Raw genomic sequence first — 288,358 nt, 5'->3', positions numbered from 1 at the left:
ATTGGGAAAGAATGAGACCAGACGGACATACATGCTATTAGAAACTAAAGTCAACTTTAGGACATTATGTTATTGGAATGCTATATAGCCTACATACATGTCTGGTCCATTGTTATGGATAGCTTTCATTCTTATCCTCATGGGAAAAAAAATGCATTTGTCATGTATTGGGGGGTTTCTATTTCTGTATCGGATTCCCATCCCATCCCAGGGTTATCAGCTTTCTGCGGATGTATTGCTCCATGTTTGGAATACAGCTTCGAAATTTAGCAGAACTTCTGGACATAGAGACTTAATTAAAGGCAGTTGGGTTAATTGATTCAGATAATCCGTATATTCATTTTATATTGGAGAGCGTGGGACACACCACCATCCAAGTATAGAAATGTATCCCAAGCTCATATTAACAATTTTCCGATTCACGTAATATTTGGCTGGAGATTTGCAAATGATGTGGAAAGATCTTTTGCTGACATGTCACACAGTGTTGGCTATCGACAGACCCGCCCTGCATGTGGAATTAAACTAATACTCGCATCTTGCATTGGATCCAGAACATTTGATTGTGTTTATTGGTCTTCAGCTAAGCCTTGGCCGGGGTGCAGTGTATTATATACAATGCAGGAACAGGGCCAGAGGCCATTCTACAACACAACAGCACAACGACAGCGTAACATACTGATTTAGTATACGACACGTGTTAAAAGGAACATGCATGGAAAGACACACATGGTTCCCGGCTTGCTTTAGATTCAGTTGGCAGTGGAACGCTCCGATGTTATACAAGACAATCAGACAACGTCCATCATTCTAGTTCACATAAACTCCCTGGCCAGAGCTCAGGCCTCTGTAGCCTTCATCATGAGTGTTGATAGTACCACAGCTACAGCTGTCAGTGTGTCTGGTGTTTAACACCTCTAAATCCATGTTGTCCTGTGGGTGTAGGAGCCGTTGGCCGGTCGCCAGCGCGTGTCTTGTCTGAATTCCATCCGCATAACAAGGGGCTTATTGTCCCGATCCTCCTCCTTATCATCAAGGCAACGTGGCTCTGTACCTCGCAGCTCCATAGGGGACAGCTTAGGGTCTGGGGAGAGGGGGACTCCCCTCTTGGATTAGGGCTGTTGGAAGGGACAGCCAGAGCCCGGGCTGTGGAGAGTGAACCCAGCCCCATGTTCTTGGGTTGAATGTTTTCACTGTATGTTTTTTAAAGTCCTGGAGTCGAAGGCATGCGCCAACGCATGGAAGCCTTCTTTAAACACAATGTCAGTTTCTCCTGGAACAGGCAGGTTATGTAATGCTGCAGTCATATAATCAGGCTTTGTAAGCTTTTCAGTGCATTTATTTAAATGATATGAAGTAACACGGGTAACAGATATGCTGGTGATACGGTTTAATGCGTTTTGGCACCAACAGTGGTATACAGTGGTTAGGGTTTAAATAACAGCGTTGTCATCAGGAGTCTGGGAGACCTCTGGCCAATAGCATTGGCTTAGGTTTCATATTGAAATAATGTACTTGAAAGATGGATTTTTTTAAGTATATGCAAGCATATTGTTACAAGTAAATGCTAATTGGACTATTACGTTGAAATAGTCTATTTTGCTAGGGAAGGTTCCTAACTGAGTGAAATCATCCAGAGTTTTTTTAGTAGCAGCTATGATAAGAGCTTTTCGAAAATTCTAAATGTAAAGGAAAGGTTAAAGGGAAATCATCCAGAGTTTTTTTAGTAGCAGCTATGATAAGAGCTTTTCGAAAATTCTAAATGTAAAGGAAAGGTTAAAGGGAAATCATCCAGAGTTTTTTTAGTAGCAGCTATGATAAGAGCTTTTCGAAAATTCTAAATGTAAAGGAAAGGATCCAAAGTGATTCCTTTCCTATCTCCTTCAGCATAGGGTACACTGGACCATCCTTGACGAAAGGAAAGGAGATAATGTCGTCCCACAATACCTTGCAGCAGGAACATTTAAAACAACGCTTCATTAGGCCATTCACTGAAACAAACGATAAACATGACTGACAACTATTTTCATACAATCATTCTTATTGTGATCTATTCCCACAAATATGAGTGGACAGGAGTGTGAGCGTGAGCAAACATTATCCATGTGACTTTTGGGACGTTGAGCCTTTATTACATTTCCTTATCAAATTCCATCATCGGTTAGGAAGTGGTATTTTCATGGGATTATTCACATTTATAAAGCCTCCATTAAAAAAACTGGTAAAAGCACGGGGAAAAGTATCTAATATGTGCTTTTAGTAGTAGTCCATCTTCGATTCGTTCTAGTTTCACAGTTTTTAATGACGTAGCCTAGAGGAAGTGCGCTCTTTTCCTAAGTCCTTATGAATTCTCCTTCACATTATTCCTTGACCTGATGATGTTTTCATCAAGGTCAAGGAAACAAGGTTAGGAAAGGACAAAAGGATGAAATTCCATTGACTATTCGACTGCCGCCCAAGATCTTCTTCCAATTACAACAGTTGTGTTTAGTGCAATAAAACTTTTGCATCCATGAAGCCTTCCTTCTCTCACATCTATCAGCCAACATCCCATCCGTTATCTAGATCAGCACACAAGATGTCCTGAGGACACTGGTGCTGGAGCGATGACGCCATATGAGCTCATGAAGTCATCATCGCCATGCTGGCAGATCAATAACATTCTTCTGTGTTCGATGAAACTTGATCCGTGTTGGTGAGGATCACAGCCTCTGTCTGGAGCCTGTTAGAGATCCAAGTTTGAGAGACTCTACATCTGCAAGCTGTGCATAAACACGGTGTGTGTACACACACAAACACACATACCCACCCATACATAGCTGTTTTCAAGTACTATTCTCAGTGTGCAGACAAAGACCCACAGACACACACACCTACACACGCACACACACACACACGCACATGCACACGTACACACACACGCACACACACACGTACACACACACACGCACACACACAGTTGTATTTTCAAGTACTATTCTCAGTACAGACAGTCACACATGAAAACACACACGCAGACAAAAACCCACACACAACTGCACACACATACACATGCACATGCACACTTACTCACACACACACACACACACACACACACACACACACACACACACACACACACACACACACACACGCACAGTTGTATTTTCGAGTACTATTCTCAGTACAGACAGTCACACATAAAAACACACACGCAGAAAAAGACCCACAGACACACACACGAACACACGCACGCACATGCACACGTACACACACACAGTTGTATTTTCAAGTACTATTCTCAGTACAGACACACACACACACACACACACACACACACACACACACACACACACACACACACACACACACACACACACACACACACACACACACACACACAGCTCCTCAGTCTGGTTCTGAAGTCCGGAGAGGATTGGCTGTCTGTCTGAACAAAGCCAGGCAGAGGGAGAGAACAGCGGGTACTAAACCACATGTTGGACCGCGACCAGAACCCCTTCCTGGTTTATAAGCTCCTTAACAACCCAACTGGATCCAGATGGCAGATAGCTGGCTTTGATAGTGAGGGGGGTGAGAGGCCTTCACATGGCATGAGTTAAAGGAGAACACGAGGGACCCAAGCCCCTACAGCTACAGGGTATCTCCATCTTAACATCCACGCTCTCTCCTTTGGCGTCTTGGTTCAATTTGTTGTACACCAGTGAAAAACCCAGACCTTCGAACGGGGCCGAGGAGCCGTGAGTCACGAGGAGCCGATGGTTAGACGATGCGGTTCTTGGTCTTGTAAAAGTCGCTGCCGGTGTGTTTTGAGTTCCACTTTGATAGAGTCGATGACATAGATATTAGACACCATTTATTACAGGCTTTTTACCTGTGTCTGTGTCTGTCTGTTCAGGTTAAATGGTACACAAGTCTTTGTGGATGAGGCCAACAATGAATAAGCAACCGATGTGGTCCATGTCATTGAAGGAAACTTTAACGTGGTTTGGAGTATGTCAGGTGTAACACCTAGCATCTAATGAAGCATCTTTCATTCTCCTTCTTGACCTAACTTGGCATCTGTTATGAATTGTTTTAAAACTGTTTGCATATTGTGTCCTTGGTTCTTTTCTGTTGTTTGGTTTGTTTTCTTTGATCATCTATTATTCTCTTCTCAACCGTTCTGTTATCATTTATTGTTTTATTTTCGTGTGTTATTTCTGACTCAACTGTTCTCTTATTGTCTATCTCAGAGCAGGATAGGGTAGTGGTTTGGGTGTTTGACGTCCCAGGGAAAAGGTTCTGGGTTCAAACCCCAAAGTCCACGCAGTCTACCTGTGGGTATCCTTCCCGGATCAAGAACCCCCCCAGCAACGCCTTCTTAATGATATCACGTATGAATTCCATCACCAAGTTCCTTCAAAGACAAGCGTCAGCTCAACGACTGAACAGCAATGAATGGCATTGGTGCTTTATGTGCTGCTAAAACGATCTCTGGTCACCCAGGTGCCCAACATAGACGCCCCCCCGGCCTCAACACCAGGGGGGCTCCAGTCTTAACCAAGGCTGGCTCTCGGAGCGGTGTCTAATAACAGAGTGTTCATTAATTTGGCAGGCCGTTTAGCCCGTGGGAGTCATTAAAAGCCCTGCCAGTGTTGTTGTGGATCATTTAAGGCGCTGCATGCAGTGGATCTGGGGGTCCCTGCGGCTGCAGCTGGGACATGTGTCAGCACAACGGCATGCCTGTTCCACCAAATACAGAGCAGGTGATGCAATGTTGTTTCATCGACCGGGGGAAGTACACACACATGCATGCCTGCTCTCACACAAATGCACTCAAATGCATGCATAACACACCCTAATACAGTTCCCCTAATGTGACTCTTGGAACAATCACATGTTTCTTCAGAAACTAACATCCTGCATACATGCCAAACAATCTGGACTAATGATGGACAGTTACCTGTTAATATATTATTCTACTCTGTATACACAAACTTAAAATCCTTTGTTAATGGGCAGACACAGACACACACACACACACATACACATAAACATACACATAAACGCACGCACACACAAACGGTTTCATTGACCAAGTGGCTTCTCACTGAACCCTTCTTGACATCATCACTGTGCGTCTGATGGGAAAATAAACAGAGCTGCTGCTGGCTGTCCAGCTAGTCCATAACATGCCAGTCATGGTCGCTTATAGTCAGGCTCCCAGTGTGACATGCAGCGCAGCTGCAGCAATAGTTTAGTAGTTTTTCTGCATTTATTCTCTAGTCCTTCTTTGTAAAGGGTTAAACATTTATGCTAACCGAGGCTGATTGATTTTCCGTCGTTCTTTTTGCATCTATTTTATTTGTCTAGACAGGATATTCATTGTCTAATTCACAAATATTCACCTTTCTCTGCAATAATTATAATAATTATTTGCAGACTCTGAATGAACGTTGCAAATGCTCATATTATGTTAATACAAATACATTTTTGGGGGAATATACAGCCATGTAGTTCCCCTAATGTGACTCTTGGAACAATCAAGTCCAGCGCAAGTCAATTAAATGGTCCAGATTCTCCCATTTCCCCCACCAACTGGATAATCCTAAATATAAAATAATGGCACTTGTACTGAAAACACTTTTCTTTGTTTCCAGCCTTTTCTACGAGTCCTTAATTTGTCAACATGTCACAAACACAGAGAAGAAACCTGCATTTGAAAGGCCCTATTGAAATTGATTGGCCCTGCCCGTAAACGTCATCATTTAAAGTATAGATGCAGATCTTTGTCTTAATGGTTAGCTCAGCCGTAACGGTGGAAGTACCTTTGTTTTGACAACCTAAAGCCAGGCTCTCCAACAAACCCCGGAGGGCTTGACATGAATGCAAATAAAAATAGTTTTTGTGCTCCCTCGTCTCCCCTGTAACATGTACTATGACTTATGTCTGCCGTTATGAACAACCGACCATACGTGTTCTTGTTTTTGTTCTTGTTCTTGATGTTTGGCCCAGAAGTACAACAGACATAGGACCGTTAAATCTTGGCCCAGCAGTCAGAGCTGCTTGTCGCAAATCGGTCTGCTGGCCTGCTCCCATCCAACGGCTCCTCAAATGGCTCCCCAAGTAGGGAGTCAAACTCCACTGTGTGGGGGCCTCCCTGGGGGGGAGAGGGGGAGAAGGGGTGGAAGGGGCAGAGTGAGAGGACCGGGGTGGGGAGATGGAGATGGAGAGGGAGAGAGGGATGGAGAGAGTGTGCATGTGAAAACGAGAGGCAGGGAGGTAGAGAGGGAGAGGGATGAGGAGGAAGGAGGGGGATATGAGTAGAAAGATGGGGATAAGAGGGAATGGAAGGAAGAAAGGGAGCTAGGGAGAGAAGGATAGCGAGACATATCTGGAGGGAGTAGGCGAGGGATGGGGACGATAGGGGTTGAAAGAAAAAAAAAGGAGGAGGGCAGACAGAGAGAGAGGGAGATAAAGTGCTTATGTGGTTTAGATCTCATGGCTAACCCTAACCCCTCAAGGTTCCAGGTGGTTTGGGTTAGGTACACGACCCTCCATGGTTAAGAATAGGTATTAGGTAAAATGGAAACTCTGTTTTGCTGAAGTTAGACTTGGTACAGGCCATGATATACAAGGAACGGTTAAGTTAAGGGAAGAGTTGTGTTGACATTCAGCAGACAAAAATGTATTGTTTCAAGTATGCCTTTACTTTTACTTAGTTCAACACATGTTCACTCATAGGTATTCTGTGTGGTTTTCTATCAATCATCTTTACGGGAATCCTCATGAACTTGGCAACCAGGGACAAACCCATTTAATAAGCCCCTGGATGCAGGCCAGGAAGGTATTGTAAACCAGCATAACATAACATTGTAAACTAACGCACACACAGCAAGGTGCCTCTCCAATGCAACCCGTTTTCCAGATATGTCTTCACCTAGAAGCTGCTCTAGTGGCTGCTTCCAGCAACCACAGGGGTTTTCTGCACAGTCGACAAGCGCTCACTCATTGAAGGGCGATAGAGAAAGAGGGCTTTGAGAGGAGACTGTCCTTGCCAACATCTTTTAACTTAGTGGTATTGTATAGTATTATGACTTGTTTATCGGTCGCTGAATCGTTCTTCAGCCTTTGATTACCTAATGCAGGAATAGTTTAGCTAATGTATATTTTAGTTTATCCTGTGATGGGAAAATCAAATTTAAGCATTTGTATTCCAAAATGTATTGTATCCAAATGTTATGCTATAAAGCATTCTTTAATATAACTCAGATAACCCCAATACAGCATCTGTAAAGGAGCCTTTGATTTAAACCTATGGTTTACAAATATGAGGTTTCCAACAGAACTGATTGAAGTTGGCCCCGATGTGTACCTCTATTCTTCAGTCGTTTTTGCATCTAATGAGCAGCTTTGATTGGTCATGTTCTTCCAACACTCATCTTCATATCATCACCGTTGCTCAGTAATGCTCTGGTTCTCCATCCAGTTCTTTTTTCCTTATCCCCCCTGATTCTCCAACTCTGAAGTCAGTACTGGAATACGTGACTCTCACGATTCAGCGCAGGTCTGCCTCCGTCTATCTTACTCAGAGTGATGTCATAGGATATGATGTGTGCTGTTGACAGATAGAAAGAGAAGCCGCCAATATCTGCACGGCATTATGCGATCTACAGGCTGAAGTTTGGCAGCCTTATTTTGAACATTCAAATGCATCCATACTTTCCACACCCATGTGCAATCATCATTTTTATAAGCTTCACTCTGCAGCCCTGAATACTACCAGTCGCCGGTGATTGAAGACATCATGCAGGGTTGGGATTAAGACGCCTCGAGGTCGATAAGAACACCTTGTAAACATGCTTTACAAGCACCTTTATGACTCCCTCAGTATCACTTGGTGTTACTGCGTCTGCTCTGGTGGCTGAGATAACGGGGACCTCAGCTACCACGTCAGGTTACGAGACCAGGGAAGACTTAACCCTAACCCTAGGTCAAACTAGATGGGGATGATTTGTGCCCTGTATTCTGTAAGAACACCTTTGCTTATTGTTGATTCTACTGATGTACTTTGCTCGTCATTTTATTCCCTTTTGAAATACGATAATGGGGAAGGAGAGTTTAGGGGTTAGTCTTGACTGTAACCTGAAAGTTTCTGGGTTCAAACCCCATCTTTCTGTAGCTGTATGCATCCACAAGCAAGATACCCTAACCCCTACCTGCTCCTAAATGACATGTATCTAATCAGAAACGTTTCTTTGGATGAAAGCTTCTGCCTAAGCCTAAATATTTGAAAAATAATCGTACAAAGTCATATAAGAAGCTTACTATTAAGGAAAAAAATAAAAAAGAGTTACTTATGTCACGTACAAAGTTCCATGACAGAAAAGGTAATGCTACACAATTTAACTCCAAGGATTAGACTCATCGGCACACAGCCAGCCCTTCACTGTTAAAGCGTGTTATTGAAGTTAACAATACTCCTACAAGTGTATAATTATGCAGTTTTATCATCATAACATCTATCCTTTGAAAGACGTATTCATGCTCAAACACGAGGCGAAGAGCTTTATAATAGCTGTAATCCAAATCCTTGCTTATCGTGCAGGTTAAGTAATAGCGGTTAATAATTATATGGTCCATAGCCAAACAGAGAGGTATTCTCTGTCTTTCAAACAGTGTGACTTCTTGGAGTCTTGGAATAATGTTACTATCTATGGTTTATCTCTCTTCACCGTCAAACTAGGGATGGGCAAAATTAAAGAGAAAACCTTATTGCAAAGTAGAGTTTTGAAGTGCAGGTCATTACATTGAAGTAGATCTATATGGCTATTTGGGGTATGCCATAAAAAATGTATGTTGCTTTCACATTTCAAACTTAATATTTACACTATCCAATTGGTTTTATACTTTCTCAGCCTTGTACTTCCATTTAAAAAAAATAATAATCATTAATAAATGCATTGTGGATTTCACTTTATTTCACAACTTTACGAGACCACTGAAAGGTAAACGGTAAACATTAATATTGAACTCAGTGGCCCACCCTACGCCCTCAACCAATCTAGCAGCCCAGTTTTACAGCCCAATTCAGATGTTTCACACAACACAACTTGGCTCACAGTTTGAAACGCTGCTCTGTTTATCTCATCTAATGTATACCACCATGTTTTTTATTTTACTTCCTTTCTTCACCTAGAGCGGCGTCATCCTTAACCACCAGATGCTTTCAGTTTCTCTCACTAGTGGTGCGCTACGTTTATTTTCAAACATCTGTTTGTACATTAAACCCACCGCATTCCCCATCTGCCGCTGTGTTGCTTCGCGCTGAAAAGGCGAGCTGAAGGTGGTCGATGGACCCGACGAGGAAAAAGCAATCAATCAGATCTCGGCTAATAGCCGTGTCATCACAAATAATTACACAGCACATGCTAATGCTAACATTTCAATGGCGCTGCAGAACACAGTGTTCCGAGCCAGGCCTGCTGCCAAACACCAACCCACGGTTGGATGGTGATAGAACTGCTCTGTTTCCTGCCACCCCCCCCCCCCCCCCCCCATTTCGAGAACAGAGTAGTACAGGTGCTGTTTATAAACCTGGTCCAAGCCTATCTTCAGGGACCGTCCCCGTCGACTTCTCCAGATGTGCTCCTCCATGTCTTGCCATGCCCTCTCACCTCCAGCCTCATCTGTTGTGCAGAGCGTCCACCAGGTTTAGGAGACGTCTGGACGTACGCCCTGGTCCCCAGAGCGGAGGGGCTGCGCTCTCGTACCCCCGGCTCAGTGAGGAATGAGAGGGCTTTCACGCCAAGCAGACAAGAACACACATCTGTTAAAACAAACCTGGTTCATTTAGGTCCCCCCTGAAGGCTTACAATGCATGGAGCTCACAGACGGTGCCCCCAGAGCAACTGTACATGCTCTGTCGTTTACAAGACATAAAAGGCATAAGTGTCATTAGGAACATGTGATTGGGACTTTGACATTGGCTGTGATATGTGACATGGATTACGCTAAACATTGTCATCTTGCATTCGCTTGGTCTTGAGTCAATGACGAGGCTTATGTGGGTGAAATATAAGTACCATGATTGTCTATTCTAAGTCTCATGTTTAATGAGCTGGCTTGCATAAAACAAGTATGCGTAAAATTAAGGTCCTAGTTTAGACGTAGAACAGATTTGAATCAGATTTTACTTACATAGTTGTATGTTCCCTTTTCATGTTTTTACTAGAAATGCATGTTGGCTTGAACCCAAAGATGACAAACATTATGGACGGTTGATTTTATTACTATTTTAACTTTTTAAACAGAATGTTTAGATTAGTCTAAATAATAATAGATTCCACCTTATTATCACTTAATACGAATACAACAAAATAAAGTCTGACATTTAACCAGAAGTTACAGCTAACGACATAGAATGCAGAACAATAAGTGGTGTGAACATTCAGATGTCTTCAACAATGTCTATCCAACAACTTTGTATGTATCCATTTCACACACTCTAGCCAACAAGTGAGGCCAAATATTGCAAGACCTACACAGCTGGGAACTGTGGGTTATTTATAGGTCCAGCATGCCAAGAGAAGACCCAGACACGGCCCTTTGTGCTTATACCACTTTCAACGACAAGGCGCCTCGATGCCACTTTTCCATCTCTCCTCGGCTGCTATCTCAAAAAGCTTAATAATGATCGATGACTGACGCAAGTGACGCATACATCTGCATTGTTTTGATGAACGGCCCAGACTCCCAGCAACAGATGCCCATAACCATATAATTAGTGCATTCGTAGCTGCAGAAAACAGCAGGCGGCTTCAACCCATAGGCATGTTTCCCCCTCTCTCCCCTGGTTCCTCTCAGGGCTCTTGATTAATATCCCAAAGCTCGACTCCCGGAGCAGACGTCGGGCAAGTGTTGACTGGTCGACTCAGGGCTGAGAGGAGACTAAATCTCCTCTCAGCCCAAGAGGGAATATGTCCTCCCTGTAGGTAACACCCCTGAACTGTCCTGGAGGAAAACCCTGACTTTGGGGCCTTTTGTGTGTTGAAAGCTCTTGCCACTCCACAAGAGGCTGCACAGATGAACCAAGAGAGAGTAAACGTCTTGGGGGAAGTTGAATAACACCAGAGGGGTGATACCGTGGGGGTCATGCTTTATGACTTCCCCCAGGGGGAATTAGAACAGGTTCCCCTTATGCTTGGTCCAAGATGGATTCTAAGATGGCTGTTGCCGTTTTAACAGATACTTTTTGTAAATTTCAAATTGCCTCTTGTGTAAATCATACTATTTTTTTCTGGCACAGAAGACTTTTTCTGACGTATGAGTTTCCTAATTGATAAAATACCTATACAAATGATCAGCTGTGAGATCGTTTAGTGATGACAAATTCTCCAGTGGAAGTAAAACAATATTTTTTTCATTTTTTCCAAGCGTTCTCAACCATTTTACACAAACTAAGCATTTCCTCTGAATGAACAACCGTTATTTACCAGCCTTGTCAAATCGGATCACATGGGCTTTGTATGGCCTCGGTTTTTCCAACTTCACAATACAAAGCCTGTCTCAAAAGAGTATTTTGATGTTAAATGTCTTCCCCTTAGGCAACTATTGCCTGGCCCCGAGAAGCTGGTTCCATTCTGTGCAACCAAAACGGAGCGTAGTCTTGGAGACCAAATATGTTCTTTGTTAATACAGGGACTGTCTATTTTTTCCCCTATCACATTCCCAAACCTGTGTGGCTTATAAAAGTATACATTTCGAACAATGAGGTAATAGTTGGCTCTGGCTTTTCAGAAAAATAATAACCCAATCGGATGATGTTAGCAGATGCTCTGAGGTTGACCAATGCTCTGTCAGAGAAGGTGACAAACCATGTTTAGGGGTTAGAGCGCAGAATCAAGTAGTCAGTGTAAATCTTATGATGGCGCTTTAGACTTGCTTTGCTTTCAGACATCGCTACTGGACAAGACTTCCAGGACAACATTTCGTGAAATGCATAAATATTGTTTCTGTTCCGTATATAATCGGGAAATGTCTAATGTTGGAAGTTGAGGATATTCTAAATAAATACTGTGGTGCAAATACCTGCATTTCACAAGAGTCTAACTGCAGCTCAAATAATTGGAAATGTATGAAATATTATTTTACCAATTTTTGCATGTCTAAAAAAGTAATTCTTGATCCCACAGGATGGGATATTATGCACATGTTCAGGCTTAAATCAATCAGATTGTAGGCTCCCCCGAGAACAGTCATAAGGCCATAGGTTTTCTCCACTGCTGCTAGTCTTAGATTACATTACATTGGAAATAGTGCACAGAAAATACGTTTTAATGTGGCTCTCAACCCTCGTATGGCCCCATGAGAATTGTATCTTTTTTTCGCAATTGTGAAAGATGTTTGACCATTTATTTAAGCATTAAGATTTGTTTTTAAAAACAAAAGTAACCCAACTGCTATGTGACATGCTTCTCAACGTTTTCAATTGCCTGTATCGAGGAAGTCTAACAGTGCCATAATGTAAACCAAACACTTGGATGTACATTTGAGTAGTCTCTTACTGGTGCTTGTCCTTCATAAGCCCCAAAGTTTGCCAAGAGATCCATCGCCTTATTCTTAACAGCGTCCTGTTCAGAATCATTGGGCCCCATGGTGACCCTGCATGGTACATGGTGATCTATGATACACATGTCCTGGTGTTTTCAGACGAGGGAAATGCTATAGCTCTCTGACTATGTACTTATCCTATCCCTGCCAAGTCACAAGCCTTCCTGTAGGGCTTATGTCTCATGTGGCTTATTTGGCTATGCTGACAAGCCTCAATAACACTGCTCTGTAACATCCATTTGTCGAGGTTAAATACCTCTTCGGGGGATGTTAGAGACCATAGGCATGCTTAAACAAGTCTGAGCCTACAACGATAAGCTCCCCACAAAGTCAATACATTGATGCTGCAATATGCAAAGACAAACGCTGTTAAAACCCACTCTGTGTTCAACCGAGTTCTCTTAACCTTATCTTAACATGTCTATCAGCAGTATGTTAAAGGTGCACTTATGTGGGAAGGTTAGAAATCTCCACCTAAAAGTGCATGAATTGCTCTTAACGGCAAGCGTTGTTGGTGACTGAGGGATGTGTACACAACCTCTCTGTGTGTGCACTACCTGTGGGTATTTACGGCTTTCCTCCTCTCCTCCCTCTATTTTTTGCTCCAGTGGAGGCAGGTGGAAGTCCTTAATCATCGCTACCTCTTAGTCTGACCTCCTCCCCGTGCAGAGGCCCATAATGGCACAGAACAGAATAATTAGGCCATCTGTCTGACCGTCCCCGACCCATTACGGTAACACGAGCCCGCTCACAGACAGCAGGGCAGATGGTCGGCTTTATGCCCTGATTGGGCCTCTGGAGTGGGGCCAGGTCAGGAGGTATAGAGTGGGGGTACCTTTCCGCTGATGGTGGGGTGATTGCCCACCTAATCGTTTCCCCCTGTGGTTACCTCTCTGTAGTCGCCGACCACAGCTCACCCTTGGCCGAAGAGGCCGAATCAGGTTTCCTTTCATGTGGAAATCAGCACCCTTATTTTGAAATTAGGCATACAGGATTATGCATTTGGAAAGGGGAGGAAGTCACCAACGATTTGGCATGTTAGATTCAACTTGTTCCAGACAGTATTATTAACTCGGAACAAAAAAGTTTCAAAATGAGTGCAATTTCATTGTGCAATATAAACGTTCATTATTTTCCAATGTATTTCATGCAAATGGGTCTGCTTGTTCCTATACAGATAACAAGGTAACTATGGTAAAATGGTGCACCGTGTTCATCATAAGGGCCACATGGTCCATGTACAGCTCACTAAATCGCCCTATACATCCCATGGTGCATGGCTCTCACCTCATTCTCTAGATATATGTTTATAATACCATGGGCTAAGAATCTGTTGTCCCGATGAACTCTGCAGTTATGGGCTGAACAGTAGCTAACCAAACAGGGGCTTGCTTATTTAAATAACACATGACGCCGTTAATGGCCAGACTTTGTTAGGATCTGCGTCACCCCTTCAGGGTTTAATATTGTGGAACCCCTATGGGAACAGGGGTCCTTAGGAAAGCAGAGTGGTCATTTACTCGCTTGTGAACGAGCTTGTGAAACGACAGAGTTCAAAGCTCAGGTCGTCGCAGGCGTTTGCATCTTGTTGTTTGTTTCCTATGTCCTTGACCCGCACTGACACTTTGTGCGAGGCTGCTTCTTCCTGCATGACTACAGCCTCCACTAGTTGCTCTGACTACACTATTAATCTGTGAAAAATATTGAGGAATGAAGTTGTATTGGAGCAAAATTCAATGTCTTCACATGACATTAGTAGTATTAGTATATAATGTCCATTTGATCCTTTTTAAAGTCGTTTTAAAGTTCAGTTAATTTTTTTTAATATCCAAAACAATTCAAGGTATGTCCATTTAAAAGAAATGGTCATCTCTGAAATGGTCAAAATATTGAGGAATGAAGTTGTATTGGAGCAAAATTCAATGTCTTCACATGACATTAGTAGTATTAGTATATAATGTCCATTTGATCCTTTTTAAAGTCGTTTTAAAGTTCAGTTAATTTTTTTTAATATCCAAAACAATTCAAGGTATGTCCATTTAAAAGAAATAGTCATCTCTCCCCCAGAGGTAAGCTGGCCCCTTTGCATTGACATCGACTGGCACCTTTCAACAGAACAGGATAGACCATTTTGGGATCTGGACTTTGTCCTATTACTATGATTGCTAATGCTATCATTTAAAAAAAAAAAAAAAAATGCTTGTGGCCGGATGGAATTCTATACGGCATGAAGATCTGCACGCACGTGCACTTATGCACACGAAGGCTCAGCCCCAAACCTGTTGAAAGGTGTATGGCACATCAGACAGTCTGTCTCTGGCTAGCGCCTGGCCCAGGGGAGCTGTTGCAAGACGAGTGAGGAACAGTCATTTGTGATTTATGAACATTGACTGAAGTGGTTTGTGTGGCTCTTTTCTTCCCCTCTCTGTCTGTCCCACTGCCGTCCTCTCCTACAAACCACCACCTTACACACCAAAACGGCACGAGATCTATCTCCTCATTCTCAACAAAGTTTGGAGCCATTCCCTGGCTCCAAACACGCCAACAGTGGGCCCATCTGTCCGTCTCTACAAATTATACTAATTTCCTTGTTCTTCCAGATGAGGATTCCCAATCATCAGTCTGTGGGGCCAGGGTCTATATCTCAGCCAAGCCACAAACTGCGGCTTATCTTCGGGATTGTATCCTATGAGCAGGCTGGCTTCTTCCATAGCTGTTAGCTTTATTTCTATTTTCATAGACGGGTGTTTAGGTTCATGGTGCTGCTCTCTTTTGGAGCAGCACATTTTGATATCTGCAGGGATTTGTTCTTCCAAGGCAGATGCACAGCCTGCTTCTTTTCTAGTTCTTCTCTGCTCTTTGACATCCATTTAAAGTGATTTCCTTATCAACTCGTGATTAAATTACGTTGTTGGGTCTGGCTGCAGTCGCTCGGGGGAGAGGTTTAGTGTAGATTACCCATAATGGATGTGATGAAGAGCTCACATAATGGCCTGTGTTTAGAACAATAGAAAACACATTCTTTTTGCCACACCAAGTTAAGGCTCCAGTTAGGGAGTGCACATATGTGAAGTGTGTAAGTCTCGAATAATGCTGTGGTGGGCGGCTGTGGTTGGATCGAATTAGCCAGGCCCGTTTCTGTGGAGGATCAGCAGACAGCCCTGGATTCACCCTTCAGAATCTGGTCATAGTGTGTCATGTGTGTATCTCATTGTCAAGGATCAGCTTGAATCTGTTTTTTATGACTTTTTACTGCCTTCTAGTATCAATCTTTGCCGAGCATCTTGACAGTATGTCTATAGATGTTAATTTAAAGGGGAATAAACACGATCCACATGTCTTTTTTATGTGAAGTAATGCCGTTGTTCATACTAGCTTCAGAAAAAGCAATGGTGAATGATCATACGTAAAATCCTCAGCTATGTTGATCTATTTCAGATGATGTCTCTAGCCAGGCCAATTACTTTATGAGGAATTGATGATCTTTAAGTCGCCAGTATTTAATAAGCTTACAGGAAATACAATACAAATGTTATACAATGTCTAACAGTGGCAGTATCTTGACTGCTTCATTAATCTAAAGCATGGTCAATTTGTACCAGGTGTCAAACCAGCAGGGTAAAGTTATCCGACTGAAGTGTTGAGACTGATCTAATACTAATGTATTATGAGAAACAATATGCTTTGCTTTGACTGGCCGACTAAAGTTTCTCTAAGGTAGGTTTTTGTTTTTTGCTTATCCTACCACATTGGACCAAATTCCTGGGCTAATGTCAACTCGCTGGTAAGAGTTCCTGCCATGGGTTAATGTGTACATAGCAGCCAAGTTTGTTTATATTGTATAACTGTTCGTCAAGAAAAAAACCCTGGTTCAAATGACATGAAACAACAGTAAAAAAATTGAGTTAAAAATATTCCAAGTTATAAATAACAGACTTGAGAGGAAAAGCCTGCTGATTGAGAATATAGATATTTTGTTTCTAATACAATTGATTTTATTAGTTTTTATATCCTTTCATAATTCTGTCATCACATATGCTAAATTACCTAAAAGACGGCCAAAGGCGGATAACATCCAAGGAACAGTTCCAGAACATTAACACTCCAAGACCGTTTCATAGTTATGACCTTGAAATGCACTACTAGAATTTATTACAACACAAGCACGTGTTTATTCCACTTGAACAACCTTTAAATCCCTCTAAATGACATACCATTTTCTTTTTCAAAGCAGATTCTTCTTTATCAGGGATAGGTCAGAGTCCTACATCAGGTAATAAGGGTCATTTCACCCAGGGCATCCTAGTGTCTAGAGTTTAATCAGGGTGACTCCCCGTAAAGCTGTGAACATCCTCAGACAACACTCTCACCTGTATATGTAGGGTGAAAGGGTGGCCTGGTCAATGACAGCAAGACAGAGTGTTTGACTCTCAGCTGAAAGGTTGTTGATTCAAACCCATATGCATTCTACCTGTAAGCAGCATCTCTGAGCAAGACACCTAGCTTCCTTGGTAATGAGCGTCATCGTACCTTCTTCACCCAATATCTGTAAGACACCCTCCGCTTTACTCTCAAACACAACTTCAAGGATACCAGTTCAAAGCCATTATTCATTATTCACCTTTCTCTGGGGCCAGTGCGGCCTCTGACCAGATCCATATGTCCCGCTGGAATCCTGGGCGTCTGGAATGTGTGTAGGAATGCTTGGACACCAGATCCGCTTCTACAGAGCCATTCCCCTGGCCAACAGAGGGTGACCCGCTCCATGGGCCGGGCTACTGACGGGTGTCTGCCATGGCTTTAGGGGGAATGGATCGCTGGGAACATCTTTGGTTTCTAATCTATGGGATTTACATGTAGGTGTATGATGTCAAGCGAATTATTTCAATCCCACTAATATGTAATTAGATTGGGGTATAAACATCACACCCAGAGGAGTAGATTGGTAAACAATTGAATATAACAATTTATGCTTCAATTAAAAGATAGCCAATTACACTTAACCCAGACGCAGGTCATTGAGGCGCAGGTAGGGTGAGGCATATTACTCAAAGATGCCTAGAGGTGAACTATGGCCATTCAGAATCAAACCCATTTCTTTTCAACTGGGACTTGAGTGCCAGAGCCCAATAAACTATCCTGTCCACACTGCAGCACTGCAGATCAGTGTCTGCACCCATCTCTCAATTAGATGACATAAGCACACTTTGGGATTGACTATGTGTTAACTGGAGTCAGGAAGGGGAAGTGGATGTTTAAGATGACATGGATTACCCTGGGGACCCAAAGTCAATGTGCCTAAAGACAGTGTGTTGTTCAATTGGTTGCAGCCATATCCTCTAAACACAGCCATCTTACGAAAAGGGCATTTTATTTTTCGTACTATTTGTCATTTACATTTACAAACAAAGCAACTTACAGTAACCGGTTAAGTGTGTTGTTAATGAGCATATTGAATAAAGATGCCTAGAGACAGACTGCAGACATTGGGGTTCGAAGACAGAATCTTTTGAGTCCAACATGTTAAAATTTAAATAAAAGTTCCTGTGTCCGCATTGCGAACGATAGAAAATTTGCTAACGCACAAAGTGGAACAATGCCATGCACTATGGTCCAAAACCCAGACATTGTTGATGCAATGGTATGCATACCACTCCAGTGGGAGGTGATGGCCTGTACGGAACTAAACTTTAGTGCTGTATTAATTGGCACCAGAGGAACCATTAGCAACTGCAGTTAGCACATATGGTTGTCATTTCAACTGATGGCAATTGTGGGCACTTACTGTAGGAAATGCTTACAATATTAACATGACTCTGCTCGCCTGTGCCATCGGTTCTGTAGTACATTCACTGCCCTATACAGAAGAAAAACGATAATAATTCAGTATCGTATACATTTTCTTTAACTCTGTGTTAAAATTAATGGGCGGAAACTATTTTCTAAATATACTTTTGGATTGAGAAATATATTTTGATCGCAACATTGATACTGGAACCAGATAATGGAAGTTTGGCGTAATCCCAAATCAACCCAGCTGTCTATTTGAGAGAAAATTGTGCATTAGGAGCAAGTTCAACCTTTTTTGAGCCAGATACCATATAGCTGGACTTGGCTCAAACACTAAATCTTGTTCAGAGGACCAAGATTTAGTGGTCCTCAGACCTAAGGAGGTTAAAGAGAAGTAGATGATGCATAAATTCATGTCGTTTGCCCTGTCTCCCTACAGAGGAGGTGAACATTCTGGATGAGCTCTCTCTCCAGGTGTCAAACAGCTCCAATGCCTCCATCTCTCTGGATGGGGAGGCCAGGTGTCCTGTCCTACTGGTGGGCCAGTATTCCACCTTGGCCCTGCCTCTGGATGAAATCTTCACTGACGGGTACGTACCTTCGTTTTACTCTTTGTTAGTAAGCAAATTCTATAAATCTTCATCAGCAGCTCCATCTCTGAAGAAATAGGGTTAGGGTTATTTTTTATGGCCCAAATCTGCATCATTTTGTTGCCAATATTTTGTGTGAAATATGAACTTTTGTTTTGTCAAAAGTATGAAAAAAAATGTGATACAATTTGTCTGGAAGGTTTTATCATGGCATCTGCTATTGGTAATTATTTGTAAATTTGTTGAATTCTGGTAGTACACTGGTGGTACACTCAGGGCCGTCGATAAGGGGTGAAAGGTGATGACGATTCAGGGGGCCCACAGCCCAGGGGGGGCCCACAAAAAAAATATATATATATATATATTTTTATTCTAAATTATTATTATATCACCAGCCCATAGTACTTCCATAGTACAACCCCCCCCCCCCCCCCCCGTCAACAATTGCTTTCCCCGGTCAACAATGTGTTCCTTCCACCCCCCCCCCCCCCCCCCCGTCAACAATTCAGCGCAGGGGGGCCCATCAGTAAATCTTGTCTAGGGGCCCAGGAATTGTAGCAACGGCCCTGGGTACACTGTATATTAAAACGAAACAACCGTACGATAAAACATGGTTACATGGCAAAAATGGTACCAGATACTCCTGGCCTTCTCCTACCACTTAACCTGTACTGACATAAATACAACTTAAATATAGCATAAACACTGCTTGTCAGTTACAATGGAAAGGGGAACACAAGTAGTGTCTCTTTCAGATCACAGGGAGCTACAGGTGGTGTGTAGGCCCAATGCATGGCGCTGTCATGGACACATACACACTCATGGTGATTCAGGCTAGTTGTGTTGGGCTCTGCTGATTGCGTCTCCGCGGGGCACATCGCTAACACATGTGGATTCTTACACAGAGTGGTAATCCTCTATAAACCCTAATCATTTCTCCAACGTCCCCTGTTGTTGTGGTTACCATAGCGATGATATGACTGCACGTCCCGTGCCACTTGACTTCACTTAGTGTCTGTCTGTGTTTGTGTATGTGTGATTGTGGTTGGTTGCACGACTATGTGTGTGTTTGCTTGCTTGTGCTATGTGTGATGATATGTTAACTGTCTGTGTGTGTCTATGTGTTAAGGTGGATACCTATACATGTGCCCGTCCGTGTGTGTATGCGTATACCTACTGTATATATGTGTGTGTGTGTGTGTGTGTGTGTGTGTGTGTGTGTGTGTGTGTGTGTGTGTGTGTGTGTGTGTGTGTGTGTGTGTGTGTGTGTGTGTGTGTGTGTGTGTGTGTATACCTACTGTATATATGTGTCCGTCTGTGTGTGTGTGTGTGTGTGTGTGTGTATATACCTACTGTATGTGTCCGTCTGTGTGTGTGTGTGTGTGTAGGTTCCCAGATGAGTTCAGCCTGCTGGTGCAGCTCCGCAGCAGCCTGACAGAGGAGAGCAGCCTGCTCACCTTGCTCAGCCGGGACGGCGAGGTCATGCTACAGCTGAGGACCAGCGGCCACGCCCTCACCTTCATAGGCACCCAGCAGAGGCACTACGAGTGAGTCCTCACTGTGTGTGTGTGTGTGTGTGTGTGTGTGTGTGTGTGTGTGTGTGTGTGTGTGTGTGTGTGTGTGTGTGTGTGTGTGTGTGTGTGTGTGTGTGTGTGTGTGTGTGTGTGTGTACTTTGTTAGGATGGATGATGTATGCAGCTCATCAGTAACAGAGAGGAATGTATTTGAACCAATCACACTGCTTAAAAGGAACAACTGTTGGAGTTAGTGGTAAAGATTTTTTTTTTGACTTAGAATCTATAGTCAGATACTTTGTCCAACCAAATGATCGTGCACAAATCCAAAACAGAAGAGTCTTTACAACTTGCTTTCGAAAATAATAACCATATTCATATGTGACATTATTAAATCCAAGGGAATTACCCTTACAGTATATAAAGACCACATGTTGCTATCCCTGCGGAGCAGCCCAAAAAAACAAAAAAACAAACCGACTAAATCAACTAACCCAACCCATATTCAGCGCTCCGGTATAGCTCTCTGTGTCGGCTCTCCATGACGGACCATTAACACCTCATGTGTTGTTTGCACCCCCAAATTGTCCCCCTGCCTCTCCTACATTCTCTGCTCCTGGCCTAGCCCCTACACTCTCCTCCTGGCCTAGCCCCTACACTCTCCTCCTGCTTTCCCCGACACTCTCTCCTCCTGACTCCTCTACACTCTCTCCTCCTGACTCCTCTACACTCTCTCCTCCTGACTCCTCTACACTCTCTCCTCCTGACTCCTCTACACTCTCTCCTCCTGACTCCTCTACACTCTCTCCTCCTGACTCCTCTACACTCTCTCCTCCTGACTCCTCTACACTCTCTCCTCCTGACTCCTCTACACTCTCTCCTCCTGACTCCTCTACACTCTCTCCTCCTGACTCCTCTACACTCTCTCCTCCTGACTCCTCTACACTCTCTCCTCCTGACTCCTCTACACTCTCTCCTCCTGACTCCTCTACACTCTCTCCTCCTGACTCCTCTACACTCTCTCCTCCTGACTCCTCTACACTCTCTCCTCCTGACTCCTCTACACTCTCTCCTCCTGACTCCTCTACACTCTCTCCTCCTGACTCCTCTACACTCTCTCCTCCTGACTCCTCTACACTCTCTCCTCCTGACTCCTCTACACTCTCTCCTCCTGACTCCTCTACACTCTCTCCTCCTGACTCCTCTACACTCTCTCCTCCTGACTCCTCTACACTCTCTCCTCCTGACTCCTCTACACTCTCTCCTCCTGACTCCTCTACACTCTCTCCTCCTGACTCCTCTACACTCTCTCCTCCTGACTCCTCTACACTCTCTCCTCCTGACTCCTCTACACTCTCTCCTCCTGACTCCTCAAGCCTCCACACATTCAAACGTATATCTTGGAGGGGCCGTCGCTGCGTATCCAGTTCTCCTATTAGAGCCATGTGACGGTTCTCCCCTCAGGTTCCCAGTGAGCGGTCTGACTGACGGAGAGTGGCACCGCCTGGCGGTGAGTGTGTCTCTGGAGCGGCTCGCGGTGTACGTGGACTGTGTGCTGTTTGAGTCCCTGGACTGGGTCTACTACGGCATGGCCGTCTCCACCGCCGGCCTGCTGATGGTCGGGGGGACCGTCAGGGGACACGAGACCCCCTTTGAAGTGAGTTGGGGTCTTAAGGACGTCCTACACATGTATCCGGTAGTTTCTGGAAATGTCCGATATTGAACCTTTAAAGGATCATGTGTGCCTTCTGTAGTTGACCGTGGATAGTTTGTACTGACATTAAAAGGATTGCAATAGACCACAAAACTGGACACACCCTAACCCTTGGGTAAGTGTGTGTTTGTGTTTGTGTGTGTGTCTGGTTTCTGTTTGCCTGTGTATGTGTGTATAGGCACGTCTTGTTATTAAGTGTCTTCAATCATTTCATTTACACCAGTAACATAAATACATCCCCATGCTAGCTGAGACCGCAATCCCCCAGCCAGCCCACACTTTTAATGAAGAAGGGACATCACAGTTCATAAGGAGTGATGGCCTCACAGCAGGAAGCTAGGAGACGTTCTCCAAAGAGGACATCTGGCTTTGAGCTTAGTGTCAGCTAGAATGGATTCTCCATTGACGTATTTACTCTTGTCACACTACTTAACCACTAAACAAGGCCCTGAAGGGGGGGTTTCCTGTTCAGAAGTGCTGAACCGTGTCACATTGAGAAGATGTACCGTTCCTGCACTGTTATGGTCCCTTTTGTCGACATATTTCATCTATATGGTCTATGGTACGAAGCAGTCGGAGAAGTATACGTTTTGTTTTTCAAAGGTGGCCATTTTCTCAGTGTGTGGCCAAAAATCAACATGATTCAAAGTTGGATATGCTGGCCCAAGTGAATAAAACGCTTTATTTCAAGGTTTAGCTAAAAACGAGAGCTCCCACTGGAACAATTTTAATAGCATACTCCACCGAGATGATTGTAAAGATTTCCTTTAAGTTCTGTTTGGAGATCAAAATAAACACTGTGCATTTTCCAATACACATGTCTGTGTGTGCCAGATCCTCAGCAGCTAGGTTGCAGATCAGACCTTCCTGTAAACACAGCCCAAGGCAACACTTCCTGCTTATCATATGTCGTATCTGGCCCAGTATCAGGTAGACTTGGCTGGGATACCTATGGGTTCGGCAGGGACATGCATGAACTGCTCTTACTTCTAGCGCTGTGCGTTCTACAGCAACATGTTTGTGTCTGGCAGGCCCACTGGAAGATTATCGATGGTGTGTTGACGATGCTGCGGTGTCCGCCAAAGATGTTTGGATGTTTATCGTTAACATGAGTCGCTTCTTGTTTATATTTAGACTTGAATTAAAATGTTGCATGTTCTTTATTGTTTAGTTTACGACTGACTTTGGCTTTGTACTGCCATCAAAGCATTACTTTTATAACCTAATGCATTACATTTCACGAAACATGCCAGATTGGAAACCTTTCAATTTTTGTTCAGGGAGAACGAGGACCTCGTTCTGCCCGAACAACTCTTTCCCTTCGTTGTTGTGAAACATTCAAAGGGCTGACTATTTTCTGTGTTTGTGTTTGTTTCTGTGTTTGTGTGTGACTGCGCGTGTGACTCCAGGGTGCCATCCGACAGCTGAGCTTCATGGCGGGCGACCCCATCGCCGCCCGGCTCCACTGCAGCCTCCACCCTCCCAGGTGTGGGGGTGGAGGAGGAGGGCGCCGTGCCTCCAAGACCCCCCGCTCCCCAGGCACTAACAGCCCCCTTGAGGTGAGGAGAAGCCGCCACACCAAAGTGCTCCACACATGGCGAGCTTTGGGCCTCGCTGCTGCCGATGTATTCCTATGGGGTTGAGCGTTGAAGCCCGACCTAGTGTTGACTCTACCTGGCCAGGACACAGCGCCGCCTTGTTCTCCACCTTGACGCTGTGCACAGAGTTCATACTGTTACATCACTGTCGAGCTGACCTCCCAAGCGCATCCTCCGAGCACATCCAATCAGATTTCAGCCAATGGATTCTAAACGGAACCGCCTAGATACATGTGTTATCATGAAGCCCTGAACTCCTGAACTCTGGCTGCCTTAATTCCGCCCAACGCCCAACTAGGATGCTCCGCATGTGACGGCCACTTAATGGGAACTTAGGAGAGTTGGGGATCTCAAGGACAGCTTAACTCTTTGGTTGACCACTTAAGGGGAAATCAGGGAAGTTGGAGATATCTATGACATATTAGCTCTTTTTTTTACCACCAAGTGAAAGATCGGGAAGGTTTGACATATTTATAAAAAATCAGGGCAGTGGGAGATATCAAATGCAGCTTAGCTCTGTTGAGGGTGACACTCTTCTTGCTGTGTGCTAAGCTCCATCTCTTGTGCTGAACGGATCAATCACAGTTGAGTCTGACACTTTGTTGAGATGAACCATCGCTGAGATGTGACTTTTAAAGTCCAAATGTGTAAGATTGAGCCCCTTCCAGTTCAAGGGTGTGAAAAACCAGACCGTTTTCTGTCACCTCTGGCTGTGCAACGGCGCGACGGTTACTGGCGTAGCTCGGCTGGCTGGGTGGCGTGAGTGGGAGGGGCTTCGGGGGTCGATAGAATGATTGATGAAAGGACAGCTTTTTTTATTTGACAACTATAAATGTGAGCCGATGTGATTTTATTGATGACCTTATTTGAGTCTGTGGTTCACTCTGTTCCCATGCAGGAGTTCCTCCTGTCCTCGAATGACCTAGAGAACTTGGAGGGGGGCGCCATGGACAAGTCTAGCCTGCTCCTCCGCTCCTCCTCGGTGAGTAACCCACCGTGATGGTGGTGTGTGCGAGTGTGTGTGTGTTTAACCTGTGGAGCCTCACAGCAGGATCTGTTTAACCAGTTCCCCTAACACAGGGTTTAGCTAGCTCAGTGATTGGGAAAAACACGGGGCTTCCTGGCTCTGCAGCTGGGAGCTGGTCGATGCACTTAGCGCAGGAAGGTTCTGGAGGGCTGAGTGAAGGCAGATGACCAGCTAGTGACACATGCACACAGGCACGCTGTGTATGCACACAACCATATAAATGCACATAAACGCCAATATGGGCACGCACACACACACACACCACTGATTTTGCAAGCTGTATTGTACCTGAGTCTGGCAGTGTAGTCAGCAGTCTGGTGCAGTGTTGCTCCTGATGCAGGCCCCTGCGCTGAGTGATGTACTTCTCTATGTGTAACTGTTATGTCTGTTGCTGTTTTTGCTGTGTTTGTGCGGTTCTTAGCACGATTAGCAAGAGTGAGTGCGAAAACATGCAAGGCAAGAGACAATTGGTAAACTAAACCTCAAGTGTATATGTTGGGTCACAAAGTGTGTGTGTGTGTGTGTGTGTGTGTGTGTGTGTGTGTGTGTGTGTGTGTGTGTGTGTGTGTGTGTGTGTGTGTGTGTGTGTGTGTGTGTGTGTGTGTGTGTGTGTGTGTGTGTGTGTGAGTGTGCACAATAACACATGTCCTGATATCGATGTTATTCATGGGAATTACAAGTAGTGTTGAAATGAGTTCAATGTGACATTTATTTATTTATTATATTTTATGTAATTCATATGTTATCGTAAGATAAAGTTACCCTCACATTCTTTGCCAATTGAAACAATTTAAATGCTATCATTGGCAAGTCATATTTAATGAAAATAATCTGTCTTTGGTTTGCGTTTTTGTTTTACAGTAATCAGTAATACAGCAATTTTGTTTTCCCAGCACATATTCTCAGACCAAATAAAACACATGTATTTAAATGCAGAGCCAGGATGTTTACACTGGACCAGACTATAACCATCTTTAAGAAATGAGCACATGATTAAAGGGGGGGAAAGGTTGGCATTGAATGCATGTTTTTAAAACACCCTAAGATGGACGCCCATACAGCTAGAGAAACATAGCTGGGTCTATTTACATTTTGCTCTGTGTTCGAAATGTCTGAGATCCTCAGGGAGGTCTGGTTTTCTTTAAGACACAGTATATACGTAGGCATAAACGTTGAAAAGAGTGATTGCAATCTCGGGGAGTGAACGGGACCGTGGTGCGTGACGTAAGGTGCCAGTGATGCGAGCGCTGTCGCTGCGATGTCACGCTCATCAACGTTGGTCATCTGCCGCGTTCTGTACTAGCAGAAAGCTGTAGCGAGGGAATGTTTAACGTCCTTTATCCCACAGTTTCTCCCTCAGGTCTGTGAATAATTACAACCTAAACTGTTTCCCCCTCTGGTTTTCATGTTTTGTCTCATTATGTCATGCCTTTATTCTTTTTTTGGGGCTTTATTGCTTTCTAGCGACGCTCTCTTCACGTTTCTGTCTGGCAGCCGTTGTCTCTTTTCTTTGCGTTTCTTTCGTTTCTTTATCCCTTATCTATTCGGTTTTCTCCCTCTTTCCCTCTCTGCCTCTGCCCCTGTCCCTCACTCTCCTCCCCCCCGTCCCACCCCGTCTCCCTCCACTGGGTCTGGGGCTGATTATCTCCTGACCGTCTGGACTGGTGCAGCTACACCGTCTCAGTGCCTGGATCCACTCAGCATGTCTGTGTGCTGGAGGGAAGTCCAACAAAAAAAGAAAGCCCCAAAGAACTGGCACATTGCAGAACCCTCCTCCCTCCTCTCCCCCCTCTCCCCCTCTCCCCTCTCCTCTCTGGGGTCTGCCGGTGCTGCTCTTTGAAGCAGAACATCACTGATTGAGAAGGTACCTCGTGTCTGCCGGGGCGCCTGACAGGTGCTCTGTGCAGCCCCGTGGCCCCATCACCAAACCCACGATGGAGACGTTCCACAGCACACAGGAGGTCACTGAACTTCATAAATACATAATCACTGGGCCAGAGCGATGGGCGGGGCCACACAGTGATCCTAATGGAGGTACGGCATGTGACCCACAGACTGGGAGCTTCAGTGTGATGAGGCCCCACGGTGGGCGGGGCCTCTCAATGATCCTAATAGAGGTACCGCGTGTGACCAACAGACTGGGAGCTGCAGTGTGATGTGGAGTACAGTTGGCAGGGATGTTGTTTTATTCTCGAGAAGAAGGTTACTCGCTTGTAAATGTAATTGTTTAATTGTTTGTCTCTTTGACAGAGGTCTGCGAGACGGAGAGAGAGAGAGGCAAGATAGAGAGTGGGTCATGGCGTGTTGGAACAAGAGTGAGAGTGACAGCTAGAGTGAGAGAGAGAAATTGTATTGGTGTAATGAGAGAGAGAGAGAGAGAGAGAGAGAGAGAGAGAGAGAGAGAGAGAGAGAGAGAGAGAGAGAGAGAGAGAGAGAGAGAGAGAGAGAGAGACCTAAAGCAGGAAAGAGAGTATATCAATGTACCAAGAAGGGGAGAGAGAGCTAGAACGAGAGAGAGAGTCAAAGAAAAATATATAGATCAGTATATAATGAGATAGATGTAGTGAGAGAGAGAGAGAGAGAGAGAGAGAGAGAGAGAGAGAGAGAGAGAGAGAGAGAGAGAGAGAGAGAGAGAGAGAGAGAGAGAGAGAGAGAGAGAGAGAGAGAGAGAGAGCGCTGGAACGGGAGAGAGAGCCAGAGAACCTTAGGTCAGTATAACAAGAGAGAATTCATCACAATGTCTCGCGTGTCAATTGACACACGAGACATTACTGTACCGTTAAACTATATGATTCTTGGACAGAGAACTTGCCCTGCAGTTGGCTTGGAGAGCGCCTAACATAAATAACACAAACGAAACCTCCAAAGAAACGTTGCCATTTTAAAAACACTTCTTTCAACGAAAAGGAGGGAGAGAGATGCACGCCCGTGGCTTGCAGTGGCCCATGCTTTCCATGTGCTTTTGCAAGCCAGCCGGTTTCCTCTCACACCCCCTCTGGACCTAACCTCCATGCAGGCAGCTCATCTGCTGGGAACTAGAAACCAGAGGTCCATCCATCACTCTGACATGTCCCATGGCGCTGCTCGTCCATCAGGACCCATGCAGTGTCTCGTGAAGATCAAGCTGGCACTGTATGTTTCTGCCAGAGCTGCAGGCTGTCTACAGATAGAGTCTATATCTGTACATTGTCTCTACTGATGTGTTTATGAGATGGAGAGATTAAGATTAGGGGGTTTCCACTTTGACGCTTGCCTTTGTTTTCCTGGCACAACAAGACAACACATATTTGGTGGTTGATTACACATTGGATGGGTCTACTATCCCCACAACTTTGCATCAGAGTGAGAAGGATGTGCCGCTATTGATAGTTTGAGAGGTCCAATGAAAAGATGCGTCTATCTATGCGGTCAGGCAATCAATTTGTCCTTTGTTGTCAGGGCTAGAGTAATTCACATGCTTGTATGCACACACACACACACACACACACGCAATACGTGATGAAAACATTATTACATCCCTCGGGGTCTAAAAACAATGTCAAGCCAGGGACTGCAACCCTTACCTTGTAGCTGTCCGTTTTTGCAGCCCAGCACTTTCCCCGCCTTCCTCATCCCGACCCATACTATATATTGTGTAAGTTGTTCCATCCTCTGTCTCTTACGACCTGTTTGCATTTTCATAGAATAATACTTTCCTACACCAACCAATCACAAAGCCTCCTTAGTGACCCTTTTATGACACACTTTGTCTTTCCATCCAATGCTCTATACTGCTGGCTGGTCGGCTTCAGTCAGCAGAAATGTTTAATTGCGCGGGCAGGGTAGAGCGTGTAGCTCTCCAACATAATCCTCCACACAGTCATCCCGGACGCCCCAAGGACTAGCACGACTCTAGCATAGCGCTACTTTAGCTGAGCTATAGCCGCGTGTTGGCCCCGCTGAGTGTTGGTGATGTTACATGCATCATTCGAAAGAAACAACCAAAAGGACGAGTGAATCAGCGAAGAGAACCCAGAGGAACAGATTGTTCTGTTTGTTGGAGTTCTTCCCCGGTTATGGAGATTTTAGGATGATGTTATCTGTTTACTTTTAAGACACCAGAGGGAAGAGGTAATGGTGAAGAGCGAGAGGTGTAATGGTGAAGAGAGAGAGAGAGGGGTATGGTGGAGAGAGGTAAATGGAGAAAGAGATAAAGAAGGAGAGAGAGAGAGAGGCATACATGAAGGAGAGAGAAGGAAATGTAAATAATGGAGAGATATAAGCTAATGGTAGACAGAGTGATAGATAGTTCAGATTGTAAATGATAGCGTGAGAACAAGTGACGACTGATCCCGAGAGAACAAGGGTTATGTAAATGATGTAGAGACACATGGATAAATATCTCCAGGCGTTGTCAGGAGATGGTAGACCCTATCTCATGACGGCATCCTTCTTCATCGACCCTGCAGGGCAGAGGGCTAGGCAGGGCATGGGGTTGTTCACACAGGAGCTCTGCTGGGAAACCTGTCGACCTCATCCCCAGTTCTAGGAAAGGCTTTTGTATTTTGTATGTCTGGTGACGGCTAACGTCCTCTTGCAGTGCAGAGGATTGCGGCCTGCCCCCCTAAGCGTTTATTGGCCATTAGGGCATGAGGCATAGAAATCGCAAGTTCAAGATTCAGAAAAGATAATTTCCAAAAATATGACAAAACATATTCTTAAATAAGTTGTCTACTCTTAATTTTAATAATTAAATATAAGGAATAAGTGGGTAAGAATAAAAATATCTCTATGTGGAATAAAGATGTGCACAAGAACGGTAATGGCAATATTAAGTAGTTTGGCAGATCTAGAACCGACATCCAGTAACTCTGGAAGGAAATTCCCTCTTGACAGGGTAGACCAGGAAGAGTGGGAACAGAGCCTGAAGAGTAAAAGAAAAGAAAGCCAATGAGTCTTGACTTTTGTGGTGTGGTCAACTTGTTTCACTTTCCAGCATAGACGATCCCTCAAGCCTCGACCTGCTTAGGTGTATAGTTTACTTCTTCCTTCACGCCGTTGTTTAGACACGGCCTCCAAACAGGAACGATCAATCAGCCATGTTGAACACAACGTGCTGCTAGGTCACGTAGGTCACTAAAAAACGCTTCATTAGCAACTGAGCTTACCCACATCCCACATCAGACCCACCACCCCCTCACTCTGAACCAGCCTCCCATCTTTAATCAACCCAGAGCTGGGGAGGGGAGGATGTCCTGGAGGGTCCCCACCCTAGCACCAAGGGCCCCGACTCAAACTGTGACCGACACTCCCTCAGAAGGGAAGAAGCTCTGGAAGGTATTTAATCTTGCGGGTGGGAAATTGATGTGTGGGATGTTTAACGAGGAGAAATACGCTATGGAGTTTCCAAAAACATATTTGTAACATCTGCCCTGTGGCCATCCTGGCATCCTATACGCCGCCCCATATTGACCTCTCTCTCACTCCCAATTATCTAGAGTGGCGGCGCTCCATGCCAGATCACCTCTCCTCATTGTTTGCACATTGTAGACGTTAAGTCATCCCCCCCCCAGCCCTCTGATTCAGAAGGGAGCACCAGACGAGGCCCACTGCCCCACCCCTGTACTGTCCTGTCCTCCTCGCAGTGGATGATAAATCAGGCCAGGCTCCGGTATGTTGTGGTGGTGAATGATCCTCGGTGTTGTGTCTGAGCCGCGGCGGTTCCGTGTAGAGCCCTTCTGCGCTGGGGGGCCGCAGTCCCCCCCTCCACCCCAGCATTGGATCCATGTGGTTCCAGTGTGGCTCATCCCTCCTCCCCTGAGAGTTTTTGTTTTTTGTGGTGTTGGGGGCTGAGAAGGAATTATCTATCACCCTTTCTATTTGTTCTTTATCTTTCTTTCGTAATCTCTCTTGCTCTCTTTCCATTTGCACTCTATCATTACTCAATATATTATCTCTGTATTTACTTCTAGTCAGAACTCTGTCTCTCGCCCTTCCCTCATCTCTCTTTATTCTCTATTCCCTCTCTTGCTCTTCCAACCTCTCTTTCTTTTTTTCTGCCATATATCTGGTCATGTTTCTCTATCTCTCTCTTGGTCTCCCTCTCTCTGCCATGTATCTGATCAGGATTATCTCTCTTGCTCTTTCTCTCTATAATTCTCTCTCTTTCTCCCTCTGTCGTTCTCCTTTCTGTCTCTCTGCCATGTTTTCTCATCATGAATCTCTCTCATCCATGTTCTCTGCTCCATCTCTCTGCCCCCATCCAGCAGTTTCCTACAGAGTGGGAAATCATTCTCAAATACAAAACTGATGTCTCCAAATTGCTATTTTGGATTACTGTGATCGTTGTATCGTGCCATCAATTTGATGCTTGTTGTCACTCTCAATCTAGTTTGATGAGGGTTATCCTTTTTGTTTTGACATTTTCTGATTTGGATATCCAAGCTTGTGTCTTGCTCTGTGTTTTATTGTTTGACACAAATTGATATAAATGGGAACTGGAATAATCGTTCAGTCTAGGAAGCGGCTATAGTTTATGCATCTAGTTTATTTTGCTAATATTCCCTTTAAAACGTTTGAGCACACTCATCCATTTGCAAGTCCTCAAGGGTATGATTCATATTTCTGGTGAATCCTGCCAGTCACAAGATGTGTATGCCCACGACAACAACTACTTAACTACTTAACAACTACTCTTAACAACTTAACAACTTATCAACTACTCTACTTATTTCCACTATTGCTACCAATCTCAATCTGTCTTTCTACCTCGTTTTTTCTGCTATTTATTCTAAGTATTTTCTCTTCTGCTTTGTGTATTGGTGTGCAACTGGAAACCTTGCAGATCTGTATCTCTTTCTTTGTGGATCTACATCTCTATCTGAGATTCTACTGTATCTGTCTGTCTGTATGTTTGTCTCTATTGAATCTCTATATATCTTCCGTATCTATTTATCCATCTATCTTTCTATCTGGCGTCTGTCTGGGTCCAATCCCTCATGCTCCAAAACACTTTTGGGGAAATTACTGGTTGTGAGGACCACCCTTGGGCTCATGTCACAGGCACTCCTTACATCAGATTGATCGATAGTCTGTGTAGCAAGGGCATCACAGTGTGTTTCAAAAAAGCCCAAACCCAGGTTAGAAGGTGTGGGTGTGTCTTCATGTTTGGATCAACCTACCGTTCTGAAGTCTGCCTGTCTGTACAAAGACAGTGTGTGTACCTGAACCCCCGACAGATCCTGTGTGAGTGTGGATCTGCCATCATGCGTTGTCTGGGTGGATGGTACCTGCTTCTGGGATGGCTGCTGTTGGATTTAAATGGAGCGGGTGTGGATGGGCGGGGGATACTGAACAGAAAGGTACTGCCCTGGGTTACCCTGCCAATGGCTCGGTAAGGTTACCACATGCATACTTTGTATGCATGTCTTGGGGCTGACATCCTATTGTTATAGATGAGTTTAAGGATGCTAGGTGTTCTGTTGTGTTTTGCTTTTGGCATTTTTCTAAAATCCTGTCTAAGAATGTCTTTGTTTTCAGTGGTGTAAAAGTTGGTGGTGCCACTAAGCTGGAAGTAAAGATTCTGTAGTTGTCCTCATCGTTTATGTTGAAAAAAAGTGAAGATAATAATTGTAAATAACCTGTAATTACACATACTTTCAGTTTTAGTCAGCTGACATGCATCACACATCCTGTCAAATAAGTATGTAAGGACACGTTAACAACCTTCAACATGTATGTATTATTATCTGAAATATGCATGACTTTACATGCATAACCTGAAGAAAGAAAAACAGCCAAATTCGGTTTTCACTTATTTATTACTGTAAATATTATTTATTTATGCAGTTCATTCAGCTGCTTCTCCTTCTTCTTCTTGTTGCTCCACACATGTAAGATGTCAACAAACAACTCTCACTGCCACGCACAGCCGCGTGTTCATCCAAGCACACGTCCAAACACACTGTTTTAATCAACTCCTTTCATCCAACTCCTTTATCACCTGTTTCTTGGCCTGTTTCTGTGTATCGTTTCCTAAATCCCTCATGTTCTACGTGTTTCGAGTCTCTGGCAAATTGCACGTTTTCTTTTCTTTTTACATATTATTGTTATTCTTTTTATGCGTTTCCCTCTCAGTATATATTTCTGTTTCCCTGGAAGCATGGCTTTGATCTGGTGGCTGGATGCTTCCTGGTTATTCTTCATAGCTGTGCCTGCAAGACACAACCAGCCACAGATCTGCTGCATACCTTTGTCTGGACTAGATTTAGGCTGTGTGTGTGTGTGTGTGTGTGTGTGTGTGTGTGTGTGTGTGTGTGTGTGTGTGTGTGTGTGTGTGTGTGTGTGTGTGTGTGTGTGTGTGTGTGTGTGTGTGTGTGTGTGTGTGTGTGTGGGGGGCTGTGTGTAGGGCTTGTCTCTGCGTTGACAACTGCTATGCGTACTGAGAACCTTTGTGTGTGTGTAACAGAGTGTGTTCAATTAGAAGTGTATGTGCACGTTTCAATAAGCTGTGTGTGTGTGTGTGGCATACTTATTACAATTGAAGCCTTCAAATCTCTGACATAATAAACCCACATCGGACATCATTTGCTACAGCTCCTATGATGTATGACTGTGTGTCTGTATCAACAGATACCAAATCATCCCAGCCTCAGGTCCCACACTGCCTGGAGCTAAAGAGTCTAAGTAGTACAGCTCTGCTCTATCTGAAGCACCGGCTAACAGACAGGCTTTAGAGAGGTTTATGCAAGCAGGCAAGATCCAGTGTCACTGTATCAGCAAGTCCTCGCAGTCCACTGACGCTCTGTGTTGATGGACAGATAAAGGGGCTTTATTTTAAAACCTTGGACTTGAGTTTGATGTCTATTAGCAGCTCCACAAGTTGCCACACTTCTGGTTGAAGAGTATCCCACCTACTCCTCACACTCCCCTCCCTCCTGCAGGGGTCCCCGCTCCCCCACACGCCCGTCTGTGCAGTCTGTTCTGTCACACCAGGCTGCTTCCCCTCATGCCTCCCATATCTCCTCCTACAGCTCTGTGGCGCGACCCATTTGGGTCATGAGGCAGAACTTACAACTTGTGGCTGGCTATCCTCAGCCTGGCCACACTTAGTGCACAGCTAATCCCCGGGCTCCCTGCTCAGTCTGGGTCAGAGGAAGGTTGACTGTTTGTGTCTGTGTGTTTCCCCTCAGAAACGTGTGATGCATGCACTAAAGTATGACCGCATCAGTCAAGGGGAGGCCCCAGTTTGTGTGTCAAATCTAAATGTGTGTTTTTCATTATGAAATCCTGCCACCTCTTTCACCTTACAAGGCTGAGATTCTTGGTTTGTTTGAAACATATAATGGTGATGGGCCAGGGAGTGTGTGTGTGTGTGTGTGTGTGTGTGTGTGTGTGTGTGTGTGTGTGTGTGTGTGTGTGTGTGTGTGTGTGTGTGTGTGTGTGTGTGTGTGTGTGTGTGTGTGTGTGTGTGTGTGTGTGTGTGACTATGAACGCATGTGTGTGCTGAGCTCTATGCTTTGCAGTTTAGTTCAGAATGACAGTAGATTTAGGTTAATACGAGACTGTAATCCAAGACACATATTTGCCCAGGAAAAATATGGCGTTACAAGGGCTTGAATGGCAAGGTTTATGCTGGAAGAGAAACAAGGATTGATATGAACAGTGTATTCTCTGTAGCCTCAAAGTACATTCATACACTTTCATACATACATTGGTAGAATTAGACATATGTAGCCACAGGGTAGGTTGCAACATAGGTTGTATTGAGAGTGAACAGGCTGTAAAATAAAACAGAGTTATGATCCAGACTTGACCCAACAATCTTGTTTCCCTGTGGGTCAATAAAATGCATGTACATTAAAGAGATTTAAATAGAATGAGATCACACAACTACTGTTAACACAGAAGAGAATATTGCATATTAATGTGAAACACAGCAGAGATTTGTTAACACTTGTGTGTGTTCAACCTTTCCCTCTGAGTTTATGTTGTTTGTATGACAGTTGATCAGAAACTGATTGAATCGATATAAGAGTGAAGCTTTATTGTAAATACTTATAATATCAGGGTGTCGCACAAGATGTTTATCATCTTTTGAGCAAAAATTACTCGGTATGTTCTAAACAAAATCCAAAACATATGTTTGCGTTCTAGTTTCCCAAACATCATTCATTATGCCGCCCAGACACACAGTCTAACCATATTTATGACCCTCACACACAGCAAAAAACAACATGGCAACTCTTTGTCACAGGCTGATCTCACATATCAACACCACAGTGACACTAGACTTGAGAATGGCTAAACCACAGCATCATATAAAGTTATTGCCCCATTAGAAAAATAATTAAAACCAAGATGTTGTTGTTGTTTCTCTACAGAACGCGTTCCTGCTTCGGAGCAGCTCCAGAGGCGACGGCACCGTGCCTTCAGGGACCCGTCGAGAAGGTTCGGTGGGCCAGGGGGTCGTCCTGATGGTGGACGAGGACACCGACCTGTTCAACCCCGTCTTCCAGGGGGTAGGGGGTCAGCTCAACCCCCAGTGGAAGCCCCCCAGGACGGGCGCAAAGGGCCACCACGAGGGCAAGGCCGGAGCTCCCTCCAAAGGCCTGGAGGAGAACACCACCACCGGGAAGAGGGTGGAGACCGACTCGGGGGCCAGAGGGGAATCCCTGCTTCCTGGAACCCCCAAGGGGGACATTATCCTGGACCTAGACACAAGGACCGGCCCCAAGAAGCCCTCTGGTACATTCCCTGATGGCAAGATCCCCTCTGGAGATCACACAAGGAACCCTGGAGCAGACGACGTACAGGAGGGTGGCTCCTCCCCTGGCTCTGCCGGGACCCCCTCAGGCAAGAGGGTCCCCGGGGAGAGGAGCGTCAGCTTGGACAACGCCATCGATGAAAAGCACCAGGGCTTCGTTGGCGGCGTATCCGGAGACAGGGACGTGGCCCTGGGCTCAGACGGCCGCTGGTACAGGCTACAGAGAGGGGCCCTTGGACGCATGGGACCTCCAGGGACAGAAGTGAGTGGCGCCGTCCCCCTCCTTTGGGCTTTTGCTCTTTTATTGTTGTGCCAATTCTATGACTTAGACATAATTCAGAGCAATCCCTATCTTCTCGCAGATGGTTTAATGTATTCAAGCAAACACATGATTCAAGTCTTATTTAGAAGGAGACAAGACTATTTATGCTGAAGAGTTGAAGAGTCTGCGACACACATCTGCAGTTTATAGAGCATAGTTTAGGATCTGACGCCTTCACTCAGTCTAGTCGTAAAGCCTTTTTCCTTGGTACCAACTCTATGTTAACCGATGTCAATGCCTATTAGGTGAGGGTTCAGAAACCAGTGTGCCAGCTTTCGTGAAAAAGCAAATGTGGCCCATGTGGTGTTCCCACAAACATCACTACAGCTGTCCCTCCACAACCACAACCTGAGTGTGATCAAGGCGAGGCTTGTGCCGCTCTGACATATGTTGCTGCAGGGGTCTTTGAAGTTCTCTGTAAGTGTCAGCGCCGTCTGTCATACCATCACTCACCACCACGGCTGAAGTACTTAAGGGGCCCTTCAAGCGGTCTTATAGGTGCAGTTGTACCACACCTTCCAGCACACACGGGACGCCACGGGGTCAACCGGGTCAGCGGGTTGAAGGTCACCTCTGGGTCGGCGTGGATCAGACTCACAACTCAACCCAGACATCTGGGCGCGCTTCCCCGGCGTCTTGCTGGCGTATAAAAGCATCAGAATCCCTGGGCGTTATTAGCATGATGAAACCCATCCGTGGAGAACAAGACTAGGGGATGTCACGCCAAACCAGGGATGAAGGCCTGGGAGGCCATTATTGGTTTCTTCTTCCTTCCCATTTGTGTTCCAAAAGTTGGGTCCAGGTTTTTAAGATGTCTGCCAGCCCCTGAGGCGTTGCAGGCTTGGGTTGGATCTGGTTGATATAGGGCAGGTTAGGTTCTCCTTATAGCTTTGAAGGGCATTGATTTTCTCAATGCCCCCTGAAGGCTATTCACGGCTGGCATTTCATGATTAGAAATTCAATTTTAGTTGTCAGAGTGGAGTTGAGTCAGCTAAAAATCCCACTGCACTAGTTATGTCAATGTGCCCCAGTCCCCACCAGTAGACTCAGCTAGATGACAGGCCGTGGAGATCAACACTCTGTCAGGAACCCTCCAGAGATTTCTCTCTACTAACCGGCTGGTATTTATGAGGCCAGGAGACTGAACAGAAGCAGTGTCTTTGCGGTTCTGCCGAGCACTACAAATGAGGCCAAGCAGGTTAAAAGCCAAGGCCCTATCCCACTAATACCCAAGGCCTTGTAAGAAGCTTGTAAAACCTAACTGGCATCTGACGGGTTGAAAGAAAGTTTTTTTTTTATTCTTCAAAAGAAGCCTTTCACTTTTCAGGGGCGGGCAGGAATCAGGCCAAAAGTCAGCTTAAGACAGGGTTTACGGGGGTTCGTCAGCTTAAAGCTGCTGCCTACAGTTGGATCTCATCTCATTGGCCTTAGTGACCATCTTGGTTCTATCTTGGTTCTAATGCTAGCATTTTGGACCAAGATGGCCGCTATGTGGATAAGGCATATAGCAGTTGAAGAAAGGTAAAAAAAAAATAAACAAATAAGAAGGAATTATAAAGCTTTGACAGTATTCCTGTCATTGGTTTTTATTTTAAAAAGTTCATTATTATTTTACAATCAGAATGTCATCTGGTGCCGAGTAGGTTACCCATTCAAGGTATTTTGCTTGATTTATTAATTCAAGGACGAAATACAAAATATGCAACATAATGTTTACATTTGCAGTTTAGATACCTGACAGGTATGTTAAATACATTTTCTGTAGAATCTTTAAGAACTAGATGGTACTTGTATGGCGTGGTTTATGATGACTAAATTACTATTGTAAGTTTTATGGAGATGTATTTAGTCAACTTTGTGGGGTTAATGTTTCGACAGGGCGACCCCGGCGACCCTGGCCTGCCCGGTTTTAAAGGGGACAAGGTAAGTAAACCCACAAGCTTCTACTTTCCCTGTTTTGTTTATGACTCCTTGGTCTTCAAATACGTTTGGCGTTTCTGCCTAACCCTCCTGGCGACACTAACCTGGGATCAGAGGTTTAGTTCAGCACCTCCCACCAACAAGAAAATCTATTATCCACACCACTCCCCATCCCCATGAGACTATGTTTATACTAGTACTCTGTACTCAATCGCCCTGGGAGTCTGTACTCCATCACCCTGAACGATTGGAGAGTGACCTGAAAAGGTGCTGGTAGAACATTATGGAGTAAGATAGAACTTTATTTATCCTGAGGGAATGAATTGTGCAGCAGTTTCAGTACAAAGTAGATAAGGAGCAAATATATAGATTGAAAATATGCAAATAAAACAATCTAGTAGTAAATTAGTGGAGGGCCGTAAGGTACAATAACTCAAATGGTTACAATAGGTATGATAGATATTTATGTAAAATAGTAAACAGAAGGAAGTGGTTCCAAAGTGCTAGTATGTTTTATACTACATTACAATTGTTTTTATTGTTGAGGATTGGGTCTGTGTTCTCACCAGGGGAAGTTGGGCCCCTGGGGTCAGGCAGGGAGGCGGGGGGACCAGGGCCCTCCAGGACCACCAGGGCTGCCCTCCCTCTACCTGTGGAAGAACACTGCAGAGGAGTGGGCTGCCTTTCAGGTACACCTCCACCCAGCACCACCCTACACCACCTCTCCTCCCCAGTACCATGACATACATCAGATTAAATAGGATTTAGAGAGAAGTGCTGCAAGCCTTCTCCACCCACCCACGCACACACGCAAGCACACACTTACACACACACACACACACACATACACACACACACATACACACACACACACACACACACACACACACACACACACACACACACACACACACACACACACACACACACAGAGAACCAGTGACAGACACACACACACACACACACACACACAGAGAACCAGAGACAGACACACTCAGAAACAGACAGACACACACATTTTGTGTTTTAAGGCACAGGTTGATTCAAGTTCCACTCTGCTTTGACATTAAACCAGGTAATCTGTGATTTAATCTTTAAAAACCTCTGAACAGAGCAGTCCTTCACTACTCTTTCAGCACACTGTTAATACTGCCGGTTATATGTTCATATGCAACCGTGATGACTGATATGTAATATCATATACGTGCTTACACATGATATTATGTTACTATACAAATATTCATCAAGTGGTTTACGCTGACCTGTATATTAACCAGGCTTATTCACCTATCCCTTTCATATTTTCCATTTTGAATTTTGTAGATAAATATTGTGCATGAATCTACATGCCGACCCATTTTGATCATGATTTGAATTATTTATTTAACATTAACTCCTGTGTGCATTGTGAAATGTGATCTCCTGAAAACGTCAAATCATTTAAAAACTAAATGAAAGCCAGCAAGGCCCAGTCCAGGTCTGAACCTGTGGTCAACCAAGTACCAGCCACAAACAGACTCTCACCTTTCCTTCACATATATTTGCTAGTCTGTGTTCCTGTCTGACATTCTGTCTGTCTTATCTCTCAGTCTGTCTGTTACCTTTTGATTTGGGGTTCAACCTACATGTATCCTCTCAACCTTTCTCCTAATATCCCTCATCATCCTTCACCCAATAGACGTCCTCGCACTGCACATAAAACATTCCTGTGAATGGGGTCCCTCGTCCACCAACACCCCCCCCCCCCCCCCTCCCCATTACCCAGCATGCTTAGCCTCAGCAGCCGTAGAGCATGTGGGGGCGTCCCCCCCCAGCCACAGCTGTGTCCTGTTGTTCATGACAGCGATACGAGAACCCCAGCTATTGAATAAAGATGTGAGATGAATGAGAGAGAGAGTTGGGTCGTATAGGGGGCTGGGAGAGAGAACCTCTTTGAACCATGGGCCCAGGTCTTTGATCACATGATCTGGCACTTTGATCACATGCTCAGAGGCCAGTGGAACGTCCACCATGGGTACTTTAAGCAGGAGACCCTCTCTAAACTCCATGGGAAAATGGGCATAACTTTTCCATTATAATAAAGAGAAACTATGTTTTTTAACGGCTGGTTCTGGGACACCATTGCTCCTTGCCCGTCTGTCTTTGTGTTCCTTTGTAACGTGTAACGTATCGATGCCTGCTATTCCTCCCACAGCAAACCAACTTCTTCCATCTCCTGAGATCAGGCTGGCCTGTGAGTAATGTCTTCACTAGAAGACAACACACGTAAAACACACCCACGGTCCACAAAGATTCTAGAGAGATAATCTTCCTTCCATGTGGTTCCATGTTGTGATTATGTCCTTTTCCTGTGTGAGTTAACAGAGTACAGAAGGAGCAGAGGGACCCCCGGGGGAGCTGGGCAGGCTGGGGAATCAGGTAGGAGATGTGAGGCAACATGTTGGCGACACCACCTCACTAATAACCATGTAGGAGTAGCCAAACCCTGAACACACAACCAGTGCTACAGCTCCAGGCACACCAGGCACTGTCAGTTCATCAGGGTGTGTGTGTGTGTGTGTGTGTGTGTGTGTGTGTGTGTGTGTGTGTGTGTGTCTGTGTCTGTGTCTGTGTCTGTGTCTGTGTGTGTGTGTGTGTGTGTGTGTGTGTGTGTGTGCGCTAGTCTTAGTTGTTAACCGCTAGTGGTACTTGTCTCTGTTTGTTTGTCTGCCCTTCTCTGTTTATCTCTTTGTCTCGCTCTGATTCTCTCTCTGTCTTTATGTCTCTCTGTCTCCCTGTCTCTCTATGTCTCTCTCTGTTGTCCTCTCTGAAGGGTCTTCCTGGTGATCAGGGAGAGCGAGGGCGACCAGGGATAATGGGCGAGATGGTGAGTACCAGCTCACATATATTTCCTCCAAAATAAAGGTGTTGTTCAGACCCAAGTCGACATGTGTGTCTTGTGTCTGTATGTGGTGTGTGTGCACATGCACGGCAGCTTGTGCTACTCTCTGTATGCACTTCTGCTTGCTTTTTTTTGCAGGTTACAAATTAGTTTTGACACATTGCTGGAAGGCAGCCTCACCAGGTGTTATGCTGTGTGTTTCACACTCCTAAATATAATAATGCCCCCGTCCTGCCAAGAACACACAGGTAGTTTGGCCGCTCTTGTTATGTAAGAGGTAAAGAGACTCTGGACTCTGCATAGCCTCCTCCTTAGCCATGTTTCCCTGCCCCTTCACCTTCCTTACTCACCTAAAATCACCCCTCTTATGCACCTCATGCATGTTTGTACATCCTGGCTCTAAAGGCTGCTACACACTGGCCCAACTGTTGGCCATCTGAAACATTTGGGGAAATTCTGACGAATTTGGAAACAAATCTTTTCCGTGTGTTCAGCTGTGTTGGAAGGGCTTGGACGGTGTCTGGTACGATTCAACATGCAAAGTCCGAGAGCTTTGGCGTCTCAGGCGTCTGGCCTCTGATTGGTTGTGTGCTGCTAGCACACGACCAGCAGTGTGTGGGAGGGGCGGACAAGTCTAGCGCCTGCATATCGCGCAAGCGCAGAACGTGCAGGCTATTGTGTAGTTGGCACTCTTCGCTCTGTTTCAATGCAATTTTCCTGCAAACAGGTCAGATGAGGGGCAATGGAGTGGCCGGATAAAGGCAGTTGGCCGTAGGTTTGAGTCTGGGCGATGTATAGGCCCCTTTAATGTACACACTTATTGGATGTACTGGCACTATTCTGATGTCTTGGCACTTAAAAATAGTTTTCTTCGTTGTATACGGGCAATGGGTTAACCTAGCCATTGTAAGTGCTTGGCACTTGTTCTATGAACATCCTTAGTGTACTAACAGTGATATATTGTTGCTTCTCTTTCTTCTGACAAATGAACATCGCCTTGGAAAGCGTCTGCTAAATGCCCTAAATGTAAATGTAAATGCAGATAAAAAACACTGGAATGTGTTTAATGTCTGGTCCATAACTCATTTTAATGATGTAGTTTCCCCCTAACACACACCGCTTGTCAACTAATTGCACTACACACCCAGAATAAGAAGAGAGAGAAGAAAATATAAAAGTCCTACATGCGCCCCAAGGTAGATTACACACAGACCTCCATATAGTCATGCACCGCTACAAGCATCCTTATATCACACTTACAAAGGTGCCATTAGACAGGCTGCAACCACCAGCTGAATCAAACAAAAGTGTTGCCAGCCCCCAGTGTTGCTGGTTCCTCTCTTCAACTTTTGTCTCATCAAGAACTAAATAATGGCACAATGAGAAAGGAAGACTTAGGCCCAATCCCATTTCTACCCCTTACCCCTTCCCCCTTCCCCCTTACCCCTTACCCCTTACCCCTTCAAAACAAGGGGGAGGGGTAAGGGGAAGGGGTAAGGGGTAGAAATGGGATTGGGCCTTAGTTAGACCTAGTAGCTGTTATCCTAGAAACATACCATTGCTTACATATGGACCCTTGTGGTCCCCTTCTGTGACCTTATGGCTCCCGACCCACAGTTTGACACGGCTGCTCTGCAGAGTCTGACCCAGAGCGATGAGGGCTGGTGACGACCATCCACTGGAGTACTCTCTCACAGGGTTTATGTTCTGTGCTCCAGGGTGAACGGGGAAACAGAGGGGCTACAGGCACGCCAGGGATCCCAGGAAAGGATGGGCAGAGTGGGCAGCACGGGCAGCAAGGACCCCCTGGACCTCCAGGACCAAAGGTGGTGGCAAAGAAGCCAACAAACCCAAACGACACAATAATACCACAGTAAAACACATAGGATATAGACATACATTTTCAGATGCTGGCAATATATGGACACATACTCCACAGATAACGTGTCCTTATAACAGTATACACACTAATGACTCATTTATGCTTTCATTGATTCAATATTGACTTTAATTGATTGACTGTTGACCAGGGTCCGCTGGGATACAGAGGAGAACCAGGGACTAAAGGGGAGATGGGCGAGGAGGTAAGAGACTGGATAGATCTGGATCCTAGTTGGATACATAGATCTGGAAGCATAGAGCCCATCATCACCCCTGCACTATGTACAAGATGGAGAAGAAGGAGATGAGTGTGGAGACGATAGTGTTCCTGCTTGGCAGGATGATGTGTGATGGGGTGTTTGACTCAGATTCCGAAAGGAACTTGATTCAAAGGCCACGTCGTTTACCTTGACAAGGTACTCTTTGATGACACATCATCAAAGGGCTGTATGACACTGTCAGTTGCTTTGGATAAATTAATCAGCTAAATAACTTGGTACTGAATATTATTGTTTTATTAAAAGTGTATTATTTATGATTTTGTCATGCGTTTGCACAGGGTTTGGTTGGCGGGAAAGGACCAAAAGGAGACGTTGGTGAACCTGGCGAGAAGGTGTGTGTGTGTGTGTGTGTGTGTGTGTGTGTGTGTGTGTGTGTGTGTGTGTGTGTGTGTGTGTGTGTGTGTGTGTGTGTGTGTGTGTGTGTGTGTGTGTGTGTGTGTGTGTGTGTGTGAAACAACCAGCTACACCTGACAATCACTCATGTTTCGTGAATAAAGCAACTTTACAAATTGACCATCAATCAAATAGAAAACAAAAACACATGAGCGGATTCAATATAAATCTGAGCCAGGCCCTCCCACTAGCTCAAAAAATCGGTATCAGATAAATAGGATGACATGACATCTCATGAAAGTCGCTCTCCATTACAACAGCACCTTGGCTGTACTGCCCCCTAGTGGTCAATATGGGTCCTGCTGCTGCACCAATATAGATGTGTCCTTTTGTCAGACATATGCCAGTGTGAACTACAATACATCTATTCACAACTTTTTTGAATAATTTTTTTTTCTATGTAGGGTCTGAACGGGTTGAACGGTCGACCAGGACCCGTTGGTCCACCGGTAAGTGGGATATTAACATTCAAAGTCATATCATTTATTGTATTAATGTTACTGTTATATACCCACATACCTATGTGATTTATCCGCACATAGATACTATGATTACATAACCAGGTCACTGAATGCAGTTTGACTTCACAAACAATAACGTAATTAGTTGTGTGCCAGTTCACCAGCTGCAATGGCAATCCCAAATCATCTATTTGTTCCCACACACACATTATATAGTCTCTTCTCCCTCTTAACTACCATGTAGTATTATGTAAAGATGTGTGGAGCTCCATTCCTCACATTGATCTATCTGTGCTGTTTCCCGGGTTGTAAATGATCCCCATTTCTCAACGTACCAAGGAGACCGCCCTAGTGCAGGTTCCAGTACCAACAGTCATATGTATGCGTTTGAAGGGTACATAAATAACAGTGGTGGCAGGGTGTGTTTGGCCTCTGGTCCGCTGACTGTGATGTCTCCTCCTCAGGGTCCCATGGGCGTCCGTGGAGCTGAGGGACTAGAGGGACCCCCTGGTTCTGATGTGAGTGGCCTGGACCTCTTAGTCCTCCTTACTGCTAGTACTAGCACTAACCACTAGTAGTGTAGTGGTTAGGGTGTTACGCCCAGATGATGTCAGCAGTACACCTCCTTGAGCAGGATGATCTTACCCTTACCTAATGACCTCAGTCACTCTGAAGGAAAGCTCAATGACTACAGAGTAAATAGCACTGCCTGCTACTACTGCTTCACATTGCACTCATTCTGCTGCTTGTACTTTGCAACAGGGGGAGACGGGACTGGACGGCGGACCAGGTTTAATAGGACCTCCGGTAAGATGAAGAGATCTTCACATAGGATGAACTGTATGGGGTAGTTTACTTAATTTTTGTTTTATCATTTAACAGGGACTATGCACAACACAGTAGTTGGGAGTCTTAACTACATAGCTCAGTTTCATCTTTTGTCCCTTGGCAGGAAAACATTTAAAACAATATACATATTCAAATTGCAAATGTGTGTGTGCGTGTGTATGCGCATTTTGTCTATGTGTGCGTCACAGGGTGCAACAGGTGTAACTGGATCAGTTGGTGCTCAAGGAGTTACTGGATCACCGGTAAGAATCGTTGACTCTCATATATATATATATATGAGAGTATACTTTATATATATATATGTATAAATGTATCTTGGACACATGCATGTATCAAACCTCAATGTTTATGTTCCAGGGGGATGTGGGACCTGCCGGCGCTGCCGGCCCCAAAGGACCGCAGGTATGACGACCTTAAGGCCACACACGCACATGCACACGCACACACACACACACGCATGAATATCAAAGACAGGCAACAAATACAAACTTCATTCTCTGTGTTTTGACCAGGGCCCCCTAGGCCTAGAAGGACTGACCGGACCCCCTGGAACGCACGGCCCCCAAGTAGGTCTCGTTGTGTGCTTTTGATCAGACGTTTTAATGAGCATAATGTCGGGCCTTGGACAGGTTCTCTGAGTACAGTTTACTGACGGTCTCTCTCCCTGTGACTGGTACAAGCTGTGGGGGTCGCAGATGTTTGGGGGTGGATATTAAACGGAGGGGCCCCTGTTAACTGGCTGTTATGTTGCTGTTGTCGTCTTTATAGGGATGGCGTGGATTTATTGGTGTTCCGGGCCCCAAAGGAAACTCTGTAAGTGATAAAAGTCACATCACGTTTTACATGTATTAATAACCAGCCTCTACTCAGGAGATGATGTAGTAATATGATCCATTGTATATGCGTCTGGATCCCTTGAGTACCATGTCTTCTTTATAAACGTGTTGCAGAATGTTTGACATCATGTTATGTCGTATAATGTATTAATGCCAATGAATTGCAGAAGTCCACTGGTTTCTGGGGTTATAAATCAACCTACAATAGAAAACAATAGGTTGACCCAAATGTCTCCACACTAGACTGTTGAAGGGAACACAGATGTAGGGGTACAGAGGTACAGCGGGGGACACATCCGCTCTAATCGGTAGCTCAACAGCGCAGTGCAATGGACGGATTCTCTCGGTCCTCCCTGCCGTTAATGATGACTGGTCTTCATTTCCTGTCAGGGGCCGGCGGGGCCAACAGGGGCCCGCGGGGACCTCGGGTTCGAGGGGCCAGTGGTGAGTTGTGTCTTCCTGTACTGTGTATTTACCTCCTATACACACACATGTATGTGCCTTCACACAAACAAACACGCATGTACGCACACACGCAAACAACAAACACGCAAGCGCACACAGGTACACATACAAGCATACTTATGGACAAACGCAGTATGTAGATGTACGGTATGTTCTTAATCATTGTTTGGAAATCATTCTGCCTTAAGCAACACTTAATGTAATACATGTTCCACAGTCTATTCACCCAGTCCTGTATTAATTATTGTAAAAGCATTGTATTTAATAATATAACCATATTTTGTTCAATTGAATCCGGTCTGGAACCAAGCATCATACAAAATGACCTAATCTTGATCTGTCCATGTGTAGTGTTGGAGCTATTCAGTTGTAAGATTTATTTATAAAACATTTATTTAGTTTGTTTCCTTAATATCAAGTAATATGATTATTTTATGTTTATTTTCTCGTTTGTATTAGAAATTAAAGTTAATTGAAATGATTGGGCAGCTGTGGCGCACCGGGTGTCTAACCTATACATAGAGGTAGGCAGGCATAGGTAAGACAGGCACTGGGAAGGGTCATGGTTTTTTACCAGCTGTACCAGAGAGACAAAGGAGATGAGGTGGCAAGTTCCCACTGTTGCACATATGTTTTGTTTTTGCTTGTAACACCGGAAAAAAAACAACTTCCGAAACTCAAAATCCTGTATGGAGAGTTAACTCTTTGTCCACATTAGATTCGTCCCCCTGGTGCCTCTGTTGCTCTTTTGATTACATTGCTTAGTTTGATTTATTTTCCAGTCATTGTTTTATTGAGGGCAAATCGCCACTACGTGTAGATTAAATTGAACTTGAATCATTTCAACTGAATCCAGTATTCTAAATATTGAAATGTGATCAGAGTCCACCTGTGTCTTCTGTCGTCCACCTTAGGGTTCCCCAGGGACACAGGGGCTGATGGGTCCTCTCGGTGCCACGGTCAGTACCAAGTGGTGGAAGAAGCGCCTCTTCCTTTTGTATTTCTTTATCTACATTATGTGTGCATCAAACCTGCCTTCGACCCCTGAGTGACCTTTGAACTGTGAACCTTACCGCTCTGGCAGGGGAAAAGAGGACCTGATGGAGAGAAGGGGAATCCCGGGTGCAAAGGAGAGAGAGTAGGACATCCTCATTTATTCATAACCTTATTCATCCCTTTATTTATGGTGCTCGTTTTTATGACTCTGAGAGTCTACGTATCTTTTTTAATTGTATCGAAACATGGTTACTATTATTTTTCTGTTAAATATTTCTGTAATGTGTTACTTGTTGTAAAGTTTTTTCTCTTTCTGTATATTTCTTTCACACTACTTTTACACATTTCTCTCTGTCTATGTATTACTCTTTCTCTATATCTTTTACTCTTTCACTCTATTTCTATACATTCCTCTCTTTCTATCTCTCTCTCTCTCTCTCTCTCTCTCTCTCTCTCTCTCTCTCTCTCTCTCTCTCCATGTATTTCTCTCTCTCCATGTATTTCTCTCTCTCTCTCTCTCTCTCTCTCTCTCTCTCTCTCTCTCTCTCTCTCTCTCTCTCTCTCTCTCTCTCTCTCTCCCCATGTATCTCTCTCTCTCCATGTATCGCTCTCTCTCTCTCTCTCTCTCTCTCTCTCTCTCTCTCTCTCTCTCTCTCTCTCTCTCTCCATGTATCTCTCTCTCTCCATGTATTTCTCTATCTCTCTCCACCTTCCCGGCGTTCCTCAGGGCTTCCAGGGTGTCACAGGTATCGAAGGCCCCCAGGGAGAGAGAGGTCCCAGCGGCCTCCCAGGCCTGCCGGGGTTCAGGGGTCAACATGGTGAAGGAGGCATCGAGGTACAGTGACTCACCTTTCCTATACACCGCTGAACAGCGGTATATTAGCGGTATATTCACCAGTGTTATAAGGCTATTGGTATTATATCTTTGTCAATGTTTTAAGGCTATTGGAAATATATTTCCATTGCAGGTACCTTTAAACTACATTTTACGTTTTAATTTCATCTAAAAATTCCTGGGTATTTAATAATTGAAAGCATTTAAATTTTCTGTCATATCCTGAAGTCATTTTTAAGGTCAAAAGGGGTTCTTTGCTGCTGCCATTTTTAATGACTTTGATCTGAGTGAGATTTAGGCTGGTAGAAGTCTTGACCTCGAAATGCCAGCACACAGTGATCCTGCAGCTAAATGTCACGATGCGATGCGGGTTGGCCCTTTATCAGCATCATTTAGTCCTTTAATCTTAAAATAGAACAAAAATGGAACAGGAAACGATGAAACGTATGATTGACTGGTGTTCTGTCCTGTCACTCAGGGAGAGAGTGGAGAGAACGGTCTCCGGGGGAAACCGGGCAGCCGGGGGTCAAAGGTCAGTGATTCCATGGCAGAAATGAGCGGGGAAACATATGTCTGTTCATTTAATTTGATGATTAAACTGTCATTCAGAGCATAGGTGGCAATATTTCAACAAGGCCTGTTTCAATCTATCCAGTTGTCAATCTATCCAGGTCCTTTTAGACAGGATGATAGGTTGAAATGGAAAATTACTTGGATTTAGAGTTGACATGTCAATGACAGTTTACAATAAAACATGAGTCATACTGTGAGAATGCCAGCGCTGCACTCTGCCTCTCTGGGCTCTTCCAAACCAAGCACTCAGGGATGTTGATGTTGAAGGCCGGTTTATTGTAGAGTTTGCAGATAGTAATACATACAGACGGTGGTCCATGTTTCCATGCAGGAGAGACCTCTCCTGAGTGTTTGTGGTGATGGTTTAACCTGTTGTACATTGAATTCTCAATGCACCCCGGGTGTGCAGCCTCACCCAGCCCCAGAGTCCAATCAGTCTGACTCCAGGCAGCTGAGGCTGCTTAAACCAGCCATCTTCCACACACACCAACATTCACTGATCCTTTGGTCCACAAACTTGCATGCAATGGACTATTTACCATTCTGGTGGTTTAACAGCCAAAATCTACAATCCCAATTGGTGACAATAAAATCGTACTTTAGTAGGTCATTGTGGTTGGAAGAAGTCTCTTATTAGTCTGATGTGATGTTTGAGATATTTGTTTAAGATCGCTTGAATACCGGGATGTACCAGAACAAAAGTGTACGCAGCTGTGGCATCAATCGTTGCCATGGTAATGGTTAATGTTAAGTGATCATTAAATATTATCTCCAACTGTCGTAAACCCGCAGGTGTAAGATGCGATGCGAGTCTAGTTGTGTAGTTACTCATGCTGCGGTTGACTGTCTGTAGACACATCTGTCACTAATAATGTATTCTAGCTCTGCGGTTGTGTGTCATTAGTGTGTTGGACATGTGTATTGAATCAGCTGCCACTGGTGTGTTTACATCCCCAAAGGGAAGCAGAGGACCAGTAGGCCGTCAAGGCAGACATGGACCAAGAGGAGACAAGGTACACAACCATTTGCTGATGTCACTGACGCACAAAAATAGACAATACATCCTTCAAGGAAAGCTTTGTTTCAGATGTTGCACATCTTTGCTTTAAAAAGTCTGAATGGCAGACATCATAAGAAAAAGCGTTGCTACCATTATTTGTGTGCCTATTGCACTCCAATCCATCCCTGAAGAGGGATCCCTCTTCTATCTTTAAGGTTACTTCCCTTGAATTTGAGAGTGTTTTGGGAAAGCTTAGGGTTATGAGTTGTATTATGATGTTGACCTGTAAAGCCCTTTGAGACACTGTAACTTCAGCGCCATGCACATAAAACCTGAATTGCCTTATGTGTCACAGTACATGTATTTATTTGTTCTGGTTTTGACTGTTGTTCCTCATGGTTTTGACAACGTCTCCTTTTCCTCCAGGGACCCCAGGGCCCGAGGGGACCCAGCTGTCAGCCGGGGCCCTCGGTGAGCTACAGATAGCGGGTTGCAAGCCACCAGCTTGGTTTGTGTGGGATCAGACTGTCAGTGTAATGCCAGGTGTCATTCAATTACATCATTTACATCTTTGATCGTCATTTGACCAAGACAGCCCGGTGATCTTGAACATATGTATTAAAATGTCTATAGTTCAAATTACAAATGAGAACAAATATTAAGTTTAATAATTAATATTAGGTTAAATTAATTTATGTATGTTACATGTGATTTGTTGATGAGGAAATGATGATACATGAATTCAAAAATGTCTGCTGTAACAACAATGTGTGTGTGTGTGTGTGTGTGTGTGTGTGTGTGTGTGTGTGTGTGTGTGCGTGTGCGTGTGTCAATGTGACACTGTGACACTGTTTGTGTGATTGTGTTTGTGATACTCTGCTGTGTGTGTGTGTGTGTGTGTGTGTGTGTGTGTGTGTGTGTGTGTGTGTGTGTGTGTGTGTGTGTGTGTGTGTGTGTGTGTGTGTGTGTGTGTGTGTGTGTGTGTGTGTGTGTGTGTGTGTGTGTACGTGCGTGTGTGTGCTCTCTCTACAGGGGTTACCAGGGCTAACTGGGCATAGAGGGGCTGAAGGAAAGCCTGGTACACAGGTTCCCATTCTATATCATTTTATACCATGACCCCCTTGTGACCCCTCATACTGTGACCCCTCATACTATGACACCTTTCCCAATAACACAACCCCCCTCAGGGCTGCACGATTATGACAAAATGATAATGCGATATTGTCAGACGTCGATTGAGGTAACTTGTTGTTGCACCTACTGGGTATAAGAAACAAGGGAGGGCTTTGGGTGGCAGTGTCGCGTACTAGACAGACAACACGCGTCAGAACACTAGATTGTAGGTCTTGTGTGTGATATGACTGGTCACAATTAATGGCATGACGAAACATGCCAAGGTTTTGAGTACTGCTGGGAGTTATAGTGCGACGGTGTGGCGGCGACAGTTTGAGTTCATTTGGAAACACAACCTATCTTCATGCATTTTCCCATTACTTTGGGGGTTTTATATGTTTTATTATAATTAATATTGACAGTGCAATATTAATGAACAATATCAACATATTTTTCAAGGTCGTGCACCCCATGTATGTATATTGTTTCTGTTTCGTTATAACTTTATTTGTACTATATATTTGTTGTGTTTGGCTCCTTTATTTACACCAAGACCTGTTTTATTGACAGATGGACAAATTAATCTTGATTTAACTTTATCTTGATTTATCTAAATTTCATAATTTATCATATTTTGACCATGATATTACAAACTAGGCAGTAAATATAGCGCCTAATACGTCAGATGAAACATTGACACCTTCAAAATTATAACATTTTTATAAATTTACATTTCCATGGATTTTGATCTTCTCACTGGAGGTGTTGCGGTTTTCCTATATCGTAGAAGTTGATCTGAAATGCTCAGTTCAGACACTTGGGGTCAGTATTTGACTGGTCCAAGGACTACTAGTTCTAAAGCCCTGTATGTGGTAGTAACACAGGCAGATGTTTTCCATCATCTTACTGAGCCTTTGTCTAGTATTGCATTGAATGAGAAGATACCTTATCTCATTAATCTCAATCATCATTATCGGCCTGTTAATTAAAGAATAGATTTCTAAATCTGGAGATTATAGAGCATCATTTGATATCCGTTTTTTCTTGTCTGAAATTATTATATTATCATTGCAATTGTTTCAACAAAGAACTCGAGAGGCAAGATATAACGATTGTAAATGTTGAATTGTTGACGTTAAGGTCCTACATTATAGATTGAGTTTGTGCTCCTTTGTTGTTCACTTATTAAACAGACCTATAGTTAATGCCATTTGTAGCTTCACAAACAAGCATTTCTATACGTTTACACGTTGAAACTGAATCAGGGACAAACTCAACAAAGAACACCTCAGCTTGCTCTCTTGTCATAACAAATAAGGTTACGAGTTATCTTGCTCTTGCAGTAATAATCATTAATTAGCTCCTAGTGGATTGTGTTAACTTTCAGCACATGCAGTAATAATCTTAATAATGTGTATAAAGAAATAAATACTGGTTCTGTTCCTTCCCTCTCCTCATAAGGGCCCTTCTGGAGGAACTGGCAGCAGCGGAGATAGAGGAGCCGCGGTAAGAATCTACCGGGGGGCCCCTACGCTTCTAGACGCTGACGTCACCAACGGCTTTTTCAGGGGCTGGTTAGAACGTGAGGCTAGGACACCGGCGTACTCAGGAAACATAAATAAAAGCGTTGTTTTCCCAACAATAAAAGATACCAAGTCACCCTGTTTTACAAGGTGTTCCGGGATTACGGGATCGTGCTTATGTTTTAATGGGTTTCTGGGAAACTGCGCTGCTCATTCCAGAGGCTAAAAATAACACACTAATACAAAATAAGATGAGGAACCTACCACCAGTAAGATTTATAGATTTATAGATACCAGGTTTTCTGTTATGTATACATATATAAATATAAACTCTACAGAAATATCTAGAATAGTGTTGGTATACGAACTTCTACAATATAAATTACATAAACCAGATACATGCACATAAACACATAAAAGGCACCCCTATGGCTCCATACATATAGATACAGACATATGGAAACACTCAGAGAGATGCACAGACTAATCCCATCTCACAGCCGTCAGGCACAACACACGGGGGCACTCGTCTATGATTAATGTGCTTCCCTCTGTTATGAGGCGCTTGTCTCTGTCACCTTGAGCCCCGCGTTCTTATTAACCTGTCTCGATAAAATACAACGAGGGGGACCATAGCAAGCTGTAGACAAGGTGTTTAGCATGTTCAAAGATGAAGCCTATGATAGGAGATCAGAGATGCAGGGCGGCCCCCATATCCATTTCCCTTCCACGTTATGGCAGAGCTTTACTCTGGGCTGTTTTATCCTGCTGCTCATAAAGCCTAAAGCCTTTGCTGCTCCACGAACAAGGTTATTCATTTGTATTATTTATTGGTAACATTATGAGTGCGTCGTTTAGATTCGGACCCATCCAGCACGCCCTGTAGCAAAGTGTTTTCAGTCACATAATATGACTCCACAAAGTGTCATCGATAACAAAGAGGAAGGCACCATGTCAAATGGCGTGCGATTGAACTCTGAATTACCAAGACATTACCCAGAATTACATTTACTGAAAAACTCAAATTTAATTATATCCAATTAAGCGCCATGGAAACAATTAAATGCTAGATTAAGCAACTGTGGAGAAGTGGACTCCTCTCATTTAAGCCCAAAAAGAACAGCCTTCTGCACATTTTCCTGCTTATCAGCAAGAAATTAATTCCCCATCCGATTCTCATTTGCATCTTTATGTTTTCTGTTGTTCTCTCTCTCTCTCTCTCTCTCTCTCTCTCTCTCTCTCTCTCTCTCTCTCTCTCTCTCTCTCTCTCTCTCTCTTTATACTTTGCCTCTCTGCTCCTACCCTCCCGTTCCTTCACTCTCCATCTCTGACCCTTGTTACCCTTTTCATTCTTTTTCCAGGTCGGTTTTCCTCTCGCCCAGTATTTCCCATTCTTATTCTCTTTCAGTTTCACTTCATCATTTTCTCTCCCACTGTTTCTTGTTTCTCCCTACCTCTCTACTGTCTCATTCTCTCTCTCCCTATCCTGTCAACCCTCCCCTCTCCACCTCTCTCTTTCTCTATCCTGCTCTTAATTTCTCCCTCTCCCTATCTTTCTCTCCCTCTCTCATTCCCATTCTCTCTATAATTCCCTCTGTGTAATGGGCTCAGCCCACCTCTTTCAGCCTCTCAGATCAGTGATGCTCTAGCGGTGGATGGCTTGGCACCCATAAGTGGGTCTCGACTCCCCAGATCAGAATGCCCCGATCTGGGGCATTCTGAGTGGGCAAAACAAAACCTTAATCTTTAGAAACAAGTCCATGATTGAAATAATGTTCCTGTATAAATTCATGTTTCAATGGCTTTCTATTTCAATGAGATCAGCCCAAAGGTATCTTTTGGTTTGCTATATTTGTGCATGAAAGCATTGTTGATTACTGCGATATTGGTAAATCATTTATTTTTCTGTGTGTCTCTTATAACTGATGATGCTGGTGAGACCTGAGGTCTGATCCGTTGAGAGCCAACGTCTCACACAGTCCTCTGATCCAGCTCGTCTGCTCTTCTACATACAAGTTTAAATGTGACTTCCTGTGTTGTACCCTACTGTAACATGTCCTCTGTGTTTGTTCACCCTTTAACAGGGTTCTTCAGGCCTGGCGGGGGGGAGCGGTGTGGAGGGCCCAGGGGGCTCTACAGTAAGCTATTTAACTGAACCTCACGTGTAACCTCCACCATCTTATGACGGTGGGGACATATATGGCTGCCTCTCTCCAAAGCTGTGTTGGGCTGGGAGAGGAGACAATGTTAAATGTAAGCAGACAGGAGATCGGATCTTTAACGGCAATTGCGTGCACGACATATTTCTTATTAAAGATGTTGACATGCCACTAGAATATTCATACTCATAACAGTGGAAATTATGCCTTTTCATTTATTTATGTCAAGAAACGTCCTTATCAATATTCATTTGCGTGAAGTTTTCAGAGGCTTGATAATATCTTATCTGTGAGCCCTCAGTGTTTTTGCTCACTTTCATCATAGTTTACTGAACAACTTATGTTTTATTTGACAGGGCCCCCCTGGAAGTCTAGGGCCTACGGGAATACCAGGATCCCAAGGAGAGAGGGTATGTCTGGGGGATCTCAGACACGAAGAGCCTCACTGGTTGGATGCATGGATAGATGGATGGAGTGGCTGAAAGGGTGGATAGACGAATGGAGTGCAAGATGGATACAGAAGATGGGACACAAGCTGAGTGGATGAGAGGATGGATGGATGGCTGTAAGGGGAGACAGATACAAGTCAATAATACTTCCTGTCCGTGTTGCAGGGTTTCACAGGGAAGCCTGGCCTGGAGGGACCTCAGGGGCCCGTAGGCATGAATGTAAGTGATGCTTCCCTCTAATACAGAATACTAACCCCACTGCAGGATAAGCACACTCAACAAACCCACAGTATCTTAGACAGGCACCTCTGAATTGATAAATATGTGACCAGCCTGACAAAAGGATACTTTTCATTCTGTTTTGCTTTCTTTTGATGGCCCCTTCCTCATAAGATTGACATAATAGTCATAACAGTGTAAGCTCTTTAAGCTTACAGAGCACTAGAAGCTAACAGAGCAACAGCAACAGTTGTCATCATGACTTTCACAGATATGTCCAAAAAATTCAAGAAATCAATATGTGATTAATAACATAGCAAATGTGGCTTTGGTATTTGGCTTCAGTTACTGAACATATGTCACTTAATTATCACCGCGTTGTTGACTAGTAACAATTCTTAATGTGTTCATATCAGTGCACCATTTACTCTGTTAATAGACTAGTCGACTATGGTGCCCCTTTTATACTGAATGACCCTCTACAGGGGATGCCTCTTGCAATATGGAAATTATTATCACGGTAATCATACATTAAGCAATCTAATAAATTCACAACACTATTCTAAACATTAGAGGCTCAATATGATACAGTTGTTGTTAGATTTATGTTCAGGGTAAACTAGGTTATCTTTCTCCGCCTCATCTCAAACCAGATAGGATAGTTATAGCTATGTATTAATAATAATAATAATAATAATACATTTAATTTAGAGGCGCCTTTCAAAACACCCAAGGTCACCTTTAACGGGCATAACTACACTTAATTGAGGCTACAAGTCGGCACCGTAGGGTACCGACTACTACGGCACCCTACGACAGGTTATTAAGTGTTTATTATATTACATGTACGTATTTCATTGTATAATCCATGTACTACTCAAAGACAAATTTAAAAAGAGTCTGGTGACTATGTTTTATACTGAGGCAGATGATGGGCTCTACTCCTTACACCCATAAGACTCCCCCTCCTCCTCCCCCCCCCCCCCTCCCCCCTCCCCTTCCCTCCCCCTCCTCCTCCCCCCCCCTCCCCCCTCCCCTTCCCTCCCCCTCCTCCTCCACCTCCACCGCCCAAGCTCTGCCTCCCTGGTTACAAGCCTCCCTGTGTCAAGGTGTGGGGCAGTGGGGATTCTTTCCATCTCATCTTCATGCAATTATTTTCCATACCATCTGCTCTCTCTGCTCCTCAGGGCTTCCCAGGGACAGTGGGCATGCGCGGGGCTACAGGACACATGGGAGAGAGGGTAGGATACCTCTTATCCTCTTGACCTCTGTTCCTCTCTGGTCTCTCTCCCCTACGCACTTGTGGTGCATTGTTGAACTCTCTAGCCTCTGGATTCAACCCTATCCTCATCTAACCAAACGGGACACATGATGTCCAGGCCAGCTGAAACAGTATGCTTCTCAGACCTCTAAGTCACAGCAGATGATGCAAAATGGAACGCATATCTGTAATAAAATAAAAATACAGAAAATGTTTCTTTAGTGTTTAGGCCACTCCAGAGTGATGTATTATTTATTAAAGCAGTGATGCATGTATCTGAAGTGTGGTATCAGCCTGATGTTTGATTTTTCTCTCCACCAGGGTGAGCCTGGTTTGAGAGGTCTAGTGGGCCCTATTGGGAAGACCGGTCCTCCAGTAAGTGGTTCCCATGGCTCCCACGTTCATTATATTTGCTGTGAAGACTGAGGCATATCCCTTTATGTCTGGCTGTCTGTCTCAGGTCAACTCAGTACTTACAAACACAGATTCTTGAATTTTGATTTTCTCTGTCGGCCTTTCTGTTATTGTTAGGGTTTAATTCAATATTTTTTGTTTTTGCTATTTTTGTGTTTCTAGTGTTTCTTTTTTAATGTATTTTTTTTGTGTGTGAATAGATATGAAAAAAACAGTTTTTATGAGGTGCCCATCCGTCTCATACTTTATCATCAATGTATGTTCATGACTGCTTTGACTATGAGGTGTGTTGACCTGCTGTGTGTGTTGTCCAGGGACCAGCAGGACCCACTGGAGAGAGAGGTGTTGGTGGGCCACGGGTGAGTACACCTGGTGGTAGAACACCTGGTGGTAGAACACCTGGTGGTAGAACACCTGGTGGTAGAACACCTGGTGGTAGTACACCTGGTGGTAGAGCACCTGGTGGTAGTACACCTGGTGGTAGTACACCTGGTGGTAGTACACCTGGTGGTAGTACACCTGGTGGCAGAGCACCTGGTGGCGGAACATCTGGTGGCGGAACACCTGGTGGCGGAACACCTGGCGGGAGCACATCTGGTGGTGGAACACATGGTGTAGAACACCTGGTGTTCTACACACCTGGTGTTCTACACACCTGGTGTTCTACATACCTGGTCTTCTCACCTTTACCTGGAGCACAACTCTGAACACTCATAGTTTGTTTCCCTCCCAACTATCACCGTCAACTGTTTGAACCCAAAGTTCTACAGTCTACCTGTAGTCAACCTTGAGCTAGATGCCCTAACCCCGACCTGCTGCTTAATGACGCGTATCAAACACTAATTGTCCCGTTGGATAAAAGTGTCTGCTAGATTACCAAATTGACCTACTTTGACGAATACGTTGCCATGCTTTGCAACCATATAGTCATACTTACAGTCATACTTATGTGTGCAGAACTCTACAATAAATCCTACTTAGCTATGGTAGTGTGGTTCTTAACAGTTCGGTATCCTTCTGCTGATGAAACACCATTTACAATACATAGTGCATGTTGTTATGAATCACAGCACAACATGCTAAACATCCATACTTGTACACAAACATACATATTAGCAGTGATGGTTTTGTGACCCGAGTACCGCACAACGAGAGACATTGTATCCAAACAAACGCACATTAAGTATGAGTGATGGAGGCACTTCTCCTAAGAGCAGATAGCCTTGTCAGGCAAATGCTGCACATTATGCACAAGTAACGACGCTGAATGCTAACACCGCGCTTCACAATTCCTACTAAAAGAGACCACATTAATGCGCTATTCATTATTGCTAGGCTTTATGCTATTCCCAGCTGAATTTATGGCTACTGGCTCCCCTTGCAGTGTAAATATAATTTGTGTTCAGCTCCTTCTTTCACTTTAACTTCTACGCATTTCCCTCTAGCGTAGGGGTTGCTGGGACAGTGTAGTGGTTTGACTCCCAGCTGTAAGTTACTGGGTTCGATCCCCAGTTTCTACAGCCTTATCTCCAGGCATCCTTGAACAAGATGCCTAAATCCCTACCTGATCTTTAATGGAAAGTCCCAAACATTCACTGCGTGTTTTGGATAGAGTCTACAGCCAATGAGTGGTATGAATAAGTTGTATTTTAATAATATGGGACTCTATGTTCTTAGTGAAATTATACATCTGTCTGCCTATTCAATCAAGGGTAGGTGATTCAAAATAAGGGTCCTGATGGTTGATGGTTGACTGTTGGTTCAAGGAGTGGTGCCTGGTGTGGACGGTACTGTTTGGACCCCTAATTGTAGTGACTGCTCCTCACAGGGCGGACTGGGAGACGGAGGTCCAAGCGGCATGCCGGGCCCAGCTGTAAGTTATGAGGACGATACGCTCCATACCATGTACATCTAGAAACGGCTATATCTGAAACACTGCATGAATGTTGCATGTGTGTGACTTTAAACGTGTGTGTGTTTGTTGCTGCATTTATGTGTGCAGGTGATCGTGTTATTCCCTGTGTGTGTGTGTGTGTGTGTGTGTGTGTGTGTGTGTGTGTGTGTGTGTGTGTGTGTGTGTGTGTGTGTGTGTGTGTGTGTGTGTGTGTGTGTGTGTGTGTGTGTGTGTGGCTGGTCCTGTCCTTCCTTGTATGTGTGTGTATAGCATATTGTAGAGTGTGTCCCATTAGTTGTTAATGTCTCTTTGTTCCTCCAGGGTGCTCCAGGGTTTCCAGGTCCTAATGGGATGAGGGGGAAGCTAGGACCCAGGGGGGGCCCTGGGACCGCCGGCCCACAGGGTCCTGATGGCTCAGCAGGAATAACAGTGAGGGGATATATTACACCATGATACCCAGGACACACAAGCACCAAACCACAATATTCAGACCTCTGTGAACACCTGCTGTCAACCTTTCTTGTCTCGGAACAGGAGTTATTATAATTGACAGAAGCAATGAATAGCAACATAGCAACAGCAACATAATTAAAATGCTGCTGTTGATCCATAATTGCCAGTGCTTTGAACACGCTTTGATTCACAATATGCAAAACATTTTTAGAGAGACAAATCATGCTACTTGTACACATGGATGAACATATTGTTTCAAATTGCAGTCCTACATCCAAAAACAGGCTTTTGAGATCTTATAGTCTGTTAATGTACAGACTTAAGACACTTAATAAAGATATAATGTGTAAGATGGAGCCCCTCTCGGTAAGTAGGTGGGATCCTTTAGGAATTCAAAAAGTGCTCAGTCCCTGCCTCTAACTGGTTGTGCAACTGTTTGGCGTGAACTAGCGTAGCTCAGCTGGGTGCCACGAGGGGGAGGGGTTTGGAAGTGTCACGAGTACGATTGTTACAAACAGAGAGAGAGCTACGGCCCGGCCAGCCTTTTTAAAATAGAAAACATCCGTTAAAGGACGTGATTGTATTGATAACATTATTGAAATCACTATCGATCAGCATTGACTACAGATATATCCAGGTTATTTAAGCTACGAGCTGGTTCAAATGTCCTCCATTGCGACTTTGACATCATGTTATGATCAGTCTAAGATGAGAATGAATTTGGACAGTAATAAATACAGACCAACCCCCCATGTAAGAATGTCCTCCATTAGTACCTGATAGAGCGGTCAGAGTAGTGGTGGGCAGGGGGTCAACAGGAGGCCTGACGAGGGCTGATGAGCAACACTCGAGGGCTGCACTTCAGCCACATCTTAACTTGTGGTGATCAATAACCCCCTCAGCAGGACGAATATGAATTTAACATTTAATTGAGGCAATAACAGTTTGAACATTTTACAAGAAATGCACATTGAATTAAGGCTTGTTTATAGATTAAGATCCCTTATAAATAGCTTTATTACTCAAGAAGAAAAGCTAGTTATGGAAACCTTATCAAAAAGTGTATATTATGTTTTTAATATATATTGTATACCCGTACTTGGCAGAGTTTATACGGCTATTTCTACATTCTGTAAACTAGAGATCTACAGTACTAGCTGTTGTATGTCAACATTGGCTTGTGTTAGTAAATCATACAAGAGTCCAATTAGAAAGACTACTATCAGCTCAAATGTTCCTATTCTCTACTATGCTATTTCGTTGATGGGTGTGGTACCTTGAACTGTTATTGTTATTACTCTGCACCTTGTGTTGTCTGTGTCTGCTGTTTTTCTCTGTGATATGAAGTTCTGCTTCTCTCCCTCAGGGCCAGCAAGGTTCTGATGGGCTTTTCGGGACGGCTGGGGAAAAGGGAGAGAAGGTAAGAACATAGTCTGGGATATTATTATAAATGCAATGTAAAAGGTATGTCTGCATGTAGGATGAACACTGTTATGTTCAAGCTCTACATCTCAGTGTGTGTCATCATATAGGGTTGAACCTCTATCTTAGTTTGAGTGTGTTGTGTATGTGATCATATAGGGTTAAACCATTATCTTAGGCCCAATCCCATTTCTACCCCTTACCCCTTCCCCTTACCCCTTCAAAACAAAGGGGAGGGGTAAGGGGTAAAAATGGGATTGGGCCTTAGGTTTTGTGTCTGGTCATATAGGGTGAACTTATATCTTAGTTTGAGTTTGTGGTGTGGTCATGTAGGGTTTACCAGGACCTCTTGGAGATGCAGGCCCAGTCGGACGAGGTGGACAGCAGGTAGGTTCAAGAAAATTCTTGGAAAAGTTATAATATTTGCGTAAGTATCTTGTGTTTTTGTCTCTATTACGGGCTGGCCTTCACTGAAACAAGCCAAATCTTAAAGTGAAACAAAACTAAACATGAAGAAAAACGCCTACCCTTGTTTACTGGTTTCTATATCTGAGCTCAACTTTGTCCAGTTGTTGTTTTAACAAACTTGCTCATGCGACACAATTTTGTAATTGCCAAAATGTTGATTTTATGCTTCGATTATTTGCCCCCACTCTTGTCAGACGCATTGGATGAAAGTAATCTAAATGCAAAGTCAATGATGTTCATCTGTCTGTTTCTTGCTTCAGGGCAACCTGGGCCTGTCGGGAGTTGAAGGCCCCCCTGGTCGTAAGGGTGACCAGGTGAGATCATGTGGAACCGTCCTAATGTACTCTGCCTTGGTCCTCAGGAGCCTCCATGGTAGAATACTCACCACGGGAAGACAGCAGGCAAAGGCCCGCCTCCTGTCACTCAGTCCCTCGATTGATGAATGCCGGGTAGATGGATCCACTATCGTTTAGTACAGGCCACTGGGTAGTAGGCTGGTGGGTGGGTCTGTCCGTCATACATCTAGGTGGACCTTCCCTTTGACTGTAACGCGTAGATTTAGAAATGATTGTGATGGCTAATCCACATAACAACTGGTGGAAAAATAGGAGCCCTTTAAATAGGTTGCAGAAGGGGAAAACAAAACTGTCTTCCCTAAACTATTTTTCTATGTTTCAGTTCATGTTGGTTATCAGTCAATGTGGGTGCCGCAGCATATAAAAAAAGTGTGAAATATTGAAATTAATTTCTTCCGACAATTTTTGCAATTATTTGGGTTTTCATTTGCCCACTTTGATGTTTAAGATTGGTTCTGACATTTTATTATTCCCCAAAAATATTATCTTTAGCAGAGAAGGAGTGGTGGCAGAAAGATAAAAGTAATGAATAAAAAACTGACACTTTTTTAAGAAGCGCCTGTTTAAATAAGAACACTGTGTTTCTATGCGAGTCTGACTTTGTATTCTGTAGATCCAGCAATGCACTATGCACTTCACATTTCCCCATCCCCCCAGAAAAAGTCTAACATTATTCTGCAAAGACTTTTATAATGCATGTCTATTCCACCTGTGCTCCACATTAACATGATCCATATATGTGTACCAGGGAGACCCAGGTAATCAGGGGAAGGCTGGTCCGCCCGGTCTCCTAGGTGACAGAGGGCTCCAAGGCCTGAAGGGAGAGCAAGGTCCAACCGGACCAATCGGTAAAGAGGTAGTTACACTGACCTGGCCTTCAGGCTGGTTCCTTTCATACAAGCAAACTCTGCTCTGATACATTTCACTGCTATGCTTGCTAAGAGCTTTACATTGATTTGATTAAAATATTGATGTTTCAATGGTACTGTATAACCAGATAGCTTCTAAGCAATGTATCCATTTTAAGATGGATGAATCTGCCAGCCGCTCATGCATTTTTCATGATCTTCCAAACAAACCCCAGGAAATATTTGTTTAACGCTAGCTTAATTTTCTAAATTAATTTAAAGTGCCGCAATGTGTCAGGCGCCTTGTGAAAAGCAGAGCCGGGGTTCTCATCACATGTACAGCGCTTAGGGTTTGTTCTGAAGGCATTGGTATGTGTGACACGTGTAACGGGTATAACGGCTGACTAACTGATGCCTGCAGGGAGACACTGGATCCCCCGGTGAGACGGGGGGCGTGGGACCCGACGGGGACAAGGTAACACAACGCTAGCTCCACCGAGACAGACTCACAGTGATGTTTATCCTAACATAATGGGAATAATTTATTTTATATTATTCTGGTTTCTTCCTCTGCTCTGTCTTTTTATTGTGCCTTGTTCCATTTTCTGTGCCTTTTATCTCCTTTTCTCTTTTCTTCTTCACCCCTTTCTTCTCCTGGTTCTTCTCTTTATTCTTCTGCTTTTTCTCCTCTAACCTTTTCTTATCATTTTGCCGCTTTTCCTCATTCATTTTCTTCTTTCCCACCTTCTCGTAAACCTTCTACTCATTCTCCTCTTCGTCCTCATTCTCCCCATTCTTATCCTCCTTTTCCTTCTCCTCCATAACCTCCTCCTCCTCCAACTCATGGTGTTTCTCCTTTTCATCTTCCCATGCTTCTTCTCCATCTCCTCTGCCAGCACCTCCTCCTCCTCCTCCTTCACCTCCTTCTCCTCTTCATCTTCCCATCTTCCTTCTCCTTCTTTTTCCTCTCCTCCTCCTCCTCCTCCTCCTCCTCCTCCTCCTCCTCCTCCTCCTTCATCATAATATCCTGTTTGTTGTCATTAGTTGTGTTCCCCAACAGTGAAGGCAGTGGCATTATGTTCTCCACAGGGTGAGGTGGGCCCCTATGGGCTGTCAGGGAGAGAGGGCCCCTGGGGGCCCCATGGAAAGAACGGTGAAGGGGGTCCTAAAGGAGAGAAGGGCTTCCTTGGATTAATGGTAAATACAACCTGACCTATCGCAAAAGGCAACCTATCCAATCACAATCCTTCATCTTAATGCATCACTCACCATCTTCATTCTCTTTTATGGATTAGGATTTGCCAATACCTAACTAATAATTGTCCTTGTTTCATGGGGCTATATATTGTTCAGTTATTGTCTCACTATTTGGTCATAAATCATCAACATTCAGACCTATCAGGTACCAACTGTGTAGATTATTAATTCTCCCCTTCAGACCTTTTGACTCAGTCATAACAAGAACTGTTTCAGAGAAAAGATCCTCCTCTCAAATTAAATATCAATGAAAAAATATTCCATTTGATGTATAATGATATTCCGTTTGAGTGTAAAACATTGCATCATGTATTGTATTAAACAGCTGCTTGTGATTCCTGCTGTGTGCCCAGGGTGAGCCCGGGTTGCTGGGCGAGGTGGGGCCTGCAGGGCTGGCAGGATTACAGGTGAGTCCGTGTCTGTCTGTCCTCATCAGGGTTCATTGATCCTGACAGCAGCCGCTCATTCAGGAGCCACCCTTACATCTACACGTATCGAGCGCTTCTCAGATACGGTCAGGGATTGAGCCATGATGACCACACACATTTTTTGAAGGGGGGTGTTGGTCAGATATCTATGTGTGGCTATGGTTTTGTGTTCAGTAGTTATGAATACCAGAGACGTACACTAAATTCTCCCTCCCTTGTTATCAGGGAATCGCGGGTACTAATGGACAACCAGGTCTGGATGGATCTCAGGGACTGAAGGTAACAGCAGAGTTATGGCTATACAGTACTAAGTAGTCGATGCTAAACTAAATAAGGCCTAACACAGTACAGTTTTCAAAAACGTGAAACTCTCAAGTGGTTAGTGGTGTTCGTTGAAGTTCATAATCAAGTATCGAAATATCAAGCGAAATACAGTTTCAGAAATTTTTTATTCCAAATAAAACACGACAGAAACTGTATTTCGCTACGATACTTGATTATGAACATCAACGAACACCACTTACCACTCGATGAGTTCACATTTCTGAAGACGAACGTTTAGGGTTGTTTTTGAATGCCCATAGCCAGCCATTGTAAAGCAGGCAGGGGCGATTCAAAATTAGCCAAATACTCGAGGCAGGACCAATATTAAAAATCTCGGTCTTAAGCACTCTATTTCATCCTAGACAAACCAGAAAGGGGGCTCAATGTTCAAAATCCCGGTAATGCCTTTAATAACCCACATTTCCTGTATAGGATTAGTAAAGTTAATCTTATCATATAAGCTCTGTGTAGGATCTGCTTGTTTTACTCAAATAGAATGAAAAGACTATAATGTCTACAATCCTTCCATTTCTCCACAGGGAGACTCTGGATCGTACGGGTTCACTGGACCTCCAGGGGTAGCAGGTCCTCGGGTAAACCACATCCCATCATGCATCTGTCTCTCTTCAATCTGTGTTGCTCTGGTCCACATATGAACACATTTGTGTGTGTGTGTGTGTGTGTGTGTGTGTGTGTGTGTGTGTGTGTGTGTGTGTGTGTGTGTGTGTGTGTGTGTGTGTGTGTGTGTGTGTGTGTGTGTGTGTGTGTGTGTGTGTGTGTGCCTTGATGTGGTTGTACCCTAGGGGACCAATGGAGATGTTGGAGTCAGGGGAGACCATGGGAAGCTTGGACCACCGGTAACTAACTACATTAAATTGCTCATTAATTATGTATATGCAAAACATGTTCTCATTAATGACTATTCAATAATAAATACACAAAACTTAACTTAATTAGAAATAATAAATACCTAAACTTCAGCTAAATTATAGATTCTCAATGTAATGTATTCATACATTGAGAATTCATATAACAAGTAAAATTTATTATGAAGCAGTGTCTGCAGCCTACCCCGTATTTCACCACTGGTTTTCATATTTAATATTTTGCAAACTTCACTTTAACTAAGTTATGAAATATATTCACGTATTCATGAATTCAGTTTTATGACGCAACGACCACCACCACCAAAAAAAAAAGAACATCTTGGGATATTCACTTTGAGTGGATTTAGATAATAGCATCTGCCAAGAGATAAACAGTAGTCCAAATAAAAAATAATAAATGTGCTAAATTTGCTCAGAACTTGCTCAGAACAGTCCCTCAAGAAAAACGCGATTATGCGATCGCATAATTCAACGCACAATCAGCCAAAGTCTGCATATTCATGCGGGTGCCGCATTTTTTCAAATATGCCGCACTTTCGCCGCATAAATTGCAGATTTCCGCGCAAAATATGCAGGACTTGCATGATTTCATAATCCCTGCATTTTCGTTGCAAAAAAGCCACATATATCTTAGCAGAAAGTCGAAAAATTTTGCGTTTACTTCACACAAAAGCAGCCATTTCCCCCTGTTGCCATGGGAACGTTATGATATGACGTAATTACGCGACGTGAACGTCATCGAAAGGCTGCATTTTTCGCAAGTTTCCGCAATTTTTGCAAGTTCCCGCAATTTCATGGTATTAAATTGCATAAATATGCCACATATTTCACCGCATTATTTAAGAAAACGTGCTGCATAATCAAGGATTTTTTTCAATCACAAAAAAACTGCGCATTTTTCCGGAGGGACTGTTTAAAGACCCACATTAGTTTACACTTTCTCACCGAAGCCGAAGCCGACCTCAAATCAACAACATAAATACTCACCAAAACTCAGTTGGAAACTGCCTAGCATAACCTTTTCTAGTGATAACCCTGAGACAGCCAACTCTCAGAGGGAGCCGAACCGGCAGAAGACCACCTCTCCTCAGAGGGCTGTCCTACACTGAGAGAGGTTAAACCCAGTGCCTGTGTGTTCTGCTGCCAGGGTCAGGTAGGACAGGCCGGGCCCAAGGGGCCTGTCGGAGCCAAAGGGGCCCCGGGACCGGAGGGAATGAAGGGAGAATCAGGAGCACTAGGCCCACCTGGAGAACAGGTATGTGACCTACTTGGTCAATGATTCGGTTTGGATCAAACATTGTTAGGACCCATGGCGGATACCTTCTTGAATGAAGACTTCATAAAATATATATACATATACATAATACTCTACTACTTCGTAATCCACCTATTTGGTTGATTACTAACCCTACACTGTAGTATAGTAATCAAAAACAATTTAATCAAAGGTTGTATCCATTGTCCTTCATCTCCATGTCAACGTGTTGTTATACAGGGTGAAGAGGGTACACCTGGCATCAGGGGACCCACGGGCTTACCTGGACTAGAGGTAGAGAACAAACACCTCCTGAAGGACTGTTAGCCTAGCAGGTTGTACCTGCAGGCAGCCACTAGCTAGTTACCGTTTGATGAAGGAGTGCCTCTTGTTCCCCTCCTCCACAGGGAACCACTGGGGAGGCTGGGGTTCCTGGAGCTCGAGGGATACCTGGGCTTCAGGTACCTGTCTGTCTGTCTGTCTGTCTGTCTGTCTGTCTGTCTGTCTGTCTGTCTGTCTGTCTGTCTGTCTGTCTGTCTTAGTATTGATTGTCTATCATTTTGTCTGTTTCTCCATCTATTTAGTATTGTCTGTCTTTCTGCCTTTCCCACGTGTAATAAATAAATCTCTGTTTATTACTTTATATTTTAGTGATTCTTATTTATTTTCTACAGGGAGCCAAAGGGAAAACGGGAGCAGAGGGGATCATGGGACTGAAAGGGGAAAAGGTAAAATATTTTTATTGGAATCTTGTTTTGGTGGTACTACATAGTCATATTGAAAATATCTTTATTCATACAAATATATCTATCTACCTATGTAGACTGATATATTGCTAGATATATAATATAAAAATATATATTTAAAAGAATGAATAATGTTCCAGTGGAATACAACAATTAAGTTCATTACAAATTGCATGATGCCTGTGTGGGTGGTAATGGTTCACAGTCCGCCCTGTGTTATAAAATAGCATGCTATAGCATGTGTTATAACATAGTATGATATGACATGTGTTCTGTCTACAGGGAGAGGGTGTCAGCGATGGCCCTGCAGGGAAGACAGGTCTAGCTGGAAGAAGAGTAAGTGTACAGATTAGGGATTTTAATAAAAGATTTGGGTACTCTGGGTGTGTGGGTGTGTGTGTGTGTGTGTGTGTGTGTGTGTGTGTGTGTGTGTGTGTGTGTGTGTGTGTCTTCTACATTTATGTGTGTACGCTTGATAGTTGTACACTTATGATTTAAACTATTCATTCACATCCCTTCATATTTCCTCAATAAGAGACAGCTTCTCTTCCTTTGGACTTAAATAACTGCAAATGCTTTTGTGTGCGTGTGTGCGTGTGTTAAACACTTTATATTTGAACTGCCTGTTTTTCCAAATTCTTGACATAACCAGCGAATGGTTCACCCACCACTGCATTGAAGAACTGTGTGTGTGTGTGTGTGTGTGTGTGTGTGTGTGTGTGTGTGTGTGTGTGTGTGTGTGTGTGTGTGTGTGTGTGTGTGTGTGTGTGTGTGTGTGTGTGTGTGTGTGTGTGTGTGTGTGGTCTGCTGCACTGTTCAACATGACACCTCTCCTCTGCAGGGCAGGCGAGGCAAGGCAGGGTCACGAGGGACCAGAGGAGGTCGAGGAGAAAAGGTTCACTCTATCCTCATAAATAACACACACACACACACACACACACACACACACACACACACACATGCGCAGACACCCGTGTGCGCACATGCATACAAACAGACACACACACACACACACACACACACACACACACACACACACACACACACACACACACACACACACACACACACACACACACACACACACAACATTACTGTCTATTCTGGATGTGTGTATGGCCTTTTCTTTTCTTCAGATATATGACTCATTTCCTATGTATCTATTTTCTACCTGTATCTCCTGTTTGCATGCGTTGTCAGAGTATCCCAATTGCCAACTGAATTTCACTGCACATGATTAAGTAGTTGCATGCATGAATGCACTGCACAGAGGGTTTATGTGTGTATGAGTGTAGATATGCATTGGCATGTCAGTAATGAATAGCTGCTCCGACTTCTCATTCCCAGGGAGAAAAGGGGCAGACGGGTTCCAGCGGCCATCAGGGATGGACAGGTCTCATAGTGAGGACGTTTCACTTCAGATATGCCTCTGCAACATGAACAGACGTCTGCCATAGAGCGGTCTCCTGTGACACGATGAAGCATGTATTTCAGTATATTCAGATAAAGTATTTGGTATATGACTGTATGTGTTTTCTAGGGAATCCACGGCTTGCGCGGCGAATCTGGAGACCAAGGAGAGAAGGGGCTAGTGGTGAGCAGAGACACAAACAAACCACAGCAAAACACCTGATAGACTCCCAACAAACCCCAATGATGCTTTCATTCAATGAGTCGTATTGGACATGGTTCATCTGCATTTCTATGGATTTGAGGGAGATACTCGTGAAACTCATTTTTGATGTTTACTGCACAAACAGAAAGGCTGAAACAAGTCAAACTGCTGTTTATAGATTTAGCATGGTTTATAGTTTTGACGACTTGATTTTGATTTGATGGCATGCTGTTAAGGATTTATAGTTGTAAGGGTTTTAAATGTTAGTATGTTTGTTAGTTGCCGATGCCTTGTCTTAAGATTTTCAGTGCTCAGTTTAATACTGGGTTTCTCTGTGTACCTGACAATACAAGACTTTAACTTTATACATTTTTGTAGTAATACATCCGGATTGTGTATGGTTATGTATTGACTTCTGAACCTGGGTATCAACAGGGAGAGAAGGGAGAAATGGGTTCACCGGGACCTGCCGGGACTGATGGCCCCAAGGTACTAATCTGGTGCTGCTGTTAGGAGACATATGTTTGATCATCTTATTGCTCACTCACCTCAAGTGTGTGTGTGTGTGTGTGTGTTTGTGTGTGTGTGTGTGTGTGTGTGTGTGTGTGTGTGTGTGTGTGTGTGTGTGTGTGTGCGCGTGTGCGTGTGTGTGTGTTCCTCAGGGTTTACGAGGTCCAGTTGGGATGCCTGGACCCGCGGGTATCAAGGGAGAACAGGTACAGAACATCAACAACTTACAAACATCTGGGGAGGATAGTCTAGAGTTTAGGGCTGTATGTCCCCCAGCAGAAAGGTTGTGTGGTCAAACCCCTAATGCCCTCAAATAAATATACATATGGCCGGCTTTCTTTGTCATAGGTTAGCCAAACTGAGACCCAAACGGCCAACATGTACGACACCAAAAGTGTATCCGAACACTAGTATGCATCCTCGAACACAACAACTGCTCCTTTATGACATGTTCACAAAACATTCCCATTTTTTGCTGCCTTTTGTAAAAGTACCTGCTGAATGAATAAATACTGAACCCCATGTTAGGGACACATATTAAGTGTATTTGCAGTCCGTTCCGCTATACGAGTTGCTGGTAATGTGTTTTCCACACGTTCAGGGACACATCGGTCAGTCAGGGTCCAGAGGAACCTCTGGGATGCCAGGACTTCCTGTAAGCATTGATTTGTTTTTGTGATAACTTTATATACATTATTCTACCAACCATTCATTACAACCTCCCTACAAATTATGTGTGTCACATGTTTGATAATGGCATTGGTTTCCTTAATGCATTATTTTATTCATGTACAATTTGTTCATTACGACATTGGTAATTGGAATATCTGTTTTAAAAGTATTTTTAGTGTAACTGTATAAAAGCGCCACAGTGCACTCTATGATAACTATACTACACTACACTATACTACACTACACTGCACTGTACTTACTCCTCTCTTCCTCTCGTCCTCCACAGGGTTTGTTTGGACTGAAGGTAAGGACCGACTGTGTTTACAGCTTATCATCACGCTGGTGTGTGAACGCTATGCCGGAGCATAGCTGTGACCAATCCGTATTAAGTCACATAATTACCTCCATGTGTTGTTTACCAATGTGATTAATAGTTTGATCTCCGGTCACTGCAGACATAATCTCCACTCTGTGCTCTAATATGACGCAGGATTAATCCAATCTCTTCCCATGGCCAATTATCCACCCGTTACCCAGATGGCACTGTTATTCAGCGTGCGTTCAACATTTGGTTCCCACTCTTCACTGTCACATTTCCTTCCACCACAGGGTTTGAAGGGCTACCAGGGGTTACCAGGGCAACAGGGAAGGCGGGGGCTCCCGGTGAGTGAACATGTCTATCGGGAGGTGCATGGGTCAATATTGAGTGTGTCACCAACAGTAAACACAGCGAGCCCTCGGCCATTTGCACTGCTTTATGTTGAACATAACCATTGATCCTTATAAAGATCTTTATGTCGCACTGGAGGAGAACCTCAGAGTCGTGCCCGAGGTAATATCCCTTCATGCTTTCAAGGATAAGACTAGAGTAAGCCGTATTCAGTCCACACGATAGGCCCATAGAAAAGATCCACAAAATAGTTCAGCAGGTAAGTCTCACTATGAATACTTCTCTCTGCCGACGTCTGTGGCAGCCAGACATAAGAGCGATCAAACCCACGGGCTGGCCCAGGTCCGCACAGCTATGTCTCCACACCGCAGCCTAGGAGTTAAACATGAAGTGGTGTGAGCACCAGAACAGCTGGGGTGGGACAGCGTACCCGCGGTCCACTGACAGACCACCGTGCCGTTGTGTCTAGGGACCCCCTGGGCTGCCCGGACCACCTGGACCCTCGCTGAACCTGACCTTGACACAGATTAAGGTAAAATGTCCACTCAACTTCTCATTTGTTTTCAGAGTCTCGTGGTGTTGGTACATTTAAATTCGTTTTGCAAGTTGAAGATGACTTTAAAGATGACTTTATCCCACATATAATTAGTTTCATATAATTACTCAGATTTCTCATTTCTCTGATTAGTTTAATATTAGGTTAAATATTCATTAAGTCATCAGTCGATGCGGTTATCAAGGCTTCTTATCTTCCATGACCTGTCTGTGGCCACACATCTTTTCAGCCAATCGAGACGCTAATAGGATAATTTAGTTCTATGTCAAATTAATTCCACTGGATCGGATCATCCACATAAATTAATGTTGCAATTCATTATAAAATAGATTTCCATGACAAAGCGATGTGCAGCGCACCAAATCTGAACGTCTCTGGCTGACTTGAGATAAAATCTAAATGACTTCATAAATATCACCAGCAGTTGGAATTGATTGGTCGTAATACCTGGCATTTCTCGATCCTGTTACTGAAATTGTGGCTCCCTAAAGTGTAGACGTGTGGGCTGGCCTTTTAGTGTTTATCATAATATTCTATTGTTATCATCATGTATAATTAAGTATCATTCATTGATATCATTATTTATAGCAGTGCAAGCGTCCTTGTCTTGATAGACTACCACAGAGGAGGTGCCTCCGAGCCTGGGGTCAGAGGTTATATCCCTGGCCGAGAGCAACAGGGTGGCCAGTGAGGTAGGGCCCTGAGAAGGTTCCAGACACTCACTGGGAACACCTCTGGTGTATGGGCCGTGTCAGCTGGCTCGCTGGGAGTCCTAAGCGTTGAGAATGTGATGTCTTGGGAGGTTTCTGGGAGGATATTGTTGAACCTCAGATCAAGGTGAAGGAACGTGGGTTCTGTCTTTACAATGGAGCAGTGGTTGATGCTTTGTAGGATGTTTTCATGGATTTTCTGTGTTTAATCTTCATGTTTAGGGTGGAGAGGCCAAGGCTTCCACTTATTTTTGTTGAGAAAATATTCTGTTTTATTATAAGTCCATATAACTCTCTCTCGCTCTCTCTCTGTCTCTCTCTCTCTGTGTCTCTCGCTCTCTCTCTGTCTCTGTCTCTGTCTCTCTCTGTCTATGTCTCTCTCTCGCTCTCTGCTCTCTCTCTCTCTCGCTCTGTCTCTGTCTCTCTCTCTCTTCCTCTCTCTCTCTGTCTCTCTGTCTCTGTCTCTCTCTCTCTGTCTCTCTCTCTCTGTCTCTCTCTCTGTCTCTCTCTCTCTCTCTCTCTCTCTCTCTCTCTCTCTCTCTCTCTCTCTCTCTCTCTCTCTCTCTCTCTCTCTCTCTCTCTCTCTCTCTCTCTCTCTCCCCCCCACACCCCTGTCTCTGTCTCTCTGTCTCTCTCTCTCTCTCTCTCTCTCTCTCCCCCCCACACACCTGTCTCTCTGTCTCTCTATCCTCTAGGACCTGATGTACATGTCAGACAAGCCCAACTACAACATCCTCCAGAGCCTGCTGGAGTCCCTGAAGCAGGACCTGCGGCTGCTGCTGGACCCCCCCGACGGCTCCAAGGAGCACCCTGCCTCCACCTGCCTGGAGCTCTGGCTCTGCCACCCAGACTACCCCAGCGGTCAGCCTCCCCCTGGGTCTCCATAGATAGATAGATAGTACTTTATTGTCATTGCACATGTTACAGAGCAACGAAATTACTAGTTACATTCCGTCCAAGAAACATAAAAAAGACAGTGTGGGGAGACAGGACGAAGAGACTGTCAGGCGCTTGTTAGACAAGAAACATGCGGCCCGCGTTAGATAAGAAAAGTTTAAAAAAGCTAAACAAGAGGGTGACGAGGGGAAAAAAAGTCAATACCCCAAACTATGCTCCTTTAAGGGGGGCACAGTGTAGGGATTAGCAAAAAAAACACCTCAACACATAAGCAACACATCAAAAACATCACAAACCCATGTGGGAGGGGGGAAGGGTGTTGGGGAGGGGAAGTGTCACAGCTCAGACCCCTGGAGGAGGATGCAGCCAACGGGCGCATCACATCACTCACGGCATACAATACTGCAACGAGGGGAGGAGAGGGGGAGGGAGTCCAGTAGGCGGTGAGTCCAGGGGGTGTGTGTGTTATCTGTCTTGTGTGTGTGTGTGTGTGTGTGTGTGTGAGCCCAAGGACTCCATCTCCATCCAGACTCAACAGTGTCTCTCCCGTCTGATGCTGGTGACGAGGACACGGCCGTCGCCGTGGAGACGACCACGAAGAGTTCCGTACCAGGGACAAAGTTCACGGGAGGGGGAGGATGGGGGAGGGGTGGCAGGGCATCTGTCTGCATAACAACCAGGGGAGAGGAGAGATATCAGCCTTCCAAGGCCGAAGTGGGGGAGCCGAATAAAGATAACGATTGCTTTGGGTCAGGCCGACTCTGCAATTTTTCGCCAACCTTAAAGTCTCTCTGATACTCTCTGTAGTGATCCAACTCCAGAATCCAAAAAGCCAAATTAGCCGAAATTCGGTGGCCCGTTTAAGCCCGGTCCAACTTCACCAGAACGGTATCCAATTTGCGATTTTGTTCGCACATCGCATGAGTCTGTGTGTCGGCAGCCCGGCACAATCCAACAATGACATACATACTGATCCATCGTTATAGGTTATAGAGTATAGGCATGGTTCAAATCAGGCAGTTGGTAAGTCTTTCAAAAGTGGAGAAAAATACTTGGCCGGTGTTTTCATTTCCATATTTTTTATATATTATATTACATTTGCTGATAGGGGTTAGGACTCCTGCTCATAGATGCCTTGGGAATCTATCCCAGTACCTTTACCAGGCACCCTTACCACCACACTGTCCTACCCCTGGGTGAGGTTACCTGCAACATGCAATAACCAAGGCTCAAAGGCTCAACACACGTACGGTAGACATGTGTTGACCTGACGTCCGGCCTCTCCTCCTCCCCAGGGATGTACTACATCGACCCGAACCAGGGCAGCTACGCAGACGCCCTGCTGGCCTACTGCAGCTTTTTAGACACGTCCAAGCAGACCTGCCTTCATCCCAGAGACTCCCAGGTACCAAGGTCCTGATGCTCCCTCCTGGATCAACAGGTGTCCTGCTCAGTGCATGCTGCGTGGGACTCTCCATTATCTGGATCCTGATGCATCATTGATGGTGTTTTTCATTATTGATCAGGATGGCGTGCTGTACAGACTCTCAGACTACCTGAGGTTGAGGCTTTGTGGAATGCACATCAGTTGCTGTGAACCCTTTCCCTCGGTAGTGGTGGATGGAGCTGGATTCTGGTTTTGGAACAGGATCTCTTAAAGCCTTTCTGGAATCCAGCACCTGGCTCCGGGTCTTTTATAGGATCAACTCCGGTTCTTTCCGGAACAATCCCCAGATCTCTAAGCTGAAATAAATATGATCCAAGCCGAAGCTCTTTCTCCAACAGCTGATCTTAGAGCTGGTCTACGGTGTTCTGGGTTCATGTTGGTTGATGCTGGTTCTCTGTGTGCAGATCCCTATGAGGGCCTGGATGGAAGACATCCATGACGAGAACTTCCATTGGCTCAGCAGCATGGAGCACGGCTTCCAGGTGCGTTCCTTGTATAGTTACATTTAATATTATAATAAGATAATGGTTCCTTTGCATGTTGTCGTTTAACAGACAACATAGTTTGAGCTAGGGTGCCTAAAGGTCGTGGGTTCAAACCCCCATTTCCGCAGTCGGATAAGCAAGTCTACTACTTGCTTGTCCATGAGCCAGATGCCCCCTAACCACTCCCCTGTACCTTAATTCTCGGGTAGGCAATTTGGAGAAAGCAGCCAGATTGAACGTGATTTCGAAAGGATCCAACCCAAAAAATCCAACCCCTCCTTCAGGCCTCCCTCTAAAGCCACTCCCCCAAAACTCAAGACTACCTCGCTGGCTTTAGCAATAGGTCTGCCTTGCCTTGTGGAATGCTGTGGTCATGCTCAATGAGTATGGGAAGAGTGCACTCATGTAGCTGGGTAGGTTGACAGACAGGTAGATCATCCAATCATTTCATTCATTCTTTGGACTTATTGCTTGCTTTGGGATGTCATGAGATTTGATCAAATATGACAAATAATTGGCCCATCCTAGCGTTAATGCCACTTATTCTACTTCATTTAAGAATGCTCGATTCTGATTGGCTCGGAGGGGTGCATTAATCCGGCATATTGCCCGCTGACTTGTCGGTTCTACTTGCTGCTGACTGAGCACAGTAGATCAATACGCCGCTTGTCTATCACATACATTTCAAACATGAGGTCTGTTGTAAATATAAACCAAGGAGTGCGTGTTTGATCGATCGTCATTAAAGCTGACTTGATACGAATGTAGCAACTACGTTATTAAACTAGTGATCAGATGCAGCCTTGTGTGGTTGCTATAGAAACGAGTTACCTACAGCTGAGCTAACATTATTCACCGTAGTTCTAAAGGGAACTACTTTTCGAGGGAGATGAATTTAAATAGAGTATACATTTAATAAGCATGCAATAAGAATAAGGAAAAGGCTAATTATTAATGTATTTGAATTGTTTTATTATGTTGGCCGGCGCGAAGTAGAATAAACGGAATAATCACCTCAAGGAAGGTTATTGCTCGTGGAAGGTTACCGCCGTCCACGAGCCGGGCATATCAAACTGTTTATTGCCCTGCCTCTCGGTGATTATTCCTTACATATCTGCTAAATGACTAAATAAGAAAGTCTTTGTTTGGTTAAATATAAATACACAGCTGGATCCCCTGACTGTGATTGCACAATCATCGTTAGTGGACTCCATGTTGGGAAATGGCCAGTGAGTTAATTTGCTGCTGTTGTGCTAAAAACAACAAATAAACATTGTTAATGAGATTATGATTATTTGAGGGAAGGATTAGTGTTGCATGCAAACTGCACCACAAGTGATTTTTAAGTCTCTGGGAAACCTGAGTAGTTGGATGTTCTGAAGCAGACATTTTAAATGGTGATTACTATACCCAGAAGATATCGAGAACATAGAAGACAAATTACACTTTGCAGAGGAAAGTTATTAGAGATGCAGATGAGTGAACTCCCAGATAAGGATGAGGGAATACGAATTAGTCCAAGCCAATTCATATTTACCCTTGAGGAACATTTTACTAGTTATTTCCGTTTACTAGTGATTACCTTTCTTCCATTCCATTAGGTTGATTTATGTTCTCTTATGTTCACTGTAAAGTGCTCTAAGGTAATTAATCTAACAACGCTACCTGTGTTCCTCCAAAATAAAAGTTCCCTGTTCTTAAAACCTCCCTGTTCCTCTAGTTTGAGTTTGCAGGAGTCACGGTGGTGCAGATGCGTTTCCTGCGGCTGCACAGCTCCAGGGCCAGCCAGAAGGTGACCTACTCCTGCCACCCGGGCCACAGGCTGGGCCAGGGGGAGCGCGACGTCAAGTTCCTGGCCGACACCAGGAAACAGAGCTTCCTATCGACGCTCAAAGACTGTGTGGTGGGTACGAGCTGTCTCTGGGATGGTCGGCTTTAAGTTTGAAGAGATTGGATATTGTGAAAAGCCATACATAATCTTCTAATTATTACTTATTATTTGTACTCTAAATATATCTTGTTGTTAATACTTTTTGGACATTATTGTTTTGTATATTTTTATACTACTGTGCTTGGGGGAATTAGGGGGAAAGCATTGTGTTCTTTATAACAACATACAGGAGTAATATAGGCATTATTTATTTATATATGTTCAAAACTTTGTGAAGTCTATGGTCAGCACTGGTACAAGAGGAGCTGTATGAGTTGAGGACTCATTGACCGTAATGAGCCCCCTCTGTCCCGTCGGTCAGCCCGGGGAGCAGAGTGCGCGCGGCCCCAGGGAGTCTGTGCTGGAGTTTGAGGACCTCCAGCTGCTCCCCCTCAGGGACATGGCGGTGATGGGAGGACACAACTTCACCCACCACTTCAGCTTCACCATCGGGCCCGTGTGCTTCAGCTAGAGGCACCGAGGGGTGGCCCGACACCGTCACACAACGGAACCCACAGACTGTGTTCAGGCACCCCCCCTCCGCCCTCCCCCACCACCACACGGGACACCTACAACATGGAGATCACACCAATAAGGGGACAACACGGGAGGCCTGTCCTCCATTTTGTGATCTCGTGTGGACGCCACTATTCATTTCCTCTTCCTTTTATCGGAGATTGCGTTTCTGCCATTTTTCTACAAGGTCAAGGACATATCTTTTCAATATTGTTTACAGAGATGTTTATCTTGGATTGAATAATTTAAAATGGTTATTTTTTTTGTTTGTTTGATGTATTTTATATATAATGGACTCTCCCTCCCTATTGGACTTGTGTATGCTGTCCCAGCCCTCTGCTATAACAATCCCTTTGTATATAGAGTTCAGAATGCCCCAACTGGTCTGTTAACAACGTGTTCACGCACTGCAAATACTCCTCCTCTGGCGCCCCTCGATAAGGCCAGTGACCAGATCATAACGAGCGCTCCACTGCCCAAGGATGACTTGAACACTACAGCCAATGAGTTGTCTGTGTCAGTGCTTTTGTTCCAAGGTGCTAAGAAACGGGCACTATGTATTCTGGCAGAAAGGGAACGGCCATATTAATCGTATGCATAAACTTGAAGTTGTCCAACGTATCTCGTTGTGGATAAACTCCCCTAGCTTTCCTATACCAGGCTATACTCTGATCCGGTTTAGCAGTGTATTTCACGTATTGCTACTTTTTTACCTCCATAATTGTATATACTCCTCATCTCAGGTATGCTACTTCATATGATACGCACGTGAACACTGATGCCTCTGTGCACACCACACAAGTTTAATCGGCCACTCATAAATCATCAACAACAAAGTTGTCCAACACGGTAAAACTTACTAGTTTTCTTGTTAAGTTTGCGAGTTCACTTGTAAAATTTGCACATGAAATTCTAAAACATAAAAAGTTATTGTATTCTTCGCTGAGGGCAAACACTTTAAAGGGTCCTGTTGTACCGGTGATAAACTGGTAGGCGTATCGATCACATCAAACATCTGGGTGGACCCTCCAATTTAGGATCTCACTAAAGGTGGAGATTTTGAAAGGAATTGTAGTGGAGAGTAAAAGTCACACCTTTTCCTCCTGAATGATCATCAACATCAAGATTATTATTACATTACTATAAGCAGAACTAGGTCCTGTTTCTGATTGGTAGACTCAGTTAACTGCACAGACTCCAGAGGACAAGGCAGACGAGATGGTCCGAGGAAGGAAGCAGAAAAGGATTACAGTTTTTATCCTTCCATACAAAAATTATTTTGGATAAATTACAAAAGTAGTTGAGCACACAAGTTTTGTTCCTCCATCTCCCATCTGAATACTGAACCATGTTTTGTTTAAATTGTTGCGAATGGCTTTTGGAACAAGACAGGCTCGGCAATTCTGTTGGTTACACAGCTCTGCTGCCATGGTGCTACAAAAGCCTTCAAAGTTTTAAATAGGTGGTTCTTCATTTATTCTTTGTATTTGTCTTTTTTTTTTATATCAGCATATGATTGCCTTAGCTGGCTGAGACTGATCATTGGTACTTAATACTGACCCTGTTTGTATAAATCATAGTGAAGTGAATTCATGCTGGACATTTGTCTTGTCATTAAAAACAAAAAAAGAACTATACGGTTGAATAAAAATATTTCGATCTCTATCATGCTTTCTTGATTTAATATTGTACGTATAACTTGATAGAATAGTATTTATTCTACTGTAAGTATAGGCCTATGTTCTCATCCATGCTTCATAGAAAACATTGAACACGTGGTCAGATCACGTGACGCGCCTTTACTAGCGAGCTGTCACTTCCTGTTCAGTGCTGCTCATCTTTCATTCGTGGAAGACTTTATTTACTATTCAACGCCTTGATTAAGAAGTGTTACATCTGCAGTTACATAGCTACCCCAGGAAAGACCGGCGCTCAGTCTCCATGTTGGTTCTCCATGACTGAGGAGCGGGTTTGCGTTGGATACAAGTCATAGGGAATGCTAACTGGCTGCTGCTAACAGCTGACGAGCTTCTGGTTGTTGATATCATGAAGGAAACGACAGGGACTGAAAGGTGAGGGATCACACAGAGACGCGATCACTTAATCACTGACAGATGTTACGTGCTGGATATGTATTTTCTCTTTACTCTTATTCTAGTCTTAAAACGGACCTCCTTGTTGCTCTGGTGCTTGATTTAATGAATGTAAAGTAAGTGCCCTAACATATTTCCACAACAGTTAACGTTACTAGCATTGAGTCCTGTTTCCATACTGCATTGTTATTGAGTCGTATTAATCAGCCCTTTAAAAATAAAGATGGCATTCTACAGCAGTCATAGTAGAGTAGCCTATACAATGTTGATTCGAAAACTGTTGTCTTTAATTGCTTGACCGTGCATTAATGACATGGGTTTCTCTTAATAATGCTTTATTGTTAAGAAAATTATTACAATTATTATGATACAGCTATTCATTGTTAACAACATGTCAAGGTAGAACGTGAAATCAACTCAATACCCCGGGGTTGTGATCAATGCTTGGGGACAGAATTCTCCATACTTAGTGGCATAAATCATAGTCCTCTACCTACGAGGTCTATGTGTCAATATACTCTGATTATGTTCAGTAATTATCATCCCCTGGCGAGAATCGAAAGCTGAACGAATAGTGTTTCAATGTTGTCGTTTGAACACAATGACTCAAGTTGTAAACGCCTCGAGACACAGAACTCTGAAGTCTGTTGATCTTTTTTTTTTTTCTCAGTATGTATGACGTCTGAGTGCCCCCCACCTCAGAGATGTACCCCTCCTCGAGGAAGGACTTCATCTCTCTGACCCTGTCCGACTCCTACAACAATGGGAAGCACCGCAGACAGTCTTGTTGGAGGGTAAGCTATATCCAACTGTATGCTGAATTTCTAATGGAACTGCTACTAGAGTTGAGCCAGGCTTCCAATATGTTTTGAGATGTTCACCTTGATCACCAATGTATCCATCTTTCCAATATTTATTAGGCTAGAAAATGGGCTTTAGGCAGACAACTAAGCAAGGTTACATTTCCTGAATGCTAGACATGCGCTCATAAAACACGTGTGACGGTTGTGCTTGGCCTGGACATCATACCTTTTTAATAAAGCAGAAGCAGCTCGACTGTCTCAATACCACACTTGCTCCTTTCCTCCTGCTCAACTGCTTACTACTACTGCTCGTCTCCTCAAGGGTAAAGTGAAATTTTCAGACGACATTTAAATAAGTTCAGCTCCTCTGTTCATTTACAAATCTGTATCGCCTTGGTTATAGAATGTTCTGCTTTCAGACTTTTTACACGTCGTCTTCATTGTTGTATTGCAGTCAGGAACACATGAAAGGTGACATTGGTCTTGCACACATCCACGTAAGATCGAGGTGTGTCGTGGCAGACGTTTGGGAGCAGTGTCAAAGCATCACAGAACCAAATTAAAAGCCATTTTTAATCTCCTTATTTCCCTGTGCACGCACGCTTCCCCCCCGGCCCCATGGTCTTACACGGAGACACGCGGCCGTGATTAATCTGTGTCCGGGGACAATTAACACCTTTGTCGCTGTTATCAGTGGGGTCACATTGCATGCCACTTGTATGACTAATACGTGTGTGTGTGTGTGTGTGTGTGTGTGTGTGTGTGTGTGTGTGTGTGTGTGTGTGTGTGTGTGTGTGTGTGTGTGTGTGTGTGTGTGTGTGTGTGTGTGTGTGTGTGTGTGTGTGTTCGTTCCCCGGGGCATGTTGGCTTATCTAATTAGAATCCAATTTCTCTGCACACGGTTATCGGCATGTCATAATGGCCGTTGTGTCCTCTGTACGCTTACACATACCGGCAAGACGAAAAAAATACCACTTTAGCAGTCTCAGGCTGTGCCAATGAACATGCTATCCTCATGGGGTCCGTCGGTTTGAAGTGTCCTAGTGTCATACTAACTTTGAAGCTGAGATTGGGTTCTTCCCTCCAGATAGAGGTAATGTGATCTGTTACCAGAAGAGTCCTACTGGTTCACTTAGGGTTTCCTCTTCGCTCACAATGTTCAGCTTATAGTTGTAATATAATGTATAGTAGTTTTTGGTCCAAAATATGTGTGCAATGTAGCTTATACTTAAGACTTTGTGACGTTCAATAGATTAGACTTCAGGATACTGGACGAGTTGCCCCTTCCTTGCATTTACACAAAAACGTTGTCCGCAGTCTAACCTGTAGGCATCCTAGAGAAAGATGCCCTTACATCTAACTGCTCCTTAATGGCATGTATCACTGTGTGTGACACTTTTCATTGTGGCTTAAATGTCTGTTTAATCTATCAAATTTGGACATGATGAAAGAGTCAGTTTTATTTAGTGATTACGTGTGTGTGTGTGTGTGTGTGTGTGTGTGTGTGTGTGTGTGTGTGTGTGTGTGTGTGTGTGTGTGTGTGTGTGTGTGTGTGTGTGTGTGTGTGTGTGTGTGTGTGTGTGTGTGTGTAGAAGTGGAAACAGTTGTCTCGCCTCCAGCGGAGTTTGATCTTCTTCCTGCTGGCTCTGATGCTCATCCTGGGTCTGCTGTCCTACCCCAGCCTCAACCAGGATTGGCCCGGTCAGTATACACACGCACGCGCGTTCGTGTGTGTGTTGTATGTACAAACACGTATGTACAAACACATATGTATGTTTGTACATACATCTCTATATGTATGTACAAACATACATATAGAGATCCAGACACACACACCCACAAACTTAAGCTTTTTTATATTAGTGTCAAATAATTAGCTTGTCTGTCTGTCCAGTACCGTCAGACAGGGAGGAATGGCTGGAGGCGGGGGAGCGGGAGCCAGAGGCCGAGCCCCCGGGGGTGAGGCCCGTTGCGGACCCAGCCATCAGGAAAGTCCCTGGCTTCAACAAGGGTCCAGAGGTGGGCCCTCCCGCAGTCCTCCCAGGACTTCTACCGCAGGTCGTCGAAAGACCACAGGGGCCCCAAGGTCCTGTCCCCAAGAAAGCTCCTGTTAAGGTGGGTAGGAGCTGCTGTGGCTGCTGGGGGGGGCTTCTACACTATGGGTGTCATCTTAAGCATTATAGTGAAAAGTGGAAATTATTTCCACTTCAACTATGACCATAGTAATGATGACCATAAGAAGAAAAAACAGGTTGTCCATTGTTCAGCCTTTATATTATATTTAATACTTCACATTTAACAATGGTTGTAACCCGAATCATGCAATCTTGTATGATACACTGTACAAAAATGGATTTATGAACAAAAGGAGCTGTTGAATCCCCAATCGCATCGCCGGAAAATAATGAGCTTTTGGCCGCCGGTGTCTACCCCGGGCCGCTGCACCATCCCGCCCTCGTGCATTAACTCAGCTATCCATCGGTTGGCAGAAGCGTCCGCTGGTGAGCAGGCGTGGACCGCCGGGCTTTCAGCGCTGGAACAACGCCTCTGATTGGCCACTGAGGAGGGATCAGCCGGAGCATCTGGCCGACCGGGCCGATGAAGAGGAGGAGCAGGAGAAAGAGGAGAAGATCGTCAGGTACGCACTCGCTCCCTCCAATACACATAAGTACATATGCATATGTCTCTTTGTTTACATTTGTATGAATACACTTTAATATACTTTAAGTACTGGTACTGGGCCACTTTATAATTTATATTTTTTATAACGTTAATTTTGATCGCCCCGTTTGTTCTGTTCACTTTAGCATCTATTTTTGCTTTCATTAGCACTTTGTATTTTTATTGTATTGTATCTTATCCTGTGTTTTCCGCTGCTGCTTGGCTGTTGTACCAAAGTGATGTCCCCTCTGGGGGATTAATAACGTTCTATGCACATGTGCACTCGAAAACACGGAGAACAAACCTGCCAAAAAGACAGAAATCTAGACTAAGGATCTGTGACTTAAAGTGTTATTTGCACACCACTATAACCTTGATTTATACCGAAAAAGCAGCGAGGTCCAACTTCAAATGAATACAAAATCGAAAAAGGCAAATTCCAAAGTCCAGTGCATTCCCTGTTTATATTACATTTAATTCCCTGGTTCATGCATCACCAGACGTAACCTTCACGCCGCAGGAAGACTCACACCTCAGCAAAAGATGAAGTGAAAGTCAAACTTAAACTGTGTGTGTGTGTGTGTGTGTGTGTGTGTGTGTGTGTGTGTGTGTGTGTGTGTGTGTGTGTGTGTGTGTGTGTGTGTGTGTGTGTGTGTGTGTGTGTGTGTGTGTGTGTGTGTGTGTGTGTCCCCTGCAGCTGGCGGGGGGCCATGATCGAGGCGGACCAGGGGACAGAGCCCCTCCCCTCGGCTGGAGAGAGACAAGAGGGAGGGGCTGCCCTGGCAGGAAGTGATGTCGCTGCTGCTGTTCCCGCCCCCGGCATCGCAGGTCTGTAGCACCCCGGGCTCACAGCACCCTTCTACCACTCCCCTCTTCTCTTTGCTGGCTTCTCTCTTCCCCTCGACTCCCTCTCTGACTCGCTTTGACTCACTCTGACTAGACCTAACTTAATTTAACTCACTTTGGCTCAATCTACCCGACTGACTCTTCAAACTTTCTTAACTAATTTTTGCTTAACTTGACTCTCTCTGACTCTCTCTCTCTTTGCCTCACTCACTCACGTTGATTCAATCCAACTGACTTTGACTCTCGCTAACTTCGTTAACTCGCTCTGCCTCACTGTACAGTAGACTGCATTGGTCTAAACAACAGGGAGAGCCAGGTTTACTAAAGATATCCTAAAGGTTTGGACTACGATCAACAACTGGTGAAGTTGATAAAGATCCTACCAACACGTGATGCTGCTTTGGATGAACCCTCGTGGTCCGTGGCTCTTCCATTCCTCTGGTTCCTCATCCCCCGTCCCCTCTCCTCCCTCCCTCCCTCTCTGTGCGTCCCCTCCCCCCCCCCCTCCCTCTCTGTACGTCCCCTCTCCTCCCTCCCTCCCTCTCTGTGCGTCCCCTCCCCCCCCCCCTCCCTCTCTGTACGTCCCCTCTCCCCCTCCCTCCCTCTCTGTGCGTCCCCTCCCCCCCCCCCTCCCTCTCTGTACGTCCCCTCTCCCCCTCCCTCCCTCTCTGTGCGTCCCCTCCCCCCCCCCCCCCTCCCTCTCTGTACGTCCCCTCTCCCCCTCCCTCCCTCTCTGTGCGTCCCCTCCCCCCCTCCCTCCCCCTCTGTGCGTCCCCTCTCCCCCCCCCCCCCCTCTCTCCCTCTGTGCGTCCCCTCTCAGTGTCCCCGGCGGCCGTTCAGGAGGTGGTGGACCGCCCGGAGGCCGTGCGCCAGGCCTTCCGCCACGCCTGGCTGGGCTATAAGAGCTATGCCTGGGGCCACGACGAGCTGAAGCCCGTCTCCAAGACCTTCGCCGAGTGGTTCGGCCTGGGCCTCACCCTGGTGGACGCCCTGGACACCATGTGGATCCTGGGCCTGAAGGAGGGTACGGTCGCTGGGCCTTCTGACTTTCAGAGTAGAAATCATGTGGATCTGAAGGAAGCTACGGGGTCTGGGTCTCCTCCTGCGTCTGCTGGAGAGACTCTTACTGGTTACAACGTAAAAGTTGTTATTTTACCATCAGAGCATTGGTTAGCCCGACCAATGCTCGAAATTAAAGAAATTAAAACAAACGCATAAGCAGCAGCAAGATATGCACAAAATATAAAAAATAAACATGCACAGTAGCTTAAGATTGCACGATATTGCAGACGTTAAAGAAATTGGGTTCTGTTCTTCAAATCTCGCTTTCACATACTCCTGCTTCTCTCCTGTGCCTTTCACTCTCGCCTTAGCCCTGGCGTGCTCCCGTTCTCTCTGTCTCTCTATATCTCTCTCGCGCGCATGTACCACCTCCCACTGCTTCTTCTCTGAGAGCAGATTGTGTATTCATCTTCATAGGAGCTGTCAGCATAAAGGTCAGTCAGATTTCTTCGACGGCTTATTTCTGCTTATTTTAATTATGGTTTGTTTTGTTTTCTCTCCCCCCTCCCTCCCTCCCTCCCCCTGTCTCCATACTGCACTCTCCTCTTCCTCTCCACGTGGCTCTCTCTGTGTCTCCCTCTTCCTGACACCAATCTCTTTCTCTCTTTCTTATACCTCTTTTCCGCTGTCCCACTCCACCTACTCCACCTCTCGCCCTCTCCCTGGCTCTCTGTCCCCCCCCCTCCCCCTCCTTCTCCCTGGCTCTCTGTCTCCCCCCCCCCCCCCCCCTGCAGAGTTCTCGGAGGCCCGTGGCTGGGTGGAGAAGGACCTGTCCTTCTCCAGGAACGTGGACGTGAACCTTTTCGAGAGCACCATCCGGGTCCTCGGCGGGCTGCTGAGCACCTACCACCTGACCTCCGACCAGCTGTTCCTGGAGAAAGCTGTGAGTGTCCCCCCCCCCCCCCCCCCCCTCTCTGTGGCTCTATCTCTGTCAACCTCATGTCCCTCTGGCGTCTCGCTCTGAGTCCCTCGCCCTCTCTCCTCGCTCTCTGGCTCTTCTTCTCACTTTCAAAGTCACTCACTGACTCACTCACATTGGTTCTGCCCACTCCCTCTGTCTCTCTCTCACGCTCTCTCTCTCTCTCTCTCGCTCTCTGTGGCGCCCTCTTCTCTCGGCCACTGTCAGTCTCTTTCTGTATCGACGTGTGCTCCGTATCTCTCTGTGGCTCTCTCTTTCTGGCTACGCTCATGTCTCTATCGCCTCTGTCTTCCTCGCTCTCTCGCTCGCTCGCCGCCCTCTCTCTCTCATTCTCGCCCTCGGGGCACCTCATACCCTTTTTGACGATCAGTATCCATGACAACAGCCAATGGAATGGATTCGAATAATCGGGGCGAAAAATAGAATTACCGTAGCTTGACGACAGCATGAGTAATGGCATTTTTTACAGCTTTTAAGATTTATTTTTATGGTTAATTTACTCAAAAACCTTCTTTGTGAGTCACCAAGGTAGAGAGCACTTCCACACACAAGAAATGTGGGGCACATTTGTGCACACTCCTACTTTACTATACATATAATATGTGACTATTAAGACGGAGCGTGTGGACCAGGTGCCTCTGGCTCTGAGACACACACCTGATGCCGTTAGGGATGGAACCCAGCCCCCTTCAGCTGGGAGTCACACTAACCCCCAGACCCGGGGTTTTCTAACCGTGGGGTGTGACCCCTCTCTCCTCTGATCATGGTTTGTGTGTAAGCCTGAAAAGGGGAAGTCTTTATGGATGAACAACGTACTTTGAGGAAAACGTATAATAGTCTGCAGACTGAGTCTGCATTGCTTATTCTAGTAAACTAAATATGGGCTCCATTCTGGGGCCGAAAGGGCCCCCCAGCTGGGCCTCTGGACCGCTTGGGGAGCACTGGACTGTCCCCCGCCCACGGCCATGTGGGGCCCTGACGTCTGCTGCTCCCTCCCTCCCCGCCCTCTCCTCCCTCTCCTCCCTCTCCTCCCTCTCCTCCCTCTCCTCCCTCTCCTCCCTCTCCTCCCTCTCCGCCCTCTCCGCCCTCTCCAGATCGACATCGGGTCCAGGCTGATGCCGGCCTTCAACACCCCCTCTAAGATCCCCTACTCGGACGTCAACATCGGGAAGGGCACGGCCCACCCGCCCCGCTGGACCACCGACAGCACGGTGGCCGAGGTGACCAGCATCCAGCTGGAGTTCAGAGAGCTCAGCCGACTCACCGGGGACCCCCAGTACCAGGTCAGTACCCCCTAGACCACCCAGGACCCCCAGAACCTGGTCAGTACCCTCTAGACCATGAGGACCCCCAGTACCAGGTCAGTACCCCCTAGACCACCCAGGACCCCCAGTACCATGTCAGTACCCCCTAGACCACCCAGGACCCCCAGTACCAGGTCAGTCCCCCATAGACCACTGAGGACCCCCAGTACCAGGTCAGTACCCCCTAGACCACCCAGGACCCCCAGTACCAGGTCAGTCCCCCATAGACCACTGAGGACCCCCAGTACCAGGTCAGCCCCCCCTAGACCACCAAGGACCCCCAGTACCATGTCAGTACCCCCTAGACCACCCAGGACCCCCAGTACCAGGTCAGTACCCCCTAGACCACCCAGGACCCCCAGTACCAGGTCAGTACCCCCTAGACCACCCAGGACCCCCAGTACCAGGTCAGTCCCCCTAAACCACCCAGGACCCCCAGTACCAGGTCAGTACCCCCTAGACCACCCAGGACCCCCAGTACCAGGTCACTTCCCACCTATACCCCAGGACCAGGGCTGTGCCCTCTTAGACCTGCCCTGGACCCCAATGGAGGATGAGTGGATGGATGTTGAGTGGCTGATTCAGTCGCTCAGCCCCCCACCTGTGGAACTGTCTGCCTCATGACATCCAACGCTCCAGTTCCAGAGCCACTGTCAGATCTCACCTGAAACCGTGTCTATTCAGACAAGCCTGCTCCCTTTAAGTCAGTTGCGTTCTTGGGACTAGAATGACCCCACTCTTTTCTCTTGTACACTTTTATTATCTTGTTGTTGTTTTTTGCCTGCTCTGATGAATGTTGGATTTTGTATTATTATTATTATTATTATTATTATTATTATTATTATTATTATTATTATGATGATGGCTTGATGGGTCAAATCAATGGTCAACAGATGAGTGATAAATATCGGTGGATTTGGGCAATAGACTCTATTTGGTCAATAGAGTAATGGATGGTTGGGTTTGTTGGATTGATAGATGATGGAGGTGCAGGAATGAACAAAGATGAGTCCATGGAGCCATGGGCGAACACATGACATCTAACTATCTCCAAAACAAGTCAACCTGTTTAACTCCCTGGTACAATGCTGAACACCTGCCAGTCAAAGACCAGTCTTTCTCCCTCCTCTCGCCCCAGAACGCGGTCAACGAGGTGACCCGGCTGGTGCACAACCTGGCGGGCAAGAAGGACGGCCTGGTGCCCATGTTCATCAACACCAACACGGGACACTTCTCCCACAAGGGGGTGTTCACGCTGGGGGCGCGCACCGACAGCTACTACGAGTACCTGCTCAAACAGTGGATCCAGGGCGGCAAGACCGAGGACAGGTGACTGCAATCAAGAGGAATCAGCCCCAATTAACCAATTACTGATAAGCAAATTTATTGGCCAATCAAGCCCTTTTTCAATTAAAAGCGGATCGGTTATTGTTTGAGTGGGATTGTTGCTGATAAAGCTAAGGATTGCTATGGGATATAATGCATGTATTTTGCCTCCTATTCAGATGGATGAATGCACCACAATTCCATGTTGGTTGCCTTGCGCAATTTATATACAATCCTTCTCTCTTTATATCGGTCTCTCTTCTATGATGCTTGATCTTTGAATGATGTAAACGTATATGGATGTGTATACTCCATGTTCTGGCTTAACATGAGGTGTGTGTGTGTGTGTGTGTGTGTGTGTGTGTGTGTGTGTGTGTGTGTGTGTGTGTGTGTGTGTGTGTGTGTGTGTGTGTGTGTGTGTGTGTGTGTGTGTGTGTGTGTGTGTGTGTGTGTGTGCAGCCTGCTGGAGGACTACCTGCATGCTCTGGAGGGGGTGAGGAAGCACCTGCTTCGACAGTCTGGACCCAGCCAGCTCACCTTCGTAGGAGAACTGTCCCACAACCGCTTCAACCCCAAGATGGTAAACCCAACAACCACACCGCCTCCCTGTCACTGAGCGGTCAGGCTACGGCACATAGCTACGAAAACCGCAATCAACCCTCCGGCCAATGTGTGTCCCGATGTTTAACCTGGCCCACGGGCAACTCACTACCTCATCATCTAGCACAGTGAACCACCTACATGACTACCTGGTCCATTTGTTCAATGTTTATTTTATTTGTTAACCCAGTGCATCTGGATTTTGACTACTAATAACAAGGGTTATAGTAATGATTCATAGCTATAATGAATTTAATGATAATAAAATGATGATAATTATATAATATATATATATAATATTATAATATAATTATGATATTTCAAGATAAAAAGTACAATTCCTCCCTCTGTGCTCCGCCTCCGCCCCCCCCCCCCCCCCCTCCCAGGACCACCTGGTGTGCTTCCTCCCGGGCACCCTGGCCCTGGGAGCCCACCACGGGCTCCCAGGGGACCACATGGACCTGGCCCAGCAGCTGATGGAGACGTGCCACCAGATGTACGTCCAGATGGAGACCGGCCTGAGCCCCGAGATCGCCCAGTTCAACCTCCCCCCCGCCGCCGACGGCCGCGACATCCACGTCAAGGTGAGGGGCCTCAATACAGGGGGTTCTAGTACCTCACTTTGAGCCGGAGAAGAGGTTTGTAAGTAGTTAAATTAGTTATAAGTGCAAATATTATACACAAATTCAATAAAAAAATATTGAATAACTGAACCAACTGTGCGCGGCCTTTGTATTTTTTATTGTTCTTTTCTGTTATCATTACTTTCTGGAGTATTTCTATCGACCTGGAAGATGGCTGTCGTGTTTCTTGCGTTGTTATCTTCACCAATTAATCCTTAGTGTATTTAACAAATGAACGCTTTGTGTATTTAAGTAATTAATATGTCTGTGTTTGCAGACACAACGTCTTTTGTAGTTGATCTTTAGTCCATACCAAGAGGTCAGCTTGGTACTTTAATCAAATGTCTGGAAGTCCAAGACAAAGGTCAATAAAACAAAGGGAGATGTCCGTCTTTCCAGACCTTTTCACATTTATATGATCTCTCTCCCTTCCTTTCTGTCTCACCCTCTCTCTCCCTTCCTTTCTGTCTCACCCTCTCTCTCCCTTCCTTTCTGTCTCACCCTCTCTCTCCCTTCCTTTCTGTCTCACCCTCTCTCTCCCTTCCTTTCTGTCTCACCCTCTCTCTCCCTTCCTCTCTGTCTCACCCTCTCTCTCCCTTCCTTTCTGTCTCACCCTCTCTCTCCCTTCCTCTCTGTCTCACCCTCTCTCTCCCTTCCTTTCTGTCTCACCCTCTCTCTCCCTTCCTCTCTGTCTCACCCTCTCTCTCCCGTCCTTTCTGTCTCACCCTCTCTCTCCCTTCCTTTCTGTCTCACCCTCTCTCTCCCTTCCTTTCTGTCTCACCCTCTCTCTCCCGTCCTTTCTGTCTCACCCTCTCTCTCCCTTCCTTTCTGTCTCACCCTCTCTCTCCCTTCCTCTCTGTCTCACCCTCTCTCTCCCGTCCTTTCTGTCTCACCCTCTCTCTCCCTTCCTTTCTGTCTCACCCTCTCTCTCCCTTCCTTTCTGTCTCACCCTCTCTCTCCCTTCCTTTCTGTCTCACCCTCTCTCTCCCTTCCTTTCTGTCTCACCCTCTCTCTCCCGTCCTTTCTGTCTCACCCTCTCTCTCCCTTCCTTTCTGTCTCACCCTCTCTCTCCCTTCCTTTCTGTCTCACCCTCTCTCTCCCTTCCTTTCGCTTCCTATCTTTCTCCCGTCCTTTCGCTTCCTATCTTTCTCGTTCTGTCTCTCTTGCTCTCCCAAAACCAATAACACTCACTCACTTGCTCTCTCACTCACTCGCTCTCTGGTATTGCTGGACCAGTGTGTGGTATTGCTGGACCAGTGTGTGGTATTGATGGACCAGTGTGTGGTATTGATGGACCAGTGTGTGGTATTGATGGACCAGTGTGTGATATTGATGGACCAGTGTGTGGTATTGATGGACCAGTGTGTGGTATTGCTGGACCAGTGTGTGGTATTGATGGACCAATGTGTGGTATTGATGGACCAGTGTGTGGTATTGATGGACCAGTGTGTGGTATTGATGGACCAGTGTGTGGTATTGATGGACTCTTGCTGTGGAATTGATGGACCAGTATGTGTGTGTGGTAATGATGGACCAGTGTGTGTGTGTGTGGTATCGATGGACCAGTGTGCGTGGTATCGATGGACCAGTGTGTGTGTGTGTGTGTGTGGTATCGATGGACCAGTGTGCGTGGTATCGATGGACCAGTGTGTGTGTGTGTGTGTGTGGTATCGATGGACCAGTGTGCGTGGTATCGATGGACCAGTGTTTGGTATCGATGGACCAGTGTGTGATATCGATGGACCAGTGTGTGTGTGTGTGTGGTATCGATGGACCAGTGTGTGTGTGGTATCGATGGACCAGTGTGTGTGGTATCGATGGACCAGTGTGTGTGGTATCAATGGACCAGTGTGTTTGGTATTGATGGACCAGTGTGTGTGGTATCGATGTACCAGTGTGTTTGGTATCGATGGACCAGTGTGTTTGGTAACGATGGACCAGTGTGTTTGGTATTGATGGACCAGTGTGTTTGGTATTGATGGACCAGTGTTTGTGTGTCCAGACTCCAGACAGGCACAATCTGCTGAGACCAGAGACGGTGGAGAGCTTATTCTACCTCTACCGCTTCACCAAGGACCCCAAGTACCAGGACTGGGGCTGGGACATCCTGCAGAGCTTCAACAAGCACACCAAGGTGACCAGGGCCCCTCTCCTCCTTTCTCTTCAACCGTGGGGAAGCATAAATGTATTGTTTCAAAGCACATGACTACATGGGGATTATTAGTCAAACCGTTGAGTTCCTGTTATTAATAATGAGGGCCATTTACGGACAAGCTTATCCCCATGAAACCCAATTCTTTCATTTTTCAATCTTCAATGACGGGTATTAATTGGTCTCTAATATGTGGAACGTGTCGATGGAATTAATAATGGGAGAACTATTGAGGACAAGCTTAACACCGGATAAAACAACTAAATAAATGATTGTTCCCGGCTGGGTTGTGTTCATTACTAACCTTTTGCCTCTCCTCCTCCTCCTCCTCCTCCTCCTTCCCCCACCCCCCCCAAGGTGGCGACTGGTGGCTACACCTCCATCAACAACGTCCGCGACCCCGTTAACCCAGGTCCCCGGGACAAGATGGAGAGCTTCTTCCTGGGGGAGACCCTGAAGTATCTCTACCTGCTCTTCTCCAACGACACGGAGCTCCTCAGCCTGGACAAGTTTGTGTTCAACACCGAGGCCCACCCGCTCCCTATCTGGCCCTCGCCACCCAAGTAACCCCACCCATCCCCCGACAGAGGCACTACCTAGGGGAGGTCAGGAACAAAAAACTCTTCAAAGTAAAAGTCCCCTCACTTGGAAAATGGATCAGGGGTGGAAGAGTGACATGTTAAAGCAGGGAAACTATGTTTGTCTCAGAATGAAAGGCTCTTATTTTGAAGGATTTATTTCTCCCAACAGAAGGGAATTCATGATGGAGCTGGTCTCTTTAGCCAAAATTGGGTTGTTGTCTTTTTGGGGAGCTGCATTCATTTATTTATTGTTTGCATTTGAATGTTTAAGTTGTCATTTTGCCAAGAAACAAGCTCATAAAGAATGGCAAGTGCCTATCACGAGTGGCCAGAGCCAGAAGTTATGTGAAAACCTTGAATTCGTTTTTTCTGACAAGCAGCAAGGGAAATGTATTATTTTAAACCAATTGAAGCAACTAAATTGTATAATTTATGAAGATACTAGCAGAATTTTCTTACTGTTTTGGACATCAGTTTGATTGCCCACGCTGACTTACTTGTTGGGCAGCTGCTGACAGAAAGCAGTGTTGCCATGGAAACCCTGTTCTGATGCAATGAACAGAGACTTTAGGTGGGAAATGTTTTCGGTAGAAAAAGTAACTTGTCTTTCACTGGAAATGCTTTGCAATGCAAACTCTTCTCTCCTAAACCCTCAGGACTGGATTAGCATAGCATCCTCATTAGCTTTGATGATTCGAGTGAGACTGACTGAAAACGTAATGTGTGCGCTTCAGATAACAGTTGCACGTATATAAAGAGCAATGTCTGAGCATTTATTAGCCATGGGTTCCCGACTAAAAGAGCAAAGTGCCTGATCAGACAGAGAACGCTCAATCCGCGGTGAAGAACACAGATAAAACCTAGCGGTGAGGGGTTGATCTGCAGCCAAACGGAGCCAGGTTCAATGCTCAGTCACCAACCTAGGAATGAAATCACTTGAAGTCAATTTGCATCAAAGAGTAAATCACGTCTTACATAGTAAATATTCCTTGCATTTTGGTTTTTACTTGATTTAAATCAATGAATGTTCAAACCAGGCCGCGTTTTTTAATTTTATTTCAGAATACGTCAGTTAAGCGTCCATTAATGTAAACCCACAAGGGATGGAGGCTTTGTGTGTGGATTAAGTGTAACAACATGGATTTCATCATGGAGACTGGAAAGGGGAACCAAGCCAAACGTGACAAAGCCTTTTTTACAAATTGTAATTTTCTGTTGTCAAGTGTTTTTTGTTATGTGTTTTTCAATGCAATGTGGCTTTAATCCATTGTCTGACATTCTGGATTATCTTTATTCATTTTATGGTGTGACTATTTCCGAGGAGAAATGCTTGAGACATTGCAATGACTTGGTAATTTAATAAAAAGTAACTGATATAATATATTACCAGATGATGTGTGGATGGGAGACAGGCCTTTTTTTTTCAGTGCATTGAGTGAATGTGATATCTTCAGACTTAAAATCGATTTATCTTTGTTTCCTGTTTCTACCACCACTGTGATTTAAATATTGAAAAATTGACAAAGTTTGCACTTTGAAATGTAGTAGTTAATGCGGTACAGCCCACACCTAAAATTCTCTCTCTGTCTTCTGTACCTTTTAAAGAGTTATGGTTTCCCATGGTGCCCTACTACTAAATACATGAAGGCAATATATGTTCTAATATGGGAAAGAAATGATTTGTATTATCTGCTGAAATTGTATATAATGATAAATAGGGTGGTGGACGTAGGTATAATTTGATTTGTTTTGAATTTACTCATTCTGCAAATTTGTATGTAAATACTCATGTCATATTCAACGTCTGTGTGTCCACCCTTACATGCTTTATAGATGTGCCATGATGTTAAAATGCTGTTCAAATCAACTATCGATAATTCTACTTAAATCAAGACCATCTTTCTTCCACCTGGCTTGGCTCACTCTTGTTTGTTCAACCGCCGTCTGTTGCGATGGTTGGGTTAGGCTCCGCCTCCTGGGGAGTGGAGCTGAAACCGAGGTTCCTTTAGACCAGGGGTGTCAAACGTACGGCCCGCGGGCCGGATCAGGCCCGCGAACGGGTTTAATCCGGCCCGCGAGATGATTTTGTGAAGTACAGTATTGTAAAAAAAAAAAATAATAAAAAAAAAAAAAAAAAAAAAAAAATTATAAAAATCCTTCCTAGCATTACATGAATTGCATTGACTGGCACTGACTAATTTGTTGTACATTGAACTACTGGACAATTGTGTGTAACTGGAAGTCGCTTTGGAATGTAACGTAAAATTATCTGCTATTTTTCAATGAAAGAAACTGCTGTTCTTAATGTGTCCACTAGAAATCGCAATAGCAATTATGTTAAGCAAGCAAACTTTATACCGGGGCTGAGCAGGGAGCAAGTATAAACAGGTAGTGCAGCTAGCCCGGAGCTACCTTGTCGCTCTGCCTTATGCTACGGCCACACCAACCGCGTTGCTCGCAGTGGATACCGCGAGTACCGCGCCTAACCTGACGCTTGATCGGTGTGTGGTGGTTCAACGCTTCCACCGCGTCACTGCGCCACCGCAGCTAGATGAGTCCATGTCCATGCAAGTGAACGGAGCGTTCCCTCTTCGTCATAACTATCAAACCAAACATCCTTCACATTCACTGAGCAAAAATTATGAAATTAAAATGCACATTTCTCGCTAAAAATGTTTCCATAAACGCATTTAATGGCGTAACTATAACTATTTCCACCCAGAATAAAGAAAGATGTCGGCCGTGGCTGCGCTGGAGTCCGAGGTAGGAAACCCAAACGCCGCGTTTGGGTGCATGATAGAGTTTAGATCGGGTTAGATTAAATAATCTCTGATATAAATAACACTAATCGGGTTAAATAACTTCACATGGTGTGTCTGGTGTGTTTCCAGCATTCGTAGTGTTGATCAGCAGAGAAATAGTCCGCCAGGCTGCGTTTACGTGCGTAATTACGTGCAACTTCCGCGCCTAAAGCCCCCAATGCAACGCTTCAACGCGTGTACCGTGCCTAGACCAATGGTTCCCTATGCAAAAATGCCGATTTTCAACGCCCCTACCGCGAGCAACGCGGTTGGTGTGGCCGTACCTTTATACTTCCAACATTATGCGCTTTGGCACTCTCATTGCCCCAAAATGTCTCTGTCAAAAAGACGAAAAGTGGACACAGTGCAGAGTTTTACAAGAAAAATGGTCATCGTACTTTTTATTCACGGAAGTAAATGGGAAACCTGTGTTTGGTGTGCTCACAGCATGTTTAATTTTACAAAATTATGCCATATTTTTACCGGTCCCGCCCACTTGGGAATAGATTTTCCTCCATGTGGCCCCTAGGCTAAAATGAGTTTGACACCCCTGCTTTAGACCAGATGTGTCAAACACGAGGCCGGTGGGCCGGATCCGGCCTGATACCTCATTTTTGTGGCCTGCGAGAGCTTTAAATGCATACTCAAAAAACATATATATTTATTTATTTTTAAATGCATCTCCCACAACGTAACCCACAATATAACAGGATCCTAGCGATGGTTGTAGTGTTTCCAAATCAGCGTTTATCTAGAACCGTTTACTAAATGCCTTAAATCTTAATCTAAATCTACAAATAATCCCAATTTAAGGAAAAAAGCTAATACGTTTTTGTGCTTCAAGGAGAAAAAATGATGTCTTCTTTGCTACGATAAAGGAATAAATTAATCTTTGCCTTTTGACAAACACAAAAGTATGCTAAATGAAGCCTGCAAAAAATAAAGGTGGTGTGCCCAGACCAGATCCAGATTGCATTATCCAGCAAGAAGCTGTGTGAAAAAGTTTTCGAACTGCATGATATATAAGACTACAGTCATCAGAACAATCAGGGTTTTGGCCTAAACACGCCAGTTCCAGCTGTTTTTGAAGGAGGTGGGCTCCGAGCATGCATATGTTCCCTACCATACAGAAATAAGGTGAGTGTGTGGTCCCAGTTTTTGAGCTTAGGGAAGAAATTGCTCTATTCATAAAAAGTAAAGAGAAACCTTGCATATATTTATGTGTACAATATTTGTAGGCTACACTTCGAATCCAGACAGTTTTTTTTAAAAATATGTTTATCGTTATATTTATGTAGTCTTACAGTTACAAACGGCCTTTTGAGGGCAACCATAATGCTGATGTGGCCCGGGGTGAAAATGAGTTTGACACCTGACCCCTGCTTTAAACAGACCAATGAAAGGATAAACAGGAAATGTCAGATTGCATTGAACTCATGCTCTGCTGTGAGTCGGATATAAGCATCGGCAAAATGACTAAATGTTAATTATTTCGGTGCAAGTGTACAGTGAAGTGTACTCCTCGCTGTCAAGGAATAAATTGTGGGTTGAAAGTACTTTGAGTGGGTCCCTTTTAAAGTGTGTGAAGAGCTTTAAATAGCGCCTTGTCATGCACAAGGACAGTCCACAAGGACAAAAAACCGCCATGCGTGTGTGCTTGTTAGCATTTCTTTTTGTACGAGACGACGGGTTCACACGACGGTAAGAATTCACTAATTGCCTAATCTTATCCAGCCTGTTTGCTAATGAGTCATTCTGTCGGCTTCAACCCCCAAGACATCCAGAACCAATTACACACCAGGCGTGCTCCTCCGTACGGCGGAGCGGCAGCCCGGTTGACTCACCTGGACAGACCCTCCGCTGGGTTAACTGGTGGTTGGCCTTTATTGTCCCTGGAGATTGTGATTATGATGAAGGTACTATATTAATAAGATAGGCCCGTGTCGTGACTTGTGTCTCTGGGAAAACTGCCAGCCCTCTTTAAGGCTCATGATGGGAAAATCCATCCTGACCAGATATTTAATTTATTGTTTAAAAGCCCCTTGTTTTACCCCCAGGTGTTAAGGCGATTCCCACATGAAAAAATTATATAGTTTACTATAGTAAATAAACTATAGTATACCCTATATACTATAGTAAATATTGTAGTGTTTTTGAACCTTACTATAGTAGTTTTACTACAGTAAACTATAGTATACTACAGAAAATTCTATAGTTTACTATAGTAAATAAACTATAGTACACCCTATATATACTATAGTAAATATTGTAGTGTTTTTGAACCTTACTATAGTAGTTTTACTACAGTAAACTATAGTATACTACAAAAACTTACTATAGTATTTACCATAGTACACTACAATGTCTGGAAAATAACTATAGTAAATCCCACACTATATTGTAGTATAGTATAGTAATCTATAGTAGACTACACTGTGTCGTAACTTACTATAGTATTTAGCATAGTACACTACAATGTCTGGAAAATTACTATAGTGATCCCACACTATACTGTAGTATATTATAGTATACTATAGTAATATATAGTATACTGTAGTAAATGCTGGAGTAAACTATAGTATTTTTTCCCCTGGGTTGTTCATTACAAGCAATTTCAAAATCGATCCACTTGTTCCCTCCCTCCCAAAGGGGAGTTAATAATCCAACCAGCATACCGATTGTGACATCCAAGTGGTGGTCTCTAGGCGGGGTTGGAAATGAGGGAGTCTACCCTTTGTCTTTACTGACTGCTCATATATGTTTTGAAACGGCATCAAGGACCCTCCAATCCCCACTGATAGAACCCTGGTGTTTGGTTGGCAGGTGAAAATGGAGATTTTGTCTTGTCAAATGTAAACACATTGAACTTGGTGAACACCAGGGGGCAGTACAATTAATTATTGATGACATAGCTGATATGAAGTCGTTAGGGGAAGGTCATCTGCTTTCTGACTCGCGTGTGCACATGTTTATGTGTCTTTATTTACATCCAGGCTCATACATTAATGAGAGAGAGAGAGAGGGGGGGAGAGAGAGAGGGGAGAGAGAGAGAGAGGGGGGAGAGAGAGAGAGGGGGGAGAGAGAGAGAGAGGGGGGGGAGAGGGAGAGGGAGGGAGGGAGGGAGGGAGGGAGAGAGAGAGAGAGAGAGAGAGAGAGAGAGAGAGAGAGAGAGAGAGAGAGAGAGAGAGAGAGAGAGAGAGAGAGAGAGAGAGAGAGAGAGAGAGAGAGAGAGAGAGAGAGAGAGAGAGAGAGAGAGTCAATCCAACCTCCCACATCTTGATATAAAAAAGGAAAAATGAAGCTGCCAGTCAGATTATTTAAAAAAAGAATTGGGCATAGTTTGATCCAAAGAAACGCACAGTGTCAGAATAAGTGCTCATCAAACCCTCCTAATGCACCCGTGAAATGTTCTCATCCCACAGTCAATACAAATATCAGGCTCCTTGAAGTGCCTCTGGCTGTATAGATTATACACAAACACACACCAAACAAGCCTGATTATGATGAAGAATATATGTTATATTACCATTCGTTGGCAACATATAATTATGTGATAATCATCTGTACAAAGCCCTCCTTTTTGTCTGAATTAATCACAGGCATTTGGTATTCGTTATGAACGTGATTATGTTTTGTTATAGATGTGTTGTTATTTAGTGAATGTTTATGTCATGTTAGGCTGTCATGTTGTCAGTGGCGGCTGGCGATCAAACATGTTGGTGGGGCACAGTGATAGACAGGGGGTCTGAGGTTTCCCCCCACCCCCCCATATTTTTTTTTCAATTGAATAGATTTGATTTCCTGTGCATTTTGGGGATGGCCACTACCTATTCACCTACTTTTCATTCAGAATCATAGCCTACATCCTGACTTGCAGGGCCTGGAAAAGCTTACACTGCATGCATATACAGACCTACTTCATGGCCATTCCACCAGCCATTGCTATTTGACCCATTGTTGTTGTTCTGATATTGAGAAAAATCATGTCCTATAGCGTCCATTTTTTGCGAGTCGCAATGTCTACTTCAAATGCAGTTAGAAATATGTTGCTTCATTTTTCTAAGTTGCTTCATTTGTTGCTTCATTTTGTTTATATACTACAGCTATAAATGCTAAATTAATATGTAACTTACTTGCTCCTTTTAAGTATAACATTGCTTGGGGAGTCCAATTCCTCCACTGAAAAGGGAAAGTGCTTACAACTCTCTGCTAGTTAGCGATCTATCTAGTTGTGGTGCGCGAATGCTGCTGAGGGAGGTAGCCTATTTGATTAATTCGCTGAATTGTCCAATCATGTGGTGATAACAAAAAAGAGAAGCGATACCATTGACCTGGGGCGAACACTGGTGCGACCCGAGGGCGAATGTTGTGTAATGTTTTTATGTAATGAATGTGATGTCATACAACAGTATGGGTAATGTTGTTGAGTTCTGATTGATTCATTTTGTTATGAATTAATGTTCCTAGTCCTAAACTTTTATCCAAAACTAATTCCTGCACTCACAGTGCATATCAATAAATATTATGGTATGGTCGTAATACACATTTTAAGATTAGTATTATGGTATGTCTCCAATGATCTGTAGGACCAAAAAAGATCTGTCTATCCCCACCTATTTCACTAGTTCTCTCTCTTCCTCTCTCTCTCTTCCTCTCTCTCTCTCTCTCTCTCTCTCTCTCTCTCTCTCTCTCTTCTCTTCTCTTCTCTTCTCTTCTCTTCTCTTCTCTTCTCTTCTCTTCTCTTCTCTTCTCTTCTCTTCTCTTCTCTTCTCTTCTCTCTCGCCTGCAGGGATTATTTCCCCCTGTGTTTAGCAGCTGTCAGTCCATCCCTTGCCAAGAGGATGAGCTGAAACATCTGGAGGATCCATGGACCCCCTCCACTGACTCTGCTATAATGTGCTATGTACGCTCTTCAAAGTCTGGCTCTACCTATTCCCATGATATTGGTTTCCTATTTGCTGAAATTTTAAGTCGTTTTTTTACACAAGCTTCAGGTAAACTGGACTGTGTATCAAACTTGACTATTGCTAATAATCCTTCTATCTTGCTGTTTAATGCAAGGAGTTAAGCAGCCATATGGAGAAGCACACCCTCAGAATAACCTCCGCCCACCAGTTTCTCAGAGCTACAGAAGGTAAAGTAAAAGATAAAAGTAGTGAAAATAATAAAGAAAATAAATGTGTCCAACACCGTTTTTCCCATCCTCCGCAACACATCATTGTCCGAGTCCACAAGGAACTAACATTTTTCAAGGAATTTTGTTGGAGAGACCGTATTGACTGTGACACTCAAGATGGCTACCAGGTAAGCAGTTGTTACTTTATCTCTCCAGACAAAAAGTAAAAAGTTTGTCTGTATGCATTTTTAAGAATTCAACTAAGCTAAGATAACCTAAAATACAATACCATAGGAGAGATGACATCAATGCAATACAATGATTGGGTATCCTAGGCTATATTTTATACTTTGCTTAAGTTGTTTTTGTTTGTACAGGATATAGTTATGTGCAAATACATTTTCAACAGCCCATAGTAGACTTCTATGGGTGTTAAGTGAAGAACCTCGTGAACAAATAACCAATAAATACATACACCCAAACCCAAGTCATATCTATCCATCCGGGCAGAAACATGGTGGGAAACTCAGTTGTTCTAGTGAAATCCTTCGAGTTACTATAGAATGAGGAGGAAGACAGAGGAGCTAAAAAGCGGCAAAACCAATCTTCTTTTGGGCTTTAAATGACAATTTGGTTGTACGTTTTGTGACCTCAGTTGTCCTAACTGTTAAAGAAACAGCACACATACAGTACATATCATTCTGGAAAAACACATTTTTCTCCTCACTCCTTTTGTGTTCACGCTGTTTGCTTCAGAGTAATCTGCTCCAGTATATAGTTTGCTTCTTGTCCTAACCTATGGGAGCTGCCTAATAGAACTAAAGCGTTATCTGCTTTTCCACTATAGTGGTTCAGGATTAAGTACCTACTTAAGAGTAGTACTTCAGATAAGAGATGGCGTCTTTCCAGTCGCATGGGTCTCTCTCTAGACTTTATATGCTGAGTTCACAGGCCGACTTTCTGAAACAAGCTAGAGACACATTTAGATTTATCCAGAGAGACTTCAATGAGATTGAAAAAATAAATAAGCATGGCCCGATGCAGCCAATTTTCAGGAACAATGGCAGTTTGTTGTTGCAGGGAAAGGTTTGAACCTCAACCAGAAACAAGATTCAGGGGTTGGGATTTTGCATGTTTGTGTGTCGAGTATCGAAGAAACAATGGAACCACAGATTTACAAACAAACAGCATAACACAATATGGACATACGTAGTGTTGTGTTTATTTCTGATGTCTACTAACCAGCAGTCCAATTACCATTCAATATACCAATTAAATCGTCCCCATAATGATGTGGATTCAAGGCCTTCTCAATAAAGTCCCTGACGCCAGCAGAAGTCTTCTATTACCTTCCCTCAACTCACCTCCTCTCTCCCCTCCACCCCCTCTCACCTTACCACACCCCACCTCCTCTCACCTCCCCTCACCTCCTATCCTCGCTCATCATTTCCTCTCTCTCCACACCACCTTTTCGGACGCCTAACCTCATATCAACTCTCTTTCCTTTCACCTCCCCTCACCTCCTCTTCTCTTCTTATCCCCACTTAACCTCACCTCCCCTCCCGTCGCAACATCCTCTCGCCTCCCCCCCCCCCCCCCCCTCGGCTCTCCTCACATTAACCTCTGTCAGCAGGGTGCGTGGTCACAGGGCATCACGGTGGGACCTCCGGGCGGACGGACGGCACCAGGGAGTGGCGGAGATTAATGTGCCCAGGAACGAGGTACATGTTCTGGCTCACACTCTCCATGTTAATCGAACATACAGTCGCCGCAACATCCTAAACATGTGATGACTCTGAGGACACTCCAGCCCCGGTGTCTCTGATTATCTTAAGGGTTATACCTAGACTTTGAGCACCCCTGCTTCTGAGGAGTGAGCAGAATGGCTAGCCGTAAGCTACAACAATAGCTTGGGGCTTATCCGCCATGAGCGTAGCTGGCGGCTAGTCCCATAGCTGCTCACTCATCAGACACAAAAAGTGTTCCAGCTCCTCCTTGTTTCGAAATTAAAAGCTCAGCCGAAGAAAGACCTCAGCCATTTTGAAGTAGCCTTTACTTTACAGTGACCCCATTTTTTCTTGAAGTGAGTCAAGTTCCAGATATCCCTTAGTCCAGAAAAAATAAGACATGTGAAAGGTTTGTTTTTAATTATTCAAGCGTGAATGCAGATGTGTGTCTGCAGACTCAAATTAAGGAGCTTTGTTAAGAAATTGGCAAAGGAAAACACACTTGGCAGGTTTTGTTATAGATGTCAAACCAGAGATATTCTGACAGGATCACTAAATAGCATACATTTTGTTGCAATAATAGAAGGATCATCACAGTCCTTGTAGACGACGTTAATATAATTTGGTTTAAGAGTAAGCAATGGACTTTGTTCTCAAATGTTGCACAGTCTTGGCTAGGTAGCCTCTCTTAAAGGGCAAACTTTATACCACCAGCACAGATATAGGTGGACACGCCCACTAGTCATTTGGGTCAGATTTTCAAAACGGTTTGTAAGGCTAATTAAACTCACACCTGGTGGTATAATATGTCTCCTTTAAAATACAGCTGCGTTTGGCCTTCTTTGAGAGTGTACCCTGTGGAGCCCGTCAATGATTTTCTCTTGAATCTACATTTTAAGCGATGCCCGACGGGAATCTGTTCTCCGAGAGCATTAGGATAGCCCAGCTACAAAAACGCAATTCCTTTTTTCATTATATCTCTGAGATCTGTTTAGAGAAAGTTAAGGCCACCTTTGCGCACCTAGCAGCATGCTAAGTCCACTTCAGTTGGTGTTAATAATATATATTGTAAGTATTCAGGCGATTCAACCAGAATCTTTTCACTTCTGATTTATTTTGAGCTTAGAAACTCATATTAGGTGTGTTGGGTGATTTGATTGCAAACTAATTGAATCCGACCCTTTTCTACTTTTGCTGAAACATATCTTGCTAAAAACTGACTTTAGCTAGGGAAGTTTCAAGTTGGCAGGCATAATGTTTTCACCATTCATAGCGTAGCTTGGGCCTTTTGTAAGGTAAACAATAGTTCACTATCAATATAAATCAAATCCTAAATAATGTGTGATTCATATATATCCCACACAGGGTTTTTTGATCCTTGGAGATGAATGCTGTGATACGCTAAAAGTACCTAATATATATATACATGCAGGGGACTTTTAGTGTGACACAGCAGTCATCCCCCTCCATCCCCTCTCGGAATTGATCCCCATGTAAGGGGAGCCTTGAGGGAGTGATTAATAGATACTTCTGAGGGAAATCACTCTTCTCCTAATGAGCACTAAGTCACTTGCTGCCACACACAGTCACTTGTCCACACAAACACACAACAGAAATCATGCACGCACGCACGCACGCACGCACGCACGCACGCACGCACGCACGCACGCACGCACGCACGCACGCACGCACGCACGCACGCACGCACGCACGCACGCACGCACGCACGCACGCACGCACGCACGCACGCACGCACGCACGCACGCACGCACGCACGCACGCACGCACGCACGCACGCACGCACGCACGCACGCACGCACGCACGCACGCACGCACGCACGCACGCACGCACGCACGCACGCACGCACGCACGCACGCACGCACGCACGCACGCACGCACGCACGCACGCACGCACGCACGCACGCACGCACGCACGCACGCACGCACGCACGCACGCACGCACGCACGCACGCACGCACGCACGCACGCACGCACGCACGCACGCACGCACGCACGCACGCACGCACGCACGCACGCACGCACGCACGCACGCACGCACGCACGCACGCACGCACGCACGCACGCACGCACGCACGCACGCACGCACGCACGCACGCACGCACGCACGCACGCACGCACGCACGCACACACGTTAAGCCAGAACATGGAGTATACACATCCATATTTGTTTCCGTGTCTATCTGTCTGTCTGTCTGTTTTAACCTTATTCACGTCCATCTCATAGCGAACACACCATGGCTTTCTGCTTTAGCAGCATATTATGCAACCCAAAGATAAAAGTTTGATTCCAATTTAAACACGGTGATAGCAGTCATGTGTTAATTGCGCTGCAAAACCCAGAAAGAATGAGCTGTAGCATCTGTGGAACTGCATCAGCCAGCATTCCTCTGAGAGCCGAGTGATGTTGCAGGGAACCTCCCGATAACAGCCAGCCCCTTTAGCTGAGTGGCCACTGCTCGGGGTACACATGGAATGATTTCTCTGTTGGCCTTTTTATTTTCTCTTTCCTCTTTATTTCTCCCTTTCTCTCACCTCTGCACACCGCCTCTAACTCTGTTGTGCTGGCCCCGTTATCTATGTTGGACCTGTCTCTCCGTCTGACTCTCTCTGAGCTAGCCTTGTGCCGTGGACCGTTATGAACATCCCTCCTCTCACTCTTAATTGCTGTCATCCATCATTTACACGGGTGTGTACACGCGCCCACGCATGCACACACACAAACTAAGACACGAAAGTGGTTGGAAACAGTCACTTTGACGTTTTTCATATCAAATCATGGATGAAACCAATATGTTGGCATTTCCTTCACCTCTCATCTGATTGGTTGTCTTATTTCTTATTGTTTTGTTTTGCCCTTTTCTTTTCATTTTGTTTGAAGACGGTCGTCAAGGTCGTCAACGTGATTGCATTTCAGCGGCTGCAGCACTCTGGTCCAGTGGCTCCAGCCCGGTTTGATTCCCCACATTAACTAACATTTGTTTTGGGTGGAGGTTAGCTGCTGTGGTGTAGCGCGGCCCATGTGTCTCTCGACAGCCAGGATCCTAGAGGGCTCAGGTGCCACTCCTCCTATTCATTAATCCCCAATATCCTCCCCTCTAATTGGATAATTAACTCAAGGTCAATGCACCATTCATAACTCCACGACATTGGCAGTTTCACTCTAGTGGACCTGGAAGATTCCAGAATACCCCAAATTCAGAGACTATTTTGCACAACTTGTAGACACGTGTTTCTGTATCCTTTTCAATGTATTAATTGATGATTGTAATCATATTCAACACGTTGTTGGCTCAGACTTATGTTTAATTTGAAAGGTTTTTGTTCCGAAACCGCAGATTCATGAACCATTTAGGAATCAACAGATACTCTGCGGTCTACATTTCTGAGCTGCAGTCTCCGTGTCTGAGCTTCAGATTTTCTTTTAGCTTTCTTGATAGGCTGTAAACCTAAAAGTGAATTCCAAGGGAGCCAAGAAACCCAGCTAGCCAGCAAAATGCTGAATTTAATCCAGAGAGAAGATAGAAATAGCATTAGCATCTCTTGCTTATGGACCAAGATCTGTGAATGCTAATTAGGATAGGAAAGAAGATCTGCTACGACGCTAACAACCTTATTCTTCCCTCCTAAACACTTTTAACACGGCTTGACACGGAGCTAGAGGTTTCATTAAAGATGCCGTAGCAGCAGCAGACATTCAGACGGGGAGGAATTGTTCTGCTCACGGTGAAATTCATGTGGGTGTGAGCAGCAAATAATTGGGGTTTTATTGAAGTTTCGTTCTTCGTTTTTTTTACTTGTTTGTCAACTATGAGTGCTGGTTGGCAGTTGACGTTCAAACCTTCAAAAACAGTTCCACCTTCTCACGTCTAGCGAGGTCAAACGCCAAGGTTAACCTTTCTGTTGGAATATTTATCCAGTCATTTACTCTTTGGATTCTAAAGCAGCCGTTTTCCAACTGGGTTTGGACCCAATAGCCCATTATATCCTCTGAAATGTGTGCCAACGTTATCCTGGGAACCCAACGAATCTGCAAGCTCATGTTTAATTTGCTCTGGCATATGCTTCTGGACCCCGTCCCGTTCAGTCAGAACTCCAGCAGACCTGGCCCGGGATGGGCCAATCACAACCCTTTATCTTATATGGGGTGGGTTTGATACGGTGCCTGTACAAAGGAACACCATTTGGGAGCGCCATTGAGGCATTTAACATCCAAGATGGCTGCCGCAGATGTGTCTCGTGTTTCATTCCTCTGATTTGCTTTAGGTCTGACCAATTGCTCAAACTATTTTGATAGTTGATTTTGACAGTTATTGCACTTGGTGCCGAAAGTGGACACCTGCACTCTCTCACTGATACCCCGTGACACTGGCCATTCATTAAAAGTCTGCTATTATCCTGGGCCTCGAAAAAGCCCACGTAATCAACTATGGTCCATTAGTCAGCGTAAATGATTAGATGACATTATCGATTAGCTGACGGGATCGACTAATCCCGGCTATCTGATTAACGCATACTGTTCTCGATCTTTACCCTGCACCTCTTCCAAGAACATGACTTTAAACGTATAAACTTTGATGTTATAGCTCTTGTTTCTAATTATGAGATATTTTTGTGTCTCTGAGACGTCGTCTTGCATGCACTTGATCACCAAATAAAAAGTATTTATATTATTGTCCTTATGAATCCAGCTCTTTTTTCAAGAAACTTGCTCATGCAGTGCTTTATACTTAATTCTACAATTTGGATCGTATGATTTAATGTCTCTGTGACTCACTTGTAAACCCCTGTGGTTAAAAGTGCCTGATACTGACTGAATCTATATATGTCTTGGTACAACAGACCAGGAGAGTTCCCCCCTGGAGGCTTTATATAGCTGGCTGGCTGGCCTATAGGGATCCCTCTGTGAGACCACCGGGAGGAAGCTCTGTTTGCTATTCCCTGCAAACTGCGACTAATTGGCTACAGACAGTTTGAACTGCATTTTCAAAGACCCCTCTTTTAATTGGAAAATGAAAATTCGATGTTAAAAACACACCCAGCATCTGCTGTGTGTTTACTGTTTTGTTTGACCTTGCGTATAGTTATAAATTGAGATGCTTAATTTGTTTAAAACAGTACTGGACACAACAGGAAATTTATATTCGTAACCTATTAAGTCTGTGTCATTGGACTAACGGGACACATTTGGGGGCCCGTATTTTTGACCGTGATTATTACGTTACTTGGATGTTGCCGATGCGTAGAACACAGCGACTCTGTACGCGAACCGTCCAATTAGAGATTTTTGGTAACTTGGTCCCGTGAGCGCTTGTCCATGGTTGCCTGGCAACGTATTGGCTGTGACGGGGTTGCGTCATTTCCTGAAAGCCAAGCGTTCGGGGCTCCGTCCGCGAGACTCCACAGACAGTCTGGGGAGCTCGAGAGGACTGTGTCGTCGAGCAGGTCATCTGGAAGGATCGCAACGAAACTCAAAACACAAACGCCATTTTAACGTATATTGCTTGCCCTCTACTTACAATACCACTTGGGATTAATGTGGATATTCTGAAAACTGGATTTACCAAGAGGAACTACAAGGAAAGACGATGAGGATATCAACTTGGGAGCGTTTGCAGACCCTCGAATGAGAATAGTAACTTTTTATCGGGACGAAGAGGATATTTATAATCGTGTCACCGTGTGATCGATCTTGCGTAACTTTATACTTAGGGCTATTCCTGTTTTATAGACAACGAAGGTTGTTTTTTTTTAGCTGCACCGGCGCTCTCCTTTCACGCGCCTGTTGACGGCGCGTGGCGGAGACACCGGAGAAGCTTCGGCTTGCGCCAGCTACCGGAGAAGGACCGGCTCGCGCCAGCCACCTGACCTCTGTACAGGAAAACAAGTGCTTGCTTAATGAAACAGGCCGGTGGTTCTTGTCTATTATATCCACGTTTATTTCTCGACATGGGCTACTTGTTGTTTACGGTTTGAAGGCTAAACTTCTCACGCGAAAGGATTAACGTCACAAGTTCGAGCGTTTCCATAGTGACATAGTCGATTTATGTTAATTAGCCGTTGGATATAGATTTCGCGTAATTTATAGAATGTAAACGTTTGTATGGTGGAGTTTGAAGGTTGAACCGTTTTTGGTTGTTTTGTTTTGAACCACTTTAACCGCATCAGACGTCCTCAAGCTGTCACTATGGCCAGAAGCACGGTGCTACTTCACCCCCCCCTCGAGCAGCGGCTCCATGCCTAGTGAGTAACCGCTCCGGTGCGGCGGGCCGTGGCCCTGCGGCGGGAAGACCGCCGGCATGAGCAGCATGGATCTCGAGCGCATGTCGCTCAGCTCCTCGGCCAACTCCGTCGCCTCGAGTGCCCGGACACTGTCGGCCAACGTGAAGAAGCTCCACAACGCCTTGAACCTCCTGCTCAACGAGTTCGAGAGGGAGCAGTTCATCCACTGCCTCAACGTGTACCACTCCAAGCGCAACGTGTACGACCTGGTGCAGACCCTCAAGATCATCCTGAACGCGCCGAGCAAACGCCAACTTCTGCCCATGCTCCGGCTGGTCATCCCCCGCTCGGACCAGCTGCTGTTCGACCAGTACACCTCGGAGGGTCTCTACCTGAAATCGGATTTAGTTGCGAGCAACGGGACCCTGGAGCCCCCGAACGACTTGGCCAGTGGGAGCTCGACCCCGACCTCTCCACCAGCGCGGGATGTGCCTTCGCCAAACATCCCCCGCGAGTCCAAAGTGGCGCTGCGAGGCTCTCCGGATAGTTTCAGCACTAGCAGCGAGGGGACAGCTCCCCTCGTGCCGCTGCTCGGTAAAAACTTTGTCCACGAGCCTCCCGGGGAGGTGCGCCATGTGATCATGAAGCGGCACAAGAGCAACGAGGGTCTGGGGTTCAGCATTCGCGGGGGCTCGGAGCACGGGGTGGGCATCTACGTGTCCCTCGTGGAGCCCGGGTCTCTCGCCGAGAAGGAGGGTCTTCGGATCGGGGATCAGATCATGAAGGTCAACGACAAAGTGTTCGACAAGGTGACCCACGCAGAAGCTGTTAAGGTAGACCGACGTTTAATGATTTAAGTTTAATGAGCTGGGAGAGTGCGTTCGTGTTCGTGTGGGTGTGGGTGTGTGTGTGGGTGTGCGTGTGTTTGGTCGTAAACTACAAGTTGTATTTCCATACACCCGATCCGTCATGCTTTTACAGACCCAGTTGCTTTAAATTTTGACGCTTTTGTGTCACAACGACCGCATGTTTAAATGAAGGGAATACGTCTTTATCCCCAGATTGGTTGCAAAGCTATATGGACACATTTGAAACCTGCGAGATTAACTTTGAAACCTGCTATTTACTCTAGTAAAAAAGTCAGAATAAAACGTGCACATCCACGAGTCAATCCACCCAGGGATTAGTTTTGATTAACTCGTATATCATCCACGTTTGCGTCCGCCACCGTGGGAACATTTCACACAAACTGTTATCTGAAAAAAGCTAACTGTAGGTACATCTCGTAAAATAGTAGATTCCTAGGTTTAACGTAAACAAAGCTTAATGGACGAAGGTGGGTGAACCCATTTCCAGACAGCGGGTAGCCGAGAGGGTCGACCTCCGCGCCAAGCGTAGGATGAAGACATCCGTTGGCCCTTTAAGGCATAATTACAGTTGTCCATGTTTAAGTCTCGAGGAGCCAATTAGCAGATGAGGTAATAAAGAGCCAATGTGGGTGATTTGTGGGCGCCGTAGATCACTAATGGAAGCCTCTGAGGACCTTGCTTTAATGGAGGACCAATGCACCGTGGGCTGAATCTTGAATATGGAGGTCACGTCCACGACCCTCAACCTTAACTCATAACATTCTGTCTGTCTCTCTTTCTCTTTCTCTTTCTCTCTTTCTCTTTCGCTCTCTCTTCCTCTCTCTCTCTCTATCTGTCCTGTTTTTGTCGGCCTACCTTTGTTTTAAAAAGGTGCGTAGGCCTTATGTATACATACAATATTGTCTATAAATCAAACATACCCCTGAAAACCTAAAACCATAACTAAATTGATTTACCAGGTCAAACCAACGGGGAACAGACTTAATTTATTAAGCCCCCTTCATCAATCTCCCTCCCTGCAACTTCCTTCATTCCCTAACATAAAGTCTTATCCATAATAACTAATAATTAACTGCTGTCATGTCTGAGATATAGGAATGAACGCTCAGCACAGCAGATCCGGTCATCCGGAGCACATTGTACTCAGTTATATTATCACTCCTACTATTTAATCTCCTAGTCATTTGCATCGTTGACAGTCTATTCGTAGTCCTCCACAGATTGAAAAACGTGTGTCTGAACATTCTGTTACTGTAGCAGCATATTGTCTGTATAAAACTGAATAGATGTGCCACTATTGATAATTTGGTGCTGCTACAATGTTCTATGCTGTTGCTTCCTAGAGAGAGCGAGAGAGAGAGAGAGAGAGAGAGCGAGAGCGAGAGCGAGAGCGAGAGAGAGAGAGAGAGAGAGAGAGAGAGAGAGAGAGAGAGAGAGAGAGAGAGAGAGAGAGAGAGAGAGAGAGAGAGAGACTAGGCATGACAAGGTTGTTTGAGATGGGCTGCCTTGCTCATAAACCCCAAGGCGATACAGCCAGAAGTAATTGGGAGCACTGAGACAGCGCTTTTCAAACCCAACACACGTTGGCTTGTAAACCACTACATCCACTTATGTGTTGATCCTGGTATCTTGGTGGGGATGCTCTTGGTCTTGATCTGGTGCTGGCTGTAAAGCCCGCTCCTCTGATGGACCCTGGCAAGATGAACCACTTCCTATACCTCCCGACAAGGAAGTAATCTGGAGGCTTACTCAAACTGTCTCTCTTCCCTTTGATTCTGTACTCTCTCCATCAATCACACTCTTTATCACCCCCTTCTTTCACTCTTCTTTTCTATCCCCACTAGTTATGTGGCACTCTTTTCTGTTCTCTCCATCTCCCCATCTCTGGTAACCAACCCATGTCTTTGTTCTATCACTCTTTTCTCTAGTAACCTGTTTCCATTCTCTGTAGCCCTCCTCTTTCTGTAGGCTGTTTTCCTCTTTAACTTTACATTCTGTTCTCTCAAGCCTCGCTCTCTCTCTAGTACCATCTCTTTATTTCCTCTCTCTCCTCTTAAGCCCTCTTACAACCTCGTTCTAACAACCTGTTTCTTAATCTCTCTCTTTCCCCTCCTTCATCCCTCCCCCTCTTCCACCATCTCCACTTCTGTCCCCTGTCTCTCCCTCCTCTCTTCCCCTCTTTCTGCTCCCTCCTCTCTTTGTCTGATCTGTCACAGACCCGGAGAGATAGAGCAGAGAATAAAAGGAGCAGAATAGAAATAGCTTTGTGTAGTGTATCCTATTTCTCTTCTGAACGCAAAAAATCCAAGAACCTTATTTGTTGTCAAAGGCTTTAGAAGCAGATGGTATCGCTACGACCCAAAGCTACCATAATGGAACAGAAACATGTGTACAGTCACGATAAGGCCAGTGATGTTCAGTTGGGCACCAGCATTGTTTGGCATTGTTAGTGCACGTGACCTACACACATGCCCTTCTGCTGAGAGTGAGGCTGTGGTGAAACTCCTCCAAGTTGTTTGCGAACCTTATCCAACCACTTTTGTGAAAGTTAAAATTGGTATTTGTAGCGAGAAAAGGTTATCTGAAGGCCAAACTCTCCCTGTGTGTCTTTAAACACAGTCCATACAAGGGTCCACAGTCCAAAGAGGGGCTGCAAACGACAGCAAACAAACTAGAATAACATGGACAAATAAAACATGCACACGCACATGCACAGATCCACACACACACTAACAGGGCAATTGAAATGAGTGAATAGCATTTAAACACAAGGATGGTGGCTGAGCAAATGTACGTGTACAGCACCCCCTGTCCCCTGAGAACAGGGGCCAGGCAGAGAATACACACTGCTACTGATTGGACACATACAAACACAATGTGTGTGTGTGTGTGTGTGTGCGTGTGCGCGTGCGTGCGTGCGTGCGTGCGTGCGTGCGCGCACGCTCAGGTCTGGCCGTGTGTGTGTGTGTGTGTGCTCAGGTCTGGCCTTGTGTGTGTCAAATGATCCTTATGTTTCTCTCCGCTTTGCACCTTCCTGTTTCCTGTCTGAATTGATCCTGGAATCCCAGAACCAATCAGAATAATTGGAAATTGGTTGATCAATCAGAAACCATAACCTTCCAACCGCCAGTTGCTAATCACACTTAATATTCCATACAGGTGTGACATATAATTTCACCATACAGATGTTTTGAATCTCTCGTCAAAATTAAAGTGATACACACAATTAGTCTTCGTAGTTGTTATTCTTGTGATCTCCTCATTCTCGCTCTGGGGACTTCTAATTGACAGACACAGCTCATAGGGAGTAAGAGACTGGAAACGGCATGGCGGTACGATTCACAACCTTCTTAGATAACAAGTGAGAACCACTGTATCCACCTAAAACCGGATGTCTTTGTTGATCTGCTGAGGCAATCTCGGACACAGAACTTTTCATTTTAGGAGGAGTCTTAGTGATTTGATTTAAAAGTCAAATAAGGAAATTCTTGAATGTTGTAGTTTTGTTTTTGGCTGGCTTTGTTGTATAGAGATGAGAGGGAAATTGAGCTAACAAAAAAATAAATAGAAGTGCTTTTAAAGAGACTACATTATGGTGCACTATATCAAAATGAACTACATCCACAAGCACTTCCCTGACTCAGCGAGGCCTTATCATCAGGACATGTTTCAAGGCGCCAGAGACCTGAGATTACAAGCACCACTTCTTTGTCTTAGTGGTGTGAATGTATAGTTGGCAAGAATCAATATGTGCTCATATTTTTGTCCTGGAGGATTATGCCATGTCACATATTATGGGATATTACTGACCAAAAGTTGGCCCAGAAACAAGCAAGACATGGCTGTTTATCCTAGATTCATTACTTCCTAGCCTCATAGTACTAAAATAAGATAATCCTAGCATTCGAGAGCCATTCTGATTTATAATTGGCAGCACTATATTTTTACAATTCAAAAAAACGCATTTCTATTAGCTCACCTCAGCTGTTCCTTGGAAAAGTGAGTACAATCTGTAATAAAAAACAAAACAGGAATCTATTTATGATGATCTCTGGTTGAACATCAGCTGTTTCCCAATTGAGCCTTTTCCCCTGAAGTTAAGGACTTTGAGTAATTATATTAGAATAACTAAATCAAAGAAAGTGACAGAGAAAGAGATGCCCCTCTTATAAGGTTTAGCCTCCGTTTAGTTTGCCTTGAGGAAAGAAACAGTCGGGCGAGGTACTTCAGTGGCAATCTCAAAGATGTCAAAAGATTTTCATTTAAATATATGACAGTTAAGACACTGTCGCAGAATGAGGACTCAAAATGGTGTTTGAGCCTCTGGCCCACTGATGAAAGCCGTTGTATTTGCAGGATTTTGAATGTATGAACTTGGTGTTGGTGGTGACATTTCTGCCATGCATTCATATCACATGTGGTGCGCAGTTAGTGATAGGTTGTCCATCACCCAGCAGTGGTTGTGTGTGTAATGGTGTACAATTTTTTGTGCCAAAGGCAACGATGCTGAGATCTTCGAGATTGCCAACTTAACCTGCCTTCCCTACGATAAAATATTTTCGAATAATTGAAATGTTTTAGGTTAAGGCTAATAATGCAAAGTGGTGGTAAAGTTAAGCTGAAGTTAGGGTTAAGTTAGGTTTACATTATTTGTTAAGATATGGTTAATTTATGTGAAGGTGATGATATTGTTGCTTTTATTGAGTTGCGTTAAGTCAATCATTTGTCAATTGGAATTGGGGTCTGAAACCTGCATGCATTACCCTTATCAAGAGGCTAGAATGCTAACGCTTACTGGTGGTTGAGCTAGCACTCTATGCTGATGAATATTCAGAAGTTGTTCAGAACGGCCAGGACCACTTTAGAGGAACAAAGAGGAAGAAGATGAGACTATCAGTCATCCCATCTTTCCGCATATTTGGCTTCTCTGGATTGTCACATTTCCTCGCGCTCGCTTGCTTCCACTGTAAACGTGTTCCTTGGCACCCATTCCGTTCAGCAGTGACGTCAATAAGTATGAAAACGCATGCATCCTTAGCCTGTTATATCCCTGGTCACACCTTCCCCCTTTCACTCTCGCTCTCTCTGACACACCCGTCCTTTTGTGTTGCCACACACACACGCACGCACGCGCGCGCGCGCACATCCATCGCACTGTGGACAGCCGGTGTTCACCCTGGGCTCAACTCTGCATCCCCCTCCTTCCCGCCTCTTCTGTTCTAATTGCTTTTCAATGGAGTCGCCCAGCTGCTAGCTGTAGGCTGGCTAGCAGCTGTAGGCTCCACTGAAAGCACTAGCCAGCCTTAGCCAACCAGCATCACTCTCCAAGCGCTAGTCACTCCAATGTTAGCCAGCGTTGGCATCCCAGTGCCCGCAAACCAGTGTTGGTCAGCTAGCGAGTGTTAGCCAACCGCCGTTGGCATCAAAAGTGTAAGACTGCATTCGATTCCAAGTGCTAGGAACTCCAGAGTTAGGGTTATGGTTAACCCTAACCCTATATCCATGTTATATAGGGTTAGGGTTAACCCTAACCCTAACTCCAGAGTTAGCCCAGTTAACCCACAGGTGATAGCATTTCAAGGGTAAGCCAACCAGCACTGGCACAAGTGAAAGTCAAACTGAAATTTATTATAAATTTACTAGCATGCAAGGGTTAGCACTTCAAGTGTCAGCCAACCAGTGTCAGCGAGCCAGCATTAGCATCTCAAGTGTTAGCAAGCCAGTGTCGGGCTCAGAACTCCTAGAAACTCTCCCTAATCTATCAGCTCCTCTCCCCTTGAGGAAGCTCGCCGCCAGGAGCCATTAATATCCAGCCAATGAGCCAGAACCATGCATTTCAGGACACTTCATCCCCCTCCCTCCTTCTGCTTGCGATAAAGGGACCCAACTCTCTCTATTAGTCCCCAGGGTGTCATCCAGGTATTACACTGGTGGTGTTGGGGTCTAGAAACCCATGTTCCTGCTAATGAAACACGGAGGGGGAGGGAAAGGGGAGCGGGGAGGCAAGCGGGGAAGGTTCGGTGGGGGAGCAGGATTCAGGGGAAGTTCTTAAGACGCTTTTTAAAAATAGGTCAACTGACGGACAAACGTTGGTAAAATTATGACAAGATTGGCAGTCGATGAGCTGAAATAAAGTGCTACTTCTTACCACTGAGTTATCGTTATGCTGTACATTGCACTGGCATACATTAACTCTGTATTTTATTATACTTATTTTATATAAGTAGTCCGTAACTTTATCAAAAGTATCCTCTGAGAAAAGCGCCTTGCCTGCCCCCTTAGAATGTTCTCTCCTTCTCTACACTGACACTGTCGGAAATCACGCTGCGTTCTGAGGAACATTCAATCCAACATGGGATGAGAACAATATGTTAACGTGAAGATGTCATTCGTATTCCCCGGCCGTTGCTCTTGACTTCTCCCCACTGAAGCCTTCTCTCTCACCCTGATCTGGCACTCCGTGGCTTTGGCTTTGATCACAGGTAGTGCTGTGACAAGCACGTGTGCATTGTGACATCCCGGTGTGTGTGTGTGTGTGTGTGTGTGTGTGTGTGTGTGTGTGTGTGTGTGTGTGTGTGTGTGTGTGTGTGTGTGTGTGTGTGTGTGTGTGTGTGTGTGTGTGTGTGTGTGTGTGTGTGTGTGTGTGTGTGTGTGAGACACGGCTCCTTAGTTGGTCTCTGTGAGCCTGTCTGTCACAACACCACACACTGACACACGGTCGGAGGTCTGCGGTGAATACCAACCAGGCTTTAGATGGGGTTCTGTTGCCGGCTGGTGCTCTGCTCGTGGCTGTGATGGGGGTACAGAGTTGGGGCGTCTGGCCTCCGTCGCGTGGAAGAATGCACCCTTCACATGCTCAGGTGTGTCTCCTCTCGATGCATACCTTATCCCAGGACGGGGACATGGAGAGAGACAAGATGGATTGGAGAATTGGCACGCATAAGTGAACCCTCTTAGTGGCAATGCCCGAACTGACAACTTGGCATTGCTGTCAAACTGAATCTGTCGTGTAGCGCGGCCCTCCTGGGTGTGTTGTGTGGAGCTGTGAGGTGTTTGAAGCATCCTAGCCATCTAGTCATCTAGACGTTCTGTGCAGACCATTTGTCTCCATTTGATTTATATGGTTTCTTTCTTTATATTTTTTGTATTAATTTCTTTCTGTAGTTTTCCTTTCTCCCTTTCTTTATATAACTCTCTATTGCTCTCGCGTATAGATATAGATATCTATAGATTTATATACATAGATACATACATACGTACGTATGTATGTATGTATGTATGTATGTATGTATGTATGTATGTACGTTCGTTCGTTCGTTCGTTCGTACGTACGTACGTACGTACGTACGTATGTATGTATGTATGTATGTATGTACGTACGTACGTACATACTGTACATGCATAGAGAGAGTGAACGTGGTGTGGTCAAGGGGATGGGGTCTGCTTAGAGGACAAGGAAGACGTCTATTTCATTATCATATATGTAGAGATAGAGAGAGCGGGGGGGAGAGAAAAGGACAATAATGTGTGTGAGAGCCAATCACACATGCAGACAAACAACGTATAATCAGAAAATGATTTTCCATGTGTGATTTTTAAGTGGCTATTAAACGATTGCTCTTACTCGGAGGGGGAAAGGAGCTGGCTCTGAGATTTGCATGTAGCACGTTGGGAGGCATTTGAATAATCCACCCCGGAGATAAGGACTTCCCGTTCAGAGGCGGCGATGAGCCCTGAGTTGTGGCGGCGTGTTGGGAGTGATTAGTGAACGGAGCGAGGCCCCAGGTATCTGCTGAGGTGATCTCTGATGTTAAGTGGGATGGATTAGAGTTCAGTGAAGTCGCAGATCCCGGGAATCACTATTCTAGTCAGTCGACATGATTTTGGCTGTGTGAGAAACAGAAGGAATGTGTGAGACATCGCTAAGCAAGAGGGGATTTTGATGCAACGTTTGCAGTTGGGCTGGGATAAACGATTATTTTTTAAACGATTCATCTAGCGATTATTTTTTGATGCATCGATTAATCTAACGATTAATTTTTTCAGTCCGATTCGATTTCGATTATCGATTATCTCCCCATTAATTGACTAATAGCAATTTATACATGTTGATTGACATAAAATATGAATTCCTTAACATTTCAATACATGTTTATTGCCTTTAAATTCCAAAATAAAAGTTCAAAGTAATGCAATTCTACGGTGCTCGGTCATCTGCAGCTGCTACCAGGTGGCGCCTCTTCAGGTGCTGGTGAATTGCCGTGGTGCTAGAATGGAAAGTCATCTCCATTTTTCTCCAAGACGACATATCACGGAATCGTTTCCGACGTGCATTTTTCGCGTCAACGTAATTTATGCGTCGACGTAATCGATTACGTCGACGCGTCGTCCCAGCCCTGGTTTGCAGGCTAATTTCTCATTGATCAAGACTTAAGGTTAACGTTGCAACGGAAATACCTCACAAGTTGCATCAATATCTAGCTTCTATTGACTGTACTATAAAGAGTCAGTGAACACAAAACCACAATGTCTTTGTTTTAAACGTGGTCGTTTGTCTTATACTATAATCAACATAGTTATCTATGCCATTATATCACTGTTACTGAAATATAATTTAGAGAAAAAAGGATGGACTTCATACAATGTCGCTTATCTTAACGCTCGTAACAGTTACACGACGGTACTAAAACAGTATCATAAATTTGGCGTGGGTCGTAACCATGGGCTAACATGGCCCCCTCTTTCCTAAAATTCTCATCCCAAAACAGATTTTTTTAAATCACATAGCTTTGGATTCCTTCTGAAACACTGGGTTCACTGGCTCTTTAATCAAAAGATGAATTGCTGCTAAGCTGGCCAGTTCTGAAAACCAGGAGAAGCCTAACGTAATGGAAGGGACTCTGTGTCCCACATCTGCCTGCTAGAGTGTATTGTTTTCTTGTGGGTTTTCTCTAAGTCAGACATCGAGCGTCTGTGGCATGTGTTTGTGGTTTTAGAAAGGGTGTGGTTAGGGGGTGGGTGGGGGTAAGGGTGGAGTATAGGCGGGATGCAGGTCTCCCAGATGTCCTTGCTTTGAAACCTCAGACCCCCTAGGGACAGACGCCACCTGGTTATCTGATACCAGGGAGCTGTCTCTCTTGTCTCTCCTCTTGACTTAATACACACACACGTGCGCACACACACACACACACACACACACACACACACACACACACACACACACACACACACACACACACACACACACACACACACACACACACACACACACACACACACACACACACACACTTTCAAGCATTCACACATGTTGACCCACATACTCGCATAGACGCACACACACCCACCTCTTTGTCCTCACGGCCATCAGTTGACCACTAAGGTTGACTCATAATCTTTAACTTTGCCTTTAACTGCTTAAAATAAGTTACATAAGCCGTTATGTCACTGTTATTCCCTAACAAGCACTGTGTTCTTTAGATTGTTCTGTAAATGTTCAATCACAACAATATGTATGTAGAGAGATTATCACAAAATATATATTTTCAACTCACCTTCAGGAGCAAATGTTCTGTTTTTTGAGGTTTCAATAATATATTACTTACTGACAAATAGTAATAGGAAACAAAACATCAAGTTCAATACAAATAGGTAGTGAATGTGTTCAGGTGCAAATCACCACAGCATAAGCCTACACTCAAGGTCAACTGAGAAACCTACACGTTGACAATCAATCTGATTTATTTATAAAAACAAAATAATCCCAAAGGACACGCTATTTTCCCCCTGCTCACAACTATTGTGCCAGAGACCGACAGTTCCATGAGTTAGCACAGACGTCTCCTGTTGTGAACATCATTACCGTCTGACGCACGTCATGTCATACCAGCACCCTAAACTATGTATCAGCAAAACTCTCCAATTGGTTTCAAAACCTTGCTTTGAATTGATTCCACTGAATAATTGGTTGGAGAAATGTGCCCAAAATGGCAAGTGACTAGTTTTGACAAGAGTGGGTTTCTAAATATTATTTTGCTCTTTCAGAATCATTCCTGTGTTTCAGAAGACTGTGGTCTTTGGCCTGTGGTTATCAGATCTTTCTTTGTTTTTCAACTGGTGGTAATTGTATGGTGATTTGTGGTTCTCGGACCTCCAAATTACTGTGTTTCTGGAAGTTCCCCATGTTTTTGTGCTCTCATCGAGGAGTTTCTAAAGAGAGACGAGAGAAAGGGTTCCAGCATCAATTAAGCTAAATGCTAGGAGGAAGCTACGATTTTCAACACACTGAAGCGTTGACCTTCTGGAGGGTGGATAGGGATGCAGCATCGTCTAGAGTCTTCTAGACACTAGTGCGTTTGAGTCCCAGACTAAAGTTTCAGGGTACTATGGGCCATGCCTGGCCCACCTTTAGACCTTTTCCAGCAAAATGTCCAACTACACTCCATAGTCTTCTACCTACTCTACCTAGTCTTCACTGAGCTGCTTCGGAAGAGGGACTTATGTTCGTGTTTTTTAAATTGGCTTTATATGTACTACGAACAGAGATGTTGACGCTGGGATGTTATTGTACATAGTGCAGAAATATTTCAACACTTGTAGTTCTGTGTGTGTGTGTGTGTGTGTGTGTGTGTGTGTGTGTGTGTGCGCGTGTGCGTGTGCGTGTGCGCGTGTGCGTGCGTGCCCGCCCGCCCGCCCGCCCGCCCGCCCGCTTGGCCTCGTGTAGTCATGTAGTCACGGCTGACTGTTAGTGTGTCTGTTTACATCCATTTGCCAAGCTGTGAATCATGCCTGCTACAGCACAATGCAGATTGCCACTTGCAAACAGTGGATATTTCTAAACTGTATGCTCTACACTTTGGGAGAATATGAGAGTCGACACCTCCCTGTCAGCAGAGTAGAGTGTACTTATGTCGTCAATTGGAAGAGAAAAACACGTTTCTGTGTTTCTGCACTTTTGTTATCCGCTATTGTATGATTGTGGCATTACATGCACATGGTTTTGTTCATAAGAATGGATTCCAAATATCCGAAGCTTTCAATCAATCATAATGTGCAGTAGTTCTAACAGCGATTTTGCAGGAGTCTGTCTCCTTGCCTGACTATGCCTGTAATTGTGCATTATAGATGGGATAATTCTCTGCAGTTTAGTGTGTGCTAAGGTTGAATAAATTGGGCGGCTTTCCTCATACATGGGTAGCGATGAATGTTGCAAATTTGAATTATCTTTTGTAATTGTTCTTTTGTAATCCATCAAATAATCAATTTCCGACATATTTTGTGTCCTTTTCACCTCTTTCGCCTCTGGCAGAACTATGCTCACTGATCAGGATACATAGAATTGGGAGCGACAGGAAGGCTTTGGACAGAATCTGAAGTAATGAAAGACAACGATACCAAGATGGGATCATTTAATCTGGTAGCTCAGGGCTGGGGAATAATCAAACAGTATTAATATCGTCTTTGAATGGTTTTGTATCGCCACAAATTGAAGATATGGACTTATCATACAACCCACGTTTCAATGAATAAAGATAAGATGATATGCACTCAAAATCATCAAAATATGAGGTTGAAAACATCAGAGAGAAAGGAAAACTAGTTTTAGTTTAATACCATATTTCACATTTCCATATATTTGAATATAACAACCTGCCGACTGTTTACAACGGTGTTCTGAATTCATAAGTGTCATGATGCTGCTCTCTATTGTGTAATGTTCTCCACGGTTATCCTGATATTACCTTTACCTAGCCCTGAACGCCACTGCTCTGCCCTGAAGCCTGCAAGCTGCTGTTAGCACTATGAGACATTAATTCCCCCAACATAACGGCCAAGGTCAGCATAATCTGCAGTAATCACAGACAGGGCGGGCTGGGATGGATTAGATTAGGATATAGTCTAATGCCCGAGCTGGGGTGACAAGGTGCCTTGTTTATGGAACCAAAGAGGAGAGATAAGTGGTTCTGTGTTGGAGAGAAGGATTGAATTTATTACTTTGGATTTGAGGAGGCTTTTAATATAGACGGGTGGATGGGGCGGTGCAGAGGTGGACTAGAGGTGAAGTTGAGGATGAGAGGGGGACAGAGATAGAGAGGTCGAGCGAGCGAATAGAGACGCAATGAGAGTTAGGGGGAGAGGGGGAAAGAGATGGAGTTGGATGAACGAGAGTTGGAAATAGAGGCAAAGAACTAGAGAGCGGTTGGGAAAACGAAAGACAACTGCAGAGAGAGGGAGAGTGGGAAAGAGAGATGGAGATGTGAGAGAGGTGGAGGAGAGAGATAGGGTAGCCAAGAAAGATACGGTGCCAGAGAGCGAGTGAAGTGTTGCATCAGAGAGAGGCTTGTTTGAGGGAGAGACAGAGATAGACAGGGTGAACGAGAGAGGTGGAGGAGAGGGTAGGGAAGGGATAAAATGGAGATGCAGCAGAGAGAAGAGACAGAACAGTGATCGGGAGAGGTGACGAAAGAGGGGTCTATGGAAGGATTGTTGTAAGGAAGGAGGCGTTTTATTGTAAGACTTCTTAGTCAGTGCACATCTGGTCTGTGTGTCAAAACTCGTAAGGTAATCGTCCCCCTGCCCAGCCCCCTCTGTGTCCTCCGCTGCTGTGTTTTCAAAGAGAATCACCGGGAAATAGGACGCTTATAATGGAGAGAGAGATGATGAGAGCGAGTGATTAATGAGAGGTGAATTCATCAGCCATGTCTTTTCAACTATTGGAAACTTTAATTAACCAGCCGTTTGCTGCTTTGAATGCGTAATGAGGCACTCATTGTTGCCATGACATTGGAACGTCATTCAAAATGTGCAAAAATAAAATGCCAAAATGAATTGAAGTATCATGTTATGTCTTCTTCCTTTTAATGGTTCTGTTTAGAGCTATGTTTTACTTTGACCTCATGTTTTAAATATCCAATCTCTTGAATATAAAGTCTTATCTTCCTCTCTGGTTTAGTTGTAAAACAGACTTGGATTTCTGAACGTGTCCAAACAAAATGTTATAGAAGTTTATGTACAAATAGAAAATGTATTTCCTGCAGAAATTGCGGTGAGTGCTGTAGTACAAGTGAGGTTGAAAATATTTTTTAATAAACCCACATAGAATAAGACATAAAGTAATGTTAAATGGCTTAAATCCAGTGAAGGGATTTGAACAAAAGTCTAAATGGAGTAAACAATGTAAACATGCAAGCCATTTCAGAAAAAGCAAATGGTTGGAAACAAATAAAGTGACCGCTGGATGAAAAGCGCAAAGCATTGCTAAAAATGCAGAAATGTAAAATGAATTGAACTGAAGAATCTGAAATGTCAAATGTATTGCCCTGCTGTGTGTGTGTGTGTGTGTGTGTGTGTGTGTGTGTGTGTGTGTGTGTGTGTGTGTGTGTGTGTGTGTGTGTGTGTGTGTGTGTGTGTGTGTGTGTGTGTGTGTGTGTGTGTGTGTGTGTGTGTGTGTGTGTCACACACACGGTGTGGGGTTGTGTGTGTCTTTAAGAGAATAGCGAGCCGGTGCGTGATTAAAAGTAGCTCAATGGAGTGGGAAAAACCGCCCAATCTGGCAACACTGCCTGGACATCCTCCAAAAGTAGCCCAATCTGGCGGGAAAAACCGCCCAATTTGGCAACACTGCTGAACGTCATTACTCTCCAGCGTCAACGTAAATCAATGAGACCAACTGAAAACAAAGCCGGTGTGGGTACCGGATTGACTCGGCTGACAGATCGTCTCAGGGTCCTGCGCTTACAGATGACGCATCGACACTTGACGTATCGACACAAGCCAACGGACAAAACCCGGAAGGGTTGTTTATAAACGGGGCTCAATCATGGACTTAAAAAGAAGGCTCAATCCGTTTTGATTTTGATTTCATTGAACGCAGCCCGTTCTTTCTCACAAACAAAGCCATTGGAAACGCGTCTAAAGGCACTGATGAAAGCATATGTAACCCAGTTCCTGCTAGGGACTCTTATTCTGAAGGAGGAGAACGGAAGTGTCTGCGTGTGGGTCGCTGTTTTGACTGTGTTGGGAGCGCTGGAAATAAAGTGGATCGCCCCGTTCAGTGAATGGAGTTAACCGATTCTTCTTTATAACCCAAGTATAGGCAACAATAATTTGTACATTAGATTATTATTCATAGATTAGAAAACAAAAGGAGATTGTTAATACTTGGGAATAACATGGGAATGAATGAAACGAGCATGCGCATTTAAAAGACAGTTTACAGGAAGTAGGGCCCGACCGATTTATCGGCCGATTTAATCGGCCGATTATAGCCTTTTTTTTACATTTTACATTACACTCATTTTTTACTGTAAATGTATTCTAAAACACTCAAAGGTTCTGCATTGAGTTCACATATTCGTCAAAAGTGTTTAAAGTATATTTAAGGTATCAAAAACTACGTTTTATATGCTTTTTTTTTTTTTTTTTCTTTTTTTTTTTTTAATCGGCCGATTAAATCGTAATCGTAATTTTTCTCTGAAAATAATCGGCATCGGCACTCAAAAATCAATATCGGTCGGGCCCTAACAGGAAGTGCGTCATTATTGCGCATCTAGGACCCAGAGTCGATCTGGCAGCCGAGTCAATCCGACACCCACACCGGTATGAAACTAAAACTGTGATTCTGAATAAAGTTTAAATGATATCGATATTCCGTTTATATATTATTGAAGATACAAGTGTGTAGATTTGTTAAATGGTTCGAACGAAGATAAACGGTTGAAAATGTATTCAGTTACATCTTAAAACAGTTGAAGTACCAGAGGACAGCTCTGCCGTCCTCCCATTGACTCCCATGTTAAAAAAAAGATAGTATTTTAAAAGTAGAATATCTTAAAAAGTATAATAATATAATGTAAGAAAGGAAGAAAGAAAGAAGGAATAAAACTTATGAAGAACAATAGTTGAGCGCTGCATGCAGCACTCGCCTAATTATCAAAATAACAGCACAGTAAGGAATTGGAGAAAGTTTTGTTTAGCGAAGACCTTTCGCATATGGTTTGAGAGGAGGCGTTTCTTACTTTTGTGGGTGATTTAATGTTGCTTTTAAAAGCGTCTTCTACCCCCACTTCTACTTTAATTGAGTTCCAGGCCAATTTGATGGGTATGTGTATTCCACTCCCAGCTGATTCCACTCTTGTATATAAGGAACGTTTTATGGAATCGGCTTTAAAATATATTTCCTAATATTATAAGATGTTAATCCTCTTTAGGCTGTGAGACAATGTCAATAAATCATCTTGAAATGGTAATGGTTTGGGCAATATTACACTATCAATCAAATTCATTGTAATGTCCCGTTTGTATCCGTGTGAAGCATTTGGTCAGTGCTACACAAATGTACCTCCCTAATTAGTCAAGCATACTGTATAATGGAGGACAAAGTGCATTCTTCTTTTCCATTTATATCCCCACAGTTCAAGGATGTGTGTGTGAGTATATGTGTGTGAGTGTGTGTGACATATTTATTCTCATGAGGTGGTATTGTTTTAATGTGTCCCATATTAACGGGCAACTCACAATATCCTGGACATTACAGCATTAGCATTCCTCCACAACACAGCTCAAAAGACACACAAACACAGACCCACCATGACCTGAAACTCCCCTTAACCACACAACAACACTTTGTTTGTATTGTTTTTTATTGAACCCATTATTTACCAGGTAGATTCTCGTTGAGATTTGAACCCTCTTTCTAAAGAGAGACCTGGAAGGAAGCAGCATTAAACAACACTCAACAAGTTATAACCCAAATCTAAAACATCTATACACCTTACATAACACTAAAACACAAGCTGTCCTGTCTATAGGCCAGCGCCTGGCATAAACACTAGCTAAGGTCAGGGGTTCGGTTCCTTCTCAAGGACCAACCATGCTTAGAAATGTATGCATCGTGATTTTGGAACGACAATATAACACATTTTAAATGCAAAAGCTAAGGAAATATCCAGTTCACATCCAAGCACAAACCACTCTACTACCCAGACTCCGTCTTGGCTCTCTGCTCGCAACCTTGTCTCGATGGGGCGCTACTCCAGATGTAACCTGCGCCTCGCCTGCAGCTACGTTTAAGAACGTTTTCTTAAACGTGGACCTTTTCATCAGCCGGAGCTTCATCATGCAGGCCTGGAGCAGGAGGGTTTGACCTTTGCGGTCGCCAGGGGCTGTTACTGCCTCCGTGAGGGCGGGGTTTGGGGGGCTCGGCTGTCAGTCAGACCGGGGTCTCATGGTGGCGGTGATGGTGGAGGTGTTGGTTCAGGAGTGGTGGTGGTGCTTATGGGGATTCTGGTTGAGGGAAGAAGGGGTGGGGGAGGAGGTGATGGTGTCACGGGGATAGTTGTGGTGGTGGTGGTGTTTGAGGGGAGGAAGTGATGGGAAGAGGAGATGGTCACGGTGGGGGTTGTTTTAGAGGGGAGAGGAAGTAGTGGAAATGGTTGTGAATGGATCTGATGGTGTTTATTGTAGCGAGGGAGGCGGTGATGATGATGATGGTGGTTGTGTTGGGGAGAATTTGTCGTTGAGATGGTTGTGGTGATGTTGGTGTTAGAGGGGGGAGAGAGGAGCTTAGAGGGGGGAGTGATGAAGAACAAGGGGGGAGAGAGGAACTATGAGGGAGGAAAAGCGGAATAATGAGAAAAAGGAGCACGAAAGTGAAACCAGGAGGGGGGAGAGAGTGGGAGAGAGGATCTACCAGGGGGGAGAGAGGAGCTTTGGCGGGAGAGAGAAGCTACAAGGGGAAAAGGGAGAAGCTTTGTTTCTCTGGGGAGTAGTTCCTGCTCCAGGCACGAGTGAGGGCTCAGTGGAGCTACAAATCCCTGAGGAGCACTTACCCCACTCACCAGCTATCTCTCCTGCATGTTCCTGCATTAGGGACTCCATGGGGCCCTCCACCGCATGGGGCCGCACGCGAACGCACGCGCACGCGAACGCACGCGCACGCAAACGCACGCGCACGCAAACGCACGCGCACGCAAACGCACGCGCACGCAAACGCACGCGCATGAAAATGACAAACATACTTGTGTGGAACAATTACAATGTTTGTGTGGAGGGTCAATGATTAACCCTGCCACCAGCCAATCACGGATAGATTTGACAATTTGGAAGGTAAAAAAATATAATTTAAATATTGTATAGTTACAATATATAGTATTGTATTGTTGTGTCTTGTATGTTTCCGTATGGACTTCATTCTTGGTCCAACATTTACAATTAATTATAAATCTTGCTTATAAACAAACTGCATGCTTACTGCGGTAACCCATAAATAAATTAAACTGTTGAATAACAACTTCTGGGATGAGTGCAATTGCAAAGGAGCATCACTGGTGAAGCAATAGATAGCACACATGCAAACACACACAAAGACGCACACGCAGAGACAGACACACACGCAAGGACACACGCGCAAAGAAGCACAAGGACACGCAAGGAGCCAAGCGCATGTATGATTGGGAAGACAGACAGAGGCACACATGCAAGAAGAAAACCAGACACACACACACACACACTGAATGCATTAACGCACACATATCTTAACACACACATATCCACCAGCATGCATACATGAATATGTTCACCGACAGATGGACGTATTGGTCCACATTATTTCCAAACACTCACACAGACACAGACAGACGACCAGACGCCCACACACTGCCCAGAGCCAGCCTCCTGCCGCTGTGTTATTGAAAGCCCTCCCCGAGCAGAGGTTGTTTGGTGCTGAGGGAGGAGCACCGCGCCACTGAGGTGGTGTTCCTCCGTCGCTCTGAGGTTGTAGTCGCACGCAGCACAGGTGTATCAGTTCCTTTTCTTCCTCAACACGCTCATATATCACGATACACTGTTTACAATATCAATATACACTATTTTAGTTATTTTAAAGTGATTCGCTCACTCCTTTTATATCAAATACATAGCTGATTTGACTATTATGATTTAACCAATGCTTCATCCAAAGCGACTTGTTTTAGTTTTATAAGGCCCATTTAGGAGGAGCATCCAGGGGTTAAGGCTTCTCGCTCATGAATGCCTACAGGTAGACTGTGTTGACATCCGGGTTTGAAACCACAACCTAGCCGCTGGGAGCAACAACCTAACTAACTAGTACACAATATTATTGTTAAATTGCACAATTTAATCGCCATAATGTTAAGTTAACCGAGGTAAATTAGCTAAATAAGAATTTATTCAGTCTATGCAATCTGGGGACCCGACATCATTTCCTGTTAATCCACATCGCAGGAAACAACCCCAAAACAAAAACACAAAAGAAAGACCCACAGTAAAAAATAAATGAGCATCGCATTAAACAGAGAACATGAACACCATTTACCATATTTTTCGAGCTTCACGGGATTAATGATGTTCCTATTATCTCGACTGAAAACGGCATCAATTGAAGCCAACTCTACAAAGACACAAAACACAGCTTTTGACTATATAACTATAAACACGACCAGCACCGACCAATGCCTTCAGGCAACTGCATCTGCTCAAATGGCTGCTTTGTACCTGTTCTGGCTGGGTGGTGTGGTAGTGGCTGTGATGGAGGGGTGATAGTGGGGTGGTGGTGGTAATGGTGTGGTGGTGGTGGTGGTGTCTAGGGAGTGATACTGGAGTCCGGGTGTTGATATCAGGGTAATCAGAGGGACATTATTGTAATCTTCTGGTACACACACACACACATACACACACACATACACACACACAAATAGTAGCCCTGTGGGCATTTGTAAATTATACTTTTAGGGAAAGTGTGTGTATGAGACGAGAGAGAGGGAGAAGGCGAGTGAGGGTGAAGATGAATGGGGAAACATTAAGCTAGCTTCACGCTGTCGGCTAAGTACCTCCTCTTGACTTATGGCTGCTCTCTGACCCGCTAACTGCTATCTCTCACACTGTCTCTCTCTCGTTGTCTCTAACTCTCTCTCTCTCTTTCTGCTCCTTATCCTTTTCCCCCATCAGTCACTTTGCATCTTTCCGGCTCACCATATGTCTTTGACTCTTTCACTTTCTCTTTCCTTCTGTGTGTGTGTGTGTGTGTGTGTGTGTGTGTGTGTGTGTGTGTGTGTGTGTGTGTGTGTGTGTGTGTGTGTGTGTGTGTGTGTGTGTGTGTGTGTGTGTGTGTGTGTGTGTGTGTGTGTGTGTGTCTCTCTCTCTGTCTGTGTACCTCTCTCTTTTTGTCTGTCTACCTCTCTCTCTCTCTGTCTGTCTCTCTGCCTCTCTCTCTTTCTGTCTCCCTGCCTCTCTCTCTCTTTCTGTCTATCTGCCTCTCTCTCTCTTTCTGTCTGTCTACCTTGCTCTCTCTCTCGTTCTGTCTCCCTCTCTTTCTGCCTATCTCTCTCGTTCTCTCTCTCTCTCTCTCTCTCTCTCTCTCTCTCTCTCTCTCTCTCTCTCTCTCTCTCTCTCTCTCTCTCTCTCTCTCTCTCTCTCTTATCCCCTTTGCACACACATACACCCACTCAGCATGACTTGGCCGTCAACGCCGGCTGCTCTGAGGAATAAGATCCTCAGCAGGACGGGGAAGGTGTGTGTATGTCATGCATGCGTGTGTGTGGGAAAGATTGTGTCTGTGTTTGTAAAGGTTGGAGTGTGTTTGTATTCGCCGCAGGTGTGTGTCTTTGTAGGTGGGTGTTCGCTGATTTGTGTGCATTTAATGTCATGCATGCATATGCCCAGCTGCATAAGCACGTGTGTGTATCTGTGTCTGTGTGTGTGTGTCTGTGTGTGCAGTGCACACACACGTCTGTGTGCGCACATTTCTGTGTGTTATAAGGGATAGTGTGCCTCCCCTGACACCCCCATAATGAATAGTGGAAGAAGGGGAGAGAGATGGAGAGTAAATCCTTAAAGGGATGTTCTCCGAATCTGAGAGATGGAAGGGAGCAGGGCATTGACAGACTGCTGATGAAGGAGGGTGCAAGGGTTGGGAGGAGGAGGTGGTTAGTGAGGTGAACGGTGGGGGGAAGGAGTGTATTTCTGTGCCCAGAGCTGGTTGTTTGTCTAACAGGGCCTCTGCAGTTCTGGCCTAAGGGTCTCATCATGTATACAATAGTAACCCACTTTTTCTGTTTGGCTTTGCTGACGCTGTGCCAATCGTGCTGTCAGGTATTTAGATGTATCGTGGCATAGTGTGATGTATTGGGACGTACTGTGACACGTTGAGACTCGCTGTGGCTTGTTGTGATGTATGGGGGTATATAGGGACACACTCTGCTGTGTTGTTGCTTAATGTGATGTACTGAGGCACATGTTGATGTATCGCAGTGTGTCTGAATGCATTTTGACGTTGTGTGATCCATTTTGACTCAGGCTGTACTCAATCAAAGAAGATCTTGGTTGAAATGCAATCAAATCTTCGAGCAAACAATGGGTCCATGGGGAATAAAAATTAATTCTGCACATTATCTCCAGATTAACTTAATCCAATGCACTCTGCTCTGCCTGGTTGTCTAAATATCACTTGAGTGATGTTTGGAGAAAGTCAATGGGTTTCAGTTTCATTCTTGTTCCGATGCCAACTCGGGCAGCGTCACGTAGGTGAAAGACAGCACACAGCGGGAGATTCTAGGTCTTGTTCTGTGTTTAATATAATGGGTCCCAATGGATGACGCTGAGATGTGGGACGAGCTACCAATTCCTATATCTTCACACTGAAAGCTTCAATTGTAGCATCGATTGTTAAAGGGGTGATATTATGCCACCAGCTGTGAGTGGGATTTCCCATTACAAGCCCTTTGAAAATCTGCCTTTTCCTGTGTTTCAGTGACATCACCAATGGGCGTGTCCACCTAGATATATGATGGATAGATAAGCAACATTTGCTACAGTCCACTGGGTAGGCTGGTAAACTGATCAATCCAGGCATTAATTTCAAACAGCTTGTAATGGCTAATCACACTCACACCTGGTGGCCTATTATCACCCGTTTTTCTACACGCAGTTGACAACATCAGAAAAAGAACTCATGCATTACATTTTCAGATGATATGCTTACATGCCCACTACTACGTGGTCAAACAAATGCATATCAACCCACCGACCAGAACTTGACAGCCCTTATTGCCACATCCCGCGACCTGATTTTGTACAGTATGACAGACTGAGTCATGTTCAGGAACATTGCTGCATACAGTAAGGCATATTGCTATGGACCGGGATGTATAGAGTAGATGTATTGTGACGTACCGCAGCATATTGAGGAACATGAATAGTGATGTATTGCAACCTGTCAGGCATATTGTGACTAAGGGGGATGGATGTATGGTGACGCACTGTGAGGTATGGTGCGGTAATGCAGATGACCGAGCTATAGGGTGACTTTGGTGCGGACGCAGTAAGTGGTTCAGGGGCACTATCCGTTACTCCTGCTAAGAGCCTGATGAGGTCCGGCCAAAAGACAACGTCGTAATGAAGTGGCTGTCTCACACACTCTCTTTTCTCTCTCCCGCACTAACAAACACACACACACACACGCACACACGCATGGACGCATGGACACGCACAATCACTCTCTCTATCTCTCTTTCTCCCACACACACACACAGATTCAGACACACAGACACAGACAGACACAGAACAAAGTAATTTCTACCCGCCCTTCTTATTTACGACAACCATGTCCCTGCGAGACGAAGCAACGCGGAATCAAACCAATCAGCACGGACACAGACAGACATGTGATGATCCCGACCCGGCGATGTAATACCGGCCGCTCAGAGCGTGAGCTGAGTCATGGAGAGAGGAAGTTGTTACTCACAGAGTGTGTGTTGTTGATCTCCTGCAGGGACAATCTGGTCATTAGCTGCTACTGCTGTGGGTTTAAAATAGACCAGCATGTGGGGAGATGGTGACATTCACATTATTTGTTCTATTAAGAAAGAAAATATGTATTTGTTGTTGGGGTGCCTTTCAGGACACTCGAGGTCGCCTTACATTGTGCTGTATAAAAAAAACATTGGATCTTGTCAGTTACAGAATACAGATATAAATAAACGATAGACCGCGGATTGAAGACAATGGTTAAAAGCTTAGCGACAAATAAATTCCTTGTTCGTCGGCCAAGAGAACGAACTTGCAGAGATTTATTACTCTGTTTTGATTTTTTGGTGTCCTCTCACTGAGCGGCTATGGATCGGTGCGTCTCACTGAAGGACGTCTTCAAGTCAGTCCGCAGCCATGGCAGTACGAACCCAGAACCAAAGCCCTCAGAGACTGGCGCGGCAGACACTAAAGTTCCTACACCTTGCGCTCACCATCCCCATACATTTCCAAGCTGACTCACCATGCACGTCAAAGGGGCTTATGAATAGAGCAAACTTAGTTCTATGAATAGATATGAGAGAGAGAAAGTACATTTGTATATTCCCACTCACAAGAGCAACTTCTGTCGGAGTGCTGAGGCTTGCCTCCCCCGGTCGTTGTGCGGGCCGTCATTATGTATAATGACAACCTGCTTCCTGTGTTATGGAATAATTCCACCCTTTGCCTTCGGAGAGTGGCGGAAATTTGGGTTATGATTGCTGAAAGAGAGAGCGGACATTTTCTGTCACGGAAATTGCAGTTTCAACGCATCAGAAACGGTTAGGTGTGTGTGTGTGTGTGTGTGTGTGTGTGTGTGTATGTGTGTGTGTGTGTGTGTTGGTCTGTGTGTTGTGTGTGAGAGAGAGATTGAGCTTGTGTGTAGGTGTTTGTGTGTGTGGGTGTTAGAGAGAGAAAGATTGTGCTTCTGTGTGTGTGTGTGTGTGTGTGTGAGAGAAAGTGATTGAGCGTGTGTGTGCTTACATTTTTTTGTGTGTGTGTGCATGTGTGTGTGTGAGTCACCACTTGAGGTGAAGTGACATCTGAATAAAGGATACAAATGAGACCTGTGTGTGTGTGTGTTTTGCTGGTATGGTATGATATGGTAAGAGCCACTTCAAGTGGGGTGACATTCTCTCTCTCCCTCCCTTCAACTCTCTTTCATCTAACAGGTGTGATTGTACCTAACTATACCAGGAGAGAGGGGGGAGGGAAAGAGAGACAGTGTGATGAAATAGGGAGAACAAATGAGGGGGAGATCACACAAGGAAGAGAGAGAGAGGAAACTAAGGAGGGGAGAGAGAGTTCACGTCCATAGCCCTGCAATGTCATCACTGTGCTGCTCTCTGTACATACACACCTTGGATAAAAACACAACACCTTTAAATACATACCAAAATAAACAAGCATCTTTTTATTTGCTTTTTTATATTTTTTATTATTTAACTGCAATCTTAATTTTATCTTTCCTTATGCGTATGTGTGCATTCTCTTGGACGTCATGACGGAGAGAAAGCGTTGGCAGGGGGGCTTTGGACGTGTGGAGCTCCGTCTGAGCAGTGGTTGATGTGTCTGGCGACAGCCGGGGTTATGCTCCCTGGACTCTCATTGTATAACGCCACGGTGTGTGTAGTGTACTAATTTTCAAACAGGATTGGCTGTGGTCGCAGGAGGTAAAAATTCTTTATGTTGCCAATAAACTATTGTGGTCACATTAGCGACTACTGCAGTTTTATCAAACTGCATTGTGCTGCATTTGGTCTGATTTAGCCTGAGGTTGAAATTAAAAGTATTTCCAGAGGGGAATGTGTTTTGTGTAATTTGGATAGTTAATTTCTGTTTGTAATTTCATCCTAATATCGAGTGACTCGAAAAATATAATCTGGCTGCTTAAATAAATTTTGTATTGAATTCAAATTTCTCGTAATTCTAAAATAGCTTAGAAGGCTGGCTTTAGCTAATGGTGTTACTAAAAATATTATGATACATCGTGGTTTAGTGGTTCATTATTGAACCTCACCAAAATAATCGTTAAATCTTAAAATGAAGGATAATAATCCTAACGGGAGGGTATAGTATAAGGCAAGATTTGGCAGGTGACTTCACATTGGAAGCTTCCTTCTACACAGACTACCGAAAAATAGGATATTACAGCCCACACGTTTATGATAGACGCCTGGGGTGTCTACTAAAGAAAATTGACATGCATACAAATAATAATATTATGACTCTAATCCTCCTTATAATGACCTATCTGTCTTGGATCCATACCTGTCTTATTCTAAAGGGAATGCACCCCATGGTATGTGGGATGAGCAAAGTTAACGGCACAACAAATCCTTTCCATCTTGATGGACTGGTTGTCTGTTCTCTGTACCTTCTGCCGCTGCGGCGCTCGCGTCTATCTGTTGTGACGTTTACCGTAAACCTGTCAGTTCAACATTGCTCATTATAACGCTCAGACACAACAACGGTACATTAGAAGTGTCCCTGCTGCCGTGGGTCATCACCAGTAACCGTGGGGATAAGACGCCGCCCCTTCTTCCTAGAACTCTTGGCCCAAAACTATTTATATAATGTCAGTGTTCCACAAACTGAAACAGGGGGTTCTTTTTAAAACTCTTATGTGATTGCATGCTTGATTGATGTTACACAGCTCTGTTTGAACATCTTCATTGTAGTATATCTTTAGTTGTATGTCCATTCGTATGTGTCCCATGCCAGTAAAGCATCCATGCCAGGAGAGAGAGAGAGAGAGGCAGAGAGAGAGAGAGAGGCAGAGAGAGAGAGGCAGAGAGAGAGAGAGAGGCAGAAAGAGAGAGAGAGAGAGGCAGAAAGAGAGGCAGAAAGAGAGAGAAAGAGAGGCAGAAAGAGAGGCAGAGAGAGAGAGAGAGAGAGAGAGAGAGAGAGAGCGCCTCCAGCTCCACAGCTCTCTGTCATGAAATGCCAAAGGATTTCAAGTTAATTAAGAAAGATTAGCAGAAACGCAGGGATCACGCCTCCCTCCTCCTCTTCCTCCTCTTTCATCTCCTTCACAAACAACACCCCCACAGACACACCGACGTGGTGTTGGACACACAGCCCTCGTTCAGCAGCCGTGTGTGGAGCTGCTCTGGCCTGAGGAATAGTATCCTACCAGGAGGTGGTCTTATGTTGATCCGTTAGCGCTGAGCCGGTTCATTCTGCCAGCAGCCCCCTCAGTCTTCACGCTTATTGTCTTCACTGGCGGGATAGAGAAAGGTGTGTGTTAGTGGGTCCGTGTGAGAGAGCGAGCGAGCGTGCATGGGATTGTTCGTGCATGCGAGAAATATGGACTATGAGAGAGAGAGAGAGAGACTATCCTGGATGCCTGTTGTTATACCCTGATGAGGTCCTGCCAAACAGCAACACACACACACACACACACACAGAGGGAGTGATGGTTGCCAGATAATCATCTTAACGGTTGGGAGGAAGGCCAGGGCCCTTTGTTACCTTATGTTTCACTCATTACTCTCTCCGATCCGAGTTCAAAAACCAAACTAGGAGCTGGGAGAAAAGTGTAACTCTTAATGAATCACGTCTTAGTGTGTGTGTTGTTTCCGCGTCATTAGCAGAGATATGGTTGTACTAATGGTCCTGAGGGTTTTGGTTTAGACTGCTGTGGTCCACCGAGGCATAAGGAGAGAAGGATTAGGGAGGTGGGGATTATCCCATACTCCCCTTTGCAACACACACTAATGCACAAACACAAACACACACACACACACGCACACACAAAGAAGCTAACACACACACATAGTGAATGGGGAAGGAGAAGGGAGAGAGGGAGGGAGAGACAACCACATGCAGAACTTCACAAACAGGCACACTTTGTGACAAATGGTGGGTTTGAAAATGTGAAGAGAAGAATTGGCTCAGACATGTATCTTCTCTTTATCTTCTGTCATCTTCTTCTATGTCTTTGCGCATACTTCATCGCGCCCTCATTGAAACAGCCTTTTTTCCCTCAAAGAACCACCAAAAAAATAGTTTCGCACACATCCGTCCAAACGCAATAAACTGCCAGTGTGAACTCACACCACAACGGAAGCCTCATCTCTTTTATCTCGATGGCATGAATACTTAAACACTACAGCTTCCTCATGCAAGAATAAATGTCATCCTTGACACAATTGATCCAAGTGTTGGATTGTTGTGATGGCGGTGGGGCCGGTTATATATTGCTCTGCCCTCTAAGATCCCCTTCTGTCCTCGGCGTGAAAAAAGCCCCTCGAGAAGTAGGCCGGATCATGGGCCCCGCACGGCAATAAAGTCAATATCTGAAGCGCTAAACGTCCGTCCCATACATAACCCCCTGAGTCAGGCCATTAGGAACGTCAGCACGGACGCATACGGATTAGGCTGGGACATTATGGACTTTAAAAGCATCAACATCAGAGGCTGATCTCTGACTCAGAGCCCAGACACGGCCAATCACAAACGCATAGCTATAGCATACACCACAACCGTTATTAAACATGTTTAACCCATTTCATTAAAGGGCCCCTATTTTATCACCAGTAACATAACGATAGATTAGCCATTATGAAGCCATTGGAAAAACTATCCCTTTATGATGTCACAATGCTGGAGTGTTCAAAGCAGTAGGAAGGATTTCATTGTTGGTCAGATTTAACTAGTGAGGGCAGGAGCTGATCTGTTTAGTCATCCAATGCAAACACTGCCACTTGTGACGTCATAACCACCAGCCATTGATCTCCAACATCCATTAAATTGTTTTTGTACACACTTTGCTTCTTATTTTGTTGGACTCCTATGGCCTTGTTCAGTCCTGTCAGTGCAGGTGTTCTTTGCATTGGGGCCCCAGCCAACCCACCAGTAAAGAAAACCTGGGTCTTTTAGCATGTCTTGCATGAATCTCACCATAGTGTATTCCAGAGCAGAAAGTGTGGCACAGTTTGAAGCATAGGATAACGGCAAGAGAGATCCTCAAGTTCAAGTTTGAAGAAACTTGGTTCTCCTTTGGTGGTTGTAATTTGGCACAGCTAATTGATTAAAGATTAACTAAATGTGAGGTAAAGTCACCAACGTGATTCAGTTCACCTTATCCTTCTTCCTCTCTGCAACGCTAATCATCTTTTCTCAATCACTTTCCTGGCAGCAATATACAGCAAATATAATTAAATAAATTACAGAAACCCCCAATAACAAATGTTGGTTGAAACAAAATAACGTCCCTCTTCTTCCATACCATGTAAAGTTCAAATTGAACTTATCTGTCCAAACCTTGGTTTGGACAGATACCCTGTTTTATTCAGTGTGTATTTGTATACGTGATTACTATTTTTAATCTACAGTCGAAATGCAGCGTGAAGTTTCTGTTGTGAGTGACACTAGGGAATGCCGGGAACGGGCTGCCACACATTTCCTCCTCCTCCTCCTCCTCCTCCTCCTCTTCTTACTCATGTTTGTATTAGTGTCTCACTAGGGACCATTGACCGAGGTGACCAGCTCATTTAAAGTGGTCAGAAAGTAGGAGGCAGACAGGAATACTCAGCACCTCTAGTGTTGGGGGAATGAGATATAGCATATTCTTATATTCAAACATGCAAACAGATTCTTTGAAATATGCCATAGGTAGGATTTGAGAGTTGTAGAGAGAGACGGGGCAGAAGAGAGCACAGTTTGAAAATAAACAACCAAAGAAAACGTCCCCTCCCTCTCTGCCCCTGCTGAAAGGTCTGGATATCTGTTCGCCGTCAGCGGTCTCAAATCGAAGTTGTAGCGCTCAGAGGCAGGCGCACACAGTCAACTGGAAAAGATATTCTGAGTATTTAATTTACTTATAGCTGACGGATGGCTATGGCTTTTCTAACAAATTATACTCAAATGATAGCTCTTAAATCGTACCTACGGCACATTTCAGCAAGCCCGTGTCGAAGCTGACACACCGTGTGTTGCTTATTCTTTGCCAGACACATCTCGTGAGCCACCCACTGAATCTGAGCTGTCTGCAGGTAGCAGAGTAGAAGTCACGTCTCTGCACTGCAAGAGAACAGGAGAAAGAGCCAAAGAAAATGAGAATGCAAATGGCTTCTCCTCTTTATTTTTTTATCTTCACATTCTTGTGCAAAGTAAATATCTGTCACTATTTGCTATAGCTGTAAGTTACATATTCAACTCGATGAATTAAAAAATAAACCAAAATAAATAATGAAAAACCAAATCCTCAATCAATTTCAAAGGTAGAAGTCAGTTGTTTCTCATTAAGCGTTAATGTTAAGTTCGTCCCCCAGAGTGAAGCACCGCAGTGCATTAATCTTCATAGAGCAGTCCTGGCATATTTAATTATACCATTACAAAAATATGCTAAACGGATAACTAATTTCTACTTTTATTTTTATATATCCATGATTGTTGTGTGAAGTTTCCTAGTACGTATTATAATTAAGACCTTCAAATCAATAATTTTTTTCAGCCTAAACGTTTTACCATTTAAATGTTTACAATTTTAAAAGTTATAACTTTATGCACATGAATGAACTTAGTATTAAGGTGTCCAGACGTATGTGTGTCAAAACAAAAAAACAAAAAAAGCACACATCCTTGTGTTTGGTGATCATGAAACTCGATAAACCCTTTCATGGCAGGTAGATTTCCTGCCTGTGCCCTTGACCAAGGCTCCGGCATTAGACCTGGGGTTGTTGCCTGGTGTCGCACTGTGGCTGTGAGTGCCCACTGCTCACAGAGATGGGTTAAAAGGCGTGTTCACCCCAAGGGCCCAATTAAAGATCTATTCTCTAATCTCCCTTTGGTCAAACATGTTTCCCCCTTTAAAGAACACGTTTGAAGCTTGGCACCCTCCTTCTTGTAGGCCTGCAAGAATTTTCCGGCAAAGCCACTGTGATTATGTAACACACTTGTGAAGATAAATTAATTATTTCTGGCTGTGCTTCTGCACCAGAGACTTGGAGCCCCAGGTTTCCCTAACCTCCCTGATAGGCTTATAAAAATCCCGTTTCAATACGATTAGGACTTGTATTACAACTGTTACAGACATTGCTACGGCTACTACTACTTCTAATCCTGATAACATCATGTTTTGTCAATCATGTTTCCATGTTGCCATTGTCGACCATAAACATAAAGTGATTTTAAGCATCACTTTTTACATATGCATTCAAATTCACTCAAGGTCATGTACCGACAAATCCTTTGCATGATGTTTTGACCACTGCAGAAATGGCTATTGCAATTTTTATTTCACACACATCAAAGCAATGAACAAGATGCCTGAAGCCCTTAATGCCATTTATAATGCTTAAGTCAGATACTTGCAGTAACTTCCGTGTCTCTCTAGATAACAAGAGTAAGTACCTGGGATATTATGGGATATGAGGTTTGATTATATCTGTCCACGCAACAACTTAATTGCCACCCATTATACCTCCCAGGTGTGAGGGTTTGCTAGCCGTCACACGCCAATTAATATTCTAATCATTTGTGACATCACAAGTGGTGATGTCACAAATGGTGTCCGCCCAGATACAAGATGGGTAAACAAGTGTGGCCTATACGGTTTGAAGAGAACATCTGCATCCATCCATCATGCTTCCGGGGAGACTAGCTGGACTTGTGATGTCTCCAATGGACTGATTTTGAAACTGACCTCAGCCCTGGGGTCAGAACAGGGCCCCCTTTAAATGTACAATAATTGACTCTGACATTCTGAACCTAGACGTGTCACTTCAAATGAATGCTCCCGTAACTTAAACCCAAGCGCATCACTAATTAACGACAACAAATAAAAGGTTTTAACAAATGTTGACAAGTTGACCTGCTCAAAGCGTTGATGGTTTAAATATTGATGGACTGCTCCGCCCTCCCTCCCCTGTCTTCACATCGTTCTGCTGCAGGAACACAATCATATACACCTTCCTGCTTAAATTAAATCATTATCCAATGATCCAGCAGCTTGTTCTAAGATGCATTCGTTTAACCATTTGTAAATTACTGTTATATCCAACTAGGATACATTTAAATGCCAACACAGAGATGACAACCGTACAACCTAAAACCTAACATGATATAAATATAGTATTTGCTGTAGAAGTCAACCTTTTCTGTGCGTGTTGATTTACAAAGAAATGTAAATTTAGTCATTGATATTCAGCATCTTCACCCTTCAGTATTGTCTCATTTTCGAACGGACAAAAGCGAAGAACACAGACTCAGTTAACAGATTCGGTGTCTGGTATTTCCAAGCAGACGAGATCAATTGAGGCAGAGCGAGGTAGAGTGGGGAAGCAGGCAGATTAGCAAAAAGGCTGGCTGGGATCCCGAAGCACAGCAGACAAACAGGCGTTCAATTCAGCTGAAAACATGAGGAAACTAACTTAGAGGAGACCCAATTTCAAATTGAGCCGGCGAGCCCAGCTACCCCGACAGCAGACACAACTCCATCTGGCGAGGGGTGGGGGAGGAAACCCGGGATGATATACCGTAGAGGTGATGAGCCGAAGGATGACAGGTGTGTTGGCTGAGGAGGTGATGAGCTGATTGCAGGGAGTTGTGTACGATCCAGTAGGCAGCAGAACAGGAACACAAACACACATAAACACAGAGAGAGAGGCAAACCCGGGACAGGGAACACAGGAGGCATGGGGAATACAGTAAAACCTCAGGGAGACTGCGCCAAGGCTGGGAAGAGTTTAGGATTAGGTTTAAAACTGTGATTATATCAGACATATTTTTTGTATACTCGTGAAAAATGTCATCCACATAGAAAATGAAAGTATTGGTTTCTGGTTGCAATATTTTAAAATACACATTACGATATGTCCTTTACTTTCTTTGACTAGAAATTGTATCTTATCAAAGAGGAATTATGCACATTTATGTACCCCCTGAATCAGGAACTGTCAGTTATCTATGGAAGAATGAACACAAAAGTTGTACCACATATATTAGGGAGTATAAAAGTCATAAACTGAAGCTATGAAAGGCATTTTTAGTGACAGAAGAGGACGTTTTAAAATATCTTATAAGGCATGACAAGGAAGATATGATGCGTTAAATGACATGCATAAAGTACGTCAGAGGAGACAGGAAAAAAACTTGTAGTCGAAATGAAGACATAAACCACTCACCTACTTGGATAGACTCAATAACACAGTCGCACACGCACACGCACTCGCACAGACGCACGTCACACACACACACACACACACAGGGTTGCCGGGTTCAAGGAAAATGACTGTTTGCAAAGTCTGGCTGTTAAGTGTTGAACTCCAACAAGCTATTTAATAAGCATCTGGTTAATGAAGTCTTTGTTATGAGCTAATGAAGCTACCGCTAGAATTCCTCTCATACTTAGCCGCACGGGAAATACCCTTATCTGGAATATCCTGAATGTGTGTGTTTGTCCTACCTTCGTCTGTGTCCGTACATGGTTGTCTGTTTGTAAGTCTGTTCTTTCATGTCAATGCGTGTGCGTCTGTGTGTTCATGTCCATGTGTGTGTGTATGTGCGTTCATTGTCCATGCGTGTGTCTGTGTTTATGTCCATACCCGTGTGTGTCTGTGCGTTCATGTCCATGCGTGTGTGTCTGTGCGTTCATGTCTACGCCAGTGGGTTTGTGGGTATTCACCTGTGCGTGTGTGCGTGCATGTCCGTGCACATGTTTGCAGCTGTGAGGACATGGGCCTGGTGAAAGTTGCTAATTGAAACAGGTCACCCATTGAAACGTGCCCTTGTGCAAACGGGCCAATTAACAACGCGGGCAGCCCTCTCCTCCTTCCGCTTCATTGGGCCCCATAAAGGCTGAGCACGGGCTGGGCATTAATTGAGCCCCCAGCATCCAATTCTGAGGTCAGCCATAAAATGGTATTTAAACCGACACAGCCCGACTTTAGATCAACTGACTCCAGTGACACAGCAACGTGGAAGTCCATACATGGAGAGGTCAGGTGGTGTGTCTCCTTTAAGAAATAGACAGGCTCGAGCAGTTAATCCATTTCCTGACTGAGAGCCCGTCCCATTATGTGTGTGAGCCCCGCCCACCTGGTTCTGAAGCTCCTCACACTTCCCTTGTGTTTGGCTTATAAATGTTATCTGCTTGCTTTTTCATTTGATTGATCGTAACATATTATTATCATTCAGACTGACGACTAAAGATTTGACATTGGACAAAATGTGGATTTCACAAGACTTATCTAAAATGTCTATATAGCATAAACCAGTTGATAATTACCTTTTTTTTACTCTGCCTTAGATTCAAAGAAGGGTGCCACAATTTTTTTCCTAAATCCATCTGCTGACTAAAGTGGATTCCATATGTGATTATTGTGTGAAAAAGTATCACACAATAATCTATGTTTTCCGGTACAATTCGGTTTGTGTACCCGCAGAGACTCCGGATTTGTTCTCATTAGAGGCAAACTGTCAGTGGGATCCTGGTATCCAAACCACCACAGGCCAGGCCGTTAGTCTGGCTTTCGGCCCTGCATTTTATCTGGTTGCTCTGCTAGTGGAGCCTCAGCCCAGCCAGACAGGACCCGTCTCATACCCCCATCTGTCCTCACACACCCCCATCTGTCCCTACATATCTCCATCTGTCCTCACACACCCCCATCTGTCCCTACATATCTCCATCTGTCCTCACATACCCTGATCTGTCCTCACATACCCCCATCTGTCCCTACATACCCCCATATGTCCTCACATACCCCCATCTGTCCCTACATACCCCCATCTGTCCTCACATACCCCCATCTGTCCCTACATACACCCATATGTCCCTACATACACCCATATGTCCCTACATACCCCAATCTGTCCTCATGTACCCCCATCTGTCCCTACATACCCCCATCTGTCCCTACATACCCCAATCTGTCCTCACATCCCCCCATCTGTCCTCACATACCCCCATCTGCCCTCACATACCCCATCTGTCCCTATATACCCCATATGTCCCTACATACCCCCATCCATCCCTACATACCCCCATTTGTCCCTACATACCCCCATATGTCTGCCTTAGATTCAAAGAAGGGTGCCACCATTTTCTTTCTAAATCCATCTGCAGACTAAAGTGGATTCCAAATGTGATTATTGTGTGAATAATAATCAGTTTGTTTTCCGGAACAATTCGGTTTGTGTACCCGCAGAGACTCCGGATTTGTACTCATTAGAGGCAAACTGTCAGTGGGATCCTGGTATCCAAACCACCACAGGCCAGGCCGTTAGTCTGGCTTTCGGCCCTGCATTTTATCTGGTTGCTCTGCTAGTGGAGCCTCAGCCCAGCCAGACAGGACCCGTCTTATACCCCCATCTGTCCTCACACACCCCCATCTGTCCCTACATACCCCCATCTGTCCTCACATACCCCCATCTGTCCTCACATACCCCCATCTGTCCCCACATACCCTGATTCGTCCCTATGTAACCCCATCCGTCCCCACGTACCCCCATCTATCCTCACATACCCCATCTGTCCTCACATACCTCCATCTGTCCTCACATACCCCCATCTTTCCCTACATACCCCCATCTGTCCCTTCATGCCCCCATATGTCCCTACATACCCCTAGATGTCTTCAGATACCCCAACCTGTCCCTACATACCCCCATACGTCCCTACGTATCCCCATACGTCCCTACATTAAACAACTGCCCTGTAAGGTGTCCTTGAGTGCTATGAAAGGCGCCTTCAAATAAAATGCAGTATTATTATTATTATTACATACCCCCATCTGTCCTCACATACCCCCATCTGTCCTCACATACCCCCATCTGTCCCTACATACCCCCATCTGTCTTCATGTACCCCCATCTGTGCCTGCATACCCCCATCTCTCCTCACATTCCCCCAGCTGTCCTCAAATACCCTCATCTGTCCCCACTTACCCCGATTCATCCCTGTGTAGCCCCGTCTGTCCCCACGCACTCCCATCTGTCCCCACATACCCCCATCTGTCCCCTTATATCCCCATCTGTCCTCACATACCCCATCTGTCCTTACATACCCCTATATGTCCCTACATACCCCCATCTGTCCCTACATACCCCCATATGTCCCTACATACCCCCATCTGTGCTCAAATACCCCCATATGTCCCTACATGCTGCCATCTATCCTCATCCCCGTCTGTCGCGCGTGCACGCACGCACACACACACACTACATGCTCACTTTGGAGCACAAGGGTTAAACTATCTTAAAACGTAAGCAGGGAATGTGTGTGTTTGTGTGTCTGTTTTTCTGTGTGTGTGTGTTTTGTGTGTGTTTCTCTATGGGCTAGGGCTTAAGCTTGTCATTGATGATGATGCCATAGCCATAGCACTCGAACTTCGAAGCAGTGCTTGTTGTTCATCACCGGCTGCGAGGGAGAGAGAGAGAGAGAGAGAGAGAGAGAGAGAGAGAGAGAGAGAGAGAGAGAGAGAGAGAGAGAGAGAGAGAGAGAGAGAGAGAGAGAGAGAGAGAGAGAGAGAGAGAGAGAGAGAGAGAGAGAGAGAGAGAGAGAGAGATCTTTGTATCAGTGTGGTTGTGTGGAGGGATAGAAATAGGGGCAGATTCCCCGACTATACCATAGTAATCTTCTTTGCGTGTGTGTGTACGTTTGTAAGCAGACAATCCCATGCAGATGTTTGTTGATGTAGACATGACAGATGTAGATGGATGTTCTTTTTTTACCGTGTGGTATTCTGTGAGTGTGCTCATGCATGCATGTGTGACAGAAGGAAGTGTACATAAGCATCTCTGCATGTTATACTCTGTGTGTTTGTGTAAACTTGCAAATGTATGTACAGAAATTCTTGCATGCATACAAAGCAAGGCATCTGTGCTTGTGTCTATGTGCTTGTGTACTTTTTTGCTGCATTTATGCGGTTTGAAAACAAAACCACAAAGATGTGAATGCAACAGAACAGTGTAACACTCTCCTCCCCAGCGCACCACCTAATCTATTCTAGAGCTTCCTCTAAGAACTTCAAGCAGGGACAGTGAGAGGATGGGAGGAAATCACTGTGAGGGGTGTGTGTGTGTGTGTGTGTGTGTGTGTGTGTGTGTGTGTGTGTGTGTGTGTGTGTGTGTGTGTGTGTGTGTGTGTGTGTGTGTGTGTGTGTGTGTGTGTGTGTGTGTGTGTGTGTGGTGCAGACGTAAAGGAAGATATTATAAATGCATAAATAAACAAATTTGGACGAGGAGCATTAGGTTGAGAGACAGGGAGTGAGAGAGAAAGAGAAAACCTAGTTTTAGCCCAAACAACATCTGGTCGTATTGTCATCATGTCCAAGTGAAATGGTTTGCATATGGCTAAAACTCATTAGTTGGAATATAATCACTGATGGTAATCAAGGGCCCTCTATACTTAACAGATGTATAATCCTTATCCTCATCTCATAAAATGTATCCCAAAGCATATCAGGCCCAAAATTGGGTCCCGACCCTCAGATTGGGACCCCCTGGTGTAAAGCATGAGAGACAGAATTCAATATTAAAAAGAGCTACTCGGGAGAAAGACGATAACTATAATGGCAGAATGGGAGAGAGCGAAAGAAAGAGAGACAAGAGAAGAAATCTGCAGACAGAGTAACGGAGAAGAAGGAAAAGAGACGGAAGAACAACACAAGGCCAAAACGGATAAATGGCTCTCAGGCTGGATGGTGTTTTTTGCGTCTGGGCCTCTCTGGAGGTGACGTCCCTGCCGGAGTTAATTTTCTGCCTTGCTGAGCACTGAGAGCTTGAGGAACAGCTGTGTGTCTCCAGATCACCCCCCCCCCTGCCCCCCCCCCCCCCTCCTTAAGACATTGCCTCAAGGCTGGGCTGGGAGCTGGGTGCTGCTGGGTGGATACATAGAGGCGCCTGCTCTAGACAAGGCAGATATATTGCTGCTAGAGGGCTGCCGTCGCCACGCTCTCTCCCTGGTCTCTTTCTGGTCCTCTGAGCTCAGAGTCCTTGAGCAGAAGCCCCTCGACACTTAACTGCCCTGGACGAGAGGTGATTGTCTTCTTTTGTGTGTGTGTGTGTGAATATGTTATTGTGTGTGTGTGTGTGTGTGTGTGTGTGTGTGTGTGTGTGTGTGTGTGTGTGTGTGTGTGTGTGTGTGTGTGTGTGTGTGTGTGTGTGTGTGTGTGTGTGTGTGTGTGTGTGTGTGTGCGTGCGGTTATGCGTGGATATGTGTGAGTGAATGTGAATATATGTGGAGAACTGTGTGTGTGTGTGTGTGTGTGAGAATGTGAATGTGTTTCAACGATTCTGTGAATGGGTCCATTATTGTGAGGGATCTAATACACAAAGTGCTCTGAGTATCCATTGTGTGCAGCCCGGCGCTACATAAATGCAGCCTGGGTCTGATTTTGGAACCTCTTAGATCTCAACGACAATGACTGCAATCCATGCCCTTGTAAAGAGCTTTAAACTGGACTTTTGTCACACAAGCAATGGTTTATCATGTATTCCAAAGAGGGATGCCATCTGATTTTTTGTTAAGATATATAAAGATAAACAAATATTGCCTGTGTTGAAATTCAACCTAATGTTATAGCTTAATTGTTGTGTTCACTTGCTGGATTTTAAGATCCCATTCCTCCATTATTTTTTCAAGATATCGTCCTTCCAGTGAGTGAAATCATATTGATATGATCCAACAGATTTTTTCCGCTGTACACGCCAGAAGAACTGAATAATTGAATACATTGAAAAGCGCACAAATCCCTGGAATCCGATCCTTGTTTTGCTTAATTGGAGGTGATATCTTCCTCTATAAAGGGTTGCCAGCATATTAACCTCAGAAATCAGCCACTTCCACGTGCTCCATCTTCCCTCTCCGTGCCATACTCCTAATGAGCTGTGGTTTAGCGGCGGCCTGTTGCGGCTGCGCACATTTGACAGTTCTCTCTGCAAACATTATCCTGAAGATATTAATCAACCCTGCTCGCCGGACAGGAAATTATACTCTGAGATGATAATGGCTGACGCATTGAACAGATCCAAGTAGTTAGCATTTAGCGGCTAGCTTGTCTCCCGCTCCTCTGCAGCTGGGAGGCAGAGGGCCCTCAGCGGAGATGAAACGGTTGGCTAGATCATGGACGCCGGTGGACGGTTCGGCCGCCGCTAATGAAGTAGCACAGAAGCAAATCTTCTGAGAATTTCAACTATTTTTTCTGCTGGGAAGGCTTCCACAGCTGTAGCAGTAGTGTGTACTCGGTTTGGAAGGACAATATGAAAATAAAACTATACTAGTCTTCAGAGAGCTTTGTACTTTACATAAATATAATTGGCTGCGACTTTACTTGAATATTTGTTCAGCGAGATAGATGGATGCATACTCTATTCTTCACCAAGGGTGGATTCAGTATTCAGTGTTGGCGTTCCTTGTTCGTTTTCAGTTGGCAACATCATTGAGACAATTATTCATTTTCACTTGTTGTACATTGCAACTCTGTGAATGCGTAAACAGAGAAACTCAGACCGGGAAAACTAAATATATTTAAACCTCATAATAATCAGGATATCGGTTCTACTATTTTTTTTTACGATCAAACATTGTATTATTTTATTTGTGCACAAACTCCGTATCCCATTATACACAACAGAACATTAACAGTATACCGTCCACTAATTCATCTTTGCCCGGGATGCGATCCAGCAGAATACTAATGGGCTAGCGTTGGCTCTCAGCAAACAATAGACTTAAGAGCACATTTGTCAGTGCTCGAAAACAATGGCGTAGTACTACAGTCCTACACCAGCGTCCACCACCAGCTGGGCCCTCTTGGCTGCGTGCTTTAATTAGCTGCAGTTCTGTGGGAGTCCTCCCCGCCCCCGAGGGGCAGTAGTGCTCTCCTGGCCCCTAGAAGCATGTGTGTTTTATCGCCGCTGGAGTCAGCGTTTAAAAGCACTTTCCCTCCCTTTTTGATGATAAATATCTATAATTATGAATGAATATCCAAATGGAGGAACGTAGGGGTTAGGAGCAGCATATGTATCTCGGAAATTAGGGAAATGTCAAAAATACATTTGTCGCTTGAGATTTGGTATTTTTCCGTTCTGTCTGTAGGATATTGCAGGCTCAGTGTGTTTGCTTGGGCGTAACGCTTTGGCAGACTGCATTTTAATCAGAGACCATATCGAGGGGATTATAATGGCCTTTTGTCTGCATGCCTTGGTAATGCACTGCGGACTCTGATGCTATTTATTCGCTGAATGGCTGAACGCTAGCTCCATTAGACTTCTCTGTATACTGATGTTGGGGAAATAGCAATTTCAATCGGCTGAGGAAACACACCAACATAGATGTATGATCTATAGATGGATAAACCCCCCAAGAATCCCAGTACCCGATAGGAGACAGAGACCGAAAGGCAGGCAGACCGATTGGCAATAATAATAATAACCTTGGTTTATGTTATGGATGGATGGATGGATGGAGCTGCATGGGCAGATAGACGGAGGTGGATGAGGGGATGATGGTGATGATGGTGATGATAGGTGAACAGACTGACAGGTAGGAAATACTGCTGAAGAATAGATAGAAGGATGGAGAGAGACTGATGTGGATGAATGGCTGGATGAAAAGACAGATGTGGAAGGATGGATAGAGAGAGGGATGTGGATGGATGGATGGATGGATGGATAGAGAGGTTTATCTGGATGACAGATGGATTCATGTTGACAATACGGTATCCAAGCAAGTAACGGTAAACAGCAAATCTCCAAAACAACAACAGCCGTTTGATAAACAGCCAATGAAAGCAGTGCGCAATTGCGCATGTGTCTAAAAGAGCAGCTATTGATCTGGCTTTGTGTCAGCAGCTGTCAATATCCTATCAATGGATTCATATGTGACTTGTTTTTAGGCCAAGCAACAGCACATGCATCGCCACCATGCAAACCAATGAAGCGTGTGTGTGTGTGTGTGTGTGTGTGTGTGTGTGTGTGTGTGTGTGTGTGTGTGTGTGTGTGTGTGTGTGTGTGTGTGTGTGTGTGTGTGTGTGTGTGTGTGTGTGTGTGTGTGTGTGGAAGTCTACGCATGTGTTTCTGTGTGTTTGCAATTGTGCATGTATTGGAAAGATCTGTCTAAAATGAAGGTCAACATTAAACCACGTAAACAAAACACACGTCCCAAATATAATCCGATTTTTATTGATTTTATTATTATGGATTTCATGGTAAAAACATTTCTGATGCACGATTAAGAAAAGGCCCAGGGCTATTTTTACCCTGCGTAAAAGTGATTTGGGAAAATGTCACGTGTGTGTGTGTGTGTGTGTGTGTGTGTGTGTGTGTGTGTGTGTGTGTGTGTGTGTGTGTGTGTGTGTGTGTGTGTGTGTGTGTGTGTGTGTGTGTGTGTGTGTGTGTGAGCATACAGTAACAGCTGTGCATTAGCCACAGTTGGAGACCATTTGGGTACACATTTAAAGGGATTATTTATATCAACCATAATCAGCAAGACATCATTAAAGCAATAGCATAATAAGACTTCTCAAGCTTTCTTTCTGTCGAATGATTTAAACTAAACTGAGCATCGGTGGTTTGAAAAGACATTACGCTGTCCTTGCTGAATTTGAGAGCAATCGGCTAATGTAAACACAGAAAGATAAAAAAAAGGTTCTTTATATAAAATGCTGTCACTATAGTCAACAATGCGTTTCTGTGTTCAAGCAAATTCTGAAACTGGCCGCTTAAGGAAGAGGTGATGGACATCTTGTGTGTGTACAGGTTGGTTGCAATGCTGACCTTGGGGATTGAACTAAGTCCATTCTGAATAGGATCTGAATACCACTGCACTCAACCAGCCGCGTTGTTTGAGCCCTGCCACCCTATCTCTTCCACTGTTCTCACTGAACACTGAAAAAAACCTCTCGCTTACTTCAAAAGTAATTTGTCTTGTGAAGGTTGAGGAGTCAGCACACGTTGCACAAAAACCAATTTAATGAAAAGTGAAATGTGATATTGGCCATTGTTATTGTAGTGAAACCTTACTTACTCATTCTGATAAATAAATAATTCCCAGCCAAGAACGCAAATGTTCCACCTTGCTTTTAGTGGAGAGGTAATGACTCATTAAACCCCATTGAAAGCTCCACAATGTTACCTTTCACTGAGGCTTAAACTTATGTATGTTTCTAAATATCTCTAGAAAATAATGGATAACAATAATATATGATATGATATGTATATATATCATATCATATATAGATATATATGTTATATATTCCCAGGGTATATATTGCCTGTGAGGGAATCTAGCTTTCAAACTAAATGTCAGTGCCGAATCGATTGCTGATGTTGTGATAGCTGCCTAACATTTGTGTGAACCCAAGTTATTGTCTCTAGAATATAAGAAGGTTGTAGGGGGCGTGTCTCTGGACGATGAGGTAGTAGTAGGGGGCGTGTCTTTAGAAGATGAGAAGGTTGGAGGGGGCGTGTCTCTAGACGATGAGGTAGTAGTAGGGGGCGTGTCTCTGGACGATGAGGTAGTAGTAGGGGGCGTGTCTCTAGAAGATGAGAAGGTTGGAGGGGGCGTGTCTCTGGACGATGAGGTAGTAGTAGGGGGCGTGTCTCTAGAAGATAAGAAGGTTGTAGGGGGCGTGTCTCTGGACGATGAGGTAGTAGTAGGGGGAGTGTCTCTAGAAGATAAGAATGTTGTAGGGGGCGTGTCTCTGGACGATGAGGTAGTAGTAGGGGGCGTGTCTCTGGACGATGAGAAGGTTGTAGGGGGCGTGTCTCTGGACGATGAGGTAGTAGTAGGGGGCGTGTCTCTAGAAGATGAGAAGGTTGGAGGGGGCGTATCTCTGGACGATGAGGTAGTAGTAGGGGGCGTGTCTCTAGAAGATGAGAAGGTTGGGGGGGGCATGTCTGTACGAGATGAGGTGGTGGTTATAGAGTTATGAAGGGGCAGCGGACAGCAGAGAATTGATTGGGTGGATGATTCATTGCCATTAACGGTGGCTTCAGTCGTTTGCACCCAATATCATCTTGTCTCGCTCAGCAGAGGAGAAAGTCCTATAAATCCAACTAGGATCATAAAGACTGCTTTGGACACACACACACACAGACACACAGACACACAGACACACATACATACAGACACACATACATACAGACACACACGCACACATACACACGAACATACACACATTCTCACACACACACGCACACTCTTATTCAGGGCAGTCAGGGACAGGTGCTGGTAACAGCACATACAATGTCAGAAAAGTGAGTCAAACTCTTTCTTTCTTTCTTTCTTTCTTTCTTTCTTTCTTTCTTTCTTTCTTTCTTTCTTTCTTTCTCCCAAAAACTCTCTCTTCCTCACCCTTTCTTTTTCTACCTCCTTGCATTCTTTGTCTTTTAATTCTCTCTCTCTCTCTCTCTCTCTCTCTCTCTCTCTCTCTCTCTCTCTCTCTCTCTCTCTCTCACACCCTCTGAATAAATATCATTGAGAGATGGCAGTGGCGTGCGTATCCGGCACCTCATGTCGTTATATATCCCCAGAAGAGAGCTGGAGCGTCAGGGGAAGACGCTGGTGAGTAATTTCACAGGGAGAGAGAATGAGTTGGAAGCAAGCACCGTCTGTTTGTGAAACTCAGGAAGATGAGATGATTAGAGTTCCTCCAATAGCCTTGAGATGGTTCAGGGTAGGGACTAGCATGTAATTCTTCTAACGGCCTCTAGGAAGTTCATGGTAGAGACTAGCATGTAGTTCCTCTAACAGCCTCAAGTGGTTCAGGCTGTATGCAAAATAGTGGAACTCAAAACAACGGGAAGAAATGTTTGTTCTTTTAGGATCCCGGTGGCTGGTTGATCTCAACATTGTGTAATATGCAGTGGTCCTGGTTGACTGTTTAATTTCATTCAAAGTGATCAAGCACTGAATAATGATTTATATTTATGGTGCGAGGCCGTTATTCAATGCCTGCCATCAATATTGTGCCAAATATGGATCTTTTTTCCATCTATATTTCGGTCACATGTCTATGGTTGTCAGAAGAGGTCTGGCCCACTCGAACCCACGCTGTCTGTCTCTCTCTGATGGTGTTATATTGGAAGCCAGGGTCACAGGAAGAGCTTTGCGTTAATTTATTGCGGCTCAATGGTGTCCCGGTGTTTCTGTATTGTATCACGCTGTGATGTGACAGACATGTGGTTGTCTGATGTTGTAGTGAGGACTAAAGCAGGTCAATGCTTGTGGGTCATTGGGGTTGATGTATGTTTGGAGGCGTACCTCCTCGTTGGGCAACCTGCACTGTCTATTAACATGATTTTAGCACTTTAGATGAAATGCACATTCCAATGAAGTGGATCTATTTAATACAGGATTAAATTAAACGTAATGATTCATTCTGGATGATTGATGAAACCCACCGTATATATTAGGGGGTGTGGGATAGTTTGACTACCAGCCAGAAAGCCCTCGGTTCAATCCCCAATGTCCACAGGCAGCCAATTATTTTCCTAACTCCCCACCTGTTCCTTAATGACATGTCTGAAAGCACTCAAAGTCACTTTCGGATAAGAGTGGAATGACTAAATTGTAGTAGGAAAAACAAAATAATTGCATTGTATCTCCTATGACTGACAATAGTGCTGAGAATAGCGGCCGCATTCCTTCCAGTGTGAATATCCTCTGACCTCAGCAGCTCAGTCTACGCCTGGATGATTAGTAGGAGACTAGACAAGGAGACCAGAGGAGGAGACTGAAGGCTTCGGCTAGAAGATAAATGCCTCACTCAATACTACTTGTGTGTGTGTGTCTGTTTGTGTGTGTGTTTGTGTGTGTGTGTGTGTGTGTGTGTGTGTGTGTGTGTGTGTGTGTGTGTGTGTGTGTGTGTGTGTGTGTGTGTGTGTGTGTGTGTGTGTGTGTGTGTGAGTGTGTGTGTTCGAGGAGGCAGAGGTAGAGGGGAAGAGAGAACTAAACTGCAAGATGGCCTTTTCCGCCGAAGTGACGATAACAAACACTCACATGTTAATGACACACTCACAAAAATCACACGCACATGTCTGTAGTCGGAGAGATTAATAGAGTGTGAAGAGAGTGAGAGAGATGGAGCCCCAGGGGAATAAGTGTTCATAAAACCCTACTCGAACTCCACAATGACACTTTTCACAGTGCTTACATAAGTTAATAAATATCTGCAGAATAAAATCTATCCTTCCACCACTCAATTGACCCAGGGAATCTAGCTCTCAAACTCATTTGTTCTGTGCCAGGAAAGTTCAATGAGAGGACGTGATGTCAAAACGCATAGCTGACTGTGTAACGGCAATTCATTATTTGGTTGTTCCGCAACAAATCAACAAGATGGAGGTGGATGCTTCCTGCTTCGTAGCTTTTTGATTTTATATTCATGTTCATTTTGTCGATGATGACACTTAGATTTCAATGGCCAATGAGTCTCTTGGTGCTGCTAGGCTAACTCTGGCCTGAGAGGCCGCTATGGTCCAAGAGACTCTGGTTTGGAGTGTGTCAGGGTTAGTGCTTAGTCTGCTAAGGCGCTAGCTCTGACCAGAGAGGCCACTGGTGTGACAAGAGACATAGTATCGCTTTAAAGGAATACTCAAAGGAAGAGTTTTGGGGAAATAAGGTTATTTTTGGAAATCTAAAATGCCCTAGTGTATTTTTGTTAGGTGGTGGTAGGGGCCTGTCTGACGGGAAGTAAGATGGTGGTAGGCTGATATCTGTAGGAGATGAGGTGGTGGTTACAGAGTTTGAAGGGGCAGCAGACAGCAGAGAATTGATGGGATGTGTGATTCAGTGTCATTAACGTTGGCTGAAGAAAGTACTAAAAGACATTTACTCAAATCCACCAGGGAAAGAAACAAGGGGAAGAAAATCAGAACGAGAGAATGTGATAGAGGGATAGATAAAATGAAAGATATGGCTAAGGAGGGGTACACATAAGACGAACAGATGGATTTATGGAGAGATGTATACAGTTGGATTAATCCTTCCCTGATGAATGCCAGCGGGCCATTAAGTCTGTGTTTGTCGTCAATTACAATTTAATCATCTTGGCGTATGTTTCGTTTAGTTGACATCTTTGCAATCTTTCACTTGGTTATCTTAAAGCCAAGTATGTGACAATGTGAGTGCACAAAAATGCACAATGGCCTTCTATACAGATCTGTCACCTCTGAGTATAAACGCCAAGACGATAGGCATACAAGAATGTGCACAATCACATGCAAAACACTGACTGTCAGCAATCAGCAAATCGCGAGAGAGAGAGAGAGGGAGAGGGAGAGAGAGAGATTATTGACAGGCAGAGGTTGCATTCACCATGCTGTCCAATACACACTTTGCCCATTTCCCCGAAGGCCCACACACACATATGGCTGATGGATGGGCTAAGGCTGGGTTGGTGGTGTGCAGGGGACTGTTCTAGTGCCGTATCGATGCAATCGATCCGTGCTAGCAGAGTGAAAGAATCAGCACCCTGCTTTCCCTAGCCTACATCTTAGCCGCAATCTGCAGACAGATAGACGCGCACACACACACACACACACACACACACACACACACACACACACACACACACACACACACACACACACACACACACACACACACACACACACACACACACACACACACACACACACACACACACACACACACACACATTACATAACTACACACACACACACACACACATAAGATGAAACATGCTAACACAGAGCTCTGTCTATCATTTGAGGAATGGCGCTATTAGGCTCATTTGTTACAGCGTCTGCCGGCGGTAAACTAATTAGCCACTATTGTATGCTAACTGCTACGTTTTATGACTGTGGAAACAGGGTGAATTAATGAGGATGCTGTGTGGATGTTGTTTGTAGTTGGGGATTTGTACCCTGCCTGTGTTTGTTTTCCTGCTGAGACAATACATATGTGTGTGTGTGTGTGTATTTTTGTGTCTGTGTCTGCGTGTATCTCAAATGTGTATTACAGATTGGCATCAGGGCACACCTTGCCTCTTCATCTTATCTTTGTGTGTTTAAATATATTCATGGGTGCATAATTAATGAGTCATAGTGTGTGTATACCTGGATGCACTGAGCATAGAACTTTTATGCGTGTGTGTGCGCTTATGTGTTCGTGTGTTAGTGTCTGTGTATATGTGTGTGCATTCATTCACCCGGGTAAGTGGGTGTGTTTATGTGAACAGCCTATCAAGCATGACCAATTAGCGTGAACAATTAGCAGCGCGTGAGTTCCCGCTCCATCATCCCCGGAGCCCTTGCAGCAGTACCCTGGCCTCACACTCACACACTCCAGTGGCCTGCTGTAGATCCATGCTGCCCTAGGGCCCACCATGTTCAGACGTGTTAAGCCACTCTTCAGGTGTTGTAAAGCGATACTGATCAGAGGGAGAGTAGAAGGGTTGGGGGGGGGGGGGATGCTGAGAAAATGGATGGATTTGAGAAGATGGGAGGAGGAGAGAGTGTAGAGCCTACCTGGTAACAACTAACAACGACAAGCTGATTGTGGGTGGTCTAGTACGGCAGGTGTGTGTGTGTGCGTGTGTGTGCGCGTGTGTGTGTGTGTCTGTGTGTGCGCCTGCGTGTGTGAGAATTGGATTCTGTAAAGTGTCAAATGCTCCGGGATGGTGGCCGAGGCCAGGGCAGAATAAAGACTATTCCAGTCTATTTCACATTTTATTATCGAGAAGAAACAGTGGGGGTGGGGGTGGTGGAGGTTGAGACGCTGGGACTGGTTGGGGTGGGGGACATAATTGAGATGGCCTCGCCAAAATGCCATCGAGTGTCTCTTTCAAAATAACAGCGCGGGGCCTGCTGCTTACCCTCGCATCCACGCTAACACCATGATACCGCTGGCGTATCCTGATGAGAAATGATTCAATAGTAATAGCTTACACCAATGACGGGGCACGCCTGGCCAATAAAATGTATCGTAGCCCGGACCCGTGTGCAGGAAAGCAGCTTTCTTTCTCCCATGGTTGCGGGACCCTGACTACCATTTACCTGGCCTTTTCCATTTCCCATCAGCCCTTGCTCCGCTTCCCATTACTATTTCCCCCACAACGCCACCGACCCACCACTGCTGTAGTTCTGGCAGCGAGCAGTTGACACCTCATGAATTCGCCGGCCGCCACAATCAGCACTTTCTTCCCGGGGGACCATCACCCGCCATACTGCACGTGACGATGTTGGCGTGCACGTGCAGAAGCCACACTTAGTTTCTTATTCGTCTCTTTCTTGTTTCTCATTCGTATGCAGCAGAAAGCTCCCCCCCCCCCCCCCTCCATTCCCCCCCGCGCCCCCCAGGTTTTTGTGGCCTGCCCACTCCCTGATATACTGCCCCTCATTCTATTGGCCCTAGTGTCTTGTCTTGGCGCTGCACGTCTCTGCTCGGGAATTTTACTCTGAACACTTCCAACTCCTCCACACTACGATTCACCAATCTTCTTCATCATTGTCTTCCCCAGGCACAGTTTTATACTCAATCCACCTTCAATGTCCTCTTTCTTCTTTCTCCTCATCTATCTTCTGCTTCTTCACCCTCTCCCTCATTCTCTCACTCCTACTCTTCTTCTTCCTGTCATTCTAGTTTCCTTACCCTCCTCCTCCTCCTTTTCTTCCTCCTCACCCCATCCCTCCCCATAAGCCTCTTCCTGATCATCTTCCTCGTCTTCGTACTTTTCTAATCCAGTACCTCTGTGGATGGAAGATAGACTGACATTGGCAGATCAATTCGTAAACACGTCGGTCTGAAACCTGTCAGGTCCTTATCAAGGAGCGCAGACCAAAATTCCTCTGGACATAATTCAATAGACCTGCAACCAATAAGAGCAACGAAACGAAAAATCAGAGGCAGCCATCTTGGTGGTTTACGATAATCCCTAAACAACTTTCCCATATTGCGCTCCTCTGTACAGACATCGTATAAATCCCGACACATACTTGATAAAAGGTTATATTGGCCCAACCCGGGCCTGGTCTGCTGCTGGACACATATGCCAGAACAAATAAAACATGGGCTCGCCGATTTGTCTGGTGCCCCGGCTAGGTACTAAGCACCTCTGCTGTGAGACAAGAGTCTCCCAGGGGAGCAATAAATCACAGCAGGAGCCTGTTGGCCGCAGTGGATCAACCTCCGACCTATCGACTCACACCCCTTGAGAACAACTGAACTTTGTACTGCAGTGCAACAGACCTTATTCACCCAGCCTCCATGTCTGTTAGTCGGTGGGGCAACCTTCTAGTACCTCTGGGGAAACCATAACGACTCAATTCGACAGGCCTTCTGACTGCTGACTTCCTGGGTTTGAGCATGGGATGCAGAACTAAGAATAGGCGAATGCATTGAGTTATTCATGGTTTCCCCAAAGATGGAAGAAGAGGTCGCAACCCACAAATATATATTGTATATGTGAAGAAGGTCTAGCTTTCTGTTCTAGCGTCATCAAAGGTTGTGTCTATGGCGATCCAAAAGATTGATGTGCTCGAGTCGTGGACATCTGTTTACTGTTCCTGTTCACTGTTGTCGTGGCAGCTCTGGCTGTGCTGGGATAAGGACAAAGTTAAAAGCAAAACAAAAGTGATTTATTCAGGACGGTATGGAAGAGGGGGGTGAGGAGTTGGAATATCTCCCAGCGACCTGGGTCTCTACTCCTGCTGTGGCTCTCCTTGTGTGGTTCTTCCCATCACACTGCTTCTACACCTAGTGAGCAAGATAACTTCCCTGTCTAAAGGGCGACAATGGGAAAGTGTCCAATCGTCCACCCAGATCACATTCACGATAGAAAGCCCAGCTGACCACCCGTAAATGCAGTCCACTGGGCAATCGAGGTTGGTTGATCTTTCCATCGTTTATCTGGGTAGCTACTCCCACTTGTGATTGTGACCTAGAGGGTACAAATAGATAGCCTTTTAAATGGTTTGGCGAGTGATCAGTGATTGATTTTTAGCTGCTTCCCCTCCAGGTTTTCGATCACCTGTCAATCATGCCACTGATTACTCAGTACGATGCCCAAATAAGGCCTCGATCCTGATTGGATGCTGTTCATGGTCCTGAACTTCAACAATTGAGCCTTTTAGCTCCACAACGGAATTAGTTGTTGTTCAATTGAGATTCAAAAGTGAACAAAAAACAGCTTTTTACCTTCAGGTCAGCCTATTCCCCCCAAAATAGGAAGTGTTCATGCCATTGTGTACTTTTACTTGTAAACCACCAATTTAAAGCAAACATGGAAAATAATCCTTTTACCTCAAGCACGGCTTTTTCGCTAGTGAACCAAATCCGATTATTAAGTCACAGCAAACCATACCACTAATAATATGGCTAACATTGTTACAGGGGCTGGACATCCATCAAACTACAACCAATCAATACACAGCCAAATGCCTGTGCAATCCCCAACCCCCCGGTCCGGTTCTTCAGGGAGACTCATCAGATGGCCGCGGTGGGGCGGTTGTCTTCTCGTTCTCTGAACACGAGCTCCGGCTCAGGGACCTGCAGTAGATTTGTACCTGAAGCGTGTTCTCCCCTTGATTAACCGCTTGGGGTAATCCCTCTCTTTTTTTAATACGTTCCTAATTCTGTTTTCCCCTGCAGGCTGTTTATGGCTGATTTTACTTCCACTCGGCAAACTGTTAGGGAAAACAAAGTGTGTTTGTTTGGGGGGGGACAGGCTGTTCAGCTTTGGATTTAGGATCTCACTGACTTGTGAACACAGCATTATCAGACTTTTCTACTAATGAGTTTGCCCTGTAAGTTTAGAATTAGTTTTCTTAGTAAAACACAACAAACGTTGATTGCTCCCACTTGGCAGGTTCTTCTTTTCTTCTGTGTGTGTGTGTGTGTAGGGGTGTGTATTTGATCATGAGTGGGTGAGCGAGTCAGGGAGTGTTTGCATATGACTGTGTGAGTCTGTTTGTGTTTGATCTTATTCAGTCATAAGGTGGTGTTTGTGATGGCATATTAACCATATTAAGCGCTATATAAATTTCATTCATTATTATTATTATTATTATAGAGTGTATGAATTCGTAAATATTTGCGGTGTCTGTTGCCATGTTTATGCATGTCGTATCTTCATAAATAAATGTTTGGAAAAAAATGCCGCTTGTGTGTGTGTGTGTTTGCCTTTACATGTTTGTGTCTGGGCGTGTGTGTGTGTGTGTGTGTGTGCAAGCGTGTGTGTGTGTGTGTGTGTGTTGGTTGGGGCTTTCTCTTCTGAAGTGCATGCTATTACAAGTGCCGATGAATGGAGGGGAATATAGACTGTCTAGTTCCTCCCAGGACATTGCACTTTGAAGGAGGACTGGCTGGTCCGGCGGAGGTCTGAAACATATTGACCCGTGGTGGAGGCTTATGTCCGTGCTCTGAAATATACCACTTCTGCTCCCGCCTTTGTTTTCCTGTTTGATCTGTGGCTCTCACATTCTGATCTCTCGACTCACCGCTCCTCTCCACTCTCTCCAACCTTTTCCTTTCCTTTATATCCTCTCCTCCCACCCCATGTCCTGACCCCATCTACTCTTACTCCTCCTCCTATGCTCTCCTTTCCCCCTCCTCCTCCTCCTCTCCCCCCTCCCCCTCCTCTCCCCCCCTCTCCTCCTCCTCCTCCTCCTCTCCCCCCTCCCCCTCCTCTCCCCCCCTCTCCTCCTCCTCCTCTCCACACCTCTGCTCCGCCTTCTCCTCTCCCTCCCTCCTCTTCCTCCTCTCTCCCCTTCTCCTCCTCTCCCCCTCCTCCTCCTCCTCCTCTCCCCCCTCCCCCTCCTCTCCCCCCCTCTCCTCCTCCTCCTCCTCCTCTCCACACCTCTCCTCCGCCTTCTCCTCTCCCTCCCTCCTCTTCCTCCTCTCTCCCCTCCTCCTCCTCTCCCCCTCCTCCTCCTCCTCCTCTCCCCCCTCTCTCCCCCCTCTCCTCCTCTCCCCCCACTCTCATCCTCCTCTCCACACCTCTCCTCCGCCTTCTCCTCTCCCTCCCTCCTCTTCCTCCTCTCTCCCCTCCTCCTCCTCTCCCCCCTCTCTTTCTCCTCCGCTCCCCCTCCTCCTCCTCCTTCTCCTCTCCCCCCTCCTTCCCCCCCCCCTTCCGCCCTCTCCTCCTCCTCTCCCCTCCCCCCCCCTCCCCCCCTCTCCTCCTCAGGTGCTGAAGGGCACCAAGAAGCTGTCACTGCACGTGCGTTCGGTGGGCCGCATCCCGGGGGGCTACGTCACCAACCACGTGTACACCTGGGTGGACCCCCAGGGCCGCGGGGTCTCCCCTCCCCCCGACCTCCCTGAGCACCGCAGCAACACCCTGCGGCGCAGCGACGGCCAGCGGCGCAGCGACATGGCGCTGCTGCAGGACGGCGACGAGAAGAAGGTGAGCTAGGGGGGGGGGGGGGGGGTCGTGGGTCACTTGGGCGGTCGCCTGGACTCCCGGGGCTTGTTTTCTGGGGTTTGTGTTAATGTCAATCCCCGCTGTTGGTGTTTCTTTGCGTGCAACCGGCAGGATAGGGTCGTTGTTCAGGTGTGGAACTGCCAGCCGGTTCTGGGGTCGATCCCCGATGTCAGGGCCCCTGCTAGCCGTTTTGGGACCACAGGCCTGATAGTTTATTTGCCCCCCCTCCCCCCCAAATTAAATATACAAATATTTCGATGAATTTTTGTTTTTATAAGAAAAAATTACTTCATACAGTATTTGAAAGTGCAGTTTTGTTTAATAAATAAACTAGATAAATATATTTATGAATGTTGCTGCTGTTGACGTTTCAAATTAAATACTAATGGATAATTTTATTCAAGTAAGAAAACAGAATTGTTTAATTAGACACAAATGCGTAACTGAAGGTTCATCTTGTTGAACTGAACTGCTTGGAGATGGTTTAAGGTCATCATCTTGTTCTTGGTGCTGGGATCCTCCAACATGCTCAAATTTGAGCATTGAACATGTTCAATGCTCAAATTCATTTTGAAATACAAGGGAAATGAATTAGCATATAGAGGAATTAATTGGGCACAGAGAAAGATAGTTCAAAAGTTAAAACGAAAATGAGCTCTAATCATTCAAATTTGATATAACAAAAACGTTTTTAACATTTAAATTCATAATACAAATGAAAACACAATGAATAGGCTGCAACTCAAACAAGACCTTAAATGAACAAGGTCAATTAAATAAACAAAATTAAGTTCTAAACATTACAATCCATTATATATCAAATTATAAAGACTACATAAAAATACAAAATGTTAATGTTCTTAAATAATGTTCGTAAAATAATTAACCAATAGTAGTTATGACATGATTTCACCTGCAGACTTCGACCTTGCCCTCATCCTCACAAGATCAGCCTTCTCTTTCTTTGCCTGTCTGTTCCTGACTCCTGTTGCCTTTTTGAAGCCCTTTTGGAGAGAGCGAATTACTGTCACGTTTGTCAGGTGCAATCAAAGACACCACAGGACGATGCATATTATTTCCCAAATATGCATTGTACTTGCCTAATGCATATAATGGTGTAATTAATGATGCCAATTAAAGTTGGGCCTCATCTCAAATTTAAATAATTCATCCTTCTGATTATTATGATCATAAGTGGTGCGGTGCCGTACGGCCAGCGAGTACAGCGCGGGTTGGGAGCGGCGGCACTGCCTGCTTGGGGCGACAGACATTTTGTATTTTCGCTTTTTTTCTTATTGATTAATTTGATATTGTCACTACTTAGGGGTTGGTTGGATATTTTAGTGGTCAGGGTGTTGAAAGGTGCTGGGTTCAAACTCCAGTGTGAACACAGTGTGAACACACACCATTGATGTATTATGTCTTATTGTCTACTGGGGGCGAAAGTGTCTGATACCCAGTCTAAAGGTCCTGTGATCGATCCCCACGTTCCTCTGTCTACCTGTTGGCCACTTTGACCTTGGGTCAAATGCCTTACATCCACCAGCTCCTTAATAACTGTTTATCTGGATAAAACCGTCTTCTACATTAACTTAATAACATACCACACAGTCATTTTAGGAATAAATGTTGAAATACCTGACATTTTTCACTACGATTATAGTGATAGTGTTTAGTGCTTCCGCAAATAACAGCTCTTCTTCAAGTTGAGTCCGGTCTGGTCTGTGGCCACCAGAGCTTTGTCAAAGCCCTGAGGATCTTATATCCAGCGCTGTGTTTTGTTTCCGAGGTTTCAAGACGCTGACAGCAAAGTGAACGCCCCCTGCTAGTCCCAACAGCCCGGGGCGATCAAACAGCAGCTGTGAGGTGCATCCTGTAAATTACTAGTCTGCCTCTATGGTGCCTGGCTGTTCCTCTGAAAGAGGAGTGAAACATGATGCTGTTTGCTGCCGTTCTCTCAGACAAACAGAAAACAAAATAAAAATCCATATACTCGCTTTCTTATTTTATTTTGGTTCGCTGTTTTTGGGGCATTTCTGAGAGTCACCCATTTTGGATCAATGCACAGTGGACCTTTGGAACCAATTCTGAATAATTATGATTGATTTACTATATTTGGGCTTTCCATAATTGGTGCGTCTGGGAAATGAAAACCAACCATGGCGGTTCTACAAATTCTTAACTGGCATGGCAAAGGGATGTCTAGATGTGGCCAGAATGTTGATGTTTTATTCTGCTTATAATAGGCAGAAACATAAAGGAATAGGCTACATGAATACAAATAGCTGCTGATGGTCTGTCTCATAGTTTGCAGAAATCTCATTATCGAGTAGGCTTACTTCTACGATAAAAAAACAGCTCCTTTACCAAATTTAAGGAGACAAAATGAAATAGCTATGAAGTAGTCAAATGCTCTCAGCAAACCACCATTCAAAAATGCATCATTCAAACCCCTCGTTCTATCTTCTTCATAATTTACTCAAATATATATTTTGAATAATTTAGTACATCATCAATTATAGCATATACTGCTATATAAAGACAATTAGGCTATACGTTTTTAGATATAGAGTAAAAACAGGTTCTGATCATATTTAAGACTTGTTGAAGTCATGACCTTTGTTCTGCAGAGCGAAGTGCATGGTGTAAGGCAACACCAACATAAATTCAATGTACAGGCTTGTTCTAATATCCGGAGGCTAGCATTAATTGACTGGACAGCAACATTAGTCATTGCATTGTAAGTGGATTTGGGAACAACAAAAATGGGTATGACCATCTACAGCTTCCTGAGCTTTATTATACGAAATAATACCTTGACAGATAACTGACCATCTGCAAGTATTGTCTGCCCATGATTATAAGTATTTGCGGTCATGATTAAACCAAGCTATTCAAAGAGATGATGAGGCCTTTTATAAAGACATAGGGTACTCTGAAATATGAATAATTAGCTGACTACATGAAAGCTTTCCCTCTGCTGTAATGAAATACGTTTGGAGGAGACTTTATTCAAAGCACAAAATGTCATATTTATCTTTTTTCCCGACATAACTTGGACTGAGCAATATATCAATTTTCTTAATTCTTTAATCCTAATATGGACATATTATGTGACATAGACATATTATGTCTTTTAAATATTGGGAATATAATATATGCAATATAAAAATCAAGTCAGAAATTCTAGAAATGTGTGAAATAAAACCAATAGAAAATTGGGTAAAAATACAAACTCAAGAATATAAATTGAAAATATAAGATCTAAAATATCAAAGAAAATATGAATGCATAAGAAAATATGAATGCATGTATTAATATTGTCATGGCATGACACTGACCGCAGTGAATTAGAATATATGAATTTACAGTTATGGAAAAGAAACAAAACATAAATGAGTTTGCCAACATTTAAGGTTTGTAGTAATAAAGCCAATGCATTTAATTTGGGGAAAAGGGTAGGTCCCCTAAACAGTAGCATTAAACTCTGGACAGTAAGGTGACATATACCGGTACCTAAACATGAATGTCGGTCCCTCTGTGCCTGCATCTGGTCTGCATGTGTTGTGTTAAAAGATAACAGAAAGTTGCACTCGGGTGTTACTTCTTCTCGTACACGGTATTGACGTTGCCTTGGTCTTTTTTCTTCAGAATTGTGTTGTGGGCATGATATTTTACCCAAAGCCTGGTGGACCAGGGCCTGAATGTCAGCCGTCCACTCCCCTGTTGGGGTACACAGGAAGGAGCGTGTAAGGTCAGGACAGTTTTAATAATAAGTGGTCATTTCTGTGATGTTCCCTTGTACACTCCTCCACAATCAAACACCACAACACCTTCCACCTTCTGTTCCTTGGATAAACTGACGCTGTGATGTGGAACGTGACATCCTTTCCCTGTTTCAATTGGGCTGATCTGACCTTCTCAGGAACACCTTGGTCAGAAAATATATATCTGTTTGCCCAAAACAGTTACAGCCTCATCCAAAACGTCCACAGCAAGTTTTGTCCTTGCTGAGATAGGGTATTGCAGATCGTCAGTATTGCGAAGCTGTCAGTTTTACTAATAAACTTTATGTCCTTCCTTGACATTTCAGCCTGTACCTCTGATGGCCTCCCTAAGAAATGGTAGTTGTATTGATTATCAAACAACGTCTCCATTTTCTCTCAAACTGCTCTGTAATGGGCAGCGATTATGAACCCATCAGACTGTGAACCTCTCTGCTAAGAGTCCATCTCCGGACTATTAATCAGCGACCGTGGTTCCTTCCATTTTCACACATTTTTGTTCCCAATGAGAAAACCAATGTCAGCGATGTGATTGCCTGGAGTTTAAAGGGACCCCTGCTTTTCACTACCAGGTGTGTGGGTGATAAGTCCTGACTGTACCTTCAAACCAGTTGGTACAGTCCACTGGACAGGCTGGTAGGTTGATCCAAACATCACACATGATACGGTTGGACACTGTCACTTGTGATGGCACAAAAAGTTTGATTTTTAAATGCCTTTTAAAGGCTAGTCAATGAATGATACTATGGAGACCCTTTGATATCACACGTGACACGAGTGTGGACTGACATTGTAAGTTTGATCACATTGATGGATTTCGAGGGAAAACATCATGCAGCTCCATGAAGTCATTGTCCTCAGATCCATATAGTTCCAGACCTGAGTTCACATGGCTGTCCCCAGTCTTGTCCCTTGTTTGCCAAGGAGTGAGTGCTGTTTGAGTAGAGTCTCCCAAAGGGACAGGAGGATCCAAAAGGGGCTTAGGTTCACAAATGTTTGGTCATGGTATTGACTGGAGCTTATCGAAGGGTCAGATGTAACTTATCACTCAGCATGTGTTCAGTATAGGAGAGTTAAAGCCTTATTTGAAAATTGAGGTAATCACTGCAATTTTTTAAATAAACAAGCAAAGGAATTTAGCGCCGTGCTTTCAAATCTAAAACATTTTGAAAGCTTGATGAGCTTTTTAATAAAAAATCAAGTGAAACTATACAGAAAGGATTCATTTAAGTGTGCCACTTTCATTCTTTTCTAAGGTAGGAATGATTGAAAAGGTTCTACGCTGGCCTGATTTTTAGATGACCAAAAAATTTAGTTTAGGTGCTTTTTTCCAAACAGTGGGAGAAAGTGGAAGTGAAATAGAGCTGTGTCACTGATTTAGAAGGGTAATAATTGGTTCATGGGGAGGATTTCATGTGAACTGTGAACACTTTTCCAGTATGTGACAACTTATTTATCGGAGCACACAGCCTTGGGATGTGGAAGGGCTAAAGCTGAGCTCCTCTTCCGGGCCTCGACCTTGACTTTTGGTTACCATCGTGGGTTTTTCTTCATTCTATAATCCTGCACTACTTTTTGTTGTTGTTTAGTGTTTTGATGAATAATTTATACCGTAAATGTCAGGACTGATTGCACGGGCCATAGCAAATTAACATTACAAGTAATGTCGTAAATCGGTCTGAGAAGCATTGAGGAGTATCTGTGTTATAATGACCGAAACAGACAACGCAAGAGATACTGCAGATTAATTATATTCTTTCCAAAAGCTATAACCAGAAAAATTATATAATAATAATATTGTTTTACTCGAAAGTAATGATCAATTATACAAAGTTTAATCATTGCATTTTCCATAAATCAGCTAACTATCAATCGGCTGAGTATCTCAGCACTATTTCAGATGTAACGGCAATGTTCCTGAGCTGTGGATCTGACCCCGCCTGTGTCCAGTGTTACAATGAACATCATGTTTAAGGATGTGCTGGATTCATGTCACGTACGTTTGGACTTGCTGTGCTGCATCGCTTTCTCGGCATCATAAACCTTTCAAATATCTTCCTCCATTGAGTAGTGAGTATACCGAAGGTTTGAGCCTTTCTCTAAATAAAACTTTTAAATAAGATAGACACCCTGGCAGCTTCTTGATGCCTTTTTACCATATAGAGACGTATTTTACCATGGGCTTCTACCAGTTCTGTTATCAGTGTTGTCACATTTTTATACATGAACTTCCTAAGCAGTGCATATTGTGTCTCTATTGAATATATTTTATTCATTGCTGCTGCAACTCTCTACACTGAAGTGGCTCCACTCTAGCTTCCAGTTCCAGCCAAATGTGGAGACGTATGAAATTGTGGAGCTATGAGATGATTCGGATGGACCCCTTCTATTGTTTTATTCAGAGCGAGGGACTCTTGAAAATGCATTGCCTGAGTGCAATTTCTTCTCCGGCTCTTACACCCAGGACATTATGTGGGTAACCTATTTTTTCTGTGATGCATATGGTGTTCTTCAAAAGGTCTTAAAAAAAGCTGTTGTTTCCACATCTAAGGTTTCTTTATAACAATTTATTACAAATTGGAAAGTCCCGATTGCACTGCACTGACATTTGGATTCCATAAGCATAAGCACAATTAATTTTCTTTCTCTACGTTTTTTTTAGCTTGGCTGCATTTCGACTTCCCTGCTATTTAATCATTTCTTTATCTAGAAAGTCATACCTTTGGTCATAAATTATGTATTTTTCTCTTGCTCCTTAACAATATTATTTTTATAAGTGTCAACCATCTTTGGTTCCTTCACTTTATTACCTGCTACAAATCCTACCATTAAATGCTTCAATAACTATCAATGCGGGAGGTTTCTGAAACTAATCTGGCGGTGACATCATAAGTGGGACTATCCAAGCTGGGATTCAACAATCCAAAGTAGGACTCACGGATTTTGAAACAAAAACAACACAAGGAGTCGCAATGATTTCCATTACAAGACATTCCGTTTCCATTCCGCTTGTAACATCACCAATGTCCACAGTCACTTATAACAATCCGCTTATGAAAGGCACAATAACATATGATGGAACAATGATGGTTTTGGTGCAGATTTATTCAGAATTGAAGTCATAGGTACTATAAATGTCTTCAAAATTGTAATTTTATAATTATGGTAACACATAGATTATTTTGAGAATGATAGTGAAGGGCTTTATTTCACTCACTATTCTTCATATAAATTCACACTTAAGCTCCATTGTCCAACATTTTCTGCATATAATGCTAAAAAAATCACCATTAAATGTGATATTTATTCTGCTATACCATCATAAAATTCAAAAATGTCTATCCTTTACTTAACCAAAACTGCCTTGCCCAAGGGCATCGTTTTACCTCTTTATTAGTCATCATGCAAAGACATTTTCTACACCGATCCTGGCTATTACGAGCCCATCAATCCCTCGCTCCCGGTAGATAGCATCCAGGCTAACCGCGAGCCACGGGACAGTGCTGAACTCTGAGGAGGAGTAGCGAACAGCGTTGGCCCCACCAAACCCAGGGGAGCCTGACCGGTTTGGTCCGGACAAGGACCCTGCCGTTTGTTAGCTTTGCCCTGACAGCTAACGTTCAGCGTCAGCAGATTCATTCAGAATAAAAGCCCGAGGCAGACGGAGCCCTATTTGGGATGGCTGTGTAGCCGAGCAGCGGAGGGAGATATATGGTTTAGTCCCTGAAGCGCTTGGACCCCTTCCAGTTTCCACTCTGATTTATGATTTTTAAACTTGGTCTGCAGCCAAGTAGGAGGCAGACCTACTACACAAGCATGATATCACACACACACACACACACACACACACACACACACACACACACACACACACACACACACACACACACACACACACACACACACACACACACACACACACACACACAAAGATAACTAGTAAATCTCCTTGTTTTGTCATCCAATGTTTGGCCATATGATAAGAATAAATCAAAAAAAATGAATTTGATGTTTTGAACATGAACTTCAATTTCAATGATCCCTGAGGTTACAGTCTAATCAGACTGATTAACGTGAGTGCACCTACTCTGTGTCGACAGTTTTTATTTACTCTCTATCATCAGCCGATGCTTTTCAACCTTCCTACTCCGACCCTCTCTACCCTCCTTACCGTCTCTCTCATTCTAACTTTTTCTCTCTCCTTCTAACTATGAATCTCTCTTGATACATGCTGTCTCCCTCCATCCCCTTCTAACAGTCTCTCTCTCTTTTTTAGGTGAGTGCTGCATGCAGCGCTCAACTATTGTTCTTCATAAGTTTTATTCTTTCTTTCCTCTTTATTATTCTCTACAAACTTTGGGACCTATCTCCTTCCGCAATTTCTCACCTAGAGACTCCATTCAAATTTAAAACTGTTCAGAATAGCTTGGAATCCCGCGCATCTTTTCAGATTTTTTTAATGTTTTATACTTTTTAGGATATTCTACTTTTAAAATACTATCTTTTTTTTAACATGGGAGTCAATGGGAGGACGGCAGAGCTGTCCTCTGGTACTTCCACTGTTTTAAGACGTAACTAAATAAATTTTCAACCGTTTATCTTCATTCAAACCATTTAACAAATCGACACACTATCTTCAATAATATCTAAATGGAATTTCGATATCATTTAAACTTTCTTCAGAATCACAGTTTTAGTTCCATACCGGCTTCATTTTCAGCTGTTTTCATTGAAGACGTCTGCCCATTCTGACACTCCTACTTCTTAAGACATCGTAACTCAATCATTTTTCAACCGTTTGCCTTTGTTCAAACCATTTAACAAATCTACACACTTGTACTCTTAAAGAGACACACACACACACACACACACACACACACACACACACACACACACACACACACACACAAACTTCCGAAAAACTGAGTCGTCATGTAAATTTCGGCAAAGAAAACTCAACACACCTATGGTAAGCGGTCTGTTGGTCTATTTAATGATATGTGCCAATACATTAACACACATAGTTTCTTACTAGTATTGTATGCATTATCGTTATCGACTTGTGTTCCTAATATGCATGTGTTCCCCCGTTAATGTACATTGCCATGGACTGTATTATGCGTTAAGTTTGCGTGTGTTTAAACAGATGGAGGCACACACGCACGCCTGCATTCATTCATTATTTTTAACACTCCCTTGCGGTAAAACAATGTTTTCTCACGACCAAATACGTCTACTCATAAATCCTAAAATGTATGGGCTTGTAAACGATGTCTGTGTCAAGAAAATATGTGTTTCCTCTATGGTGTTTGCAGATGCATTGATTTGAGTACAACTTACCTCTTTATCATCTGTTCCTTCCCAAATAATTTAACCAACGTTATCATTTACCGTAAAATGAGATTTTGCTTTGGAAGGCTGGGATATAGCCTGCTTTTCTCGAGTTTATTATTGTTATTATTATTATTTTAAGGCATGGCATAGCCTACTACAGTGTTCATTCATGCTGCCTCTCTCTCTTCATGCTAACCCCATCTCCCTCCCTCTGGTTCTTACCCTGTGCCTCTCTCTCTTCATGCTAACCCCATCTCTCTCTCTCTGGTTCTTACCCTGTGCCTCTCTCTCTCCATGCTGACCCTGTGTCTCTCTCCCAGGTGAACCTGGTGCTGGATGACGGGCGGTCTCTGGGCCTGATGATCCGGGGCGGGGCAGAGTACGCTCTGGGGATATACATCACCGGGGTGGACCAGGGGTCTGCTGCAGAGTGCGGAGGACTCAAGGTAGACATCTTTACACCGACACCTACAACTATCATCCACACCTTGAGAAGGATTCAGCAACCTACACCTCTATGTAGCGACATTGAACTACACATTTATACAACCACACTTACTTTATTGTCACACCTCTATGTAACTACATTGATAAATACCTTTATACAACCACACTTACTTTATAATCACACTTCTATTCAACGACATTGACCTACACCTTTATGTAAACACATTTACACAACCAACTAACGACATCTTTATATAGTAACTAACTAAAAATACCTATAACTTATCATAACAATACCTCCCTCTGGGCGCATTCCAATAGTCTTTCCATAGCGACTGCTCCCTTTTAGTGCTAAACCTCCAGATGTTTTCCTCGATTACGTCGACTGCCTTTGAACCCACTGTACCCGCACGTGTAGTCAGCCAGAGGAGCAGCCTACAGCAGCTGCCTGAGTGGCTCCAGACCGAGGAAACATCAGAAGCAATAATAATAAATGTCCCGTTTGGCCTTACAAGACCAGTGCATACACTGTTAGTACTGTGTCGGTAACGACTCTGGGTGTCAAACAGGTCACCCTTTGGCAGTGTGGATGCCAGTGGAGCTACACAGGGCCGTCGCAGTCTTGTGTCTTTGATAGCACTGGCAGGGCTGTTGGAGAGGGAGGAGTGTTAGTCTGAGAGGAGAAGGCTGAAGGACACACGGCCATCATCAGCTCCTAAATACTCAATTGTGATCCCAGCCATTCAGTCGGTTATCTGTTAGGGGCACCGGGTTTACACACACTAGGTCACCGGAGGAGGATGAGTCGATGGTCGGTGTGTGTGTTTGTGTGTGTGTGTGTGTGTGTGTGTGTGTGTGTGTGTGTGTGTGTGTGTGTGTGTGTGTGTGTGTGTGTGTGTGTGTGTGTGTGTGTGTGTGTGTGTGTGTGTGACACACACACACACACACACACACACACACACAAAAAAATATAAAATATATTTAAAAAAATATATATATATTTATTTTTTATTTCTATTTTATACTGGCCCATGATAGGCTCCCAGATCGGCGAAGGCCCAAGACAATGTGATTTTTTGTTTGGGGCTTACAAAGATCAGAGGCCTATCATCAGCCAAGAATGATAGGCCAACAACGTCAACAACTGCAAAATGTCGGAAATAAGTTACACATCTTCATTGTAAGATCCCCTCTCAGGGGGCCTACGAAACCTCAGCCCCAGGGCCCAATGGCAGGTTAAGGCAGGCCTGGGCATCGGGATTGATGAGGGAAGGGGCCAGAGGGAAGAGTGCCACCTATTGGCCACAACCCGACAACACTTACAGCACCTGGGGTTACCAGGCGGTCTAAGTACTAACCAGACCCGACCCTGCTTAGCTTCCGAGATCAGACCAGGTCGGGCATGTTCAGGGTGGTATGGCCGTGAAGTAGATCTGATAGAGAGCCAAAGTCTAGTGGGAAATTCTTTGCATCTACGCTTTTTTTGTAGTTCACTTTTCAAGCATTTGCTATGTGCCAAAATGAGGAATTATGAATTGTTAAATGCATTTCTGTTTGTCCTTCGGTCATCATGTATAATGGCCAATACTTCTGCTATGAAGCGCGACGTACTCTCGTAATTTAGATAATTTGTGAATATGTGAGCAAAGGTGTAGAGAGAGGAGGGCAGTGGTGGAGGGGCGGGAGAGCTAGAGTAAGTTTTAGTCTAATATCATCTCCTGTTGACACATTTATCTGATTCAAATGAAAACTCGAAATAGATTAGCAGGGCTTTGATCCACGGAAAACATTCACAAGCTGAGTCGGCGAGAAATCCCTTTAACTCAAACATCTGATTTAATCACCGATACTAATTCAATACTTAAAATCAAAGGGTGCTAAGTGCTTGTCATATCCTTCGCCTTTGTAGTGAACAGCGGCGATGCCGTCGCAGCGTAGCCTGAATCCGACTGTGTGGTGCTCATTATAGGGTCCTCACTTGAGGGCCACTCAAAGACCTGCTATTCAGAGGAGAATACTTACACATGACAACGTGCACATCCCTTTGCGGCGGTGCCCAGCACGTGTCCTCTAGCACGCCTTTCATGTTGTCCACTCAGGTATTCACATCCCATAGTGGCTCACTGCAGGGGCACCTGGTCTATAGTTAGCTATGTTAGCCATAGCCTAGCTTAGCTTTACCTATGTTGGAGTTTATGACCAACTGTGATTAGCTGTTTATAATGATTGCTGATTATAATTGAGCTAGTTAAGGTTAATAGCTAACTATTATTAGCTGTAATCTAGTTTAGCTCAAAGCTATGTTCATTTTGTACTAAAAATCCCATCATGCATAACCACTGATACCACTAATACTACCATTACTAGGCCCACTAGTACCCGTAATGATAATGTGGCCAATACAACTTAGTGAATCTTCATCATCATCACAATCATAATCATAATCACCATATTAATAACCATGAAGCCCAGCCCCGGATCCGTAGTGCAACCTGTGTGTGTGTAACTTTGTCAGGGACGCAGTGTGCATCCTAAACAGTCCGACTAACATCCCCAGGGCTCCGGTCTGTTGGCTGGAGCCGAATGCCAAGCTAAGGACATGTTTGAGTGGCAGCACTCAGCGGGTAAATATGAACCCCCCTTCGCTGTCCATTATTACCTCCTCTCACTCCAGGTCCTGTGACTCCGCCTTGAGCCAACTGTCTATATTAAACAAAAACAAATAACTGCTGTTTATCCAGCAGGCACGGACACACCCCATGTGTATCCAGGCGTTTATGACTTGTATTCAATACAATACCCTGCCTTATGCATATACATACGTGTATGCATCATGTGAAGGTCCTCACTATTCTGTCTTTGCTGAGGCTCTTGGGTTCCATTAATTGTCTGGTGTTGGACTACAGTGAGACAATCATTATAAAAGCAATCATCAGGCCACAATAATCATAATCATATATATCTTAAAAAATAGTAAACCTACTCACTCTTCCGTTTGCTAACGCACTTCCTCTTGCCTACAGTCTTGTAGGGTACTCTTTTTGTTTTACCATCTTTGTTGGTCGGCAGTGAGAAGGAAATCTTTCGTGACCTTCTACACCTGTGTGTGTGTGTGTGTGTGTGTGTGTGTGTGTGTGTGTGTGTGTGTGTGTGTGTGTGTGTGTGTGTGTGTGTGTGTGTGTGTGTGTGTGTGTGTGTGTGTGTGTTTAGTTTTGGCAGCATTGCTACAGCACATAAAACGTGATTCTCTCTCAGGGTAGCAAAAGGTCAGGCCTGCCAAACACTACCCTTTTCAACGAGTCTGCCTGGTTTGTTTTAATTTAATTAGCGGGTCTGAAATAAAGGTCTGAGGGGAGGGAAAGGTCTTTCTGGTGGTGAAGTACACGCGGTGACGCACTAAACAGGTAAAGTAACTGGAGAAACTAGCTTGAGGAGCTGCTCGCTTAGCACCAGCAGCTAATTGCTATAAAGGTAAAGTAGCCTGATGAGCTGCTAGCTTAGCCCCAGCAGCTAATTGATGTAAAGGTAAAGTAGCTTGAGGAGCGTCTAGCTTGGTGCTAGCAGCTAATTTTGCGGCTCATTGAGTTAAAGGTTAGCGGCTCATTGAGTTAAAGGTAAAGCAACAGGAGGAGATGCTATCGTAGCGCTACCAGCTTATTGAGGTTAAGGTCAAGCAGCGGGAGGAGATGCTAGCGTCTCATTTCAGCGAGAGAGGGTGAGAAAGAAAATCACTGTAAAATTTGAATTGCTTCTTTGCTGGCGTAGTTAAGGTGATGAACTGTGTAAGTAAGTAAATATGTGGCTTGCCTCTTGGCTGCCACATATTGCAGCAAACAATAATATTGATGTTTTGGTATGCTAGTAGTCCACCCATACCAACTTACCGTTCTCATACTTGTTGTTATTGTGTTATTACTCACTCACTGACTTACCCCTGGGAACAGGATAGACAAGGGGCCTTTCGACTCACCACTACTGAGGGTTTCTGGGTTTGAACCCCAATGTGTACAGACTCTCTGTAGATTACCTAAAGCAAGAGGCCCCCAAACCAAACCCCCTCCTCAATGACCTGTATCTACAATTATTTGTATAAAGGAATCATTTTAATACCTGAATAGTAAACCGCAAACACACTGTGGAGGTCTCTCGTTATGAATAATCAGCACTTCATTATTTCCTAATTCTCAAGGTAGATCTATGGAGAGTGAGAGGTCAAACACAGCAGACGTTTTCAGTGCCTTGTTTATCAGCTGCCGCCTCCTTTTTGAGGCTTAGCTTCTGCACAGAAACCGTCGCTGTCCATGGTGCTGGAATATGTAAACGACACGAGTACCCACACACAAAAAGCACAGAATCCTCTTTTTAAGTCTTTCTTTTCCTGAGTGTGCGTGTGTGCGTGTGTGTGTGTGTTACAGTCTGTGCGTGCCTGCGTGTCCGTGTGTGCACGCCTAAGTCTTGTGCATGAGTGTTTCTCTCTGTGTCTTTTGTGTGTGTGTGCGTGTGTGCGTGTCTGTTCGTGGCAGAGAGAGAAACTCTGAACAAGAGAATGTAATGGAGAAAATAATAATTTTTGTTTTTCTCTTTCTGAATCGTGTGAAAGAAAGAGAATTCTCTTTCTGAATCATGTGAATTATGCCTTCAGCTAGATCTATGAGGAGATCTAGCTGAAGGCATTATATTCTCAATGATCTTTCTTTCATCGTAACTATTAAAAACCTCAACGTTCTTCATTCTCCTTTCACTTCTCTGCATTAAGTGCATAGTGGCGAATTTAATTAAAATGCAATTATCTGCTTTACATTTAATGATGTAAGTGAAAGTGATTCACATCTGTCCCCAATATTATTCTCTGTTCGTCAATCATCGTGTTCGTCATACTTCATCCAAACCTGAGTGCATTAGGTTCTGTTAAGAAGCTCCAATATAATACATATTATAACCAAATTAAAGTTAAGAGCTTAATCAAAAATAGCATTAAACTATAAAATGGCTAATAAGTGAGATTTATCTTTCAGCTAATCATAATTATGAAATTCATAGTTACGGTTAGCTGTTAAATATAACTTTGCGCCATGTTATATAATTACAACATGATCTATGCTGCAGTATAAACTATACAGCATCGATACTTTACTAATTAACGTGGCCAGTAATCAATAGCTATGAACTGGGCCTCCCCTACTAGTGAGCCACTAAGGGACATGAAAACCTAAGTAGACAACATGAAATGCATCCTTCAGGAGGCGTGCACCACTGCACAGGGGCGTGCCGTGCACGTGTGCGTTCAGAGTGCACTTCTCTTGCCGTATGGAGAAGGAGGAGGAGAAGGAGCAGAGAGCAAAGAAGAATATGATGTATCTCTCATAAATCCAGATGAAGTGGACCTATGTTTCCTCCACCACTGCAGTGTGATAGCACAGTGTTTGGGATGAGCAAACAGGAAAGGGAAGGAGCTTTGTATGGAAGCCTTTGTCTTTAAGAAAGTCGTATTGTTGCGTAAATGGAGATGCCTGCATGTGGGTACACCAACTGGCGTTTGTGTCTGTGTGTGTGTTTATCTGTTTGTTTCTGTGTGTTTGTGTGTTTGGTCACGACTCTGGAGTTTGTAAACAGGAGCACGCATGTGTGTGTGGGTTGGTTTAACTGGGTTTAACTGACAAGAGGCGTGTGCGTGTGTGTGTGTGTGTGTGTGTGTGTGTGTGTGTGTGTGTGTGTGTGTGTGTGTGTGTGTGTGTGTGTGTGTGTGTGTGTGTGTGTGTGTGTGTGTGTGTGTGTGTGTGTGTGTGTTATTGATCAAAATGTAGTGTGTTGACAAGCAGCTGGACTCATTAGTCACCTGGGACAGTTCAAGAGGAAATAATGACTCCCCGCAAAAAACATCACGATGGAGCATGATTAACATCGCCCTCTCTCCCTCCCTCCCTCTCTCTTCATCCCACTCTACCTGTCTGTCAATCTCTCTTCTCATTGCGTATCTGTCAATCTCTTTTTTTCTCTCTCACCCACTCCACCTCTCTGTTAATTCATAATTTCTTTCTCTCTCTCCCTCGCCTGCTCTATCCAACTCTATCGCTCTCTGTCTATTCCACTTCGTCCATGTCTCTTGCTCTTGCTGTCTGTCTGTCTTGCGCTCTATCTCTCTCTCCACCTATCTATCTCAGTCTCTCTCTCGCTCTTTGTTAGTATTTCTATCCATCTCTCTCTCTCCCTCCCTCCCTCACCAATCCTCCTCATGCACACCAAAATACACAGCAACAACAAAAACGCACACTGACACAAGCAGTGACGTAAATACAACCTTTGTGGCTCTAACTGCCCTGGAGGCGATCCAGGGTTTGGTTGCATCAAGGGGCAATTTTGGCATTGGTTTCATGCTCTGCATTACTGCCTCCTCTCATTGTGTTTCTGCTGCAAACGCACAAGCACAAACGCTGAAGCATCTCCTAGTAATTACCCTGTTGACACGCACAATAGTTGACCGACCGCCACCGCCACCACGCTCTGTTGTGCCAACGGCCAAGGGGTCAACACAAAACATGATTGTTTTTGTTTGTTTGGTATTTATTCTGTTTTATGCATCCGAATTGCCCCTTGTAACATGAAACATTACCCCGGAAGGAACTGTTTTACTGGGCGATTCATAACGCTTTGACAGTTGCCTTCATAGATGCTAACGGTACTGCTAATGTTTTTATGAAAGCTGACAAATGTCTGACATTCCGACGTTGTGTATTTTCTCGAGACCTCGTTCAACGTAAGCGGCTTTAATACATTTGACATTTGCCGTTTGACATTTTACTACAGTTCAGTAGGATCGATGATTCAGCATTTGTAAGATTTAGTAGTTGTCTCAACATCAACTGGATCTACATCAACGGTTGGGACCTATAAACAGTTTTGATGATATAAAAAAAAATATTTTGATATATTTTGAAGCAACAAGGGACAATAACTGTACTTATGGTTGTTATTTGTTTTCTGCCCTCTGAAACGAAGGAAAACAACGTGATAAGGAAAAACATCGCCCACATTGGAAGCAATTGAATAGCTCAAGGTCGGAGTTCAAGAAGTTGCTGAAGGACTTAAGGCAGCAGTGGGGTTCTTAGCGAGCAATATGACCGCTCTGACAGGCTCCTTCCTACTGCTCCTCCTCCTCCTCCTCCTCCTCTTCCTTCTCCTCCACTGTCCCTCTGCGACCCAGTCGGCTGTGATCTCAGGTGGATATCTCCTCACTAGAGATCACAGGCTCTCGTATGACAGTTAGCGCCTGCTGAAGACCTTGGACGGTCTCCTCTCGGTGTCAGACTGTCAGGAGAGAAGGCTGGCGAGGCTCGAGCTGAATGTAGTAATGTGAAAAGTTCTAAAATGTATAAGAGGAGAGGACTTGTGATTACCGTTGTGTTCGTTCCTAAATGTCTCGCTGTGGCAGGTTCTGGAATGATCCATGCCTTGATGGTTACACAACACCCAATCATACCATCCAATTGGCTGGTCTTGTCTGTGGCTTGGTGCCTGTCATTCTGATTGGCTGGTCTTGTCTGTGGCTTTGTGCCTGTCATTCTGATTGGCTGCATTGTTTCTTCAAATAGGGAGAAAGTATTGTATATTCATACTGCGCTGTACTGCATTGGCATAATTAGCTTTCAACACCATGCCCTGCCACTAAGCACACAACTGTTTTCAAAGTATATTGCGTATTATGCATAATCATTTGTAGTTGTAAAAACTGATTTATGCATCCGGGACTTGAACCTAAACCCAAGACATTCTGCTGACTTCACCACTATGCTAATGCTAATGCTAAGGAAACGTTTATCAGAACATCTTTAGTCATGGCAGTTTAATCATTGTATACACATCACCTAAAGCACTTTAATGCCTCACAGTAACGCCAGTGAAAAGTATCTATGATGAATATCAATATGTATTTTTTTAATAAAGAAATATCAAGTAGATCAGGACTTAAACATATCCCTCCCACTGCTGGTATCCATGGTGTTGAGCTTTGTCCTTTTGACATCGCCATGCAGTTAATTTAGAGAGTGCTGTTCTCTCTCGTGGAGTGTGATGAGAGAGGAACACGTTGGAGCATCAGGAGTATCTGGGAGAGGATGGAGGGAAGGAGGAGGGCAGAGAGAGGAGGACGGCAAGGATGGATAGGAAGGAGGCCAGAGGAAATTAAAAAGAGGGGACGAGAGGGAAGAGGATGGGAGGACAGGAGATGGAGAGGGGATCCATGGAGAGGAAGCCAGGAGGTGGAGGGGAGAAGAATGGAGAGGATGGAGGAGTGGCGGAGGGCAGAGGAGGAGAGGAGAGAAAACTATTGGATTGCCTGAACGAGGAACTATAAAATAAAAATAAAAATGAGGTGTTAAGAAGTGATTGAACAAGAATTGAAGAGCAGGTGGATGGTAGTAGTCAAGTGTAATAAGAAAGAAGAGAGAACGAGAAATATAGAAAGGAGGAAAGAAAGAGAAATAGAGGAAGGAGAGCAAGATCAGAAGAGGGGTATAGAAGGAGGGTGGGTAGAGGTTGTAGAGGAGTACGACGTTGACGGATGAGTGGAAAGAATCGAGGAAGAGCAAATAGGAAAATAAAAGAGACAAGAGATGAAGGGGAGGAGGAGGAGAATGATGAAAAGGAAAGTTGAAGACTGGAGGGAGAAGAGGATCTGGAGGAGACGCTCTGGAAATAGAGCATGTTCGATGGGATGAGCAGGGACGTGTGTGTGTGTGTGTGTGTGTGTGTGTGTGTGTGTGTGTGTGTGTGTGTGTGTGTGTGTGTGTGTGTGTGTGTGTGTGTGTGTGTGTGTGTGTGTGTGTGTGTGTGTGTGTGTGTGTGTGTGTGTGCACGCACTTGTGTGTGTATGTATGTTTGTGTGTTTGAGTGAGTGTGTGTTATGGATGAAGGCTATTAATTATAAAGTACTGACAGGGTAATCACTGGCAGTACATAGTGAGGAAGAGGAGCAGGAGGAGGAATAAAAAGAGAAGGGGGCTTTATTACAGATGAACCACTTCCATCTTATCTTCAATAAGTTGACTGTTGAGTTTTCATTAACTTTATGTATTATGTTTTTTCATAGTTTTTTTGTGCTTTTACACACAACAATCTACTCATGGAAGTACAGGAATTTCCCCTTTCCATTGTTTTCTTGTTTTTTTTGTTTGGCTTTGGCAATCTCAAAAGCCTTATTGGGCATTATGGGAGAAAGGCCATTGTTACCACAGTGTTTCTCATTGCCCACATCTCAATTAAAACAATCTGAAGCCAAACAAAGAACCAGCTCAGCGGTGGGATCAGCAAATAGAAAATAAAACAAAGTCCCCGAGCCCCCCTGTTGAAATTGGTAGCTTCGTTTATTCCTTACAATGAATGCAGTTCAAGCAGTCCCCCCCCCCCCCCCCTCATCCTTTGTGCCAAGGGACAGAGAATCAGAACGAAAAACAAATGCTTTACCCTGCCTGGTGTTTAGGAAAGCATGTGTTCAGGGATGCATACGAATTCATCTGTCATCACAATTTAAATTCACCTCTTCATTCATGAACGGTCGAGGTGAACTTCATGGTAGGCATGCAAGGTGTGTGTGTTAATAGAGGCGGTTGGAGGAAGAATGGGGGACGTCATCTCCCCCCCCTCAAGGGGGTCCGAACCATGAATAGAAGGGAGACAAGGCAGGGACTAAAACAAGGTTTCTCTTCTGATTCTGCTTTTGCTCAGATGAATGCAGCTCTGATATATTCTCTCTCTGCAGCATTCAGGGTAAAAAAATATGTTTTTAATGAGGTACGCATTTAGGTATTATTTTCTTCATTCGCTGCATTTTATTCCTCGAGAGTTTGTAGAGTTAATGGCAGATGTTTCCGGTGACTGTGGGTGATGTGTGGAGAAGAAAAGATTCAGAAAAAAAACATGGTTTTCGAGAATGCCGAATACCAAGTCAAAATAAAGTATAAATAGTGTATTGTTAACATAATCGTTCCCTAGACAGGATTTTGTGTGAAAATATTTTTACACGAATAATAATAATAAAAAATTCAATTCATCTAGCGCTTTTCTCACACTCAAAGCGCTTAACATAGGAACACAACAATAAACAAACAAAAGGAAATGTAAAGTTGAGTCTGGTGAGCAGGATGGTGTGGTTTACGGTATCGAAGGCTGCTCTCAGGTCAAGGAGGATGAGGAAGTTGAGGGAACGAGGCGTTGGCAGAGGTGAGGAGGTCATTGAGGACTTTGAGGAGACAGTTTCTGTGCTGTGGAGGGGGCGGAAGCCAGATTGGAGGGGTTCGCAGAGGTTATTGGTGTGGAGATGGGATTGGAGTTGTGTGGTGACGATGCATTCAAGGGTACAAAATCTACGCAAAGACTTGACACTCGATACTCATTAACCCGTACGAACTCTGTGTACGGTCAATAACCTGGAAGACCTGGAAGGAGGAGCTAGCCCCTCCAACCACCCTGTCTCCCAGCATTATGTTGGTCTTACATCACTGGTTCAACAGGGTTCTCCTCAAACGTAAGCAACTATTATTGGTGTGCTAAATTAACATTAAAGCCACACACAGGCTCGCTGCTGCGTTGCCATGGTGATGATGCATACAGAGTTCACCTAACTGTCGGCTAACAAGAGGAAATCTAGAAGACGTGCGGTTTAATATTCATCGGTGTTTGTGTGTGTGTTTGTTCTCGGTGTGTGTGTGTGTGTGTGTGTGTGTGTGTGTGTGTGTGTGTGTGTGTGTGTGTGTGTGTGTGTGTGTGTGTGTGTGTGTGTGTGTGTGTGTGTGTGTGTGTGTGTGTGTGTTTTTCTGCATGCATCTACATGGGTTACCTTTATGGGTGTGTTTTGTGTGTGCGTGTGTGTGTTTCGCGTCCGTCTCGGCGTATTTGTGTACGCACATCCATACCGAGTAATGAATTGGCTTAGCTGTGTGACCGGCGTTATTCATACGCTGCCCCCTTTCACTGCCTTTGCTGATGCTCGTAACATTCAGCCTGTCGTGCAGAGCTCCTGATTATATCGTAGTAGTGCGGCTGCTCCTGTTTTCCATCATCCAGTTTGAAGTCAGGGACAAGCTATTGGGTATCGGGCCTCATTCATAACAGGCTCATGTTCTTGGGCTGGGAGAAAACTCTCTGAAAACACAGGGATTTCGGGGGCATTGGCTTGCTGGACACAAAATAAAACAAAATACGCCAATGGACATCTGTCAGCTTTTTGTTTTGGGGCTGGTGCTGAACTCTAAATCTAAAGCGCCTGTCAAAGCAGCTTTACAAGGCCAGCGGCGCCTGTGTCATATTTCTTAAGGGATAGTGTAATCATCGATCCTGGCAGCAGAGGTTCATATAGACGGGGAGCCTGGGAGAGGTTACTCCTGGAGATTTGCGCCAACTTGATGCGTTTCCAATACAAAGCTGTCTTATTGTTGCTTTTGACATCAGCTTTTTGTCATGTAAAACCCTCCCTGTTGCAGTGTCAGGCAATCCTCAACAAACCGATGGTTGTTGTTTCAATATGGCAGTTGGGGTTAGATTCTATCATTCTGTGTTATTGTATTCATTTCTTTCGGTGGCGTATTATTATTTTTATCATGGGTTCCGTACATCACAAAGACAGAATAACAGTATAAATAAACGACGAATGATGTTGAAAGAGACTGAAAGAGTTTTCTCCTTGAGAGAACGAAGTTGAGATCCATTTGTCTATCTGTATTTCATATATATATATATATATATATATATATATATATATCATACATGATTATGGATGAAACCTCTGTCATGTTCTGAGGGCACATGTTTGGTCGATGGTTAAACCAACCAGCTAAAACATATAATGGACCACATATTCAATTCTTACCTTGCTTTCCGCTCATTAATTTACTATTTTGACTGTGTTCAATTACATACATGAAGTCAATGTTTTTACAGATTTACAGATTCTTAATTTTCCATAAATAAATCTTTTTTGCATAACAGCATTCAACGGAGGCTTAAATCCCACAGTGGGGCCTTAGTGGGAAAAACAACAGAATACCAGGTCGGGGCTTAGTCAGCCAGAATCAAGATCATTGTGAGAGTTTTTCTTGCATTATTCCACTTCATCTAGTCCTAATACAAATCCTAAATCCTTATCCATTCCTAATTCTTATAGAAGTCAAAACACAGCTTGCAAGAAACCGACGTCACAGTCCTCTGACACTCACATAGACTATGGGATCATGAAAACAAGCCCAACCGCAGGAGCAGGAAGAAACCCATTTTGGAATGGGTTATTAATTCTCTCATTCAGCTTGACGGGACACGACAAGGGGAGAATTGAAGATCCACATTAGCTAAATACAGCAGAACACAGTAGCTTAATTCAGGAGCTGCACAGTTCATACCTCCTAAGAGTGTGAGTGTGCGTGGGCGGATGTGATTAGCAGTAAAGTGGCCCTAGCGGCCGGCAAATCACAACGTAAACGCTGTCTGTTTATCAACGAATTAGCACAGGGCACATTGTAAGAGCCTGCTCACGGCTGTTGCTAAACGATGCCTCTGTTTCGTTTGAAGTCGGCGTCACGTTGGTTTTGTTTACTGAGTGGGAACATTGGTAGACTAGTCCTCTTCTAGGGTGTTTGGTCACACACTAATGGTTCTTGGTTCGATCCCCAAGGTTTTCAGTCAAATCTGTTGGCGTCCTTGTGTGACACCCCCCGAGGTGACTAGAAATGCTGTCGGTTGCTTTGCAAGAGGTCCTCATCTAAAGGCCTAAAATCTGGTGGAATTGTATTTCAAGCATTATTTGTATTATTAATCATCCGCATCCAGCACAGGATAAATTATTGATTATTGTTTCCATTTTCGGTTAATCCCGGAACACAACTGTGCCACCTCCCCAACCAACCCCCTGTCGCTCTCTCTTTAACCTCCCCTCTTTAACCTTTAACCTTTGACCCAACCCCACGTCGTCGGTACCTGTTCTCTGTTTGTCACGTGTCATCACACTGCGTACGTTCAGCGCTGCGCCCTCCCCCCGCCCGCCCTGCCTCGCACCAAGCACGGCCCGCAACCGGCTCCAACACCCCCCTACTGGCCTCTCTGTCTCCCCTCCCCCGACTCTCCCTCCCCCGGCTCCCCCCCCTCCCACCAGGTGGGCGACCAGATCCTGGAGGTGAACGGGCGCAGCTTCCTGGGCATCCCCCACGACGACGCGGTGCGCGTGCTCAAGTCGTCGCGCCACCTGATGATGACGGTGAAGGACGTGGGCCGGCTGCCGCACGCCCGCACCGTGGTGGGAGAGACCAAGTGGATCGCCAGCTCCCAGATCTCCGAGACCTCCACCACCAGCAGCCTGGCGGGGTGAGTGAGTGTGTGTGTGTGGGTGGGGGCGGGGGGGGGGGGTGTGTGGGAGGGGGGGGGGGCGGATGGTTCTTAGTGTGTGTGTGTGTGTGTGTGTGTGTGTGTGTGTGTGGGGGCTTCAGCTGACGTGTGTGTGCGAGATTGTTTGTTTTGTGCTACAGTATATGTGTGATTTGCGTGTATGGGTTGTGTCTTTGTATTTGTGTTATACGCCTGTGGTGTTTGCGTGGATTGCTTGTGTGTATTGGTTGGTGGATTGTGATTTGTGGTTGACTTTAGTTGTCGTTATTTGCGTGCGTTTGCTTTTTTGGGTGCAATTTTCTATCTGTGTGTGTGGGTGGGATGGTGACTTTTTTAATATTTACGTGTGTGTACAATATATTTGCCTTTTTGTAAGTGCATACTTGTTTTGTATGGCTGAGTTTGGGGGTGTCTATTGTGCACACGTTTGTTTATATGCGAGTATTTCCTCTCCATCAATTCCCATCTCCGAGGAACACGATGTACACAGAGAGGAGTTTGGGTGTTTTCCACGTGAAGCGACTCTACCCTCTTCATGATGAAGAGTCCCGGGTCAACATATTAACTGCTCCCGCTGTAAATCTTCTTCATTACCTGTCTGGGGCAGGCCATTCTCCTTTAGCTGCCAGAACGCCAGTAATTGTGAAGATTCTGTAACAAAACCGACACAAAGTGTTTTTAAGTTAATTTATTTGGTGACATTAGCTTGGATGGGCATGCAGACGCACTCGCAACTCATTAAATCGTAGATTTTCCAAGCCTTTGTGGTCTTATTGGAAATTTGTCTGTGCGTAATTTAAAAGCCAGAGCACTTTCTGTCTGCCTCTCCTCCTGACATCTTGGAGATTAAAGGGTAGTTGTTCATGACAAGCGAAATAAAAAAATAACGGTTACAATTAAAAATGCTTTACCACCTGGCAAGGCTTGTGGTTCCCTCTCACCTCCCGGTGTGATCCGTTGTAATGAGTTTAGTGTCAGTGGGTCCTTTGTATCATTTGTAATGAGTTGAGCTCCAGCTGCTTCTCACAAGGTATGACGGTGTGTAATGGCTTCAGTTTCAATTCGTCCTCGTTTCGTATTCGTGAACGTTACGGGCAATGAATGTAATGTGCTCTTGTTGGTCGGGAAAAGTTCATGATATGTTATGAGACTAACTTCTGTTGGTCCACAAAAGGTATGACGTCATAATAAGTTTAGCTCCTGTTGGTCTGTCACAAGGTATGACATCATAATGAGTTTAGCTCCTATAGGTCCTAACAAGTTATGACCTCGTAATGAGTTTATCTCCTATTGGTCCGAATAAGGTAGGACATCATAATGAGTTTAACTCCCATTAATCCTCACCAGGTATGACTTCATAATGAGTTTAGCTCCTATTGGCCCTGAGTCACAAGGTATGACGTCATAATGAGTTTAGCTCCTGTTGATCTCACCAGGTATGACGTCATAATGAGTTGAAGTCCTGTTGGTCTGTCACAAGGTATGACGTCATAATGAGTTTAGCTCCTGTTGATACTAACAAGGTATGACGTCATAATGAATTTAGCTCCTGTTGATACTAACAAGGTATGACGTCATAATGACTTTAGCTCCTGTTGATACTAACAAGGTATGACGTCATAATGACTTTAGCTCCTGTTGATCTCACAAGGTATGACGTCATAATGATTTATGAGTGCACACACCTGTGATTGACAAGCAACATTATTTCTCCAAAGCAATACGGGAGGACATGCCCTGATTTGTCAGAAATGACAGTTTAACATCGAAATGGTAGAAACATAGATATTCAACAACAGAAACTCACAGTGCATTTCACTCACTAGCAACTGACAGAGGGCTGTGTTATTCTAACCAATGACACCCAAATAACAGCTCTTGAATCTTACCTGAAGCCCCTTTTTAACAGGAAGCCAGTGACGGCTGAGTTGGTCTGGGAGAGTTAAAATAAGATAATCTGATTTAAACCCTCTAATTCAATCCCAATCCTCGGTTTCAGAAGATTAATTTAGATGTCCCATTTGAGGAAGCAACCGAGCACTTCACAGGTGCTTACCTATGGATGTATATTTACCCATTTCTTACACAATGAGATTCGAAGTGAATGCCAAAAATATTTATTTTCATGTGCATCGTTTCGGAGATTATTGACACAGGAGGATTTCAGAGAGAAATAGAAACAAACTTCAGAAACTGTGACAATTATCCTTTTTCCAATACAAGTGGGTGTGTGAATGGATTTTTGTGGCTTGCGGTGTGTGTGGGTGTCGGTGTGCACGTGCATGTGATTGTGCGTGAATCAAATTCAAGTTACCAGGCAGTTGTGTCGAGTTGCACGCTATTAATGTGACGAGCTTGCTGCAAATTAACTCTGTGAGAGACACAAAAGGGGGTAGAAGATGCAGCGCCTCAGTGACGAGGCGATCCCACACAGTGATGAGGCTCAGATGACACTCCAGTCCAGCCTGGAGTCTGCCCACCACAATACCGCCTCTCTATCAACAACCCTGTGTGACGACGTGCATGTTTGCATATGAGTGTTGCATATCTTTGTGTGCGACTGTATCTTTGTAGCTCTCTCACTCTCTGTAGTAGGCTTTTCTTTTGTGTTGGTGTGTTGAGTGACTGCCATGAGAACATAAGAACAATCATGGTTCTGTTTCAGTGTGTCTTGACATGTTTGTGTATTAGTGGACATGTCTTTGTGTAAGTGGACATGTTTGTGTACCATTCTATGTTATGAGACAAGTTTGTATTAGTGAACATGTTTGTGTATCAGTCTATGTTATGAGACATGTTCGTAATGCTCTTCATGTCTCCTGCAGTGTTTCCATGGACCAGGGAGCCTCCGCAGCCGGAAAGGTAAGACTTGTTTCGTTTGTGTGTGTGTGTGAGTGCATGTGTGTGAGTGCATGTCCTATTAAGGTATACTTGTTCATGATGCCTAGCCCCCTGCCTACTAATCAATGATGTGTATCTGTATTCACTGTAAGACGCTTTTTGAAGACTCTGCTGGAAGACTGAAAATAAGTGTAACTTGAATCTGGATGTGCGTGATGTAGTCTCATCTTTTTAAGGGTGTATTCGTCCTGCATCTGTATTTGAGCTGGAAGAAATGCTTGGGTGATTCCCCACGGCCCGCAAGTCATTTTAAATATCTATCAATGCGCGGCAATGCCTGATCGACGCTGCAGTGTCATTTGCCAGAGGCGAACCATTTGACACACCTCATAGCACCTTCTCCTGCACCTCATCACTTACAAACCGTCTGAGCACCGGCATCACTTCTTCCTCAGGGAGCGAGAGGACAGATTTGGGCCTATCCCGTTGTCAGATTAGTGATTTTATACAATAAAGTAACAGGAATGTTCTTTGAGGATTTGGCAAATTTATAGCTCTTCAAAGGTTGGAGCTCAATATACACTTTACACTTAGAGAGGTTATTCTCCATGATCAGACGTTATTTTGAAAAACAGGCATGTACAGAACTGTAAAGATCTCTGTTTAAGGCAGACAACATATTCTCAATTACTGAATAAATAAAAAAAATTCTGACAGACGTGCACACTTTAAGCAGATCTCGCCAAGTAGACAATTTAGTAGGACTGCTAAAAACTTCTTATGTAAGACACAATTTTTTGTCAACTTGACAATACTATTTCCAATATACCAATATCCAACATAACACTTTTTAGAAAACACTTTTATAGAAAATACAATGAGGTAAACCTGGTTTATATTTAGTGTGAGGCGTTTGTTGCGTTGGTTTGTTTTTGTTCAACTGGGCTAAATTTATTGATTTTCAGACGGGGAAGGTGACGCTGGAACAGCACAATCTGGGTCGCCCATAGGATGTGGGTCACCCAGGGGATTGTGGGTAACCTAGGGGATTGTGGGTAACCCAGAGGTTTCTGGGTCAGCATTACAAAACTAACTGAGCGGACCCATGGTTACGGTGTCAGTTATTGATCAGCAAGCGAAGCCCTAAATACATTTTATTTATTTATTGTCTATGCATATAGTTCACGTATAAGTTCTATGTTTGAATAGGACATGGCTAGCTTTAGCTCACATTTTTGCTGCAATATGTTGTCCAGACAGAACCAAATAAAGTCTGATTATATGGAATAGACTAGATTTCCCAGTGGGAAAATTGAAGATTATCATCTACGGTTGATGCTGAAATGATCTGTAATAGTGCTTTTCTAATTATTTTCTAATTATAATACAACTGCTAGATAATTTTTGGAGAAGGCAGCAGAATGAGTACAGAGGATAGCTTGAGGCAGGAGAGCAGTAGGGAGCAAACTATTACCAGTGCAGTCCGTTTCTATACTGCCTGGAAATATTAAAATTAAATTGAAAACAAAAAAAATATTTATTAAAAATAAAACGAGATCCACTATAATTTATAGATTTATATTGTGTATACCAGGAAACACAGTTCTTCATAGAGATTTTTGTCCTTCTGAATACTGTCTGACCAGGCTGAAAAAAGAGCCTAGTCTAATCAGGGCCTCAGTCTAGTCACTCTGGCCCAGAGTTTAGTGTGGGCCAGATTAGTCTAATGGTTATGATGTTTGATTACCAACAGAAAGGTTTTAGTTTCAAACCCAAATGACATACCTACCCCCTACCCCCTACCTGCTCCTTAAAGGACACCCAAACCCGAAGGGTACTTGTAGATTAGTTTGCATTAAATACATAATGCATACATACATACATCTCATTGGCTGATATGGTCACCTCCGGATTAAGCGTTGATGCATTATTGAAAGACGGCGTCAGGGGGTTTGGTGTTCATTAAATGACCTGTTTCTGAATTCACAGTAAGTCTCATTGGATAAAATAACCTTAAGTGGGTGATATGGATATTATTCATGGTTTGATAAGGACAAACTGAAACCCTAATAGCCCTTTTACCTTTCTACATGTCCTCTAAATGTCCAAGAGGACTTTTCTTCTATCTTTCTGATCGTGTCAGATAATCCGAGAGGGCTGGCATGAATTACTAACCGTGGATAATGTTGTTGATAATGTCATCCAATGACTCCTTTCAAACCCGGGCTGAGTCAATAAACTTTTTCCTGCTAACTATTCCTTTGAGTAGAGGAGCAATAGTAGAAAGTGGTTGAGGAAAAGAGCAGTGGGATATTGGTGTAGCTGAGGCCGTTACTCATCCCTCATTCATCGAGTGATGCAGTCGGAAAATCTTCCTGTGCGGGAAACATCGACATATCCTCGACCAAAGCCAATTTGTCAGCTGAAACGCCAGCAGCAAACGCCTGGAGATTTAGAAAGCGAGGGTGAGTGGAATCGCTATAGAACTATTGGAATGCAGCCCCTCAATCAGCCCTCCACTGAATCCTCCCACCTGTCGCCCACAGGTGAATACCATCCATATCAATGACCTACGCATATCTCTTGACTCCCAGCTTCAAGGTCAGTCCCAATATGGTGGACCACGTTGCCTCATTCTTAGCCACGGCGCTATGCTATCTGCCATCTCTGGCTGTTCTGCTACTCGCCAGGTGAAGTGTCAACGTATTGTTTATTGAAGAGCGTTGTCTCGTTCATTGCGTCCGCTGTGTGTTTGTATTGTCCATCTCGTCGGTAATAGGGCCAGCGGATGTCCCCTGCTGCGGGGGGGTCTCGTATAGGGTCTATCTTATCGCTGTGCTGCAGATGCTTCCAGCTCAGAGACAGCTAGCATATAAAACGATCCCCCAGGGGTCCGTGGCGGCGGGCCCCCTTAGCGGAGCCCGATTCAAAACACTGCGTGATCGTAAACCGCCCCGCTAGCGGTAGCACGCTCTGTCTAGTGCGTAAAACGATAAACGGTTGCCCTTGCTCAGGGACAACAAGTCGGAAATCCACGGGAAGTTTTACGCAAATGCTTAAAATAATTGATGTTGTTATTATCTCCGTCTCGGGAATTTAACTAGCACTTTTTATCGTCATATGAATTTAAGATAGAAATGCTTTACAGAGAACATATTTTGACAGACATTTTACAGTGTACCAGAACCGACTGGGAGACAGTTCTGAAGGGGCTAGTACCGATGGTGTAATAATAAGTACTACTGGGTCAATTTAGGTAGTATGAAATGTGAAGTACTGACTGTTGGCCAGTCAGCACTAAAACAAATGTAGTAATGACTGTAGATATAATCTGTGTCCAGTAGATGCAGGAGCCATGTCCTCTTTAAACCATTCATTTCAAGTCCAAATATTGCTTGATTTGAGATAATCCATATTGTTTGCCCGGGAGATATCTTTTTTTTAATCATGTCGTCCCCGGTTCTGGTTTATTGTCCGGGCTGCAGTTCTAATATGTTTTTCTGTTTGGTTAGTTTAATTTCCTCTCTATGACCTTTAGAATAACATTGAAATGCGCAGATCTCTCTTAAGGGCAACTCAGGCTGTAACAATCGGATGCAGTCAGCCACGGTAACTAACCATCAAGTATAGCTACAGCTTCTACCACCTGTCCTCCTTACCTACCTCACCTGTCCTTACAGCCCCTCAGTGCTCCTCATCTGCCCTTACCTTAATTCACCTGGATTGAGCTGTTCTCACGCTGCTTTCACTTCCCCTGCTGTCCCCTCAACTGCCCCCAAATTCCTGCATCTACCCCAATCTCCCCTCACCTGCCCTTACCTCACCTGCCCTCATTTCCCCTAAACTGCCCTTATCTCCCCCTCACCTCACCTGACCATCTAATGCTCTTATCTGCATGCTGGTCCCCTGCCCTCAACTCCCCTAACCACCCCGCCCCTGCCATCGTCTTTCCTCACCTGCCCTCACCTGCCCTAATCTCACATCTCCTCGCCTGTCACCTAGCGATTATTTCACATTCAAATAATCTCCTCTCCCATCCCCCGCCCTCACCTCCCCTCACCTGTCCCCTTTCCCCACCTGACCTGATCTCCTCCCCTCACCTGTGTCCGCCTGTCCTCCCTCTCTGTCCCCTCCCCTCACCTGTCCCCTTTCCCCACCTGACCTCATCTCCTCCCCTCACCTGTGTCCGCCTGTCCTCCCTCTCTGTCCCCTCCCCTCCCCTCACCTGTCCCCTTTCCTCCCCTGACCTCATCTCCTCCCCTCACCTATATCCATCCAGCTGTCTTCCCTCTCTGTCCCCTCCCCTCCCCTCCCATGTCAGTCACCTGCACGCTGCTGAGGAGCAGCGTGGACTGATGGTGCGGTGTCAAAAGGTCCAGCAGTCAGAGTAACTGCCGTGGTGAAGGAACAGCGTGATTAATATACGGTGATTAAGAAAAATCCCACGTGGCACTAGTCAGATGATGCAGCACCTTTGCCAACACACACACACACGCGCGCGGACACACACACAAACAAACAACACACACACACATACGCACTAACACACCCTCTAACTAACGCATTGTACTTAATGTATGCCGTATGTATTGCATACGGGTATGTTTGTGTTCTCTCATATTTTCTTTGGTTTCCTTTTACACGTGTGTGTGTGTGTGTGTGTGTGTGTGTGTGTGTGTGTGTGTGTGTGTGTGTGTGTGTGTGTGTGTGTGTGTGTGTGTGTGTGTGTGTGTGTGTGTGTGTGTGTGTGTGTGTGTGTGTGCGTGCGTGCGTGCGTGCGTGCGTGCGTGCGTGCGTGCGTGCGTGCGTGCGTGCGTGCGTGCGTGCGTGCGTGCGTGCGTGCGTGCGTGCGTGCGTGCGTGCGTGCGTGCGTGCGTGCGTGCGTGCGTGCGTGCGTGCGTGCGTGCGTGCGTGCGTGCGTGCGTGCGTGCGTGCGTGCGTGCGTGCGTGCGTGCGTGCGTGCGTGCGTGCGTGCGTGCGTGCGTGCGTGCGTGCGTGCGTGCGTGCGTGCGTGCGTGCGTGCGTGCGTGCGTGCGTGCGTGCGTGCGTGCGTGCGTGCGTGCGTGCGTGCGTGCGTGCGTGCGTGCGTGCGTGCGTGCGTGCGTGCGTGCGTGCGTGCGTGCGTGCGTGCGTGCGTGCGTGCGTGCGTGCGTGCGTGCGTGCGTGCGTGCGTGCGTGCGTGCGTGCGTGCGTGCGTGCGTGCGTGCGTGCGTGCGTGCGTGCGTGCGTGCGTGCGTGCGTGCGTGCGTGCGTGCGTGCGTGCGTGCGTGCGTGCGTGCGTGCGTGCGTGCGTGCGTGCGTGCGTGCGTGCGTGCGTGCGTGCGTGCGTGCGTGCGTGCGTGCGTGCGTGCGTGCGTGCGTGCGTGCGTGCGTGCGTGCGTGCGTGCGTGCGTGCGTGCGTGCGTGCGTGCGTGCGTGCGTGCGTGCGTGCGTGCGTGCGTGCGTGCGTGCGTGCGTGCGTGCGTGCGTGCGTGCGTGCGTGCGTGCGTGCGTGCGTGCGTGCGTGCGTGCGTGCGTGCGTGCGTGCGTGCGTGCGTGCGTGCGTGCGTGCGTGCGTGCGTGCGTGCGTGCGTTCAGTAGGAATGGCAAAAAAGCTTGATGTTGCAGGGAACTTTAGCGTCAGTGCTTGGAGGCTTGGCAGCTGTTACCGAGACGATATTTCACTTCCTGTTCCCAGGGTGTGTGTGTGTGTGTATGAGACGGTTAAATAAAGTAGAAAGGTTATCTGGTCCTTCTTAACATATTCCACTGTTATCCCCCAGCTATTGCTAGGCCTCTCCTTTCTCTCCTCTCTCCTCTTTTCGGCTTCATCCGCCATCCATCTCCTCTCATCCCTCTCCTCTCTCTCTCTCTCTCTCTCTCCCCCCTTCTCCTCCACTCCTGTCCCTCTCTTCCTCCCTATTTCTCCATCTCTATCTTTCTCCTTCTCTCTGCTCCTCTCACCTATCCAAGGCCTCTCCTCTCTCTCTCTCTCTCTCTCTCTCTCTCTCTCTCTCTCTCTCTCTCTGTCCTTTCCCTCCTGATTTCAGTTTTTTCTCTCGACCCCATCTCCTCCTCCTCGTCCCTCCGTCTTCCCTAACTCTCCCGCTCCATCCTTAATTACAGCCCAGGGGCCAAGCTGAGCCCCATAAGCTAATTCATTTACAATAGGTCACATAGCCAATCCCGCTTTATTAAAGGCGCTCTGATCGTGTTGTTCCTGTGTGATTGATCCAATGAGGGCTGACCCTTTGTTCCAGCAATAAACACTCCAACACCGCAAGCTTGTTCTGGTGCCAGACAAAAACAAAACAGTAGATCATAAATAGTATGAAAGTTATCCGATAATATGCACCCTTAGGAACCATGTGACCATATGAAATATGAATGTGTGGGAATGTTTGACTTCCTAAAAAGGCTTAATATGTATGTGTTCAACTCTGGTACACCACTGGTGGTAGACTAGGGTACTGCCTTTTGTACGTGGGGTTTTATTCTGGAAAAAGACACATACACAATAATAGAAACAATTACCGTAAATAGATAATTGAAAATAAATATATCTTCAATTTTCCTTCAATTAGTATAGTATTATGGCTTTTATTTTAATCGTAGCATAGTGCATTGCATCGTATGCTTTCCACTTAAGGGTTTTCCATTGGTGTTTTGTATTCACTTGTGTTTCCTCAATAATCCGGAGCATAGGCAGCGTTCCTGCCTTTTCCTTTCCACTGCTTCCCTCTGGCCACAGCCTTCTTGCACTAATTATTATGTGTGACCACTTATTCGTCAGGTGGCCCTCAAAAGGTGTTAAAGTGAAAGGTTGGGACTACCTTTCATTAAAGAGCACGTAGGGGTTAGGGGCGTCTCGCTCAAGGGTGGCTAAAGGGTGGACTGTGGACATTAGAATTCAAACCCACAAGTCTCCGTCTAGGAGACACCAAACCACTAGACTCCCCAGCTCATTCAAAAGGGAGTGTTGAGCACTCAAAAGCACTGAAACACATACCAAAAGCAAGAAACTAGGCTTCAATTTTCTCAATAGAATATGTGAACCCAAGCTTATTGAGTGACGAAAGAGTGAAGGACAGAGAGACGAGGTCAGCACAGGTGGTAATTAAAGCTATTAAAGCGACTGGACTGCCTTTAGATCAGGGGTCTAGGGGGCGTTCGCACAACCTAGGGGGCACCGGGAACGTGATTTTTCTTTTTCTTTTTTAGGGGGGGATTTTAAACTTTGATCGTTTTCAATCTATTTTGGTGAAAAAATAGGCTACCTGAAATAAACAGCCTATCATCAGCCTTTCATCCATTGGTTTCAAACCCCTCTACCGTCTCAGCTACTTTTTACTGTCTATGCGCAGTGGAACAGTGGTCATACAGCGCGGTTCGGTCCTGCACACGCCCGGACTCCCGTTACATCAGCTATCGTCATGATCTCTATCGCTTACAAACATAACCCAAGTTCGCGGGTTAACAGTTCAATAACCAACACAACACAATCAAACATGACTCTCTCTCTGTCCTTCCGCACCCTTCCCCCCCGCCAAGTCAAACAGACTTGGCGGGGGGGAGTCGTGGGAGTGCCCCCGCTGTGGTCACGCTGAATGAATGTTCAATCCAACCATTTCTTCCTCAACTCTAGCCAATCAAAGGTGAGACATTTTCATGTCATGAATATTCATTCATATTTATTTATATATTTTTCACCAAAACCGACTCAGAGGGCTGTGTTCACTCCTTTGCTATTAGTGACCACCGCAAAATCAATGAAAAATGATGCAATGACACCTTTAAGCAATATGACATGAGTGTGAGCGCCAGAGGATCAGGGTAAGGTCAGGGGGGCGTTTGCTCAAAAAAGGTTGAGAACCACTGCTTTAGAGAGAAGTTGTTAATGCAATCTCTTCAAAACAAACTTTGTCGTGCTCTATTCCCCATAAAAATACTGACAACGTTTGTTTTCTAACTATCTTTTTTCTATCACACTTATTTGTGACATTTCTGCTTAACCATGAAGGAGACAATGACACAGGCCATTTACCGGACACTTTTATGCCCAGCCTCTCAAACTGAAAAATAACTTCTAAGTACAATCTTTCTGAAGAAGAAGTTCTTTGTGGACAAACCTTTTCGTACTCGATGCAGTTCAGTTAGCTCACTTTTAGTCACTGATTGTTCCATTAGACCAGTGGGGTCTCCATGGAGACATAAATCATAACTTCGAAAAATACAATGTTTGCATTGCCTGCATCTGCAGAAATGTCAGCAAGATCCTGCCGGTGGAAGAAGCGCCGGAAAATACCTTTGACAAGCTTGCGTTTGTTCATTTTCTCTAAGAATTTATTCTTTCAAACATGTTTTCATGTATATTTTATTAATTCTTTTAAATCCAGAAGTTGAATTTATTACAAACATTCAAAGTCCTGTTCTATTTCATTGTATGGCGTTTTTTTAGTAATGGTATGCACCCAGTGGGATTCCCTATTTACTGTGTACTGTGTACACATGTCGCGTGCGTTAAGTACATCGGAGCGGTGGTACCCCAGAGCTGGGGAGAAGGGGTGCGGTGAGTGGGGCTGATAGCAGCCCACACGCCACATGGCTGAGCGCCGATGGAGCAAACCCAGATTACACACAAAGTAATGCACACAAAAACATATGGCCGCACATTTTCATATACCACACACACACACACACACACACACCACACAAACACTTGCAAATGTCCGAACACATGTGCAAACACACACCTGCGTACAGATACACACACACACACACACACACTCAAATTATTGAACAAATGCATTAAAACACTCTCACTAGCAAGCAATTATACTCATGCAAGCACATATGCAGAAGAACACACACACACACACACACACACACACACACACACACACACACACACACACACACACACACACACACACACACACACACACACACACACACACACACACACACACAAGGGCACTCACATTTTGAGGCCGTGATTGAGGAACATAACAGTCTCTTAACTTGATTAACTCATGGCTGAGTCATCACAGCAGTATGCGTCTGTGTGTACGTGTGTGTGTGTGTGTGTGCTTGTGTGTGTTCTGGGGGCTCCAGCGATTATGGATCCTCATCAGTCCTCGCGGACACCCCTGACGATGAATACCCCGGTCGTCATAATAACCCGCAGCCTCTTCCAAAGGAGTCGGTCCTTATCTCGGTCCACTCCAGCGTTACACTCCACCGACCACAGGCCGCTTCTGCATGACCTGCCAAACATCTTGAAACCTCACAAAGGTGGCGACCGTTCAAGTGCCTCCAATGGAACCGCTCCCATTGTAGCTCAGTGGCTGCACTTCCACGCTCGTACCTCCCTAACTTTCTGAGGTTAAAGTCCCTCCGAGAGACCGCGGTTCTAATGGGTTTGTCTTGTGAAGTCATGTGCCCTCTCGTGCGGATAGGTTTTATAGCTGTGGGGAAAATGGAAAAATCCATCTTTGTGTTTGATTTGGTTTGTTCACAGACAGCAGTGCATCGGGTGTAGGAGGGGGGTGGTGGGATCCTTCTGGACCGGAACCAGGGTGTGGGCGGGAGATCGGGCATCGTGGCCTGCAGGGAGAGGGAGCTATCTGTCTCTGTCAGTCTGTGATGCTGAGCAGCTGTGTGCTATAAGTTAGTATGACAGACCAACAGACTGATGACCCCAATGGAGTGAAAGCAGTCAAACAGGCGACTGGTGTGTAGTTCTCAAATGTTGAAACGGCTCAGAGTCTGCCTTTCGCTGTGTCGGCCGGCTGTCTGTTTACTCTACTGAGTGATCGGCGCATCCGAGGGGATTTCGACTTTATCAGAAGGTAGAAATTAAGATGTAAACATTGTAATAAAATGTCAAACGACAAAGTAATCTGAATTCACTTTCAGATCAATTCAGTTGTGGGTATTGCGGTTGTCAAGCCTGTTAATACCAAGCTTGACAACATTGTCAAGCTTGTTTATGCCCTATGTCTATATGTGGTGGCATTTCGCTTTTAGGGATTAACAACATATTTGATTGCATTTTAAAGTGATTACTACTAAGTCTTTAATTTGTGTGTGTGTGTGTGTGTGTGTGTGTGTGTGTGTGTGTGTGTGTGTGTGTGTGTGTGTGTGTGTGTGTGTGTGTGTGTGTGTGTGTGTGTGTGTGTGTGCACGTGTGTGTGCACGTGTGTACGTCTGCTGGTTATAATAGTGAATATTCAGCTACAACGCTGAAGCTGCTTGTCATTCAATCCCACCCTTATCTTTTTACCTTTATGGCTTAAGTGCCCCAGTGCGCTGCAACGCTGTAAACGATGAGCTTAGAGAGCGATCTTTCATCAAAAGGGGCTTGTGTGTGTTCATTAGATTTTGTCCTTGAGTTGAATGAGTGGGGGAAGGGGTTGTGTTGGTGGAATGGTGTTGTGTTGACAAGATGGGGCGTCGAGGTGATTAAAGATGCAGGTGAGAGAGGACAGCAGGAGGGGTTCACCTTGGGGGACTGTGTTGTAAGTGGACACCACAGCGCGCTCCTGATAGGTTGGATTAATGACCTATCAGGAGACGGAGCTTAAGGAAGGGGCGGGATGAGAAAATGAAGTGTAAACACGATATGGAGATACGGTGGCTGGGTTCTTCGGATTGTCGGACAAACGCATGCAGACACCCACGCACACACGCACTCTCGCAGGAAAACACACAGATACACAGACAGTTTACAGCTGTACATGCACACTTATTAGCGGCCAAACATACATTTGCAATCAAGCACAAACCCTCACACACACACACTGCAATGCCCTCAAGTGCTGACTTTGAAGCAGAAGATGAAGCGGTTAATTTAAGACAAGCTGCAGACACTCAGATCCTATTGGAGGCGACAGTGTTAGAGAAAGGAGGTGAGATGGAGTGAGAGGGAAGAGTGTGCGCCAAACATTACACATTACCATTGTCTTAGTTTATTAAAGACTTTGAAGGGCCAAGTTTTCACATCAAGCAGGCTGCCAGGGCTATCAACATCTGGGGGAATCGGTGGTGGAGCTCTATCGATCTGTTTAGAATTTGATCTGAAAGAAGACAGTGCCTAGTTAGTGTTATATTATTAGTTGTTGCATGCGTTGAAAAGCTAACTGAAACGGAGATTAAAAAACGTTAAGTTCCATGAAAATGGAAATCTACTGTGAGGGATAATCTATTGTAATCAGTGGCACTGATGGCAGCCCCTGATTGGAATTAGGGGAAAGACTTCCTCACAGGCTGTTACGAAGGCTGTGTCCACTCTGCAAGGGCAGAGAGTAGAACACACTGTTTTTAAGGTCAAACTGTCGTCTTTCTGTCCATCGTAGCTCTTTCACCTGCGGTTCCGAAGAGCTGCAGCATTAAGTCCTAGAGGGTAGGGTGACCACTTTAGCCAGCCAGGGAAAGAATGGATACAGCTTTTTGGTAAATGGAGACATTTGTGTGTCATATGTCATAATTATAAACTCAGAAATACAGTATAAATTCAGAAATACTGTTCACAGTTCACCATGCAGCCACTACAGCTAAAGAAAACCTGCATTTACGGACATGTCCAGACTGCTATTATTGAAAACCTGCATTTCCCTGTTGGAATAGCTTGGTGAGTGAACACGGAAGACCTCAGCATGGAGAAAGGATTGTGTGTGTAATGTATATGCTACTCAGGTGTAATGGGGACCTTGAGTCTCTCAGAGACTCACAAGAGTCCCTGTCCTCTGAACCTCTACAACACCTGCCCTGCTTCCATCTGCTGCTGGTAACTACCCCAAGCGTGGGGGGGTAATGGATGGAGGAAGGGGTTTCAGTACCCCGGTGATGGCATAATTAATACATCGGGGGGGAGATGAGCGATTGGGTCCATCAGGCAGCAACTCATAGCCGTGTTCTGCTTCTGTCCAGGTTGATGTATTGCCCCTCATATTGGTCTCCATCTACCACCTCGACCAGCGCCACCACCAACGCTACTGTCCCCCTTATCCACCTCCTACACCCACGCAATCTACGTCCTGATCTCAGGGGGTTGCCTTGCTCCGTATTCTTTTGTCCCCACAAGATTTGACCTTTACATGTTTCCCTCTTCTCCTATTACTACTACTACTCCTCCTCCTCCTCTCCCTCTTCTTCCTTCTTCCCGCTTTGTCCTCCTCTTCCTACTCCTCCTCTCCTCCCTCCATTATTGTCCTGCTCCTCTTCAACCTCCTCCCTCCCCGCCTCTTCCTCCTCTTCCAATTCCTCCTGTGCCTCCCTTTCTTCCCTCTCCTCCTCCCCCTTTTCTCTCTTTTACTTTGTTCTCCTCAACCCTCTCCTCCCTCCCTCCGTCCTCCTTCTTCTCCTCTCGTCCTCTTCCTCCTCTTCCAATTCCTCCTGTGCCTCCCTTTCTTCCCTCTCCTCCTCCCCCTTTTCTCTCTTTTACTTTGTTCTCCTCAACCCTCTCCTCCCTCCCTCCGTCCTCCTTCTTCTCCTCTCGTCCTCTTCCTCCTCTTCCAATTCCTCCTGTGCCTCCCTTTCTTCCCTCTCCTCCTCCCCCTTTTCTCTCTTTTACTTTGTTCTCCTCAACCCTCTCCTCCCTCCCTCCGTCCTCCTTCTTCTCCTCTCGTCCTCTTCCTCTTCTTCCAATACCTCCTGTGCCTCCCTTTCTCCCCTCTCCTGCTCCCTCTCAACCTTCTCCCCCCCTCCACCTGCTCCCCCTCCCTGTATACCTCCTGTCATCCTACCCCTCCTTGTCCTACCTTCCACTTCTTACTCTTCTCCCACAGTGTTATTCTCATCCTTCACTCCACCTCTTTTTGCCCTGTTTTCCGTCTTCTCTCGTTCTCCTTCTCCGTTGTTTTTCCTGCTTGCTTCCCAACCGTTCCTCAAGAGACTGTTGCATAATCCTCCTCATGATCCTCGCCTTCATCATTATTTGATCCGTTTCAGCAGGTCTATTCCCAGGAGTCAGCCTGCGAAGTTGAAATCGACGAAAAACAAGCTGCTCCCTTAGTGAATCCACAGCTATTGTTATTGCTGGTGTAGGGGTGTGTTTGCAATAAATTGGATGGGGTTTGTTCGTGATTCCTTGATGAAATGTATGGATCCAATTATGGGTTCATTCTTTCCCTGTACAATGGTAATGTTATCTCCAGCTCCCTATATTGCGATGTCTTCTTTGCTCTCTCTATCACTTTATAGTTGAAAGACTTACAGTGAACTCAGATACACGTCATTAGGGAAAAAGAAGGCGTAAGGGTGTCTGGCTCAAGGCACGACTATGGACATGGGGGTGGATCTCAAGAAGCCTTCAGCACGAAGCCCAAATACCTTAGACACTGGTGTACTCTGCTCTCTCTTTAAATTAGGTCTCACTCATGTGTTGTAAATGTATCTCTCTCATCTCTCTCTTACTCCCTGTGTCGCATTACATTTTTTATCTCTACATCTATTTCCCTCTCTGTCCCTCTCTCTCTTTCTCTTTCTCTCTCTCTCTCCATCTCCCCTATTTCCATCCCCCTCTCTCTCTCTCCCTCTCTCTCCATCTATTTCCCTCTCCATCTATTTCCCTCGCTCTCGCTCTCTCGCTCTCCATCTCCCCTATTCCCATCTTTTTCTCCATCTCCCTCTTCTATCCATCTTCCCCTTCTCTCCCACTCCCTCCCACTCTCCCCACACTCACCCTCTCCCCATGCCTCTCCCCCCCCCTAGCCGGTGTTCTACAAGGGCGTGGCGGGCTCCCAGGTGACCCTGACCAGCGTGGTGAACCAGCCGCGGGCCATGCTGGAGGAGCAGGCCCGCCACCTGCTGACGGAGGCGGAGCGGCAGACCATGGGCTACTACGTGGAGGAGTACCGCGACGGGCACATCGCCGTGGAGCCGCTGGTCATGGCTCTGTTCGAGCTGCTCAACACACACGCTAAGGTGGGGGGGGCGGGGGGGGGCGGGGACATGTCTGTGTTGTCTGCAGCATGTGTGAGTATGTGGGTGTAGGGCTGTGTGTGTGTGTTGGTTTGAATGTGTGTTACTGTGTGCCCACTGCATTTGTGTGGGTAGGATGTGTGTGTGTGTGTGTGTGTGTGTGTGTGTGTGTGTGTGTGTGTGTGTGTGTGTGTGTGTGTGTGTGTGTGTGTGTGTGTGTGTGTGTGTGTGTGTGTGTGCGTGCAAACGGTCAAAAATACTGCACCGAAAATACTTTTTGTATTTTGACTGTGTGTGAGTGTGTCTGTGTGTGTACCTGTAGGTGCACATATATGTGTGTGTCCTTGCTGTTGGGCAGCAGCATGCGTAGGGGTGCCCTGTCAAACCTGTTTTCCTCCAGAGACTTGGGGTGATTGCTGGGTTTACTTGGGATTCTTGACAGCTCTGGTCCAGTTACACTTCGCGTCTTTGTTTCATTTTTTGGCCACAGTTTCTGTGCTTGCAGTTTGAGACACCACGATCCATCTTGTATCTTTAGTTTCTCTTTTCGATTGGAGATTCAAACAATAAGAATTCTCCTCTGTGGCCTCTCAAATCCATGTTTTTAACAGTTAGGATGTATGCCTCACAGAAAGAACTAGAGAGAGAAAAAGATACTGTCAATTGCTGTGGAAGAAAGGATCTTCAAAATGGCAGTCATTTTGAAATTTAATATTTCGTACAAAACAATATTCAACAATACCTTTACCGACTATCTCCTCCCTCCCCCTCCCCTTCTCCTCCCTCCCCCTCCCCCTCTCCTCCCTCCTCCGCCCTCCAGTTCTCCCTGCTCTCAGAGGTGCGCGGCCTGGTCACTCCCCAGGATTTGGAGCGCTTCGACGGGCTGGTGTTGCGCCGCGAGATCCAGGCTCTGAAGGGCCGCCAGGGCCCCGCCGGAGCCCCGGGCCTCCACCCAGACTCCCAGTCCATGGTGTCCTACCCCGACACGCTGACCTCCTCCTCCGCCAGCTTCATGACCAACACCACCCTAAGCTCTGCCCGGGTACGTCCAGTCCAATGTGTTTGGTTTATGCTCTTAATCCCAGTTCACAGTCACAGAGGTACCCCCTATCCCCAAAGCTCTTGGGGGGGCTACTCACTTCAATATCCTGCTATACTGTTCACTTGATTATTCCGGCATTTTACCCTAAATATAATTAAATTCTTGCTGTTAAAGGTGGAATTAAAGGTGCTGTAAGTAAAATTTGAGAGTTATGAAGAGAGGGAGAAGGAAGAAGAAATAAAAGAAGTCCAAAAAGATGGCCCTCCCATTCTGCTCCCTCCCTCTAAGCCATTGAGAAGCGCTGCATTAGCTGTTATTCAAAGGCAAGATGGATTCACTGACCCTGTCAGCTAAGACATGCCCTGATTGGTCAGTAATAAGCCTTGAGCGGTTATAAAATGTAAACTGTCTCGTTAAAGAGGCATCAACTCGAAATGGACAGCGCTATTCACTCACTTATAGCTGAGGGTGGGCTACGGCATTCTAACAACCGACGCTCAAATAATAGCACTTGAATCTTACCAACTACACCTTTAAGTGCTCTAGAATGCTCACCTAAGTATTCTGGAATGCGAAAAAAAACGTGTATAGGCTTAATATTCTAGGATCCAACTGTGGTTGACTCAGCATAGGATGGTTGAGAGCACACGGCTGTCTGGCTGCCTGGCGGGCTGAGCAGACGGTGGGTGGACAGGCGGCCGTCACCACCACCATGTCGACAGTACACTAACAAACTGCTCCACTTCCTCTGTCCCCTTCCCCTGTAGGAGAGGTTGCTCTGGCTCATAGATATGATGGAGGTATGGGATGATCGCTCTGTTCTGCGTGGTGGATCTGTCCTTTCCCGTTTCCCTTGTTGCTGTTGTGTCTTAGAGAGCCACATGTGTGTCCCTAGCCCCTCTCTCGTCCGTTGCTCTTGTGGCCTTGAGTTAGTTTGTTTATTAATGATGTCAGTTATAGCGGGGGATACAAAAGGACTACAATTAAAATAAAAACAGCCTTTATGATAAGGTAGTTATTCCAATTGTCACTGGGGCAATGTTTATATCTGCACACATGCACATTTGATGTTGTTAACATAGCAATACAAAACAATGGATAATCGTATCCTATGTTTATCATGTTAACATAAAACTTATGAAATAATATATAAACAACCATAAGGTTGCCATCAAAACCCATTCTTGTCAATATATTAACCACATGAAATAAACACTGATATTAATTGACATAAACAAACAAACCCACATTTTGTATCTAGCCCCCAATGCTGTCTGGTTTTGTGTGTCTCTTCTCCTGGCTCCTCTCCTAGCTCCTCCCCTAGTTCCTCTCCTGGTTCCTCTCCTGGTTCCTCTCCTGGTTCCTCTCCTGGTTCCTCTCCTAGTTCCTCTCCTGGTTCCTCTCCTGGTTCCTCTCCTGGTTCCTCTCCTGGTTCCTCTCCTAGTTCCTCTCCTGGCTCCTCTCTTGGTTCCTCTCCCGGTTCCTCTCCCGGTTCCTCTCCCGGTTCCTCTCCCGGTTCCTCTCCAGGTTCCTCTCCTAGTTCCTCTCCTGGCTCCTCTCCTGGTTCCTCTCCTGGCTCCTCTCCTGGTTCCTCTCCTAGTTCCTCTCCCGGTTAATCTCCCGGTTCCTCTCCTAGCTCCTCTCCTAGTTCCTCTCCTGGCTCCTCTCCTGGTTCCTCTCCTGGTTCCTCTCCTAGCTCCTCTTCTGGTTCCTCTCCTAGCTCCTCTCCTGGTTCCTCTCCTAGCTCCTCTGCAAGACGACGTGATTGCATAATCACTGAGGCCCTCTCATTTCTTTCAGCTGCTCTTTGCACAAACACACACACACATACACGTTTGCACACACGCACACACCCACCCACACACACACACTCACACGCACGGACATGCACACACACTACAGTAGATGGAGAGAGCAGAGATAAGGGTGCTTGCTGTTATTGTCTGTGAGCTGACAGTGGGGGGTCCGGTCTCTCGTCGCTCCAGGAGGGCTCCCTGTGGAGGAATGGTGTGCATGATAGTGTGTGTGTGTTTCTCTCAGTGTGTTTGGTACGCATATGCATATACTGTATATGTGTGTGTGTGTGAGATGGTGATTTTTTTGGGTTAGTTTCGAATTACCCAACTTTTTCTGGGACCATGGGTTGTGTGTGTGTGTGTGTGTGTGTGTGTGTGTGTGTGTGTGTGTGTGTGTGTGTGTGTGTGTGTGTGTGTGTGTGTGTGTGTGTGTGTGTGTGTGTGTGTGTGTGTGTGTGTGTGTGTGTGTGTTTATATGGTCTGTAAATGTTTGCTTTTAGGATAATCCCACGCAAGATGTGTGTGCCCAGCTCACACATCTTGTGTGTATTTGTTTGTAATATTGTCTCGGCCTGTGCAAGTTTGTTTGTCCATGTTTGTTGGTGCCTCTGCATGTGTGTTTGTGCCTGTGCATGTGTGTTTGTGCCTGTGCATGTGTGTTTGTGTACGTGTGTTGGGGCCTGTGCATGTGTGCCTGGGCTCCATGGCGCCTGTGTGTGGGAGATTAGAGAGCACAGGGGTTTGAATGGGATGAGAACGAGTGGATTTGTGAACCGTACTCCGGAGCCAGGTATATTGTGAGCAGAGAGTATAAGCTGCTTTCAATGGAAACATGCAAACACACCCAAAGACATATACCTGACGCACATACTCATTTGTTTTTCTGCTATTTGTTTTACTATCCTATGCTATTTGCTCATTTAGGAGACTACCTGAAATCCGATCCTTATTGTGAAAGTGCAGGTAGATGTTGGACATTGGAGCCCGTTGCATGCCCGTTGGCGTGACGGCTCAGTTGTTAGCTATTACTACTTGTAGCGTGTTCTGGTAGTAAGGTTGCTAGGGTACTTGACAAATAAGGGAGTGAACCATGTGAGGTATTGCCTAGCCCATTAGCTCACTTAGCATGCAAGGTTGCTCAAGACAGAGGAGTGGACAGCTGTGGCCCCCTAACAGAAACACACACACACACACACACACACACACACACACACACACACACACACACACACACACACACACACACACACACACACACACACACACACACACACACACACACACACACACACACACACACACACACACACACACACACCCCCCCCCCCCCCCCCCCCCCCCCCCCCCCCCCCCCCCCCCCCCCCCCCCGGCAGGGAAGCCATGCAGGGCAGAATGAGTGTCTGTAGTGAACTTGTGATAAATAAAAGGTTCTTAAGTGCTCCCAGCGCGGCACCAAGGGGGTAATTAAGCTGAATTGATGAACCGTTTGTTTGGGTCCAGCGGCCCGTGCTAATAAAGGCCGTGTGTCCCGCCCCCCGCATCAGTCAGCTCCCCTAGCACAGATACATCGCTAACCCTGATCTTCAGCCTCCAAGTCTTTAAGGGGCTTGAGATAAGATGATTGTTTGTTATCGACTGCTTTTACGAAGCGTCGATCAGCTTTTTGGATGGACACACAATAAGTGAGAAAGAGTGTGTTTGTGTGTGTGCGTGTGTGTGCCTGTTTTTGTCATTGTTTTTGTGTGTCTTAATGCGTGTGCATGCCACTGTTAGTGTGTGTGTGTGTGTGTGTGTGTGTGTGTGTTTTTGTTCATTTGTTTGGCATATGTGTCTGCCTGCTTTTGGGCTTATATGGGTTGTGGTTGCATGAATCAGTGTCTGTGTACATGTCTATGCTAGTCAGTCCATGTGCGTGTTTTTGTCTGTGTGTGTCTCTGTGTGTTTGTGTGTGTGTGCCTTCATGGATTTCGGTCCAGCCACCCAGTATTACAAAGCTTTCTCCCAGACGTGCAGGCTATGAACAGCATATTGTATTGACCTCTTTCTTCCCGGAGACCAAGACACTCAGCTATCTCATGGGTGCTTGACATTTGTTTCCACAGATAAGCAAGTTTCAAAATAGAGACGCTTTCTACTTTCTGGTTTCAAACTACAGAATATTCAGTATATATATTTAGTGTATTAAGTGTATACATCGGAGTAATCATCTCCTCTTGTGTGCTTTTTCACTTTTGTTAATGCTCTTTAGTTGGATATTTCTCCTGCTGTTCTTCCTATATCGAAAATATTTCTTATTTGTGTTTAGTTTATATTTAAAGGTCATGTTTATCTGTATGTGGGTATCATACCCACTCACACGCCCCTAAACAAATCTGCGAAAGCAACTAAATCAAAATGACCAGGCACCACAAGCCATTTCATTTTAAGAGGAACAGTTTCATCTATGTTCAAAACGTTCCCCTTCCATTTTATCACTATCACCCATTCCTCTGTAATCATATCTCCCTTTTGCTCTCTCTCTCTCTCTCTCTCTCTCTCTCTCTCTCTCTCTCTCTCTCTCTCTCTCTCTCTCTCTCTCTCTCTCTCTCCTGCTCTCTCTCTCTCTCTCTCTCTCTCTCTCTCTCTCTCTCTCTCTCGCCTCTCTCTCTCTCTCTCTCTCTCTCTCTCTCTCTCTCTCTCTCTCTCTCTCTCTCTCTCTCTCTCTCTCTCTCTCTCTCTCTAGAACGACAGTGTGGCGGACAGTGAGAGGGACACTCTGGAGAGTTCAGAAACTCTGCTGCCAGACATCTCGTTGGTGAGCCTGCACAGAGGGGACGGAGGGTGGTGGGTTGGGTGGTGGGTAGGGTGGTGGAGTATGAAGATGGGGCGTGGGTGGGGGGAAAGCGGAGGAGGGATGGCCGATGGTGAGGTGGTGGAGGGGGAGAGTAGGCTGGTGGGAAGCATGGTCGAGGAGAGTGGGGTGGGGTGCATGGCTGAGGGTGAAGGGTGGAGTGTTGGTCAGATGGAGACAAGGAAGTGACAAGGAGAGAGAAAGGGAGTTGTTTGATGCAGAGAGATGAGGAGTAAAAGATTGGTGACAGATAGGTTTGACATTACTATAAACAAATGTCAAAGTAAGACCGCAATGTACTTCATCTATTCTGCCCGTCTGGGACACTCGATGCTTCAACTGAAAATAAAGCTGACATTTGCTCACAGAAGCGTGTTTTACCGACTTAATCAAAGTACATAAACCTGTAATCGTAAAACAACGACTTGCTGCGGAGTTCCCTGCTGATGTGCGACTTCCTGGCTGATGTGCGGAGGCGATCAGTGAACACTGGAATCTGGAATTCATCAAATCATTGCTTGGCAGGCAGTTGATCACAGTTGAAAATGGACGACTCCTGTCACAGTAAACCGCTCAGGCTCCTGGCAGACACAGACAGATGAAACCAAAGAGCTCCATTGGATTCAGTTTTGTGGAGATGCAAATGGATTTGGACTGGAGGGAGGGGTTGTGCAATTGTGCTGTAAATCAAAACGATTGCTGAGGACAATTCAGTCATCCCGTATACATCAACTGCGATATTTCTTTACCATAACTGCCATTTAAGATGTAGAGCAGGAAGAGGCTGCAATGTTGCGCCAAAGTCCTCTTTCTGTTGGTAAGTACTAAATCTACACTCATTCGTTCAGCATGTTGTCAATAAGGCATTAAATTGAGGCTAAAGGAATCGGAATCCATTTAACAGCTACGGAGGCTAACATAATATATACTTAGGATAAGGGAACTAGCTACCCGCTGGCTATTATCGTTAACATTATAGCTATCCTCTCTGAAATGTTACACTTTAATGTCAATATCGACAGCTAGCCTCCTCATCCTCCACCTTTCTGTTGCAGAAGAACACTCACGACGCGATCAGTCAGGCTACGGGGGACACAGGAGTGAAGTTGGAGACCCCAAGTATCTTCAATGGTGGAGTTTGTCAACCTTTTCTCACAGTCAGCTTGTGAAGACACACCTGTGTGTACAAGCTACATGCTGTGACATTGTCTCCTGCCACAGACACAGATCAGTGTTTTTAGGCCTTGTGTTACTTACCAAAGAATATAATGCATCGTTCCCGTTGCCCGTGCAGTGCACTGCTCCATAGCGCCAGAGCCCACCAATATGGAAAATAATCCACGGAATTCAGTGTCGTGTTGTGATTTGTATCTCAATGGAGCTTTTTCTAAACACTTTGAAACAAGTTTTTTGTGTAAAGAAGGTTATTAAAAACATGTTTGCTGTTTAATAAATGGCCATTGAAGCATTGAAATCTCTTGCATTCATCCACAGCTGGACATCGTTAAAATCCAAGACAAATCTTATTATTATTTTTGCCTACATGAGACTAACCTTAATAAATAAAGTAAAATAACAGCATTATCTGATGGTAGTCAGATGGTCATTCAGTCTGAATGTGTCTAGCTAAGAGAGACATGTCCTCAATTGCATCCAAGATCAAATAAAATTCTATAGCAACTAGGGTTTCCAGAGCAACAGTATAGCGCAACATTCGTAATGATCCATACTGAATACAAAGGATCAAAGTGGGTCCGACCGTCATTTACAGACCCAAATGTATCCCCGCGTCCTCTCAACAACCCATCAACCAACCCATGTCTGATTTGCACTTTTAGTTTCTCTCCAATCATTTTTTCATGTATTTTAATTCACTGCATGCAACATCAGGTGTGTGCCTCATGTCTCAGTGTCAGTCATCCCCTTTGGGTTACTATACAGCTGCCTTGCCTTGGAAGACTGGAGGAAATCGAACCTGCGACCTTCAACCTGTCAAACTTGTTTGTATAAATGTGGATATGTTATCAATCTTTAAGAAACAGACGAGAGAGTGAGAACAAGTGAGTGAGCATGACAGGAAGGATGACACAGCAGTTTTCCTATGTTTTGATGTGTTTTCCGGAAGACTAACAACGCTGGCTTCCTCCTGCTCCACTTCTTCCTCCTCTTCCTCCTTCAGGACGACGTCGACTCGTCCACACCCGAGCCCCCCCCCTCCTTTAAGCCACCGCCCCCCCCCGGGGTTCAGAGGAAACCCAGCCGGAGGGATAAGGTGGACAAGCGCACTTCCTCCGAGTCCGCCCAATCAGACGGCCTTTACTTCACCGCGCCCGCCTCCCGCAACCACCACGCCCCCCCCTCCCCCTCGCCGCTCCCCCCCCACCGAACCGCCCGTAGAGACTCCTCCCACCAGTACGCCACCGTCCAGAGGAAAGGCCCCTCCCTCCCGCCCATCGCGGCCCAGCTGGCCATGGTCCACCGCCACCACATCGGGCCCTTCCCCAGGGTCCAGTCCCCCACCAGGGGCCCTCAGCCCTCCCCCAGGTCCCCATCCACACCACCTCCTCCTCCGCCTCCTCCGCTCCCTGCTCCAGCCCCGCCTCATCCGCCACCACCTCCACCCTCTCATCCTCCGCCCCACACCCCACAGACCAAGGCCTCGGCCAAGACCTCCCCCAAAGCCCGGTTTGTGACGGTGGAGCTCCACCGGCAGAACGCGGAGCCAGACCTCAACGAAGTGCGCCCCCTGCCCCAGCCTGGAGGTGAGCCTGGCGGGGGTTACTGGGAGGTCAAGGTGGGGGGTTCCCCCTGGGTAAAGCAGGTCTGAAGGGTTAATGGGGGTCGAGGAAAGGAGTCTGTGTTTTGATGTGGTGCGTGCGTAACAGCAGAATGTAGGGAGATGGAGGTTTGAAAGGTGCTAGATTGAGGCAGTATTGTTCCCCTGTTATATCATTTATAATATGTGATCTAAATAGAGACAAGTGGGCTTTCCAACTACTTTGTATTTTGGGTGACACTTGAATATATTATTCTTACTTGTAGTCTAGCACTTAAGGGGTTTCGACCAAGAAGCCCTGGGTTCAAATCCCAATGTCCACACATTGGTGTTGAACATGCTTGAGCATTCTTTAACAAGATGCCCGAACCTCTACCTGCTCATTCACGATGTGACTACCACTGTAAATGCTTTGGATTATTCATTCAGCGACTGCTCAATGAATAAACAGTTAGTTGACTTTGCAGTGTTTCTGACTGTCAGAGACTAAGTGGAAATTACGTATTCAAGCCTCACCAAATATAGATGCTGCAGATAGTCGAATCCTCCTTGAAGCCTTTGCTCTATTTATCCAGTGATATCAGGAGTCTGTGATTTCACTTCTAGTTTGATTGGAAAGATTCGTACCCTACTTCTTTGAATAGATTATTATTAATTATTCTCCACTTGGATCGATTTTTCAACACTCTTTCATGTCAACTTCTCAATATGAAAGTGAAAGTTTTTTTTATAATCTTCATAAAAAAATTATCGAACCTTAATACACAGAACATTTCTACAAGGGAGCCAAATGAAAAGTGACTATGACCATGGCAACTCCTTTTTTAGCTAAATATCCAACATATTGTGCAAAAAACCCACATCATTGAACAGGGCTCAGTGAAATATATTCATCTTAGCGAGTCATTTACTCCTGCATTCAAATGTAAAGTCGTAACGTATTAATGAAACTCATTGGAAAGACTATTAATTCTAACTCTCGAATGTAGTTTGAATGAGTTCATGTCTTTGAATTTAAATACTAAATGAAAAAGAAAATCAATGATTGAATCGGAATTACTGTTTAAAGAATATGACTTTGTTCAACCATATTTGTTCCCCATTATAAGGTGAAACATACTTATTTCAGTTCTTTGATTTATAAAATACATTTAATCTCATCTTTGTTATCTCAATTGTATCTGCTGGGAGAGCAGAAGACTAATACGTTGTGTATTTTATTTAACTAAAAACATCTGCCCAAAACCCCTTCCCTCCTTCACGTACACAATATATACACACACACACACACACACACACACCTACCACCTACCCCCCTCCCACCCCACCTTACACACACACACACACAACTCTCCACCCCCTACCCCCCCTCTAGGTGGGACCCTGGCCCAGCAGTCGGACGGGGGTCAGACCCTGAGTGAGGACAGTGGGGTGGACCTCCCGGAGTCTCAGGGCCACACTAGTAAGGACGGCCCCGGCCGCCCCGCATGCATACGCCCCCCACAGGGCGGCCCGGGGGGGGCGGGGGAGCACACTCCCAGACCGGTGAGTGGGTGGAGATGAGTGGATGGGTTGAGAGGTGGAAGAATGAGTGGGTGAAGGTTGATGGGAAGATGGGTCGTAGATGGGAGGATGTGTGAGCGGATCATGGATGTGTGGGCAGGTGGAGTGAGGGAGGTATTGATCGATATATAGATGGATGGTTGATGGGTTAATGGGTGGATTATGGCAGGTGGATGGAGGGAGGGTACCGGCCGATTCACACTCACCACACACCAGCTCAACATAAAGGAGTGGTTTAGGTTCACAACATGACGTCAACATCACAGATGAGGCGTGAAGTGACATTGCCCCATTGCCGCAGCAGCTTGCAGTAATCGCTGCAGCACCCGATTTGGTGTGAATGATCCCTGAGACATACTGTAAATGGACAGGTGGATGGTGTGCAAGAATTTGGTGAATGGGTGTGGGGGTGGGGGACGATTTAAGTATTTTTTGTTTGGTCAACTCAAAGATTAATGACTCGCATGTAAGAATGTCTTCTTTGTTCCTTGAATCACAAATGTTTTTCTGTCCTCAGAAACCCTGGTCCCTGATTTAACCTCCTCTCCCTCCTCTCTCTGTGTTGTCATGTAAACGTTCCCTTTCTGTCCCTCATCCATTATTTTAGTCGCTCGTTCCTCCATCACTCCATCCCTCCGTTCCATTGCCCTTGTCACGCCATCTTTCACAGCGCTGCGGCGCACACAAAAGACTCAAGCGCCACCTTTGTTCTCACCGATAAAGCGTCAAAAGAGAGAGGTGTCTCGGCCCGCGACGGTTACGTGCCGTTGACTAAACACGACGATTTGCGGTGGGGCACGCTGTCTCGTGGCCGTTCTGCCGGGACGATCGCTCCACGATCGCCTGCCTACGCTCCCCCGGGAAACTAGCGTCTACCGGGCTGAGGCCAGGGGCACTTTGTTATTTTGATCATTTCACCACGGATGCAGAGCGAGGCAGTGCTGGGGCGAAACTAGCAGGAACTAGGGAGTAGGAACCGTAGTTAACAGAATAATGGTCATAGGTGAGGCAAAGTGGAAGTGCTGGGAGAGATCTCTCACGACACCGCCTGATGTATTAAAGGCTACACTAGCAGCTTTTAACGATTCAGGGGGTTTGTGTTTATGTGCTCTCTAAAAGCCTACCCGCAATTTGCTGCCGTGATGTTCTTTCAAAGTGCTCCGGAGTTCTGTGCCAGTGGAGAGCAGAGTGTTGACAGCGCACCAGAAAAGGGGACGATCATCTTGTCAGAACCTGAAGGGAAACACAATCAGCCTAGCAACAAACAACAAAATAAAGGTTGTGATGTGTCTCCTGTCCAAACATTGAGTTGTATTCCTACAAATGGATCCTTCCCAATGGCAGTTTGGCAGTTTGAAAGCCGGGCTGCTCTTAGCGGATGATGTACTGTTATTCTCCTAACTACTGTGTCTTCTCCCGCTTGCCGTAGCCGGGTCTGCTGGATCCCACCTCCCAACTGGTGAGGGTCGGGAAGAGCGCTACCACGCTGGGGATCGCCATCGAGGGAGGAGCCAACACACGCCAACCCCTGCCCCGTATCGTCACCATCCAGGTGGGGCTGTAGGGGAAGCACTGGAGCCACTTTCTTAGACGTTCTCCATAGACGTCTCAGACTTTTGAAGGCGAGAGAGGATTACATGTAGCGTAAGAGCACAGGTTGATTGATCGATTGAATTGGTTGAAATTCCTTATCTACACAAAGGTAAGCATACCAATGTACATCAGATCAGAAGGATAACACAAAAAAGCCCATAGGCTGATTTCCATTGTGGTCCCTTGTTCCCATTGTGGACTCATGTTCAATAGGTCGCTATTGAACATGATTCGCTGCATTGTGTGTTGCTTACACTAGACTCAGGGTTCATCTACCAAACTGCCCCCAAATAAAAAAATGTCATTCATAAACCCGGCCTTTCTCCTACCACCGAGTAGTACTCTCAGAAAGAGTCAATGTTCTCAACGGATCGCTGCCTGTTCAGTTCATGATGGAAACCGCCTCTTCTGTTCTCTCTTGTGATAGCAGCAGGTGGGGATGAACTTCCTTGAAGCCTTTATAGTTCCAGGCTGCCGGTAATCCACACTGATAGCCCTTCTTTTTAACTCCTCTCTGGGGGATTTACGAGGACTACCATAACCTTCAATGTTCTCCAACCCAGGGCTCGGCTGTCAACAGAGCTCTGCCAAGATGCAGGGCCTTCCATGCAATGGGGGCCCTAGGGGGAATTTGGCCCTAATGAATGAATGAATAAATTGGCCTTGATGAATACATGAATACAACTCTGACTCTGTAATAGTCTATCTACTCTCTTGATTTTTCATGTTTAACATCAGGGAGCACTGAGACAGTGCTGCAACATGAATTGAAAGGCCTAGTGGGACATTTTCGTTTAAAAAGTAACATCTATAGACGGTCTGTTGTAGTCTATCGCGACTGGATCCATTGATGAGATGTCTGTGATATCTGCTGAACTAGAAATGGGATTCCCAGCATATTTCCCTTGATATTTCACAAAACCTCTCCACCTCCTCTTCAGTTTGAATGCGTGTGTACCAAACCTAACTTCTCTATTACAAAGGCCCCTGTTACATTATCGCTATTGCCCTACCAGGGAACACCATTCGCACAAGAACAGATGACATGCCAGGTTCTGTGAATGTTTACCACTAGCCCTGAACGGTGTCCTGCATGGTAGTCCTAATAACAGCAATTACCACAACCAAATATCACTAAAACAGCTGTTATTTAGTTCCAACCCCTGCCAACCTTTCTCATTATAAACACATACATGTGGCACTTCAGGTGCGGGTGAATCACTTTGTAGCAACAGGCAGTGGGGATAATTGCAAATGCAATATTTATTTTTGTGGCTTTGACTGCTTCTTTGAGACCTGGCAAGGTGGCTTTCCTTGTAAACCATTTAAATAGCAACAGAAGATACTGGGGAAGAATGGGATGGATTGGAGAGACTTTGAGACCTTGTTTGGGGGGGGGGGGGGCAAGCAGACTGCAGAATACGAATACGGTTTATTTTGCTTTAGTGAACATGCAAATGTATTCCGTCGTTCGTTTGCTAGAACAACATGCAAGGGACCAAAGCCAGCCCGTATCACAGAGCTGTCTGGGGCGGCGTGCGTCACATAAAAGGAGGCAGGAATCGAGGTTTTCTCTTTTTGATTCTCCAAGATCACACAGCAGTGAGGGGCTGCCGACGCGGCTCAGAGCCCCTCAGCCCCCCAGCCCGCGCACCACCGAGCCCCTGATTACAGCGCAGAGAAAGGTGCTGATTGTAACCGCCTGTGACAAAAGAAAGAAGGAAATCAGTGCATTGAAACCTAAAGAACGGAGCGAAGAGAGTAGAGAGAGTGGGATACGGAGGAGGAGGGGGGGGGGGGGCGGGGTGGGGTTCAGGTGTTTTCGGAGGGGGGGGGGGTCTCTCCGGGGCCCTGGATTCGAGGTGTAATAGGTTTTCATGAAGAGAAAAACAGTAAAATAGTTTTCTCTTTTTCCATGGGAACTGTTGTCTCGGAATAAAACTCCAACTGAAATTGCAATTTACTCCGTTCATCCCCACACACACACACACAAACACACACACATACACACACACACACACACACATACGCTGAAATATATTTGTACAAGCTCCTTTCAGGTGGTCTCGTGGCGGGAATCAAAGATCTGAAACACTTTGATTTGGGGATGTTTAATACACATGGCTTGCTTTTTGCGCCGTTATTTTACCCTGGGCCAATCTGCCAGACAAGACTGTTACCCCTGTAGTTCCTCTGTTTCAGCCCGCTAATGAGGACCGGTGACGTTATCAGACAGGGGTGGTAGCCAACTGTCACTTTCAGTTAGGGAGTCATGCTCTCGGCGGCTGTGTTCTCTGTCAACGGCGACTTCAACAGCCCGCACGGCTGTTTTTAATTTCTCCATTCATCTTGCTGCTCTCTGTGTTAGCGACACGCTGCATTGAGTTTGTCAATGTTTGAGGATAAATCTTTTATCCTGCTGTCTGCTCGTTTTATGGTTACCCTCCTAAATTCACAAACAATAGCAGTAGCATTCTTTGTCATTTATTCCCTTTTCTTAAAGAAAGTGTAAAAATAAACTTAATAAAACAATAATCATAAACATGAATAATAGTGAAACATGAATAAAGAAATGTAAAACACAAATAAAAAGTGCTTCAACCATACAGGATCTAATCTGACATAACGGAAAAAATAATACTTTTGTCAGTTGGCGGTGTTGTAAATGTATACCCGCTCCCACTTTTATCATTGTCAAGTGTCAACCCTGATGTTATCCGGCCATTCGAGCCAGGCACACATCATCCGGTATACGTCTGGGCCACATGACAGGTGTTCTATGTGTAAAACCACGGGAAGGAACCATTCCATTATGATCCGTCTCTCGTCCTTCCTTTCTGAAGGCATCCATTTCATCTGTGGGATGCCGGCGTTGACCTTTCCCCCCCCCATCGTCGGTTCCATCTCTGTAACCCCAGCACCCCCCGGCCGCCCGCCCCCACCCTACCATACATTGCTCCCTCTCTCGGGGGAGTGAGGAGGAGGGAGGGCGGGTCATCTTGATTATAGCAGCTGTGGGGCCAGTGTCTGCAGATGAGCGAAAAACAGCGGCACCACATCTCTGCTGCTTCTCATCTCGTGTGGGGGGGGGGGGACCGGAGCATACCGCCGTAGCGCTGTCTCTGTCACCGGGGCCGCGGACCGTTGCTGATTCACTTATTCGGGTTCTGTGGGGGGGGGGGTGGATGTCTTGGGCTGTGTAAACAAGCGGTAATAATGCATCATAATGCGTCTTCATCTCCCCGTACCTGTGTGTGTGTGTGTGCGTGTGCGTGTGATTTTAAACCTCCCCTCTCCTTCTGAAATGAGGAGTGCTTCTCGACGCGATGGGTGGTTTCCTGTTTTCCTGGCAGAGCACATGACAAGGATTTATGGAAATAGAATGACATAGACTTGCATACAAATGCTGTATTATGTTTTCAGATATATTTTTGAAAGCCACTGACAGTGGAATCAGTTTCATGTCATTAATGATTAGGTAGAGTTATGGCAGCTTGATCTAGGATGACGCATGGAACAGATTGTACTTCGTACTTACTCTCATATTCACTTTTGCAATATACGGTTACAAATTGTAGCTTTTCTGCTTTAAAATCTCCTCACATTTTACATTCACCTTCCTATCTAGCTCAACTGGCAGAGTGGGCATTGACCCTGCCAGGGTTAGGAGTTCATGTTTGAGGATAGATCTATATTGTTACTAAATGAAGAACAGGGGACTGCACTTAGAAAATAACTTTAGTGTGCATCACCCGTTTCGTTGCTGTCATCGGTTGTTGGCCTATCTAATGGCGTCCAGATGCATTTTGGTTTGCGCCCGTTGTTGACGCCACTTGAATATCAAAAATGCAACGGACTTGCAGTTTGCTATTCGTCTGCCGATGCCAGGCTAACAAAGTATGGACTCAGAGTATTTTTATCACAAAGGTTCTTTCGGAAAATTCTCCACCCAATGTTGCATATTTATGTAGTTCAACATTAATCATTTTGTGATGAGCTTTGTGGAGGTAGAGAGGAGAATCTCTCGGGGAATCTCTTACATGGTGGGTAGTTTTGAGGGAAGCAGTTAAGTGGAAAGCACCCATGGAGATCATCCATCATACCTAATGACAGCCCTGGAAGATAACTGAAAACACAACGACATTCATGACTCTGGATCCAATTCAAGTCGGGCCTGTGTTACGCAACCCAGCCAACTTTTACCTCGAGATTTCACCCTTTCATCCCAATCTTGTATCCTTGGGATTAATTAGTTTTGATGTTGGAGTAAATTCCGTTTGCTTGCCCTCGTCAAAATTTGTTGCGGCGATGGCAATAAATAACGATGATCAATGTTTTTAGCCTTGAAACTGGTGTCGAAATATAGGGAAAATGTAAGGGTGGGGAAAAGGAGGAGCCGGTACGATTCTGGAGGCCATTGCCCTCAAACGCATGACAAAGACATCAATAAAATAAACACATGAATAAAGGATTTAGAAGACACTGAGTTCATGTAATAGCAGGCAGGGCCAGGATGGAGGGGAGTGCAGACCGGTAACCAGCACACCATGGTCCAGCAGTGGACCGCTAGCTGGACTGGGGAGGGTTTCTGTTAGGACCGTGGGTGGAGGATGGCTGGTTTAAGCAGCCTCACCTGGCCCGAGTGAGATCTGATTGGGCTCTGGGGTTGGGTGAGGCTGCACACCTGTTGTACTTTAAGTTATCAGAGTGCACAGGTTAAACCAGCCATCACAACAAACTCGGGGAGAGAACTCCTGCATGGCAACATCATGGAGCACCAGGGCCATCTATTATCAGCTACAGACTTCACAGTAAAACGGCTTCAACATCATGACTTGCGCCATGTGTTTGGAGCAGGGCTCTAAACTAACATTTTTCACTGGTTGCACTGGTGCGCCTAACTTTTTTTCTTAGGTGCACCAGCACAAAAGTTAGGTGCACCCAAATTGTCGACCATATCGCATTCAACACTACAGTTTTACAGGTTCACGTTTTTTAAATAGCTGTCCATATAGGCAATATTGACTTGTAAATGATGAACTAAGAATCTGGTCAACATAATGTTCTTTATTTGAATATTTGCACAAGAAAGGTAATTTCACTGAAACATTTTGGTGCTGTAAGTGCTTCACTGAGCTGCAATTTAAACTTAAACTTAAATTTAAAACATCTGAAGATAAAAAGAAATGAAAGATTAAAAGTGCAAGTGTTTTAAACTGAAACTTCAAACTGAACATCTCATGGCTCCAGGTCTTATGGACTATCCTCAATTGCAGTCACATGCCCCTCTGATGGCCAACTCATGTAGTTTGGCCTTCTTGATCTTTGGCAATAGCCCGGACTATTATTTGTTTTCTATCACTGAACTTTCGAACAAAACTCTTGCTCAGCAACGATGGGAAAATAGCCTACTATGAAATGCATTATTTAAACCAGTATGAATATTACCGTAGGCCTATATGTTTACCAGGCAATTGAATAACGCCTGCACACACACAGGCACGCACGCACGCACGCACGCACACGCAGAGTGGTAATCGGGAGAGTTGGGAGAATTCCCTGTGGCCCGTTAACGTTTCGGGCGGCGCCGGGTCAACGTCGCAACCAATTCGGTTTTGTCTAGAGGGGAATAACTGAGCGCCCCCTCCCGAAGTGGTACAGCCCAGGTCGGCCTTGAACTGCGATTGGTCAGAAAGACGTAACAGCTAATGACAACATTGAACTCTCATGCAGGCTCGAACAGAGTGACACACAAACACACACACATACACACACATAGTATTTCACACGCTCCGTATCCAGCTTATTCCATGCTTAAAGCACCCAGGCTACTATGCGGCGAGCTGGGGCTCTCATGTTCTCCCCTGCGGTGTATACCTTGTCCGCATCCCCTGCCATCCAGTTGTCATACGATTCATGCAGACTGGTTTTGAACGGCTGATTCCATGGATGTAGCCTACTTTGCGTGTGCCGTGTTTTCCCGCCGATGTGGCGAAGCTGTATGGTTATGCTGTTGAGCTTAAATAAATGCAATATATAAGTTGACTATAAACAATTATTGAAGTTTAACATTTTGTTCAGCAAATTTGACAACTGACAGATGCAATATTGTAGCCAGTGAAAATCGCAAAATTCTGACGAGCATTCTTAAATGAAGTAGAATAAAGAGGAATATCTGGAACACGGCCAATCAGAGGGGGGTCCCGCTCTTCATTATCTCTGATTGGTTTAGACCATGATATGGGCCTTTCAGAGTCGGAGGTTTTTTCTTTTTGAACGGCTGGTTGCACCGGTGCGACCTCAGATTTTTTTTAGTCGCACCATTGAGAAATTAGGTCGCATGTGCGACCAAATTGGTCGCACTTTAGAGCCCTGGTTTGGAGGAGCCCAGCAAAGCCACCTAGGGTGCGTGTAGCATGCATATTGCTAGAGAAAGAGGCAATGATGTATTTTTTATTCCTTTGTGAAATGCATCATTTGATTGAGTGGCATTTGTCTCAGGAGGCAGAGGGGGTTGACTGGTCATCCCGGCCTCTCCTGCCTGAGTGTGAGCAAGAAACCTCACCTAACTGCTCCCGACTGTCGCCTTGTATGGTGACATCGCCGTCGGTGTGTGAATTTGTTTGTTTGTATAGTTTGTATAAATGGGTGAATGTTACGCAATATTGTAAAGCGCTTCGAGTGGCCACTGGTTAGGAAAGGGCTTTGCTAATGCAGTCCATTTACCATTGTGTCAATGCAGGAGCGTCAATGGTCTTCAGTCCAGAGCTGTTCTCCGTAAGTCAAGGATCAGCAAAGGTTAATTTTTCAGTTGAATTGCTTACATTGCAGCTCAGACATCTCATCCTACACAACTAAACTACACAAAGTACATAGAATTTATATATATATATATATATATATATATATATATTTCTCTATCTGGACTCTGTTATTATGCGGTCCATCGTCTGTGTGAAGGTGTTATTTTGCAGTCCATCGTCTGTGTGAAGGTGTTATTATGCGGTCCATCGTCTGTGTGAAGGTGTTATTTTGCAGTCCATCGTCTGTGTGAAGGTGTTATTTTGCAGTCCATCGTCTGTGTGAAGGTGTTATTTTGCAGTTCATCGTCTGTGTGAAGGTGTTATTTTGCAGTCCACCGTCTGTGTGAAGGTGTTAAAAGAGTAGAAGAAAGAAGCTGAAACATATTAGTGTGTCCAGAACGGAGTTGGGCAAAATTGATCTATTTCTGTTCAGACCATCAGCCCGTAATGCCCCAGCACTGGCTAACGGACACGAACGCTCCCGGACGGCAGAACTTATATTAGTACAGAGAGCGGGGGTTTGTGATTAGATCAGAGTTCAGTTCAGAAGGTTATTTAACACCCGTCGGCTGCAGTTGGCAGCACCATTACGAAACATGATGTCCCAGAATGAATTACCTAGCCGTTTACATCCGGCCGTAAGTATCTTCCACCCCAATTTAGGAGGGTTAGGATAAAAGGTACTGGGTTCGATCCCCTGATGTCCACAGCCCAACCTCTAGGCATCCTTGAGCAGAATAGCCCCTAACCCCAACCTGCTCTTTAATGAGAAGTATCTGACATAACTTTCTAACATCTACCAAGCCACTTAATGACATGTCTTATCTCAATAACAGTGATCTGTCCACTCTGACTGGCTGTTCAATCACGGGACAGGAACTAGCGTAGCTCAGCAGTAGCGTGATTGGATGTTTTGAAGGATTATAGGATGGCATATAATCTATGATATTGTTGGAAGCTGCATCGATTACAGCATCAATTACAGATGCGTCCGGGTTATCTGAACCTACGAGCTAGTTGAGACTTTAACCCTGGCACTGACAGATAGGCCCCGCTGGCTCCCCTGAAGGAGACGAATTTCACGGCCTTGTCCGCAGACATTTCATCAGGCAGGGAAAGGGCAGCTGCAGCAGGAAGAGAGAGAGAGAGAGAGGCTCACTCTAATGGCTCTCTGGCTGGGGAGAGAGCGTCTCCTGATGGCTCTCTGGGGCAGGGCGATCAGGGGGAGAAGGAGGAGGAAGAGGGGGTGCACACCAGGTGGGGTACCCTGGGGTTTGTTTATTACCTTCACCCGGGCCTTTTGTGGAGAGTTGATGTTGCGTACGCTGTTCCCCTGGTCAGACGTGATGATGGGGCTCTTACGGAGCCGTGACTCCTCGCTCGGGATGTGTTCTCAGGGCGGACCAGATGGTTAAGGGGAGTTTAGTGTCGGTACCGCGGTGGTTCTGTGACTTATTGTTTGGTTTCAGCAGTGTAAGACCACCAAGTTTTCCCCTTACTCCAACAAACAAGTAGTTAAGCAGTAGGGAAGCCAAGTATTGCTGTCGATGTGTTTGTGTTGCGATGTAAACACGAACATTATTCGTCTTTTTGTTGTATATAAAATGTTTCTAGTGTTATTTGTATCCCTAAGCTACTCGTGCCCAATTTCAACACAGGGTTGTTCTTGGCGACAGCTAACCTTTTAGATTATATTAGATCATGTAGTAGGTACGCATTTATGAAAGGGCAGGCCTGTAATACATGTGCAATCCTCCAGTGCAATTATTCTGATAAAAATATATTTTTTAGAAATGTCACATCTACTGAAGAGTTGATGTTAGATGAATCTGACATTTTGCAGAGATGCATAAAACGAATATTGTCTACTCTGCATTTTGCGGTTCTATTCTATTAGGCTCCAATTTTGATTGCTTGCTTTGATAGAAGCGTCTGCTAAATGTAAATCCAATATTCTCTCTTGTGTGGTTACCGTTTCTATATAGAACCGACTAGATTGAAATCTTTGTTTTAAAGAAACTGTGTTTGATTCATTCTCCCTCGTCTCTCTCTCCACCAGAGGGGTGGGTCGGCCCACAACTGCGGCCAGCTGCGGGTGGGTCAGGTGATCCTGGAGGTGAACGGGGTTTCCCTCAGGGGCCGGGAGCACCGGGACGCGGCGCGCCTCATCGCCGAGGCCTTCAAGAACAAAGAGCGCGACCACGTGGACTTCCTGGTGACAGAGTTCAACGTAGCGCTATAGCTTGGAGAGGACGAGGAGCGGTGCTGAAGGGAAGTCGAATGAGTCTCACTCCCCTAGCGGTGGATAAGCGCTAACAAGCAGCTAGCTGTGATCAGCGCTAGCAGGGTGGGGGGGGGGAACTGAATGCAGAATGTCGCATTCCTTCACCCGGCGAGCGTTTTGTTCCAAGATGGTTGCTAGGTGGGGGTTTAACACACATTCCAAGCGGCCATTTTGGTGCCTTATCACAAACTGGTGGTTTGGTTATTCTAGAATTTGGCGCAAACAACCAAGATGGCGGCTTGGAATGTACTTTTGGAACTAAGGATCACATGGTGGAAACCGTCCAGTGAGGCACATTGAAGGACTAACTGCACCCCCGGCTTCCAGAAATAAGAACATTAACATTTGAATGAAATGCTTTCCATACTTTCTACCCAGCAGGAAGACAGACGGCAGATACTATGAGCCACTATAGTTTTGATAGATGTGTCATCATTGCATGGCCCCCCTCTCTCTAGCCTTCAGCCTTTCACCTGCTCAACCAACCTGTGAAATGTGAAGACACAAGCCCTCATCCATCTTGGGAGGGATGCTTCTAGTCTATCCACGCCTTCCGGGATCAAGACACCAACCCTGTGGAGATGGATATCGGTCTGTAAATCGCGTCCCCAGAACTAGGGGTCGGATGGATGGCACCCTGAATTATTTTTGTTTTCGTAGTCGTAGCGCTGCGCTTGAGTCACTAGCGGAACGATCCGCCGTTTGAACAACAAACCGTTTGAACTTCCGATAGCCCAGCCTCATCGTCTGTCCTCCTAATGGCTGATCCTCCACACACAAACAAACTCTCTTTCTGTCGCTCTCGCTCCAGCAAAAAAAGAAAAACCAAGATGGTTTCCCTTTATCAGCCTTTCCTCTTATACCTGTTTTTCTTGTGTACAAATGAACAAATGTAGATACAGATATATATATACATGCTACACATTCATATAGATAAGATATATATATATATATATATGGATTAGAATGCTGTATGACACCATGAGGTGCAGACTAAAGCAAATTCATACATAGGCCTATGTTTCCATTCTTGGTTAGTATTTGAAGTATTTTTTGTTAGTTTGTTTCCGGCAGTGAAATCAAGGAAAAGTTATTGGAGCTAAACATGTATAAAGAATACATGGTTAGCTTGGGTTCAACAAAGTTAGTATATAAAAGTAATAATTATAATTAACTTCATTATTGTAGCACTTTTCAAAATAAAAGTTATTAATGGTGCTTTGTGGGAAATCTCACACAAAGAAGCAGAGAGAAACCATTTCAAACCCAGTAGGGCTAAAAAAGGTGAGAGTTTGAAACTGGTATGAATGGAAACAAAATATATGTTGTTATTTCCTGTTATTCTTCCACTTGTTTCTGTGAATCCTTTGCACTTTTCAGCCTTTCCATTCGAGTATTGCTACTTCTGTTAATTTTGTTGATTTTGTGAATGCGTCAACAGGGACTTGCCGTAGCCATGTATGATACGATGATGAGGAGATGAGGGATATTTAAGAGGATGACTAAGCCAAAGATTTTAGAAATTATGTACAGGCATGTTTAATCAAACACACATGGACATGAGCACACAGACACAGGCACACACACACACATACACACAGACACACACACCATCATGCTTGCAAGTACCCATCACAGAAACATAATTAACAGATAAGCATTCAAATTCAGAGAGATGGAGGGAATGATAGAGAGAATAAGGGAGAACGAGAGAGGAAATAGAATGATAGAGGGAACAATAGAGAGGGTGATGGAGAGTGCAAGAATGATAGAGAACCACGGCGATAGGGATGGAGAATGGTGAAGAGAACAATTGGAAGAGAGCATCATAGAGAGAACAATAGGAAGATAGAAAGAAAGATAGAGATACGAAGAGGTAGTGATGTTGTTATGGCGATGTTTGGTCTGTCATTAGGACAACCGGAGTAGACTGGGGCACACGCAGTACTCTGGGAGATTCATTATCTTATGTTCCTGCTGTGTGTGTATTTGTGTGTGTATGTCTTTGTTTTGTACAATGTATGTGTGTGTGTGTGTGTGTGTGCACATATGCGTCTGTGTTGTGTGGGTGCGTATGGGATGGTGTCTTTTTTGTTTTGTGTGTGTATGGGTGTGTGCGCACAAGTTTGTGCTTTGTGTGTGGTGTGTATGTGTGTTTGCTTGTGTTTAATGTGTGTGTTTAATGTGTGTGTGTGTGTGTGTGTGCTTGTTTAAGTGTTTGTGTCCGTCCTCGACACTATTATCTAATGTCGTACTGGGAGTACGAAGAGTGAAGCAAGGCTTAATAATTACCAAAACTTACCGGCAGGAACATGTTAGCAAGTCCCAGACGTTGGGGGAACTAAAGAGAACTGTTCATGTTCTGGGAAGATAGGAGATGTGTCTGTTTGTAAAAGCACACACTACATGCTGCCACAGAGAGGGGACAGTACACACACTGAGACAAGCTCTGTTTACGCTTTCAAATGTTCCCTGTGCCGACTCCCACACCTGCCCCTGGCTATCTCCACACACACACACACACACACACACACACACACACACACACACACACACACACACACACACACACACACACACACATAAACACAACTCCCCCCCCATCACATAGACATGCACAGAAACACAACTCCCCCCACACACAAATACCCAAGGGCACACAACTCCCCCCCCACACGCACACATACCCAAGTACACACACACACACACACCTGTTTACAGGTGCACACAGACCTCACTGCAAAATAGGACTTAATGAAAAGCTGAAGAAATATTCAAAAACACTTCAAATATAGAGAAGAGATCTTGTGATTTGATCACATCTTGTCATCACCACACGCTGATGACAGCGCCATTAATCAGGGAAGACAGAGAGATGCTTGAGCCCTGAGACAGCGACTTGATCTGTTACCACGGCAATTCAATGGTTTTGTCATTTTGTTTTGTTTTTCTCCCCACTTCACTTAAGGGAGGAGGAGGATCAAATCTAAAATCTCTGTTTCAGCTGTCGCCTTTGATGACAAGCTCATGATGGAACATTTGGCGATATTAGATTCTTGAGTAGCAACAACATAGCATAGCATTGTTTTATGGCTTTTCCTCCGGTATATCCAAATGTAGTTTCGCCAACTGAAAGACATTATAAATAAAATTAATTATGAAGTGGGATCTTTATAGCAGAAAAAGGTTTACGTGCACGTGTCCACCACCAATAAAGTTTGACGGCAAGTCCCACAATTTCCAATGTGTGCATTATTTTGATGTGATGGAAAAAGGCACATAAACAATTCTTGGCACTTTGGTTCCTCTTCTCAAGATTAAATCCACACACGTTACTAGACCTAGGAACTATGATTTCCATTCTTTCTTTATTTTTCCTGTTTAACTCGACCGATATCACCTGCACAAAAGGCCAGTCTTCTGTTATCCCCTGAAATGTTCAGACATCTGATTTTGCCTGTTTTTTTATGTATTTTCCTCGCTTGCAGATTTTCATGTGGGTGTTGTACACTGAAATGCTATTTATACAGAAAGTGTGTTTAATTTTACAATAAAGGTTACTGCACAAAACAGACTGGCAGACTCAGAGTACTCTTATTGTGAAGCTGCTGAGCAAGCACACACTGTATGACTATATAATTACAATGCAACCAGCCTCTCTGTCCGCCTCTTTCTTTCTTGCTTATACTCTCTCCGTCTCCCGTCTATTACTCTGTTCCCATCTCACTCTGTTATTCTGTCTCTTCCTCTCTCATCTTCTATTACTCTGTACCTCTTCAAAACTTGTGAAGCGGAAAAGAGTAATAGAAGATGAGTTGTGAATCACAACTCTCTGCACTTCTCTCTCTCTCTCTCTCTCTCTCTCTCTCTCTCTCTCTCTCTCTCTCTCTCTCTCTCTCTCTCTCTCTCTGGCTTCCTCTATGTTAGATACATACAATCTATTTTCAACCCTATTTCTCCATCTCTCAAAGTTGTTTTACTGTGACTAAACAGCCACAGAAAGCAACACATAGGACACAAATATGGACACAAATATGCAGTGGAAATCTAGTGTCACTTTTATCACTTACTTTAGCTTGGGTAATATTGCTTAATATAACATTGACCTCAAAGAGTCGTGTGTGACTGCACCGGGTAATCTGATGCTGACCGTGTTCTTGCGGTAAGTAATTTACTCGCCAGTGCCCTGAAGAGGGAATTATTGTGATTCGATTCCAGTGCTGCGCCGTGGAACGCACCCCTGTCGTGAAATGAATCCCCCCTCGTGATTATTCTCGTGCAGCAGGGAAAAGCAGAGAAGATAGTAGCCCCGTTTATTTACACTCTTTTAGAAGATTTGAGAAGATTGAGAGTGTCAATAAAATGTGGTCTCCTCAACACGAGATGCTCAAATCACAATTCGGAACGGATAATAACGGATGCAAATCAACACTTTTTTATTCCACGACATCACATTCAGTGAAATTACACCCAAACTCTAATTACAAATTCCTTGCTTTTCAAACAACTCAACTAAGGAGGACCTCACTAGAGGAAGAATTTCACCAAGAAGTGCACTTATTTTGGCCAAACTATGGTAGGCCTACTTTAGGACGCGTTGGACGACAGGGGCAGCCCTGTCACGGTATGATCATGATGACATACCAGTGGCGGCTGCTGGTCTTTTAAAGAGGGGAAGCTCATTTTTGGCCTACATCAAAATAGTTGTCAATTTATTTATACCTCAATTCGGCCCTCCGTTCCTTTTCAAGAAAATGGTCTGTGACCCTGTTAAATTAATAATGGAAGCAATTTCGCCAAGCAAATACCAAGAAATGTGTTGCAGTTTGTCATGAGACTTCACTTGCAAAATCCGCGATGGGACTGTCACTGAACTCAGATAGTGAAGTGACTGTGTATATCTCAAAATAGCTGTCAATCAAAAAGTGATTCAGACTTTCGACTGATCCTCCAATCATAACGCGGAAGCCCAGCGTCCAGGCTAGCCCAGGCCAGCCCACTGCTCCATCCACCCCCAGAGACGCTGAGCGTCCGGGGGCGGGACAAATCTGGGCATTTATCCAATGACCGTCGAGTTTCGAGGCAATGAAAAAAACTGTTCCATGCAGTCTCATTGAAGTGAATGGACGCTCGGCTTCTACGGTCTAATGCATTGACATTACGGGAATGTATGAGAAGTTAACAAAATCGAGTCAGTCTTGGATAAGATTCTTATCGAACTTGTCTTCGACATGAACGTATTTTAACGAATTTGTAGTCAATGAAATGTTAACACAACAATACATATTTGACAATTTAATGTTCGAAATTTTAGGGGAAGCTGAGCTTCCCTTGCAGTCTTAGAGAAATCGCCACTGTGACATACCTATTCATCCATCGAACGTGGAAACGATTGTTACAGCAATCGTGTCTTTATTTTCCTCTCCCCTGCACTTCTACCCTCATTCATATATATACAGTGGCGACTGGTCATTAGGGGCAAGTGGGGCTCGGCCCAACCTACTCTCACAAGAAAAAAAGAAAAGAAAAAGAAAATGAGAAAAAGAAAAAAAAAAAATATATAATATATATTTTCAAATATATATATATATATTTAAAAAATAATCTCCCCAGAAAGCTTTTATTTATTACATTTTTAGTCGACCCTGGCTTGCTTCTAGCTCTGGGACTCCATGGTTCCTCAACGGGGGCGTTCGCACAACCGAGGGGGGCGCTGGGAACGTGATTCCATTTTTGGGGGGAGATTTGAAACTTTTTTTTGGGTGAAAAAATAGGCTTATTGTCTATGCGCAGTGTAACAGTGGTCACACAGCGCGGTTCGGTCCTGCACACGCCCGGACTCCCGTTACATCAGCTATTGTCATGATCTCTATAGTAACACTGATTAACAAATAAATATCAAATTTTGTTTCATAGTTTTCCTCCTTCCTCTTGTTCAGTTCCAGCTGCTCTGAGCGTAGTCTCCAAGAAAAAACTGTTGCATTTCAAATACAAAATATATAGGCCTTATTAGGCCTCTGCGTGCGATCTGTTTTCGTGGAGTCCGTGTTGCCCGGGCCGCGGTGTCCGTGGTTCCCGGGCCATTCATTCATTCGTTCATGGGGCATGGCGGGAGTCGCGGGAGTGGTCGCGGTGCCCAAGGTCCCGGTGCCCAAGGTCCCGGTGCCCAAGGTCCCGGTGCCCAAGGTCCCGGTGCCCAAGGTCACGGTGCCCAAGGCGACGGGGCCCAAGGTCACGGAGCCCAAGGCGACGGGGCCCAAGGTCACGGTGCCCGGGCCGCAGGGTGCCGCGGCCTGGGCACGACGGGAGACGTGGCGGCCGGGAGTCGCGGGAGTGCCTGCAACGCGGTCACGGTCAATGAATGTTCAATCCAACCATTTCTTCCTCAACTCCTCTCTCTCTCTCTCTCTCTCTCTCTCTCTCTCTCTCTCTCTCTCTCTCTATATATTTTTATTGGGGGGGCCAGAGGATCAGGGTAAGGTCAGGGGGGCGTTTGCTCAAAAAAGGTTGAGAACCACTGCTCTACATCGACGCCACTTCGCCCGGGGCCAATCTCAATGTGAGCTGCAACGACAACCAGAAAATCTGAAATTTTATCAGATGACGCACTGTCACAGCTTCATGCGGCTGTTCAGAGTGCCCCATCCTTAGCCATTGATGAGTCTTCAGATGTAACAGATAATGCCAGCTTTTGGTTTATATCAAGACAAGAAAGAGATCTGTGAGGACCTGTTGGGTCTAGCACCACTTGAGACACTGTTTTGCTTACTTGAAATGTAGGTCTAATGCACTTTGTGTTTATTTGAAGTGTAGGCCTAGTGTTCCTGTTCTGCTTACCTCACATGTAGGCCTTATGCACTTTATATGTTTACTTGAATTGCAGGCCTAATGTACCTGTTTTGTTTACTTGAAATGTTAATATGCGTTACTTTGTCTTACTAGTTTTTCATGGTTAAAAGTAAGCTATTTGGAAATTGAAAATAAATACATCTGAAGTTATATGGTAATATGCCGTGTTGATTGTATTTGACAAAAGAAGGCTATTAGGACGTGGTAGGTTCGGACCTTTCTTGGAAGGAATTTTTAGTAACTGGACCTTGTTCAATTTTAATTGAAGACCCCTGCACTACAGGATTACGAGCGTCAGTTTCGTACGCGATGGAGGGTGGGTGACATTCCTACAGTCTGTGATGATAGGCTATATTTCTACAAATGACTTACTATTACTAGCGATTAACATGACAAAACAACACGAACTAAGCTAACATTAGACTATAGCCATACCCGATAACGCCATACCAGCTAACCCTAACTGTTTCTATGAAACTCTGAACCATTTTGCAACAGGCAACTGTGTGTTGGTGTGTCTTATTGCTTCCCACGTCTGCGTCTGCGTCTTTCCCACTCCTGGCTAATAGTTTCAGCTTTTGTACTGTATATCAGAAATGATCACCCTGTACCACACTGCTGACTTGTTGATGTTTTGTGAGCACTCAAGCATTTCTCTAGGTATCTTAAGTTTCCTACTGGAGTCATCAAAACTTGGGATTTCGTGTTATTGTAAGAAATATTGTGTTGCAAAAACTTTTTGTGTCTATACCCTTACCGTTACCCTAACCTTAACCCCAGTAACATTTCTTCATCATAAACTACAAGTTACGCAAAATGGCATCCATTCCAATATGAAAGAAAAAAGCTAGCTTCATTAAGGAATCTTGTTTCTTGTTTCTCCACATGTCAGGTTTCCCTCCTGTGTGATTACTGCTCCCTCCCCTAATGTGTCTCAGCTGTTGCTCGTTGCGTGCCCTGTGTGTGTTTTGTATTTAAGCCCTTGTCTTTCCTTTGTTCCTTGTCGGATCATTTTAGTTTGTGGTGAGTTGTGTTCCCCGTGTCCCCCCCGTGTCCCCCCCGTGTCCCCCCCGTGTCCCCCCGCGTTCCTTGCCTTTTGAGTTAAAAAATTATCCTTTTACCCGAACTGTCCTACCTGCCTGCCTGCCTGCCACCCGCTAACCGTGACAGATCATTGTGATTCACCATATATTGATCCATTTATTCAAAAGATCCAAAGAACAGGTGCATTACGGTATCATTTTATATTATTGCTAATAGTCTAACAGTTCAGCGTTGGTATATAATTTTTCATTAGCTTGTTTAGCTACCTATGTATGACGGTTAACAATGTTGGTGTATTACAATTATTTATGTGTGTAGGCCACTCCAACTTCGTTGCTGATTGAAATGTAAACATTTATTTGTACATAAGTTGATTGCATTTTTCGTAAATAGTTATTTGGCAGGAATCTGTGCAGTGTGACACTTGGAGCTTGCATGACGGAGCACAAGTTGGCACAAAGCACTCAAAACTGCAAAAAGACATTGTTCAATTGTAGACTTGGAGCTTGCATAACGGAGCACAAGGCATAGTTTAATAGTGCATTTCTTTTTGAACAGCACATCCGATCAATGACCTCACTAACTGAGTTTAGCTTTATCTATTATTACTTTTATTTTCTTCCCTTTTCTTAATGTTATGTGCATTTCGTTTTTAAGATAAAACAAGAGAAACCAAAACAAATCTTATGGTCTCGTATTTATGTAAATGTTTCATGTATTTATGTTTTTTACATGTTGTGACTGAGTTTGTGATATGAGTCTTTGTTCTATGTTCCCACTCTTGGCCTGCACCTTGTCGTGGTGAGTGGGCTTTAAACTAAGACTTTGTTTTATTTTTTTGTTTGTTATTGATTGTCAGTCTATCTTATTAATGATACAAGGCCTTAACTAAACCCCTTCTCTTCTGTTTGCAGAAACTGGAAACTTCAGAGTATATTTTATCTTAAGTTAGAAAATCTTTGTTTCCTCATCAGATCCCAGTCCATCATGCTCCTCTACTTGCCTGCCGTGCCACCATCATGCCTCATGCATCACCTCTCGGCGCCCTGCCCTGCTGCATCTTATTCCGTTACTGCAGCTCTTTCCCATAAGTGACAAACACGCCTCACCCATGTGTTTTTAATATTGTATTAATTATGCATGTAAGGTGTGCTAAAGTGGCCTGAAAGGTGCCCATCAATAAAATGCTTATTAATTTAACATTATGGCTCCATCAAAAGCAAAGTACACCTACCATTTACAGTTATCATTTATACTATCCTAGACATCTTTAATCTTATTTACATAGGCCTACAGTAGGCCTGATTTCCTCATTCCCTGTCCATCATACTCCTGTTGTTGTCTTCCCGCACACCTGACTGCCTCCTCCATCGATTGCGTCCACAGCCCTCTCCCTGTACAATATTTCATGTTGAATACATTTCAGGATCAAGGTTGAGATTCAGTTTCAGTATTACTTGTTTTTGAAACCTGACGTGTGGCTGGCACCGCCACCATCATATCTGTCTTATTTATTGCACCCACACATAGGTCCATGATACCATGTGGGGTCATTTCAGAGACTCCTTTGCTTCCTAACACCTTGTGAGTTCCCTGGGTACACCAGCTGATGGGTCTGTGTATATATTGGGTATTTGATTCTAGTTTCAGAAACTGAAATATATTAAACGAGTGGTAATTGTTATTTCTGTTTTAACATTCAAAAAGGTAGATACAAGGTGCTTTTTTTATGAAGTCATAAAGGGGCAAACTAATCTAAAATAATAATTGTTAAACATATAGAGAATCATCGGGGGATTACTTCCATGGTCTGTAAACAATGCGACTGCCATCGCTCAGACCTCTCGCTTATGATGCTACAATGCTAACAATGCTAAAAAACAAGAATATTTCTGCATCCGGTACGTCATGAGGTAGGGCGTAGCCATAGACCCATGATGCGGAAGCATGGCTCTCCTTGATGTTGCCCTGCGCCATTGAGCAGTTTAGGAATGAATAGGCGCCATTTTTGAATCCGTTGTCCATTTTATAATGTCCATGGGTATGAGTAAGGTCTCGCTGAAATTGCATCTAACCCATGCGTAACGTGTGTGGTGGTAGGCGATGACTCCAGTTTAACCAGTGAATGAGTTTCTCTGGTCTCTTTGATGAAAGCTTCCTTCTCACACACACACACACTCACTGGCGCACACAGTAAGGTGAATTGAATGAAGACTTTGAATCTAAATCAGTCAAATCAGACTCATCCCTTTAATTAAAATGAGGGAGGTCATTTAAGATCAAACACAGAGCTGAAATAGCCTCTCACTTTTACCAAGAAGACCACAGGGTGCCGAACCTGCACTGCAGGTTTTCTTAATTAGTTAATTGGTTGCATCTGGTGCGTTTCACTTAAAAGGGAACCGGACAGTTCATTTGTTTGTGTACTGTTTTCTTGGTCTGTTGTGACTTAGTTAACATCTCTTCCAGTTTCACAGGTTAAAGACTTTTTGAAGTAAAGAGGAGCATCTCATCTGAACCTGATGTGAGTAGAATTGTGTTGCAAAGCACAACTGACGTGACTTGTATGTTGAATATAAATCACTGATAATGTGTGAAGGAAATCTGGGATTGTGGTGGTTTAACTCATTTGAAATTTGAGTAAACTTTTCCTTCCTTCAAAGGTCCATCATGGATATTTAACTGCAGTTCTGTGAGTATCCCAACTTAACCATGAAGCATAACTGCAAACTGTAAGTCATTAATTTCTCATTACTCTTGGGCACATTGATGTATTTTGGCTTCCTGGTGAGTTAACCTGTTACCTGAAGGTTGATCTGAGTAGTTGGGATGTTTTATTGGTTCATGGGTTACTTAGGTGTTTGGTTTATGTTGGTTTTAATGATTTGTTAAAATGGTTACAGGCTCCAAGTTATTGTTGTAAGCTGGAGTAATGGGTTGGGTTCTGATATCTTCAGTCTTCTTTCATTCTACTCTCCTGAGCTCTGTGTGTTAATTTATTGATGAGGGTGTGGTCTGAGGGAGCAGAGGTGCATACTGGGGTACAGAGCTGTCTCGAGTCTACAGGTCTGTAGACACGCCCCCTCAGGGGAAACGGAGTGTTTGAGAAACTGTTGTGTCGTCAGTTACATGGACTGGAATGTTCTTAAAGGGGACCTATTATGCTTTTTGGAATGCATGTATGTCATTATTTGACACTTTAGTATGGTTAAACATGACTATCAATAATTATAACAACGTTTGTAGGTCTAAAAAGGATAATAGGTCCCCTTTAAAGATGGAGAGAGGGATTCAGAAGGAGAAACACCAGGGGGAGATGAGGGGGCTCCTCATCTCAACGACTAAAACGCAATTTCAGTCTGACACAGAGAACCATGGAATACATTCAACAGTCCCCTCCAGGCATCGTGACTCCTCAGGAACAGTTTCCAAGGAGGTCTTATTTGGGGCCATCCCCATATGGATCCTGCTCCTCAAGAGCCACCCCCCTCCACTGGTTGGTCTTCTGAACAGATGACCTCCTTCCTGTCCTCAGGCTGACTAAAGCTGCACCGTTTGCATCTGTGAAGACCCCTCATTCAGGAAACCACTGGACTACAAAGACATGACTTCAGAGATGTTGAATCAACCTGGGACACCAAGCATAATCCATCACCAATGTGGGACGCCACTGAAGAATGTTGTACATAATTTACGTCTCTGGAGACATTGGTTGTTCTGTTAAGGGTGCCCTGGCAGGAGAGCTCGGGGGGGGGGGTGATGGAATGTTATTTGGCATGAGGTTTTTACCCTGCATGATTGTTTGGCCTTTTATGGCTCAGTTGTGTGTGTGTGTGTGTGTGTCTCCCACTCACACCTGGCATGGGGTTCTACGTGCCTGTCCTGGGTTCTATGTGTGTGTGTCCGGCTTGCTTTGACAGTGATAATGTTCATACGGGGGTCTGTGTGATTGGCTTGGGGTATTGGAATGGTAAACAAAATCATACCTGATGGACGGCCTCACGTTTACTTAAGGGCCTCAAGTAGACATGAAGAGCCCTGAGCGACACTCCGGAGTGAGATCCAACACACTGGGCAGGAAGGAGAGTACCCAACTCAAGTGACTTCAAACTAGGACTACACCAATCAGGATCAATGGAGGATGGACACCAATCCGGATCAATGGAGGATGGACACCAAAAGGAATTCCACAAGGAGTCTGACGTTGGAAAGGGACCTAAATGGATATTCAAGATGACCTTCAGACCTGTAATGAGACGGCTCTTCCTATCTGGCTGGATTGATGGAGAGCCCTGTGGATCTTGTCTTGCTCTCAGTTGCACGTCTTCTCAGGCTGAACTGTATTTGTTTCGGACAGGACTAGCTGAACGATTGGTTCCCTTAAATCACAACCAATCCGGGCACTCCAGCTAGTTCGCTCTTCGAGCTGAAGTGTTGCTCTTCAGTTGAGGAGGTAAGGGAACCTTCACTGGGGCTTCAAGATGTTCAAAGTGTTCCATGGTACTCTGATGAAGACCGTTGTTGTGTTCAACTGGCTGAGAGGAAGAACCCACACATCTTCCTCTTGGCCTTTCTCCTCTGAGAATCCTGGTGCCATCTTGAAGGATATTCCATTTCATGTAACTGATGTCACGACAGATTCTCAAACACTTGGTTTCTCCTGAGGGGTGTTTCTATAGAACTGAAGACTTCAGACAGCACTGTATCCCAGCATGCATCTCTGCTCACTCAGAACACACCCCCATGAGTAGGATGCAACACTCTAGTGATGGCGATGTAGAGTTTTATAAGTAACGAGGGAGCAGACTAGGGGGATTGGAACACAATGGTGTGTCAAGTCTGTAAATCTTTAAACCATGAAGATGGTTGGATAGTTCAGGAATTGGGCTTTTTAATATGGGCAGTCCTTTCACTCAGATGCTCACTTCTCACTAGAGCTGTACATGTGTTGGCTGGCTGGCATGATTTGCTGTTGGTGATGAGGCTCTCTGTGAGCTCAACGTTTAGATTTGCTCTGTATGGTTTGTACCCTGAATAATCTAGATAATTGTAAAATGTAGACGTGGTTTTGTATTGAATGATTCCAGGATTTTAGATTTAAAGTTGTTGTACATGGTAGTTTGGTTCTTCGTATGGTTTTGAGTGATATAACTTGTACACACTGGGTGCATAATAATGTAAAGGTACACTGAATAGTAGTAATGACCAACAGCAACAAACAGATCTCCTCAAGGTAAGTCTGTTGGCTGTGTTTTAATGAAGACCATCGCTGGACTTCAGGATCTTCCTCCGTTCAGCTCAAGGTGAGGCGCTGGTTCAGTTTATTCTTTGGTTGGTTCCGGCCGGAATGTTCAGATTCCAGTCGGACGGTTTGTGCTTCCCGCCGTGGAAGGTTCTGAGTGCGGTCACTTGATTTAGTCCCAATGGTTGGCATAGAACGTTGTAGTCTTGACAACCATAAGAAACCACCTGGCAGTTAGTTGGACGGGAGTCCCCTAAGGGAATCTGGCGGAACGTTTTGGATTGTATTTGCGTAACCTCGAGCCGTTGCCAACGGAAACTATTTTTCAGTCGGTTCCCATTGGGAATTGTTTCCCCTATCTTAAACAACTTAAGTTTGATATTGAATACATACTGACACGTACGTCGTACAATATGTTGATAATTTCCGATGGTTGCGCCGTACTTTTAACCACGTTGACGGGACTCTCGCTGCGTACAGAACGGCGTTCTACTTGCGGCCCCATTTTTGACATCAGTGAAGGCTGAAAAATAATTTCAAGGTGGAAGACAATTTGACATTTCTTCAAAGGAACCCAGCACCTGAATATGGCATGGTAAATTTGATTTAATATCGATACTGCTTAGTGTTCTTTGTTACTTCAGCTTTTGTACGTTCTAAGTATCTGCTGTTAATTGCCACAGAAGTTAAACCCTACCCAATAGAATGACGTTAAACAACGACTTTGGTGCAGAGTTAGCAACTGGATAATATCAAAGCTAAAATAATGGCCGTCATTCCCACATGTTACAGATACTCTAGAACTGTACAAGGTTAAAAAGGTAACATGTAGTTTGTCCCAAGGTGTCTGCCTCCTCACCCAGAGCAAGAGCTCCACCTCCTCACCCAGAGCCAGACCTCCACCTCCTGTCAGAAGTCCTCCAGAACAGGTCAGTGCTCTGGTGTGTGAGTAGTCTTCTCAGGTCAGTTTCAATGCATGGCCTGAACCACTTCTTTAAACTTGTGGACTGCTCTGTCTTCATTCCCAAAAACTGGATGCTCATGTCTGGTCTCAAGTCTTTTCTGGCCTTGAGTTATAAAATAATAGTTCAATTAATTGTGTAACTCGGTTTCGGATGAGTCAAATAAGTTTATTGTTGGGCAAATGCTGATATAATCCTACTGCTTTAGCTGAAAGGCGAGGCTGAGAGGCTGGGGACCGGAGGCTTGTGGTGCCAGGATGGACCGGAGACTGAGGCTGGAGACCAGGGGCCTGCAGCACCGGACCAGAGGGTAACCATCACCCAGCTCATCCGAAACACTAAAATCCACGGTAGTTTAGGTCTGGTTTTGATCATCTTATGACTTTAAATCTGTGCCACGCCATGAGTTAATTCATACGGGGGTTATGCAAGAGTCATATGAGCCATTAATGTTACTAGTGCTGCTACGACCGTAGTGGATGAATTGCTGAACGCGACAATCTGCAGACGTTGTCTAATTTAAGTGTTTAAATTTGTCTTCCATTTTCCAAGTGAATCTCGGATGTAGGAGGTGGGGTGCGTCGCGTCCCTTGGCTGGTGGAGGATTTGGTGGAGGGCCTGCCTGGTGAATGACGTCTGTCGTGGGGTAGATGGAACTTGACTCTGAAGTTATCATCACACTCACTGCCACTTCTCGTAGAATACTGCTACCACAAACTACCGGCATTTGTACCATATATACCAGACGACTACATCTGTTTTACCACATGTTGAAGCAAGACTTCCACTGTTTGCTCCAGACCAGGACTCTGTCTGAGGAGAGCTGCTGGAGGAGCTGAGACGCTGGAGGACGACTAGGAATCGACTAACAAGGATTCCTTGTATGTTTGTATTTACTTGCATGGTTGACTTAAAGGGCAAAATACAGCTGTTACTTTGACATGCGTTAACCAACTGCCGCTGTGTTTTCTTACTAGAACGTGTTTCTGGAGCGGAGGCGAGCTGGTAGGGGAGCCGTGAATCTGGAGGATGACCAGCGCTCTACCAACAAGGGTTGTAAGTTTGTATTAACCAAACACACTGGAAATAAAGGGCTTAAAAATAAGGCAAACTACATGTTTGTTACCAGACTTTAGGGCCGGACTCGCGCCGTTTGTTCCAGACCAGGACTCTGGCTGAGGAGAGCTGATGGAGGAGCCAGGACTCTGGAGGACGACCTTACTCCACCAACCAGGATCCTCGTAAGTTTGCCTAAAATAAACAGAGTGAACTTGTTGTAACGCAGGATTAGTTTGTGCAGTACAAGTTACGGCGTACTTTTGTGGTTGGTTACCAGACACACTACGGCTGCCACTTTGTTACGCGCCATTAGAGCCCAACTACTCCTGTGTTTGTGACCTTACATTAGAGATAAACTACTACTGTGTTTGTTACCTGATATTAGAGCAAACTATTCCTGTGTTTGTTACCTTGCATTAGAGCCCAACTACTCCTGTGTTTGTTACCTTACATTAGAGCCCAACTACTACTGTGTTTGTTACCTTACATTGGAGACAAATTACGTTTGTAACCAGACCAGGAATCTGGAGGACTGATGGAGAAGCCATACATCTGGAAGGCAAATCCTGAGGACCACCAGGACTCTACCATCAAGGATTCCTCATAATTGTGCATTATCTGGACATAGTGGACTAGGTAGGGGGCCCTTAAGCCTGCCTGCTCCTTAATGATTTATCTTTGGTTCAGATAATGTTGCATCTTTTGAATATTGAACCTAATCATTGTCCTTGTTTGGTCCGGGCAGACACACCTCAGCTAAACCCGCCCTGATCCTGACATCCTGCTGGTCCCGTCCCCTCAGTTCATCTGAGCCTCGTCCTCCAGAAGACCTGCTGAGCTCAGCAGTCTGAGGCTGATGGATCAATGACCTCCAGTGGGAGTGATCTTCTTGACCCCAAATGTAACCGTGTGCTTCCACACGCCTTTCCCTCACGTCTGTCACTAACCTCACTACTTCACTACTGCTTCCACTTTTCTTCCTACTCTGTGGTTCAAACCTTTACACGGAAGGCGCGTCTTCCTGCCCTCAGAGGGTTCAGCGTTAGGGTTGAGTCAGGGTTTAGAGTCAGGGACAGAGCTGGTCAGGGAGGACTGCTTTTACACAAACCTCTTCACTTGCTTTCGGAATGGTGGTGACATTTTGAAAGGATTCATTTGGGGAAAATGTTTTCCTCTGCTTTCCTTTACAAATTGTATTAAATTTCTGTCAAGTGTTTTTGTTTATATATTAAAATCCCACATTGACTTCTACATGTTTGTTGCGGTTCATTTAATTGTCCTTTTAACTTGGTTAATGTCAAGCTAAACTCCTGAAATACATTTAATATACATTGTTATTCTGCAATGTTACATTATCCATTTTGGAAAAATATGAAACATCCTTATTACTACTAAATTCAAGCCTCATGTATTTAACAATGTACATACTGCTGCCCTGTGTGTGTGGGACAGTAAACACGAACAGTGTGCAATTAATGGACGCTCGCACCACAGCGTTACAGCATTTCACTTCTAACAGTTATCGTATAGTGGTAACATTTGGTTTGAAAAACATCTCATCTTCATCCGCTTATCCGGGGTCGGGTCGCGGGGGGAGCAGCTCAAGCAGGGGGCCCCAGATTTCCCTTTCCTGGGCCACATTGACCAGCTCTGACGGGGGGATCCCGAGGCGTTCCCAGGCCAGTGTTGAGATATTATCTCTCCAACGGTCCTGGGTCTTCCCCGAGGTCTCCTCCCCACTGGACGTGCCTGAAACACCTCCCAAGGGAGGCGCCCAATGGGCACCCTTACCAGATGCCCGAACCACCTCAGCTGACTCCTTTCTAAGTAAAGGAGCAGCGGCTCTAATCCGAGTTCCTCACGCATAGCTGAGCTTCTCACCCTATCCCTAAGGGAGAAGCCAGCCACCCTTCTGAGAAAACTCATCTCGGTTGTACCCACGATCTCGTCCTTTCGGTCATCACCCAACCCTCATGACCATAGGTGAGGATAGGAACGAAGATCGACTGGTAGATCCAGAGCTTTGCCTTGCGGCTCAGCGCTCTTTTCGTAACAACAGTGCAGTAAAGCGAACGCAATACCGCCCCCGCTGCTCCGATTCTTCGGCCAATCTCACGCTCCATCTTACCCTCACTCGCGAACAAGACCCTGAGGTACTTGAACTCCTTCACTTGGGCTAAGGACTCATCTCCTACCCGGAGTAAGCAATCCATTGGTTTCCTGCTAAGAGTCATGGCCTCAGATTTAGCGGTGCTGATCCTCATCCCAGCCGCTTCACACTCGGCCGCCAGCCGATCCAGTGAGTGCTGAAGGTCACAGGCCGATGATCGAATGAGGACCACATCATCTGCAAAAAGCAGTGACGAGATCCTCAGACCACCGAACTGCAACCCCTCCCCACCACGACTACGCCTCGATATCCTGTCCATGTATATCACAAACAGGATTGGTGACAAGGCGCAGCCCTTGCGGAGACCAGCACCCACTGAGAACGAAACTGACTGGCTACCGAGGAAGTGAACACAGCTCTCGCTTTGAGTACAGAGATTGGATGGCCCTGAGGAGAGACCCCCTTACTCCATACTCCCGCAGCACCTCCCACAGCTTCTCCCGGGGGACCCGGTCATACGCCTTCTCCAGATCCACAAAACATATTTAGACCGGATGGGCATACTCCCAGGCCCCCTCCATGATCCTTGCGAGAGTGAAGAGCTGGTCCGTAGTTCCACGTCCGGGGCGAAAACCGCATTGTTCCTCTTCAATCTGAGGTTCGACGATCGGCTGAACCCTCCTTTCCAGCACCTTGGAGTAGACTTTACCAGCGAGGCTGAGAAGTGTGATACCCCGGTAATTGGCACACACTCTCTGGTCCCCCTTTTGAACAGGGGAACCACCAACCCGGTTTGCCACTCCTTTGGCACTGTACCCAACTCCCACGCAATGTTGAATAGGCGTGTCAACCATGACAGCCCCTCAACACCCAGAGCCTTTAGCATTTCTGGCTGGATCTCATCAATCCCTGGGGCTTTGCCACTGCGGAGATGTTTGACTACCTCAGTGACCTCCACCAGGGAAATTGACGACGAAACACCATCAACCTCGAGCTCTGCCTCCAACGTAGAGGGCGTGTTATTCGGATTCAGGAGTTCCTCAAAAGTGTTCCTTCCAACGTCCGACGACCTCCTCAGTTGAGGTCAACAGAGTCCCATCCTTACTGTACACAGCTTGACGATATTACGATATCGTCAAGCTGTGTACATATTTACGATATTATATCGATTCATTGGACAACGACACGATATTTGCCGATATCAAAAGTCTGCCGCAATACAATTTCGATTCAGGGGCATGCGATCGATTTGAGACGATATCATATGCCCATTTAACACAACCTCTTACAATCACATCAACTCACATCAACTTAATTATAATTTCATCATTTTATTTCTTTGCTCTTCCGGATATTTAAAACAAAAACAATCCATTTTTAATACAAATAATAAAGTGCCACATAATTGCATTTAAGTGCCAAAGGTTTTTTATGGCTTAAATTAAAGAGCCTGTAATGATCTTTCATTTTGAACGTAGACCATTCCCAACCGATCTGTGTGGATAGTTTTCTTCTAAAAACAAAACATCCCTCGGAATCATCTTGGCTGTTAAGATAAGCAGTCCGTGTTGCCAGATTGGGCACATTTTCCAGCCCGATTTGGCTACTTTTAATCACGTTAGTGTGAAACAAACTTCCGCTGTGGACTTTTTTTTTGTGGACAAAAAAACCTTTTGTTGCAGTCCCAAGTTTGACAGGAATTTAACATTAAAGCCAAGTTATTATTTACACTGTTACACATGCAGTAGGGATTTAATCTACTTCATGTTAAATATATATTTTAATAAATGCCGCCAACTATAGCAACACAAAAAAGTCATTTCTTGGGGTAGACAAAGGTGAGGAAAGTCTGCCCCCGCGTGTCTACACCGTGTGCTTCAGGTTAAAGTTTTATTTTTAATAATTATATTCATTTCAGAATTTACACATATTTCCTTTTTTTCCGAGTATAATAAAAACTGAAACACAGAGTTGTGGGGCTATTTGTTAAACCCCTGTATACCCAACTGTTTAGACACGTCAATCAAAACACTGTCCCGCCCTTTCACACTGATGCCAGCCAATCACTGCTCGTCTTCGGCGTCATGCTTTTGTTTCGCTTCACACTAGTTTTGCGCCAGCTAAATCAGTGCCCCACTATAAAGAATAATAATTAGCTCGGTCATGGCCGCGACTTTGTTGTTACTTTTGAACGTAGCGCTGTTTGGACGTCGAAAGGCTGGATTCAAGCACGCCGAGCTTTAGAGGGGTTGTTTTTATACAGAATTGTCGTTGGCTATCCGTTGTGAGAGATAGTGGTAGACTGATGACTTTGGGAACTGATGAAGGAGATCTCCTCTCAACAAGTGATCCCGCATCTCGTCGTGTTGCTGATGCTGAGGTTCAAATCTGGCGACAAACTACTGCAAACGATCGCGTACACCAAGGAAAGTGAAGTTATTGCACAACGTCTCCGTCCGCCGCTCCGACCTGCGACTCAACGCTTTGGTTTGGTTTGCGTGTCTGTGGTCGCTTGGTGACCCGGGGGTTGGTCTAGCGAGTGTGTGTGTATGTGTGTGCGCGCCTTTGCGCGCGCGTATTTGTGTGTGTGTGTTCTCAAGGCAACGGGTCGCTGCAGCTGTGCAGTCGACCGATCTGAAATCTCCAGAAAATCACTTCTGCATTCATAAATAAATACATCTGCATAACGCGGTGAGTTGTCCACATGTGTCAACGAGTTAGATGAATCCCTGTTTATGTTTTATTGGCGTTACTCTGTGCTTCTTGCTTCTCTTACTGGTGTGTGTGTGTGTGTGTGTTTTGATTTTTCTCGACCTCTTGGCTAGGGACCTGGAGATTGTGTGTAAGATACATTTAAAAACAAGGCATTTCTGAACAGAGGGTACACTCTTATGTTTTTAAGAGTGTTGGATTTATATTGTAACAGCAAAATAATTACAGCCGCTTGTTACTCACGGGCAGGATGTAGTTGTATGGCTACTATTGTTATTATTTACACTTACTGTACTGCTTTCTGTGATTAAGTCCTTGCCTTTCTCCATTGTTGAACAGAGTACCTGTTATTGCTTGGTTAGTATACCCGTCTAGAATCCTTTGTAATTCAGGCATGGTGAGTTCTCCAGGTATGTAGGTGACTCAATAGCCTACTTCAACTGGTGCGAAGCAAAGCCTCCTTTTGGCTCTTGTTAACGTTGTGTTTTGCAGACAAGTGACAGACAGGCACTTATCCTCCAGGTTATCTCCTTTTCTTTGCTCACCGCCTGACCTCTGGACAACATCTTTCTCTTTTTCTACCTCTGATTTGTATTTTACTGTCACTGTTACTAATGAGCTCTTTTGGTCTGACTTCACCTCCCAACCCCCACCCACCTGTCAACCCCAGACACCGTGCTAGTCCTAAGGACAGCGCCTGGGGATAAGCCGTGTCTTTGGCCCCACGTTGTGTGGTATCGCGGCTAACCCTCTGTAGCCTACTGTACATTTAGTAGGCTTTAGCATGTAGCTTAATTCCCCCCATTGTCTCAGCGTTGACCCAAATCCCCTCTTGACTGCATGTACACAGAGAGTATGGACACAGCAACAGGTAGGCTGTCATCAGATATCTGTTATGGTCATGCTAGAGGAAGTCACTTTTCAAGGGTTTGGCAGAAGAAGAAACAATATGACGTTTGGACGTTTGTACTTAGTTGAACAATTGAACGTTGACTAAATACACAATTGTCTGCTGGTGAGATGTGTGGTATCAGGTCGTAGGTTGTGTGTTCATTCGTATAGTGAAGGTTGCTCTATGTTCTGGTAATTCGTAGTTTGCTGTATGTTGTTCCAGTATTCGCTGAACAATAAACTATAGCGTAACAGTAGCGATTATGCTACTAAACCCATACCTTTCTTTCAGCAAGATTCTCTGTGCTGTCAGCTAGTGTTATTTAGTTTGAATGCATGGTGGTCAGTCTGTCCAGTTTAATGAATACTGCTTTGGTTTGCCTATACGTGGATGACTTACTAGTTTATACTGAGAATGTGTGTGTGTGTGTGTGTGTGTGTTTGATTGAAGCTGGACATGTGTGTGTGTGTGTGTGTGTGTGTGTGTGTGTGTGTGTGTGTGTGTGTGAATATGTGTGTGTGCACCTGAATGTGTCCTTTTTTGTGTGTCCACCTGAATGTGTCCTTGTGTGTTTAATCTGAATGTGTGTGTGTACTTGAATATGCATGCTAGTGTGTGGAGTAAGCTGTGTGAAGTATAAAGGTTCCTGCCTTCAGCAGGAGGCCTGCTTCCTGCCCTGGCTTGTGTGGGTGATGTGTGCCGTTGAGCCGTGACAACTTGAGGGAAGGGCTGATAGACATGGAATGTGGAATGAATAATATCGAATGTAATCACTTTCGATTCGTTATTGAATTAGTTATGATAGTTCAATCCATCTGCCCTGTTTCAATGGTGATAATAAATAAAGTATTTGAAGCGCTTGAAGCACCTTCTTACCAACATAATGCATTATTTCTGTGTTAATACCTTAAAACCTATTATTTTTTACATGTTTATTTTTTGTACTGTTTGGACATGTTTCTTGTTCTGGCACTTGAACGTAATGAATTATTCAGCATCCATTTACACATACCTACTGTACCATCTATTCCAGGAACCATAAGGAATCTGCTCCATCTGGACAGCAACGACCAAGAACTGAGTCTACATTATCCTGCCTCACTCTTCCAGCGGTGGCCTCTTACTGCCTGACTCGCCTTCCAACCAGTGGTCACTTGAGAGCCTTGGAGAGAGGGCAGGACACCGACCAGGAACGACGCTCAGAGTTCCTGTAAGGGGCTAGGTGCTAGCACCTGTACCAGGCTAGAGGCTAGCCCCTGTACCGGGCTAGAGGCTAGCCCCTGTACCGGGCTAGAGGCTAGCCCCTGTACCGGGCTAGAGGCTAGCCCCTGTACCGGGCTAGAGGCTAGCCCCTGTACCGGGCTAGAGGCTAGCCCCTGTACCGGGCTAGAGGCTAGCCCCTGTACCGGGCTAGAGGCTAGCCCCTGTACCGGGCTAGAGGCTAGCCCCTGTACCGGGCTAGAGGCTAGCCCCTGTACCGGGCTAGGGGCTAGCGACTGTACCGGGCTAGGGGCTAGCGACTGTACCGGGCTAGAGGCTAGCCCCTGTACCGGGCTAGGGGCTAGCGACTGTACCGGGCTAGGGGCTAGCGACTGTACCGGGCTAGAGGCTAGCCCCTGTACCGGGCTAGGGGCTAGCGACTGTACCGGGCTAGGGGCTAGCGACTGTACCGGGCTAGGGGCTAGCGACTGTACCGGTCAAGGGGCTAGCGACTGTACCGGTCAAGGGGCTAGCGACTGTACCGGGTTAGGGGCTTGCAGCTGTACCGGGCTAGGGGATAGCAACTGTGCCGGGCTAGGGGATAGCAACTGTGCTGGGCTAGGGGATAGCGACTGTGCCAGGCTAGTAGTGGGTTGGTTGGGGGGATCGGATCCTTTGGACGGGGGACCTAGACCTAATGAGTAATGGAGTCGGGGAAGAACATGAGCAAAGCAGGGGTTTTGAACTGGACCCCCGCCCCACTGCGCACCTCTCCGCCCAGCTCCGCAACGTCTGAGGATGGATGGGAGGACGGAGTTGGTGTAGATGGTTATTCTGTTGGTGGTGAGGAGGAGGAGGAGGAGGAGGAGGATGAAGCAGAAGAGCTGAGGGCAGAGGACTTTGAGAGCCACATGGATGAGAACGGCATCATTGGGCTGCGAGACGCCCTGGAGGAGGTTGAACTCGGGGTGAAGGGAGACATTGAAGATGAGGGAGGAGGTGCTCGGTGTGCCCCCACTGGAGCCTTTGGTGGTCCAGAGGAGCCCTTTCCAGGTGGTTCCACCCCAGCCTACTCTGAAGAAGAACACATCTCACCTGCCGCAGTAACCAAACCTTCAGGGAGAACTGGCAGAAGCGAAAAGTGCCGAACACCCAAGAACATCTCCACGTCCTCCCCAAGCTGTCGCCCCAACCCTGCCTCTTCCCTGTCTCCTTCTCTTCCGTCTCTTCCTTCTCCTCCTTCACCGCTGCAGTCCAACGCGTATCCCCACCTGCACCACTACTCCTCGGAGGAGCTGGCTCAGTCCGTGGGCATCGAGGAAGAGACCCTGCCGGATGAAGACGTCTACTCGGAGAGCCTCCCGGAGTCCTGCTGCAGCAGCAGCAGCAGCCACCACGTGAGCCATTCCCCCAAGCCTCATCGGTTACCGGACGTAGCAGCCAGGGATATGGACCCTCAGCACTGCCTAAAGGTTCGTCTTGACCCGGCACTGACGGAATGGGAGGGGAGGCACAAACGAACCAAGGACATGCCTGAAACGTCACGAACCGAACGGCTCAAGAGGATGACATCTACTCCAAGAAAAATGCGCGCGTACTCTCCTGGAGCCTCTTCTTCTAGGCCCTCGAACCCTCCAGAACAACCTGCCTGGTCTATAAAGAAATACCAGGCAGCCCCACCAGAATGTCAACATGCCCACTACGCTCCTCAAGGTGGGAGGATTGGTAGGAAGCCAAGAGAGAGATCCCGCGGGACCCTGCAGACGTTCGCCAGAAATAGAACTCCAGAACGGGAAGTCAGGTAAAATCCCTAGTGGTGAAGTTAGGATAGTCCCCATGAACTCAGTCTACCTGTAGGCCTGCAAGGGTAAGATGTCCGATCCATATATTTTCTCCTTAATGTTATTTACCTGTGTGGCGCTGTAGATTGCTCTTGTATGTGTCTAAATAGCTACATACCTATTTCCAGTTGGATATCTTCATTCCTCCCCAATACAGGCTTCTTATAGTACTTTTAGCCTTCAATCTAAAACTAAACCTGTGCTCTTGCATTCGGTTACATCACTGCAAGGTCACGGATTGAAGTCATCATCTCAATTGTGTTTCTCTCTGTTTGGCAGGAGAGAAGCTCCGAGCTTCCGTACGCCAGACTTCTCCAAGGTGGAACCAAAGGTCTACTTCCCCAAGAGCGGCTATGAGCCCCCCAAGAGCCGCAAGTCCTGCAGGGTCAGTCTGTCCCCCGAGCCCACCCTGGTCTTCAAGTCCCCCGCGGACATCGCCAAAGAGATCCTCTTCAGCAGCACGGACGCCCCTCCCTCGCCACCTCCTTCTCCGTCGGCACCGGAGCAGAACTCCACCATCTCCATCGTCCCAGAGGACTTCAGGTGCCCTCAGCGGGCCACCCGACTGGTTGAGCAGCTTCAGGTAACTGGGGGGGGGTTTCTGGGTAAAACCTGGCAAGAACGGTGGGCAGGCTAACGTCGAAGCTATGCTAAACTGACTCATCTCTACCCTCAGCCATTAATGTTGAGTAGTACTTGAGTAATACTTTTGGACTTAATGGAGCAATAAGGTTATGCAGGTTAATTTACTGGTTCTTAAGTCCCTATTAATTAGCCATGTTCTTCCCTGCTTTGACCCGTTGAAGAGCCCAATATTATTTTAATGATGTAAATGGAGATTAAGTGAGATTTAATTCCAAAAGACCTCGTGTGCCTTGTACTGCGTCTGAGATATTTATTTATATTCAATGCCTTGATTGTTCATACATCTGCTGGTCTTATATGCAATTATTAAATTGGATAAGATTAAACCTCATTGTCATTCCAAAAGAATAAAAACTCGAAAATGAAATGCAGTTAAGCGTCTAACCAGAAGTGCAAGAGCGCATACATAAAACGGGAATGAGGCACGTGGCAGTATAATATATGTGAATATTAATATTCAATAAACAAGTGCAATTATAAAGCTCTAGCGCACGCACACATCAGTGGCTGTTTTTTATATTTTTTTGCTACTGCTTTCCATGAAAAGCAGTAGCAGTAGCAGTAAGTGTCGAAATCTATTCGATTGCCTTGCTAATGTTTTTCAAGTAGTTTAGGCATTTTAATGAATGCCCAAACTGTTGGTCTCCTCTCTTCTCTATCTCCTGTTTGGGTTGGTTCTCCCTCTTCTAGCTCTGCACTTGTTCCCCCTCCCCTTCTGACCACCAGTGGGTCCAGGCCCAGTGCTCCTCTAATGGGTCCAGAGGCCCAGTGTTCCTCTAACGCTCCTCTAACCCCCCCCCCCCCCCCCCCCTCTTAGGAGGACTACAACACCCTGCTGACCAGGTTCGCTGAGGCGGAGAACACCATCGACCGCCTGCGCCTCAGAGCCAAGGTAGTGAGCCCGGGACACGCTCCCTAATGCATCCCTAACACACCTCCACCCCTGCTGTGTGGCAGAGAGGTGGAAAACAAGCGCACCAGCAACCCTTAGCTGGGGTTGTTATCGTTAAGCCATCACTGTTGTGGAAGTATTGAGGATATATATAACGATTGCACTTGGTGGTTTTTGAGAAGGAAAAAATGAAATGGTTTTGATAAAATGGCTCCAGGAACTCTGGGAGGTAAGGTTGAAGGCAGGGAAGTGAATCGGCACAAACAAAATAGTATTTAATGTGTGGGTGTAAGCATGAATTATGATTAAATTATTCACTAAATCATGAGTCATGCTGCCCTCGTGCACGGCTCTACTGCGATGTGCACGTTTGGTGCCCTTCTGAGATCCTTAAGCTCTGCACCGAGAGTGCATGAGGCGCACGTCCACACTATTGGCTAATATAGCCAAACGACCTGGACCAGTGGACCTAGGGCTGCACCACTCCACACTATTCCTCCATTAGTACTAATTAACCCCAGATTACCCCGAGTGCTCGGTCCCCACCACCGCCATCTGTCTCCTCTCAGACCCCCCCCCACCACCACCACCACCACCACCACCACCACACAACCCGTACCCCCCCCCCCCCAACCCTTATCCGGTTGGTGCTAAAGCACATGGGCCCAGTAATGTCTGCTCAGCAGTACAGGGAAACACTCTCTAAAGTCGATGATCGATGTGTTTTTAAGAAGACAGAAGCATTGTTGCTGTTTTTTTTTTTTTTGTCATTTGCCGAAAAAAATAATTCTAAAGGATCCTTGGAGGAAACTCCTATGGTATAATGCTGATGAAAAATCGATTATAACATTTAACATGATGAATGTGTCGTAAATATACAATTATCTTCTTTAATTGTGTTTGGAAAGGAAAATATATTTCCCAGGAGACGAGGGGTTAAGTCAAGGTTCCCACTCTTGTCCTTGTTTCAAAGTGAGTCCCTTGGTCCCTTTCTCTTTAATGACTGTAATGTTCTCTCTGGTGTGATGACGTGTGCACCGATGACGTACAGAGGTAGGGTGGGGGGTGGGGGGGTATGTTCCGAAAGCAACATCGGGTTCACCGGGTTCATTACTAAGTTCTGACATGGACCGATCTGAAGTGGGCGACCTCATGCAGCTTGACGTAATTTAGATTAGTGAATTGAAGCTACCAGCTAAAAGCATGTGAAAAACATAGCTTAATTTATGATAGCTATTTTACGCTGTATCACCGCCATTATGGCATCTATAGTGAAATGCTTTTCTCGCACTGACACTTGTCAGAATTTCTCAATTCTATGCTACCTTAAGCGTAGTGCCACACCGATTTAGAGGACTGCAATTAAAATGGACGTAGGCTTTTCTTTTTTTAATTCAACTAGTAGTAGTTTATTGACCCATGCAATCTATTTATGAAACACAACCTTCTAAAACCATATTTATAAATCCGTTACTGAGTGCTGAACCATTCTGAAGGCTTAAATAATAGTATGTTGGTTCATTGGGAATGTTTATTATAATATATTTGCATTAAGTGATTAATAAACCAGTTCATTCTGTTCAATCAAGTGCTCGACACCTTCTGACTATCTCGGCCAGCGTGAGGTCAACTTAGATTTACTTGCTGTCGAACTAGCATATATCAGAACCTCCCTTTCACCTTGACAACAGTGGCAAGAGCATGTGTGTTCACCTGTGTGTGCATGTTAACAGTACCCATAGATATCTGCTGCAATATATATTGTTCAGAATTAGGATATCACTCCATTATCTAGTTAGTAGTTAACATTTAGTTAGACATCAGTTAACATTTTGCACTTCCACATGATGACTATATTACTATATTTTCTACAATGTTTCTCAATATATCAACATATTGCCACTTTACATACAGGGATTTTTTAACACTTTTTTTTTATCATTTTCTATCCCAAATGATAAAATCTCGCACTATCTCTCATACTAACGTAAATATCTTCTGAATAGAATATAGCTACCCCTGTAGCTACAACTTCAGCCATGAGAGGCTGCTAATGCGAAAACTTTCAGGTTTAAATACTATGAGCTTGGAGTTTAGTCTCACAATTCAGAAAGTAGATTACCATCTACAGTCTGGCAGAAGAGAAACAAGGTGGGATCCCGCCCCCTGCACTTCCTGGTTTCCTGCTCGGGCTCTGTGCCGCCTCCCCCCCGGAGTTGTGCTCTAACGTAGCAGAATCGCTGGATCCCAGATCTGGGATGTGATATCTCTTTCAAAGTGTTTCATGTGGGTGTAAAGGTATCAGAACTAATCTGTGCATTCTACTGTCTCACCCATCCAGGTGAACCTGTACTCCGACCCTAAACGACCCGACCAGAGCTTCAAATCCAGGATGACCCAGGAGGGGTCAAAGGTCATGACCCTGAGCTTTCCCCATGCCCAGAGAGCAGTGATGGGGTCCCACTCAGGACACCAGAACAGACAGGAGCAGACTCAACGTAACGCCTTTTATGATCAACCAACATTCCAATGTGTCCGGTTTTCACCTGAATCTTTTAAATTATGTCATAATCTTAGTTCTCTCAAGCAGTGTTTAAGAACATCTTTTTGATTTGCTAAGATAATCGGTTATATATCCCCACCACTTCTCTTTGTCTCCCTCCAGCGGCCGCCTCCCCTGGCCGTCCCTGCTCAGGGTCCTCCAGCTCCTCTAGGGGGAGCTGTGGGTCAACAAAGAGCCCCTCCAAGACGCTCCGCGCGCAGGCAAACAAGTTCCTACAGCAGGTACCTCCTTTAGTTTGGATCCAATGCAGGGGAAACAGGACAAATATAAAGAGGACATTTAATATTAGAAGGACAGATTTTTTTGCATTTTATTTTCACACCAAAATTTTTTGTTTGTTTCTGTTTAGAATTTATTCATTGCAGTTAAGTTTAGGACTGTGTGTGTGTGTGTGTGTGTGTGTGTGTGTGTGTGTGTGTGTGTGTGTGTGTGTGTGTGTGTGTGTGTGTGTGTGTGTGTGTGTGTGTGTGTGTGTATACAGGTGAAAAGATTTGAGGACCTCATAACGAGTGGGCAACTGGAACCCTTCGAGCGTTTGAAGGTAATGACCATGACAACTTCTCGTTCATAATCCTCTCATCAAGGCTTAGCCAATAGGCAGCCTCCGAGGTTGACTCATTAGCTGTGATTGGTCTAGGGTCTCTCCCGGCTGGTGCAGGGGCTGGACCTTCTGGAGAGAGGTTACCTGGCAGCCCGGGACGAACGCAGACACCGTGGAGTGGCGGAAGTAAGACCCTTTGACCCCAACAGGTGAGAGGATCTGTGTTTTTGGGCTTGTGTCTGAAAGGCCACATGAATGTGATCATGTATCTAATCTGTGTATTGGTAACATTGGTGTGTGTTCATCGTGAATGCAGTTATATAATGTTGTTTATGTGTTTGACTTTGGGAATGTGTGGAGATGATGGTTACTTAAACCAGCCATCATCCACACACACACTCCCACAGAGACCAAATAAAGTTTTACTGTATATATATACTTTTTATGTTGTTTCTAATTTGTGTGTGTTTGCGTATTTGTATGTGTCTGCTGCATGATCTCTGTGTGTGTGTGTGTGTGTGTATGTGAGTGTTTGTCTGATGCGTGTGTGTGTGTGTGTGTGTGTGTGTGTGTGTGTGTGTGTGTGTGTGTGTGTGTGTGTGTGTGTGTGTGTGTGTGTGTGTGTGTGTGTGTGTGTGTGTGTGTGTGTGTGTGTCAGGGAGCTGGAGGGGCTGATCTTCCAGTGTGGGACGTGTGTGGAGGAGATCAGGGAGCTGTCAGAGCAGCAGCAGTACTCCTCCATGGCACCTCCTTCTCCTGCTCCTCGTCCCAGCTCTGGATCCCTGATGAGTGAGCCCACGGAGCCCCGGTCCCAACCCCAGGTACACACACACACACACACACACACACACACACACACACACACACACACACACACACACACACACACACACACACACACACACACACACGCCCATGCACACACACACACACACACACACACACACACACACACACACACACACACCATGCAACACACACACACACACACCATGCAACACACACACACACACACACACACACACACACACACACACACACTTTTTAGGTTTTATTGGTACCACTGATACATTTAGAATGAACAGGTGACAGGTGGCTTTGATTTCCTCACCTTTTGATTACCCTTGTACAGCATATTGATATTAAATATATATGCTCCTTTCAAATGTGATACAGCGTGCTAGGAACGGCCCTTTGTGCCCGGTTTATCGCTACGGCCTCAGCCAGCTGTATGTGTAGAGCCCTAAACCCCAGTTACAACCCTCAGCCCTCTGAGCCCCCCAGCTGACCCTGCTGTGTTCCCTGTTCCGGTTCTGTCCCCAGAGCCCCGGGGTCCTGCTGCCTGGGGACACGGGGCCCCTGCTGGGGGCCGGGCGGGGGCTGAGCTGCACCAGCGGGGAGAGTGGAGGGGAGAGTGAGGAGCGTCTCCTCCTCCAGCCCTTCAGGATGGACGAGCTGGACCTCAGCTCTTTGAGGGGCAGGTAATGCATCACACCAAATCAGAATAGAGATTTAAATTGAATATCAATTAATTATTAATTAATCATTATTCTTTTATCTCGGTCATTTCGGCAATGACAGCAAATGTAATGTGAATATTAATAAGTGACCAATAAACTAGTTAAAGGGTGTGACTTAGAAAGGTTCTCATTACTTACTGTGTGCTAGCTTCCAGAGCTACCAGGAGCTTCCTACCCCGGCCGAGGTCCAGAACGAGGGGGCGCGGCACTCTCCCAGGGGCCCCAGGCTGCCTCAGGACCCGGGGAGGCCCAGAGCGGCTGGAGGAGCCCATAGGGGACCCACCCAGGGGTTAGTCCCAAGGGCCAGCTGTCCCAAAGGGCCCAGACTCTGTTCTGTGGGGCCCGGTCCCTCATATCGTTCCTGAGCGGGACAAAGTCAGGGACAACTTTACAATAATTTAATGAATAACTTCTATGTATGCATAAATATATATCTATATATATTTAGTTTTAACTATTACAATACTATTACTAATAATATAATTCTAGTGTTTTTATTTTATAACCTTATTGATGTGGCTGTGTCTGCGTGTCTGAAAAGCACTTTGGTTTTCATGATAAGAAGAAACCGAGGCAGTATAAATTTAGCCTTTTAGTTGGCTTGGCAACAGGGGTAAAGAAGGAGGTGATATTAAGTACATGTAGCCTCACATTTACAAACCCACTAACGTACACACACTACACACGCAAACACACCTTCACTCACGTGCACATTGCATGCACATCTATACTCACATGCACATTCCCAAAAAACACACACACCTCACATAAGAGATGGGATCATTTTGACAATTTTGATTGTTGGGGTCAGGATTCAATTCAATGTCGATTATCGTTTCAAAAACGATTCCAGACTAAAAACAGATTATTGGTGCAGTACATAGTGGTTCGGTTTTCAGGATCTACTCCAGTGTGTGCCAAGAAAGGCAGTGTGGCAGATTATGGCATGAAAGCTGATAAGTGTGTGCATGAAATAACCAGTATGAAGTTTTTAAATTTGAAAAAATGTATGATTGATATCGACTGATTCCAATTATCTAACACACAAAGGCAAACCTGAGACATACCTAAAATTGCGAATCGATTCTTCCTTGAATCGATTTCTTTCCCCCATCTTTAATGCTCATACACATGAATACACCTTCACCCACCCCCTCACTCACACTCCGTCCCCCTCTTCTGCTGACAGAGACTCCGCCTCCTCCGACGACAGGGCCACGCCCACCAAGCCGGGCACCAGCCAATCGGATCGTCCGTCTCTCAACGGGGCCGAGCGCTCCCAAGACCGGTCTCCTCCGGTTCACTCCGAGAGGCCCTCCGGTCAGCAGGAGCAGCAGCAGCAGCCTCCAGACCTCCAGGCCAGGGGGCAGAGGATGGGCCGCTACCCCAGCAGCAGCCTCACCAGCCTGGGGGAGAGCGGAGAGTGGGAGGCCAAGAGCTCCAGGCTGGGGGGGGCGTCCAGGGGGGTGATGTCTCAGGTGAGGGGGGGGGGGAGGGTGATGATGTGGTGACGATGACACTGCTTATTAGAGAAACTAGTCTAACCCTTCACCTCTGATTAACCAACGCACACACACACACTCACACACATACCCTATCACATGCATTGCTTTTACACACAGACAGATCCACGTACATATGCATACATTTGCACATGCCCATACACACCTACACACATGCACACACGTACATACAGTCACACAAACACAATGACATACACCTAAACACAACCCCCACAAACACACACACACACACACACATTTACACTAAATCCTTTGCACATATGCGCAAACAGAAGCGTTTTTTAGTTTCCCTCATCATGGATCTAATTGGATGAGACAGGGTGTAGTAGTAGTATCCACCCACAGTGTCTGGGGTCTGCCCTGACTACAGCTTAACCCCACCCATAACACACCCGCACACTGTCGTGTCCAGCTCAGCGTGTTGTCTAACTAAACACCACCTGTGTATATGTTTCCTACCGGCCCGTGTGTCATATGTCTGTGTCTAGGATGGGATCGTATCTCCAGAGACCGACAGTGGCTTTGTGGGCTCCGACGGCACTCCAGCTGCAGCCATCAGTCCTCTCCACCAGAGGGCGCCAGAGAGGTACCTCCCCAGGCCACCGTCCCCTCACGTTCATTGCATCTAGCAGGCTGTAAATCAGACCACAGCCGCCCCCAAGCCTGACAAAACACACACCCTCCTCTCTGCGTCAGTGGTGCAAGCACGCACACACACTCGCACACACACATCACTAAGCTCCACGCCCGTATGAACTGATATGTGTGTGTGTTTCCATCATGTCTTCCCTGATAACAGCGTTAGCCATGCTCTCATGTTGGAGAATGAAAACACTGTGTTATCTGTGTGTTTCCGGCCTTTGTCTCTGATTTCCTTTCCCTCCTACTCCTCTTGCTTCTTCGTCTCCTCTACCTCATCCTCCGTCCATTCCTTATTCTCCTCCTGCTTCTCCTTTTTCCTTCTAATCCTCCTTCCCCTCCTTCTCCTTCCCCTCCTTTTCTCTTTTCCTTCCTATTCCTCTCCTCCTCCTCCTCCTCCTCCTCCTCCTCCTCCTCCTCCTCCTCCTCCTCCTCCTGCAGCCCCTCTCTCCCCCAGAACAGGATTCCGAAGAGGCAACGAAGCAACCTCTCGGTGCAGGTCACCCTCCCCCTCCCTGCTAGTGCCCCCCCCACCTCCTCCTCCTCCTCCTCCTCCCCTCCTCAACCCGCTCCACAGGAGCACAGCAGCAGTGGAGGGGCCAGTCTAGGAAATAATGGCACCTCCAGGCGACCAATGAGAAACGGCCGACAGGAGAGGAGGCGGGACTTAACTGCCGGTGCCTCTCAGCGATTGGTGGGTCCGACGCCTCAGACCACGGCGGGCAGCGGGAGCAGTGATCCGGGTCTGGAGTCTGAACCCTGTGAGTGTGCTCATCTGCTGCTTCCACACCTGTACAGGACCAGGGTGGTCTGCGTATCAGTAAAGTAGAGCGCCAGTCGTTAGACATATCTGATGCAATCCTGATGCAAAGTAGTAAACCCTTAAGGCTGCTAAAATGACCAAAATATAAAAAAAATTATATTATACAAATTTGCAAAAACGAAATTCTATGCCTTATTATATCACTCTAACAACATTATATTTTTATCATGCTTCAATTATTTCTTTGATATTCTTTGTATTTTATGTTCTATTATATTTTTGTGTAGTCTAATATTTAATAAAAGAGAAGGATTTGTTCAGTGATAGTCTTTCCAGCGTGTTGAAAGGCGTCCACAGCCTCCTTCCTGCCTCCAACTGTTTTTCTTCCCTGCTGCTCTTCCTTATCTCCACTTCCTGTTTCCAGATTCCTAACACTCAGCCGACCTTGCCTTCTATTTCCTATCAGCCCACTGTGTGTCAGAGTACGATGACGAAGACGACGATGAAGGCCAACAAACCACAGGTTCCTCCGGCTCCCGGGGCGGCCACTCCCTGTCTTATCACCATGACGACCCCCACAATGCACCAGGCCCCGGAGGTCAGATGCCAGATCACAAGTGAGTGTCACGCTGCTAGCGCTGTCCGGGAGAGGCTCTTGTTTGTGAAACCGTCCCCATGACAGCTGATGTCAATGCTGGGGCAGTCAACGCTACGTTAGCATAGCATCGTTGTCGTGGCAATGGTTTCCACAACACAGAGCAGAATAGTTCCACGGTGGCCCTTAGAGACCGTAGTCCATTCCTCTGTCCTTCCTCACTCCTGGACAGAGTCAGCCGTTACCTCCTTCATGTGAGGCTGGTACTGGCTCCAGACTGGGGCTACAGCACAATAAAACCATCTTCAAATACTGCATGAGCTGTTAGGTAGTTGTTGTATTTAAAATATTGTGCCTGGGTTTCTGTGTTTTTGTTATTTTTGTGTTTCAGTGCGGTTTTGTCTTTAGATATCCTTGGTGACATTGTAATGTACAGCTACCAAAAAACTGCAGTCCTTCTTTAAGTCTAAAATGATGCCATATAATATATTATGGTATATGTCACGTCCTGACATGTCATGCTGTGAGTGCAGATTCTTCTCTGACACTTAGCTTTCATGTTGGCCTATTTCTCTTCCCCCGCTGTGTTCTGTTACAGCGTGGTCCTAATAAATGTGATTTCATACCTGGAGGTATTTTGGCATGCCGGGCTGCTGCATGAGTCAGGTCCCGGGTGGTAGTGTTTGGGACGGGACCAGAACTGGCCCTTCATTAGATTCAATGCTTTTGGAATGCTGTGTAGCACTGAGCATGGATTTATGCACATTTATGGATTTATGAGTCTCCTGAAGGAGTGCTGCGGTGGACTTGATGTGGATATCAAACCTGAGCTGATGCAAGCATGTTTGTGGGCGGTAAAATTGCTGCAGAATTTGGATTTTGCACTTTTGCACTGGATTTTCCCCTTTTTGTATGTGTCTGTGTGTGTTTTTATGTATACATGCATGTGTGTTTGTGTGACTAAATGCATGCCTGTGTTTTGACTTGTTTGCGGTTGCGTGCATTTATGTCGTGTGTGTTTGTGTGCTTGCTTGTGTTTGTTGTTTTGTTGTCTGTTTACCCGTGTGTATGTTTCCTTGTATGTGTGTGGGTACGTTTGTTTGTGTGTATGTGTTTGTGTTTGTATCCTCACTAGTGAAAGTTGATATTGTTACAGATGTTACAGTATATGTTTACGTGGGAGTGTGTGTGTGTGTGTGTGTGTGTGTGTGTGTGTTTTTGTGTGTTTGCTTGTGTTTGCATCCTCACCAGTGTATGTTTATGCGTATGTATGTTAACATGAGTGTGTGTGTGTGTGTGTGTGTGTGTGTGTGTGTGTGTGTGTGTGTGTGTGTGTGTGTGTGTGTGTGTGTGTGTGTGTGTGTGTGTGTGTGTGTGTGTGTGTGTGTGTGTGCGCGCGCGCATGTGCAGTGTCAGTGAGGCGATGCAGGAGCTGCAGGCGGAGGTGACCCGGCTGAAGGAGAGGCTGGAGAGCAGCCTGAGAGGCAGACACACGGCCCACCCTGCCCTACCTACCAGCCCCCCCAGTCAGCCTACCAGAGCCTTCCCAGCAGCCCCCCAGCCCAGCACCTCCACCCCCCGCCTCAGGTCGGTGTTGACCCCCCAGACCCCTCCTCATGTACCTTCATCATCACCTTCGTCATTCCTCTGGCTTCTGTAAAACACTACAACAACCACCTACTATTACAACTTATATCATTGTTGAGCAGAAACATTGGTCACACTTTACAATAACAGTACATTAATTAACCATTCATTAACAGTAGTTGCCTGTGATCAGCAATATCATCTAGCATTAGCATAGGGGTTAGGCTTAACCATAACCTTATTCCTTACACCATTAGTAAATGATACCCAGACCATTAGTAATGGTAAATGAACTGTTAGTTAGTGCTAATTACTGCATTAACTAATGCAAATGAATGATTAATTGATGTACCCTTAAGGTAACGTGTTAACAGAGCATTTATATAAAGCACAAAGGCATCCGTCTCAAGGATGCTGACAGGTACACCGTAGACTTGGGTTCAAACCCTGAACCCGTTTGTCCAAAAGTCGTGCACAATGCACTCACCAGCTTGCCAGTATTTAGTGCGTTGTTTGGGTTGGGTCCAATGTCTAAATGCACGTGTTCCTCTGGTGTCAGCGCTGGCAGGAGCAGGGTGGATGGAGGAGGAGGAGGAGGGTGGAGGAGGCAGGGGTGGACGGTGACAGAAGGAGCACGGGGAGAAGGCGGTGAGCCGGCGTGGAGGAGGCGGGCGTCCTCCGCTCCCACACAGAGACCTCGGCAGGGAGGTGGTGAGTCTGGGCTGATGCTGCCAACGCTACACCTGCACTCACTCACTCGCTCACTCGCTCGCTCACTCGCTCACTCACTCACTCACTCACTCACTCGCTCGCTCACTCACTCACTCACTCACTCACTCACTCACTCACTCACTCACTCACTCACTCACTCCACTCACTCACTCACTCACTCACCTCACTCACTCACTCACTCACTCACTCACTCACTCACTCACTCACTCACTCACTCACTCACTACCTCTCACTCTCACTACCTCTCACTCTCAATCTGAGTTGACTCACTCTTTCTGTGTTGACATGTGACACCAGAGAGGCGCTGTGTATCCAGTGACTGCCTTTCTTTGTCTCTTAAAGGGCTTCAACACCAGATATCATGAACTTGATGAATGTATGCTTATGCTTATTATCTTATGTCTAACCTATCGCTTCATTCCCAGGACGGATGAGGGTTATGAAATTGTGCGTTTAAAATGGTGTTTATAAAGCTGTATTCGATATAGCCCACGATTACCTTCCCCGTAAAATATTTTGCAAGTACTCCATAGATCTCAGTATGAATTAATTGTTATAAAGCAATGTATCACCTATTGTGGATACTTGGCTTGATATCCTTCCTCTTGCCATTGAATACATCTGGTGACACAGAGGGACTCGCCGACACGTCATGACACATGCAGTTTGCTTCAAGACTGAACAATAGGGTCACGGTGACTTTTGGTCAAGTGTGTTTGATGGTGGACAAGTGGTTGAAATATTCCTCCAACGTCCTCCAACGTTCTGCTTTGTGTTTCCAGCAGCAGACCCAGAGAGGGGCCGCTCGGCCAGCCGCTCGGCACCTTCATCCCTCCCCCCAGACCGCCCGGCCTGGACCCCCGCACCGGACCCCCGTGAGACCCCTCATAAGCCCCTCGATCGGGGACGAATGAGATGTTCACTTATTTAAAACCTGCAAACCACTCTGGTTTGAGGGTTACATTATTGAACATTTTATGAGTCATTTAGAACATAAAATAAATGAAACAGATCTAGATATAACATTATGAACACTTCATCAGTCGTATAGGACAGTGGTTTCTAACCCGTGGGTGGCATCCCGTCAGTGGCTCGTAGAGGGGGAACCGGTTGACCCCTCGAGCGCCACAAAGAAAAAGAGCATTTCAAATATTCATCCTACAGACATACTGAAATATCTCTTCAACATGCTATAAACCACAGAGGATGATTTCCCTTGCTGCCTCGTGTCCACACAGACCTGTTGGATCAGCTCTGCTCTGCGTCCTCGTTGTTCATTCAGTTCCACTCCTCTCTGTGTTGTTCACAGGGCCGCAGCCCGGACGGTCTGGTTCCTCGGTACCGTCTGACGAGAGTCACTCCGCCCGGCAGCTCGGACACGCTGCACGTAAGAACGCCTCCATGTGTCCTTCTTCTGCCGTTTCGTATCGGCGCTCATTGATGCAGTTACAGTGACCATTCAATCCAGGACATCAAAGTGCTGTTATTTTATCTGGAGTGTGTTTTTCTTTGCGCTTTGCGCTCAACATCCCCACTTGAGGAGGTGGACCCTGGCCCTCGTCTCAAGTCTTTAAGGCCCAATCCCATTTCTACCCCTTCCCCTTACCCCTCCCCCTTGTTTTGAAGGGGGAAGGGGAAGGGGGAAGGGGGAAGGCGTAAGGTTGTAGAAATGGGATTGGGCCTAAGTCTTTAGTCGTGCTTTAGGTCTTGTTGTTACTGCTGTGGTTCCAGGGCCCGTGGGTGAGGCCCCTGGCGCTCCCCAGGTGTGTGCCAGGTGTGGCCCCTCAGAGCCCGCTGAGCGTGTGGCCCCTCCGACAGGTGAGCCCAGGACACAGGACACGACAACAACACAACTACGCTTATTTAATGTACAACACCAGCATGTCTGCTAGGGAGCTTCTTCTTATATGTGGTGATAATATTGTAAAACACTGCGTAAGATAATTGGAGGTAGACGTTAACTTGTTGACAATGTTCTTTCGAACAATTTGACACAGTTTTGTATTTGTTTTATTCGATCATTAACAGTGCACATGCAGGACCCGCAGCATGTCTCCAGAGGGCCCCAGCCCGCTGCAGGTGGGTTGGAGGGGGGGCCTGGAGGCCCCGGTCTGACCGCTCCGGCCCCCCCCCTCCTAGGCAGCCTGGGGCCGGTACACTGGTTACCAACGTGTCATCCAGCGCTGCTGTGAGTAGAGCCGCTCTGATTGATACATGACACGATGCCCATCACATGACGGGTTAGTGTTATTCTGTTTATATAGGGGCCCTGTGGCGGACGCTATTATCCTGAGGGTCTTACAATAAGGGAAATCATAAACATCAACAGTAGCATACAATAGCAACATAAAGTGCATTACCATTGGTGCCCCCAGTGGGAATCAGACACAGACACACTGGCAATGTGACGGACACAGCCACTTAAAGTACTAGATTGTAGTTTTTATTGTTTGGTATTTATGCGTTTATAGCTAGTTATAGCCCACAGTGGGCTATAACTAGTAGCTAGTTATAGCCCACACAACTCAAGCATAACGGTCATTCTAGCATAATGTATAAAGTAGTTCATATCTTCTAATGGAATTGGATGGGTATTAAGTCCACAAGCTAACTTCAGTGATCTTCTATCACTAAGGTTATGCTCGTGTGCCCTGACGACGCCGGACTCACGACACCCGTACATCCACGCACATAGCCTGGGCCGCGCTACCTCAGAGGTCAGGGGTCACGGGGAAGTGAGAAGGCACGCGAGTCGTCCGCTGATCGCTAAGCAACGGGACTCTCTGGGTTGCTCTCTGAACAAGGCCCTCCGGGCGGCCCGGGACATGAAGCTGACCTCCAGGCGCATGGCGCGCTCTCTGGCCTCAGGGCTGCAGTACCAGGAAGCACTGTCTCAGTCCTGCATCTACTAGCTTCCTGCTAGTGCGCCGGTAGCTTTCTGCTAGGCTACTTCCAGCTGTCTTCCTGCATTCAGCAGCTATCTGCTAACTTTTGACTAGTCTTCCCCAGTTCACTGTTCACTTTCTACTAGCCTTCTGCTAGCCTGCTGCTAGCTTTCTGCTAACCTTTAAATAGTCTTCCCCAGCTCACTGTTCACTTTCTAGTAGCTTTCTGCTAGCCTGCTGCTAGCTTTCTGCTAACCTTTAAATAGTCTTCCCCAGCCCACTGTTCACTTTCTAGTAGCTTTCTGCTAGCCTGCTATTAGCTTTCTGCTAACTCTTAACTATTGTCTTCCCCAGTTTACTGTTCACTTTCTACCAGTCTTCTTCTAGCCTGCTGCTAGCTTTCTACCAGAATGCTGCTAGCTTTCTACTAGCCACTAGCTTTAAACCAGCATCTGGCTCATTTACTGCTTACCTTCTTCTAGTCTCCTGCTAGTTAGCTGCTAGAATTCTGCTAGCCTGTGACTAGCAAATGATAAAATAGGAACTGCTGCAGTTGTCAAGTCAAATAAAGCATTCATAACTACAAGAACCATTATTTATTTATTGTTCTGCTGTAATGTTTATAATTGTTTTATTTGTGAAATTAGTTAAATATCTTACTTGGGATTATTCTTTATTATTATTATTATTTTACTGCATTATTACTGATTGTAATGATTTGGTAAATGAGACGATACTGGCTCACTGGAAGTGAGAAGTCAACTTCACTCATCCCAAAGTTTTCAAACTATACTTTTATGAAAGCATTAATGGGCTATGAAACTATTTTCTTAAAATATATTTTGAAATCAGAATTGTTTAAGTAGTTCGACATAGTTAGTTAAAAAGATGATGATTAAGAAATGGGTAGGTTACTCATCACAGAATGTCTACAATATTTAAATTAAAGCATAGAATTTTAAACCTTTAAGTAAATAAAAATGAATAGCTGTTGATTTAATAACAACATTGTTTATTGTATTGGTACTTAGAGTTTATTTTGAGGTTTTAACATTGCGTGAATTTTCTACTTTTGTACCAAGTTTTGATCGTCTGTATATTTTTGCCTTTTCTACATTTTTAGAATGAATGTCCTTGAAGTCCTTGAATAAATTGCAATTAAAATACAACAAACAGTATCTTGATTGATTCTTTAATTGAAGGGCCTCTATTTTACCGCTAGGTGTGGTGTGAGAAGCCATATAAAAAAAAGAATATAAAGTAGGCCTAAACCCCATATTTTCTTAAACTCGTAAACGTAGTTATTGTCATTAAGCCGTAAATACACATCGCTGGTCCTTGTTCTTAGGTAGCGTTGATCGGTCTGCTGCAGACCTGCGTGTGTTTTGTCCTTGCTTAGTAGCCGTAATGCTGCAGAGCATTATGACAATGCTAAATGTTATGCCAAACATTTTCTGTATTTTATTATTCATTTCAAGAAAGTAGGCCAAATGCAAATCAAAATGGATAGTAATTAAAAATAAATATCCAATAATATGAGTTTAAAAATATTTGCCATTAGATTTAGTTTGTGCGTATGCTAGTTCAGCTGGTGTTACTTAATGCATTACAATTTGTTTTACAAACGCAGATTCCAAATGTAGAAGACTGAAAGGACAATATGTTGCTGCTGTTTTGAATACATGTATACATACATACTGTCTGTAAGCTAATCAACTATGGGAACCATAATCTTGAATGATATTGGCCAGTTAAAACAAAGAACAGCAAGAGAAAGTGACAACTGTGGAAGCCAATTTATTCGACAGCCTTGGTAGGATAGGAACACATGGAAGTATTGTTTGTGCTTCAACACTGGCAAACATGGACCCCAATAAGTTAAACAGGTCTGAGACTGACTAATGTTTTAATGTCACTATCTGTTTTATTTTTTCTTGATAAATAATTTATATAAATTAATTGGATCGACAGTAAACCCTATACAACAGCAAAAAAAATGTGAGGGATTTAAAACACACAAGCGTTTGCGTCACAGAAAACCCGTAGTGCAAGATACAACTTTTGGCCAGAAACGGAGGGAGAAGTCAGAGGAACGACAGAATGACATACAAACTTAAATGTGGGATTTTAGGTCTTTGCAAAGCCATTCACCAGTGGAGGGTTTTACATTACACCATAGAGGAAGAGGGGGGGGGGGGGAAAGAAAATATAGATATTACTTATTTTCCCCGGTGGTCCATTAAAGAGCTACAGCTAAAACATCACGACGAACAGTGTATTCACATTGGCATTTTAAAAAGGAAAAGGTTCACTAGTTCACAGTTGGAAATATCACCAGGCAGACGCTACAGTGAGACGCTAACACAGCAACAACACTAATCATGGCCCCGTTATTAACCAATGAGAGGACAGAATACAATACTGAAATACAATTGGCCCATTTAGATTATTCTTTAAATATCTGCAAGCAATGGGCTTTTTTGACACTAAAACCTGAACGTTTCTCCAGGAATATAAAATAAGGAGGGGAATAAGGTTGCGACAAAAAAAAATACTTCCCGTCTTTCAGCCGAATAATTATTCTATCGGTCAAAAGCTTTGTCACAGATGACTAATTTGGCCAAGATAATAAGCATAGAAGATCTCAGTAAAACATTTTGTTTAAATTCCTCTGCTCTCCGGGGAAACATCCACACCGAATACGTACACGAAAAAACTGTCCACACATAGTCCAAGCATGCTACCGACACAAACATCATCAATATGGTCCTCTTTTCATCCGGTCCCTCTTTATATTGCGTGTTGAATGATATGATTTCACTACATCCACATCCCTCCTCCACCCGTTCCCCTTTTGTAACCAAATGAACACCAAAGAAGAAAAACAAACGGAGGAATCTCTACGTTTACACACCCGAGCAGGTTTCATAACATACACTATTACATTTGGTACGCTCCATCTTGAAATGGCCTTGTGTTGATCTTTAAACCGATTTTGAAGAAGAAGTGTATTTCCTTGCAGCCATTGTAAAACATGTAAATACTTGCAATGATTTCTGTATTATTTGTTACAACATAGATATTTAGATAGATTTTTTTTAATCGAAGGTGTCTTTTTTTAGTCGCTTTTGTCTTTTACTTTATCTCAAGCAAGATGCATAAACATTTAATGCAGGGTTTGGGGAAGCCTGGGCGGTGAGGCCAAGGGTGGGGGGGGGGGGGGGGGGGGGGCGGGCGTGGACGGATGGAGGGTTTGAGAAGGGGTCTTGGGGAGGAGATTCTAGCTTGCCACCTCCTCGTCTGGCTTGTTCATGGCCTTGAGCTGTTCCAGGAGACTTGTGGGGGTGAAGATGTGAGTCGATCCTGGAGAGAGAAAGAGACACACACACACACATAGGCACACACACACACACACACATAGGCACACACAAACACACACATAGGCACATAGGCAGACACGCACAAACAGGAACGGACACAAGCAGACAGACATACATGCACACAAACACACACACACACAAACGGGCACATACACACACATACATAAACATATACACAAGCACATAGACGCACACACAGACACACAGTCGAACACGCAGACATGGAGAAACATACACGCACACACACAAATAAAAACAGCATTAGAGTGGCCCAGGTACATGTAACAGGAGCATAGGTAAATGTGTGTTCAGCTCTTGTCTATGAATGCCTGGATGAGGGCAGTGTGTCACAAAATGAAACACCAAACAGCCAGAGTTAAATGAAATCCATGATCGTTAGCTGTAGCCGTTCACATGGATCATGTGTTAAAGGGGTTTCAAACTCTTTACGTGAAGTCACACCAAAAAACACACCGGAAAAAACACCAAAACACCAAAACACAGTCACAGTCAAAAGCTCATTAAATGAACGCTCATTTAGTCAGGTTATTGTTGTTGCATGCAGGTGGAACTTATGGTTTTAGACATGATCAAGACAAGACAAACAAGACAGGGCAGGGTTTCTGTGAGTTGGAGGAAGCATAATTAGAATTGTGTTACGGCACAGCGAGAGAAAATAAAAATAACATTATGAGAAGTTCATGCAGACCAGCCGGTGAGTACCACCCGATTACACTGCAGAACAAAAGTTTTAGTCTACATTTGATGATAAAAACCCCAAGTTTAACCCCAATTTAACCGCTTAATCCAACTTTATGGATGAAAATTCCCTTTAAACCCTGTAATGAGCTGATGGACAGCTGAATACACATTTTGAAACTTTTGTAAAAGAAAACTACGTTTGTGCTTGACAGGAGTAAACCAAATCCTTTGTGGAAAGAAAATTACTTTATCAAAGGGTTTGAAAATCAACCATAGCTGCTGTTTATCTTTTTAATCCAAATCAGTAAGCACAGCTTTGATTTACTCCCTCGCACCGCTTTGGGTATTTCGTTTTGCTTTGTTTTGTTTCAGTGGCCAAGCTGTACGCATGTTCTGTCTCGGTTCATCAGTAAATCAACATCTCGGTCTCTCTCTTTTAAGACTGATTTTTACTTTAAAACAACCAAAAATCACACCATTATTTTATGGATCAAAACAAGGGATGCGATCAAAACAAACATCAGAGCAGGTGCAGAGGAGAAAGATGCGAGTCCCGTCTAAAGTGTTACTCGTGTTACTATGGCGATGCAGGCGTTCGGGGTAGGGGTGGGTGGGTGAGGGTCGGGGGGTGTAGACATTAGTCACACAACTTCAGACTGGACTCACAAAGTTCTCTCTCTGTCCTGTCAACCGAAAAACACACAGCTTTGTACGAACAATTTGGCCAAGAAACACAACAGGAAACATCTAACGTCTAAAAATCTCCACGGTGTTAAAGAAAAAAGTTTAGACCAAGTTAGCCTAAACAAAAAGCAATCCATATTTTATTAATGAAAGGGCCATTTTGTTTAGGAAAAAAAGTTGTGTTATGTCAGTTATGTAGCAGTATGTGTATGGGTATCCATACTGCATTGATTGATGCTAATTGAGAAAAAGTGAGTGAAACCATAAAACCAGATGTTGGTTCATAAACGATAAGGCTTTAGCGGAGTAGTTCTGAATGAGATGGATGCCTGTGGCTATTGTGTAGGTTTCTATGGGTTCAAGAATAAATATATACTTGGCAGAAACTATGATGTAGCCATAGGTGCTGAATCAAAAGCCAAGGTATAGCATTTACTTGAAAAGCCTTTATTTGTTTTGATTTGCAGAAGTAAAATCTTTTCTTTTTTTTTACTTATTTCCAGCATGGTCCTTGAATTTAGCCCTGGCTAACACATTAAAGTACATATCTTGACCTATACGTTCTGGGTTATTATCCTACATCAGGATTTTTAACAATGTTGCTACATATCTGTGCTCTGTTGGATTTGCCTGTTTCAGGTCCTGTGGTTGACGATTTAGGAGGCATAGGACCAGAGAGCGAGGGGAGATTGAGGCAGCAGTGCTACATTCCCTCCACTGCCTGCAGAGTCCAGGTAAGGATGCTCACCATAGAGGGATGGAGGTGATACACACTTTGTGTAAGCTATGAGGTGACCTTAAGGGCTAGCTTTATCTTGACTTTATGTCGAGCTCCCTGACTGTGAATCTGACTATTCACAGTATTAGCTACTGTTTAACGATCAATGGATGTGAACGAGATTGGTCGTATTTTGATTTCCGATTAAATATTGAACAAAAGTTCTGGCTACACCTTTTCGACTTATTGAAACTGTTTAGTGATGGGGATGAGTTAATTTTTTAACAATTATTGTTAGTGTCTTGATATTTGATGCTTGACTATTGATATCTAGATCACTATTTAGCAATCTCTGCAGGTGAAACAGAGGTCATGTATGTCAGGTGACTTTTGTCATGTGATGGCAGCCATTGAGTGAGGCAAGCAGAAGGAAGGGAAATTTAAAAAAGAAAAGAAGGATAAACAAGGAAATCCTTCTTTGAAATCCAACATCAACTCATGGACCTGTCCTGAAAAAAAAAATTGTTTTGAAAAAAATGTAATAATCAAGGTGACTCCCCTCTGGGGGAAGGGGTTGGTTAGATCAAATAATAAAACAACCGAACGTTACAAATTGATAAAGGTGGATCTCAGGGGGTAGATTAAATCTGCTCCGGAAGAGAGATGGAGTATGGGAACCGGAGGGGGGAATCAAACGTGGGCCTTCGAGGGACGATTTAATCCACCCAGCGGAGATGGTGGTAGAAAGTGGGGTAACAGTGATGGGGTCGCGACCCCTCTCCCACCCCCAGCCCCCGGAGCATGGCCACTCCCCTCTACTCAAGACATCCCACTGGTCCGGACAGCACTACCACACCGGACCCAGGAGTCCCAACGCTCTTTTGAGTTTTCAGATTACGGTGTGTGTGTGTGCCGGTCAACCAGGAACCCAAAGTGGGGGATGCAGTCGGGCGAGTGGTCCATGCATGGGGGGCCTTGTTTGGGGGGAGTTGTGGAGAAGGGAGGGAGGGAGAGGTGGAGGAGGAGGCGACCCCCATCCCTGGTGGTAGAGGGGGGGGTGTAGGGCGTGTGGCGGGTGAGTGTTATAAAAACAGGAAGGGAGAGACGGTTAGAAAGAAAAGCCCTTATGCTGTGAGCGTTCAGAAAGGGCTTCTTTGAGCGGCTGCCTTTACTTTGTTCTCAGTGTGAATTCTCTGTCTCCCCTGCCTCTCCTCCCCCTCTCTCCCTCTGCCTCACTCTTCTGAGGGGTCTGGTTCCTCAAACGAGACCCTAGTGGACTCTCGGAAGTCGGGGTGCTTCAGGTCCGATAAGAATTTGGTGGGGGTGAGCGTGTGGGTGGCACCTGTGGAGGAACACAGCCTGCTTCACCACTCGTCTCTGACCCCGCCCACTCACTCTCAATCTCTTTCTCTCTCATTCGTGCGCTCTTATGTTACTTGGACTTTCGCTCTTTTCCCTTGCTCACTCGCTTTCACTGCGTTCACGCTATCATGCTGGAAGTAATTTTCTCTCGCAACCTCTCACACATTCACGCTCATTTCCTTCACACCTTCGTCCATCGTGAAAGAAAAGGGTTAAAAACATACAACAAGCCAACCATTGCACTTGGGCACACACACATAGACACACACTCATGGTTAAAAACACCCCAGAACAACACACACACACACAGAGACATTACACACTCAACAGTGGTACATGTATCATAAGAAACAAACAGACAGCACATAGCATAGCTACAAGTCAAACAACACAACAGTTTTCCTTTTAGACGTTGGTAGCGTAAGCGGCGCGCGACAACAGGCTAGCAGGGTGTGTTGATTTTGAGTTACGACACAAGACCGAAAACACACTAAAATAACAGACTAGACATCGAGGACACAACATAATGTTTACAAATTATTTCACAGGAGACGAGGGTAGTATCATCTGAGTCCAACCCTTTATAATTGTCAGTAATTTATACAGTTATAATGTGCAATGACAGTTAGTCAACCAGTAAGATAGCTGGTAACTGATTTGGTCCAATGCCCTGAAAGGGAAACCTTACCTTATTATTATAAAATATATCTATCTTAATTTAACCGACAGTATTAATGTCTCTGTTTTTGATACATGGCCTTAATGAGAGCATATATCAGTATTAAAAAGATTCCTAAACATATTAAAATCACGCTGTAATACAAAAGAGGTAACAGCAGTGGGTATTAATGGTTAACTGCTTTGGAAAGATTAGCATCCTGGCTTCAAAGGAAGATAACATGGTGGTCAGCAGCGCATCATACTACCTGAGGCCTGGAAGGGGCGACTTCCGGACGGCGGTATTCCTAACTCCTCCCCCTTTTCTTCCTCCTCCCTTTTCTGCTGTCTCTCTCCCCTCACCCTCTACCCTGGTTGACTCTATCCTCCCCCTCCTTCTCCCCCTCTCTCCCTCTCTCCCATCCATCACTCTGTCCTTCATGCATCCTTGCCCCTCCCTCTGCCTCTCTCCTCCCTCACCCTCTCCCCTCCGCTCATTCTCTCCCCTCCTTCATCCCCCCCTTCCTTCTCTTGTTCCCTCCCCTCCCTCCCTCCCATCCCTCCTCATACCCCGATCCCTCCACCTCACCCCCCTCCCTCACTCGCTCTCTCCCTCTGTGTTACCTCTCTCCCCTCCCCTACTCTCTCCTCAACCACTCCTTACTCCCCCCTCGATTAAGTCCCTCCCTTCGCTCTCTCCCCCCCCGCACACTCTTTCTCACCTCCACTCTGCTTCACCCTTTCAATCCTCTTCCGCTCCTCTCACTCTCCCTCCCCTCCCTCCTTCCTCGTACACTCCCCCCCCCTATACCCCTGACTCCCCTCTCTCCCCCCTCCCCCCGGTGTCCCTACTCACCGATGATGGCCTCCCACTTCCCGTTGGCCTGCGTGACCTCGTAGGCGCAGCGCATCTCGCTGAAGGACGCCCCTCCGATGATGAACACCATGACGCGGGGGCCGGTGCGGTACTCCCCGGGGGTCTTGTTCTTGTGCCAGTGGCCGTACCGGGCGCTGTGAGCAGGGGGGGGAGAGAGGGTCAGATAGCCTTCAAGAGCAATACCGTTCACAGGTATTGCATTTAAAAAACATAGAGACATCAAATACTTAAATTGAGCGCCATCAAGTCATCAATATCCTTTGTGTCTGTCTTAAATATTCTGTCGTGAGAGGTAAAATAGTAAACATCAAACCAATTTATGATAAAGATTTAGGTATTTTATGTGAAATTGATATTTATTTGCCTGAACTGGTGCGATAACTCAATGTGCGTGTCCCTCTCTTCACCATTTCACTCCTCAATTTTTTGCACTTTCATGTCCATTAAGGCGTAGCATCAATTTTAAGGTAATGGGATTTGCATTTATCATTTCCATATTTGAACAGTCCTTTTTGCTAAGGAAAGTTTCTAACTGACTGAAATGACCCAGAAGCTTTTAAGTGGCAGCCATGATACACTTCTCTAAATGCTGAGGAATGGTGCTTCAATGCTTCCTTTCCTATCTCCTTCAGCATATGGTACACTGGCCCTTGACGAAAGGAAAGGGGAAAATGCCGTCCCACAATACCTTGCGGCAGGAACATTTAAGCAGCCTCACCTCTGGGGCTGGGCGAGGCTGCACACCTGTTGTGCATTAGGTAATCAATGTGCACAGCCATCAGCACACACACTCAGCAGAGAGCTCCTGCATGGCCACCTGTCCCACCACCTGCTCTGTATCATTATACTCAACCTTGGCATCACCACCCCCTCTCCTTTTCATGTTTGGAAAGGCATCACTCTGGGCGCCAGTAAAACAAGGTCCATGCTGCACGCGACCTCGGTGGCTGTCACACCCACCCTCGATGGCTTTTAAGGACTCAGGGTCTTTGACAACCGGGGCCTTCCTCTCTTCAAACACCCTTCAGTTAATTTTACTTTAGGTATTATGGTTTTGTAAAGGGAATATGGAGTCTGTTTGTGACTTTGTACTAAATGCTAAATGCTAAATGCCAATGCTAAAATGCTCATTAGGGTCCAGTCTCTAGGTGTCAATATCAGTGGGGGAGGGGGACGCTGACGGTGGATCAGTGACTAGCAGAAGAGGATCTGGTCAATCAATACACACATAATGACAAATGGATACAAGCATCTGAGAAACAGCTCACTGCAAAAAGGCGCATGATAATTAAGATGCAATCCCCCACACGAGACAGATAATAAAATGCAACGCCCACGAAGGCGACGGGAAGCCCGAAGTCCACAGAACCACAATCCACCAGTGGGAAAACACCACTGCACCTCAAATCATTAAGTAAACCGTAACACTGACTTCAGTGGCTTCCATTCCTACCTCCTCCGGGCTGCATATGACTTTCATGTTGTTATTTTTGTGCTTGTGCGTCAGTTAAGACTGTGACCAGTCACACTGGTATCTGATATGAGCACAATTAAAAACACCAACAAAAAGTTAACTCTAAAAATAACGCTGAATTGAGCCTAAAGGCTTGCAGTGTGAACTGGGCCTTATTGATCTGGTCACCTCAAGTCCCTCCCTCAACATCGATTACTATTGATCCACCTGACCTCTGTGTTTCATACGGAGACTACCGCTTAAAAACCAACCATCAGAAATACTGACGTAACTCATTTGTATTTGGAGTGTGTGTATGCATGGGGTTGTGTGTGTGTGTGTGTGTGTGTGTGTGTGTGTGTGTGTGTGTGTGTGTGTGTGTGTGTGTGTGTGTGTGTGTGTGTGTGTGTGTGTGTGTGTGTGTGTCTGTGTCTGTGTCTCCGTGTGTGTGTGTGTGTGTGTGTGTCTGTGTGTGTGTGTCTGTGTCTGTGTCTCCGTGTGTGTGTGCGTGTGTGTGTGTGTGTGTGTGTGTGTGTACCTGACTGCGGTGGTGCTGAAGGAGGCGGAGGAGCGGGTGGAGATGTAGGGGTAGTGCTTGGTGTCCAGCTTGTCTTCAATAGCGTCCTGCAGTAGAGAACAACACCCCGTCACTCACACACCACGGCCATACCTCCTCCTCATTGGCTGACGCACAAACCCAACCCATCAATACACAGGAAGACCACCCAACATCTAGCTGGGCTTATTTCAATGCTATGCTTTAAAGATATAAATCATATTATATATATTTTGTCACTTTATTATGCATGCATACACCCCTCTCCCCCCACACACACATACACACCTTCCTCTCTCAGACACACACACACACACACACACACACACACACACACACACACACACACACACACACACACACACACACACACACACCTTCCTCTCTCACATACACACACACACACCTTCCTCTCTCTCACACACACACACACGCACACGCACACACAGACCTCCATGATGTCCTTGACCAGGGGGGTCCAGCGGGACAGCTGGTAGGTCTGCTCGCTGACGCGCTCCTTGCGGTCCAGCTTCTTCCCCCTGCGGAGGGTGGACTGGGGAGGACAGGTGAGGGGAGAGGGACTCAATGACTGTCAGGGTCCTTAGCTTAGCTTAGCTCTTAGCTCGCTGAATCCATTCAGAAGGACTTCAGTTATGAGGAGACCAACTGGGCTTCCTTTCACTTGGAATGATTTATCCCGACTGGACGAGGTCAGTTGGACTGTCTTTAGTTGGAATGAGTTAATTCTGAATGATTTCAGTAAGAAAGATTTCATTCCAAATAATATAATTCTGAATAATTTCCATCCGAATGATTTCAGTCAGTAATATACGTCTATACTGTGATTGACTGTATAGGAAATAGGAAATGTAGGAAATTAACAATAAACCAGATGCCATTTCTTTTAGAATGGTGCTTTTCTATAAATTTGTGAGCAGTAATGAATGTCAGTAAATAAAGTGGGCCAGGGGTAAAGTAAAGCCCAACACGGTTGTGTGTGTGTGTGTGTGTGTGTGTGTGTGTGTGTGTGTGTGTGTGTGTGTGTGTGTTTGTGTGAGCGAGCGAGCGTGTGTGCGTGTGTGTGTGTGTGAGGGTCTTACGTCTGTGATGATGGGGACCCCCAGGTTGGCCATGTTGGTGATGATCTCACTGTCCTCAGGGGGGATCTGGGCGTGCTGGATCAGCTTGTTCAGGTTCTCCTCCGTGATGCCTGCACGCACACGCACACGCACACGCACACACGCACAGACAAGAGTGCACCCATAGAACACACAAACACATGTACGTTAGAATGCCTTCAACTTTCTTGAGCAAACATTTCTAAAACAATTCTAATCTAATTTCTTGTTTGCAATATCTTGTGACAATTGTGGCCCTTAATATGATGTTGTGCTCTTATTTTAGATTTGATTGGGTCCTCCACACTAAAACGAATTGCATGAAATTTCAATTCTATGTTTATTTTCAATGTGTCACATGAAAGACATTGCATCTACATACACTATATACACGAAATCCCAAAGAACCGGTGTACACGCTTTAATACAGTGCCCCTCACCGTTCTTGAGGAAGATGTAGAGCAGGATGATGCGGATCTTGTCGTACGTGGTGACGTTGGCGTCCAGCAGGATGGGGACGATGGCCCTCATGGGGTCCTTGATCTTCTCCCCCTCGGCGTCGGTGCCCATGGCCAGGTCCTACAGCCCAGAGACACGTGGAGCTCTTACATCTCCTTCACGTTAGTTATTCCCAATGCCTCTGACACATTGTGAGTCAAACTACTGCACTATCCTGCCCCCACCTACCGTACAACGGATACCTAGACCCTATATACATTAAAACTTACATTAATACACTAACTTTGAGGATATGCATGATGTTTATCCAACTCAATTTGGTCTTGTCACTTTTGTTTATTCTGTTTTTTCTACCTTCCCATTGCATTGGGTTCTGTGCTATTCTGTTGTATTCCACTTCCTGTCCGTTCGTCTTGCCACATCACATGTCCTGTCCCTTGGTGCATTGCCACCTGTTCCATACCTGTTCCACGCGACAGAGCTTATCCACTGTTCCCTGGTAGTGCTTCATGCAGTCCTCAGCCAGCTGTAAATGGGTTGAGTACTGATGGAGAGAGAGAGAGAGAGACATAGACTCAGTATACAAACAGAATGTGTTCATACCGGCCTAAACAAACAACTGTGGCCAAAAGGCTTTGACAATGAATGACATCACCTTTCATTAATACACACAAAAAGGGGAAGCCTTGTTCATGAACCACAAACGGCCTCTATTTGAGGCTATAGTGGTGTGGTGACATCACAAGTGGGAGTGTCCCCTCAGAGCAATGATGATCCGATGCCCAGCCTACCAGTGGGTGCAGTCCACTGAGATGGCCGGTAGGCTGATCATGCTGTCATATCTCTCCATTTAGGGATGATTTAGAAAAAAAAATTTTTTGCTATTCCAGTGTATCGCCATCCATACCTTGCTGAGCTCCTTCTGGTACTGGGGCATCTTCTTCAACATCTGAGAGAGGTCCCTCATCGTGGTCTGGGGGTAAGAACATGAGGACTGTAGTGACCGCCAACGCTTCGATGACACACACAAACTCCCACAACTTCCCAGCAGTTTGAAAATGTGTCCTTGGAGACCATCCGCAGCCTGTTGTGGTGACCGGGGTGTGTTTTATTGTTCTTGAGTCTTGACTTGGGAAAAATATATAGATTGTGAATTTGCATGAATTATCTTAGCCTAATGGAAATCAATAGGATAGAAGCATAGAAGCAAAGCCAGATAATTTCTCTTTTTTTGCCCAAACTCGGAAGACTTTCAAATCAATAAATGCGTAAAAGTGTTAAGTCACGACATCATTTGAAGGTTGCCCACAGAACCACCGTGAGTCGGCGTTTGTGAAGGTAATCTATTTTTAGTGCTACCTTCTCTCCCGTGTTCATCCTCTTGCTGGCGGAGAACTCCTTCAGCTGTCGTGTCACCTCCCTAACACCAACAAAACAAAATGGAGGTCAGATCCAAATAGCAGAGAGCACTTACTGGCTTACTGTGACTCAGCATTTACAGAAACGTTCTCTCAGATACTAAGCACTCCATAAAGACATGATTTGGATCTGAAGTCTGGAGAAAGACAGATTTCAGATTAAACTAATAACTGTTATCTCAAAGCTAAACTGCCAAGCTGTTTCTGGGGCCAAGGTAATGATAGCATTAAACGGAGGGGAGATAATAGGGTTAAGAGAGAGGAAGACTTACTGGGACACTTCGGCTATGTGTTTGTGTCTCAGGCCCACCCAGAGGTCGTCGTCCTCGTGCAGCAGGACCTCCTTCTCGCGGGAGTCTCCCATACCGCTGGTGTCATACCTGGAGAAACACAGAGAACAGATGTAAAGAACACACGACGACTGATTTATAACCATGCTCAGTCAAATGTGTCTGCAGAAACCCTATTCACAGTTACAGTCTCAACAGGCTTCACAGGTGATTATATATTCACTAACAGTATACATTTTATTGATGCCAGGTTGGGGGATATTTGAATATCATCTGTCAATATTATCAGTATCTGTTGGTTCTTCCTAGATGGTGTGAATAATGCAAACATAGATCAGATCAGAAATTGTATTTCCTAATTTCAGATGTGCCAGCACTTGGGTTTAGGTGTCATTAAGGTACACAGTGTAGTTGTAGTGTGTTACATTGACCGTTGTGATACCGCAGCCCTTCCTATGGGCGTGAGGCGGTGTGATGCCTACTTGTAGACGTCGTTCTCGATGGGCAGCAGGTCGTAGCCCATGGCCTGGAAGGTGAGCTCGTGGAGGACGGGGGACACCGGGTCGAAGGCCCTGTCCAGGATGATGAGCTGGGAGCGGGCCTTATCAGGACCCTGAACCCCCCCGGGAGACACAGACAGAGAGACAGGGAGGGAGGGAGGGCAGGCAGGCAGGCAGACGACAGAGAGGGTAGACAGGTAGCCACACAGTCAGAGAGGTAAGACAGGTAGACAAACAGACAGAGAGAGACAGGGAGGGAGGGCAGACAGGCAGGCAGACGACAGAGAGGGTAGACAGGTAGCCACACAGTCAGAGAGGTAAGGAAGGTAGACAAACAGACGGAGAGATAAGACAGGTAGACAAACAGACAGAGAGAAGATCAGAGTCAGGCAGACGGACCGAACAATTATCCAAAGGGGTTGGAGAAGATCATTGCCAGTTTTACCTCTTTGAAATAAGCTCTGAATAAATTAGCTCTGAATAAATTAGCTCTGAATAAATGCTATCGATGCTAGCCCAATGGAATAATATAATATTGATCTGAAAGGCGGACGTCTCACCTCGCCCATGGTGGGGTCGTCAGCCTTGTAGGCGTCCAGTTTGTCCTGCACCAGCTGGGCCAGGGTGGCGTTGTCCTTGTACTCCCTGGGTATCACAACATGAGAGCACATGCACACCTTAAACAAGGTTACCAGGACGATGGACGGGTCAGAGATGGGGAGGCTGAGAATCTAGAATGGTGACGGGAAATGATGAAAGGACATGTACTTAGGATTACTTAAGATGTGCTTTGTACATCTATATCTTATGTCTTATGCCTTCACATGGATTCAGGCTAGTAGACCGCAGACGGACAGAATGGCACAAGGAGGGAATGGCAGGACGGCAAAATCAAAACACGCATGATGATATTTTGCTATGGTGATGTCGGATGGATGGAATAATATATTGAATTATAACATAATTATGACTGTTGTTCGCCCACGTTTCCTGCTTTGAATGAAGGAGTTACATCCCATGCAGTTATACATTTAGTTTATGATATACTGAAAAAGTAAGCGTGGACGGCAATGACGTCTTCCGTGACTGTCGCCGGTATTTCCTACTGGGCTCACCTAATTACCTAAGTACCATCATACTCTCGTTCACTCAAATAATATCTGGTTCGCCGTGCACCCTCTGCATTTCATTATTTACAGTGACGCAACAGAATGCACAAGACATTAAATCAAAAGGGGATAACATATGCTTTACATCAGTCATCCGATTGCTGTGTGTGTATGTGTGTGTGTGTGTGTGTGTGCGTGTGCATCAGCTCACCCTCGGTATCGGACAGCCGGGTACTCCTTCAGGGTGGCGCATAGCGTGGCTAGCTGTTCTGCTAGGCGCTCCATCACAGAGTTCTTCAGCTGGGTCTTGTGAGGGCTGTAGAAACTCTGGAACGCATCGGGGTTGTCCAGAGAGTACACCTGTGCACGGATAAACACAAACAAACGCACTTAAGACAAGCTTACCTTTCCTATTATGCTAGGCTAAAGCTATGCACAAGGGCTGCGTATACAGTATAATACATGTATAACTATCAATCAGTTTGGACATGAACCTGTTGATTAATGTTGACGTTTAGAGTTAAGGCAGTTATTTAGTTAGCCTGGACCAACTGGTTTTATACACCGATGCATCAGCATCGAAAGATCAATTATGTATTATATTATTCAGAATGTGTAGTATGCAATACCGTTTACAGTATGTCTTCCAAGAAACATTCATTGAGAGAGAGGGAGAGGGGGAGAGGAAGAGGGGGAGAGGAAGAGAGAGGAAGAGAGAGAGAGGAAGAGGAAGAGAGAGAGAGAGAGAGAGAGAGAGAGAGAGGGAGAGAGGGAGAGAGAGAGAAAGAGAGAGATCCATGGTAATGGGGGAGAAAGTCTGAGGGGGAGATTGAGAGAGAGGGAAAGAGATATGCAGTTATGAGGGAGAAAAAGGGAAGGAACATGAGAGTCAGTGATAGAGACAGACACAGAGAGTGAGAGAGACAGAATGAATGACTGAGAGAGTATTCTGCCCCGGGCGGGCTCTTCCTTTTTTGGTTCATCATTTCATTGGCCGAGCTGTTAACATACTAGCTTTCTCTACTACCTACTACCACTGTCCCAAATTACATCATCCAAGATCATCTACACACACACACACACACACACACACACACACACACACACACACACACACACACACACACACACACACACACACACACACACACGTACAACCCTCCTCTGACCTCTAAAATCTCTGCTGTATTCTTACTCAGATCTTATCATGTATCTTGTATACTCATGTCCTTTTGTCTCTCTGTAGCGTTCTGCGTGGCCGAATCTGTGTTGCTATATTTAAGTACCCCACCTATATTTCTATATCATTCACCTCTTCTCATTTACATCCCCTGCCTTTACCACTCGTCCTCTCCTCTCTTCTCTCCTTGACTCTCTCCCCTCCTCCCACCCCATCTGCCTCTGGTCACATGATCCTCCCTCCCTGCAGACAGCTCTCTTAGCTAGCCCTGCTCTCATTGGCTGCTGAGGGCGCATGGAACCGGGCTCAACCAATGAGGGGAGGACTGTGATTTGTGGGCGGGCTAAGGGGAGGAGGGGGGTAGGGGGCGGAGGAAGTGTGTTTTGCCTGAAGCAGAAACCCTCTGACTCTGAATTAATGAGAGCAGACAGGGGAGGGCAATGCATTGTGGGTCGGGAAGCATCCTCGGCAAGCAGGGGGAGAGAGATACAGAGATGGGAAGGGAAGGATAGAGAGAGAGTAGAGCGGCATAGTGTTACAGCAGGAGCAACATAAAGCCTTTGACAGGGAGAAAGTGAGAGGCTATAAGGATAACAATACTAAGATTAAATAACAAGACAATTAAAGAAGATTGCTTTTAGCTTTCCATGTATAAAATATATATGTAGAGATGGATTTCAATTAGAGAAATGCATTAGACATAAACATGAGCAGTCAAATTATGTTGGGATAGTTGCATTAATAATTTCAGTTTCCAAGATTGGGCAGATTGAGTCGGTTCTATATTAATCAATCATTGTTCCTGATGACATTATAAAATCAAACAGGCTGACCTATTCAATAGGACTGGGAGGACAATAAAACCCTCCATTACGCCAGCTCACCAGAGCACAAAACAAACGCAAGTCATAAAGAAAAACCAAGAGAACCAAAGGGCAGAATTGTATTATTTTCATCTGTATACAATATTCATATTTACATAACTAACCAGTCGGATCTCTCTCTTTCTCGGTCTGTGCATATCTATTTATCTGTCTATCTTGTTCTAGACAATTCTATTTGGTTCCAACAAGCGGTCTACAGGGTTCTGTGTGGTTGTATCCGGTTCTGTGAGTTTCTGTCTAACTCTGTACAGCTCTATCGGGTTCTGTTGATCCATCAGGTTTGATAAGGTTGTGTTCGATTCTGTGATGTTCTGTCTGATTCCATCATTGCTCCATGAGGTTCTGGGGCAGACGTTCACCTGTGACTCATAGGGCAGGAAGGCGATGTTGATCTCGGTCAGGGTCTTGATGGTTTTGGAAGCACGGCTCTTCACCAGCTCGTTGAAGAGGGGGTCAGGGCAGGCTGTGGAGCACAGAGATCACCGATCCAGTGTGTTGATGTGGTGCCTTTAATAGTCATTAAAGCACAGATATCACCCGTCCACTGTGTATATTCTTTATTAGTCATTATAGCACGGATATCACTCATCCACTGTGCATATCTGGTTTCTTTGTCATGGTCATTGGCCACAGCATCTAACACATGCATGGCAACAAGCCTCTCATCAGGGTGGGGTTGAGGCAGTGGCACATCAACTCAGCTGAGCATCAAACCAGCGACACACTGACCTTCATTATTTTTTTTTATAAACCATGATTTGAAAAGATGATAGGTTTCTTTAAATCCACAGTAGAATACAGTAACTTGCAGCAAAATGTGTATGTTCATTGATATGAATGGGAGGGAGAGGAAGACTAGTGATGAAGAGGAAGTGTACTCACAGTCTGTGAAGAAGACGTGGGCCGCTTTGTATTTAGCTGAGTGGGGGTCTTTGAAGTCTCCAATCAGAGTGTGCACGGACTGAGGAGAGACGGCACACTCTGTCAGTGTGTGTGTGTGTGTGTGTGTGTGTGTGTGTGTGTGTGTGTGTGTGTGTGTGTGTGTGTGTGTGTGTGTGTGTGTGTTGAAATCAATAACTGTGTGGGTAGACATCTTTGAGTGTGTGTGTGTGTGTGTGTGTGTGTGTGTGTGTGTGTTCTTGTTAGGGTATGTGTGTTTGATTAAGCATGAGTGTGTGTTTTTTGTTGAGAAGTAACACAAAACTGTGTGGTTTACTCTTCGCGGAGTAGTGTTGGGCAAAACACTGTCGACTGCATATAGCATACACTTTATATATGTGTACGTGTATGTATATACTGTATGTCTCTTTATGTCTGTACATAAACTGTATATATATGTTTCCAGCACAGAAAGTGTATCTATATAGAGATATAGATACACTTTCTCTGCTGGAAACCGCCCATACTCTCCTACACGCACACTATAAACATATATTTTACACACACATGCACACACTCTACCATGTGTGTGTGTGTGTGTGTGTGTGTGTGTGTGTGTGTGTGTGTGTGTGTGTGTGTGTGTGTGTGTGTGTGTGTGTGTGTGTGTGTGTGTGTGTGTGTGTGTGTGTCTGTGTTCACCTTCTCTGTGGGGGTTATGAGATAGATGGCCTCCAGGGTGGGGAGTGGCTCTCGTCGCTTGTTTATGTCCTCCACAACTAGAGAGAGAGAGAGAGAGAGAGAGAGAGAGAGAGGGAGAGGGAGAGGGAGAGAGGGAGGTAGAGATGGAGAGATGTGTTAAACAAGGGAAATAGACAGAACACAAATCATCTTGAACCAAACAAGTGACTAGTGTTAAACTGGTTAGGACTAGTGTTGGACTAGTGTAAGTCTTACTGGTGATTCCTTCTGTCATGATGTCAGTCATTTTACAGCAGGATGACAGCATCCTCATACTCAGCTGGTCCACAATCAGAGCCTGGAACAAACACACAAACACCAGTTACACACTCCTTGAACAAACACACAAACACCAGGTACACACGGCCTGAACAAACACCAGTTACACACGCCTGAAACAAACACACAAACACCAGTTACACATGCCTGAAACAAACACACACACACCAGTTACACACATCTAGAACAAACATACAAACGCCGGTTACACACGTATTACACACTGTAACATTTCAAATTTCAAGATGTTTCTTACCTATATGAAATTGTACAATTAAGCTTAAGTAGTTATTGTAAATATAGCAGCCATTATTGGTCAGCCATCAAATCTGATATCTACATTAACAACCAATAGTGTCTATCAGCAGACTTGTGTTAAGATCGATTGATTGGTTATTGACTGATTAGGTCTTTACTGACAGCTCGGGATCGTTCTTTGCTGCCTGTTTTGTGATCCCTGACACTGAGGCCATTATCTGCAGCTGCTGTGAGTTCTAAGTTGGCATTTTGTGGTGATTCACAGAACTAAAAGGTTCTGTATTGTTAATAAATATAGTAATATAACAAACAAAATTGTACTTTCTGATACTTAAAGACGCAATGTGGAGACATTAATAGTTAATACTTATCGATAGTTAATTTCATAAAGTAATCTATAATTCACAGTCTATAACTGATATAGTCTACAAAACCTCTGTTTGTGTACTAGAATCTTACTATGGACACTCCCCTACACCTCCCACTCACGCCCCCCAGCCAGCTGAGCCACACTTGTTCACGTTACACGGCTGAACAGACCACTGTTACTGAGTTTTTGGTATTCTGATGGTCTCCCACCTTCTACATGGTATCTGACACAGCACCGCTGAAAACCATTTTGGTGCATTTTTTCGAAAGAAGAAGAGCATTTCTGGAGCTCTGGAAACGTTCACAGACATCTTTCAACAGGTTATTGTTGACCCTGGTCGGGTGTGATGCTGATTCTTACCTTCCACTCCCCCTTCTTCTTGACCTTCTTGATGACGTCATTCATAATCTCTGTAGAATGCAAACGAAGGAATTAAGGTGAGGCAAAGTGTGATTGATATGGTCTATACTTGATCATGGTCATCATCTCCCCCATAACACGCACACGCACGCACGCACGCACGCACGCACGCACGCACGCACGCACGCACGCACGCACGCACGCACGCACGCACGCACGCACGCACGCACGCAGGCAGGCACGCACGCACACACACAAAGTTTCTCTTAAAGAGAGACAAGTCACTCTGACCCATATGTGTGTGTGTTGGGGTGTGGGTGTGTGTGTGTTGGGGTGGTTGGGTGTGTATTCAATGTGATTCCATTTCTGCAAGCAGAAACTTATTCGCACACAAACAAACACTCACACAAAAGTTAGTACAATTAGTATTTGCTCCATTTATTTCACTATTGAGGGAAAGCACTATGGAATTATACTCCACAACTAATGAGGAGATTTTAATTACATCAATTCAGTAATATATCGAACGTTTCTACAATGATATTAAGTCCAAAATATATATAATTTTATATCAAATATAATATTAAAATTACAATATTATTTCTTAAATAATTGTATCCCCCCTAAAGAAATATCACCCTCACATGATTTTAATGTTATAGTTTAAATCATAATTTTTTCTTTCTGTTGCCATGGCAGTGCTGTGCAATCTTTTCCACTGCGCGTCAGAGGCGAGCGGCCATGTTGGAGCCACAGTGTGTTATTAGCCATATCGCTACACTAGCCATCTGGACGTAGAATTAGCATATAAATCTGTTTAGCAGGAGTAGCCGTTTAACATGGTGGGGTATCATGGAATAAACCGCTAAGCTCTTTAAAACTAGCTAGCTTAAACCCTAGGGCTGGTGGAGGCAGCGGTGGATCCCAACGGATTAAATAAACACAAGGATTGCAATGGTTGCAGACGATGGGAATCAAAGTAATGAAAAACAATAGCTTGAATAAGCAAATTTCTGTTCCGTCATACGTATAATCCCAATAATATCAATCGAAGATTAATTAATAATCGCTGTTAAATGGTTGGGTTGCAGGCTTGCTGTGGTGGGCCTCTACATTTAAGAACTAAAAAATATTCTGACAGCTTTGTTGTTTTGTCATGAAGGCTTGAGGGACGGCAGGATGAGAGTGAAGTATGTGAGGAGAGGAGAGGTCAACACAAGGTCATATCCTTCAGTCGTTTCCTCTTCCCTTCACTCTCCCTGAGGTTTTCTGACAGTTTTTAATAACAATAACCTATAATACATATTTTTCAAGCTTTTCAGTATCGAACAGACTGCTTTTTTATCTGCATTAAAATTCATATCAAGCATCAATGACATCAGATATAAATCTATGGCATCACATAGCATAGATGCCATAGAATGGCATCCGTGACATCACATAGCGTCTTTGTATCACATAGCATCTGTGACGTCACATAGCATCTTTGCATCACGTAGCATCTGTGATATCACGTAGCATCTATGACATCGCATGGCATCTGTGACATCATATAATAATCTATGATATTATGATTAAAAAACTAATTCCAACCCGAATGGCATGTCTGTGAGCTCAGATGCATCAATGGGATGTGGATAAGTCATATCATGACGCAGCAAGTTTCAGCTCTTTATCAGCTGACCTGAGGATCCTATAGCGATAGAGATTAAGATTTCTTAATTTGTATTTAACCGTCTCAATTCATCCAGTTATATTGAGCATACCTTTTAATTAAAGCAATTCATGTGTATTTCCTCCATTTATGTAAGTAGAAGTATTACAAAATACTGCTAATTTGTCTCAGAATCTAAAATAGGGTTAGTACTATCTGCAGTATTAATGTGATTCATCCACTATTTTACATACACATTCAAGATGAAATAATGCACATTAATTAGTATTCTTATCGATGCAGGTTTTAAAACCCTTTAACGGAAACAGAAACATTTACAGTCTCTTTTGTCGCTGACTTTGACGCACCAATGCTCGTTCGTTTGAGTCACAGCTTATATAAACACACGACACAGCTGTGTCAACCAGACAGACGGAGGCGCACACATCCCACACACACACACACACACACACAAAAGAAGAGACTGCATGGGGGGGGGGGGACAACACGAATCCTGCATTGCACAGCAAACCGATGATACCAGGGTTGTATATGCTGTATGACTGCCAGAGTTTTTTCCATTTGGTGTTCCATGTGATGTCATAACGTGTGACATCACGTCGTCCACAGACAGCTCCCATGTGACAGTACCCTGGCGGCTGTAGGCAGAGCAGATCCCAGGGTACCAAGGCATCCCTGAGCCAGAAGACCTGACATACTTGCTCCTCCGTGACATCAACAAAATTCACTAAAGTCTCTTAAGATAAAAAACATATGCTGGCTGACTAAATGCTAATTAGTTGGCAGGCCATGAATGATTAATAGCCTCTATTTTAGATAGCACTCCAACCAGTATCTCCAGAGTTACTGGTAAGTCTGGTTGGAATGCTGGACTAAATCCTGACATTGTAACAAAAACTATCTCAAGCTCAGGTGCAGAGTCTATCAAATCTAAAAAGCAATGCTACAATTGTTTCCAGTTGACCAATCACAGGCCTTCATTTCTTCTGAAGCGCGAGCCAAAGGCACAGGCCTCGGTTACATAACATCGTTGGATGGCACCGCCCCTGCCCAGGGTAGAGACCAAGCCCAGACAGGCTGGGGAGGCATAGATTAGCAGAGCCCCCCTTAGTCCGGTCATCCATCTCATCCGAGGGACCAGGGATTGGTTGGTACAGGAGGCAGCCTTGCGTAGTGACCCGGGTGTTTGACGCCTAGCCAAAATGCTGGATCTTCCATTTCAGCAGCCTTTATCTAGGTATCCTTGAGCAAGAGCCTAGCCCCTCTACCCTGCTTCTTCATTAAATGTATCTATAACTGTAAAGTGGATGAAAGTGTCTTCTAAATTCCTTGATAGTAAATAGTTTGCTGTAACAGATGGAGACAAGGACCCTTTCCCAGGCCCTGCAGCGTTGTGGTGACCGCGGGCTCAAATGTGCAGATAAGAAATTGAAAGCAAGGTCGTAACAACAACATTCAATGGAAACCTCCCTTAGACCTTATTCACCGAGCCGCCCTATTGGTTGGTTGTGGAAGGGGCAACCTTCTAGAATCTTTGGGGGGAACCATGACAGCTCAATGGAACCGCATTGCAAAGCTACCTGTTTTGGGAAATGGATTGTAAAACAAAAAATAATTAATTGCGTTGTCATGGTTTCCAAAGATTCTAGAAGGGTTACACAAACAACTAACCGATATGTCTGCAAGGTGAATAAGGTAGATGGAGTCCGACCAGGCAGAATATCGCACACACATTGGGATTAAAATAGAATCAGTTGTACAGAGGACAGGGATTTTTTTGCGTGAAAACGCTGCAGGCGGAACCAGCTAGATTGAGTCAGGAGGGGGCAGGGATTCTGGTCTGTTCTACAGGGTTTCTAGATCTTTTTCGGTTGCGCTGCGTAGTGATTTATCGTCTTGTCCAATTGGAAACCAAAGACTAACAAAGAACAGCTCAACCAGCCAACCATTGGTCTTGGAGTATTGACTTCTATGTTGTATAGATGTTGTATGGAATGGTAGTTAAAAAAAAACAGACGCCACATTTGGGGCGTGTGTTTCTATATGTATTCATATCTTTACTGCAAGGATCTCAGTACAACAGCATGTGACTGTCATACACGACAGGACCGACTCAGGAGCAGGTCTGAACCGGCCGTCTCCCTCCTTGTGAGGTCCTAGAACATCATAGAAGGTCAGGAGACGGCGGGGGCCTCTATGAGTTCGAAGGTAACCTAAGAACATCAGTGCTCTGGTTGTAAATGGTGGCAGATGGAGGCCAAATATAATAGGCGAAATAAACAATCTATATAATTTTGGGGGGGGGGGGGGGGGGGCAGGACCGGGCGCTCAGTGTGCACTGCGGCAGCCTGCTAGGACATAGGGCAACGTGCCGGTTTAACACTTTAACTGGTGTTTTACTTTAAAAATAAATGTTATTCTAGAGTGACCTTGCGACAAGGCTGGATTTGCATGATCACGTCTTGCCAGGCTTCAAGTCCCAACTGCAGTGGTTCAGGCCAATCAGAGACCTATGAGGAACCGGGTTATTGACGATAATGGACGGATGGTTCATCCAATCACCTGCCACGTCTTTTTCTAAGTTCCTGCCCTTTTCCAATCACTTTCTAAGTTTCCGGATGGTTGTCTGTTACAAACCATCTGGCAATCCAGGCTGATTCTAAAGAGTATGCGTCCAACCAGTATGCGTTAAAGTAAATTCCCATCGCTTGATGTATGCGTGACTGTTGAAGTATCTGGATCTGTTTTAGAGCCGCTCTTGAGTGCTTAGATCTACACAATGAGAACCATGCGGCCGTAGTCAGATATAGGTTTTGTGTGTATGTGTGTGAGTGTGTTTCTGTGTAAGTCTGAATCTACATATAAGTGTAGGCGTGTGTGCTTGTGTTTGTGTGTGTGTGTGTGTGTGTGTGTGAGAGGCTGATGAGCCTGAATCTACACATGAGTCTAGGTCTTTGTGTGTGTGTGTGTGTACGTGTGTGTGTGTGTGTGTGTGTGTGTGTGTTTATAGTAGCAGGGAGACCGCAGACATTGCGTCACACTATGAGTTGTGCACGGCCCCCTGCACTTCACAAGGTCAGCGATAATGTTTAATGTGTGCGTGTTTACGTTTGAGTGTGTGTGTGTGTGTTTGTGTGTGTCTTTGTCTGTGTGTGGGTTTTTGTGTGTATGTGTGCCTGCCTGCACTTTGAAACCAAAATGGGACTGCAGTACAAGGGGGTATATGAAGACAATTATAAATTAATATCAAACGTTGTCCCTCTGTCTCCCTGCCCGTCTGTCTGGAACTCGGTCCGACTGTTTCTCTCACTGTCAACCTAATGTCTGCCTGACGCACTTGAGTTCGCTGAGGTACATAATGGACATCTCTGACAACTAGTTAACCTTCCCAGGTGCATTCTGGGTATTTTTATGCTCCATTAACCCGCTCCTATGGCTTCACTGATATCAGCAACATCTGCACCTGTCCTGATCTTACACAGCACAATGACTTGCTGCTAATACTGACCATCTCTGTGTTCAGTTTCAGATATTCAGTTTTCGACAGTGTGCAGAACTGATGACATGTTGCGTGAGAAAATAAATAAATACAAACTAGAATAAAAGATGTGTTCCTTCTGGTTCAGCTATGCCCCGTTGGGATTGTTGTGCAAGGTGTACATAAATATAATATAATTAATATTATATTATGCCTACAGATAATAGTAGATACATATTATATTAAACATAGGCCTAGACAATTGTAATTAATATAAATAGATGAATTGTAATCATGCTCAAATGTAATCAAGTCAAACCAAGAAACAGCTTCATGTAGTGTGAACAGTTGCCTTGTGTAGGTCTTTATTTGGCTTCTCATGCTGAACGGATCTCCTGTCGTAATAAAGGGGGAGGGAGGGAGGAAGGGAGGGGAGGCGTAAATCATCGCCCCCCGCCCCTCTCGCTCTTTTGAGCCGCGGTGGCCTGGCTGCTCGCGCGCTACCGCCGCAGAGAGACCTTCCTTCCTGCGCACGTTCCTTCCGTGGGATTTGATCCAAGGGTCCGAACGTACGCGGGGCGGGACCTGTCTGCCGTTCTTTAAGCGATCACTTTAATAGTGCGTAACGGAGAGAGGTCGAGCCCCACTGTACGTTCAGACCCTTGGATCTGGCAGCCGGACGCACGTACCAACCGTGAGCCAAGAAGCACAGTGTTGTTCTTCAGCTCAGCAGCGCGCAGGTGTCAGCGCTTTGGCTTTTCCTTTTTTTTTTTTTTTTTACTACTGGGAGAGGATAAGGGTTTACTCGTTGGTTTATTATAGAGAATGCCATTCAGTTAGCAACGGGGAATTTCCTTGCACCGCTGCAAGGATCATCTTTGTGTTTTATAAATAGGCCTATACAAAATTGGTCATTCACTGATCTGAAAGGTGAACATAGAATGTTTGCCATGAATGTGCAAATCTCCGTTATATCGCCGTTACCTGAACCGCACACCGCCACGTACAGGACCGGTGGACTGGCTTCTACTACAGCCTCATGGAAATTGAAGATTCAGCAGTATTGCTGTTCTGTGTGGAAACAGACCCTATGATGATGATAATGATGAGGGTGATGGTAGTAGACCTACACTCATATGTATGAATTCAACCCGGAGCAGAAATCGATTGGTGTGATATTATCTGCTCACCACCTTTTACGCACTATGTTCGATGGGAATGTAAAACGCTGTAAAACGCATGCGATTGGCGCATGTCAGAAAAGTTCTGAATAATCAGCGTAATACATGATTACATGAATAAATGATCCTACATTTATAGACCAACAGTAAAATGCCCTATGCGACAACCAGTAGGCCTACTGGATGTACCAAGTTGACCCTCGAAATAGTGGATAATTCTCCATGACCGTTCTCAATGCAAGGCCCACCCTGAAACCCACTACCGGCTGATTTGCAATTAACCCTTATCAATCAATCAAATTCTAAATGTGGTCCTTTTCCGGCCTGTTCCATCCGACAGGTCAGGCTACTGACCCGTCGTCTGTATAGGTGACCGAGTGGTGCAGAGACACTATAACCCAGGGCATGGTGCTGATGAGGGCACAGATCAGGGAGCTGTGTGTTCTCAGCTTGTTTAAAACACTATTTCACCTCATTTGGGCCTCTCTGGTTGACATGCACCTCCGCAACGCCTCGTATAGTATCAAAGCCTCTCAGACGACCACTGTCGACTGCACACTGGGCTAAGGGGTCGGTTTGCGATTTAATGTTTCGGTTTATGATGAAACGTTTTCTTTTTTGCGCAGCTAACCCTCATTGGTGATCCATCAGAGGGGTGAGCCGTCGCGAGCACCCGGGGAACCCCCCACAGCGGACACGGAGAGGTATCACTCAATATGGAATGCTTTAAACATCATTGACCTTTAATGATACATTTGCAATGGGCTTCAGACGCGCGAGGTCCAATTAGACGAACGGCGCATTTATCTGTGCGCGTTTTGTACCGGAGCGCAACGAGCTGCGATGCGGCATCCCGTGGCTCATTTCTAACAGAATGTCTGATTTGGATTATGGGCGTACCTATTTTCTCTGCTCTGGACGAGGATGCTACCAACGCACAAGAACGATGGAGGTTTGGCCTGATGCGTTATAGGGGCAGATGCAGACGGTAATGATTTGGATATGGGGGGGAAATACGTCTAAATCCCATGTCCCAGTAAGAGGTTGTGGTGTGTAGCCCACAAACGGGTACCATCATCTTCTCCAATCGCTTCCCATGACTTGAATCCCCAGGGTGCGTGCGTGCGCACAACGCCATCATCATCATCATCCCATCCCTCCTAGAAGTCTGCAATCGCTAATTATCCCACCTTCAAATAAAAAAATAGCATAAATGTTTGCTTACTTTCGCCGACCACCGCCTTCAATCCGATTGGCGCCATGATGCTGCGATGAGTTGGATTAAGGTTCTACAGATGATGTATTTCTCCTGCACCTTAGTCCTGCTCTGCTCTCTGTGGTGTATGTGGAGGATGTATGAGGAGCACCTCACTGCGGAGGAGCCTCCAACATGGAAACGTCACCGCGTATCCCTCCGCGTCAACACGACCAATGCGCTGGAATACTACTGTTGTAACCTATAGTCTCAGAAATAGTGTGAGAATTGTTAAATATATACAACCATCTGTTATTCAGTGGAATAAACTCAATCTACCACTTAATCGTAGATCAAATTAGGCAGATTGATAATTAGGTAGATATAATTACAGAAGATGTGCCCAAATAGCATGTTTCCGTACGTGTCTTCATTTAGGTTATGAGTTATGACACAATATTGCATTTGTATCTCATAATAACAATTATCTGGCAAATGTGCAGCCCCCTGCATGATTGGTTGTCAGTCTGTATCAAAAATAAATAAATATATATATTCTGTAAGCAATAGTATTATATATATAATACTATTTCTTACAGAATATGGGGAGAGAGAGAGAGAGAGAGAGAGAGAGAGAGAGAGAGAGAGAGAGAGAGAGAGAGAGAGAGAGAGAGAGAGAGAGAGAGAGAGAGAGAGAGAGAGAGAGAGAGAGAGAGAGAGAGAGAGAGAGAGAGAGAGAGAGAGAGAGAGAGAGAGAGAGAGAGAGAGAGAGAGAGAGAGAGAGAGAGAGAGAGAGAGAGAGAGAGAGAGAGAGAGAGAGAGAGAGAGCGAGAGAGATCCTCTGCAGTGAACATGCTGTCTTCCATAATGTAGTCCAGCTTTACAGCAATGTGAGAAGCTTCCACACGGGGGCGGTGTCTCTCTTAAGACGGTCCTTCCGGAGCCTGTGTGGCTTCCGTTATCGATCCTGCCTCGACACGTTAAACAATAAGGTCTCTGGTGTCTTCCTACAATGGGCGTCGCTCTTACAGTCTATAGAATAGCAGAATATGCGAATTAAAAAGACCTTCCAACATAAAAAAAACGGGGACGTTGGTTATTTGTTTTTGGTTATTTCTCATGCATGATCTCAAAATGAAAAGATGGTGTATTTCTTTTCTTTCGTGGCACACATTCGCCCTGTAGCTTTCTCGGTCCGCGTCAAGGACAAAGCACACCCACACGGTGCTCCGTACCGCCGATGCGGTGGACGGTATACCGGTTCATCCCCAACATGACGAGGCCGGTCCCGGCCACACCCAGAGCAGCAGCAGCAGCAGGGCAGAATGAACATGTTGAACCAGTGGTTCCATACCGGAGGGTGTGTCCTCCTGCTGTCACTGTGTGTGTGTGTGTGTGTGTGTGTGTGTGTGTGTGTGTGTGTGTGTGTGTGTGTGTGTGTGTGTGTGTGTGTGTGTGTGTGTGTGTGTGTGTGTGTGTGTGTGTGTGTGCGCGTGTGTGTTTGTATGTGTGTGTGTTCACCTCGAAGCAAAAAAAATAATTGGCCAGCCTCCTGCTTTTATTTTTTTGGTGTACGAGTCCCACGAGCGCTCCCCCCCCTTCCCGCCACAACCCCTCCGCGCCACACAACACAACCACCTTGGTGGCACGAGAGAGTGGATGCAACCAGGGCGCGCGCGTCAAGGATCTTTAAAGGCGCTCAATTCGGACGATTGCTCGTGAGGAGGAAAAACGATTTAACGATTGGTTCGTGAAAAACAAAAACGTGGAGCGTTTTTTTTTTGTCCCTCAACCACTCCAGTGGTGGAGTATTATAGTGTACGTTTTCTAACGTCCTCTTCGCCCCCTTCGTCTGGGGTGCCCAACTCGGTGAGGATATCTTTACGCAGCGGAGGTTTCTCTCGTAACAATGGGGGACGTCGTGTCTTCGCATCTGGACGAAGGCAAGCGGGAGATAATTACAGGTAAAGTGGAGGACCGCTCTGCTTCCTGTCCACACACACGGGCATCGTACGGTGTAGGCGGAGGTGTTCGCCCCTCGTAGGCGCCCTGGCGCCCGGCTTCACGGTTATTGTCCTCCTTGAAATCCTGGGTTCTGTTCATTTATTTATTTATTTGTACATGTGGGTATCTAATTACCAAGCACCTATTGTCTACTGTAGTGCAGCGTAGGCCTACACATGACTGACAACCAGGGATTTTACAAGCCATCCTGGTCGTTTATTAATTTAAACGTTATCCCAGTATCGTTGTGTTGCATGTTGCGCCTTCCCCCCTTTATAATAACACTTGCTTTAACAAGATAACACCTCTAGTGTCTTTACTCCATGATCTAAGCCGGTGTTCTTGTCTCTTGAGACAATGACACGGTTTGTTCAATAAGGGACAGGTTGGATTAAATCTAGGGATGGCTAGTAGCATTACTAATTAAGACCTAGTGTCCTACCCTGAGACTGTAAGCAGCAGGAACAGGGAGGAGGTTGGATGGGAGAGGCTTCAAAGTTACCCAAGACGCAAGTGTGGTGATGTGTGGTCGGTTTATTTCACTAAAACCAGCGCAGATGCTCGCTCATGCTCGAAAATAAACCCTAATACGAAATAGCACACAATGCATACGATGAATAAGTAAATTCGAGATGGAGTCATTCAGGGTTATTTTTCAGTCATCTCTGGAGATTGTGCATTCCACCCAGTTGCCGGTCTGCTGCGGTTATTCCAACTTTAGAGCTCGTCAGTTCCTCCTCCTTGTGGTTCCACATGTGGGAACCCAAGCCCGGAAACCCGAGATAATGCTTTCTTTCACCCCGACTGTAAATCAAAGTTCAAACGCATGAGTG

General features: G+C 45.1%; 9 protein-coding genes and 1 long non-coding RNA gene across 17 annotated transcripts in view; 9 read left to right on the top strand and 1 right to left on the bottom strand.

Annotated features, from left to right (window-relative positions):
• LOC130372807 (collagen alpha-3(V) chain-like) overlaps nucleotides 1–44,205 on the top strand; it is a 45,180-nt gene extending 975 nt beyond the window's left edge. The window contains exons 2-15 of the mRNA XM_056578967.1: nucleotides 18,821–18,971; nucleotides 20,360–20,518; nucleotides 21,950–22,142; nucleotides 23,609–23,758; nucleotides 24,696–24,779; nucleotides 35,186–35,830; nucleotides 37,769–37,813; nucleotides 38,380–38,499; nucleotides 40,005–40,043; nucleotides 40,175–40,228; nucleotides 40,623–40,676; nucleotides 42,309–42,355; nucleotides 42,410–42,517; nucleotides 44,172–44,205. Of these exons, the coding sequence (XP_056434942.1) occupies nucleotides 18,821–18,971; nucleotides 20,360–20,518; nucleotides 21,950–22,142; nucleotides 23,609–23,758; nucleotides 24,696–24,779; nucleotides 35,186–35,830; nucleotides 37,769–37,813; nucleotides 38,380–38,499; nucleotides 40,005–40,043; nucleotides 40,175–40,228; nucleotides 40,623–40,676; nucleotides 42,309–42,355; nucleotides 42,410–42,517; nucleotides 44,172–44,205 (1,883 nt within the window). The remainder of the gene's footprint in view (nucleotides 1–18,820; nucleotides 18,972–20,359; nucleotides 20,519–21,949; nucleotides 22,143–23,608; nucleotides 23,759–24,695; nucleotides 24,780–35,185; nucleotides 35,831–37,768; nucleotides 37,814–38,379; nucleotides 38,500–40,004; nucleotides 40,044–40,174; nucleotides 40,229–40,622; nucleotides 40,677–42,308; nucleotides 42,356–42,409; nucleotides 42,518–44,171) is intronic.
• A 544-nt stretch (nucleotides 44,206–44,749) lies between these two features.
• LOC130372674 (scavenger receptor class A member 3-like) lies at nucleotides 44,750–51,968 on the top strand. The gene is made up of 13 exons (XM_056578801.1): nucleotides 44,750–44,798; nucleotides 44,914–44,958; nucleotides 45,069–45,122; nucleotides 45,325–45,369; nucleotides 45,783–45,836; nucleotides 46,772–46,816; nucleotides 46,942–46,995; nucleotides 47,581–47,688; nucleotides 48,167–48,220; nucleotides 49,221–49,274; nucleotides 49,688–49,732; nucleotides 50,294–50,339; nucleotides 51,836–51,968. The coding sequence occupies exons 6-13, from the start codon at nucleotides 46,796–46,798 to the stop codon at nucleotides 51,868–51,870; spliced, it is 417 nt and encodes a 138-aa protein (XP_056434776.1). The 5' UTR covers nucleotides 44,750–44,798; nucleotides 44,914–44,958; nucleotides 45,069–45,122; nucleotides 45,325–45,369; nucleotides 45,783–45,836; nucleotides 46,772–46,795; the 3' UTR covers nucleotides 51,871–51,968.
• Nucleotides 51,969–58,228: 6,260 nt separating this feature from the next.
• On the top strand, nucleotides 58,229–66,318 carry LOC130372806 (collagen alpha-2(I) chain-like). The gene is made up of 14 exons (XM_056578966.1): nucleotides 58,229–58,272; nucleotides 58,615–58,722; nucleotides 60,113–60,166; nucleotides 60,502–60,555; nucleotides 60,897–60,950; nucleotides 61,741–61,848; nucleotides 62,262–62,315; nucleotides 62,930–63,037; nucleotides 63,451–63,504; nucleotides 63,751–63,804; nucleotides 64,389–64,442; nucleotides 64,653–64,706; nucleotides 65,884–65,991; nucleotides 66,232–66,318. Exons 1-14 carry the CDS (start codon nucleotides 58,258–58,260, stop codon nucleotides 66,316–66,318), a joined length of 966 nt encoding a protein of 321 aa, XP_056434941.1. The 5' UTR covers nucleotides 58,229–58,257.
• Nucleotides 66,319–67,032: 714 nt separating this feature from the next.
• si:ch211-196i2.1 (collagen alpha-1(II) chain) lies at nucleotides 67,033–78,396 on the top strand. The gene is made up of 15 exons (XM_056578725.1): nucleotides 67,033–67,073; nucleotides 67,579–67,632; nucleotides 68,085–68,138; nucleotides 68,278–68,331; nucleotides 68,788–68,841; nucleotides 69,015–69,068; nucleotides 69,464–69,517; nucleotides 69,821–69,838; nucleotides 70,144–70,197; nucleotides 70,674–70,736; nucleotides 72,166–72,331; nucleotides 73,663–73,772; nucleotides 74,219–74,296; nucleotides 76,020–76,202; nucleotides 76,552–78,396. The coding sequence occupies exons 5-15, from the start codon at nucleotides 68,803–68,805 to the stop codon at nucleotides 76,699–76,701; spliced, it is 969 nt and encodes a 322-aa protein (XP_056434700.1). The 5' UTR covers nucleotides 67,033–67,073; nucleotides 67,579–67,632; nucleotides 68,085–68,138; nucleotides 68,278–68,331; nucleotides 68,788–68,802; the 3' UTR covers nucleotides 76,702–78,396.
• Nucleotides 78,397–78,540: 144 nt separating this feature from the next.
• man1b1a (mannosidase, alpha, class 1B, member 1a) lies at nucleotides 78,541–93,807 on the top strand. The gene is made up of 14 exons (XM_056578694.1): nucleotides 78,541–78,817; nucleotides 79,509–79,632; nucleotides 81,234–81,342; nucleotides 81,536–81,756; nucleotides 82,131–82,279; nucleotides 83,000–83,130; nucleotides 83,969–84,172; nucleotides 84,945–85,093; nucleotides 86,224–86,412; nucleotides 87,572–87,762; nucleotides 88,219–88,339; nucleotides 88,746–88,943; nucleotides 90,985–91,116; nucleotides 91,492–93,807. The coding sequence occupies exons 2-14, from the start codon at nucleotides 79,543–79,545 to the stop codon at nucleotides 91,699–91,701; spliced, it is 2,094 nt and encodes a 697-aa protein (XP_056434669.1). The 5' UTR covers nucleotides 78,541–78,817; nucleotides 79,509–79,542; the 3' UTR covers nucleotides 91,702–93,807.
• A 12,982-nt stretch (nucleotides 93,808–106,789) lies between these two features.
• Nucleotides 106,790–218,979, top strand: whrna (whirlin a). The gene is made up of 14 exons (XM_056578740.1): nucleotides 106,790–108,433; nucleotides 158,368–158,586; nucleotides 168,044–168,169; nucleotides 170,638–170,652; nucleotides 181,213–181,514; nucleotides 184,361–184,397; nucleotides 198,069–198,281; nucleotides 199,099–199,320; nucleotides 200,088–200,120; nucleotides 203,839–203,910; nucleotides 206,126–206,708; nucleotides 208,098–208,267; nucleotides 209,715–209,837; nucleotides 218,741–218,979. Exons 1-14 carry the CDS (start codon nucleotides 107,678–107,680, stop codon nucleotides 218,921–218,923), a joined length of 3,054 nt encoding a protein of 1,017 aa, XP_056434715.1. The 5' UTR covers nucleotides 106,790–107,677; the 3' UTR covers nucleotides 218,924–218,979.
• Nucleotides 218,980–229,272: 10,293 nt separating this feature from the next.
• On the top strand, nucleotides 229,273–235,371 carry LOC130372896 (uncharacterized). Of its 6 annotated transcripts, none has more exons than XR_008893418.1 (9): nucleotides 229,273–229,382; nucleotides 229,522–232,161; nucleotides 232,581–233,029; nucleotides 233,271–233,372; nucleotides 233,615–233,708; nucleotides 233,863–233,943; nucleotides 234,040–234,303; nucleotides 234,637–234,757; nucleotides 234,867–235,355. It is a non-coding gene; the product is annotated as an uncharacterized LOC130372896 (long non-coding RNA). The 6 variants fall into 6 exon arrangements; XR_008893414.1 differs by having other exon boundaries at nucleotides 229,522–232,695; nucleotides 232,944–233,029; XR_008893416.1 differs by having other exon boundaries at nucleotides 229,522–233,029; nucleotides 234,040–234,118; nucleotides 234,192–234,303.
• A 6,107-nt stretch (nucleotides 235,372–241,478) lies between these two features.
• akna (AT-hook transcription factor) lies at nucleotides 241,479–257,788 on the top strand. The gene is made up of 22 exons (XM_056578965.1): nucleotides 241,479–242,836; nucleotides 243,156–243,459; nucleotides 244,339–244,413; nucleotides 246,755–246,911; nucleotides 247,079–247,197; nucleotides 247,458–247,517; nucleotides 247,614–247,726; nucleotides 248,176–248,338; nucleotides 248,841–248,998; nucleotides 249,186–249,326; nucleotides 250,227–250,515; nucleotides 251,049–251,146; nucleotides 251,641–251,723; nucleotides 251,796–251,960; nucleotides 252,429–252,579; nucleotides 253,968–254,144; nucleotides 254,704–254,792; nucleotides 255,659–255,751; nucleotides 256,115–256,263; nucleotides 256,608–256,694; nucleotides 256,905–256,955; nucleotides 257,681–257,788. Exons 1-22 carry the CDS (start codon nucleotides 241,740–241,742, stop codon nucleotides 257,786–257,788), a joined length of 3,927 nt encoding a protein of 1,308 aa, XP_056434940.1. The 5' UTR covers nucleotides 241,479–241,739.
• Nucleotides 257,789–261,018: 3,230 nt separating this feature from the next.
• Nucleotides 261,019–285,666, bottom strand: stxbp1a (syntaxin binding protein 1a). 3 transcript variants are annotated; one of them, XR_008893303.1, is made up of 20 exons: nucleotides 285,552–285,666; nucleotides 277,993–278,042; nucleotides 276,942–277,023; nucleotides 276,687–276,763; nucleotides 275,991–276,069; nucleotides 275,468–275,571; nucleotides 273,256–273,404; nucleotides 272,496–272,580; nucleotides 271,918–272,048; nucleotides 271,418–271,525; nucleotides 271,087–271,147; nucleotides 270,635–270,700; nucleotides 270,191–270,271; nucleotides 269,709–269,847; nucleotides 269,251–269,360; nucleotides 268,602–268,703; nucleotides 268,133–268,218; nucleotides 266,121–266,275; nucleotides 264,418–264,587; nucleotides 261,034–261,124 (listed from the first exon to the last, which is right to left on the bottom strand). XR_008893303.1 is itself a non-coding variant. In XM_056577924.1 (19 exons), exons 1-19 carry the CDS (start codon nucleotides 285,586–285,588, stop codon nucleotides 261,042–261,044), a joined length of 1,785 nt encoding a protein of 594 aa, XP_056433899.1. In that variant the 5' UTR covers nucleotides 285,589–285,666; the 3' UTR covers nucleotides 261,019–261,041. The 3 variants fall into 3 exon arrangements, 2 of the variants coding, with proteins under 2 accessions (XP_056433899.1, XP_056433898.1); XM_056577924.1 differs by lacking the exon at nucleotides 264,418–264,587 and having other exon boundaries at nucleotides 261,019–261,124; XM_056577923.1 differs by lacking the exon at nucleotides 261,034–261,124 and having other exon boundaries at nucleotides 262,419–264,587.
• Nucleotides 285,667–287,022: 1,356 nt separating this feature from the next.
• Nucleotides 287,023–288,358, top strand: part of niban2a (niban apoptosis regulator 2a) — a 32,398-nt gene continuing 31,062 nt past the window's right edge. Inside the window, exon 1 of the mRNA XM_056577922.1 lies at nucleotides 287,023–287,485. Coding sequence (XP_056433897.1) covers nucleotides 287,431–287,485 — 55 coding nt within the window. The 5' untranslated portion in view covers nucleotides 287,023–287,430. The remainder of the gene's footprint in view (nucleotides 287,486–288,358) is intronic.

Source organism: Gadus chalcogrammus, chromosome 19 (genome assembly GCF_026213295.1).
Source record: "Gadus chalcogrammus isolate NIFS_2021 chromosome 19, NIFS_Gcha_1.0, whole genome shotgun sequence".
In the NCBI taxonomy this organism is placed as follows: domain Eukaryota; kingdom Metazoa; phylum Chordata; class Actinopteri; order Gadiformes; family Gadidae; genus Gadus; species Gadus chalcogrammus.
This window is presented reverse-complemented; position numbering and strand designations above follow the sequence as displayed.

What these genes read in the sequence shown, in the direction of transcription:
- LOC130372674 (XM_056578801.1), top strand. Translation starts at nt 46,796, where the DNA reads ATGGGTCCTCTCGGTGCCACG. An exon ending in TGGGTCCTCTCGGTGCCACG is followed by an intron (nt 46,817 to 46,941) that starts GTCAGTACCAAG and finishes CCGCTCTGGCAG; the next exon opens with GGGAAAAGAGGACCTGATGG. An exon ending in CCGGGTGCAAAGGAGAGAGA is followed by an intron (nt 46,996 to 47,580) that starts GTAGGACATCCT and finishes GGCGTTCCTCAG; the next exon opens with GGCTTCCAGGGTGTCACAGG.
- LOC130372806 (XM_056578966.1), top strand. An exon ending in CTGGGGAAAAGGGAGAGAAG is followed by an intron (nt 60,167 to 60,501) that starts GTAAGAACATAG and finishes GTGGTCATGTAG; the next exon opens with GGTTTACCAGGACCTCTTGG. An exon ending in TGGGACCCGACGGGGACAAG is followed by an intron (nt 62,316 to 62,929) that starts GTAACACAACGC and finishes TGTTCTCCACAG; the next exon opens with GGTGAGGTGGGCCCCTATGG.
- si:ch211-196i2.1 (XM_056578725.1), top strand. Translation starts at nt 68,803, where the DNA reads ATGGGTTCACCGGGACCTGCCGGGACTGATGGCCCCAAG. An exon ending in CCGGGACTGATGGCCCCAAG is followed by an intron (nt 68,842 to 69,014) that starts GTACTAATCTGG and finishes TGTGTTCCTCAG; the next exon opens with GGTTTACGAGGTCCAGTTGG. An exon ending in TGACCTTGACACAGATTAAG is followed by an intron (nt 70,737 to 72,165) that starts GTAAAATGTCCA and finishes TCTATCCTCTAG; the next exon opens with GACCTGATGTACATGTCAGA.
- man1b1a (XM_056578694.1), top strand. Translation starts at nt 79,543, where the DNA reads ATGTACCCCTCCTCGAGGAAGGACTTCATCTCTCTGACCCTGTCCGAC. An exon ending in AGCTGTTCCTGGAGAAAGCT is followed by an intron (nt 85,094 to 86,223) that starts GTGAGTGTCCCC and finishes CGCCCTCTCCAG; the next exon opens with ATCGACATCGGGTCCAGGCT. An exon ending in GCTTCAACAAGCACACCAAG is followed by an intron (nt 91,117 to 91,491) that starts GTGACCAGGGCC and finishes ACCCCCCCCAAG; the next exon opens with GTGGCGACTGGTGGCTACAC.
- whrna (XM_056578740.1), top strand. Translation starts at nt 107,678, where the DNA reads ATGAGCAGCATGGATCTCGAGCGCATGTCGCTCAGCTCCTCGGCCAAC. An exon ending in AGGACGGCGACGAGAAGAAG is followed by an intron (nt 158,587 to 168,043) that starts GTGAGCTAGGGG and finishes TCTCTCTCCCAG; the next exon opens with GTGAACCTGGTGCTGGATGA. An exon ending in GAGCCTCCGCAGCCGGAAAG is followed by an intron (nt 184,398 to 198,068) that starts GTAAGACTTGTT and finishes CCCCCCCCCTAG; the next exon opens with CCGGTGTTCTACAAGGGCGT.
- akna (XM_056578965.1), top strand. Translation starts at nt 241,740, where the DNA reads ATGGAGTCGGGGAAGAACATGAGCAAAGCAGGGGTTTTGAACTGGACC. An exon ending in GCAGCTCGGACACGCTGCAC is followed by an intron (nt 256,264 to 256,607) that starts GTAAGAACGCCT and finishes CTGTGGTTCCAG; the next exon opens with GGCCCGTGGGTGAGGCCCCT. An exon ending in AGGGCCCCAGCCCGCTGCAG is followed by an intron (nt 256,956 to 257,680) that starts GTGGGTTGGAGG and finishes TCTCTGAACAAG; the next exon opens with GCCCTCCGGGCGGCCCGGGA.
- stxbp1a (XM_056577923.1), bottom strand. Translation starts at nt 285,588, where the DNA reads ATGGCGCCAATCGGATTGAAGGCGGTGGTCGGCGAAA. An exon ending in CCGGCTGTCCGATACCGAGG is followed by an intron (nt 272,581 to 273,255) that starts GTGAGCTGATGC and finishes TGTGATACCCAG; the next exon opens with GGAGTACAAGGACAACGCCA. An exon ending in ACGACCCCACCATGGGCGAG is followed by an intron (nt 272,049 to 272,495) that starts GTGAGACGTCCG and finishes GGGGGGGTTCAG; the next exon opens with GGTCCTGATAAGGCCCGCTC.